General features: G+C 59.8%; 7 protein-coding genes and 3 long non-coding RNA genes across 25 annotated transcripts; 6 read left to right on the top strand and 4 right to left on the bottom strand.

The window, feature by feature from the left end:
• Nucleotides 1-27,026: 27,026 nt before the first annotated feature.
• LOC132657757 (uncharacterized) lies at nucleotides 27,027-36,419 on the top strand. The gene is made up of 2 exons (XR_009596325.1): nucleotides 27,027-31,266; nucleotides 31,561-36,419. It is a non-coding gene; the product is annotated as an uncharacterized LOC132657757 (long non-coding RNA).
• A 32,448-nt stretch (nucleotides 36,420-68,867) lies between these two features.
• On the bottom strand, nucleotides 68,868-81,376 carry LOC132657756 (uncharacterized). Its single transcript, XR_009596324.1, has 2 exons — nucleotides 81,274-81,376; nucleotides 68,868-81,015 (listed from the first exon to the last, which is right to left on the bottom strand). It is a non-coding gene; the product is annotated as an uncharacterized LOC132657756 (long non-coding RNA).
• Nucleotides 81,377-91,198: 9,822 nt separating this feature from the next.
• On the bottom strand, nucleotides 91,199-102,403 carry LOC114113949 (uncharacterized). 3 transcript variants are annotated; one of them, XR_003588741.3, is made up of 3 exons: nucleotides 95,699-102,403; nucleotides 95,027-95,198; nucleotides 91,199-92,615 (listed from the first exon to the last, which is right to left on the bottom strand). It is a non-coding gene; the product is annotated as an uncharacterized LOC114113949 (long non-coding RNA). The 3 variants fall into 3 exon arrangements; XR_009596323.1 differs by having other exon boundaries at nucleotides 91,199-95,480; XR_009596322.1 differs by having other exon boundaries at nucleotides 91,199-95,198.
• A 1,159-nt stretch (nucleotides 102,404-103,562) lies between these two features.
• On the top strand, nucleotides 103,563-131,628 carry GPC1 (glypican 1). Of its 2 annotated transcripts, none has more exons than XM_027967025.3 (9): nucleotides 103,563-103,913; nucleotides 124,539-124,697; nucleotides 126,489-126,880; nucleotides 127,439-127,604; nucleotides 128,291-128,421; nucleotides 128,503-128,622; nucleotides 128,709-128,842; nucleotides 129,175-129,350; nucleotides 129,951-131,628. In XM_027967025.3, exons 1-9 carry the CDS (start codon nucleotides 103,748-103,750, stop codon nucleotides 130,184-130,186), a joined length of 1,680 nt encoding a protein of 559 aa, XP_027822826.1. In that variant the 5' UTR covers nucleotides 103,563-103,747; the 3' UTR covers nucleotides 130,187-131,628. The 2 variants fall into 2 exon arrangements, with proteins under 2 accessions (XP_027822826.1, XP_042095623.1); XM_042239689.2 differs by having other exon boundaries at nucleotides 129,175-129,356.
• A 561-nt stretch (nucleotides 131,629-132,189) lies between these two features.
• ANKMY1 (ankyrin repeat and MYND domain containing 1) lies at nucleotides 132,190-192,620 on the bottom strand. 4 transcript variants are annotated; one of them, XM_042239676.2, is made up of 19 exons: nucleotides 192,498-192,620; nucleotides 190,011-190,156; nucleotides 184,874-185,022; nucleotides 183,489-183,675; nucleotides 180,571-180,714; nucleotides 175,950-176,422; nucleotides 174,354-174,570; nucleotides 173,908-174,072; nucleotides 172,176-172,597; nucleotides 170,227-170,398; nucleotides 169,418-169,558; nucleotides 168,115-168,255; nucleotides 166,136-166,243; nucleotides 163,753-163,884; nucleotides 161,338-161,451; nucleotides 160,837-161,002; nucleotides 154,603-154,678; nucleotides 153,698-153,858; nucleotides 132,190-132,657 (listed from the first exon to the last, which is right to left on the bottom strand). In XM_042239676.2, the coding sequence occupies exons 2-19, from the start codon at nucleotides 190,131-190,133 to the stop codon at nucleotides 132,524-132,526; spliced, it is 3,225 nt and encodes a 1,074-aa protein (XP_042095610.1). In that variant the 5' UTR covers nucleotides 190,134-190,156; nucleotides 192,498-192,620; the 3' UTR covers nucleotides 132,190-132,523. The 4 variants fall into 4 exon arrangements, with proteins under 4 accessions (XP_042095610.1, XP_042095614.1, XP_027818136.1 ...); XM_042239680.2 differs by lacking the exons at nucleotides 190,011-190,156; nucleotides 192,498-192,620 and adding an exon at nucleotides 185,366-185,606; XM_027962335.3 differs by lacking the exons at nucleotides 190,011-190,156; nucleotides 192,498-192,620 and adding an exon at nucleotides 185,510-185,606.
• On the top strand, nucleotides 192,171-195,399 carry DUSP28 (dual specificity phosphatase 28). 2 transcript variants are annotated; one of them, XR_006057834.2, is made up of 3 exons: nucleotides 192,171-192,636; nucleotides 192,786-194,237; nucleotides 194,380-195,286. XR_006057834.2 is itself a non-coding variant. In XM_027967021.3 (2 exons), exons 1-2 carry the CDS (start codon nucleotides 192,244-192,246, stop codon nucleotides 192,912-192,914), a joined length of 522 nt encoding a protein of 173 aa, XP_027822822.1. In that variant the 5' UTR covers nucleotides 192,171-192,243; the 3' UTR covers nucleotides 192,915-195,399. The 2 variants fall into 2 exon arrangements, 1 of the variants encoding a protein (XP_027822822.1); XM_027967021.3 differs by having other exon boundaries at nucleotides 192,786-195,399.
• A 2,154-nt stretch (nucleotides 195,400-197,553) lies between these two features.
• On the top strand, nucleotides 197,554-206,148 carry RNPEPL1 (arginyl aminopeptidase like 1). The gene is made up of 11 exons (XM_027967017.2): nucleotides 197,554-198,198; nucleotides 200,637-200,777; nucleotides 201,217-201,368; nucleotides 201,796-201,912; nucleotides 202,039-202,274; nucleotides 202,470-202,583; nucleotides 202,949-203,061; nucleotides 203,339-203,447; nucleotides 204,469-204,699; nucleotides 204,772-204,914; nucleotides 205,271-206,148. Exons 1-11 carry the CDS (start codon nucleotides 197,659-197,661, stop codon nucleotides 205,529-205,531), a joined length of 2,157 nt encoding a protein of 718 aa, XP_027822818.1. The 5' UTR covers nucleotides 197,554-197,658; the 3' UTR covers nucleotides 205,532-206,148.
• A 6,197-nt stretch (nucleotides 206,149-212,345) lies between these two features.
• Nucleotides 212,346-223,153, top strand: CAPN10 (calpain 10). Of its 2 annotated transcripts, none has more exons than XM_027967009.2 (12): nucleotides 212,346-212,660; nucleotides 214,777-214,908; nucleotides 216,099-216,295; nucleotides 216,958-217,175; nucleotides 218,109-218,250; nucleotides 218,612-218,778; nucleotides 219,012-219,232; nucleotides 219,731-219,933; nucleotides 220,281-220,536; nucleotides 221,879-222,078; nucleotides 222,562-222,607; nucleotides 222,851-223,153. In XM_027967009.2, exons 1-12 carry the CDS (start codon nucleotides 212,535-212,537, stop codon nucleotides 222,878-222,880), a joined length of 1,938 nt encoding a protein of 645 aa, XP_027822810.1. In that variant the 5' UTR covers nucleotides 212,346-212,534; the 3' UTR covers nucleotides 222,881-223,153. The 2 variants fall into 2 exon arrangements, with proteins under 2 accessions (XP_027822810.1, XP_042095622.1); XM_042239688.2 differs by lacking the exon at nucleotides 212,346-212,660 and adding an exon at nucleotides 213,886-214,295.
• A 1,509-nt stretch (nucleotides 223,154-224,662) lies between these two features.
• On the top strand, nucleotides 224,663-247,893 carry GPR35 (G protein-coupled receptor 35). 7 transcript variants are annotated; one of them, XM_060398571.1, is made up of 4 exons: nucleotides 240,553-240,580; nucleotides 240,782-240,886; nucleotides 241,425-241,584; nucleotides 246,561-247,893. In XM_060398571.1, exon 4 carries the CDS (start codon nucleotides 246,571-246,573, stop codon nucleotides 247,474-247,476), a length of 906 nt encoding a protein of 301 aa, XP_060254554.1. In that variant the 5' UTR covers nucleotides 240,553-240,580; nucleotides 240,782-240,886; nucleotides 241,425-241,584; nucleotides 246,561-246,570; the 3' UTR covers nucleotides 247,477-247,893. The 7 variants fall into 7 exon arrangements, with proteins under 7 accessions (XP_042095635.1, XP_042095633.1, XP_042095638.1 ...); XM_042239701.2 differs by lacking the exons at nucleotides 240,553-240,580; nucleotides 241,425-241,584 and adding an exon at nucleotides 224,663-226,587 and having other exon boundaries at nucleotides 240,818-240,886; XM_042239704.2 differs by lacking the exons at nucleotides 240,553-240,580; nucleotides 241,425-241,584 and adding an exon at nucleotides 226,450-226,587.
• Nucleotides 247,894-259,659: 11,766 nt separating this feature from the next.
• On the bottom strand, nucleotides 259,660-262,646 carry AQP12A (aquaporin 12A). 2 transcript variants are annotated; one of them, XM_042239671.1, is made up of 4 exons: nucleotides 262,524-262,646; nucleotides 262,040-262,487; nucleotides 260,993-261,109; nucleotides 259,660-259,839 (listed from the first exon to the last, which is right to left on the bottom strand). In XM_042239671.1, exons 1-4 carry the CDS (start codon nucleotides 262,644-262,646, stop codon nucleotides 259,670-259,672), a joined length of 858 nt encoding a protein of 285 aa, XP_042095605.1. In that variant the 3' UTR covers nucleotides 259,660-259,669. The 2 variants fall into 2 exon arrangements, with proteins under 2 accessions (XP_042095605.1, XP_042095599.1); XM_042239665.1 differs by having other exon boundaries at nucleotides 262,040-262,646.
• Between the last annotated feature and the right edge of the window lie 12,994 nt (nucleotides 262,647-275,640).

Below are 275,640 nucleotides of genomic sequence, written 5' to 3'. Positions count from 1 at the left end.
TCATGATGTACTCTGCATAGAAGTTAAATAAGCAGGGTGACAATATACAGTCTTGACGTACTCCTTTTCCAATTTGGAACCAGTCTGTTGTTCGATGTCCAGTTCTAACTGTTGCTTCCTGACCTGCGGTGGTCTGGTATTCCCATCTCTTTCAGAATTTCCCACAGTTTATTGTGATCCACACAGTCAAAGGCTTTGGCATAGTCAATAAAGCAGAAATAGATGTTTTTCTGGAACTCTCTCACTCTTTTGATGATCCAATGGATGTTGGCAAATTGATCTCTGGTTCCTCCGCCTTTTCTAAAACCAGCTTGAACATCAGGGAGTTCACGGTTCACATATTGCTGAGGCCTGGCTTGGAGAATTTTGAGCATTACTTTATTACTTTACTCAAATTGAAGAAAGTAGGGAAAACTGCTAGACCATTCAGGTATGACCTAAATCAAATCCCTTATGATTTTACAGTGGAAGTGAGAAATAGATTTAAGGGCCTAGATCTGATAGATAGAGTGCCTGATGAACTATGGAATGAGGTTCATGACACTGTACAGGAGACAGGGATTAAGACCATCCCCATGGAAAAGAAATGAAAAAAGCAAAATGGCTGTCTGGGGAGGCCTTACAAGTAGCTGTGAAAAGAAGAGAGGCAAAAGCAAAGGAGAAAAGGAAAGATATAGGCATCTGAATGCAGAGTTCCAGACAATAGTAAGAAGAGAGAAGAAAGCCTTCTTCAGCGATCAATGCAAAGAAATAGAGGAAAACAACAGAATGGGAAAGACTAGAGATCTCTTCAAGAAAATTAGAGATACCAAGGGAACATTTCATGCAAAGATGGGCTCAATAAAGGACAGAAATGGTAGGGAACTAACAGAAGCAGAAGATATTAAGAAGAGGTGGCAAGAATACACAGAAGAACTGTACAAAAAGATCTTCACCACCCAGATAATCATGATGATGTGATCACTAATCTAGAGCCAGACATCCTGGAATGTGAAGTCAAGTGGGCCTTAGAAAGCATCACTATGAACAAAGCTAGTGGAGGTGATGGAATTCCAGTTGAGCTATTTCAAATCCTGAGAGATGATGCTGTGAAAGTGCTGCACTCAATATGCCAGCAAATTTGGGAAACTCAGCAGTGGCCACAGGACTGGAAAAGGTCAGTTTTCATTCCAATTCCAAAGAAAGGCAACGCCAAAGAATGTTCAAACTACCGCACAATTGCACTCATCTCACATGCTAGTAAAGTCATGCTCAAAATTCTCCAAGCCAGGCTTCAGCAATACGTGAATCGTGAACTCCCTGATGTTCAAGCTGGTTTTAGAAAAGGCAGAGGAACCAGAGATCAAATTACCAACATCTGCTGGATCATGGAAAAAGCAAGAGAGTTCCAGAAAACATCTATTTCTGCTTTATTGACTATGCCAAAGCCTTTGACTGTGTGGATCACAATAAACTGTGGAAAATTCTGAAAGAGATGGGAATACCAGACCACCTGACCTGCCTCTTGAGAAACCTATATGCAGGTCAGGAAGCAACAGTTAGAACTGGACATGGAACAACAGACTGGTTCCAAATAGGAAAAGGAGTACGTCAAGGCTGTATATTGTCACCCTGCTTATTTAACTTACATGCAAAGTACATCATGAGAAACGCTGGACTGGAAGAAACACAAGCTGGAATCAAGATTGCCGGGAGAAATATCAATAACCTCAGATATGCAGATGACACCACCCTTATGGCAGAAAGTGAAGAGGAGCTAAAAAGCCTCTAGATGAAAGTGAAGGAGGAGAGTGAAAAAGTTGGCTTAAAGCTCAACATTCAGAAAACAAAGATCATGGCATCCAGTCCCATCACTTCATGGGAAATAGATGGGGAAACAGTGGAAACAGTGTCAGACTTTATTTTGGGGGGCTCCAAAATCACTGCAGATGGTGGCTGCAGCCATGAAATTAAAAGACGCTTACTCCTTGGAAGAAAAGTTATGACCAACCTAGATAGTATATTCAAAAGCAGAGACATTACTTTGCCGACTAAGGTCCGTCTAGTCAAGGCTATGGTTTTAGTCAAGGCTATGGCTATATACCCACATGTATGGGTGTGAGAGTTGGACTGTGAAGAAGGCTGAGCACCAAAGAATTGATGCTTTTGAGCTGTGGTGTTGGAGAAGACTCTTGAGAGTCCGTTGGACTGCAAGGAGATCCAACCAGTCCATTCTGAAGGAGATCAGCCCTGGGATTTCTTTGGAAGGAATGATGCTAAAGCTGAAGCTCCAGTACTTTGGCCACCTCATGCGAAGAGTTGAGTCACTGAAAAGACTCTGATGCTGGGAGGGATTGGGGGCAGGAGGAGAAGGTGATGACAGAGGATGAGATGGCTGGATGGCATCACGGGCTCAATGGACGTGAGTCTGAGTGAACTCCGGGAGATGGTGATGGACAGGGAGGCCTGGCGTGCTGCGATTCCTGGGGTCGCAAAGAGTCGGACGTGACTGAGCGACTGAACTGAACTGAGCTTATCTCCAGTAGCATATTGGGCACCTACCAACCTGGGGAGTTCCTCTTCCAGTTTCTCCTCTTTTTGCCTTTTCACACTGTTCATGGGGTTCTTAAGGGAAGAATATTGAAATGTCTGCCATCCCCTTCTCCAGGGGACCACATTCTGTCACTTGAAACATGAGGGCTATTCATATTTTTTTCTTGTCTCTAAGTGTCAAGTGGGTAAATCATGTCTTTGAAGGAATTGTTCTTATCTCTTAATTTGATGGGTAGGGAATTTGGGGTTGACGGCTTTTCATTCAATACTTCAAACATGCAGTTCCATTGTCTTCCGGCCTCCATTGTTTCTGATAAGAAGTCAGCCGTGGTTTTTACTGTTTTCTCCTGCGTGCATGAACTTAAGAGTCCCTGCTTATCATTAGCCTTCAGCAGTTTGACTGTGCTGCATTTTCTTTGCATTTATCCAGGTTAAACCTCACTGATTTTGCATCTGTACATCTGTGTTTTTTGCCAAATTTGTTGGGGGTTTTTTTTTTTTCATATATTCTGTCTATCCCATTACCTACTTTCTTTTATTTTGTAACTCCAACTACAAGTCTTTTAGACTGCTTGATGACATCCCACAGGTCTCTGAGGCACTGGTATTTTTTTTTTTCTCTGTCTATAAGTTTGGTCATTTTAAAAATTTGCCTTCAGGTTTGCCTAGTTTTCTTCTCACAGCTCCAATCTTTCGTTAAGCCTATCCAGTACTTTCCATCTTAGACGTCACATCTCAGCATCAAAGTGTCTATTTGGCTGGTTTCATAGTCTCCTTTTCCTGTTGAACTTTCTTCCACCTATTCACTCATTTTGACCAATTTTCACATAATGCCTTGAACAATAACACATTATTGACTGGGGAATTTTTGCAGAAACTAACAGCTATGGTGTTAATATAATATAATCAACAATGTGTTATTGACAATATTTTTAAGTGCTTTTCTGCTAATTTCAATATTTATTGCAAATTGGATATTCTTATATCACTTGCTTGCCTTTTGTTCATAGCTCACACTTTCTTGTTTCTTCACATGTCTAGTAGTTTTTGTTGTTTAGTGGATAATATTGACAATATGTTGTTCAGACTCTGGGATCTATTATCTTTCTCTGAAGATTATTTTAATTTTAATAAAAATCTAATTTACTAAATAGTCACCTTGAACTTGGGGAGACTTCATTTAAATTCTTAAGATAAATCTATTTTGACATTTGTTTTACAGAAAATTCTTAGTCCTGGGATATAGTCTTTGCTCCCTGGTTGTGACCTTTCTGGGATTCCAATGGAAAGTGTAATGTTTTTCCCAAGGCCCTGTAACTGGGCAGGCTTTCTGCTCTAAATTATGAGTCTTCTGGAGTGGGCAGCAGTTAAATTTTCTACTCTACTCTTCCACCTGTGACTTCCCACCAAACTCCTTCACATATTCTCCATGTGGCACCAAGGATCAAGGGAGATTTATACAAGACTTGGGGCCACCCCGTCTGTGGCTCCTATGTTCTTGGACTTCCCTCCTTAATTTCCAGCAGCTCTGGGGGCCCAACGCCACCTTCTGACTCCTCAAGCCGATCACACAGCACTTTTGCTTGAGTTGCACGTGTCCTGCGTGGTAGAGACTAGAGGGTGCCCCAGCTTGAACATCTGCAGCTTCTATCTGCTTTTAGGTTGTCCTTCAATGCCTCGAAACACATTAGTGTTCTGTGTGCTGATTTGTTCAAAGTTTATTATCACTTTCTTAAGGAAAGTGAGCCTAACACAAGCTATTTCACCATTATGAGACTTCATTACTTTTCTCAGAAGTATGTAGAATGGGATATCCTGGCTGGGTTTATGGACTCATCAGGTAAGACTCATTGTCAAAGGACCATTTGTGATTGAGGCACCTCTTCTTTAACTGCCCCTCCCCCTCTTCTGACTCTAGTACCCTGAGGTCATTTCTATGCCTGCCTGTTGGGGACAGCTTCATCAGACAGTCACAGGTTACTACACAGGGACTCCTACCACAAGCTCTAATTTATGGGGCTGGAACCACCACAAGAGTAAGGTCACTCTGTCCACAATCAGGATTCTGAGCTGCAGAGATGTTTCTAATGGCCTCGAGAGCTGTACAGGAGCCAGATCTCAGCAGTGGATAAAGGGGCACAGGACAGCCTTGTGGGGAGGGAGCTGTGGTCCTGGCCTTGGCCAGTAAACCAGAACCACCCTCACCCCAACCCCAGCCTGTGCCCACAGCCCTGAGCAGGAGGAGATGGGAAAGGACAGAGAACATGGCTCAGGAGACCCGAGTGGGTCGTCTCTCTACTGCCCGGAGACCTGGTAGGAGGAGAGAGAGGAGAGCCTCATGGGGGCAGAGAAGCTCGGCAAGGACCACAGGCTGAGGAGGGAAAGGGGGGCCAGCACCAGGCAACACACGACTTCAGCAGAGGCGGCAGATGGCCGCGGGCCCCCGACTGGCGCCGGGGCTGGTCGAGGTCCAGGGAAGGCAGCCTCAAGAAGCTCACGGTCCAGGAATTATGAAGACAGTTGGGGGAGCCCTCCGTGGCTACCCACATAGCAGGAAGAGTCCACATCTCAGCTCTCACCCAGGGCTCTAAATGCAACTAGGCTATGGACGGCAACTTGGTCTCTAGAGGAGTAACCCCGGAGTTCTGTGTTCTCTCAGGCCAGTCAGGTGACTAAGAGAGAGGTCCACAGATGCCAGGATTTGGAAAGCATCCCAGAAAATGCTGCTCAGGTGAAACGAACAAGAAATGGATGAAAATGAGGATTACAGGTAAGAGAAGATATGGTACAAAAAGCAAGACAGCAGGGCCCCAAACCCGGAAATCACACGTGAATGTCTAGATCATGAACACGCTTATGGAGCAGAATGCAAAAGTCAAAATAATTACTGCAAAGCACATAATGAATAAGATACAGTCACAAAATAAAGATCGAGAAGATCACATTATTCAGACATAATGTGAGAGTTGGAAGTAGAAGAAAATTAAGCAGGCTAGCATCTCAGTTATTGATCTAGCATTAATGCTGGCAGAGAAATAGGGCATAATATGTGCGTTAACCCTTGAGGTAGCCACTCGTAGGGAAAAAAAAGTCTCAAAATTCAAATAAAGAAAAGAGTAAGCAAGAAAAACCTGAGCAATATAACAAAAGAAATTAGTAATAATAATAACGTACTAAGTTGTTCCAAAGAGTTGTTCTGACTCTTTCCAACCCCGTGGACTGTAGCCTGCCAGGCTCTTCTTTCCATGGGATTTCCCAGGCAAGCATAAGGGAGTGGGTTGCCCTTTCCTTCTGCTGGGAATCTTCCCAACTCAGAGACTGAACCCATGTCTCCTCCGTCTCCTGCACTGGCAGGCAGGCTCTTTACTACCAGCTCCACCTGGGAAGCCCATATGCTACTAATAAAGCGTGGGGATGATAAGGAGCAGGAAGTACAGTAAGAGATGATAAAAAGGCAACACAACCTCATTATAATAAAACCCAGAGTGGGGACGAGCCATCCAATGAGCCCAAAGATACAATCCAGTACAATCCTGGTATTCAGGAATTGGAGATCAAATAAGACCAGGTTGAGCCCGCAGAGCACAGCTGAGCCAGTCCCCGTGTGGAACCATGGTACAGCTCTCCCGGCAGGCACATGAGCTCGACCCCATGGATCTCCCTACAGACACAGTGCAGCGTGGAGCTGTGAGTCAGGTAGAAGCCCAGTAGGGAAAGGACGAGTGTGCAACGAATACCAGAAGGAAAACGGTACAAGGCCACTTGGAAATGTGTGTTGCTCACTCAGTCTTGTCTGACTCTTTTGCAATCCCACAGGCCGTAGCCTGCCAGGCTCCTCTGTCCATGGGATTCTCTAGGCAAGAATACTGGAGTGGGTAGCCATTCTCTTCTCCAGGGGATCTTCCCAACCCAGGGATCAAACCCAGGTCTCCCACATCACAGGCAGATGCTTTACCCTCTGAGCCACCAGGGAAATGTGTAAGAGGACATCAAAATGTTTCTTCACGCTTAGATTGGAATTCAGCAAGTCACAGGCACTTTCCACGGGCACTGAATCTTTCTGGGCAATTTACCCTCACGGCTCTGACTTCACCTTCCTGTCTCTCCAAACCCTTCTTTCCATTTTGGGCACATGGAGGCTGAGTTTCACTGGCAACCCTCTCTTGAGAGGAGGACCACCCAGCCTGGGCAGGGGTCCGAGAGGTACTCGGAGACCTTGTACGTCAACACCTTGGCTGCTCAGGTGAGAAGGCTGAGGCCCCGGGAGGGTGATGCTTGCAAGGTCACGGGACAATCTCGGGGAGCTCAGCACTGAGATGCCTCCTCCCCTGGGTCCGGCCAGTTGATTTTCTCTCCTTGGACCTGCAGAGGCTCCCGTGGGCATGGTTTCCCCCTCCCTCCCCAGAGGGCTGGCCGAGGATGGCTCTGCACCTTCCACCTAGCACCACCTGCTCAGGCCAGGTCCGCCTTCATTCCCACCTCACCCAGGCTGGCGCCTGAACCCCGAGGGCTGGCACAGAGCCCTCACTCACTCCCTCTTGCCACCATAAATTCTCAAAAGATCCCCCATGATTCAGCTACTGAGGTTACTTTCAAATACATTTTATTCTCTGGAAAGACATCAGGAAGCCTGAAGAGCAAAGTGCAGACTCCAGGTAGACGTTGACAACACATGATGGAAGTTTTGCATCCAGGAAGTAAAAAGAGCTCAAGGTCAGAAAACAGAAAAGTGGGCTAAGGTCTTGAAAGTGTGGTTTTGAGAACCAGGGGTGTTCAAGGGGCCACGCCCATATGGAACGGCACCTGCTCTCACCCCATTGTTGCTCAGTCGCTGAGGCATATCCAGCTCTTTTCGACCCCATGGGCTGCAGCACACCAGGCTTCCCTGTCCTTTACCATCTCCCAGAGTTTGTTCAAACTCCTGTCCATTGAGTTGGTGATGCCATCCACAGGGAAGAGCAAATTCAAACCAAACAAACGTGGAACAACTAAGACAAACAAGCACAGCACAGCCCACACGGAGAAGCCGCGCGATCAGAAGACCGCGACAGTGACAGAGCCTACGGCATCTCCACTGCTGCGGAAGACAGCGTGCAAGCCTCCACGTAGCTGAGATTTGCACGTCGCATGACTCAGCAATTGCGTGGGTGTGGATATTAATATTCCCAACACGAGCGTGCATGTATATGCACTGGGGGCTTTTAACAATGAGTGAGTGACAGGAACCATAAAGCCCACCAGTGGTAGTCGCCCAGGCCCATCTGTTCATGCACTGGAATATTATGCAGCAATGCAAAACCAAAACTACAGCTTAACACAGCAAGCACAAGCCTCAGAAGCACTGCGCTGCACAGGAGAAAGCTCACAGGAAACAAGAGCACATCCCGCGTTACTCATTTATGAGAAGTTTTAAAACAGGCCACAGTCCTCTCTGGGAGTGGGGTGACTTTAGGAGGTGGAGGGAGCCTTCCAGGACACTGGGAAGGAAACAGGTCTGGAATCTGGGACTCTTTGCTCCAGTGCTAACACCTGGACACACCTCCCCTCAAGCAACAAAATACAAAGAAACTATGTAGGACTAAAAATAACTGCCTGTATCCTCAGTTAGGGAAATTCTGGACCCAAAAGATACAAACAAACCAAAAAAATCCGACCTCCTCTTTGGAGCAAAAGCAGGGTGTTGGGAGCAAAAGCAGGGTACTGTGCGTACTCCCTGCGCTCAGCACCAACTAAAGGGGGGCAAAACACCCAAGCCACCCCGCCAGCCCGACCCCAGGCCACAGAAGGAGCAAGCTCGCCCCGCTCAGGGAGCGGGCAAGCAAAGACACCTGTTACTTGTTCTCCTCCCGCTGCAGCCGGTCCCCAGTAAAGCCTTGTCTGAATTTGTTGTCTGCCCTCTGATCAATTTCTGTTGACTGGGGAGGGCGGAGAACTCTGGTCCGGAACCGAGGCTGCTGTCGGGACCTGGGTGCTATTATGCGAATGCTACGTGTGTCCAGGTGTTAGCACTGGAGCAAAGAGTCCCAGATTCCAGACCTGTGAACATCCGGTAAGTTGAAGCCTCTGCTCTGGGTGCCTCTGTGTGTGCAATCCGCTTCAGAAACTTAAAATGAAAAGCTTGCCAACAACTGGGGTGGGGGGGGAAACTGACTTATACTCACACCCGGGGAAGACTCTTGAATTCCCGTTTGAAAACATTGGCTGATCCTTTTGACTCTGAAGCAGCAGCAGCAGCAGACCCCGCTGCTCGGCTTGCAGAACACAGCATCTACCTGCAGCCTGGACCAACACCATGTGCCCAGCATTCATTCAGCCACAGGGCAGAGCCACACCGCAGACGGGGAAGGACCGAGGACCCTCAGCTCCTCGAGGCCCCAGCGGGTCCAGCCCGCATCTGGGGTGGGGCTGGGGGCTGTTCAGGGCGACGGTGCCCAGGAGAAGGGGGTGAGAAAGGAAAGAGCGACGGTGAGCCGCTGAGGGACCCGACAGGCCTGCGGAGCCGCCGCTCAGAGGCTCCAGCTTGTACGTGGGCGCGTCCCCCGGGCCCACCGGCTGCCCCTGTCTCGTGCCCGGCTCTGCGCCTGCTGGCCGCCCCCTACTCTGCAGGGCTCCTGCCGCCCGGCTCATGGGGGCGGGTTGGCAGGCTGGCAGCGCCGTTATCGAACAGCCCGGTGAGATACGAGTTGAGCTTGGCTGCCCTGCAGTGATTCAAAGTCTGACTTGACAGGCCATTTGGAAGGAATCTAACCTGAGCCAAACGACCTCAGGCTGGCACTGGCGAGTTTCATGGTTAGGTGTCCCCAGCCCACCCTGGAGGGTTCCCGTCCCTCTGCTCTGAGGCGTGCATTTGTTTGGAAAATGGTCTGCTGCTCAGGTTAACACAGGGCAGGGTGATGGCCGGATGGGAGGGACAGCAACCTCGAGCCCCCAGATCCGGGGCTGGTCCAGCGGCTGCCCCCACCGGCCTGCATTGCCTCCAAGCCCACACTGCCCAGAGCCTGACCCAGCCAGGTATTCGGGGAAGGCTCCCCTCCCAGACCAAGGCCATGGGGGCCACAAAGCAACCTGAGCCAGAGGCGACGTGCGTCCCCAGGCCCGGGTGAGTGGCAGGGAAAACTCTCAGGAGCCCCACCAGAATTAAGGAGGCCAGGCTGCAGCAGCAGCCCCCAGAAACCCTGGGGGCGGGTGCAGAAAGTGAGGCGGGCTGGAGGAGAGAAACCAAGGCGACCGGGGACCTGCGCTTGGTTCTCTGCCCTTCCTGGCGGCCGTGAGTAACGCTGCACCAAACGTGGGACGGCTGGGTGGATGAGGAAACACGGCGTGCAGCGGCAGGCTTAAAAGAGAAGGGCGTCCTGCCATCTGTGACTACATGGGCAAACCCGGAGGACACCACGGCCGGTGAAATAAACCATATGAGACCCAGAGGGGAGACAGCACGATCTCACGTATCTGGAATCTGAAACAAAACTCAGAGGAGAATGGTGGTTGCCTGGGGGAGGGAAGATGGGGGGAGGTCGGCAAAAGCGTGGAGAGTCTGCTTCATCTGTGTGTGCTTGCTCGTGTGTGTGTGCGTGTCTGTGTGTACATGTGTGTGCAAGCATGTGCATGTGGGTGCCTATGCGTGCACACACGTTTGTGTGTGTGTACACGCTGAGTCGTGTCTGACTCTTTGTGATCCCACGGACTATAGCCCACCAGGCTCCTCTGTCCATGGGATTCTCCAGGCAAAAATACTGGAGTGGGTTCCCACTTCCTCCTCCAGGGGATCTTCCCGACCCAAGGATCAAACCTGCATCTCCTGCACTGCCGGTGAATTCCTTTCCCCTGAAAGATGATGCTGTGAAAGTGCTGCACTCAATATGCCAGCAAATTTGGAAAACTCAGCAGTGGCCACAGGACTGGAAAAGGTCAGTTTTCATTCCAATCCCAAAGAAAGCCAATGCCAAAGAATGCTCCAGCTACCGCACAGTTGCACTCATCTCACACGCTAGTAAAGGAATGCTCAAAATTCTCCAAGCCAGGCTTCAGCAGTACGTGAACTGTGAACTTCCTGATGTTCAAGCTGGTTTTAGAAAAGGCAGAGGAACCAGATATCAAATTGCCAACATCTGCTGGATCATCAAAAAAGCAAAGAGAGTTCCAGAAAAACATCTACTTTTGCTTTATTGACTATGCCAAAGCCTTTGACTGTGTGGATCACAATAAACTGTGGAAAATTCTGAAAGAGATGGGAATACCAGACCACCTAACCTGCCTCTTCAGAAATCTGTATGCAGGCCAGGAAGCAACAGTTAGAACTGGACATGGAACAACAGACTGGTTCCAAATAGGAAAAGGAGTACGTCAAGGCTGTATATTGTCACCCTGCTTATTTTACTTATGTGCAGAGTACATCATGAGAAACGCTGGACTGGAAGAAACACAAGCTGGAATCAAGATTGCTGGGAGAAATATCAATAACCTCAGATATGCAGATGACACCACCCTTATGGCAGAAAGTGAAGAGGAACTAAAAGCCTCTTGATGAAAGTGAAAGTGGAGAGTGAAAAAGTTGGCTTAGAGCTCAACATTCAGAAAACGAAGATCATGGCATCTGGTCCCATCACTTCATGGGAAATAGATGGGAAACAGTGGAAACAGTGTCAGACTTTATTTTTCTGGGCTCCAGAATCACTGCAGATGGTGCCTGCAGCCATGAAATTAAAAGACGCTTACTCCTTGGAAGAAAAGTTATGACCAACCTAGATAGCATATTCAAAAGCAGAGACATTACTTTGCCGACTAAGGTCCATCTAGTCAAGGCTATGGTTTTTCCTGTGGTCATGTATGGATGTGAGAGTTGGACTGTGAAGAAAGCTGAGCGCCAAAGAATAGATGCTTTTGAACTGTGGTGTTGGAGAAGACTCTTGAGAGTCCCTTGGACTGCAAGGAGATCCAACCAGTCCATTCTGAAGGAGATCAGCCCTGGGATTTCTTTGGAAGGAATGATGCTAAAGCTGAAATTCCAGTACTTTGGCCACCTCATGGGAAGAGTTGACTCATTGGAAAAGACTCTGATGCTGGGAGGGATTGAGGGCAGGAGGAGAAGGGGACGACAGAGGATGAGATGGCTATCACGGACTTGATGGACGTGAGTCTGAGTGAACTCCGGGAGATGGTGATGGACAGGGAGGCCTGGTGTGCTGCGATTCATGAGGTTGCAAAGAGTCGGACACGACTGAGCGACTGAACTGAACTGAGCCACCAGGGAGGCCCTGAAGGGTCATAACTCCTTCCGAAGACTAGGAAAGGCGCATAACATCTCCCCTCGCTGGCTGGTTGATATTACTCACACCGACGCACAGGAAAAGTATGTGCTCTGATCACACTTGCACAATCTAGCTAACTCGTGGTCTGCCAGTGAAGAGCATTCTCCTCGTGAGATGAATCACCTTGGCTTTGGTGTTCCAGTGTTTTTATTCTTCTATAAAAGTCCTTCTGAATTCTATAAATGGTTTCGTGGCAAGTGTCCACCTCAGGGAGCCTCCCTGAGGCAGGTGGGATGAGCTGAGAGCCCCTGTCCGGTGGTTAAGGAGGAAGGAGACAGCCCGGCCCGGGTGACCATCTCCCCAGTGGTCAGGGTGCGGGGAGTCAGAGGGGCTGAGTGGAGGGCGGCGTGGAGCAGGGGCTGAGCGCAGGCCCAGGAGGGGACGTGTGCAGCCTGCGGGTTGGGCTCCCAGTCCAGTGCTCCGGGCGAGCCACAGCCCCTCCCCACTCTTCCAAGCCCTGTCCTCCCATCTGACCCTTTGCTTCCTGAAGCCATCACGCTGGGGACGGGGGGCGCTTCCCCCGGGACCCCCTCTCAGCACACAACCCCAAGGTGACCGCGCTCCATCACTGGCTCCTCCCACGTTAGACAGCAAACCCAGGGCCCTCAGCTGCTCAGAGCCTGCCCGGAGGTGGGCGCTTGGTCCTCCACACGCAGACTGTGTGCCAGGCCCAGGGCTGGGGTGGGAGACACCTGGTTTCATGGTACAAGGACCTGGAGTGAGAATAGCCCTTCGCCATGTGGTGGCTTGGAACTGCGGGGCGACCCCATGAATGAATGAGTCATGAGTCAATCAGCGAATGCCGTGGGCTGCAGGCCACCTTCCCCTGCAGAGTTGCACCTGGGGCTCCTGAGCCTGTCCAGAGGTGGGGTCAGAGTGCACAGGGAATCAGCAGAGAGGTCATAAGGGCTCACGGGCTCCCCGACCAGAAGGAGGGGGGAGGACAGGGATGCTCGGGGCCAAGCCCAGGACCTTCCACCAGGGCTCACGCTGTGGGCACAGGCAACCTCTCAGAAAATGCTTATGACCCTGGGTGCAGGTGACCCACTGCCACGTGCCCAGGGGCCCAGGGACTCTGACCAGCTTCAGCCTCTTGAATATTAACAACTTCCGGGCTGAGAAATATCCACAAGTGGCTATTTCGGGTGAAGAGGTGGGTGGCAGGGCAGGCTAGGAAGTATCTGTGAGGATTAAACAGAAGGTCAGCGTCCAGGAGACACGGACACCCTCCTGTCAGTTAGAAAAATCCTCAAAGGAACAGTGAGAAACCCGGACGCGGGGTGTTGCGGGGGGGGGGAGCTTGACGGGGAGGAAGGCCAGGGTCCAGGGGACACCGGCAAGAGGGGACTCTCCCAGGGACCCCGGACAACGTGGGCGACGCAGCGGGAGCCGCCATCCTGGCCAGCCACGGGGCTGACCGACGTGCAGACAGCCGCGGGCACAGGTGAGGGCCAGACCTCTAAGGCGATCGTTACGAGAAGACGGCCCCCACACACGCAGGTGTGTAGTGTGACCACTGACGTGAGCTGAGACCTCGCTTGTGTGCACACGTCCTTCAGCGGGCGTAGAGGCACCGGCGTAAGGAAGCCCTCGGGGAAGGACACTCCCTGCGGGGAGAGAGCGAGGCCGGGGGGCAGGGGCCATCGCGGGTTTCGTCCTTCTGTCCCCGTCCGTGTGGATCCTGTTCGCAGGGAGCAGGGTCCCTCTGCATGGGTGGCCCAGAGCCCGCCGGCCTGGCGCTGGGCGTCTTGCCAGACAGCGGGTCTCCACCTGGGCTGCAAGGTCCTTGCCACCCCACCCCCCCCCAAGGCAGACTCCAGCCCCCCTGCCTGCTGGTCACGCACCTTGAAGCCTCAGAGGTGTCCGCATTCGGCCGTTTCCCCAGGGGCCTCCCCTAGACAGGCACTGGGGGGACAACTCCAGGCCGAAGGCTCCTGCCCCAACCTGCCCTGGAGGCTTGTCACTGTTTTAGGACGTGAAACACCTTCCAGCTCAGAAGCGAGAACACCCCCTTTCACTCCCGCCGCCCCTGCACATGCGCCCTCCACCTCCCGCTGCCCTTTCCTGAGCTGTGACTTCAGCCGGTTGTCATCACGCCCATAGCAGCCCCTTGCCGGGACCCGGAACAGCGGCCACACCCCGGGGGCCCCCCGCTCACAGGGTCTCCTGACAGAAGGAGATGGCTTTGAGCTGAGGTTTTACTGTCCCTCAGAGTAAAAGCCTGCCACTGAACGTTTGCAGCAACGGCAGAATTCTCCATCAGAGTGACTGCTCATTCAGAGCCTTTTTATTTAAAGAAAGTCAAGGGAGGACTACACGGCCCCCAGGACTAGAAGTTTCCAACCCCCCGCCACCCTCTCAGTGACCGCAGGGTCAGGCCAGCTCCACCCTGCAGCCCCCGTCCCTCCCCCAGCTCTTGGTCATCATTTGTGGACTAAGAAACGGGTCTGGGCCCCAGGGGCCTTTCCTCCCAGAGGCCGCGGGCACCCAGCACCGGCCAGGCCCAGTCCTCAGTCCGAGGGCTCATACTCTCTCTCTCTCCCCCTTGTCTCATTTTCTGGGTGCCTCCAGGGGCTGACCTACTGAGGACCCCAAGATGAATGGACCCAGCCAAGCCTCAAAAAGAACCCCCAGTCCCATGCAGACAGGGGCTGCCCAGGGAGACGTAAGGCTTCACCTCAGTGTCCAGGACCAGAGGGTCCACGGGGGAACTCCGGGTGGGGTGAGTTGGGGTGGGGGTCCAGGACAGGGCGGGTCAGCACTGGGGCTGGGAGCCCGGGGCTGGAGCGGCAGCTCTGTGGCAAGTCCTCTTGCAAAACCCTTAAAAAAAAAAAAAAAATCTACCTTGGGTTGTTGTCATTTGATTAGCACACAGAAGGTAATCACTGTGGTGTGAACTGTTTCTAACTGGAGTAATCTAACTCTTACTGGAGAGTGATATTTTCTAGGGTGGTCAAAATTCAAAGCCCCTTGGACTCGTGGCCACGATTAATGGAAGAGAAAGCTCGGGGGCCCCCACAGCCTCTCGGTGGAAGGTGGGCCTCCGCCATCCTAACCAAGCACGCTCATGCTTCACTGGGTTCCCACGACCCCGAGGGCTTCCAGAAACCGCACTTCTCTCCAGCATCTTCCATCCACACAAACGCCCCTTCTTTGGGTCTGTCTGTGACTTCCCCTCTGCCTGCTCTCACGCCCGGCATCACACAGAAGGCGTCAGTGCAGTTACGGCTGACCCCTGTCTAGACCTGCAAACCTCTCACCCCGGCAGAGCAGCCACGGTCTGGGAGGGCACCTCGGCCGGCTGCCCTCAGCCTGCAGGGCTCTGGGGGGCCGGCTCTGCAGGGCTGTGGTGTGTGCCCGGGGCCCAGGCGAGGACACCCTGTCCCACAGGAGGAGCCTTGTCCCACAGCCTGCGCTCCTAGCCCTCCTGGTGGGCCATGCTGGGAACAGCTGTGGTCTCAAGGGCTACAGGGCCCAGGGCCAGCTGTGGGGGACCCCTTCCAACTGCATCTCAGCATCTAGCTGCCCAGGAGGCAGGGGCAATACCCGGGGCACAGCTCCTCCTGAATAAACTGTGTCACAGGTACTGCTGACCCGTGGGGTTGTGCCCACACAGGCCTGGTCAGCTCCACTACCCAGTGACCTGAGCTCTGGACCTGCAGCCAGGCTGTCCTGAGCAGAGCTGGTATGAGGTCCGGCGATCTATTCTGGGACCCAGGCATGGAGGCGAGTCCTGGGGAAGGAGCCGCCATGCCCTCAGGCAGGGCCCTGTGTCCGGCCGCGAGGGCCCTGGTTATGAGCGTGTTCCACACACAAGGCAGGTGTGCAGGCAGCAACTCTGGGACACGAGGCTGCTCTTGCACTCTTCCATGCGGCCACCACAGGGCCGGCTGCGGCTTCTGTCCGGGGCTCTGGTCTATGAGTCTGGGTGGCAACAAGGCCCGCTGCTAGGGAGCCTGCCCTGTCTCCGAGGCTCTGGCTGGAAACCAGAGACTGCAACAGGTGCCATGTGCCCTGGCCGGGCAGCAGCGTCTCCAAGGACCAGACCAGATCCCCAGGCTCCCAGCCTCACCCCTATTACCCCCAACGACCCTCCCCAGGGTCTTCAGGAACTTTCTGGAAAGACCAGGGAGTCACAGTGCCCGCCGGGCTTTGAGAGACTGTCCCGTCACGCATTGTCACTTTCAAAGCCTGGGGGACACCGACAGCCGTGGGCGGGTCAGGTTTCCTCCTAAGCGGAGCTCGCTGGGCCTCCGGGCCTGATAAGGAAGTGCTGCTGGGGGCTGCTGGCCCGGCCGGGTCCGGTTTCTCCCTGGAGACAGAGGCCCTTTGTCAGCCGGCTCTCCCACAGCGCTTCCCAGGGAGCAGGGGCCTCTGGGGGCCACAGCACCCCTACCCAGGTTGAGCAAGCCTCGGGGGCTTCAGAAAGATGAGCCAAGCAGGGCAGATCTGGTTTGACTGGAAGCTGAGGAGGCGGTAAAGTGACCCTTGCTGGCTTCTGGAGGCAGCGAGGAGGAGGGGCCGAGGCCAAGGGTGCCACTGGGCAGCAGCCCTGCTCCCGGCTGCCCAGGCCAGAGGTCCACGGTGAGCTCAGCCAGGAAGGCTGAGGGGTCTTCCTTTCCTCCTCCTAACCTCCCGCCTGCACAGCCAGGCACGGGCCTGGACAAGGGGAGTCTCAGCAAACACTGACTGGGGGAAGAATTTTTTTTTAATGAGTGCATTCCTAAGCGTGCAGTTCAGTGGCACCGAATACATTCACAATATTGAGCAAACACCACCTCTTGTTGTTGTTGTTGAGCCGCTAACTCGTGTCTCTTTGCAATCCCAGGGACTGCAGCACACCAGGCTTCTCGGTCCCTCACTATCTCCTGGAGTTTGCCCAAGTTCATGTCCACTGAGTCGATGATGCCATCCAACCGTCTCATCCTCTGTCGTCCCCTGCTCCTCCTGCCCCCACTCTTCCCAGCATCAGGGTCTTTTCCAGCGAGTTGGTTTTTCGCATCAGGTAGACAAAGTATTGGAGCTTCAGCATCAGTCCTTCCAAAGAATATTCAGGACTGATCTCCTTTAGGATGGACTGGTTGGATCTCCTTGCAGTCCAAGGGACTCTCAAGAGTCTTCTCCAACACCACAGTTCAAAAGCATCAGTTCTTTGGGGCTCAACCTTCTTTATGGTCCAACTCTCACGTCCATACTTGACCACTGGAAAAGTTGTAGCTTTGGCTAGGCAGACCTTTGTTGGCCAGGTGATGTCTTTGCTTTTTAATATGCTGTCTAGGTTTCTCATAGCTTTTCCTCCAAGAAGCAAGATTTTTTAATTTCATGGCTGCAGTCACCATCTGCAGTGATTCTGGAGCCCAAGAAGAGAAAATCTGTTACCGCTTCCACTGGTTCCCCATCTTCTTGCCATGATGTGTTGGGACTGGATGCCATGATCTTAGTTTTCTGAATGTTGAGTTTTAAGCCACCTTGTTCATGCTCCTCTTTCACTTTCATCAAGAGACTCTTTAGTTCCTCTTGGCTTTCTGCCATTAGAGTGATATCATCTGCATATCTGAGGTTATTTATATTTCTCCCAGCAATCTTGATTCCAGCTTGTGCTTCATCCAGCCCAGCATTTTTCACGATGTACTCTGCAGGGTGACAATATACAGCCTTGATGTATACTCCTTTCCCAATATGGAACCAGTCTGCTGTTCCATGTCCGGTTCTAACTGTTGCTTCCTGACCTGCATACAGATTTCTCAAAAGACAAGTAAGATGGTCTAGTAATTTCATCTCTTTCAGAATTTTCAACTGTTTGTTGTGTAAAGTAAAAGGCTTTAGCATAGTCAATGAAGCAGAAGTAGATGCTTTTCTGGAATTCCTTTGCTTTCTCTATGATCCGATAGATGCTGTCAATTTGATCTCTGGCTCCTCTGCCTTTTCTAAACCCAGTTTGTACACCTGGAAGTTCTTGATTCAAGTACTGGTGAAGCCCTTCTTAAAGGATTTTGAGCACTTCCTTGTTAGCATGTGGAGCGAGAGCATTGTCCAGCAGTGTGAACATCCTTTAGCATGGCCCTTCTTTTAGACTGCAGCGAAAACTGACCGTTTCCAGTGCTATAGCGAGTGCAGCTCTTTCACAGCACCATCCTCTAGGACTTGAAATAGCTCAGCTGCAAGTCTATCACCTCCACTAGCTGTGTTTGTAGTGATGCTTCCTAAGGCCCACTTGACTTCACAGTCCAGGATATCTGGCTTTGGATGAGTGACTACACCATCATCGTTATCCAAGTCATGAAGCCCTTTTTTGTGCAGTTTTTCTGTGCATTCTTGCCGCCTCTTCTTAATCTCCTCTGCTTCTGTTAGGTCGTTACCATTTCTGTCCTTTGTCATGCTCATCCTTGCATGAAATGTTCCCTTGGTATTTCCAATTTTCTTGAAGAGATCTCTAGTCTTTCCCATTCTGTTGTTTTCCTCTTTCTTTGCATCGATCGCTGAGGAAGGCTTTCTTATCTCTCCTTGCTGCTCTCTGGAACTCTGCATTCATTTGGGTGTATCTTTCCCTTTCTTCTGCGCTCTTTGCTTTTCTTCTTTTCTCATCTATTTGTAAGGCCTTCTCAGACAACCACGTTGCCTTCTTGCATTTCTTTTTCTTGGGGATGGTTTTGGTCACTGCCTCCTGAACAGTGTTATCAACCCCCGTCTGTAGCTCTTCAGGCACCCTGTCTATCAGATCTGATCCCTTGAATCTATTTGTCACCTCCACTGTATAATCATAAGGGATTTGGTTTAGGTCATCCCTGAGTGGCCTAGTGGTCATTATCTACACGCAAACTTTCTTCATCACACTCAGCAGAAGCCGTTAGACAGGACACCCCTGCTCCAGGCCCCGGTGCTGTCTAGTCTGCCTTCCGCCGCGATGAACTGGACTGTCCCGGGCCTCATGCGGATGGAATCGTATGGTGCTCGTCCTTCTGTGTGTGGCTCGTCTCGCTTAGCACAGCGTCCTCGGAGTCCCTGCTGGCTGGAGCGGGCAGCGCTTCATTGTCTGCTGTGTCTGAGCGCCGCTCCACCGCGTGGACCGACCTCTTCTCTGCTCTTCCGTCCCTCAGTGGACACCAGCCTTGCTTCCACCCGTCGGCCATGGTGAAGAAGGCTGCTCTGAACAGGGCTGTGCAGACATCTCTTCGAGATCCTGCTTCCAGTCCGCTCAGGTGTACGTGCCCACAGCGGCAGGGCTGGACCCTATGGGGATTCTATCTCTCACCTCTCAAGAAACTGCCCAACTCTTTTCAGCAGTGGCTGCACCATCTTAGCGCCCTGCTGGCCACGTGGGAGTCTGGCAGCTTCTCCTTATCTCTGCCAACACTTGTTATCACTGGGGTTTGTGATGGTAGTTGTCCTAGTGGGTATGAGGCAGCCTCTTAGCCCGCCGTGGCTTTGATTAGTTTCCCTCGTGACTGATGATGCCAAGCAAGTGTCCATCCCTGGCCATTTGTGCGCCTTCCTTGGAGAAAGGTTGATTCCAGTCCTTTGAAGTGGCAGATTTTTTTTTTTTTTGTCAAATGTTTTGACTGACCAGGAGCCAGTATGGGCATTGCCCACACCTCCGACAGTGCCCACCCCCCCAGGACCACTTTCAGGAACTTGGCTGAGGACCAGTGGGGTGAGGGAGAGGGACGGGCCCCAGGCTCCCTGGCTTCTCAGTGGCGGTGGCGGCGGCGAGAACCTTCAGGCGGCGCTTTCTCACGGTTTGGGTTACAGCCTGAGCAGCCGGCGCGCGGATTAATTGGACGGATCAGAAATCACCCTGCTCTGTTTCTGCCTTTCACCTTGCTCTCTGGCGGGCACCTACTTCAGAGCCTCGAAGGACTCCCTCCGCCCCTCCGGGGACGGCGCCTTCTCACAGCTACTGAGCACCAATTAATTTGTCTCATTTACATGAAAAAGTGCAGAAGATGTCTTTCTACATAATTAACTATATTTTGCAAGTCATTAAAATTCTGAAGCCCTGCCCACAATAGCACCCTATTCACCAGCAGCGATAAGTGCCATTTCTGGGGGGGGGGGGAGCTGGTGAGAACTGGGGGGGTCCGGCCAGACCCAGCGAGCTACCTCGCTGATGCATATTCATGAGAAGGGGCCGGGCTAGCATCCTGCAGGGATCCTGTGTTTCCCACTGTTTGAAAAGGTTTGCTCAGGGCTGTCCTGCCAGGGGGACAGGGAGGGCCTGAGTGGGCCATGCCCCCTAAGAGCTCTGGCCAGGTTCTCACTGCTGGGGCAGCTGCTCCCTCCCCAGGTCAGTGAAAAAGACACCACTTGTCTTCTAGAAGCATCCACGAGTGCCCAGTGCAGAGGATGGAGCTCAGGGCTCACAGTGAGGAGGGGGTTGGATGTGTTTCTCCCCACTCCTGTCCCAAACGCACCCCCCACCCTGAGGAGCTGCCTCTGGTGATTCCGAGGAGAGGGGCTTTGGCTCATGGGGAAAGTCCCTCTTGCTGGGACCCAGTCTGCAATGGGGCACATCCCAGCACCCCTCCCTGCCAGGCCGTGACAGAACCCTCTGTGCCAGAGCCCCATTTCGAAGCCCCATTTGCAGCCCAGAGGCCTCCTCCTGCATCTTGGCCTCCGTTTCCTCCTCCGGAGGATGAAGCTGGCATCGCCTCCTCTGCCGTCTTTCACGGAGCTCACACAGGAGGTGGACACCCTGCCCGGGGATAGGGGCACGAGAGGAGCCCGAGAGGCAGGCAGCCGCTGCCTGGCAGTAGCCGTCCAGTGACTCCAGCTCCCGTCACCACAGCACCCATCGCGGGAGGCCCAGCGCTCTGAGTTCTCCTGGGTTGTTTCTGTCCGCATGGAATAAAGCAGCTACCACGAGAGCAGGGGTCTGGCCGGCCCAGTGGCAGGCACCGGGGCAGGCCGCCTGGCACACCCCACCCGTGCCGACGGCCTCGAGGAGCTTCGAGAATTACAGAAACCTGCAGGGAGGCAGGGCCCTGGGGGCTTGAGGGCCATCTGCAGGGTGGCCTTCCACGGACCCAGGAGGGCGTCTGCCACAGGGTCAGGGCCTGTAGGCTGGCCTGTGATCCCAAGGACCTTCACTCTGCACAGCGGATCGATGGCTGAGCCTCACTCGGGAAATTTCAGGAGTACAGTGCGGCTGGGGGCAGGGGGCCTTGCATAAACACGCCCCTCAGCTCTGGATCCCAGAAAGCTATGTCTTCAGGCACTCCAATTAGCTTAATTAAATTGTCCTGCCCTGGAGGGAGGCTGTCTCCATCTAGAAAACAAAGATGGGAACTGAAATTCAGCCCAGCAGTGAACACGGAAAACCCCTCAGCTTCACCCAGAGCCACAGAGGCCCCGTCAGTGTGACGGTGGCATCGGAGCTCCGGGCAGAGCGGGCCAGTTGCTGAGCGCCCAGATGCTAAGGAGCGCCCGTGAACACAGCCTCGGGGAGGCACGTCCAACAACGCGGCCACTGCCCAGAGCCGCGGGCCTCTGCCCTTTGACCTGGAACTGCAGCTGCCGAAACCTCTTAGGAGCAGGCGGAAAGACGCAGGCCAAGGATGCCGCATTTTCTCTCATTATCTCCGTGTTTTTGTCACAAAAACTCTGTCCTGGAATTGTCCTCCAAGGGTTTCAAGCAGTCCGTGCTGCTGCGAAACCTGCCCAGAAGCAGAACAGGCACAGGGAGGCCCCGAAGATCAAAAAGCTCTGCATGTTCATACGTATCAATAGATTAACACGCGAGTGTGCTTACTGCAAACCACCTCGTGCTCCGAGGCGCTGCAGACAGGCACGGCCTCCAGGGAGGTCGCAGGTCGGAGGTTGGAGGTTGGGGCTGAGAGGGGTCCGAGCGGGTGTGCTGGCCTGCTTCCTGGTTTTGACGCCTCCCTCCCTTCTTGCTTCTTACTTTCTGCCACATCCATGTACTACCTTCCTCGGGTCAAGGAGGTGGGCGGAGTCCGCAAGGAGACAGCGCACGACTCCCAGGAGGCCCCTTCGGACGAGTTCAAGGAGCCCTGGCCCCGGCCCTGGGCAGCCTGCTCCAGCCAGCCCTCCGGCCCCCAAGCTCCTAACTTATTCAAGAGTCACTTACCTGTTTGTTCATCCCTCTTTTCGACAGACTAATGTGGACCCCAGGCGGGGCAGGAGAACAGGACCCTGGGGCTCCCCGGCTCAGGTGACCAGGACTCCAGCCGGGATGGGAGGAGGCTTGGAGGGAGGCTGCCTGCCTCTCGGGCTCCTCTCGCTCCCCCGTCCCCAGGGAGGGCTGTCCTCCTCCTCGGCACAAGCATCTGGGCACTATGCCCTCCCACCTCACCTGCCACCCCGACTGCCATCGGTCACCCTTGAGTCTCCAGAGACCACTGCTCACTGGGCGATGCTGATGGCCTGCCAGTTATCAGGGCTCTGAGGCCAGGTCAGGGGCCTTCTCTCCAAGCAAGGAGCAAGAATTTCACCTGTGACATTGTCCACTTGCAGCTGAGAGTACTCGACCCCTAGCACATTCTGCCCTTTCTTCCTAGGCTGTCCTGCTGCCTCATTAGGTAGCCACGGCAATAGCCCAGGGCTCCTGAAAATGGCCAGCTGCCCCCACTGCCCTTGCCCCATCGGAGCGCAGCATCCCACAGACCAGCTCCACTGCCCTGACGTCCCACTCTTAGAATGGGGCAGGGCTGGGGAATTCCAGAAAAACGTCTACTTCTGCTTCATTAACTACACCAAAGCCTTTGTGTGGATCACAACAAACGGTGGAAAATTCTGTAAGAGATGAGAATACCAGACCACCTGACCTGCCTTCTGAGAAAGCTGTGTGCAGGTCAGGAAGCAACAGTTAGAACCAGACATGGAACAAGTCTGGTTCAAAATTGGGAAAGGAGTATGTCAAGTCTGTATATTGTCACCCTGCTTATTTACTTTATATACAGAGTACATCATGTGAAACGCTGGGCTGGATTAAGCACAAGCTGGAATCAAGATTGCTGGGAGAAATATAAATAACCTCAGATATGCAGATGATACCAACCTAATGGCAGGAAACAAAGAAGAATTAAAGAGCTGCTTGATGAAGGTGACAGAGGAGAGTGAATAAGCTGGCTTAAAACTCAACATTCAAGAAACTAAGACCATGGCATCTGGTCCCATCCCTGTATGGCAAATGGATGGGGAAACAGTGGGAACAGTGACAGACTGTATTTTCTTGGGTTCCAAAATCACTTCAGATGGTGACTACAGCCATGAAATTAAGATGCTTGCTCCTTGGAAGAAAAGCTATGATCAACCTAGATAGCATGTTAAAAAGCAGAGACGAGACTTTGCCAAAAAAAGGTCTGTCTAGTCAAAGCTATGATTTTTCCAGTGGTCATGTATGGATGTGAGAGTTGGACCGTAAGGAAGGCTGAGCCCCAAAGAATTGATGTTTTCCAAGTATGGTGTTGGAGAAGACTAGAGTCCCTTGGACTCTGGAGACCAAACCAATCCATCCTAAAGGAAACCAACCCTGAATACTCATTGGAAGGACCAAAGCCGAAGCTGAAGCTCCAATACTCTGGCCACATGATGTGAAGAACTGACTCATTGAGAAAGACCCCAAAGCTGGGAAAGATTGAAGGCAGGAGAAGGGGACAACAGAGGATGAGGTACTTGGATGGCATCACTGATTCAATGGACATGAGTCTGAGCAAACTCTGGGAGATAGTGAAGGACAGGGAGGCCTGGTGTGCTTTAGTCTGTGGAGTAGAAAGAGCAAGGCATGACTGAGTGACTGGACAACGACAACAAGAGGCAAGACGCTCCAAGGGCCGTCAGAATCCACACCGTAATGAGTTTCAAGAAACTACTGCTCGTCGAGCCAGACTGGTATCAAAGGACAATATCTACAGTGCACGTCGCTTCAGTCGCATCCGGCTCTTTGTGACCCCGTGGACTGTAGCCCGCCGGGCTCCTCTGTCCATGGGATTCTCCAGGCAAGCATACTGGAGTGGGTGGCCATTTCCTTCTCCAGGGGATCTTCCCAGCCCAGGGATCGAACCCACATATCTTATGTCTCCACCACTGACAGCGGGTTCTTCACCACGAGCGCCACCCGAGAAGCCTGAAGGAAACTAGTAAAATGCTCCTCCCTTTTCCGATCCCACATCTGTGTGAGGGCAGCTTTTCTTCACATACTTTAACCCAGGTCGCATACAGCAAGAGGTTGAATGCAGAAGCCGAAAAGCCCAACCATCTTCTACTAAAGTCCTAGGCTAGAGAGACCTGGAAAAAAAAAAAATCTAAGCCTCTTTCTCCCTTGTTTTGTTTTGGGAAATAGCGACACCTTTTCATCAAGAATATTATTTGTGGTGACATGTAGTAGGTTTGTTCTTGTTAATTCCTAATGAATTGACAAGTAAAGATTTTAATTTTTTTCCACTCTCATTTCCAGTGGGATAAATATGGTAGATAGAGGCCAGATACGTGGGATCCATACAGTAGATAGAGCCCAATCACAAGCAGAGCATCCTGAGGTGATCTGGAGATCAGCTGAGAGCGCTTTTGAGAACTGCTGATCTAAAACCATGAATCACTGGTTTCCAAACCAGCACATAATTGCATCCTGCCCACAGGCTGCTCAGTCATGTCTGGCAACGGACAGGAAGTCATCCCCCACACGGGAAGACTGCCAGGTCATTGTCCCGTTCCTGCAATTGCGGGTACTTGAGACCTGCAAGTCAGCGTTCATTCCCATTAGCCAAGACCCTTTACAAAGAATTTTTTTTTGTTTGTTTGTTTTCAAAGAGACACGTCATCATTATAGAAAATTTAGAAAATACAGAAAAGAAATAGAGAAAGCGAGTCCTACACTCTGGAGGAGAACAGTGGTGTAGGGTAGCAGGGACAGCACTTTGTCATCTCCCCTCCGCCTCCAGTTCGGGCAGCCTTAGTCTGCTTGCTTCGGGCTGCTGCTGTTTCACAGCCCCTCGGGGAAGGCCCGGCCCCGACCCTCTCAGGAAGCCCTTGGGTTCCCAGAACCACGGGGTGCAGCCTCACATGCCCCCTTCTCTCCCTGCCTTTCAAGGCTCAAGAGTCAAAGCAACGCTCCCTTGTCTGTGGGCCCTGTGAGGGAGGCCTCACCCAGGACATCTCTGGAGCTCAGGGGCGCTCTCATCTCATCTGCGAGCTGGCCGTCCAGCGGGTGGTCAGCCCAGGCCACCCTTCAGCACACAGAGGCCGAGCATCTCCTCGGGGTTTCTGAACCTGTCCTGGCATTCTGCCCTCGCCGATCCCCGAGAAGCCCAAGTCCACGTTCCCCTTGCTGACCTCAGGAGCTCAGGTGACCTGCAAGCCATCCTAACCCTCTTCTAGGAGCAGACGGGGCAGTGAGGGTCAATGGGGGCTGTAACTGATTCCGAGAGTGGCCGTAACAAACTACCATGATCGGGGGAGCTAACAGGACCCACCCTCTCACGTTCAGAGGCCGGCAGTCTGAGATCCCGGCATCGGCAGGGTTGGCTCCTTCTGCGGCCGCCCAGGAGCATTGTTCCGGGCCTCTCTCCTGGTTCCAGCGGCCGCAGGCAGTCCGTGCGGTTCCTTGGCGGGTAGACTCCCCCGCTCCAGCTCTGCTCCATCCTCACGTGGCTTCTCCACCATGTGCGTCTGTCTCTGCTTCTCTTCTTATGAAGACACCAGGTGCTGTACTGCCTGCCCCCCAAGCCAGCCTGACCTCACCCTAACTGTGATTACCTCTGCCAAGACCCTATTTCCAAATAGACTTCCATCCTGAGGTTCTGGGTGGGTGTGAGTTAGGATGCTGCTCCACCCGTGGTGAGGAGGAGCTGTCTCTGGCCATCCCAGCCGCCTCCTTTGTGTCCAGTCGTAGGATCTACGCAGCATTAGGATGGGGCCTCTGCCCCTTGCACGCCTTCCCTGCCCCCTCCCCACCCCGCATGCCCCTTGGTCTCCCCAGGACCAGAGCAGGGCCTCCTCACCACTGCTCCCTCTCGTGCTCCAAGACTCCAGGGCCTTTGTGCGTGGGGGTGGGGGGGTGCGGGGCAGGGCGGGGGGTGTTTGGAACCCTGGCTCTGGGTTCTGGGTCAGAGAACTCTCAGCCCAGCAGGCCTGTGAAGCAAACTTAACTCTGAGCTCTCAAAGGGCAGCCATCTGCTCCTCTGACCCAGCCCAGCCCACTGTGGCCCGTGAGGGCAGGAGTGGGTTCCTGGAGGCCTGGTTCTGGCTGCAGGTTTGGGCCACGCTCTCCAGGCCAGTAGCAGGAACAAACTGGCTGTGCTGGCCACTGCCTGCCCCCCATCTGTGTGCCACCCCGTTCTCACCGTGAGCTGGGCCGGAAGCCCGTGCCGTGGGAACCCCAGCTGCACAGTTGCAGCAGCTCTCACGCAGGGGGCGGGGAGGCTGGACTGGCTGTTGGAGCTCTCGGCCTGAAAGTGGAGACAACCTGGGGCCCCCAACTGGCCTCGAGGAGCCCGCCCCCCACAGAGCTGCCGGCTTCTGACGCTGCCCCTCAGCACCGCCGTCCTCAGCCTGTCCTGGCTTCCATCTGGGACTGTGGGGCCCACCTGGTCCTTGGGAGGAGGAAGGGTGCTGGGGGGCCCCTATCCAAGCCCACAGGCCCCGTTTGAACACAGCAAGGACCCTGCTCTGGGGGACTCCCCCGGGTGCCTGGCTCAGGCCCACACCTGGCTGTCTTTCAGCCCCTGTCCCCTCCCTGGGCCTGGGGGTCGCCCCCCCACCTTGAAGCAGCTGACATGCCCCAGAGCCTGGGCTGGGTTGGAACAGACTCTGTGTTCTGAGAGCCCACCTGCTTGGTCCAGCCCCGCCTACAGCAGCCCCGTTTCGGACCAGCGCTCCTGGCACCCTGGGCTCCTCCCCGTCCCTTATCCCAGGATTTAACAAAAGCAGCCAGGGCCTGGGCCGGACACCTTCCAGCCAGACAGGTGAGTGGCAAGAATGACAAGCGCTCTATACAGTCCATCAAAAGGCCAGGAAGGAAAGACGCCTCAATCCAGGGAGGACTATAGACGTGAATTAGCATTTTTAAAACAAATGTCTAAGAAATGGCGAGGCCTCGCGACAGCCGGAGGCAGTGACACTGCTCTTGTCCTCAGTCTTCACGCTTCTGAACCCTCCCAGTTCCCGCCCAGAGCCACACTGAAGAGCAACTGTAGATAATTAAAGATAAACACAAAAGAAAAAGTTCAACGTGCTTTGGGAAGGAACATGGGAGGGCATTTTTATGGCTTGGGGGTAGCAACGGCATCCCTGGGAAAACCACAGCAACGCCGATAAAGCGCCGTCCAGAAAGGAAGCGGGGCTCACACTGGCCGCTCTCTAAAGTGAGGCTGATTCTCCACTTTCAGGTGGCTGAGCTATTTCTTAAACTAACCACTCTGCTGAAAACAGCTAGAAAATCTAGATAATAAGCAGACGACCAGTTGTCTGGAGGCACTGGGGAGACATGCCAAGTCAGCAAGGAGAAGAGATTCTAGAGAAAAGGCAAATTCAGAAACACGGCCCCAACTTCAGCACCTCTAGGCTCTGGGAACCCAGGCAGAGGTCCCAGTGCTGGGGCAGGACTGGAGAGACGGAGCCGCTCCTTGTCCCTGTGAGGAGCTTCAGGGGGCAGACCGAGGACCCTGCACAGGCTCCCTGGAGGACCGTCTAGAAGCCCCAGTGCCCAGAAGGAAGCAGACCAGGCCTCTCAAAGACAGAAGTCTCCTTCAGCCCACAGTCCACACAGCATCAGGATAACTTACCAGAAGTAAACCCAAGTACCTGCCTAAGCAGAGGTAAGTCCTGTCTGCACAAAGTTAAAACCATCCAGAACTTCAGTTAAACTCAGTAATTTAAAAAATGCAGGGCCCCTCTCACTTTCTGAGATGGCCCACACTGTCTGTGGAGTGTGTTTCTCTCTAAATAAACCCACTTCTTAAAAAAAAAAAAAGCAAGCAGTATCTGGCATCTAATCAACAATCACCAGGGATAGCAGAAGACAAGGTCGTCTGAACAGCAACCAACAGAAAAACACAAGCGTTACGAAGAGAAGCTCAGACGGCCTGGATATTATATTTGTCAGATAGGTGAAACTTTAAATAACTGATACGTTCAAGAAAATAGATGATGAGCGGCTGGAATGTATTTTAAAAGAATCAAATGGAGCTAAAATGTTTCTAGAACGGAAATGTTCAGTCACTGAAATTAAGAAATAAACAGGCGATTTAGCAGCCAATTAGATGGCCAGAGTTTACGGAGGCGTCCTCTGCCGGTTCACACAAGGACAGGACTGGCCCTGGAGTCAGCGGCCTTCCTGGACTCTGCGCGGGCCCGGCCTCTCCCGTGTCCTCCTCCCTGAGCAGATCATGAGCCCAAGAACCAGGACTGCAGGCTGGTCCTTGCCTCGTCCCCGTGCCCAGAGCACAGCCACACACAGAACAAGCATCAGACGAGTGCTTGATGAAGCAGAGAGACGGGCCTCAATACCCCAGAGCCCTGCACTCAGTGAGTGTCCCTGAAGACGCACTGAAGGAGACGAGGCTGTCGGAAACGTTCCTGAGCCTCTCGGCCTGTCCGCATCTCCTTGCGCTATTTCTGGCAGCCCAACCCAGCACTGGCCTGTGCCCTCCTGGCTGGGGGTGGGGCCCAGCTGTTAGCAATGGCCCCGGGGAGGGGCAGCCGGATGCTGTGGTCAGGCTTCAGGAATGTTCAGCTGCCTCTGCTGGGCCCAGAACACAGAGGAGCTGCTGTCTGCATGTTTTAGGCAGCTCTGGACACGTCCCCATCACACGGACCGAGCGCCCCCCTGCAGCCCTCAGAAGACCCTGAGCGGGTTCACTGTGGGCAAAGCACTGCCCGGGGAGGACTCGCTCCACCCGGGAAGACTCTGTCTTCCTGGGAGGACTCGCCATCTCTACCTGGGAGGACTCACTCTACCTGAGAGGACTCACTCTATCTGGGAGGACTCATTCTACCTGGGAGGACTCGCTCTATCTGGGAGGACTCTCTCTCCACCCAGAAGGATTCTGTCTCCTTGGGAGGACTCACTCTACCTGGGAGGACTTGCTCTACCTGGGAGGACTCTCTCTGTCTGGAAGGACTCTCTGTCTGAGATGACTCTCTCTCTACGTGAGAGGACTCACTCTATCTGGGAGGACTCACTCTACCTGGGAGGACTCTGTCTACCTGGGAGGAGTCTCTCTCTACCTGGGAGGACTCTCTCTCTATCTGGGAGGACTCACTCTACCTGGGAAGACTCCCTGTCTCTGCCGGGGAGGACTGTCTCTACTGTAGCCCTGGGTGGCATCCTCCCCCCGGCCACTCCATGCTGGGGCTGTGTCCTGGAGAGCTCATTCTCTGCCTCCTTCCAGCATCCAGGACAGGGCAGGGGCCATTGATGAAGAGAGTGCTGGGATGGGCTTGGGGCCATTCACCCACCAAGTCAAAGACTGTGGCCCGGGGGGAGCGGAGGGAAGACTCCATGGCAGGAGTCACGGGGAAGGTCTGGAGAGGGGAGACTGGAGGGGATCCGCAGGAACTGAGGCACACAAAGAATTAGAAAGGTGGCACCACGGAGCTGCCAGGTCACCTTGGGAGGTGGAAAACCCCCTTTCTTGGGCTCAAGAAAACCGTGTCAACATGCAAAGACAATTACTTCCCCACAGGAGTTTTCATTCCCTCTGGGTGTTTGGATCTTGGGAAAGTGACCATCCTCCCCTGTTCCCCAGCTGCTGTCACCCAATCCGGCCAGCCCACCACTTTGCAGACCCCACCCTGCCCCCCGCCCCCAGTCCCTGAAGCTCATCGTCCAGGTCCTCCATCATAGGTCTCCATCTAAGAAGAGTCCAGCGCCTGGGGGTGGGCTTCTGGAGGCTGGGCTGCTCCCTATTGGGAGCACTATCTCCGGGGTGTAGTCCCTTAACACAGGAGAAGACCCTACAAAGTTCCCCTCAGTGGAGCCCTTTCCATGGGACAGGCTGTCTCTGAGCCCCTGTGACCATTCTCTATCTCAGCCACTGCCCGACCCTGGGGTGCACCATCAGAGCCCCCGGTGGTGGGGGAACCCCATGCTGGCATCAGACAGGACTGTGGCCCCAGTCCCTTGCCAGCTCTTCACAACGTTGCCCTTCAGTTGGCAGATTTGGTGTTTGCAGTCAGGGCTCACGCAGGAAGTGGGGAGGGGATGAAGTCTGCGGGGGTGTCCCAGAAATCCCACAGCTAAGCATCTCTCCAGGGAGGGACTCTCCCACACGCTGAAGGCAGCACGCCCACAAATGCTGACGACAGGGTATCACTGATTGTGGAAAACGGCCGCAGCACAAATGCCCACCGGTAAGGAAGTGTGAGACGGGGAGACTCCCAGGAACAGCTGAGCGCGAGAAGCAAGCTGTGGGTGAGCGCTTAGAGGTGACTGTTCATGAGAACTAAAGCTGCGTGCATCAACACACACACACACACACACACACACACACACACGCGCGCGGGCGCCATCTGTACAGGCACAGACACCCCGCGTGGGAGCCCGCCAGGAAGGACAGCCAAGGGGTAAGGGCCCTGGGGAGGACGGCGAGGCAAGGAAGGGGTGCTCTGTTTAGACTCCCACCAGGAGGAGGTGTGTGCCTGCTTCATGGGACATGGGGTGGCGGGGAGCGCGGAGGAGGTGCTGGGCCCGGGGGAGTTCTCACCCAGCCTGAGAGAGCCAGCTGGAGGTGTGCCCCCATTCCCAACACCACGTGGAGGGGGCACGAAGACACCAGTGCTTCTTGCTTCTTTGAAATCTGCTAAACGTAGGTGTCAGGAAAGCAGCTGCGAGGAGCCTTCCCTGGCCCTGTGGAAACTCACTGCCCTGGGGCCCCGCGTCCACGTGATCCCTCACACCCAGCAGACAGCAGGCATCTGTTCCGAGGCCTGGGAGACCCAGGGCAGAGAAAAGGCCCAACACCGGCCCAGACCCCTGCCTGCAGCCAGCGAGGGTGACAAGCTGGGTGCCCCGTGCCGCCCGGGACACCACGCGCCCCCGAGGTCCTGCCGATCCAGAGGGCCTCTGCTCACAGTGCAGCAGGGCTGGGAGCGCGGGGGGTGCTCCGTTTTTAAGTCAGGCTGCCTCTGAAGACGGCACGCCCTTGATCTAGGAGAACGGCTGGCAGGGCCTCAGACCAGCGGGGCCGGATCACAGCCTCGCCCTTCCAACAGGAGACCACGAGGCCGCTGTGTGGTCACCAGGAACAGGAGTGAGCCCAGGTCCTCAGGCCTTGCTTCCGACACCAGCCGGGTGGGGAGCCTGCGTGTGGGGTGGGTTTTCCTGACTTCCCATCAGAAACGGCCCAGCGCCACTTAGCTCCTCTGGGTCCAGAGACGAGCTGAAATGATGGAGTGGATTTTTAAACCAGACGGACCTCTCCACAAAGGGAGGAGCGGAGGGACCTTCTTGGACACGAGATCTCGGCAGGTTTGTCGGTGTGAATGCTGACAGGGAGGCTGGTGGGGCCCCCACTGCCCAGAGCAGCGGGGACGAATTCTCCCCAGGCCCAGCCTCCCACTCCCGGGCCCAGGGCTGTGGGAGCCAGCAGGTGACACGATCAGACAGAGCTCAGGCCACGTGCGAGGGGTGGACCCACGAGGGGTAACCCAAACCCTGGGTGCTGGGAGCAGAGGGGCACGTGGGGCGCTGTGGGGCTCACATCCACGGGGTGTGCAGGGCCCTACACACCCCCACGGTCTTCCACACGCTTTCCACACCCAGGTTGGACCCAGAATGGTGGAGACCGGATGTGCCTGGGAAACAGGTCACCTGAGCCAGGGGGAGACAGAATCAGAAAGGTGAAAAGGATTTCTGCAAGACCAGTGTGCACCAGGGTGGCACCGTGTCTGTCTGTGCACACAAGTAGGGGTTGATCGACCTCCACAAGGCCTCCCAGGACCCCTCACCCTGTGGAGTCGGCAGTGACCGCCCCCCCCCCACCCACGATCCCCCTTCCCTATTCCAACAGCAGCAGCCGCGGCAGCCACATCAGGCCACACTCTGAACACGGCCTGTGTCCACGCCTCTGAAGTCACCTGACATCCCCGCAGAAATCTCTGCTCACTTTCAGAGCGTTTCAGTGAAAGCTGGTGTGGAAAGAAAGGCCCCGCAGGTCTGCGGTTCGGCACCATGGAGCCCCCCGCTGACTCCATGGTGGGAGCGGGGTGGGGCTGTGTACTGGGGCGGCCAGAGGGCGGGGGCCCCTCGCAGGAGAGAAGCCACATCCCGGGAGGATTCTGCAGCACTGAGGCATCTTCATTCTCTGATGTTGATCTTAAGGATATGACATTTCTGGGTCTGGTTCATGAGATGAAAGCGACAGTTTGGGTATAAATGACATACTTGCAGGTCTAGTAACGTGAATGCAGGTCGGAAAGGGGCAGGGAGGGGGCAGACACTCAGCAAAGTGAGCAGCTGGGAGTTTGGGTGAAGGGAAAGACCGCTCAGTCCCCCGTCATGGAACTGTCATCAGCCTGACAGTAAAAGCAGAGAAAACCAAGCTGGTAGGCAGTGTTAAATTTTGCTTTTTTCATTTAAAAGTAACAGGGGTTGGCTTTTTCTTTTTATTATTGTTTGAAAAGGTCTCGTGCTCTTTGTCAAAGAAAATCAAGCAACATATATCGGCCAAGAGAACAGTCTTTGTCCTCTGGCAAGCCCACCTGCCCCTGCAGCTTTTAGAGGGGCATCCCTACAGGGAGGAAGGGGCAAGGCAGGTAATAGTCACCCCCCACTGTCTGCAAAGTTCTGCAGCAGAGCTGCGTTCAAAGCAGCAATTTTAAGGAAAATGATGACTTTCCTCATTTTAACATTTTCTTCCTGTTTTTTGAACACCTTCCCTGTCTTCAGAACAGAGCTGATGCTGACTCTGGGAGTACTCATCTCCCGGGGCCGCCACAGCAAATGGCCACAAGGCGGGTGGCTGAGCACGACAGAAATGTATGCTGTTGCAGTCTAGAGCTTCCCTCCAGAGGCAGGGCCACCCCGGCTGAGGTCCCTGCAGGAGCCCCCTCGAGGCTGTTGCCTGGCGCCTTCCCAAGGCCACTCTTCACAGCCTCCTTGCATCCTGAATCCGCTCAACGGATTTCTTGGTTCCGTCCAAATTACTTGGTCCTTCCTGTCCTGGGAAGCCTCTGCTTGTGATGTCGTGGCTCTGCTAATGGGTTGTCTGGTTCTGTGGTGAGAGTAAGCAGATAGGATGAACCCCTGGCCTGTGGCTGATGGACCCAGGAGCTGGACACCCAGGCTTGGCCCAGCGCTGGTACCTGAGATGCAAGTTTTCCGGGGGTGGCCGTTTGGAGCAGTGTTGTTCCCGGGGACCTGGTCCCCCCTGGGGAGGTGGGAGGATGCAGCCAGCTAAGCCGGGCTCCCGGAAGCCCTGAAGTGGCCCTGCCAGGCGCTGGCGGGCACCGTGTCTTCTCCCTGCGCTGCTCTGGCCACCTGGCCCCCCACCTGCAGAAGAGAGATGAATGCCGAGGGAAAGCCCGCCGTCCTCCCGGCACCACAGCCTCCACCAGCTCTTCCCTCTGGGCTCAACTTGGGGGCAGTTCTGCCAGACCAGGACCAGGGGACAGCGAGGCCCACCTCAAAGGACAGTGAGGGGCCAGACGGCGTGGACAGGCAGTGCCGCAAGCATGTCACCTTGCCCGTTGTCATAGCAACCCTGGGACGTTGAGCATCACTGTCCACGGGTCCCAGAGTAACAAGCGAACATCCACAACAGCAAGGGAAGGAAACTTCTGGAAACTCTCAGAGGCAATAGGTCACGTAACAAGAACAAAGATCACCCGGCAGCAAAGAGCTCATCCACACCCTGATTTGGGAAGACTCCAGAGTAACCCCTGCCTCGGGCTGAGGAAGGTCTTTCTGAACCCACCGCAGGACAGACGTCTCACAGGCAGCATTGACAAGCGGTCCTGAGTGTCAGCTGTTTCACCTGGAAATGCCACTTGGGACACAGTTTTCCACCATTTTAAAAGAGGCAATGATATGTGTTACATATCAACCCTAAATCCCCACTCAACACTGAATTAAACACAAGAGACCCCTGTGTAGTGACAAGTTCTGTTTGTGCAGGAAATGTTAGCACCACATCCTCTGGAAAACAGCCTGACTCTGACACACAACTGCCAGGAAAACGGGGAAGCATCCACGAGGCAGCAACACCCAAGCCTTGCACCCCTTTGCTGACACTTGGCGCCCACCTGTTTGACAGTCACCTGTGTTTGACAATTACCTGCACGGAGGGTAATTCAAGGTGTAGTTTTTCTTAAAATATTGTATTGCATTTTGAGGCTACTAATGCAGATTTTTCCCTATATTATCAAACACCAACTTTGTATTGAGAGATACATACTTTCTACCAATTGTTATTAAAATCCAAGAGGCATTTACCAGGAAAACACTAACCAGGGAGTCTGGGAGGTCGCCTTCATACAGCGCAATCAGTCAATCAGTTGAGCGGTAGCCTAGTGTGGAGAATAAAGACGTGTACAGGAGTTTTCAGAGACTGTTCTCAGATCCTTTTTTAGAAGGAAATCACGCAAAGATGCGGGCTTGCTTAACTGGTATTGACATACAATTTACATTTTAGAAAATCCTGTTTCAACATGTCCTATTCAGTGGCTATTAGTACGTTCATGCAACCATGTTCATATACCGGCTGAGCCACCAGGGAGGCGCAAGGACACTGGAGCGGGCGTCCTGTCCCCTCTCCAAGGGAGCTTCCCGACCCAGGAACCAAACGGGGTCTCCTGCACTGCAGGCGGCTTCTTTACCACTAATCTAATTTCTGTTTCTAAAAGTTGTCCTATTCTGGGCATTTCCAGTAAAATGGAAATATACATACAATACGTAGCCTTTATATATATCTTTTTTTTCAGTTCGCATAGTGTTTTTAAGCTACATCTACGTTGTAGGACGGACACGGGGATAGCGGTGACTGTAACCCATGGGGACTGGAGTGAAGGCTGGCCTTGAAAGAACTGAGCGCAGCTGGGACTTCCCTGCCGGCCCAGCAGTTAGGACTCGGCGCCTTCACTGCTGGGACCCAGGGTTCCATCCCTGGTTGGGAAACTAAGATGCCCGCAAGCCTTGAAGTGCAGCCAAAGAAGAAACCTGAGCCCCCAAATTCTCCACAGGCAGCGGCATGGGAAGACAGCAGGGCCAGCAGAAATGCAGCGGCGAGCAGGCATCACACAGGGTGAGCGCCTCGTTTCCAGACGCAGCATACCAGAGTGCAGGCGTCATTGGCAGACAAGACAACAGCCAGGCATTCAGCGTGAAAGGCCGCCCTCGTGGGAGCAAGGCGCGGGCCTCGTAAGCCAGAGCCTGCTTCAAAGTGCCCGTCAACACGTCTTGACCGTGCGAACACACTGCTGTCAGAGCGAAGCGGATGCTTTTTGCAACTCTAGGACTTTAATAGAAAACACGGGCAAACAGGAGAGAACAATAAAAGAAACATTTCTGAGAGGCAGTTCTAAAATCTATATAAATTCAGTGCTAATCAATGGAATACAGACAAAAGAGCACATTTTGTCTATCAACATCGCCAAGACTTTGGGAAACGACAGTGTTGGTGAGCTTCGGGTGAGAGAGAAACTAAGATTTGCAAAGTAAACGGAGAATCAGCTCAGTATTTCTAGAAAGCTGGTTGGCAAATGTGTAGAAAGAAACTTGAGTTGTTTGCATACCTTGTCCCAGACATTCCGTTTCCAGAAATTAAGTGAACAAATAACAAGAAATTCAAGCACATGTATACAAAGATAATCTCCACCTCATTGTGTAAAACAACACAGACTCTATTGCGATCTTTGCATCCATCAACACGGCAGGTTGGATAAAACAGGACCTATCTGGGCACTCGAGTGTCCTCAGGCCGCTAAAAATGGTTCAAAAACTTGGACAACACAGGAAAGGTTCTGAAGTCACTTAACTGGAAAAAAAGCACAATTCTGAACAGCCTACAGTTTATGCTCTCAAGTACACACACACACACACACACACACACACACACACACACTTGCAGAAATATCACATAGTGTGGACTACTTACACCAGCGTTGAGAGGCTGGGTTAGATCTGGGCAGCCCCTGACACCCAGACCCCAGCGGCTTGCTCAGCCAAGAGCCCCCGTCCTTCACACCAGGGCCCACCATGGCTGGTGGAGAGGCTGGTCTGCGTCACCCTCCTTGGCAGCCGCTCAGGAAGCTGCCTCCATGGGAAACACGGCCAGTGGTCGCAGAGCAGAGGGAAGGGGTCCTGCTGGCCCTTGGACACCTCTCAGAAGTGACCACGATCCCCCTGCTCGTGCTTGTTGGCCAAAGACGGCACGCGGCAGCCTCAGAGTGGACAGCCCGGGTGCCCAGTCCTTCCACGGGAGTGTCTGTCTTGAAGACAGACGGACAGTAAGACAGTCACCTCCTCAGCCTCCACGTTGCCTCCTCTGACTGGGGAAGGGTGGCCCAAGTGTGGCTGAGACCACCGGCTGTGCCCGACACGTTCCTCTTCGCCTCACCCCAGTGAGCAGCATCCATCGCAGGCACGTGGCTGCCCAGAATAAACACTGGCTTTCCTGGCACCCCTACCACTGCTGGGGTGGGCGTGTGACTCTGTTCTGTCCCGAGGGTGTGAGTGGAAGTGCACATGGATGGTCCAGAGTGTGCCCTCTGAGAACAGGGCCCTGCCTGCCAGGGCCATCCAGCTGGAGCCAACCCAGGGTGTGCAGGGCAGGCGTGAGTGGCCTCAGACCACTCAGGCAGAGGCAGCACCCAGAACACAGGGGCAGAATGGGACCAGCTTCCCCCTGTCCCCAAGGAGCCGCAGCCTCCCATGGCTGCCCATGAGACAGGCCGGTGTGCTGTCTGAACCCCTGAGATTCTGTGACATTGTTAAGGCTGCCACGCTTAACCTGGAGCATCTTATGGGTGGTGTGTAAGAGGTGAGCGTGACTCCGGGCATCTCACCCATGGCTCAGTATGCACCGAGGACTCTGCTGACCCCATGGAGGCTTGGGGGTCACCCCGGGGAGAGCCTTTAGGGCCACCCTGGTTATTTCAGAACAAGCAGACTGACTGTGGGTGTGAGGAGGGCTGATCAAGAGGCCCTGAGGTTGGAAGAACGCCGTCCATCCATCTGCAGCCGCCCACACCTGGACCAGTGCTGAACAGAGCGGGGATCACGCCCTCGAGGGTGAGATGCCTCGTTCACCGTGTTCTGAGTCACCGAGATTACAGGGTGTAGATGGCTACACACTTTCTCCTGTTGTTTCCTTGGTCCCGAATGTGGTGCTGGTTTCCTGAGGTTTCCAGCCCTGCTCCCGCCCTCTTGGCTCCCGGTGGCTGCCTGCTCAGGCCGCCCCCACTTCCTGTGGTCTTTCCCCGTGTGGGACCCACCCAGAGGGCAGTCCCCAGGAGCTCCCCGATGCCCCGTGTCCTCCGCCCTGCCATGGACACCTGGCGCTGTCTCAAAGCTCCGGCTACATCCTCGTCTACAGGTTGGGGGTGGGAGGGGCTCACAGCAGAATGGTCAGAGGGGGTCCCCAGCCCCACCCCCACTCAGTTTACACCTGGGGATACACCGCCCGGAGGGGCAGGCAGCTCAGGCCTTGCCTTCTGCTTGCGTGGGTGGTGATTGAAGTGGGTTGAACTACGGGTCCTCGGCACTGGAAACGGGGAGTATATCCATACAGACATGGCTAACATAAGGCTCCTGAGCCAAGATCAACCAGGATTAGGTGGGACCTCAGCCCAAGCACCGAGAAGACTGGGCCCGTAAGAACTCAGGGCGCTGAAGAATTGATGCTTTCAAACTTGGTGCTGGGGAAGACTTCTGAGAGTCCCTTGGGCTGAAAGGGGATCAAACCAGTCCATCCTAAAGGAGATCAGTCCTGAAGCTACTTTGGAAGGACTGACACTGAAGCTGAAGCTCTAATACTTTGGCCACCTGATGCAAAGAACTGACTCATTTGGAAAGACCCTGACGCTGGGAAAGACTGAAGGCGGGAGAAGGGGACGGCAGAGGATGAGATGGCTGGATGGCATCACCGACTCGATGGACATGAGTTTGGGTGGACCCCGGGAGAGGGACACCTGGCATGCTGCAGTCCACAGGGCTGCAGAGAGTCAGACACGACTTGGCAACTGAACAACAGCAACAGCTCAAGCGCAGGTGTCGTCACCTGAGAAGGAAGCGGAAATTCAGGGCTCCAGTACCTGGAGGGAGGAAGCCACGTGGAGGCAGAGGCGGAGGCAGAGGCTGGAGGGACGTGACCGCAAGCCAGGGACACCTGGGGCCTCCCGGGGCCCCCAGGAGTGGAAAGGCGCCTCAGAGGGAGCTCGGGCCTGGGCCAGCCTGCCTCTTCTGGCCCCAGGGCTGCGAGAGGGCAGACTGTTAGGGAAGACCCCGCCCATGCTGCTGCGTACAGGCTGCCCAGAGCAGCCAGACACAGGGCAAGCTCAGCCTGCTCCCCAGGGCCCCGACAGGAAGCACAAAGTCAGTCGTGGGAGCCAGGACTCAGCCTGCTGAGGAGACCCGAAACCACCTGGCCTTCGTACGGGCTCGTGATGCGGTCAGCTGGTCCCCATGGGGGTCCCCATCCAGCGTAGGCTCAGGCCCCTCCCTGCAGGCAGCCTGGAGGTCCTGCAGGGGATACAGCGGTGGGTGGAGGGTGGAGGCCACAAGAGGAAGGGTGTGCAGGACCCCTCTAGCCTAACACACGCCTGTGTTGCTGGATCAGGGCCTTCTGGCCCGAGAGCTGATTCTAAAGTCAAATGAGGAGGTTCATTGGAGGCTTCAGATGATGCCTGGGAGAAGCTCAAAGGTCTTCCCATCACAGGCAAGCCCAGCTCCCGCCAGAGCCACCCAGACTGGGGGTGGGGGTGGGGGCTGCTTTCCAGACCAGGGCTCGCCTCTGCCTCATTTCTCAGGCCGTCTTGGCCCCCTTCCCTCCCTTGACATGCTGGGACCCGGGCCCACACAGCAAACACCCGCATCCATTTGAGGGAGTTAATTCTTAGGTAGGTTGATAAGGAATCCAGGGCCCTCAAGGAGGAGAAAGGGACAAACTTTTCTTTCTACCTTCTTTCATCTTAGTCACATCAGATGTTTTCTCTTTAAGCCCAGAGCTAATGATTTCACAACAAAACAACTCCTCTTGCTCAAGGGTATGTTCTTCCTTAAGCTGAAGATGGAATGACTGAATAACAACCTGTATCCTGCTCGAGGACATGTTTCTCCTTCTTAAACAGGAAGCGTCTGACTCATCCTGTTATCTTAAGATGTGTGGGTGGGTCTGCTATGACCTTCCTATTGTTGGTAACCAGCTGAGCAAGTAGTAAGGCCTTGGTAGGCGCAGGGGTCAGAAGCTTTCTCTGACCTTTTCCACTCTAATAAAACTCCTGCCCCTGGAAGCTCTGAGGGCCTGAAGCCGTGTCTCTGGTCCCAAAGCGAAATTCTCTCCTTCGGAGACCACAAAACTCACGTTGTTCACCAGAAGCTGTCACATTCAGTGGTGACAGTGGTCTCGGACACAGTCTGGCAAGGCAGTGCCTGGCCTCAACACCTCCAGCTTTTGGCCTGGGACTCCCAGTCTTGGATGGGGTGCTGTCCAGGTGCCACCTCCTTGAACCAAGTGCCAGCCCCTGCCAGGGGCCTGAGCAGGGCTCAGACACTCAGCCTTCCCAGGGGTGGTCAGTGCTGCTTCCGGGCAGGGCCGTCAGACACAGCGAGGGGCTGGGCGCAGGCCACCCCTACAAGGCTTCTTCCCTCTGGCCCACGCAGCTGCAGATTCCAGAGGCAGCGCCTCTGCGGGTGCCAGGGAGGGTCACACGCTGGTCCCCGGCAGCATCTGCCCAGCCGTGTCTGCTTAAAGGGACCTTGTGGTCGCTGGCCGCCGGGAGCGAGGCTGGTTGGTGTGGTCAGATGGCCCTCCCTGAGCGGGTGCACAGGATGAATGGGACTCTGTGTGAGCAGGGCGGGGACACCGGGCGGCCTCCTCCCAGCCCGCTTTCCACGCTCCCAGGCGAACGTGACCTTTCAGGGCTCTCTGACCCCAGGAGGAAGGAGATGTTCCCGCAGGGTGAGGCCAGCCCCAGACCCACACTGGGCCAGTGTCTGGAGCTGTCTCCACCCCAGGCCTCCCAGCGATATGCGGGTGGGGACCTGGGACCTGGGACCTGGCCTGGGAGGCCCCTGGCTGCGGGCCCTCCTTCCCACTGTGGGGTCTGGTTTGTGAGGGCGAGTGAGAAGCCCTTGGCATGCCAGCCCCAAGAGGAGGGAGCTTCCTGCCTGGCGGGACAGGTGGGGGGGTCCCCACCCCAGGTCAGCACCCAGCCCCTCTCAGGCTCTGAGCACTGGGCATTTCAGGGCAGGGCATGTCCAGACGCCCACCAAAGCAAAGGGTCTCCACTCTCCACCAGAGAGAAGGGGGCCCAGCCGGCACCAGAACAGGAGCCTGGCTGGAGAGAGGCGGGTGGGTCCAGGGAGGCCTGTCCTCTGTGCCTTGGCTTCCAACTCCCTGAAGGTCCTTCGCTCCACCCCAGGAAGGGCAGGCCCCCAGTCCTGACACTGCACCCCGCCATGGGCCATGAGCCCTGAGATCCACACTGGGCCCCTGAGCTCTCACTGCGCGTGTGACAGGGACCCAGGACAGGACAGAGTAGGAGCCCCCACCACTGGCCAGGGCCCCACCCAGCCACGCCCCCGCCACGCCCCCGCCACGCCCCAGCTATGCCACGCCACGCCCCACCCTCGCCCTGCCCCTCCAATCAGGGCTCAAATTACCAATTATTACAACGACTCTAAGCCCCAGTTTTAAACTTCGCCTCCCCAACACCCCTCCGGCACGGGCATCTCCAGGAGCCAGGCTGGTGGTGCCCCCCCTCGGGAGCCAGGTCCCTGTCCCAGTTCCTACTGAGAACTGGGAGTGAGTCCAGCCCCGAAGTCATAGGAGGTGGGAGAGGACAGTGATGGGGGCAGACACAGCCCCTCTGCCTGCCCGCGGCTCCTGCCTCGAGCCCCGCCAGGCCGCCCGCCTCCCCAGACCCTCCTTCCAGGTGCCACCAAGGGGCTGGGCGACAGGAGCCCCACGGCCCGGCTGCCCAGGCTGGAGGTGCTCTGATGCCAGGCCCCCACTGGACCCTCGCTCTGCGAACACTCGTCAAGGCCTGGTTTTGCTGCCGGGCCCCCTGGCATGTGGGGCTTGGAGACCTGGGAGCAGTGCCCGGTGCCGCAGTGGGGGTCATTCTGCTCTTGGCCCTGGGAGGGCAGGGTCCTGGGAGGCTGGGGCCTGGCCTGGGGGATGAGCGAACCGAGAGGCAAGCGAGGGGCACCCTGGGCACCCCCAGGAGGGCTCTGTGGAGCCAGAGGCGGCTGCTAGTCACCTCTGCCTGCGGGCCAGCCCCGTGGTTGTGAGGGGCACACGGAGGGTCCTCCTCTCTGGGAATACTGCCACCCCACCTGTGTCCCCATCAGCAGAGGGAGGCCAGGGAAAGAGGGCCAGCACCCCTGGGGGGTAAGCCCCTCCTCCAGCCAGGAAAGAGGCTGAAGACCCCTAGCCAGGTTAGGGTTCAGGCCAATGAGGCCCGCCCCACCAGTGAGGATGCCGGTCTGGTAGGGATGGCAGTGATGGGGGTGGCAGCAAGTCCTCTGGGCACCCCCCCCCCCGCGCCCCGCCTCAGGAGAGGGCCAGGGAGGCCGGGAGCCACTTTCTACCCAAAACCCGGGCGGCCAGAGGCTACCACAGGCCAGCTGAGCCCAAGGCAGGGCTCAGTGTCAGGGGGCCCTGAAGCGACCCTGATGTGAGAGCTGGACCATAAAGAAAGCTGAGCGCTGAAGAACTGATGCCTTTGAACTGCGGTGTTGAGAGTCCCTCGGACTGCAAGGAGATCCAACCAGTGCATCCTAAAAGAGATCAGTTCTGAATGTTCATTGGAAGGACTGATGCTGAAGCTGAAGCTCCAGTATTCTGGCCACCTGATGCAAAGAGCTGACTCATTGGAAAAGACCCTGATGCTGGGAAACATTGAAAGCGGGAGGAGACGGGGACGACAGAGGATGAGATGGCTGGATGGCATCACCGACTCAATGGACATGGATTTGAGTGGAGTCCGGGAGTTGGTGATGGACACGGAAGCCTGGCATGCTGCAGTCCATGGGGTCGCAAAGAGTCAGACACAACTGAGCGACTGAACTGAATTTTAGTGTCCAGTCCAGTGGAAGCTGGGCCTCCCATCCTGGGGTGTGGCCTCACAGTCTCCCTTCCTCCTGGACAGACTCTGTCCCCCATCCCAGCCCCCTCACATCACCCCCCCGTGTGCCCCAGTGTCATGGGTCCGGTCTGCCCCTCCCTGTCTAGACTCAATAGCTGCCCTGTGCGCTCTTGTTGGACCAAACCAGCCTGTCTCACCTCAGGAGCCCTCAGCGCGGCACTTTTAGGAAAAACACGGAGCATATTGGTCCGGACCATGGGGCCATGCACCCCAGGCCTCTGGAGCCTGACCACAAAGCCCTGGAGGCCTCCTCCCCACACCCTCCCCCTGGGGACGGCAGCATCAGCCCCGGGAATGGTTGCCTGAAGCATCTGTGCACTAGTCTACAAAGGGAGTTCAGTTCAGTTCAGTCGCTCAGTCGTGTCCGACTCTTTGCGACCCCATGAATCGCAGCATGCCAGGCCTGCCTGTCCATCACCATCTCCCGGAGTTCACTCAGACTCACGTCCATCGAGTCCGTGATGCCATCCAGCCGTCTCATCCTCGGTCGTCCTCTTCTCCTCCTGCCCCCAATCCCCCCCAGCAATCAGGGTCTTTTCCAATGAGTCAACTCTTCTCATGAGGTGGCCAAAGTACTGGAGTTTCAGCTTTAGCATCATTCCTTCCAAAGAAATCCCAGGGTTGATCTCCTTCAGAAAGGACTGGTTGGATCTCCTTGCAGTCCAAGGGACTCTCAAGAGCCTTCTCCAACACCACAGTTCAAAAGCATCAATTCTTTGGTGCTCAGCCTTCTTTACAGTCCAACTCTCACATCCATACATGACCACAGGAAAAACCATAGCCTTGACTAGAAGGACCTTAGTCGGCAAAGTAATGTCCCTGCTTTTGAATATACTATCTAGGTTGGTCATAACTTTTCTTCCAAGGAGTAAGCGTCTTTTAATTTCATGGCTGCAGTCACCATCTACAGTGATTTTGGAGCCCCCAAAAATAAAGTCTGACACTGTTTCCACTGTTTCCCCATCTATTTCCCATGAAGTGATGGGACCAGATGCCATGATCTTCGTTTTCTGAATGTTGAGCTCTAAGCCAACTTTTTCACTCTCCTCTTTCACTTTCATCAAGAGGCTCTTTAGTTCCTCTTCACTTTCTGCCATAAGGGTGGTGTCATCTGCATATCTGAGGTTATTGATATTTCTCCCGGCAATCTTGATTCCAGCTTGTGTTTCTTCCAGTCCAGTGTTTCTCATGATGTACTCTGCATATAAGTTAAATAAGCAGGGTGACAATATACAGCCTTGATGTACACCTTTTCCTATTTGAAACCAGTCTGTTCTTCCATGTCCGGTTCTAACTGTTGCTTCCTGACCTGCATACAGATTTCTCAAGAGGCAGGTTAGGTGGTCTGATATTCCCATCTCTTTCAGAATTTTCCACAGTTTATTGTGATCCACACAGTCAAAGGCTTTGGCATAGTCAATAAAGCAGAAATAGATGTTTTTCTGGAACTCTCTTGCTTTTCCATGATCCAGCAGATGTTGGCAATTTGATCTCTGGTTCCTCTGCCTTTTCTAAAACCAGCTTGAACATCAGGAAGTTCACAGTTCATGTATTGCTGAAGCCTGGCTTGGAGAATTTTGAGCATTACTTTACTAGCATATGAGATGAGTGCAATTGTGCGGTAGTTTGAGCATTCTTTGGCATTGCCTTTCTTTGGGATTGGAATGAAAACTGACCTTTTCCAGTCCTGTGGCCACTGCGGAGTTTTCCAAATTTGCTGGCATATTGAGTGCAGCACTCTCACAGCATCATCTTTCAGGATTTGAAACAGCTCAACTGGAATTCCATCACCTCCACTAGCTTTGTTTGTAGTGATGCTTTCTAAGGCCCACTTGACTTCACTTTCCAGGATGTCTGGCTCTAGATTAGTGATCACACCATCGTGATTATCTGGGTCATGAAGATCTTTTTTCTACAGTTCTTCTGTGTATTCTTGCCGCCTCTTCTTAATATCTTCTGCTTCTGTTAGGTCCAGACCATTTCTGTCCTTTATCGAGCCCATCTTTGCATGAAATGTTCCCTTGGTATCTCTAATTTTCTTGAAGAGATCTCTAGTCTTTCCCATTCTGTTCTTTTCCTCTATTTCTTTGCATTGATCGCTGAAGAAGGCTTTCTTACCTCTTCTTGCTATTTTTTGGAACTCTGCATTCAGATGCTTATATCTTTCCTTTTCTCCTTTGCTTTTCGCCTCTCTCCTTTTCACAGCTATTTGTAAGGCCTCCCCAGACAGCCATTTTGCTTTTTTGCATTTCTTTTCCATGGGGATGGTCTTGATCGCTGTCTCCTGTACAATGTCACAAACCTCATTCCATAATTCATCAGGCACTCTATCCATCAGATCTAGGCCCTTAAATCTATTTCTCAATTCCACTGTAAAATCATAAGGGATTTGATTTAGGTCATACCTGAATGGCCTAGTGGTTTTCCCTACTTTCTTAATTTAAGTCTGAAGTTGGTAATAAGGAGTTCATGATCTGAGCCACAGTCAGCTCCTGGTCTTGTTTTTGTTGACTGTATAGAGCTTCTCCATCTTTGGCTGCAGAGAATATAATCAATCTGATTTTGGTGTTGACCATCTGGTGATGTCCATGTGTAGAGTCTTCTCTTGTGTTGTTGGAAGAGGGTGTTTGCTATGACCAGTGCGTTTTCTTGGCAAAACTCTATTAGTCTTTGCCCTGCTTCATTCTGCATTCCAAGGCCAAATTTGCCTGTTACTCCAGGTGTTTCTTGACTTCCTACTTTTGCATTCCAGTCCCCTATAGTGAAAAGGACATCTTTTTTGGGTGTTAGGTCTAAAAGGTCTTGTAGGTCTTCATAAAGCCGTTCAACTTCAGCTTCTTCAGCATTACTGGTTGGATTAGTAACTTGGATAGACTTGGATTACTGTGATATTGAATGGTTTGCCTTGGAGACGAACAGAGATCATTCTGTCGTTTTTGAGATTGCCTCCAAGTACTGCATTTTGGACTCTTTTGTTGACCATGATGGCTACTCCATTTCTTCTGAGAGATTCCTGCCCACAGTAGTACATATAATGGTCATCTGAGTTAAATTCACCCATTCCAGTCCATTTTAGTTCGCTGATTCTGAGGTCAGTGGCGGCCGGGAGAAGCCACCTCTCGCCCGAGGCCAGGGGCAGTGACCCTGAGGAGCCACCCCGAGCCCAAGGCCAGGGGCAGTGACCCTGAGGAGCCACCCCGAGCCCAAGGCCAGGGTCGGCAGCTGGGAGGAGCCACCCACGCCCAAGGCCAGGGCCAGCGGCCGGAGGAGCAACCCGAGGAGCGGTGGCTGAGCAGGCACGGGAGGGCCTAGAGGAGCCATCCCACGTTGAAGGTCAGGAATAGCAGCGGTAAGGAGATACCCCTCGTCCAAGGTAAGGAGCAGCGGCTGTGCTTTGCTGGAGCAGCCGTGAAGAGATACCCCAAGCCCAAGGTAAGAGAAACCCAAGTAAGATGGTAGGTGTTGCAAGAGGGCATCAGAGGGCAGACACACTGAAACCATAGTCACAGAAAACTAGTCAATCCAATCACACTAGGACCACAGCCTTGTCTAACTCAATGAAACCAAGCCATGCCTGTGGGGCAACCCAAGACGGGAGGGTCGTGGTGGAGAGGTCTGACAGAACATGGTCCACTGGAGAAGGGAATGGCGAAGCACTTCAGTATTCTTGCCTCGAGAGCCCCATGAACAGTATGAAAAGGCAAAATGATAGGATACTGAAAGAGGAACTCCCCAGGTCATTAGGTGCCCAATATGCTACTGGAGATCAGTGGAGAAGTAACTCCAGAAAGAATGAAGGGATGGAGCCAAAGCAAAAACAATACCCAGCTGTGCATGTGACTGGTGATAGAAGCAAGATCCAATGCTGTAAAGAGCAACATTGCATAGGAACCTGGAATGTCAGGTCCACGAATCAAGGCAAATTGGAAGTGATCAAACAGGAGATGGCAAGGGTGAACGTCGACATTCCAGGAATCAGCGAACTAAAAAGGGAGAGGCACGATAAAATGAAAAACCTGGTCAGAAGGTTATAGAACGTGCTCGCCCGACGATGCCGAGCAGCCAGCCGTAGACAGCTTTCAGGGCGAGGGCGAGGGCGAGGGCAAGGGCGAGGAGGGGTCCCCGTGGAGCCGCTTGCACGTCTCCCGGGTCTGCCCGGAGGCCCGGGGCCGGAGACTAGAGCGCTGTGCGTGGGTGTCCCAGCTCCAGCCTCCGGGCCTCGCTTGCAGAGAGCCTCACAAAGCCCCTCACCTGGTCTGCACTCGCCGCCTTTCTTTTCTCTGAAAGAAGCAGGGCCCCCCAACTTAGCCTGAGGCCCCCAGAAGCCAGTGGGAGGGGGTGACCCTCTCAGCCAGCAAGCGTGGCTGATAGCCAGGCTTCTGAGTGCGGCACTGAAAGCGCAGCTCCAACGGGCTGAAGCAGCGAGGAAGTGACTGATTCGTGTTGCTGCGAAGCCCAGAGGCATCTGCCGTCCTTTCTGTTTTGCTCCTCACGTGGTAACCTTTCAGGGGGCGTGAGGTCAGCCTCAGCTTTCCCCCTTGCCCTGGGAGCTGCACCGTCCACAAGAGCAGCCACTGGCCTCATTGGTTGCTGCAATGAGGCTTGTCAATGGAACGTGAGATGTGTGAGAAATAAAGTCCACGCCTGATTTTGAAGATGTAGTAAAAAGATGTAAAGTATCTTAGTCACAATTTTCAAATTGATTGCCTTTTGAAATAATAATTTTTAGTGTTCACATCAGTCACTCAGTCATGCCTAACTCTTTGCAACCCCATAACCGCAGCACGCCAGGCCTCCCTGTCCATCACCAACTTGCGGAGTTCACTCAAACTCATGTCCTTTGAGTCAGTGATGACACCCAACCATCTCATCCTCTGTTGTCCCCTTCTCCTCCTGCCTTCAGTATTTCCCAGCATCAGGGTCTTTTCCAAGGAGTCAGTTCTTCGCAACAGGTGGCCAAAGTATTGGAGTTTCAGCTTCAGCATCAGTCCTTCCAATGAATATTCAGGACTGATTTCCTTTAGGATGGACTGGTTGGACCTCCTTGCAGTCCAAGGGACTCTCAAGAGTCTTCTCCAGCAGCACAGTTTAAATAAAACATTAGGATTCTTTTTGTCCATCCCTTTTTCCATATTTTAACGTGATGACTAGAAAACTGTCAATCACCTCTGTGGCTCTCATTCTGTTTCGTGGGCTGCGCTGGCCTGAGGCAAGAGGAAGACAGTGTTACCTGTCCGGGCATAAACACGAACAGGCCACACCCTCCACATTCTAACTTCAACCACTTATCAGGGCTGGAGGAACAGTCTGTTCCCCAGTCACCGTAGCAGGGCGAAGCCTGCGGCCAGCATACGTCCAGAGCTGGAGGTGGGACTCCACCCGACCCGTGTGAGCACTGCACGGCGGGGCGAGGGCTGGACCCTGATGTGGGCTGGGGGGCGGAGCGGATTCCAGCGAACCACTCCTTCTCTGAGGCTGTCCCGTGGAATCAGAGCTGCCCTCGTGACCTGCGTGCCTGAGAGCAGGCGCCAGGAGAGACGTCCTGGGACGTGCAGGCTTACGGCTTCCGCTGGGACTCTTGCAGTCCACCCACCCAGAAAGGTGGGGGCGCCCTGTGTGCGTGCTTCGTCAGTAGACTCCGGGGAGCCCAGCCTTCTGATCCAGACAAGGCGCCAGGCGAGCCGTTGATGATCTTGGACGTGTGGGCCCAGCTGAGCCTGCAGACACCTCCGGCTCCTGCTGCCGGGAACACGACCACAAGAGAAGCCCCTGTGCGGAGACAGAACCGCACGAACCCACAGAACCACATGCGATAATAGCCCAGGGTTGTTCCAAGCCACCAAATTTTTTTTTCTACTTTTTTTATTGTGGTAAAATACATATGACTCAATTCAGCACCTTAGTCCTTTTTAGGGCTTCCCAGGAGGCTCAGACAGTAAAGAATCTGCCTGTGATGCGAGGGGCTGGGGTTTGATCCCTGGGTCGGAGAAGGGAATAGCAACCCACTCCATTATTCTTGCCTAGAGAATTCTGTGGACAGAGGAGCCCGGTGGGTTCCATGGAGCTGCAAAGAGTCAGACACACCTGAGCGGGTAACACTTCCGCTTTTTAAGTGCACGGTTCTGTGGCTTATCGGGGCTTCCCCGGTGGCTCAGCTGGTAAAGAACCCGCCTCCAGTGTGGGAGACCCTGGTTCGATCCCTGGGTCAGGAAGATCCACTGAAGAAGACTAGGATACCCACTCCAATGTTCTTGGGCTTCCCTTCTGGCTCAGCTGGTAAAGAACCCACCTGCAGTGCGGGAGACCTGGCTTCGATCCCTGGGTTGGGAAGACCTCCTGGAGAAGGGAACGGCTCCAGTATTCCTACCTGGAGAATCCCATGGACCATACAGTCCATGGGTCGCAAAGAGTCGGACACGACTGAGCGGCTTTCACTTTCTGTAGCATTAACTGCAGTCACACTGTCGTACAGCCGTCACCACCATCATCTCCAGAGCTCTTTCCATCTTGTAAAACTGAAACTCCCTGCCCAGCAGCCCCCGGCAGCCACCCTCCCACCTCCCTTTATGGTTTGGTCTCAGGGCCTCGTGTATGGGATCAGCCCGCACTGGTCTCCGGGGTGGCTGATTTCACTCGGGTCCCCCATGCGGAAGCCTGTGTCACGGTCTCCTTACTCCGAAGGCTGAATAAGGCTCATTGTGTTTGGACCACGTTTTGCTTCTCCATCCACTTGTCAGTGGACACTTGGGTGGCTTCCATGTTTTAGCTATTGTGAATGATGCTGTTATGACCGTGGGTGTACAAATATCTCTTTGAGTCCCTGCTTTCAATTCTTTTGGCCCCTTCCCAGAAGCAGAGTGGCTGCATCATATGCTAATTCTATGTTTAATGTTTTGAGGACCACCGTGCCATTTTCTATACCAGCTGCACCATGTCACGTCCCCACCAACAGCTCCACTTCCTCCCTGCCCTGTCTCAGTGGCAGAGGCCATCTGATGGGCATGAGGTGGTGTCTAACTGCGGTTTTGACTTAAACCCCCGGTGGTCAGTGAGGCTGCGCGTCTCCTCATGCGCTTATTGGCCACTGGCGTATCTTCTTTGGAGGAAGGCCTGTTCAGTTCCTGGGTCCACTCTTTAGACTGGGCTCTTTGTTTTGTTGCTGTTGTTGAGTTTTAGGGGTTCTACATACTAACCCTTTATTACATATAGGATTTGCAAATGTTTTCTCCCGTTCCGTGGGTTACCTTTTTGCTCTGTTGATACTATATTTTGCTGCGCACTTTTTTAAACTTTCATGAAATCCAATTTGTCTTTAATATTTTTGGTTTTTTGCCGTGCTCTTCCTGTCATGTCTCACCACCACATCCCGTGTTATCAAGCTTCTGCACTACGATTTCTTCAGAGGGTTTTATAGCTTTAGGTCTTACGTTTAGGTCTCTGATCCATTTTGAGTTGATTTTTGTGCACAGTGTTAGGTAAGAGCCCACTGTCAGTCTTCTGTGAATATTCAGTATTCCTCACGTCGTTTGTTGAACAGATCATCTAGGCCCCCTTAAACAGCCTTGACATTCTTACCAAAACGTATTTGACCATGTATACGGATGTGAGAGTTGGACCATAAAGATGACTGAGGGCCAAAGAATTGATGCCTTTGAACTGTGGTGCTGGAGAAGACTCTTGAGAGTCCCTTGGACTGCAAGGAGATCCAACCAGTCCATCCTAAAGGAAATCAGCCCTGAATATTCACTGGAAGGACTGATGCTGAAGCTGAAGCTCCAATACTTTGGCCACCTGATGTGAACAGCCAACTCATTGGAAAAGACCCTGATGCTGGGAAAGATTGAAGGCAGGAGGAGAAGGGGACAGAGGATGAGATGGTTGGATGGCATCACCGACTCAATGGACATGAGTCTGAACAAACTCTGGGAGATAGGGAAGGACAGGGAAGCCTGGCGTGCTGCAGTCCACGGGGTCGCAGAGAGCTGGACATGACCTAGTGACTGAATGGGGCTTCCCTGCTGGCTCAGATGCTAAAGAATGCGCACAATGCAGGAGACCCGGGTTTGATCCCTGGGTCGGGAAGATGCCCTGGAGAAAGGGCTGGCAACCCTCTCCAGTATTCTTGCCTGGGGAATCCCATGGATAGAGGACCCTGACAGGCTGCAGCTCATGGGGTTGCAAGGAGTCTGCCAAGACTGAACCAGTAACACTTTCACTGTCAGTGACTGGACAACGTCCAGTGATGGTTTGTTTCTGGGCTCTCTGTCCTGCTGCACTGGTCTGTAAGTTGTCTCTGTGCTAACACTGCGCTATTCTGATCACTGTAGCTTTATAGTAAGTTTTGAAAACAGGAATCGTTTAAGTCCCTTCAGTTCAGTTCAGTTGTTCAGTCACGTCCGACTCTTTGCGACCTCATGGACTGCAGCACGCCAGGCCTCCCTGTCCATCACCAACTCCTGGAGTTAACTCAGGTCTGTTCAGATTCTCTATTTCTTTGTGATTTAGGCTCACTAGGTTTTGAGTTTCTAGGAATCATGGCATTTCATCCAGGTTTTCCAGTTTGTTACTGTTCATTTGTTCATAGCATGCTCCTATAATCCCTTTTATTCCTACAGAATCAGTAGGAATGTCTCCATTTTCATTTTTTATTTTTGTAATTTGAGTCCTCTCTCTTTTTCAATTCATCCAGCTAGCTAAAAATTGCCTATTTTTTAAGCTCCGAAAGGAACCAACCTTTAATTTTCTTAATTTCCTCTATATTTTTCTATTCGTGATTTCATTGATCTCTGCTGTAACCTTTATTATCATCTTACTGCTATTAGCTTTGGTTTGGTTTATTTTTCTCTTAGTTCCTCCATTGTAAAGTTAGATTTTTGATTTGAGGTCTTTCTTGTTTTTTCCCAATTGAATTGGGATGTTACTGGCATAAACACTGTGTTAGTTTAAGGTGTACAACTGGACAGGGAACAACAGACTGGTTCCAAATAGGAAAAGGAGTACATCAAGGCTGTGTATTGTCACCCTGCTTATTTAACTTCTATGCAGAGTACATCATGAGAAATGCTGGGCTAGAAGAAGCACAAGCTGGAATCAAGATTGCCGGGAGAAATATCAATAACCTCAGATATGCAGATGACACCACCCTTATGGCAGAAACCGAAGAACTAAAGAGCCTCTTGATGAAAGTGAAAGAGGAGAGTGAAAAAGTTGGCTTAAAGCTCACAATTCAGAAAACCAAGATCATGGCATCTGGTCCCATCACTTCATAGGAAATAGATGCAGAAACAGTGGAAACAGTGTCAGACTTTATTTTTCTGGGCTCCAAAATCACTGCAGATGGTGACTGCAGCCATGAAATTAAAAGATGCTTGCTCCTTGGAAGTAAAGCTATGACCAACCTAGACAGCATATTAAAAAGCAGAGACGTTACTTTGCCAGCAAAGGTCCATCTAGTCAAGGCTATAGTTTCTCCAGTAGTCATGTATGGATGTGAGAGTTGGACTATACAGAAAGCTGAGTGCTGAAGAATTGATGCTTTTGAACTGTGGTGTTGGAGAAGACTCTTGAGAGTCCCTTGGACTACAAGGAGATCCAACCAGTCCATCCTAAAGGAAATCAGTCCTGAATATTCATTGAAAGGACTGATGTTGAAGTTGAATACGTTGGCCACCTGATGCGAAGAGCTGACTCATTTGAAAAGACCCTGATGTTGGGAAAGATTGAGGGCAGGAAGAGAAGGCGACAACAGAAGATGAGATGGTTGGATGGCACCACCGACACAATGGACATGGGTTTGGGTGGACTCCGGGAGTTGGTGATGGACAGGGAGGCCTGGCGTTCTGCAGTTCATGGGGTCGCAAAGAGTCGGACACGACTGAGCGACTGAACTGAACTGAACTGAAGATGTGCGACATAAAGATTTGACGCATGGCGTAATGAGAAATGACCGTCACACATTTAGTTAACCTCCTTCTCCTCACAGAGTTAGTTTTTTTTCTTGTGATGAGAACTTTTTCACATCTACTGTCTTGTGTCCTCGATTGCTTCCATCGTGTCCGACTCTTGGTGGACTGTAGCCCACCAGGCCCCTCTGTCCATGGGATTCTCCTGGCAAGAATACTGGAGTGGGTTGCCATTTCCTTCTCCAGGGGATGTTCCCAACCCAGGTCTCCCACGCTGCAGGTGGATTCTTGACCACTGAGCCCCAGGGAAGCCCTTCTGCAGTCTTGGCGACTTTCAAGCATACACTGTGGAAGTGTTAAGTACAGTCACTCCCCGTGCAGCGCCCGACACGTCCAGAGCTTGTTTATCTTGTAACTGGAGGTCTGTGCTCTGTGACCACTCTCATCACGTTCTCCAGCTCCCACCTCACACCCTTATGCTCCTTGCGTCTAGGAGTTCAGATTTGTTTAGGTTCCACATATAAAGGAGATCATGCAGTCTTCGTCTCTCTCTGCCTGGTGTATTTCAGGCAGCATAGCTCCCTCTAAGTCCATCCATATCATTGCACATGACGGTGTCCCCTTCTTCTGTGGCTATATACTATTCGCTAAGTACACACTTTCGTCCAGTCGTCACTGGACGGCCCTGGGGTTGCTTCCCCGTCTTGGCTATTGTACCTAATGCTGCAATGAACAGGGGGGTGCAGATAGCCTCAGTGTGGCAGCTTTGTCTCCTCTGGATATACAGCAGAAGTGGAACTGCTGGGTCATACGGTAGCCCCACGTTTAATTCGGGGGAAACCTCCACAGTGTTTTCCATAGTGGCTACACCAGTTCGTGTTCCCACCAACAATGTGTAAGGATTCCCTTTTCTCTACGTCCTGGCCAGCGCTTACCTCCTCTCTTGCTCCTGATAACCTTTCTAAGGTGATGGCTCATTGTATTTGCTTTGCATTTGTCCGATGATTGTGACGCTGGGGTCTGTCTTTTAACGCAAGCATGTATGGCTATAAATTTCCCCGTTAGCACTGCTTTTGCTGCATCCTGTAAGCTTTTGCATGCCAGGCTTTCATTTTCTTCCATCTTTGAGTATTTTCTCGTTTCACTTGGCGATTTCCTTTTTTTGGATCTACCGGGTGTTGAAGTCTGGGTTGTTTAATTCCCACAATTTGTGGATGTTCCAGTGAACCTTCTGTTACTGATTTTAACTTCATCCCATTGTGGTCAGAGACGATGGTTTGTATAATGTCTATCTTTTAAAACCTATTGATTCTTAATTTGTGGCCTGACAGATGGTTTACCCTGGAAAACGTCCCATGAGCCCTTGAGAAGACTGCCTACGCTGCTGTTGCTGGGTGGACTGTTCTGCGTACGCTGTCTGCTGGAGCTGCTTAGGCTATTGTTAAGTCCTCTATTTCCTTATGAATCTTCCGTCCAGCTGTTCTGCCCGTTATTGAGAGTGAGACGGTGAAGTCTGCAGCTACTATTGTGTAACTGTCTATTTCTTCCTTCGGTGCTGATAGGTTTTGCATCTGACGTTTTATGGTCCGTCGGGAGCATAAGTGTTGATGAGTGTTGAATCTTCCTTCCTTACGGAACTTTTGCTAACGCATAATGTCCTTCTTCGTCTCTTGCAGTGTTTGTGGTTCAGGGTTTAGTGACTGGCACTGGCGCAGCCACCCCTGCCCTCTGTCGGCTGCTCTTGCACAGAATACCTTTCTCCATCCTTTTCCATTCTATTAGTGTTTGTGTCATTAGACCTCAAGTGAGTCTCGTGTAGACAGCATATAGTCAATCATGACTTTTTATTCATTCCGCCAGTCTCTGTGTTTTGATTGGAGAGTTTAACCCATTTACATGTAAAGCAATTACATGTAAAGAGGGACTTACTTTTGGAATTTTGCTATTTGCTTTCTACCTGACTTGGTGCTTTTTTCCCACCCATTTCCTGCGTCCCTGTGTGTGGTTGTGTTTTGTGCTGAGACATTTCCGTGGCTCCCTCACTTCTGAATGTTGCATTCTCAGCTCTGGTTTTGGCAGAACGTCCTCCTTGAAGGGATCTCAGTGGGCAGGCACATGCAGGTCACAGGGAGCGGACTGTGTGCTCTCTGAGTAACACCCAGCGTCTAGGACACTCCACTAAGGGCTCTGCATCAGTGGTGGCTTAATAGCCGAATGGACGCATTGTGTGATCAGGGAGTCTCACAGCACCAAAGTGCACACACCAGCCCCAAAGCTGCAAAGAGTCCAGTGAGCACACTACCCCTTCCTACCACAACTGGCAGAATAATGCCTCCCACCAAGGTATGCACGCCCCAGTCCCCAGAACCCATGACTGTGTGACCGTCTCCATCAAAAGACATGGCAGATGTGATCTAAGGGAAGGATCAGGAGACCTGGATTTTGAGGGTGGGCCCAGTGTCATCTGCAGGATCTTTCCAAGGGAAAGTGGGAAGTGGGGGTCGGAGTCAGAAACGGAAGCCGGGGTGAGAAGGGGGGATGACGAAGCCCTGCCAGGGGCTTTGAAGACGACGGACGCGGCCACAAGCCAAGGAACACAGGCGCCTCCAGAGGCCGGAAAAGGCAAAGGAGTGGCTTCTCCCTCGGCGCCTGCAGGAGGAAGGCAGCGCTGAAGACACCTTGCTTTGAGGACTACTGACTTCAGAACTGTAAGGAGATACACTTGTGCTGTTTCAGGTCACTGCGCTTGTGCCCACCTGTTACAGTAGCCACGGGAAACCTCTGCGTGAGGAGCGTCCTGCAGGCCACCTGACAGTGATGGTGACAGTGCTGAAGGAAAACCGGAGCCCTGAGGGCCTCGAAAACTCTGCCGGCGGTGGAACCGCAGTGTCTCTTGGCTGCATCTCACGTGAGCACACGGTAACAAGAACTAGCTGGCACTGGGAGCTTCCGCATCTGCTGAGCCTCCGAGTGTGCAAGCTTCCTGCCCCTGGTACGGCCACATCTGTGCTGAATTACTTTCGTGAAAGAAAAAAAAAAAAGGCATGTGGGGACTGTGGCATGTTAATAGTAGCTCACAGTTGAGATCGTCCCAGTCCATGCACCACGCTGGAAAAGATGAGTTCCAGCAGCACAGAGCCGGCTCCGGGGGGTCGGCCGTGCAGGCAGGCTCCCCCAGCCGTCCGCAGGCGGGCTCCCCCGAGCCGGCCTCCCCCGAGCAGGCCTCACGAGCCGCCGTTGTCCTGTCAAGCGCCTCCCACCGATGGTCCTGTGCAAACTGTTTGCATCTTGTTAGAATCCGATCCGGCTTGGGTTTCTTTCTGCAAAGCTCTTGATGAAGACAAGCCGCGTCTGCTTCGTGTCAGCTGCTGTCTGCTGAAGTCTGTGCCTCCGGCTGTGTGTCTCTCCCCCCGACATAGCTGCTCCTTTGTGGCTGAGCACACGTGGATGGCTGCGCCCCGGACTGGGAGGCCAGAGACAGGTGGGGGCCATCCCCAGTGGGCATGCGGGGCTTAAGTGCTGAGCAGGAGCTCTGGGGGCACCAGGATGAACAGAGCAAAGAGGATTCACACTGAAATGAGACTCAAGAAGTGTTGCTTCCCTGCCTGCGGTCAAGACATGATTTCCAAGAGCCAAATTCTAAATACCCTACCACCAGTAAAAGACCTGCTTTGGGGATTAGTAATCAGGAGCTCCTGGCTCTTTAGAATAGGCTTTTTTCATTTCCCAAGGCTTCCCCCTTCCCCCACCCCACTGGTATGTCCTTAAGAACAGCATGTGAAGCCTGCTGGCACCTGGCGTCCAGATGACTCTTCTGGACTCGCCAGTAGCCCTGAGGAGTGACTATGGGAGGCTCCTACACAAGCGCATTCTTTGTGAAGCAGTGAGCCTACAGTCAAGGGAGGCATGCAAACAAAGGAGGGACACCCGCACAGAACTGGCGGAGGCAGCGCAGGGCTGGTGGGCTGCAGACTCTGGCCACGTTCGGGTGACGTGCATGGCCCCGTCCTGGCCTCTTGCCGGCAGGCAGCCTTCTCCACCTGAGCGCCATCCTCCAGCTTCATGTTGCAAGTGACTGGTGCAAGCGTGTAACCAGGTCGCCGCGAGCTCAGCATCTTAATTCAGGATGACTTGAAGCCACACTCCCCTTCCTGACAAGACTCAGAAATCACCCGGAGAACGGTTAACGTTTGTCTTCTCAGCGAAATTCATGCTGTTGCTTTACGACGGCTTGGCAAATTTGTGACTGCTCCTTTCTGCTCTCAAGACAGGAAGGTTTGTGTTCTTCGCATTGATCACAGGACCCGCACCGGGGTCTGTAAGCATCGCCTCTGAAACCACGTGGTTCTCCACGTGAGTCAGGGGCCCTAGTTACAAGTTCCAGCTAACTTGATAGCAGATCCCAGAGCAGGGCCACCAGGGTCCTGAGCCCCAGGCTCACACACACGTACAGGAGCCTCCCAGAGTCCAGAAGAGAGAGAAGAGACCGAGGGTCAGAGAGGCCCCGGGGTTTGCTGTGCCCCATGTTAGGCTGTATGTGGATGGTCTCCGGCTCTCGGTCCGGGTGCACTGGCCTCCTGGGGGGCGTCCCAGAGGCCTCAACACAGACGGCGGTGCTGCAGGGACCAGCCACAGACGGGACAGGGTCCAGGTGCCCTGGCAGAGCATCCCTGGGACGGACGGGCCTGCCAGCTTCCCCTGCGGGCAGTGCCTGCTCTCTGCATCCGCCGACCTGGTGAGCACGGGATAACCAAGCGCACTCTGAGAGGGGGTGGGAGGCGCAGAGCCCCGCCTCTGACCTCGAGCACCCCACTTGGTGGGTTACTAGCTGGAAGACTTTGGGGAGTCCCTGGTGGTCCCCAACCTCAGTTTCCCCAGGTGTCGCCCACTCTCCAAGGATGCAAAGCTCCCTGGTGGCTGTGAGCTGTCAGCAGTGAAGCCAGCACGTCCCTGCCTTATGCCCGGCAAATATAACCACAAGCCAGGGGCCGGGGTCGGGGGGTGGCAGTGGGCTAGGCCTTCAGTGGCCAGCCTCAGCCAGCACGGGCATAAGGTTGCCCAGGTTAGAGCCGCCTGGGTGGACTCTCTGAATGAAGCAGGGGGACCTCAGGCGATGGGAAGGAGGCTCCCCCTCCCCCACCCCTCCCCATCCTCCCCTGGCCTCCCAGCCTGAGCTCTGGCGGCTTTGCTGGAGCCTTAGGCACAAACCCTGAATTTCTCAAGCCCAGATCAACAGCACAGCCCTCTGCCTAAGCCCAGACCCCCGCCACGTGTGGAGCCATGATGCTGCTGCCCCCAGTCCAGGTCAGCACTGCCCCAGAGGCCCAGCCCTCCCAGGACACCTCCTCCTCCACTGGGGTCCTCATGCACAGCCCCGGGCCGCAGTCAGCCTCCGCTGTGGCCTGCCTGGTGCTGTGAGCAGTCAGCCTCCGCTGTGGCCTGCTTGGTGCTGTGAGCAATCCCTTGTTCTAGGAAAACTGGGGTCCCCCGAGGGCAAGTCCAGAGAACCCCCACCTTCCTTCCTCTCAGGGGTCCCGCAAAGCCTCGGCACAGGTCAGAGGCCACTGGGATCCCCGCATGGTCCTGGGGGAAGATTCCCATCCCTGGGCTGTAGCTGGTCAGAGCTTCTCTCCCGAGACATTTGGGAAATGGGGTTGGGGGGCGGCAGGAGGCATGGTGTGAATCCCCCAGGACCGCTGGAGTCCTGATCTGAGGCCGACCTGTGACTCGGCACCCCACCCCATGACCTAGGCCTCACTTGGGGGGACCTTGGGTTAGATCCAAACAGGGAACTTTCCAGGCTGACTCAGGGGTCAAAGGGGAGAGGCTCTGCAAGGCCTGAAGAGAGGCCAGGATGTGAGGCAGCCGAGGCCGAGGAGGTAGAGGTGCCCCCGGAGTGAGGCTGCAGGTGCATCCCCGGGGAGAAGGGAGGCTGAGCTGCAGCCTGAGAAGTGGGGCGAGGCCGCAGGCTCAGGCCCCTGCCCCGGGCAGCAGCCCCTGGCCAGATGAAATCTCACCGGGCCAGAACCAGCAGAACACCATGCACCCGGGGACTCTGACCAGCCTGGGCCGATCTCCACGCTCCTGAGACGGGAGACCAGGTCCAGCCTCTCAGAGACAGGCGGCAGGACGCACGTCTAGTCTCTGAGCCTCTGCTGGATGATCCAAGCACCCTGCGAACCCAGAGATCTGAAGGAAGGTCAGCACCAGCACCCTGAGGTGGAGAGTGTGAGAAACAGTGTCCCAGAAACACAGGGGGCTGGACTGCAGGCAGCACGGGCCCTGAAGCCAGAGGCCCAGAGAGACAGGCACAGCCCCTGGGAGAGCCAGACTGAGGCCTGCTGAAGTCAGCAGAAGCCGCAGAGGCACAGGGATGGGGACCCAGGCCTGAGGGAGGGAGCAGGGGCCCAGCCTTCATTTCTTGTAAGCAAACCACCCGAGAATTGGGCAGAGATGGTGTTTAAGAGTGTCCTCCATCTCCAGCGCCTGGTGGGCAGCTATCAGAAATGGAGAGACGGTGTTTAAGAGTGTCCTCCATCTCCAGCGCCTGGTGGGCAGCTACCAGAAACGGGCGCAGCCGTGGGTGGCCGCCTGCAGATGCTGCTCGGCCACCAACAGGGCAGTGCTGTGGGCACAGTGGCACGGAAGAAGGAATTCATAGGGCCTGGACTCCATCCTAGGCCTGTTCATGCTGATCATGCTCGGCCACCTCTCCAACGGACTCTGGACTCTGTTAGTGACTTTGGAAATATCAACAGAAGGATAAGACCCCCTCCAGACAGGGGAGCCTTGAAGAGCGTATCTAGGTTCCTCATCGCCTAAGAGAAAACATACACTATCCCCCTTCCTCCAGACAGGCCATAAAATCTTCTGTATCGGAGTGTAACCTCGGGCTTATTGATTATTGGCTGTTGTTTGACTGTTTGAGCACATGAGCACACAGCTCGTGAATGATGGGGTTACTGGGATTGTATTTTCCTTGGTTTATGTAAGTCTCAAGGAATTTGGGGAGGTGGGTTCAGACACGTACACATGGGGTATAACAGATTTTCACAAATGCTGGTCGGGGTCCTTGGCTAAGAGGAGACTCTGCCTTGGGCCCGCCGGTGTAATAACCTGCACTCCGCTAGCTGCACTGTCCTTCTGAGTGAGCTTGTCTCCCGGAACGCGTGGCTGCAACATGGAAGGGCCCCTGGCACCACGCTGGTGAAACGCTAGGCCCAGAAACAGCGCGCGCAGCCTGATCCCGCTCTCACATGTGTTTATCTGGATGCAGGGAGCAGGGAAAGGCCAGGAGGGCAATGTGCCAGGAGCCGCAGCAACAGGGCTGGGAAGTGCCAGGTCAAGGCGGCATCAGCTCGCGTGTCTCTGTGTCCTCTGCCTTGTTTAAAACAAGCAAACGTTGCTTTTGTAAAATGGAAAGAAGTTCTTCCTATTAAAAACTTTTTTAGCGGCCTGGAGGGCATCCTTGGCAATTTTGGAGGAGGCCTTGGCCAGATCATACTCCAAATCACTCAAGTCTGGACTCCTGGCCAGAAATTAACCCCCACATGGATCCAGAAGGGACCCTGAGCCGTTATCACCATCGCCCAAGAGCGGGAAAGTAGAGTCAGGAGAATGAGACCCTCCCAACAGCCACGTAAACTCAAAGACAAAGCTAAGTGTCAGCGTCCTCACTCCCAGGGAGACAAAGCCGTATTATTAGGAGAAGGAGTTTGGGGGCAACCCACTAGCTCTCCGCAGTCATGTCCAACTCTTTGTGACCCCATGGACCGCAGCATGCCAGGCCTCCCTGTCCATCACCAACTCCCGGAGTTTACTCAAACTCATGTCCATAGAGTCAGTGATGCCATCCAACCATCTCATCCTCTGTCTTCAATCCATCCTGCCTTCAGTTTTTCCCAGCATCAGGATCTTTTCCAGTGAGTCAGCTCTTCACATTAGATGGCCAAAGTATTGGAGCTTCAGCTTCAGCATCAGTCCTTCCAATCAATATTCAGGACTGATTTCCTTTAGGATTGACTGGTTTAATCTCCTTGCAGTCCAAGGGACTCTCAAAAGCATCAATTATTAGGCTGTCAGCTTTCTTTCTAGTCCCAACTCTCACATCCATACATGACTACTGGAAAAACAATAGCTTTGACTCTACGAACCTTTGTCAGTAAAGTGAAGTTTCTGTGTGAATTCAAAGACTTGCATCCAAAAAATCAACCCCGAATATCTGTTGAGCCTCCGGGCCCTGTGCAGGGAAGTCGGCTGGAGGGAGGACAGAGATAGGAGAGCATCTTTGGGTCCTGTCCCTCCCTCAGAAGCCAGGCCACACACAGAGGCTGGACCAGTCAGGTGGCTCCATGGAAGTCAGGCTCCTCTCACTGGACCATCTTCAAAGAATCAGCTCTTCTATGCAGCAGTGGGGCCTTCAGAGACTGCTCACCCCACACCCCCTTTTCTGGTGGGGGAGATGAGGACTGACTGTACACCTGCTTTCCCAGCCCATGGGGCCCTTCTGCACCACCAGCAAGAGCTGAGACGCTGCCCCGGGGGACCAGGAACTAAGTCTCTTCAGCCACCCAGCAGTGGGGCCTCGCTGGAGGACATCCAGGGCCCCCATGAATAAGGAGAAGTCAGGAGTCAGGCGGGTCTGGAGAGCATCTCCCCAGGATCTGACGGGGTGAGGTTGGGGCCCCATCTGTCCAACTTCCTGCATGGGCTAGGGCTCTGGCTAAGGCCTGTGGCTCTGGGTTAGATGCCTAAGCGAGCAATGCCACCCTGCCTGGCCCCCCAAAGGGTCAGAGAGGCCTGGGCAGTCATGGGGACGAAAGCCCGCCTGCCCAGCTCCCCCAGCATGTTTGCCTGTCCCAGCCGCGGTGGGGCCACAGCCCAGCTACCCTGGCACTGTCCTCAAGGGCTGTGCTCTCCCCTCGGGGAAGGACCCTCAGCCAGGCTCCCACCCGACAGCCAAGGACATGAGCCCGAGGGGTACGTGGGTCCTGGGTGGCACAGGGCCAGCTGGGGGTTCTCAGGGTGAAGCCCTGCCAGGACTGTGCAGCCCCATTCCCTCAGGCTGTCCCCACAGCTGGGGGCGCCCTGGGGACCCCGACACCTCAGGGTCCCCAAGGAGAGCCCGGGAGCTGCCACTGGATGTACCCCTCCAGGGGCAGCCCGGAAGATGGTCCTGGCATCCGTCCCGGGGAGGAGGCTGTTTGCAGGGGCTTCCAACCACACTCAAGGAATCGCAGGTGAAATAACTCATGATCTTTAGATGCCAGCTAGCAAGTGCATGAAGACCCCCTGGAGGAGCTGCTATGAAGTGTGCGGGGGGGCAGGCTGTGACCTTCCAGGCCCCTCCCACTGTCCCGGGGGCACCCTGCTCCAGTTGTGCATGTGGGAGGGTGGGCTTTGTCATCGAAAGGCTGCCTGAGCCCCAGACACTTGTGTGTCTCATGGACGCTTCTGGAAAATGAGCATTAAGCTGCCCCCTCTTCAGGGGCAGCTTGGGGGGCCCCTTCGAGGCCCCTGTCTCGTGCCCATTCACCCAAGGTCCTGCCTGATACTCCAGGCCTCCCAGCTATGGCGGTGGGATCACCTAGGTCTGCAGAGCGGCCACTTCGGGAAACAGGCTGGTTCCCCACAAGAGTGTGTGTGGGGCGGGGGCCCGGGGGTCTGCCCTGGGCTCCCCCACCCCTCCACTCATTTATTCACTCATTCACTCCCTCGCGCTTCCCAAGGCCCGGGGCCGAACGCGCTTCTGCAGAACGCAGCAGGCAGCAGGTGCCCCAGCAGCGCCCAGAGACGGCAGACTGAGCGCAGGGCTCCATTAAACAACACGGGCGCGGTGGCTGCATGAGAAGCAGGTGGTGCCGGGCCGGACAGGGAGACGTGACCGAGGGGCCTGCACCTGCCTGGGAATCCGGGCGCAACTCAGCCCCCAGGAAGGGGGCTCCTAGGAGGAAAGAGAAACAGCGAGGCTCTCGGCCCCCATGGGAGGCTGGCCTGGCAGAGAGGACTTGAAGGGCCTCAAGCATCTGGCGGCCCAACAAATGTGGCTGATTTCCGAGGCCAACAAAACGGTGTTTTCCCCAAAGCCAAGCCCGTTTGGAGCTCAGATGTGTCCGGAAATCACGCTACTGTCCCTGCCAGTAGCCAGGCCCTGCTGAGCCTGACTGCCCACCACTGGGGGCTGGGTTTGAGGGCAGCAGAGGCCACGAGCCACTCCATGGGACTCCCCCCACCAAGGCTGGGCGTCCATCACACGCCAAATGAAGCGTCAGAGAACGGGACTGCGGCGACCAGCTGTCGTCCCGCCCAAACGTCTGGTGGACAGGAGGGGAGGGCCCCGACCACGGTGCCCGGGGTGGGAAGCGGGGATGAGCCCGGGAGAAGCTGCCTCCGTCTCCCCAGTGAGGCCGCTCCCCGAGCTGGTCTGTCTGTGTAAGCTTGGGGCTTCAGTGTAACTGGAAATTGATTTTCTTTTACTCTGTGGCCCTTAGATTTCAAAAGGTCTCTTTTCAGAGGCTGGCTGGAGCACCCCACATGCTGCCAGCCCCTACGCCCGGCTGGCGCACAGGGTGTCCTTGCCAGCACCGAGCTAATTGGGTTCCTGGACCCCGAGTCCACCGTGAACCCTCATCATGGAAGATCTCCCCGCCTGGCCCCACTGCTTTCCAAAGAGAGACGGTGCCTCCGGTCCAGCAGGGGCAGCCTGGACTGGGGGAGTCTGGGGGAGAACAGATGCATGTCCACGTGTGGCTGAACCTCTCTGCGGTGCCTCTGCCACGACGTTGGTGGTCGGCTGTACTCTAATACAAAATAAAAAGATGGTTTTTACAAAAAAGAGAAGAGATGGTGATCACTCGGCAGGAATCTGCAGGGCAGCCCCCCACCCCCAGGTCCGCACCTGCATGTCCAGCTTAAGAGGTCTAGCCGGCCCGTGAGTGGCTCTCGGTCCACCCTCCCTCCCTGCACCCCAGCCACATGCTCGATGCTCCCTGGACGCCCGCACACCTGCCACCTGCCGCCTCCACCAGACCCAACTCTGAGTCCTCTCCTCCTGCCTGATGACGTCCCTCTGTCCTCCCGGCCCGACTGAGACCAGCTGCAGGGGGGCAGATCACAGAGACGCTGCCCCGTCCCCGGAGGCAGGGACGCCCCCGTTTTCAAGGGGGAAGTGGGCTCAGAGAGGCTGAGTGACTCTGGCAGGTTTGCCCAGCTGGTGGGCAAGGGCAGCTTCCAGCACGCCGTTCCCAGGGGCTTTGCTGATCACTTCAATGGGACGCGCGTGTCCAGCTACAGCCATTCTCGGCCACGCCAGCCCAGCTCTGAACCCCCAAACCACCCAGCACCCCGAGAGCACGTGCGCCTCCTCCACGCTCTGGGCTAACTGGGGCCAGGCTGCAGGGGCGTGCCTCTGGGGACACGGGTGACAGGGTTGACCTCCCCTCCCGAGCTGCTCTGCGCCAGCCCTACCGCCCCGCGGCCCCCTCCCGCCAGCTCACAGCAAAGCCAGGCTCCCCGGGCGAGCCAGCCTGTGGTCGGAACAGGACGGCTGGAGCCGCTCCCAAGGCTCGTCAGGCGGTAACCAGAGGGGCCGCGGCTCGCCCGCGGGGCTGAGCGCAAGTCCCAGGCCGGGGAGCCAGAGACGAGGGCAGCCGTGCTGCCGGGGGCCGTGGTGGGCTGTGCTGCGGGCTCTGCCACCCCTCTGTCAGAACCAGCAGGAACGCCAGGCCCTCTTTGCACCCCTGCCCCCTAAAGCCCCCAGGGCCACCAGCTTGGGCCTCCCGCCTCCCAGGAAGCAGGGAGAGAGGGGCCCAGCCCTCCTGCTGGTGGCCTCTGTCGAGCAGGGACGGGGCAGAGGGGCGGCAGTTGGGGTCCCCCGGGTTCTGCCTGTGTGCCTGGTCGGGGGTCCCAGCCTCAAGGGAACCTCAGTGCCCTGCCATATCCCCCCTCTACCCCGTGCCTCCACACAGCTGTCAGAACACGCTGGGGTGGGCGGGCAGCCCCCCCCCCGACCTTCCTGACCTCACAGGGATGTCTGGGGGGCTGGGGGCTTTAGGGGAGCTGGGTAGGCGGCCCCCTGAGCCGCAGCGTCTGGGCTGCGCCTGCAGGACCTGGGTGCAGCCCACAGCCTGGCTTTGCTCTTCGCGTCTGCGGGCTCGGCTTGGCCGGAGCACAGAGGAGGCTTTCTCGCTGCGCCCTGGCTCCTGCTCTGTTCTCCCCTCCACCCTGCGGCTTGGACGGCCTGAGACGCGCATGGCTCCAGGGCGGCCATCACCCGGCCCCCTTGCCCAGCAGAGCCGTGGAGGGCGTGGGCACCGGGGTGGCTCGGGCTCCCCCAGGGTTTGGAGAAAAGGCCCTGCCAGCAGCTCCTTGCACCCCAGCCCCTGCCCTCCTGCCCTGAGCGCTGAATGCTGCTGGAAACTGGCTCCATCTGAGGCTCCTGAGGGCTTATTCCCCAACCAGGACCCCCGCAGGCATTGGGACCCTCTCCTCCAAGACACACCACCCTCTGCAAGAGCCAGCAGCACTGACCCCAGGCCCGTGGACATGCCCACGGGCGCTGACCACTGCTGGCAGCCCAGCCCTCGGACCAGCCGGCCCCCCTCTGAGCTCCTGCGGCCCCTCTCGCAGCCGCCCGAACCCAGAACCCTCCCCACCCCAAGCTGGCCACACTCTGGACCCTGCACCCCAGCCCCACAGGGAGGTCAGCCGCTGCCAGGGGAGCCAGGCTCCCCCCACCCCCACCTCCGGCACGTCCCACTGGGCAGACACAGCCCTCCCGGCTCCCTTGGAGGATCTCCAGGCCCTTCTGCCCGAACTTGGGCCTCTCGTAGCTGAAAACAAGTGGCTCCAGAAACTGCGCCCACGTGGCTGACAGCCCCCTCTGCCCTCCCTTGGGCCTGCAGAGAAGAGCAAACCCAGACACCGCCCCCAGCCCGGTTCTTGGCGGGGAGGGTCCGGGGGAGACCTCGGCCTGAGGGGACGTGGGTCTGCATGAAAGATGCTCCTCCTGTCTGGGGGGTGAAGCTGCTTCCTCCCTGGGCTTCCCCGAGGCCACTGGGTGCCGGGGCCCCTAGGCGTCTCTCATGGACGCTGGAGCTCCTGCCGGTAGCCTCTGCCTGCCAGACCGGCCAGGAGTACAGGGCAGTGCCCTGGGGGTCAGCAGTCCCTTCCCTGGGTGGCCCACAGAGCCCCCAGGGGCAGCAGGAGGCAGACAGGGTGGGCTGAACTCCCAGGGCAGAGGGCAGGCCTGGGAAGGAAGGAAAGGGAGGTGATTCTGCTCCTACCAAGGCGTCCTCATTGGCAGGGGGTCTGGGGAGAACAAGAAGCCACAGCTGCCCGCTTGCGCAGCACGGCCCGACCCCAGGGGGCCTGAGAAGGGGAGGAGGAGAGGCATCACAGGTCCAGAAACTCTCCCCAAGTCCCACACACATTCGCACGCATGCACACCCAGGCGTGCACACGCACACACACACACACACGACACACAGCGTGTGCCAAGCCGCAGGGACCTGGCTCAGAAGAGGCCGGAGGACAGGAAGCCATAGAAACTGGAGAGCTGATAATAAAGCGTTAAAGTCACCTGGAGGCTGAGTCACCAGCAAGACCCCAGAGCTCTGGCCCCTGCCCACGCCATCGAGCAGGCAGGACAGGGGCTCCAAAGGCATGGGGTCGGGGGTGGAGGGGGCCCCCTGGCCACCAGCCCCGATTCTGGCCCCTGGAGGCCAACAGCGGACCCTGCGGACCCCACACGACACGACAGGCCCTGAGACCATGGGCTGTCGCCGGGCTCCCCCCACCAGCTCCTCTCTGCTCTCAGCTGTGCCCCCAGGCTCCAGGGCCCCCTCCTGCGGGTGCTGGGTGCTCATCCGGCAGAAGACCCCCAGAGGACCCCCACTGCTTCCTCGAGGACCCCTCCATCAACTCCCAGAGCCCTCCCCCAGCTGGGCCTGGGAATGGCTTCCTCAGCAGGAACCCAGGGCAGCCAGCTATGCCCAGGACACCTGTGGGCATGGGGCAGGGGGCGGAGGGCAGCTCGTCCCCAGTGTCCTGGGCTCCTCTCCAGGGCCCCACCCCCAGGGCTCGGGCCTGCCGGCTCCCCCCTGGCCCTGGACCGGAGCCCAGCCACCGTGTAGGCCGGGCCGCCCAGCTTTGGGCACTGTCTCTGGCTGCAAGGCCAGGGCAGCGAGCCAAGGCTCCTCACGGCTATGCTGGTGAGGGCCTGGACACAGGGCTAGAGAGGACACAGCTGCTCTCAGCAGAGTGAAGGGGACACGGCTGCCTTTTCTGAGCCGCGGGTCTTGCTGACCCTGGCCGCTCCCCTCGGGACAGACCGAGGCCTCTGCAGAAGCCCCCGGGGTCGTCTCTACCAGGGAGGACAGGCTCCAGAGGCCCTGAACCGCAGCTGGCCAGGGACTTGGCTCGTGGCAGCCCCACCCCCACCGGGGGCCCAGCACGGCCCACCCTGACCCCGGCCGGACCAGCTGTGTCCCGCAGGGGCTCTGGGGACGTGACAGAGGAGGGAGCATCCCCTCCCTCGACCAGACTCTCTGGAGTTCAGGGGGCGGGAGCAGCGAGGCCAGGGTCTGAGCTCGAGCTCCCAGAATAGCCGGGGCGCGGCCGCCAGCGGAGACCAGGCAGCTGACTTCACGCCACAGGCATCCCGGGAAGGGCCAGCTGTCTGCGGCCGCACCTGCGGGGCTGGAGCCGGAACACGGCCCTCAGCCTCGGCCCTCACAGCAGGGGCAGCGGCCACGCAGAGACCAGCCCTGTTCCAGGTCCCAGGAAGGGCCTCTGGTGCCCCGGGGGCTGACTCAGACCAGGGAGGGCCTGGTGGAGGTGCTGCTCCGGCAGAAAGCAGGCGGCGACAGGGTGAACACGTGCCGGGGACGGCGCCCCGACAGCAGGGTGGTGGTGCAAAGGCCCTGCAGCCACCTCCTGCTGGACAGCAGACGGGTCTGCACGGACAGGGCTGAGGAGCGGGCGAGGCAGGGCGCAGAGCACGTGGGGGATTATTTGCACCATTTTTTAAATGGTAAACCTTCTGGGGCAGTTGCTGAGGGTCTGACATGGCCAGGACATGCCTCTAAGACAAACCAGGTAGGCGTGCTGAGGGCCTGGCCTGGGTAGAGCAGGAGGGCTGGGCCCAGACACAGACACAGAGCTTCCTGAGACGGAGCAGGTGACGTGAGCCTGGAGTCCTGTCTGACCAGGGAGCTGGCCCCGGGGTCCCCCGAGGCTGCCAAGGGCCCCACTGGCCTGGACCTCGCTGGTTTCCTACGGAGGCTGTCCATACTTCTCTGTGCTTTCACCGAGTGCTGGCCACAGAAGCTTCTGGAACGTGGTACAGCAGACCCCACTGCAGGAATAAAAGGGTCTTCTCTGCTTCTTGCCACCATGGACACTGGCCTAGAGGCAGCCCCAGGGTCCTGGGCAGGCCAGGCTCCCAGGACCGGGTGAGGCTGGGGACTGGTACTGAGGGGTCCCCTGGCTGGTGACACCAAGGATTTCCTACAGACTGCTGTGTGCAGAGGGGCGGGGAGGGCCTGGGGCAGGGAGACAGGGGGCTCTGTGCTCCACACCCAGGCATTGGGTGGGCCCTCTTCAGGCCTTTGAAGTCCTGGGCTCACCCGCCCTGAGGCCTGAGGTGGCACAGGTCCCAAGCAGAACTCCTGCCCCTGGGGAGGGCAGCGGGGGCAGGAGATGAGAGAATCAGGAAGAGGGGGGTTCAGGTGGTGGAGCTGGGGGAAGAGGGGAGGGCTGTAGAGTCCCCAGAGCTGCCCCCGGCTCGCAAACCCCAGGGCACCAGACTCCGGGGGTTCCTTGTGCAAGGACCCCTGCTCTCCTGACCCGGGTCCTCTAGGCCAGGTGGGCCCCCTGACCCTCAGTTCCCAGGCACTGGGCCCAGGGTTCTGGGAACTAGAATTGAACGGGCCATAACCTGGCCTGGGAAGCCTGCTCCAGGAAGCCTCTAGGGCTGGCTCCAGGCCAGAGTCACCCACCGCGACCCTGCTCCCACGCCGGCTCCGATCAGACCGAGGCCAGGCCTCTGGCTGCAGACACTGCGGCCCCCGGTGCGGGCTTGGGACCGCCACTCGCAGGCCCCGCCGCACCCCTGGACACTGGGGGCCCGCTGGCCCAGCCTGCCCTGCCCTACCCTGTCCTCCTCCTGGTCAGGACCCCCTCTGGGCCTGAGGCTCCTGGCCAACTGCGAAGCTTCTGCAAGGCCACGGCCCTGCACCGTCCAGCCAGAGTCCAGAGGTGAGCAGGCCCCTGAAACAAGACGTGGGAGATGCACGCACAGCCCAGTGAGCCCGGGCTTGGCCATCCGTGCGGAGCAGCCGTGTGCCCGCCACGACCAGGCCCGGAGGAGGAGGGGGAGATGAGGCCCAGCCCCAGGTCTCCTGACGCCCGCTGGGCAGTGGGTCTGGACACCGAGGCCCGGCCGCGTTCCTAAGGGATGACGCAGCCGCCTGGTTATCACAGGCGGGCCCTGGGGAAGCCCACCTTTGGGTTCCCAGCCATGATACGGGCATTCACGCGACACACCTGCCCTCGGACACTCACAGGCCCTGCACGGGCCCCAGCAGGCCTGGAACGGGAAGTCGGGGCCCCAAGGAAGGAGGCCCTGGGCTCCTAAACGGTGGGCAGTGAGGAGGGTCTGGTGGTGGCCGTCAGGGTCAGGAGCATCCAGCCCCAGGCCTGGCTCAGGGGCCTCAGGCTATGACTGTGTCTCCCAACAGGGACCCTGAGACCACCGAGAGCCCCAGCTCTCTAGGCGCACCCTTGTCGATCTTCAGCCCTGCCCCCGAGAGGAAGCCTCTGTCACTTTGAAGGGAGATGCAACTCCTACTGCTTCCAAGGCTGACTTAAATCAGATTTATTGTATTAGTCAAACACATTTGAATGTAAAATGGTGTTTGCAAGCTAAATGTGAATAACCGCAGGGTGTGATGGTGTTGGGCTGAGCTCACTTTCCTGGACCTTTGGAATCCTGCGCTCTCGCTGCCTTGGAAGGAAGACTCGGTTTCCCCGCTCTTCGTGAGCCCGGAGAAGCCGCAGAGCACCCTCCAGCCCAGGACAGGGCTCCGAGGGCGGACGGAGGGGCCCGCGCCCGCCGCGTGGGCGCCTGGGGCTGCAGCTGTGGACACAGCCCCTCTCCTCCATGCGGCGATGCCTGGGCCCCGCGTTTCTGACCCCACCCTAACGGCCATCTGGTCCTCCCCAGTCCCCGGCACTCGGGAACAAGGCCAGCACGACCACTAATGCCACGTGTCCTGGTACCACTACCTACGCCTCGACGGCTTGGGGGTGCACGGGGGTGGGGGTGGACTCCACGTTGCTAGAACGCCTCCCAGAGCAGCCCTCCCAGTTTGCACTCAGTGTCTGCAGGCTCCCCTCCTCCCACTGCTGGCCTTGTCTGCGGGGCTTCTTTGCCCACCCAGCCGCTGCGTCTGGATTCACACGGCTCACGCACGCCTCCCTGTTTGCTACGAGACCAGGCACGTTTCTGTGAGGCTCACGGCCGTTTGGCGTCCCCTCTGTGAACTGCCGGCCGGGGCTCTGCCTGCTTTTCTGGCCTTTTGCCAGCTGTTTTGTGATTGCTTGGCGAGCACTCTTTACATATTCTGGACCCAAAGCCTCCTCTGTTCTATATGCTACAAACACCTTCTTCCATCCTGTGCCTTGTCTTCTTCAGGATATGGGGATGCTTCCTTCCCTTTTCATTCAGTCAGTGCTGCCCAGACGTTTGGGGTCTGGTGCCAAGTGGGAGGGCGCGGTGCTGCCCTCCAGGACACTGCCAAGCGGAGGTGATGCCAGACAGAGCTGAGCCTGGTGCAGCGGGGAGGGGTCACCTGCAGGGGCGGGCCTTGAGGAGGGAGAGCATCACACAGACAAAGGGGTAGATTTTCACCCGCGAGCACCTGGCAAGCGGTGTGCCCCAGAAGGGCCTTGGAGCTGCAGCTCCCACCTGGCCTGGCTTCTGCACAGGAGCGAGAAGCCGTGGCTGTCTCTCTGTGTGACTTGTCCACAGGATGCAGCCCGGGCTCAGAAGCGCACATCCTTTTGGGAAGCACCCTCTGGATGCCAGGTCCTCGGCTGCCCCCCGCCCCACCTCCAGGAAGCTGAGCCAGCTTGCAGCCAACCCGGGGGTGACAGCGAAGCCAGGAAGGGTAGGAGACAGCTTCAGGCGCAGAGGGTGACGCTGGGCACCCGAGAGCTCGACCAGCCGCCCACACAGGAGGTGAAGGGAGTCCTCTCTGCAGCCGGGGCAGGGGTCCTGGACACACACGGTCCAGACCACTCTGCTCACAGGAGTGCAGACAGCCTCATGCCTCACAATTGCAGTGTCTCAACTACCACGCCAGGCACCAGAGCTGCAGGGCACGAGGCCACCTCCTGGCCGCCTCTCCCGGGGTCCTCAGCCCTCCTCAAAGGCCAGAGCACAGGCTGTCCACCATGACAGCCTCAAACCACGTCCACTCACCCCAAAATCCCGAGCGCCACCCAGTCCCGCCTCCCCGCCACCAGCCCCTGACAACCACGGCTCTTCCTACTGTCTCCACAGTTGCGTCTTTCCAGAATGTCATCGAGATGGAAAAAGCCCACAGGGAGCCTTTCCAAACTGGCTTCTCCTCTCGCTCAGGCACATGCATCCAGGCCGCCTCCGTGTCTTTTCACAGCTTGAAGGCTCGTTTCTTTTTAGTGCTGAGTAATATTCCACTGTCTGGATGCGTCACGGTTCATTTACCCAGCACTGAAGGACATGTTGGTTGCTTCCAGTCTTGGCAATTATGAATAAAGCTGCTATAAACATCTCTGTGCAGGGACAGCTCATTTTTTAAACGGGCAAAAGACTCGAAAAGGCACTCAGAGAACAGCAAATAAACACGTGGAGAAAAGTGCTCCATATCCTTAGTCATCATGGAAATGCAAATTTAAACCGCGATGATCGCCAGAATGGCTCAGACTAAACGGTTCTCATGAATGCTGAGCAAGGGGAGTGCTCATGTGCTTTGCCTGGAGTGTGAATTGGTGCTGCAGTTTAGAAAACCGTTAGATGGTATTTTCCAAAGTTGGAAACGCTGCGTCCCGGTGATTCTTTTCCCAGAAATGCTTGCATATGTTCACAAAAGGACACTGGCACAGAGGCACGGCAAGAGCATTCACTGTGGCCCTAAGCTCTCAACATCATCGTCCACTGACAATACTGCAGAGAAATACTTTCAAACAATCATGTAGTCATCCAGCGGGACAGCAGTGAAGAAGGGACAGACTCCTGCCTGTCGTAACCTGGAGGGACTTCACAAATAGAGTTGGAGCAAAAGAGTCACACACAAAAGGGCTGCCACCGTATGAACTCATTTACGTAAAATACAAACCCAGACAAAACCCACTGATGGTGACGGAAGTCAGAGAGTGGCAGCCTTCGGCGGGGGGGTCAGGGTAAGGGAGGGGCACCGAGGGCTGGTGGGAGTCTGTTCGGTGCCTTCATCGGGGGTTGTTCCGTGGGTGTGCTCGCTTCTCAAATGGATCTGGCTGCAGGTTGATAATCTGTGACCTTGTCTGCATACATGTTAATCTTCAGGGAAAAGCTTACTAAAAACCCTGCCCATGAAAATGTATGTGCAGCCTTTGAAGTTCAGGGATAATCTGCTCACCGCAGACGCCGCTGCAGTCCACAGCAAAGACGGCAACTGCTGAGCCCACAAACGCCAAGCAGCCAGCAGAGACGCTGCGCCAGGCCCGCCGGAGCCGCCCGTCTGCCCAGGAGCTGCGGGCCTGCACCTGCGCTTACCGGCGTGTCTTCACCAGTTCCTCAGAGACAAGGGGGAGGGAGGCTTGGGAGACTTCTCACACGCCGTTCTTGCTCCACCACTCAGTCCCTTCCCGCCAGGAGGTCAGCCCTGCAACGCAGCCCTTGCCATCCAAGGGTGAAGCTGTCTTTCGGCTCCACGCTCTGATGAACCTGAGGGGGGATCACTGCTCAAGATCTGAGCGTCCTCCATGCGGCCCGCAGCCGATTCTAGGAGACGCAGTGATGGACGGGCCCAGGGGCCAGCCCCAAGTTGGGTGAGCGGAGGCCCAAGGGCACCTGAGCCGAAGGAGAGCGGCCGGCCGAGGGGGTGGAGGTGCGGGTTGGGGGCGTAGATGGGCACAGCATGGCCAGGCTGCCCTGGGGGCCACGTCCTTCACAGCCTCTCACCCCCGCCACTGACCAGGCACCCGGGACGCCACCGCCAGCCTGCCAGTCACTGCGCAGCCCTCCTCACAGCCAGCCCCTGCCTGCATCAGGAAAGGGAGGCCCCCTGGCCACGCCTGGCTTCCTCCCTGTCTCTCAGCTCAGACTCAAGCCCCCGGTGCTGCCCAGCCCCGCCTCCAGAAAGCACGAGCTCACTGCTGGGCCCGGGACGTGGGGCTGCTGGGTCAGTGGCAGGACGCCAGGAACAGGACTCCTCAGAGCGAGTCATCAAGCAGCACTGAAGGCTGCCAGGAGCGCCCACCGCCCCGGGAAGAGCCTCTGCATCCTGGCTGGGACACTCGGCCCAGGCAGGCCGCCCTGGACGCGCTGTCTTACCGTCGCTTCCCTTCTCTCTCCTGTCCGGGCCTCTCGGCTGGCGGTGGGTCCCTGAGGGTGGAGCCCGTCGGCACCCTGGGCCTGCTGTCAGAGCACAGCACTCACCCGGGTCTCCAGGGGAGTGAGCGAGGAGCTGAAGTGTGGGCCCAGCTCCGGCGTCAGGCCGGCCAGCCATGGGGTCCTTGCAGGCCGCCCCTGTGAGGAGCAGCGTGCAGAGCCCCGCTGAATACAGCCAGCACCTGCATCTGGCGGCCTCCCCCCACCCCTGCCGTGCCCCCGCAGGCTGCCTGCCGGGTGGTCCCGGGCGGGCCTTGAGGTCTCCTGGGCCTGGGAGGCCACCGCTCCCTGTGCTCCGGCCCCAGCATGGGGCCCGGCTCTCGACAGGTGCGGGAGCAGGTCTGGCGGGGACGCCCTGTCCTCACGGCTCAGGACCCAGCTGGCAGCAGGCCCAGGGTCAGGCCCACCCGGGGGTGCTCCCAGGCCCCACAGGGGAGGGAGCCGGGTGAGGACTGGGGCGGGCATCGTTCTGGGGGGACAGCGAGTGCACCCTGACCCTCACTACGTCAGTTGCCAACACGCCCGTCACAGCCGGGCCTGAGGTAGGAGGAGACGCTGGGTGCTCACTCGAGCACAGGAGACGGGGGCTCCCACAGGACCCCACAGCCTGCCTCACACCCACCTCCAGCCTCAGCCCCGCCCCTGGGCCCCTCCACACCGGTCCTGGGCCCCCTCGGGGGCAGGCCCTCGGCTGCACAGCCCGGCCCGGCCCCACGTGGGCTCTGCGACGGCCCGGCTCCGACCCCCACAGTGTGTCCTGCTGTAGGAGAGCAGGGCTGGGCCAGCCTGTGAACACTGCCCGGCTGGGAAGGCTCATGGGGACAGGCCGGCCCAGAGGAAATCTGTCAGCCCTCCCCCAGCCCTCGGGCCGCAGCAGGCCTGGAGAAGCAGGTGGCAACAGGGGTGAAGAAGACTGGGGTTGGGGGCCCTCGGGGAGCCCGCGGGGGTCACCCACCAGCAGGGCGCCGCCACAGGGGTCTGTGGCCCTCCCAGGGGGAGGCACAGGAGCGCGATGACCCCAGGCGGGCCCCCAAGGGCTGCGGGGAACCACTCCAGCCTGGGGACAAGTGGGCAGGAGGGAGACCCCAGTCCTGAAGGGACGGGCAACAAAGGAGCTCTTGGAAGATCTTTGGAAACTCAGGGGACGCGGGCAGCCCCGAAGGCCAGGTCAACACAAAACGTCCAGGACAGCACGTATGCAGAGACGGACAGCGGAGGGGTGGTGGACGGGCAGGGAGGCGTGGCAGGGAGGGGCCGCCCCAGCCGCGGGGGCCCCTTCCGGGGGCGGTGGAGGTGCTCCGGAGCTGGATGGTGGCGAACGTCGCACCGCTGGCTGCACACACGTAAAAGCCACTGAGCTGCACGCTGGTGGGGGTGAGTTATGTGGCGTGTGAATCATTCCTCAAGGAAGCTGCTGTCCAAACAACAGGGCAAACGCTTTCCCTGCTCCAGACCTGGGCACGCCGCTTCACCAAAAATCCCTGGGGGTTCCCGTCCGCGGGGTGCTATCCAGGCCCAGGCGTGGGCGCGTGTGCTCAGGCGTCAGCTGTCTCAGATTCCTGCCTTTTCTGGGCAGTGAGCTGGGAAACACATGTTTTTTGAGAAGAAAAAAGGATGACTTCGTCCTGACACAACTCAAGGCTGACAGTCAGGATTTTAACAAACTTCTCTCCTGTGTCTCTCGTCTTTTTCACTAAAAACCTTGGCTCCTAGTCACTGAACTACTCTTCCTTTTCACTCTTCTACAACAGATATAAACCCTGGAGGAGGAGACGGCAACCCATCCCGGTGTTCTTGCCTGCAGAATCCCACAGACAGAGGAGCTGGGCGGGGCTGCAGTCCGTGGGGTCGCAAGATTCGGACACGACTGAAGTGAGTGGACACACACACACACCAGATATAAGCACATGCACACAGGCGGCCAGCATTCCCATAGGACTTCTAACAAGGAAACCAAGATTTCTTCGCAGCTCTGTTATGCTAGAACAGTCAAATAACTTGAAATCACAGATAAACGTAATCTTGGCATTTCAACCAGAACATTCATGTTTCAATCGTATCTGAACACTGTGAATAAAAAAGGCTTAATATCTACCAACGCATCTCAAGACTGATGAATCACTGAGCTTTAAAACAGTCGAGTCATGCAATCAGACGGCTGGATTATAAACCTGACGGCTCCTGAGTCATCTCAACTTCCGAGTCACCACACCCCCACCCGCAGACCGTCAGGGTTGGAAGGGGCCCCAGAAGTCGTGCCCACTGGAGAAAGCCTGTCCGGAGGCCTCTGGCCGAGGCAGCCCCCAAGTTCCCACTGGCCATGGCCCCGCCAGGGGGAGACAGCAGGAGAGGGCGGGAGGGGGCGGCCCAGAGCAGGAGCCCTGAGAAGCAGCTCCTGACACGCCACCACCGGGACCTTCTGCGGCCGCCGGGGGCCTGGGCACTGTGCCCACTCTGCACACAAGAGGAGGCTTGCTCAGGCTCGGAGAGAGGGGGCGTGCACAGGCCCTGCCAGGCTAGGAGCACCTGTTCCTCCCACGGAAGGTGGGCCCCACCCAGCAAGGCCTGCAGGCCCACCTCCCCTTCACAGCTTCTCACCCAGCCCACAGGAGGGTCCTCTTGGATGGAAGACACGCCCAAAGGTGGCCAGAGCTGCAGGGCTTCCACAGGCCAAACCCGGCACAGCCAGCGCCGTCCACCCCGGATAGCGCCTCGCAAAACAGGACTCCGTCCTGCTGGATGCACACACAGGGAAATGAGGAGGGCAGAGGGGCCAGCGCCCGCAGCTGTCCCGCACGGATGTCAGAGCCGTGATTGCAGCTCAGCCCCGGGCAAGGCGTCCAGAGGACGGCCCCGCCGCCAGGCCCCAACAAGGACCATGGGGGCTCACCAGGCCCGGGCAGCAGGAAGGCAGGACCCTCGGGATGGGGCAGGGGATGGCCAGGAGATCAGGCGGCCCTGGCCTGGAATACGAAAGGTCAACGCTGGGCTCCATCCTGAGGGTGACCCAGGCCCCGCCAATCCTGGGGAGGATCCGTCAGGCTGCAGCGTGCAGAGGGCCTGTGGCAGGGCCATCCGGGGGCTGAGCAGGGAGCAGAGATGACCAGGCCTACAGAAGGCAGGAGCTGAGACTGGACACGATGGGCGGGGGCGGGAGGGGCTCCTCTGGAGTCCCAGGGAGCCTGGCTCCCCTGAGGGCGTCTGGGGAGAAAACCCGGCAGCCACCATGGAGAGGCATTGACGGCCAGGGTTCCCCAGCATCAGGCTGTCCTAGAGGCAGTGGAGAAAGGGTGGGCCCGGGAGCTGTGGTCGTTCAGTCGCTCAGTCGTGTCTGACTCTGCGACCCCGTGGACTGCAGCACGCCAGGCCTCCCTGTCCTTCACAACGTCCCAGAGCTCGCTCAAACTCATGTCCACTGAGTCGGTGATGCCATCCAGCCATCTCACCCTCTGTTGTCCCCTTCTCCTCCTGCCCTCAATCTTTCCCAGCACCAGGGTCTTTTCTAATCAGGGTCACCCAGTAGAGGGTCCCCAAGTGTGTCCCAGAGGTCAGGCCTGGCCACCTGCTGGCTGCAGACAGCAGAGCTACCGCCTCTGTGTGGCCAAGCAGAAGGCTTAGGAACAAGCATCCCACACTTCAGGGACACAGAGCCCCCTGCTTCCTTGGGGGTGCCCATCGGAGCCCCCCCCCCCCAGTCCCCCAGTGGCATTCATGCAAAGGCATGATCGTGGAGAGCAGTCTCATCTTAAGATCAAGGCCCAAAGAGCTGGGTGAGGGAGACCCTCCCGGAGCCGCCCAACTCCATCGGGGTCTGGGAGACCTCCCTCACACTCCGAACTTGGTCTGAAGTCAGCTGCGTGAAGGCTTTGGGTGGGGGCCTGGGGCAGGGCTGTGCCGGCTTGTCTCTGGGGAATGACCTCAGCTGCAGGCGTGCTGGGTGGGGTGAACCAGCCCCCCACCATCCTACCCCACCAGCCCGCCAGGGCTCGGGACACAGGAGGTAGCAGCCACCCCACGGGAACAGAGCCAGCAGCGAGACCCGCCTCTTCAGTGTCCAGGACAAACCTGGGTGCCCGGGGGCTTCCCGAAGCTTCTGTCTGACTGCGGTCACCCCAAGGAGGGCCGCGGGGTGTCCAGGTCCTTGGCGTGGTCCTCCCCTGATCAGAGGCCTAGTCATCACAAATACCCCCTTGGCAGGGTCGCCACAGTGAGAAATCACCACATAAAAAGTCCAAGATGTAGAGCATTTGGTCCCAAATCTATGAAGCTACCGTCCAGTAGGTGGAATGTATTTTATCCAGACGTTTAGTCTCGAGCAGCTTAGCGGGTTGGATGTCAGAACCCGAGATGCCAACCGAGAAAGCACCATCTCCCCTCCAGTTTAGAGAACAAACCAAGCTCACAGGAGACCCAGGCCAGCGGTGTCATAGGAAGAGGGCTCCCCGGGGCGAGGCGAGTCCTTCGAGGGAAGAGGCCCCCGACACCCTCCCGCACCTCATCCAAGGGCCAGTGGGGTCCGTGCTGGACGTGGGATGAGCACTGGGACTGCGGACTTTCCGGTTCATTTTAGAATCCGTGCTGAGCAAGCACAGATCCGCTGAGGCCTGGGGTCTCGTGTCTCCCCACCACCACTGCCTTCTGCAGCTTCGGTGACCGGGGGTGACATGCTAGGGGCCCCAACGCGGGTCCTGGGTCTCCTGACCTTCAGCACTACCTTGGAGACACGCAGAGTGACCTGGGCAGTTCACTGATGGAATCACGTCCCCCACCCACTAAGGTGACACAGGGTGTGTGCACAGAGCCCAGGGAACCCAGCAGCCAGCTGTGTCCCCGAGATGGTGACCCTGCAGCGGGCCAGTGAGGCCTCTGTAGTGGACGCTGCGTGCGCTGCCCAGACACCCCTGCAGGACCAGGGGTGCGCAAGAGGGAAAGGAAGCACCCTGCACCTCAACCAGGCCCGGGGCTCCACCTGAGGCCACGGGGGGCTCAGCGGGCAGCCATTCCCAGCGGGTGGTCTCCTTGGAGGAGGCTCCGCCCCGGCCCGGGCCCCGAGCCACCCGCTGTCCACCTCCACCCGACAGGCTTGGCCGCCGAGGCCGGGGCGGGAGGACGCTGGAGAAGGGTCGCATCTCACCCGAGGGTGTGAGGCGCGGGTGCTGAGCTGTGTCCGTGGAAAGGACACCAAAGCTCCCGGCCACCTCCAGACCTCAGCCGCATCGCCCCCGCCCCAGGGGCGGACCTCTGACCCTGGTCACACAACAGGGCCTTGGAGGGGAATCCTCGACTCAGGTGTCCAGGGGAGGCGAGGTCTGGCTTCCCTCTGACCCCGGTGAGTTAAGGCTCTCCCGGATGCCTTGGTCCCACCCCAAACCGCCCTGTGGCCACACGCCCTCCAGGGCTGAGTGCGGGCTCACGGCTCACCGGCAGGCCACGGGCTCACAGTCGGCTCTCCATCCCTGAGCTGCTCTGAGACCTCGTCTTCCAGCAAGATCGCTGGTCCGGCCAATGTCGGGACCAGACCCGCACATACAGGGGCTCAGACACAGGATGTCAGGACAGGGGCCCAACCAGGCCGGCCCCGCGGGCAAGCGGGGCTCCGTGGAACCAGCTCCCGGACAGGTAAGGCTGGGGTTGTTGCTGTTACCCTGCAGAGGGGGCTTGCTTGCAAAGGTGAGGTGGGGACAGCCTGAAGCAACACAGGGCGTGCAGGGCTCCCAAACGGGGTCCAACCACCACGTGCGGGGCAGAAACATGATCAGAAACTCCACACTGCCCCCACCCATGGACATCAGCTCTGAACAGGCCAGCCAGGGTCTGGGGTCGTCAGACCTGCCCCCTTAGTCCTGGGGATCGAGGGCGCTCACACTTGAGCACATCCTGGGGAGCCAGTGAGGCACCCTTCTGCCTGAGAGCAAGGCTCACAGCCCTCAGGGGAGAGGGGAGTGGTTCCCAGCACCCCAGGACACACAGCCCGGCCCCGGCGGGCAGCACCACTCTGCAGCTCTGTCCTCGCTCCTTCTGGAAGCAGGGCTGGTGGGGGCTCAGGGCCTGGCCCCAGGAGGCGGTGCTGAGGTCTAGGCCCACCGCCCCTGCCCCGGGCCACCCCACTTCCAGAACCAGCCCAGCCCTTGGCAGTCCGTCCACAGGTGCCCCCGCACCAGCCAGCGGTCCCCCCGACTTCCTGCAGGCAGGCGGGGGCTGGGACACCGGCCAGACGTCGTTAGGAGATCGACTTTTCCTCTTCTCTCTGCTCCCAGTTCAACTTCTGCCCCTGCCCCCGCCCCAGCCAGAGACCAAGGGGAGAGGCCGCACCGGCCTGAGGACCTCACCCTCCGGAGGAGCTGCGATGTGGCTGTCCCCACCTTCACGGGGAGAGGCATGTAGAGAAAGAGTGAGGGCGGGAGGGGCCAGGGCCATCCCCACCCACCACCCCACCACCCCAGATAGTGAGGACATGCCCACCCCCGTGGGGCTCCGTGCCCACCCCCCAGGGCTGTCCCTGCCCCCCGCCTGCCCCCAACCCCCTGTAGTGAGACCACGCCTCCCCTGTGGGCTTCGGTGCCCACCCCCAGGGCTGTCCTCCACCCACCTGGCCATAGCACTGTCTCTTTCAGTGGCACCTTCCTGCCGAGTGAGCTCACAGGCCAGGGTCCCACGGGGAGGGACCCCACCTGAGTGACCGCAACAGCTCAGAGAAGACGGGGCCACACGTGCGATGCTAAGAGCGCCCGGCACGAGGCGGGTCTGGGGAACTGGGCAGCACGAGGGCGGCGGCAGAAAGGACTTCCGAGGGCCCCTCTCCTGGCAGCCCCGCCCCGCCCCGCCCCAGGCAGCTGGGAAAGTGGCCCATCAGGCGCCCCTGGAGGATTCAGCATGTGACCTGGGGTCAGCGCCCTCCCTGGGGGAGGGGGCCGGGGGGAGGGGACCCGCAGTAACTGACAGGCTCCAGGGGAGACCTGCGCACTGTTGGAAGGTCTGGAAAGCCAACCTCCACCCCCACAGCCCCAGGAGGGCGCCCCGAGGGTGGTCATTACTGCCGCAGGGCCCCAGCCTGCCGGGAGGGAGCGGGTCCTGTTTGGGCCCACAGGCCCCGCAGGCCGGCGTTCCCCCCTGCAGGCCCCCAGCACCCTCCCCAACCTTGCCCACCCAGGCTCAGTGGCCAGACAGGCCTGGGCCCCTCCACCCACGCCCACGGTCCCATCTTTGTTCCCACATCTTCAAAGCAAGCACAGGAAATGCCGCCCGCGTCCCTCCCTAAGCCTCCTGACATCTTGAACCACTTGGTGGATTCCAGCCCCGCTGTCTACATTCACTGCCTGAAGCCCCAGCTCCCTGGGAGCGGCTAAAACAGGCTGTGACCAGCCGGCCCCTCGTGGGTCCTGGGCCCTGTCCACCGAGGCTGAGGGAGGAAGCTGCGCTGAAAGGACGCCGGGTGGGGCGGAGGAGCGGCAGTGAGCACCCCGAACGGCAGGCCTGCCCCCACCGAGCTGCTGGCTTTCCTCTCTGCCTTCTGTCTGGAGCCGCGTCTCGGTCTCTTTCACGAGAGGCAGAAGCACAGAAACTCGCGCAGAGCCGCCGCCTTGAAGGGGCACCGCGGGTGGAGGGCTGGCATCGCCTGGGGCCCAGGGGAGGCAGACTGGGGAGGCTCAGGGCACAGGCCCAGCGCTCTCTGGGGCAAGACAATGGTTCCCCGAGGGCCCGGCCAGGCCAGCCCTGTCACGGAGCCCCCAGCGGCTGCTCCACGGGCCCCGTGAGGCCTCAGGCAGGAGGGCCAGGCAGGCAGCCCCTCCACTTGCATCTGGAGGATCTCCTGCCAGGCCCTCTAGCTCAGGCCACTCAGTTCAGTTCAGTCCAGTTGCGTCAACTCTTTGCGACCCCATGGACTGCAGCACGCCAGGCCTCCCTGTCCATCACCAACTCCCGCAATCAACCCAAACCCACGTCCACTGAGTCAGTGATGCCATCCAACCATCTCATCCTCTGTCGTCCCCTTCTCTTCCTGCCCTCAATCTTTCCCAGCATCAGGGTCTTTTCAAATGAGTCAGCTCTTCACATCAGGTGGCCAAACTACTGGAGTTTCAGCTTCAGCATCAGTCCTTCCAATGAACACTCAGGACTGATCTCCTTTAGGATGGACTAGTTGGATCTCCTTGCAGTCCAAGGGACACTCAAGAGTCTTCTCCAACACCACAGTTCAACAGATCGCTTCTTCAGCGCTCAGCCTTCTTTATAGTCCAACTCTCACATCCGCTCAGGCCACTCAGGCCTCCACAGACCCCAGGGAGACCCAGGCGCTGCTCTGCGCCCACCTGCACTCAGCCCCCGGGAGCCTGGAGCTCCGGTACGGTCCTGCTTCCATGGAGGGTCATCCCCCGACCTAGGAGAGGGCACAACAGTGAGTGGGATCCCGAGTGCACCCTCCCCTGACGCCCACCCCCAAGGGCAGGGCAGGGCATGGTCCAGTGCCCCAGCCCTGCTTGGAGCCCAGCCAGGGCCAGCCCTCCCAGGGTCCCCTCCAAGCCCACAGAGGGCGGGCACAGCCAAGCGGGGAGGCAGCGGGCATGGTCCCCTGGGGGCAGGGTGAGACCCAGAAGCGATGTCAGGCCCACTGGGGTGACACCAGCCCATCACTTACCGAGCGGGTCACTCACGCCGGCAGCTGGACCTCTGAGTCTGGTCTGCGGGGTGATGCCCGCTGGCCTGCAGGATCCGGGCAGGACTAAAGGAGCCGCTGTGAGAAAGCTCCGCTTCCCCAGCCCCCACCACCGTGCCCACTGGCCCCACAGACCAGGCATCCGGTCCCCCAGATCAAGCCAGGAGCCGGAGGAGGTCCCTGCCCAGGCAGTCTGCCCCCCACAACCCCCTCCCAACCCCACAAGAGGCTCGCCTTCTCTGAGGACGGAGGGCGGTGGGCGGAGGGACCTGAGATCCCAGGAGAGCAGGGTCTGAACTGGGAGGGGGAGGCCCAGCCTGGTCTCTGCGCTGCTGCACCCGCAGCCCGAAGGCGGGCCAGCATGCCTGCCCAGACAGGGCCCGGCCGGGCGGGACCTGGGACGCAGACATCAAAGGCGCCAGGCTGCGCCTCGCACAGCAAGGCAGGCTGGAGCACGGAGGGCCTTGACGAGCTGGTCCCCAAGAGCCAGGGCGCCCAGCCCCCCAGCCCCACCCCGGGTCAAGGCCACCTGCCAGTGGGGCCTGCCCAGAGACCCTCTCCGTGGGAGGTGCCACCTCGGGGTGCTGAGCTGCCAAGGGGGGTGCCAAACGGCCTCTCCAAGGAGCACACGCGGGTCCTCAAGCGGATGTTTCAGAGCGCAGCTGGGGACCCGCTGCCTGCCCCAGAGGTGCCCCGTGTGCCTGGACGTGGGCACCCCCAGCCCTGACCCCCGACACACACACAGGCACCCACGGGGACAGGCGGCGCGTCAGATCGCAGCACCTGAGGGTCTGGGGCCCCTGCCCGCCGCCCCTCACCTACGGACAGGACGTGAGGGTGCCGGGGCCCTGGCCGGGCGAGTTGCCTATCTGACCACCCAGAGCAGGACTGTCACTTGCGATCCAGACACCCTGCCTCGTGCCCAGCGGGCAGGCCAGAGGCTCCCCCCGGGGGAATGGGCGCCTGGGAGGGAGGGGCCACCAGGAGGGGCAGCAGGAGGTCTGGGTGCCACCTTCCCAGCCACCCAGTCCCCCATGGGCCAGGGCAGGAAGCTGATCCAGCCCTCCTACCCGCCGGGCGACCCCGGCAGACAGCTGCCCACGGGCTCCACACCGGGGCAAGAACGCACTGGGGGCAGCCCCCAGGGATGGCAGAACCCGGCCGGCAAGACAACCCCATCCTGAGACGCAGAAACCACGACCGTGTCCCCCCCGGAGAGAGGACACTGCGGGTGGGACTACGTGGAGGCCCCCGAGGCCCACTGTCCCCACGGGGGGCCTTGTGCGAGGGAACCCAGAAGGCCAGAGAAGGAATCAGGCTCGGGGTGAGGGGGCCTCGGGGCACAGGCGCCTCCAGGAGCTGGAGGAGGCCAGGAAGGGACCCCATGGCCCCCCAGGGGCCCAGAGGACCCTGTCCTGCAGACCCTGAGGTTGTGGACTCTGAACTCTGACCTGGGGAGAACACCGTGGTGCCTCAGCCACTGATCTGGGGGATCGGCCCACAGGGGAGGCGGGGGAGGAGCTGGGGGCTGCGCTCTTTGCTCCGCCTCCGCCCCCGCCCCGAGGTAAGTGGGGGCAGGTGCAGGAGCGCCCACCCCCGGGGGCCAGGGCATGTCATCCGGGGACACGGCAGGTCTGGAAGGGCTCAGCTATGTGGTCTGGGTGTGTCCCGATTGTGAAAACTCAGCCACTGGACACAGCGATTTCACACTTCAGGAAAATCAGGGGTGAGATGAAGGCCAGAGATGGCTGGCGGGGTGGGAGTGGAGTGGACGGGTGGGACGAGGCGGGGGGCTGGCCACGCACCTGGAGTCCCGCACACCTCCGCTCCGCGGGGGCACCCGCCATGGACAGGCCCTGGCTCCCACCCTGCGCCCACCGCCAGCCCCCCACGGCCCCTGGACAGTGAGCGCCTCCCCCCCACCCCCCGCCCGCGGTCAGCGCCCCTGAGGCTCCCAGCACAGCCGTGGCAGGGAGCCGCTCTGACCCCAGAGGCCGCCCCGGGCCAGGCGCTCAGTCAGAGCCTGGGGTGGGGGACAAGCCCTCGGACCAGCGCCGGGGGCTCCGCAGAGGCTAGACACTGGCCCCTACACCCCAGGGACCTTCCGTGGACAGGGCGACGCTTCTCTTATCCCCAAAGATAAGGCCCCACCGCGGCCCCACACACCCGCGTCTCCTCTCCCGGAACCCCTCACCCAAGGCCTCGGTTTCCAGCCCGGCACCCCCGGAGCCCAGCTTCACCCCCGCTCTCCTCCTCCTCCTCGCTGCCTCCCCGCGGGGCTCTCCCCACGCCTCCACCTCCCCCAGCCCCCGACCCGGGTCCTCATGCATCCCCCCCGGAGGGCATGCCCGGCCCTGGGATGGTGGGGCAGCCCAGCCTCCGCCAGCCCTCTCGCCCCAGCTCCCAGGCAACCGGGCAATGCGAGCGCTGACCGCTCACTCCGCTCGGCATGTGCAGCCCTGGAGAGCCGGCAGCGTGGATGGAGCACCAGGAGCGTGAGCGCGCAAGGCCAGGGCCAGGACGCACACGTATCAGATCCCGCCGAGGAGCTGTCTCCAAAACACCGAGTCAAAGTAGCCCTGAATGATTAAAGCGTCTGAGACATGGGAAATAATTCCACGTATCAAAGACTGAAAAAACCGAGGAGCAAGATTTACAAAAGTTTAACCCCCAGTGTGATCCTTTGCTATGAAACTGTTCTTTTATATCAGACACCGGTGCTTTACTTCCTAAATACATTAATCAAAATTCAGACTGGCTACCTACAGCTAACCAACTCATTGGAAAAGACCCTGATGCTGGGAGAGCTTGAAGGCGGGAGGAGAAGGGGACGACAGAGGATGAGACGGTTGGATGGCATCACTGACTCAATGGACATGAGCTTGTGTAAGCTCTGGGAGATGGTGAAGGACAGGGAGGCCTGGTGTGCTGCAGTCCACGGGATCACAGAGTCGGACGACTGAAAAGCAGCCCACAGTCAGCATTTGCCCAGAGTGCCCAGCTGTCCTGCATGCCTCCGTGTGCTGGGAACCGCGACCAGCTCTTCCTCGAGGACTCCTGGAAACACGTCCAAGGTTAAAACGTGCGGACCTTTGACCCTGTCTTTCTGAGAATTGTTTGTAAGAAAATAATTGTGCAAAGATGTGTACGGCAGGAGCCTTTGCTATAATGGTGAAAAAACTGGCAAGGCCCCCGGAACCCGGCTAGTGGAGGGGATAAACGGTCTCCCACAGGACGGGGTGGGCTCACTGTGTGCGTGTGCTGGGAAAGCTGCCCCTGGGTTCCAGAAGGTACAGCAAGATCTCAGCTGTGTTTGGACGGAGCGGCAGTTCTCAGCCAGGGCTGGGCTCCCACACCACCCTCACCCACCGGGGACACAGCCACATCTGGAGCTGCTGTGGGTGTCCTGACTCCTGCATCTGGTGGGTGGACAGCACCCTTCCACGAAGCACGTCCCCCTCAGACTCAAGGTTGAAATACCCCAGACCACAGCCTTCAGGAGTCTGAACGTCTGCCGGCCGCACCATTAGCAAGGCCGGAATCCGAGATGCAGGGATGAGAGTGGAGGGCTCTGATGAGACTGACTCTCTACATGTTGTTTGAATTTTCAATAAATTACCGTTTTACGTGAGAGGAGATTTGTCTCCAAAACGCTGCTGTGTGTTCATTTCCCTCCAGGCTCCTACTCGGGCACGACGCACTGCTTCACGTGACCCCCGAGCCCTCCTTCCAAGGCTCGTCTCTGCCTGTTCAGATGAGAAGGCGTGTGCTGAGGCTGTTTGCTTTCCCCCATTCCACTGGCTTCGCTGGGCTATAATTCACATAACCGTGGAGTCCACTCAACCTAAAGCACACAGTTTGATGGTTTTAACACCTTCACAGAGTCATGAAGACATCTCCACCATCTCACTTTAGAACATCTTCATCATCCCCAAAAGAAGCTTCGTTCCACACTGTCCCCAGCCCTGGGCAACCACACACCTGCTTTGTCTCTTTAGATTCGTCTCCTCTAGATATTTCGTAAACAGAATCATACAACCTGTGGCCTCGTGGGACTGGCTTCTTTCACTTAGCATAATGCGTCACGTTATAACTCGGATCAGAACTCCAGTCCTTTTTGTGGCTGAATAATATTCCACTGTATGGACAGACGACATGTTGCTTATGCATTCACCCGCTGTCAGGCATCCGCTGCTGGGCTGTCTTCTCCTTTCGGCTACGGTGGATGACGCTGCTGTAATCGGCCACGTACAAGTCTCCGCAGGAGCGTGTGTTTTCATTTCTCTTGAGCACACACTCCGGTGGCGTGGTGCTGCCGGGTCACGAGGTAACACTGTGTTTAACCTTCCAGTGAACCGTGGGCCTGTTTTCCACAGCAGCTGCGCCTGCAATGCACGACACCCTCATTTCTCCGCCTCAGACGCATCCTTCTGCCCTTAAACAGGAACGTTCCAGGAGCGCAGGCACTTCACAGCAGCCGCCCCACAGATGCTGCAAGGAGAAAGTGCTGGCTACCTTGACAAATCTGTGCACATAAATGTGGAAAGACTGGGTAAAATGGGCACTCTCCTAGGAAACATAATTTACCAAACTAACAAGAGTCGGGGGAGAGATCTAAATAGAATAATTGCCGGAAGAAAGAGAAATTCATTAAGCAGCAATGTTCCAAAAAGTACGAGACCCAGGAAGTCTGCCCAACAGCCGCCCCCCTAGAAAAGGATCGTTCCAGCATCATTCAGAGTCTTAGAGCGCACAGAAAAGCTCCGATCTCGCCCAAAGCAAGCACGATACCAATGTCAAAATCCAACCTCTGTTGTGCATAAAGGTGGCTCTCTTCTATGAAGATCCACGCAAAAGTCCCAAATGAGACGCAAGCGAGCGGGTTCTAACCTGTCTGCATACTTGAAACGCCACACTCCGTAAGAAGCAGGGCTTACTTCAGGGGCAGTTACTGGCATAGCTCATGGATTTGATGAAGACATTTGATGAAATGTAACATCCATTCTCACTTAAAGTTTAAAAACGAAATAGAAAAAAGTTTTAATGAAGTTTTAATGAAACAACTCGGTAGAAACCCCTGTCACATGGTAGAGACACCTATCTCAGCCCCACACCAGCATCATGCTTGATGGGGAAACACGTACCTTTGTCCCCAAGACCTAAGCAAGACAAAGCCCCCATCACCCTATGTTTGGTGAGAGAAGCATGCATGAAGCACGCATGTTGCCGTGTCCCACTCCTTGCGACCCCATGGACTGTAGCCCACCAAGCTCCTCTGTCCATGGGATTCTCCCGGCAAGAGTACTGGAGTGCATCCAGGCCCCCACATTCATCCCGGGGGGTGCATCCAGGGCCTGGGGAGGAGGGATGGCGGTGGTGGCCCCGGGGCTTAGGGGCTGCTGCCCCGGGAGGCAGAGCCGGGCCCTCCACAGCCTGCCCTAGGGACAGGCCAACCCCTGTGCAGTCCGGGGCCCACGGGGCTTCAAAGCCTCATCCAGGGAACCCCTGGGAGGGCGGCCCCAGAGAAGGGGTGACCATGGGGAGACACACGAGAGGCAGAGACGCCTCAGAGGAAAGAATGCTGGTCCCGACAGGGGTCCCCAGACACCCCCAGGGCCAGCCCGCAGAGCAGAGGCTGCGCGCGCACGCTCGGATGCTCAGTCGTGTCCGACTCTGTGACCCCGTGGACTGTAGCCCGCCAGGCTCCTCTGTCCATGGGATTCTCCAGACAAGAGCACTGGAGGGGGTTGCCATTTCCTCCTCCAGGGGGTCTTCCCTACCCAGGGACCCAACCCACATCTCCTGCAGTGAAGGGGCATTCTTTCTCATGGGGCCACCAGGGAAGCCCAGCAGAGAACCTGGCCTCCCCGAAAACAACCCGGCCACTGCCCCCAGCTTCCAAGAGGTGACCTCTGAGCCCTGTAAGTTTCCACCTGGTGGGTGCCTTTGCTCACCTGGAGACCTTGGGCCATGCCAAATAGTGCCAAAGGGGTTTGGGGTACTGCCTTGGGCTCATGTGGTATCAGTTGACTTCACAAGGGCCTGGACCCTGAGGTCAGCCACTTGGACAGTCAATGAATGCTCACATAAGGGCCCAGGAAAACCTCTGGACTCAGGCTGGGTTGACAATCCTCCCCCACCATGTCCAGGACCCCCGGGACGGTAGGACAAGTCTTCCCCAGCAGCTCTGGGGGGTGGAGTCCAGGGTTTTACCTGGAACAGGTTGGCAGGACCATCCCTGCCAGACTGCTTCTGACATGAGTGGCAAGTTTGTTTTGGGAGCTGGGGGCAGTGGCTCAGTTGTTCTGGGCGAAGTCGGAGTCTCCGCTGGGCTTCCCAGGTGAGTCAGTGGTAAGGAATCCACCCGAAATACAGGCTCAATGCCTGGGTGGGTAAGATCCTCTGGAGGAAGAAATGGCAACCCACTCTTCTTGGCTGGGGAATCCCAGGGACAGAGGGGCGTGGGTGCCGAGAGGCACGCCATCCCAACTCCAGGAGAGGACCGTGGAGGCTTCCTGTCCGGCGTTCTCCTGGGCTCTGCCCCCAGCGTCTGCCCAGGCTGCCTTTAATCTCTGTCCTTTCCTGGGAGAAGCCATAACCCTGAATGTAACGGCTTTGCTGAGTTCTGAGTCTATTTGGTGAATCACAGGACTCCAGGAGGTCCCGGGGACTCGCACTTGCCACTGACGTCGGAAGCAGCACCACGAGGACGGTTCCCTTCGACTTGTGCCAGGTAAACCCAGGATCCCCCGGCCTCCCGGGTGGCTCCGTGGGTAAAGAACCCCGCCTGCAGTGCAGGAGTCCATCTGCAACGCAGGAGACTCAGGTTCGATCCCTGGGTCGGGAGGATCCCCCAGAGGAGGGAATGGCAGCCCAGCCCAGGATTCTTGCCTGCAGAATCCCACGGACAGAGGAGCCTGGTGGGCTGCGGTCCATGGGGCCTCAAGAGTCGGACACGACCGGGCAGCGGAGCACCACCGCCTCCCAGAGCTGCTGCCCTGGGGGTCTCGAACGTGGCGGGGGAGGCACTGGAGACAGTCCACGTGCTCCCCCAAACACAGGCGCCTGCATGGCGGGGGGGTGAGGTGGAGAGGGGTCTGTAAACGCCTGAACGAGCGCTGGCACTACCCCTCTGGGACTCAGGGTGCTGAGCTGTAGGATGGCACAGGATGGGGGGGGGGGTCCACCCACCTAGGCCACCCCCAGGACACTGCGGTCACACTGGGGGGCCCGGCCCCAGGCTCCACCTCCACCCGGTGGGCCCATCTCCACAGACCTCAAATTTCAAACAGAATCAAAGTCTTCTTAGAGTTTGGGCAAAAATCTTGCGATTTTTTTTTTTTTTTTCAAATAGTTTGGGCTTGGCAAGTCTTGAACTAGACTCTGCCAAGTGCTCCTTCCTCCTGTAATTTAAAGAAGAAAAAATAAGAAGCAAAACCACTGTGCATTTCAAGGGAAACGTGGTCTGCGGGCCGGTTCTGCCACGTCATCAAAATCACGGTTTGGAGAATCCGCATCGGGTCCAACGGTGTCTCAGAGCCCTTCCCCAACTTTGTTCGTTTTCTATTTTATAGTTTTAATCCACGAGTGAGGCGCTGTCTCTGCAGGGCATTAGGAGCTGGCCAGGCCGCAGGGAGCCAAGACCCCCTCCCCGGGGCGGCCAGGTATGAGGACTGGTCCTCGGGAGCCAGCGGGCCAGACTCCAACCCTGGGCGGGGTGGGGACAGCCGGTGAGGGGGTCCTGGGTCGTGAGTGCCGCCCTCAGTCGGCCTGTCCACTTCAGAGGTCAGGGGCCCAACACACGCTTTGCAGAGCCCCTCCACGTACCGGGTCAGACACAGGCTGGCTGCCACCATCCACGGCGCCTGGAGGGTCCCCAGGAACTCTGCTCAGTGCTCCTGGGGGCAGCAGGGAGGGGCTGGGGAAGGATGGATGAAGGCTGTGGGGTCACGGCTGTGCTTGACCTGCATCTTGTCCTCTGAGGCAAACAAAGGCTAGAACGACGGCCTCCTGGGCAAGCAGGCACTGGGCAGAGAGACCCAGGGGGCTGGGACCCGGGGGGCTGGGACCCCTGGAGAGCTGGGACCCTGGGGGCTGGGACCCCTGGAGAGCTGGGACCCTGGGGGCTGGGACCCCTGGAGAGCTGGGACCCTGGGGGCTGGGACCCCTGGAGAGCTGGGACCCCTGGAGGGCTGGGACCCCTGGAGAGCTGGGACCCGGGGGGCTGGAACCCTGGAGAGCTGGGACCCGGGGGGCTGGGACCCCTGGAGAGCTGGGACCCTGGGGGCTGGGACCCTGGAGAGCTGGGACCCGGGGAGCTGGGACCCCTGGCTGAACTTTCTTTCAGGATGGGCGGGCAGGGTCCCGAAGACGCCTCCACTGTCTGGGTTGCCCACCCGCGCTGCGTGTTCGTCACTGGCAGGCTTTCTGTGGCCTCAGGGGAGGTGGGATCCTGCAGGCCCCCCGACAGCTGCCGAGCGGCAGGTGCCAGGCCCCAGGGAGCCGCCGAGCTACACGCCCACGGGTAATGACGGCACCAGCCCGCTCACGGGTCCGGGAGCCGAGGGTCCCCGTCTCCAAGCTGCGGTCTCCAACCGGGTAAGGGCTGCAAGGTCTCATTTCCGCCGTGTGGCCCCTTCTGTGGATCTTCCCAGGGCACCAGCCTGCCGGGCACAGCAGGCCCACAAAACCAGGCGCAGGCTGGCACCCAGACCTCGTGAGGGGCGGCCTCCGCCCTCCAGCCCTTGGGCGGCCCTCAGCCGCGCACCCCAGCTTCAGCATTCCAGAGGGCCAACTAGGAAGACATGCGGGGAGACGCCGCAGGCCCCTGGGTCTCAGAGGCTGGGCTTGGGAAGGTCGGGGGGACTCCGCCCGCCTGGGGTGCACAAGGCCCTGGACCTGTAGGCCCTCTGCCAGGCCTCTGCTCAGAGACTCGCTTGGTTAGGAGCCCCCCTGTCGAGCAGGCGCGGGACACAGAGTCCCTCCTGCAGGCCCGCACCCGTTTCCGGGCAGTCCCTAGGAAGGCCACGCCAGGCTTCCCGAGGCAGGACGGCCCACCGTGAGCACAGACGGTGCTGACTAGGAACAGAGTGGGCCACGGGAGCCCAGGGCAGGACAGGGGGTCCAGGGATCCACACAGGGCACTTTCCAGACTGGGGGACAGTCAGGGCAGGAAGCTGGCTGAGCAAGCCAGGCCCAACAGACAGCATCCCTCACACCTTGACCAAACAGCAGCCAGAGGGACATGGGGGACAGAGCCACAGGTGCCCACCAGCCCCTCCCACCCCCTAGTCCCGGCAGAGTGGCCGCCTGCCCTCAGCCCAGGGAGGAGCGAGAATTCACCCAGACCAGCAGAACGAGGAGCTTCGGGGCACAGCCAGGATGGGGTTGGAAATGCCTGCATTCACATAGGTTTCAGTCCTGGGGTGGAAGGATGCTCAGTACCAGTAAATCTATAAATATAACCCACGGGGCTCAGTGAGGAGAAAAAAAAAAGGTGTTGAAAACATTCCAGATCCTTTCCTACCAAAAACTCTGAAAAGAGCTCTCTTAGCAAAAAAAGAACGCAGCAAACTTGCCCGCCTTGATAAAGATTTCTTCTAGAAACCCTCAGCCAAAGTTTTAATTAAAGAAAAACTTTAAAAGTACCCCCTTACAGTCGGGGGAGGGGCCGGCTTCCCTGGGGGCTCAGATGGTAAAGGGTCTGCCTGCAGTGGAGGAGACCTGGGTTCAATCCCTGGGTCGGGAAGATCCCTGGAGAAGGGAACAGCAACCCACTCCAGGATTCTTGTCCGGAGAATCCCACAGACAGAGGAGCCTGGCGGGCTACAGTCCATGGGGACACAAAGAGTCGGACACTACTCCCAGTAACATTTACAGTCAGGAGAACAGAGGAGGACCTTCACCATTTACAGTAGTTTTGATAACATTTATCTTTTACCAGTATTATACTAGATATCATAGTCAAGGCATTAATAAATGTACTTTTCTAAAAGAAGTGAAAAGCTAAAACGTTTGAAAATAAAAAGCTCAAGCCATGACTGAGAAATCAGAAGTAGACCAACTGAGACGCTGTTAGAACTAATTACATAATGTATTCAAGTTGTGAGGTCAAAAAGCAACATTCAATAGTCATTAACTTTCTTGTACAAGTAATGACCAATGAAAATACATCTTCAATACTCGGCTTACCAGAGTCCCCAAAAATCTAAAAATAAATTTTTAAAAATGTTAAAGGCTTCAGTTCAGTTCAGTCGCTCAGTCGTGTCCGACTCAGCGACCCAAAGAATCGCAGCACATCAGGCCTCCCTGTCCATCACCAACTCCCGGAGTTTATCCAAACTCATGTCCATCGAGTCAGTGATGCCATCCAGCCATCTCATCCTCTGTCGTCCCCTTCTCCTCCTGCACCCAATCCTTCCCAGCATCAGGGTCTTTTCCAATGAGTCAGCTCTTCGAATGAGGTGGCCAAAGTACTGGAGTTTCAGCTTAAGCATCCATCCTTCCAATGAACACCCAGGACTGATCTCCTTTAGAATGGACTGGTTGGATCTCCTTGCAGTCCAAGGGACTCTCAAGAGTCTTCTCCAACACCACAGTTCAAAAGCATCAATTCTTCCGTGCTCAGCTTGAAAAGCTTAGATAGTATAAATTATAAAACTTCACTGAAAAGCAATTTTGAAAAAACTGAATAAAGCGAGAAATTTGCAATACATAGGATTCTCAATTTTGATTAAAAAAAAAAAGTCAGTTCTCCCAAAACTAACCTACAAATTCAGGGCAATTGATGAGACTTAACAGGTTGAGGCTTAAGTTCTTACAGAGGACAACATCTGAAAGAAGAGCCAAGAAATTTTGAATTTTAAGAAATGTGTGTACAGGATTCCCGCAGTGGTCCAGTGAATAAGACCCCATGCTCCCGAGGCAGGGGGCCCAGATTCAGACCCTGACTGGGGGACTAAGATCTCACAGGTCACAGTGGAGTCTGCATGCCACAACAAACACCCAGCACAGCCAAAATAAATGCTAAAATACAAAAAACTAAGCTAAAGAAAAGAAAGTGTGTCCCAGAAACTGTGAGGAGGTCTTGGTCCAGATGGAAATCTGCAGAGATGGGAGGAGGGGCATCTGGGAACTCACTCATGTGGGTCAGAAATCGTCCAGACTAATTCACGGCGGGGAGGGGTGGTAACTGCCTCCGGGACTCCAAGTGAGAGGCTGCATTTTGATCCATGGAGAGCTCCTCAAATATCAACACAGGAAAACAGTCTGGCACCTTCTTAAACACATATACTTACAGCTCAGATTCTACTTCTAGGTGTTCACTAAGGACAAGCAAAAAACATGATCACCAAAAGACTCTCGCGTGTTTATGGCAGCTTAATGGGCAAATAATGTAAATGGCGTCAGTAGATGGATGGATAAACTGTGGTGTGTCCACAGTGGAATACTACTCATCAATAAAAACGAAATACTTGCCAGTACACGTAATTTATTGGCAGACACGGTCGAGGGAGAGAAGCCAGACACAAAAGGATACCCAGTAGGAGATTTCACTTAACATATGCAGAAGCAAAACTAACCTATGGTATCAGAAATTAGATCAGTGCTTTCCTGGGTCAAGTAAGGTTCGGGGAGGAGACCCACTACAAAGAGAGAAGTTTCTGGCATGATGGGAGTTTTCTGTATCACGACCTGGGTGATATTTACATGAGTATATACACTCGTCAAACCTCAACCAGCTGTAAGCTTAAAATGTATAGCAATGATACCTTAATAAATTTGACTACCAAGAAAAAAAATATCAACACAGACCAACAACGAAGGTGGGAAATGGCAAAGGGCTCAGATATCGGACCCTGGGAAACTCTCAGGGTGTCAGATGAGAGCATCTAACCTCCAGGTCCGTGGGGAACACAGACAGAATCACTTGGGAGGTTCACCTGTCGTCCAGGTTGGCACAGGACAAGGGGCTTCACCTGGCCCAGCTTTCTGGGGGGACAATTTGGCCATGTTCATTTAAAATATTAAAAAACACACACCATGTAACTCAGCAGATGTTTTTCTGATCATTTGTTCTATAGAAGAATTCCCATGCTCACACAGAGTGCCTGGCGGGTTTTTAATGTTGCTTTGTTTGAAATAACAAAACTCTGGGGCTTAAAATAGAAGGAAAATGCGGCCCTTTTTCGGAATCAGGCAACAAATAGAAAGGAACGGGGGATCACCAGGACGTGAAAGTGTGAGTGTGAGTCACTCCGTCGTGTCTGAGTCTCTGCGACCCCGTGGACTGCATCCCACCCGGCTCCTCTGTCCATGGGATTCTCCAGGCAAGAGTCCTGGAGTGGGTCACCAGGCCCTCCTCCAGGGGATCTTCCTGACCCAGGGATGGAATGCAGGTCTCCTGCATTACAGGCAGGTTCTTTCCTGCCTGAGCCACCAGGGAAGGACATAGGGCTGAGCTTAAAATGCACCACGACGATGTGCCTAGTAGAGCTGAACTACTAGGGTCTCTTGGCTGCCGAGAGACGACTCACAGAAAGTTCTAGAAGGGTACGCCTGCAGCGTTAACCTCAATACTCTGGGTGGAGAGTGTGATTTGAGGTGTGAACAGGGACTATTTTTTTCCACACTTCTGAATTTGGAGTTGCAGCAATCACACATACATTACTACTGCTGCTGCTGCTGCTGAGTCGCTTCAGTCGTGTCCGACTCTGTGTGACCCCATAGATGGCAGCCCACCAGGCTCCGCCGCCCCTGGGATTCTCCAGGCATGAACACTGGAGTGGGTTGCCATTTCCTTCTCCAGTGCATGAAAGTGAAAAGGGAAAGTGAAGTAGCTCAGTCGTATCCGACTCTTCGCGAACCCATGGACGGCAGCCCACCAGGCTCCTCTGTCCATGGGATTTTCCAGGCAAGAGTATTGGAGTGGGGTGCCATTGCCTTCTAGAGACCTTTTTCTTTTTTAAGTTTTTAGGAAGTTTTAAATTCTGGCTGTTGGTCATGAAACTGGGTCCTGTCTGAGAGCAGCGGGCCTCAGCCTACTGGGGCCTCCGCCCACTCAGGCAGGGGCTGCAGCAAACAGTCCCCCTGCCCGAGACACTCCTGAGGGTGGCGGACCCTCCTGAGGGGGCAGGCCTGTCGCCTGTCCAAACCAGGTGCGCCACCTGGAAGCCCCAGGGTCCCAGCCCACCGGCCTCCCTGCCCATGCCAGCACTCTGCATGTTGACCGGACCCGACCCAGGCGGGGGCACCCTGGCTACGGCTGCAGGGCTGGGGGCCAGGGCAGCGGTCGAGGGCTCTGTTTTGAATTGCAATTTAGTCAAAATACCCCACCTGGGCACTTTGAAGGTGCAGACGTAGAAATGGCCTTTTAGCGAGACTAGCTCCTTCTGGGAAAATCTGCAGGCAGGGTGGGAAGGAACCTGAGGCTAGCGGTCTCTCTGAGGCAACAAGAGGGTCGGCACGCCTGCAGGCTGAGGCTCTGAGCCCCGTTCTGAACGGCTCTGAGCAGCGTGTCCCCTCCCCACAGGAGAGGCCCCTGCGGGTGCAGAAGCAGGATGTGTGGGGGCCTGCGTGGTCTGGACCAGAGCACAGGGCCCTCGTGCAGGGCGAACGCTCGGGAGAGGGCCAGCCTGTGGGCTCAGGGCGGAGGTGGCTGCCCCCCAGGAGCTGCCGAGCTGGGGAGCCAGAGCTGGGGTCAGAGGAGGAGAGCAGGGGCTGCAGCCTCGCTCACCTGCGGCTGGAGGAACAGCGGACGCGTCAGCTCCCCCGCGCGCTCCACGCCCCCCGTGGCCTGCGGCCTGACAGGGATGGGCCAGCGGCACCCGGGGCGGCCTCTGTGGCAACTGGACATCACAAGGATGTGGCTCTAGACTGTTCCGAAAGAGTCGCTCCATCCCCAGGCGCTGGGAGAGTAAACAGAGTTTGAGAAGCTCTCCTCTTGGAGGGCGCTGTTCCTGCCTACCCCAACCCTCTCTCCATCCAGGGAACCTGCCTTCAGGGGCCGGGGGAGCTTCGAGGCGACAAACGCAGGTCCCCGTCAGGGCTGGAGGCACGGAGGACACACTCCTGGAGCGCTGTCCCCATCCTGGAAGGCACTCGTCGCAGGGACACCCCGGGGGACCGCTCACACCAGGCACACCCTCAGGCTTCACACAAGTTAGCCAGACGTACAGAGGATGGCAACCCTGGTTTGGGGAGGGAGGGGTGGGTTAAGAAAGTTCACACAATACAAGTGAACCGATTTAAAGACCCAGCGGCATCTGAGGCATTTGCAACGTGGTGCAACCGCCACCTCTACCTGGTTCTAGAACTCTCTCATCACCCCAACAACAGGGTCCCCCCAGCTGGCCTCACGAGCAGTCAGCCCACGTCTCCCCGCCCCCAGCCCCTGGCTCCCACCAACCTGTTGGCTGTCACCAGGGATTTCTCTCCCCCAGGCGTTTCACGTAGGAGGGGGTTCCTGTGACCTGCTTCTTTCGTGGAGCCTCACGATCTTGAGGTTCAACCAGGTTGTCGGCTGAGTCAGCACTTCCTTTTTATGGCCGAATACAACTTGCCGGGCCGCCAGGGCACACCTGTTTATGCTGGTGTTAGTGGGGAGACATCGGGGTTGCTCCCACTTTTATCTCCTGGGAATGACGCTGCTGTAAACGGTCGTGCGCACGTTTTTGCTTAATCACTGTCCTCATTCCTTTGGGGTACATGTGCTTAGCAGTGCTCGAGCTAGGCCAAGCGGTGTTTCTGTTCTTCATTTTAAGGACCCGCCAAACTGCTTTCCCAGTGGCTGCACCATTACACACGCCCATCAGCAACGCATGGCCTTTCCAACTCTCCGCATCCTGGACAACGTGGGTTACCTTCCATCTCTTTTATTATAGCCACCCTGGTGGGTATGAAAAGGTGCCTTACTGTGGTTTCGATTTGCATTTCCCTAATGGCCCAATGACGCCGAGCCTCTTTTTATGCACTTTTTGGCTATCTACACACATACATGTCTGTCAAGCCTATCTATGTGTTAATTTGTTCGTGTTATATACACACTAGATCTTTATCAGTGGAGAAGGCGATGGCACCCCACTCCAGTGCTCTCGCCTGGAGAATCCCAGGGACGGGGGAGCCTGGTGGGCTGCAGTCCATGGGGTCTCAAAGAGTCGGACACAACTGAGCGACTTCGCTTTCATGCATTGGAGAAGGAAATGGCAACCCACTCCAGGGTTCTTGCCTGGAGAATCCCAGGGATGGGGGAGCCTGGTGGGCTGCCATCCATGGGGTCACACAGAGTCGGACACGACTGAAGCGACTCAGCAGCAGCAGCAGCAGCAGATCTTTATCAAGAGAGTGAGCTGCAAACATTCTCTTCCACCCTAGGGGCAGTCCTTTTGCTTGCCGCATAGCAGTTTCTAGTTCTGATGAAGTCCAGCGTATCCATTTTCTTTCCCATCGCCTGTGCTTTTGGCGTCCTGTCTAAGAAGCTATGGCCAAATCCAAGGGCATTAAGATTGACCCGTTCTCTTCGGAGCTGTGTGGCTTTAGCCCTTCATTTGGACCTCTGGCCCACGCAGGGCTGGCTTTTGCGTGTGGCGTGGGGCAGGGGCCTCCCTTCATCTGCCTAGCACCACGCGCTGAAGGCACGGGTCTTGCTCTCAGTGAACGGTCTCAGCGCCCGTGGGGAAGCCGCCTGGCCACAGACCCCCGCAGGCTTCCCCAGCTCAGCGGCCTGTGTTTATGCTAAAGTCAGGCTGTTTCATCCCTAGCTTTGCAGCACGTTTTGAAGTTGAGAACTGTAACCCCCAACACGTACTCTGTTGCTCTTTTCTAGGTTACTTGGCTACTCGGGGAACAACCCTGTATTGTGCCCGTTTTTCCTATGAGAAAGTGGAGAAAGCGAGAGACACATTGCCCCCTGGGGCGGCTCAGCTGGTCACGGCTGGTGTTGGGACCAGCAAGGCTGCAGGGGACGAAGGAGAAGGCCCGGGGGCCAGGCCAGGGTCTGTGGGGCCGGGGGCTCCTTTGGGGACTGCCTCACCCCAGCTCTGGGCTCCCAGGGCTGAGGCCAAGGGCACAGCAGGCAGGCATCCCTCTCTGCCCTCCCCGGCTCCAGCCCTGGCCTCAGGCCTGGGGAGCACTTGGATCAGGGCCCCTCGGGAAGGGCCAGACTCTCACTGAAGGGCTGGTGTCAGGAGCCACGCACACTGGTTTAAGCGACCACCCACCTCTGGGGAGGGGACACTCGACCTCCAGTGCCCCTCCTCTCAGCAAGGGTGGACCACGCCCCTGTCCCGCTCACCCAGAACTGACTGGGGCTGGGCACTTGGACTGAGCTCGGCCGTAGGGCTGACCCCACGGCCACTCATGGCACAGGCTGTGACCCCAGGCCTCCCCTTCAAGTCCAGCAGGCACCCCTTACACATGGGGATGGCCCTGCTGTGCCGGGGGGACAGAGGGGCTGCGGCCTCCCACGAGCAGTGCTGGGGCCGGGGACCCCCAACCCTGGGCTGCACCCACAACAGCCCCCTCCCCTAAGACCTGCAGCATAACCCCATCTCTGGAAGCGCCCCCCGCCATCCACGGGCTTCAGGGCCTCTGCGTCTCGCCAGCAGCCCGTTCTCCTGAGCCGGGGGTCCCGGGCTCAGCATCAGATGTCCCCCCCACCCTGGAGGGCTTTCCTCTTGCACAGTCAGGCCTCAGCAGTCTCAGCGGCAGACCGCGTGGGGCTGGAACCTTCTTGCAGCCTCGCTTGCCAATGCCTCCCCTCAAGGTCCAGAAGAGCCCTCAGTTTGCACCCAGGTCTCAGCTCTCCTGCCAAGGTTGCAAGACCCTGCTCCTGGGACCCTGCAGAGCAACACCCAACTCCACCCCGGAGAAGGTCCTGCACTGCCCCCCAGCATCACACTTAGCAGGCAGCTCTGGGCCCTGGCACCACACAGGTGGGGTCCTTCTCAGCCTGGTGTGCAGCCCCCAGCCAGCGGGCTGCTCGCCAAGGCTGCTCAGGAGGCCACAGTCACCTCCCACTCGCCAGTCCATGGCGCCTGGCTCCCAAAAGGGGGATGGCTCCCCCCAGGCCAGCTGACCAGGGCCCCACCCTGGCCCCTTCCCTCACCCTCCCCAGAGAAGACCCTCGGAAACACGGCCCTGCCCCCACAGCCCCTTCGTCAGGAGCAGCAAAGGTGGGGCCAGCCAGGGTCGGTTCCTGGGCACCTTCCCGTAGCCGCGCGGCCCAGCAGAGTCCCTGCGTTCCAGGCACATTGGCATCTCGCCTGCAAGAGCCCAGGGCACACCTGGGTGAGCGGGCAAGGTCCCCTCCGGGGGTCAAGGGGATGGCCTGTTTCAGACGCGGGTCTGTGTCTTCCTAAAAGTGATGGCTGGGATCCCGGGTCTCATCCGGCCACATGATGGGCCTTCTGGGCCCGCTCCGCCCCAGGGTGAGTCCTCCACTGGCTTCTCAGAGGGCGCCTTGAACTTGGCCAGGCCCTGGAAACTGCTCTTTGTTCGGGGGATCCAGAGGGCTGTGGAGCCCTTTGGGCAATAGTGATGGAGAGACGCCGGGAGACCTCACATTTAGGAGACCACCTTCACCAAGACCCTCAGGTGCCGCCCCTGCCTGGACACACACGCCCTGGGCCCCAAGCCTCTGGAGCTGGAAGCAACCTCAGACCTGCCTGAGACTAGTGGAAGATTCCAGGACACGCCACAGATGTCTGGGGAGGAGAGGGTGGCTTGGTTTGGTTCAATGGGCTGGCTGGCCGTGAGGTGAGGAGCGGCTGGGAGCTCTCTGGCATCACTAGGCGTGAAGGACTGGAGATGGTGCAGGACAGACAGAAGCCAGACAGGCAGGGAGGCCTGGCGGGGACCCCGGAAAGCAGCAGTTCCCATGCCGGGCACACCAAGAGGGTTTTGCCCCAACACGTCAGACGGTGCCTGGGTGTCCTGGGTCCCAGCTCAGCCCTTCCTCCGGGGCCAGGCCAGGAACCAGGTGGGGAAGGAGGCTCAGGGGAGGCTGTGCCAGGTGGGCCCAGACCTGAGCACACAGCCACCTCCTCCTGGGGGTGCGTGGACCCTACACTCGGGCACCCGCCCACAGCTCCTGCCCAGCCCCGCCCGCGTGCCCGAGCCTCAGGAGCCTGGGAGGCCTGCCCAGGCTTCTGGCTGATCAAAGGGCCCCGCGGAGCTGAGCGGGCTGCCTAGGTGTCCGCCTTGAGCTCCGAGCCCTTGCAGGAGCTGGAGCAAGGGACGGGGGACGGGCAGGACGGCCCTTGGGGACGACACCCCCATTTCGTCTGACCTGCAAACCCCGTGCTCAGCGTGGGCCTTCTCCACCCTCCCTGCTTCAGAGGGGCGTCCCCCACCCCGATTTAGGGGAGTAGTTCAGACTCAGAGCCGAGTCGGCCTTCTGGGGGTTGAGGACGAGACCCTCGCCTGCGGGGCCTCCAGGACGCTGCTGGGCAGAGCCCAGGCCAGTGCCACACCTTGGGGATTCTGCCCTAACATCCTGGGGCGAGATCTTTTATAAGGACAAGAGACGCGTTCCCAAAGGGATGCGTGAGCGACGAGAAGCGTTCGGGAGCAGACCAGCAGCAGCCACGAGGCCCAGGAGGGCGCCCCCTCACCCCCCAGGCTCGGGGAGCCACCAGGGACCCTGAGGACTCCTGCCCACAGAAGTCTCTGCTCCACCAGAGTCCCATTCATCTCCTCCAGCCATGCCCGAGGTGCCCACTCCCTCTCTCAGCCTGCTGCCCAGCAGCCCCCAGCTCCCTACAGAGGTGGGGGGACCCTGTGCCCTCCGCCCACCCCCAGGGCATCACAGCAGCTCTGGGGCCCCAGCAGGTCAGCGGCAGCCCAGCTGTCCTGGGCCCAGCGCCCCCTGACCCCGCCCTGTCCTGCCAGCGGGAGAGGGTCTCGCTGGGGGCACGGCGGGCAGAGACAGTCCTGTGGATGGAGGTGAACTTAACTGCTCAGTCCACCTGGGCACTTGCCTTGGGGGTCCCAAAAGATGCCCACCAGACACAAATCCCGTTACCCCCCAGCAGCTGCAGGGGGAGCCCCAGCCTGCGGGGTCCGGGGTGGAGCCCGCCAGGCCCGCAGCCCTAACAGCTGGCTCCCGTGGCTTCTGAGCAACCCTGGCCGCCAGCCCCTCACCGGCCAGAAACAGGAAGTGGGGGGCAGGGCGCTGCCCCTCCGGGTCACTCCTCAAGGAGACGGAAACGTGGGAGAGCACACGCCCCCTTCTGAGACGACTCTAAATGGTCCTTTTCTTCTCAGCCCGCACTTGGTGTCAGCAGAGGGCAAATCCAGCCTGTCACACACCCACTCGACAGGGATGATGCTGTTTCTCTTTATGAGCAAACCACTCACGCCTTCCTCCCTTCGCACATCTGTGCCCACATGTCTGGCAGACCGGGACCCCAGAGCAGAGGATGGTGGTCTTGGCCAGAGCCACAGCAGCCACCTGTGGGCTCATGAGGCCCTCCCCAGTGCAACCTTGCCCTAGATCCCGGAGACCCAGGCTGTGCGTTCTCCCAGGGGGGCGCTCAGTCTGCACGGCAGGCCCAGGGCCATGAGTGGGGGCTGGGCACAGGCAGCTGTGTCTCGGGAGCAGTGGACTCCCAGCAGCTGGCACTGGGGTGTTATGACCCTGAACCGGGCCCCTTCCCTCGGAAGAGAGGAAGGAACATGGGGGTGCAGGCGGCACCTCCTCTCCAGGCCCCAAGGCCTGTGACCTGCGCCTTCAGCAGAGCCACCCGGAGCCACGGCCACCTAGCAGTCAGCTGCCCCTGCGCCTGGCCTCCAGCTCCTGGTCACAAGGCTCCTGGCAGGTGCTGGACCCATCCGGAGCCAGGCGGACAGTCCCCTGCCTCCCTGTGGACACGAGCCGACACCAGGCCCTCCACAGCGTCCCCTGGCCCCAAGGACAGGCCCTGCACTGGGTCTCCACAGCAGCTCCCAGCCTGCATGGGCATGGCCAGGCCCCGCCCTCAGTCCCTACGAGGAGACATGAAACCCGGGAGAGTGAGGCATCTGCAACCACACGGCCGACGAGGCCGACGAGCATGGGGCCGGGCCTTGAACACACGGCCGACGAGTGTGGGGCCGGGCCTTGAACTCCGGTCCGCCGCTCTCACGCCGGGGCGGAACCAGGGAGGCCACTGGCGGTGGTGATGAGACAAAGCATGGGCTTTCCCTCCCACTGCTTTCTGTCACCTTCAATCAATGACCTGGTGATGGAGAGCCAGAAAGACAGTACCCGTGGGGTGGGGGGGGAGGCGGGGTGTGCCCCGGGGGACCCTGGTCCTCAGCCCACACCGCACCCTGGCCGCCCCACCACCTCCCCAGGCAGCCTCCCAGCGTGGGGAGGAGCAACAGGGGCATAGGCAGAGCCCCGCACTCCCGGGAGGGGGGCCCAGCGCCCACACCCAGCTGCCCTCGCAGCTATCCTCCAGCGGGGCCGAGGCCCTCGCTTGCCCGGCTCGCCTCCACGTCTTGGCAATGAGACGTTAGAACTGCCTGGGAACAGTTCTTCACTAGTGGAAGGACCCTGGCTCTGAAGGGGAAAGAACAGAGGACCTTAGGGGCGATGGAGCCAGGACACACCTGGGAGGGGCCGGGCAGGGGCTGTGCCCACCACCAGCACCTCGATGCCGGCCACGTGAGAGCGGCCCCCCAGGCTCTGGTGCACTGATCCTGCCCTGAGGAATCGCACGGTCTGGCCGACTTTACAGGTGACAGACCCCAGTAACTACAGCCAGGTTGGGTGACCCCACCAAACCTCAGATCAGGTTTAGCCCCCCCCCCCCCCCCCGCCTGATCCGGAAGCAAAGATGGAGGGGGGTCCTGGAGTGGCCGCCGGAGGGCTGCACCCGAGTCACCCGCTGGACACAGCAGGTGCACGCGGAGGGCTGGAGGCCCGGAGGCCCGCACACGGCGGGGCCTCACCCCCGTCTCACAATGGCGAGGGGCTAGGAGACGCTCTAGGGCTGCGGCGCCCACCACTCTGGGAGCCCCAAGGGAGGGATGCGGCCCTCCTTCCTCCAACAGTGGGCGGGCTTGCTCCTGTGAGGTGAACAGGGCCCCAGGTCCAAGGCCCAGGCGTCTCCCCGGCTCCCGGCGGCGGTCTCGGGGTCCTCCCAAGGGTGCTGCTTCGTGAGCTCGCACTCCATTTCTGCCCATCAGGCGTCTGGGCTCGGGGACTGGTGGCCTCTGGGCTCTATGCTCACAGAGCAGGGGGGCACGAGCGCGAAGCGGGGGAGGGCAGCCCCTGGGAAGAAACGAAGCAGCCCTCCCGGAGCCAGCGCCCAGCTTCTGACCTCCCTTCCCGCGGCCCCCGTCCCCTCTCCCTGCGGCCGACAGCACTGCGAAACCCCCGCGCGGTCCCGGCCACCCCTCGGTCTGCGAGCGCTCTCCGCCCCCCTCCCCCATACACCTGACCTGCTCCTGGCCCGACCCCACCCCTTCTCCAAGAGGTCACCTGCCACCACCCGGCGGCCCCAGCCCTCGGACAAGCCTCTGCCCCGCTCTCGCTTCTCAAGCATCCAGAGCATCACGTGGAGGGCACAAAAGCCGGCCGACGATCTCCGGCAACTAAGCAGCGGGTTGCCTCTGAGCGTGAAGGCGAGCGGTTGCGGGCTGCTCTCTTGGCTCGTTTCCCGCGTACAGCCCCCAACCCTCCTCCACAAAAAAATCAAGACGGAGCTGGAGCCGCGGGCGAGGAGGTTGAAACGGGCGCGAGGGTGAGGGGCCGGTGAAGGGGTGAGGGCCAGGTGCGGGCGGCGGACACAGGGGGCCGAGCAGGCTGCGGGACCCTGCGCGCGAGGCACGCGGCCAGCAGGGCGCAGGCCGGCAGGGCCGGCGCGGAGTCGCGGGAAGCTGGGCGGGCGGCCGGCGGGGGGCGGGGAGGCCCCTGATAGGCGCGCGGGAGGCGTGACGTCACGTCCGGCGGGGGAAGCCCTGCCTCAGCGCCCCCGCCGCCGCCCCCGCAGGTGGTGTCGCCGCCCCGGGCGCTGGGGGTGGGGGGCCCGCCCTGGGGACCCCGGACGCGGCCCCGCGCTCTGCGCCACCCCGCTCTCCTCCAGCTGTCGGCAGACCCGCGCGAGCCGGGCAGCTCCCCGCCCCAGGCCCGGGAGCCGGAGGGGCGCCCCGCGCGCCTGGGATCGCGCCCCCGCGCCGCGCCCCGCCCCGCGCGCCCCGCGCGCCCCGCCCCGCGCGCCCCGCCCCGCCCCGCGCCCCGCCGCCCAGGGGCCGGGCCCGGACTGCGCGCTCGCCTGCCGCGCTCTGGGGCCGCCCGAGCCAGCGGCCGGACCTCGCGCCCCGCGCGCCCCGCGCCCCGCCGGCTTTTGTTGTCTCCGCCTCCCAGGCCGCCGGCGCCTCCGGACCGCCAGCCGAGTGCGCGGGGACCTTGGCTCTGCCCTTCGCGGGCGGGGGCTGCGCGGGCCCGGCCGGGGGCGCCGCCGGCACCGCCATGGAGCTCCGGGCCCGAGGCTGGTGGCTGCTGTACGCGGCCGCCGTGCTGGTCGCCTGCGCCCGCGGGGACCCTGCCAGCAAGAGTCGGAGCTGCGGGGAAGTGCGCCAGATCTACGGGGCCAAGGGCTTCAGCCTGAGCGATGTGCCCCAGGCGGAGATCTCGGGTGAGTGACCCGCGCGCCCGGAGCGCCGCTGCGCCCCCTCCTCTCTCCCGCCCTGCGCCCCCGCGCCCCGCGCCGCCCGCCCTCCGCCCGGGTCTCCTCCACTCCGCCCGGCCTTCCCCGGCCGCCGACGCGCACACACTGGCCCCTTCCCCGCGGAGCTGTCCTCGCCGCGCAGCCAACGGGGCGCTCTCCGACCCGGCGAGTCCTCCAGGGCAGCTTGGGCTGAGCCGCTGAGTCGGCTGTGGGGGCGCAGAAGACCGCGGCCGTGGGCTCCGGACTCCCCCGGGGCCGTGCGGTCCTTCCCCGGAGGCTCCTGGGGTCGGCCCGCGGATTCCCGGGGGTCCCCAGCAGAGACATCCTCGGGGCCCCGGCGAGGCAGGGAGCGAGCTGTGCGCTTGGGGAGGGGCGAGGGCCGGGGCGGACGGGCGCGACCTCGGCCAGCGGGAGCGGAACGCCGCCTCGCAGGGACTCCTGCCTGGGGAGCTTGTGCTCGCCTGGCGCTCCGGGCCGCCTCCGGCGGGGAGTCCAGCTGCAGGTGGTCGGCGCCTTGGATCCCGCCCAGGGGCCGTGCCGTTTCTTTGTAAGAGCAGCGCCGTCGCAGGCGGCCTGGGCCGTGCAGCTGCCCGCAGTCCTGCACACCCTCCTGCGGGCCTCGGAGGAGCTGTACGGACCGGAGCGGGGGTGAGGGGGAGCGCGGAGTCTGCGGAGCTCGCAGACACTCCCCCCACCCCCAAGCTCCTTCCTCAAGCTGCAAACGTGTCCAGAGCTGCACCGGGCGTGCACGGCGGTGCAGGGTTCCCGGGACCGGGGTGGAGGGGGGCGGCCGGGAGCAGAGTTCCAGGCTCCTGCCCTGGGGACGCCTCCCAAGCCAGGGCGGGGGGTGGCGGGGTGGGGAGCGGGGAGAGACCACACTAAAGTTGTCACACGGGGGACAGGGAAGGACCGCAGCCACAGGAATTCTGAATGAGAGGGGAGAGTGAGGACTGCGTCCATGGCCGGGCCTGGCTGGGGAACGGGAGGTGGGGGGCAGCCAGGCCCTTGACCCCTGCCCCCAGGAGGGCAGAACCCACAGAACACTGCCTGGGCTCCTTGACAGCCCCCTGCCCGGGGCTCTGGAGATTCCCCCCTCTCAAGTCCCCCAGGCAGGCCTTCCCGTGCTTCTGCTGACAGAGACCTGCCATTGATCGTCAGAGCTGCCTCCTCCCTTGGAGGGGCAATTTTCGTGGGTGCGTCTGGGCACTCGGGACCAGCACAAGACCCCCTGCACAGTCGGTTCAGGCTCTCCCCTGACCCTGCCCCATGCTAGGGCCGGAGGCCTGGAAATGCTTGACCTTTTGGGTGAATCCCCGAGCCCCAGGGTCTCCCAGCCCCAGCCTCGGCTGGCACCCCCCAAGACCCCTGGACTCCACAGCCCCCCCTCAGAAGCCCACTCCCACGCGGCCTTTATGTCCTTGGGGGCTGTCCTACTCTCGATCGCACCCACAGGCCTCTGTCCCAGTTAGGCCGAGACACAGGGTGGCAGGGTTTGGGCAGCCGCCAAGGGCTGGGAGCGTGGTGGGCAGGCTAGGGAAGGCAAGGCGGGTTGGCGGCCAGGCCTCCTTGGACTGCAGGGTGCAGGCGCTTCAGGGCCCGGGACCGGCAAAGAGCGCTGCTGTGCGTGTGATGGGGGACTTTGCAACTGGGGAGCGTGGTGCCAGCCGCAGCTCCGGGTGCCGCCCTCACGGGGCCTCTCTGCCTGGACTCCCTGTGACTCCTCCGCCCCAGCTCCCGGGGGTCCTGTGGCTGCACCCCGCCCCCCTGAGTGCCCCGCAGGGCCCAGGCACCGAGAGGAGTGCCAGCGCCACGTGGGGTGAAGGAAGCAGGGTGACCTCCCAAGGCAGCGGCCAGCCCTGTACACTCCTCCTGCTCGGCAGCTTGGTGCGGCTCCGCGGGCCGGGCGCCCCCTGGTGGCCGCTTGGTGGCACGACGGTCTCCTGGAGCCGGGCCTTCCGTGTTGAGTCTTGGGGGCCGGTGGGTGCCTGGGGATCCTGCGGGGGTGGGCGCCTGAGTTGGCTGGTGGGGTGGAGGCTCCGTGTTTCCCAGGACTGGAGGGGAGGGAGGACGGCCCTGGGCCTGTGGGCGACCTTTCCAGCCTCCACCTCCCCAGGGGGTAGAAACTCCGTGGGCTCAGGAAAGAGGGGCCGTCAGAGCACGAGGGGCTTCTGTTTGTGATGTGTGTAGTTTTTTGGATGGACAGCCAGGCTCAGCCAGGGTGAGGAGGGCAGCCATCCCATTTTACAGGGGGGCCTCCCCCCAGCCAGAGCCCTGCGTAGAAAGTGAGAGGGAGCCGCCCCTCAGCCTCAGTCCGCCTGCAACGGCTGGGAAAAGCCCAGCCCCAGGCTGCATCTGTCACAGGACATGCACACACCCATACATGCATGCACACACACACGCGCGCGCGTGTATACATGTGATGCACACGTGCACACCTGCACACCCGTGCACACCCGTGCAAACACGCACACATGTGCTCACACACGCACACACATGCACACATACGGGTGTACAGGTGCCTGTGGTCTCTCGGCCTTCACCTAGGGGCTTGCTCCCGGGGCACCTGCTGGCTCTCCTGACCCTTTGATGCCACAGTTCATCATGGCCTCTCTGACCCTTCACTAGGGTCCTGGGGGCAGAGGCGCATCTGTCTGTTCTGTTCTCTGCGGCAGCCGCAGAACCTCGCCCAGTTCCTGGCACGGAGTCGGTTCTCAGTCCACACCCACACACGTCCCACTTTATGCCCGGCCACGGTGGGGGCCGTGGGAGGCGGAGGGCCGGGCCGAGGAGGAAGGACCTGGCTGTCCGGCTTTGGGGTTGGAGGTTGGAGGGGAGCCCGGCGCTGTCAGCGGCTCCTCGGCTCTGGGACCCCAGCTGGCCAGGGGCCCCCAGCAGGGGCCACCGCTCAGGCCTCCCAGCAGAAACCATTGCTTCACCGTGCCACCTGCCCAAGGCTGTCGCTCGGCCACAGTCAGCGGGCCTCGCACAGACCGCCTGGTGCCCAGCCCAGCCGCAGACCAGACAGTGCTCATCCCGCCCTGTTGAGAGGGCAGAGACCCAGGGGCCTGCCCTGGGTCCCCAGGTGGTCTCCAGCCTCCTCTGAGCCGCTGCTCTGGCTCCTCACCCCTGGAGCCGCTGCGGTTTCATCATCCCCAGCCTGAGGACAAGGCTGGAGGGCGGGGGAAGAAGGGTGGGGACCCAGGGGAGCCAGGAGCCGACAGGCCACTGCGTGATGCAACGGCCTGGGCCCCCGCTGGAGCCCCGGCACGCCGCCGCGCTTCCCGGAGGGGCAGGGCGTCCTCCCTGGGCCTGGGCGCAAAGGCCAGCCCTGTTGCGGCGCCCGCCCACCGCCACCTGGGCTCTCCCGGCCCCCGTTTCTCCACATGTGACAACGGACACAGTCAGGACCCCCCTGAAGGCCGCGGAGGGAAAGCGCGCTGGCCCTGTGCGCTCTGGGGGCTGCTCCCAGCCCTGGAGCCCACTCGGGCCCTTCCAGCAGTGCTGTCTAGCAGGTGGAAGCGCCGTCCTGCCCCGGACTCAGGGGTCACTCCCCAGGACCATCTGCCGGGTGCAGGGGATAGGGGGTCTGGACCTGACTCGGGGGTCACTCCCCAGGACTGTCTGGCGGGTGCAGGGTGTGGGGGGGTCTGGACCTGACTCTGGGGTCACTCCCCAGGACTGTCTGGAGGGTGCAGGGGGTTGGGGGCTCTGGACCTGACTCGGGGGTCACTCCCCAGGACTGTCTGGCGGGTGCAGGGTGTGGGGGGGTCTGGACCTGACTCTGGGGTCACTCCCCAGGACTGTCTGGAGGGTGCAGGGGGTTGGGGGCTCTGGACCTGACTCTGGGGTCACTCCCCAGGACTGTCTGGAGGGTGCAGGGGGTTGGGGGCTCTGGACCTGACTCGGGGGTCACTCCCCAGGACCGTCTGGCGGGTGCAGGGTGTGGGGGGTCTGGACTTGACTTGGGAGTCACTCCCTGGCACTGTCCAGTGGGTGGGGGTTCTGGACCTGACTCAGGGGTCACTCCCCAGGACTGTCTGGCGGGTGCAGGGGGTGTGGGGGTCTGGACTTGATTCAAGGGTCACTCCCCAGGACTGTCCAGTGCGGGGGGTGCCTGGACCTGACTCGGGGGTCACTCCCCAGGACTGTCTGGCGGGTGCAGGGGATGGGGTGCCTGGACCTGACTCGGGGGTCACTCCCCGGGACCGTCCGGCGAGTGCAGTGGTGGGGGCCTGGACCTGACTCAGGGGTGAGTACCTGAGGCCAAGAAGCCCCGCCGCTTCTCCAGCTCCACACTCACCCACTGGGCGCTCAGGTCCAGAGCCCAGTGTGCTGACCCCCGGGCCCGTGGCACTAATGGCTGAGCAGTGCTGGGCTCTGGGCTTCTGGACGCCTCACGTCACCCCAGCCTGGAGGGCTGCCAGCTGCCCTCTCCGCAGCTCCCCTGGTCCCAGCCCCCCTCTCAGACCAGAAGCCTCTGCACTGACCCCTCCCGGGGGCCTCCGTGCCCCTCCCTCACTGGGCTGACGGCGGCCCGGCCTTGCCCACAGGTGCACCCCTGGCCAGTCCTGGCACCTGTCCAGGGAAGGCCCACCGCCCGTGCCCTGCTCAGGAGAGCTCCTCCAGGGGCGTGACCCTTGGTGTGCCCCACGGGCAGCACGGCTATGACCCTCGGGGCAGGCCTGGAGTGTCCCCAGCACCATAGCAAGCCAGGTTCCCCGGCAGTCACGGGGATGTCCTGTCCAGGGTGGGTGACTCCGGAGGGCTGGCCAGAGGTCTCAGTAAACTGGCCCCGTGCTGGCCCTAGTTAGGAACAGCGTGAGCCTGAGGTGGACAGGCCTCCTGGCAGAGGGGCTGGGGCACGCTGGCCCGGCGGCAGGCGGACCCCGGAGCTGGGGAGGGAGCACAGAATGGGTGTGGGCGCACTGGGCCTCTGCTCGGCCCCCTAGAGGCACGGGCATGGGTGTCCGCCCGGCCCGGCCAGGCCAGGGGGACAGGCCTCGCCAGGTCAGGTCGGGTCCCGGCCAGGACTCGCCCCCTGGAGAGAGGCCGGCCGGCTCTCCCCGAGGCCTCAGCTTATTTCTGAAACATTTCAGACCAGGGCTCAGGACCAGGCCCGTGCCTGTTGCCTGCCCTGACCACGTCCAGCCACCAGGCTAGTCCTGTGGGGCCAGGCCCCTGCCCACGTTCGGGTGGAGCTCCAATGCAGGGCCACCCACCCTGTGCCGGCTGGCGGCCTTCTCATCGCGTGCGTCTAGGAACAGGCCTGGGCAGGAGCCCCGAGCTGCCTGCAGCCTCTGGGCAGGGCTGATTCGGGCGGGGTGGGGGCCGCGGCTGTCCGCTGTCTCCCCCTGTGGGGTGGGGGGTGCTGGCCTGTCCTCCCTGCCGTGGCCTCTGCCCTGGGGGTGCAGCCGGACCTCCCACTCTCCTGACTTCCTGCTCCAGCCTCGGGTGCGGGGGCACCCTGGGTGTGAGGGGTGTGGACCTGCTCCGCTGGCAGGAAGCGTGAGAGCCTGGGCAGGTCGGGGAGCCCCTGCGGGGCCAGGCCAGCCCCAGCCCCGCCCGCGTCTGCCTGTGGCCTCGGCGTCGGTTCCCACTGTCCTGGCACACACACGTCCTCCCGCAGGCTGGACCCCGGCCCACCCGAACCAGCGTCCCTCGGGGGCGTGGTTCCCGGCGTCCCGAGGGCCCCCACCCCGCTCTGGGGGCTCTCTGCCCCCCAGGGTGCTCCCCAGACCGGACAGCCTCAGCAGTGAGGTCTCTGGGCACTGGCTGCATGGTGCTGGGCTGGGCTGGGCACTGGGACCCAGGCACGAAGCCGCTTCCCCGGGGCTACCCATGGAGATGCCCCAGGCTAGGCGGCTCCATGGCAGGGGCTGTGGTCTTGCAGTGCGGGAGCTGGCAGTCCGAGATCTCCGTGGTTCCTCCCAAGACCACACAGGAAGGCTTGCTCCGGTCTCCTCTGCTTTGGGAGGTGGTGGGTGACCCTTGGTCTAGGGGGTCTCTGCTTCGTCTTTACAAGGCCTGTGCCAGCCTGTGTCTGGATTCCACCTTATGGAAATAAGGACACCAGTCCTATCAAGTTAGGAGGAGAGCAGTTACATCTGCTGGAGAAGGCAGTGGCACCCCACTCCAGTGGGCTGCAGTCCATAGGGTCGTGAAGAGTCAGACACGACTGAGCAACTTCACTTTCACTTTTCACTTTAATGCATTGGAGAAGGAAATGGCAACCCACTCCAGTGTTCTTGCCTGGAGAATCCCAGGGACGGGGGAGCCTGGTGGGCTGCCGTCTATGGCGTCGCACAGAGTCGGACACAGCTGAAGTGACTGAGCAGCAGCAGCAGCAGCAGTTACGTCTGCAAAGACCCCACACTCAAACAAGGCCCCATCCTCAGGTCCAAGGGTTTGATGTGTGGACTAGGGACAAGGTTCAGTCAAGGTCAGGGGCGCTTCCCATCCAGTGAGCAGGGCTCCTGGGCTCTGGGTGTTCCCTGGGAGGTGGGGGACTCCCTGGGCCAGGGCCTCAGTGCAGCTGTGGGGCCTCAGTGCAGCCCTGAACATCTCCATCGGAATCGGGTAGGGGGGAGGGAGCAGGGTTCTCTGCCTCTGACCTTCCCGACCTGCTGAGGCGTCTCCCTGGTGGCAGGGACCACCGAGAACTTAGTGGTCAGTGAGGGCCCGTCATGAGGACCTCCACAGTAGGCAGGGCCACCAGGCTGGGACCATCGTGACTCAGTGGCGCTGGTTTGCGTGGACAGGCTTGGTTTCCCCGCCGATGCGTGGGAGGCCCTGGGAGGGGATACAGCGTGCGGGGCTGGAGTGAGTGTGTAGGGGGCGGGGCGGGAGTGAGTGGGGGGTGGGGGGCGGGAGTGAGTCGGGCGGGGCGGGAGTGTGTGGGGGGCGGGGGCTGGCTCCTGGCTCCGGAGGACCCAGGCTGCTCCTTTGTGCTGAAAGATCCCGGGTTCTGGAGGCTTGGCCGGGTGACAGGACAGCCCCGGGGGCTCCCCCACGCGCTGTCCCCCCACCCCGCCCCGTCTCAGCCTCACAGAGGCCCAGAGCCCCGCCCACCGCCCCCGCCACGGCTGGAAGGAGGGGCCCTGGGCGGCTAGCAGGGACGGCCAGAGCCCTAGGAGGCTGTGCTGTGCCAGGCCCCCGGCCCCACAGGTGGACGGGGTGAGCACGGCCAGGCCTGGGCCGAGGGGTGGACAGGGCCGGAGCTGGCCACACAGGAGGCCCTGCGGAAGCACCAGCTCCAGGCCCTGCCTTCTGCAGCCCGTCTACCCACCGGGTGCCCACGGGCCAGGCCAGGCCCGGGTTCGTGGCCCTGCCTCCTTCCTCCACTCCCTGGCCTCTGCCCGGCCCTTGCCCGGCAGCCAGTCCTGCCCAGCCTTCCAGAGCTGGCAGGTTAGGGGGCTTGCAGGGCAGGCCGAGTGCCACCTGGTCGAACCACTTAGTGGGTCGGGGGGGAAACTGGGTCCCAGCGAGAGGTCCCCACTGCTCAGGGCCCTGTCCCTGGAGTGGCTGCTCCCCTGTGGCCTCCCTGCCCTGGCCTCGCTGTGCCCCCGGTGCGTGGTGTGGGCACCGACGGGGTGCCCAAGAAGGGAGCAGGTCAGGGGTGGGTCCATCACGGGGCGCTGGGGGGTGTCTGTGTGGCTCTGTCCATGGGCGCTGGGCACGTGTTCCAGGTTGCAGGGCGTGGTCAGTCAGAGGATGGAGCTGGGGGTGAGGTCACAGAGCCCCTCGCACCCACCCTGGCAGACTCCAAGGACCGACTTCTCCAAGGCTGGGGGGCAGGTGGCCAGTCCCAGGTGGGGCCGGGGCCAGCAGAGGAGCGGGGCCCATGAGACCCCCAAGTGGACCCGGGCCACAGGACAGCCTCCTGAAGTCAGAGCTGGTCCTGCTGACGGCGCCTGAGGTTTGAGCCCCACCCACCAGGAAGTTCTGGCAAGAGGCGAGGACCCTCACCCTCCCACCCATCCATCCTTCACCGCTCTGCACACACCCGTAAGCCACGGACCCCCTCCACGGGGTCAGGGTCTAGTGAGCTGGGGTTGCGAGGCCCCCCAACCCCCACAGTCCAGGGCCCAGCCATCAGCGGCTGTACCCTGCACCTGTGTGCCCAGCTATTGGCCTGGGGCGCGTGTGACCACAGTCACACCCTCAGTTAGCCCAGCGGCCTGAGGGGTAGGTCAGCACGTCTCCCTCCCACGTGGGCAGCCAGCCCTGGACAAGTGCCCTTGCACCTCCCCAGGGGCGACATTCCTTGGGCTCACTGTCAGCCCAGGAGCCTGTGGCAGCCCACGCACACCTTGGGGCGCCTTCCCCAGCACCGAGGACACTGTCTGACCCTGGCAGTGGCCGGCCAGGCTCATCCCTGTGTCTAAGCACACCCTAGGCACCCAGGGCCGCCTGCAGCGCTCCGGGCCCCTGTGCTGAGCCACGTGCTGCATCTGTGTGGCCTGGAGTGATGGGGCTCCAGGTGCCCATCCAGGCTCTGGGCCGCGGGGAGTGCCTCCCGCCACCTGTGACCGCCCACAGACCCCCCGGGACACGGTTACGCCCCCTGCCATAGGGCTGGCTCAGGCGTTCACGCCCGCCTCCCGTTGGCTGCAGAGTTTGGGACGCACTGGACCCACAGTCGTATTTTAGAGGCTCTTACGATGTTTAGCCCCACCATCCCCAACCCCCTCCCTTGGCCTGGCAGTGGCTGTCCCCAGGGCACTCAGGCGCCATGGCAACCTCTCTTCAAGTGACCTAACACCCAGGTGACCTCCCTGTCACTGTGTATTTGGTGGCTGGGGGGACACTGGGGCAGCTGCAGGTCAGACGCACAGCTGACCGCCCTCCCCCAGGGTAAAGCGGTGTCCCCAGCCAGGAGCAGTTCCCTCGGGCCATGTGTGGTCATCACAGTGTGCAGGGCGGGGGACAGGGAGACCAGGGGCCCCGTGGAGTGCAGGTCATTCCTGAACAGGTCAAGGGGTGGCTTCCAGAAACACTGGTCGCACCTCACGGGAAGCACTTGAACCACAGCTCTAGACAGGATGCAGTCAGCGGCCAGGGGAGCCGAGCGGAGGGGGCAGCCCACTGCCTGGGGCCAGGACAGGCTTCCAGGCTGGGGTGGGTTCAGCTCTAGAAAGACCGGCGACTGCGGTGGACAGACTCAGGTATGATGGCAGGTCATTTGAGGCTGGGGTCCTTAACCAGGGTGCCCGGGGGAAGCCCAGGCTTAGGAATCCAGGAGTTCACGGACTCGACTGAGAAAGACAGTACAGTCTCTTTTTCTTGCCTGGAGAATCCCATGGACAGAGACAGTCCTTCTTTGCTCACCTTTAGCCAGAATTTAGCGCTTCTTGTCATTATGAACAAGGTGGCGATGGCATTCTGGAGTCCGGGGCTCGCTCACCGTGGACTGCTGGGTCCCCTGCCCCTTTGCATCTGGAGTCTGGGGCTCGCTCACCGTGGACTGCTGGGCCCCCTGCCCCTTTGCATCTGGAGTCTGGGGCTCGCTCACCGTGGACTGCTGGGTCCCCTGCCCCTTTGCATCTGGAGTCTGGGGCTCGCTCACCGCGGACTGCTGGGTCCCCCTGCCCCTTTACTTCTCGAGCAGATGTCTCCAGGTGCCACTTCCACTCATGCAGCTTCGAATTCCTGGTGGGTGTCAGCCAGCTCGCAGGCACCACCTTGCTTGCCCGTTTATCACATTTCAACAAGTCACGTCACCACACCTGCGGCTTTCTTCACTACCCCCTGCATAGTCTTTTCTTTCCTAAGTGTTATTCTGAGAAAGGGTCTGCGGGCTTCAGTGGACAGTCAAGGGCACAAAGGAAGGAGGCCTCTGCGTGGTGGGCTGGACCCTCAGGTGGGTCCTGGCGGGGCCCTGTCTGTTACAGGACAGCCTGTGGGCCAGGGTTGGGGGTGTGGGGCACACAGATCAGTCCAGTCCTTTGGAGAGTCCTTGAGCTCCTACTGCGTGCCCGGCACTGTCCTTGGTGCTGAAACGCAGCCACAGTGCTCTCTCTGCAGTCAGTGGGCGGCTGTCAGAGGTCTCACGTGAGCTGCAGCTCTGCCGGCCGTGGCGAGCACGTGTTACTTTTGTAAGTTACAAGTAGAGAGAACCTGTGCAGGGTTAGATGGATACATGTGGTGCACAAGCCTCACAGCTGGCAAAGAGCCCGCGTGCCAGTGCAGGAGACATGAGGCCCAGGCGCGATCCCCGGGGGGGAAGCTCCCCTGGAGGAGGGCACGGCAACCCACTCCAGTGTTCTTGCCTGGAGAAGCCCATGGACAGAGGAGCCTGGCAGGCTGTGGTCCATGGGGTCGCACAGAGTCGGACATGACTGAGCGACTTAGCATGCACGTGTGGGGTACCATCATATACGCCCCCCCACCGTAACTGTAAGCAAAGACCCGCGCTGCACGACCACTCTCGCTGAGAGCCTGGTCTTCCTGCCCTGCCCTCCCTGGGGACCTGAGATGCTCGTGCGGCCACAGCTCCCCTCCCAGCCCGAGGGCCCTGCGCTGTCCGTGCAGGACTCTTGCCCTGGGTGGGCCGCCCACCCCCAGCTGTTCCTGGTTCACGGAGCCCAGCCCCCAGCCCCTCTGCTATCTGGAGTTTCCAGCTGGAGGCCAGGGGTCGTGGGTGCACTTGGCGTGCAGGGTCAGAGACGGAGGAGGAAGATCCTGAGGCTGGGCACCCAGAGGGGAACACAGAGGACCGCTCTGAGGAGGGTGGGTGCTGCCCACAGGGCTCCGAAGGAGGCAGCCTGCCGGGCTAGTGGGCAAGCCCCTCTCCTGGCCCAGTGGCCATTCCCAGTGGCCGATGTCTTAGGAAAGACGTGGGGCCGTAGCAGAGGCTAAAACCTGGCTGCCCGGACCCAGCCATCCTGCCAGGGTTCAAGCCCAGCTCCACGCTCAAATGCTGTGTGACCTTGAGCCATTACTGAACCTTTCTGAGCCTCAGAATGCCTCTCTGTATAACGGGGATGGTAGCAGCGCCTGCCACGTGGAGTGGCTGTGAGACTGGGTTCAGCCAGGGTGCACATGTGTCTTGGGGGCGTCACGTCAGGGTGCACCTGTTGGAGAGGCAGGCCCAGCCTGTGTCCAGAGGCAGGGAGACTGACTCCTGGGGGTGAGGCAGGTCGGCCTACCCCGGCCAGGCCCCGGGGCCCTGCTGGGAGTCAACGGGGCGTGGACTGGAGGCGGGGGACTGCCTGCTGGGGGTGAGGCAGGTCGGCCTACCCCGGCCGGCCTCGGGGCCCTGCTGGGGGTCAGCAGGGCGTGGGCTGGAGGCCGGAGACTACCTGCCGGGGGTCAGTGGGGTGCGGGCGGGAGGCGGGTCTCCCCGTCGCCGCCACCACATCCTGGGCGGCGCCATCTCTCGGTGTCTCTGCTCCCACTTGGCTGGTCCAGAGAAGCTGGGAATTTCAAGAAGCATCAGCTCTGGGACCCCCAGGAGGAGCAGCCCACGTTGTAGAGGATCCCTCCCGCCCCACCGCTCTCCCGCCAAGCCCAGGGCCAGCCAGGAGGGCTCCTGGTGCAACCTTGAGGGCGGCAGCTGGCTTTCAGAAAGGGGTCCAGCAGAGTCTCAGAGGGCGCTGCAGAGAGACGGGAGGCGGTGGGGAGAGGTGCCCACATGGACCTTGCTCATGGTCAGCCCGCGGCCAGCCTCAGGCCCTGGTGGCCCACGTCAGAGGAGGCCTGTCCTTGCCCAGCTCACTGGAGCCGACCCCTCACAGTCCCTTTGGCCCTTTTGGGGGATGGGGTTGTCTGCCCCAGGAATCCGGGCTGCCCCGGGCGGGGCCATCCTACCTCTGCCTGGTGGACGTGGCTGGACAGAGTGGGGACCGAGACACCGGGTGCCTGGGGGTCCAGATTCCCTGCCGACCTGGAGACCGTCTCTGACAGATGATTCAGCTTGACCGTCCCTGAGGAGCTGAGCTGGAGAAGTCAGGAAGCAGGCGGGTCCCACCTTCCCACCTGCCCCCAGGACCCAGAGGAGGCCAGGGTCCCACCTCTGGGGAGCCGGGCAAGCAGCAAGTGCTGAGCTCAGTTGGCTGCCCAGGGCTGGGAGCCCTGTGCATGTCAGCTTGTGGGGGCCCTTTCCAGTGGCTGTCCTGGCTTCAGTCCCTCCTGGGTGTGGGTGGGGTGGCTGCTGGCCCTGCACGCTCCTGCCGGTGTCCTGGGTTACTGAAGGAATGGTGCAGCCAGCGGGGTGGCCAGGCCTGTGTCTGGTGAGGCCCACTCTGCCCTCATCTTCCAGGAGGCTGGTGGGCCCCTGGGTGCCCGGGACATTCATCTCCTCCCCTTCAGTGAAGACAGGGAGGCCTGCGGGCCGGTAGAAGGAGGCAGCGTTAGGCAGCAGGTCTGAGCCATCGATCGAGTCTCAGACCCCTCCGGCCTCAGTCTTCTCATCTGTAAGACGGGGATAATTGTATCTTCCTGTTGACAGAGACGGTGAGGCCCATCATTCTCCAAGGAGTTTGGGGGCTGTGGGAGGGTAGGCCCCCTCTGACGCCCACCTCCCTGCTTCTGCTGCTCGGCTGGGCGGGGTCTGGGGGCCCCAGAAACGAGTACGCACGTGTGCACACCCACAGGTGTTGGGAAGCAGGGGTGACGCAGTCAGGCTTCTCCCCACACCCCGCAGAGGACTGCCAGGTTTAGCAGATAAAACTACTGGAGGCCTGTTTAATAAATTGGTATTTTCAGGTAGTTAATCATTTGAGGGTATGTATTTTGAATATTTAAATTTCAAATAAATAACAGATGTGTTCTTAGGATAAATATCTCCAGATATGTAGTACAGGTATGTCCCAGATATCGGGGAGGGGGCTTTGCGTGCATTTTTGTGGTGAAATATACATAATAAAGTTTCCCACCGTGACGATTTTAAGTGTACGTCCGGTGGCACTGTGGGCACCGACGCTTGTGCAGCTGACCCCACCACCCATTTGCAGAGCTGCCATCTTCCCCCTGCTCTGTACCCACTGAACACCCACCCCCTCAGTCCCTGCTCATCCCCATGCCGCTTCTGTCTCTAGGGGCCATCACTGAAGCGGCGTCCTAAGTGTTTGTCGTTTTGAGCCTGGGTTTCAGGCTCCCCATCTTGTCTTTGGGGTTGATCCACACTGAGGTGTGCCGGCGCTTGGTGACTCCCTAAGGCTGCGTAGTGTCTGCCCCCTCGTCTGGCTGGGCCCCCATTTGGCCTTCCGCCTAAAGCTGCTCTGCACGGGGGTGGACAAAATTGCATTCAGGTCCTTGCTGGCAGTGCTTTGGGGCCAGATACTTTCGTTCCGGAAAATAATGCACCGTTGATCTGAAATGCACATGTAGCTGTGTCCTGACCATATCTGTGCCCCACCCCAATTGTGCCTTCAGGGCTGGGCTCGGAAGCGCCCATGCGCGGCAGGGAGGTGGGCAGTGCTGTGCCTGGAGGTGCTGCCTGGGTGGCGATGCTGAATCTGCACCGGGGAGGGGAGGCACCCCACCTGCTCCTGCCCGGGGCCCTCCAGGTGGGCGGGCCACGGGTGACCGGCTCGGTGGCAGAGCGTGTCGGCTCCTGCCTCGGTCTCCGCCCTCCTACTCAGGAATTCCCCTGGGACTGGAATTAAGGGCGGCCTTGCGCTGGGAGAGGGGGGGAGGCCTGGGTCCTTCCGGGTCCTGTGCAGCAGTCCGGGCTGAGTGCCCTGGGCCCGTGGCTCGAGCTCCCTGAGTGGCTCTGACAGGAAAAACCGGAGGGGACAGTCATGAGCGTGAAAGGACCCTCGGACCATGCAGGCCCCCAGTGCGCGCTGCACCTCGTCGAGGGGTGGCAGGGCCCCTGGAGGAATGAGGGGGTCCTCGTGGGTGGTGGAAGCGCCCCGCCACGCCCCTCGCATCAGCAGGGAGCACCTGCTCTGGGGAGGGGTCAGGTCAGGGCGGGTGCTGGCTTTCCAGCGGAGGTGGAGGCCCGAGGCTGCAGGTTTGCGGCTGCGCTGGTGCCCAGCCCCATCTCCCGGAATGCTGGCATGGCCCAGAGAGTCTCTCGTTGGACACAGGTACCTGAGCACCAGGTCCACCTTGGGCATGGGCAGAGCGGCCCCTACCGGCAGGCCCAGCAGCTCTCCGGCTGCCAGGCAGGGTGGCCAGACAGGAAGCCCCCACCGAGACCACTCACGCTCCGAGAGGTCAGAGGCTGGGCAGGCGCTTTGGCCCAGAGGAACCTGGAAGGCTTCCTGGATGAAGGGCTAGACGAATGGGTCTTGAAAGAAAAAGTAGGGCAAAGGGGAGGGTATGTGCGACCTGGGGGCTGGGGGAAGCAGCAGGTCAGACGGGGCGGGGGCGCCAGCAGGGGCGCTGTGACCTTGGGCTTGGCTGCCAGGTTTCCTAGGGAGCGGCTGGGTTGAGGGGGTTGGTGAGCAGCTGAACCCATTTGTCCGCTCCGTCTTCATCACTGGGCGTGGCCGGGGACAACTCCTGTCCCCGAAGGCCCTGCAGTGGCACCGGGGTCTGCTGTGTTCTGGCCAAGCCAGGGGGCTGTGTCCACCACCTTCCCGGGGTCGACAGGCCAGCGTGGGGCCTTTGTGAGGAACCTGCTGAGAGGGCCCTGGGACTGCAGCCCCCGCTTCTGCTATTCTAGAATATCCTGGGCAGACGCAGCAGAGGGGGCGGCACCGGTCCATCTCCTGGGCTGCTCCCAGCCCAGAGGTTGGGTGGTCAGGCAAGGGAGATGGGAGAGCCATACGGAGCTCGTGTTCCCGGGGCCTCCTGTCAGGGACGGGTCTGCAGCGTCTCGAGTGAGCGCCCTCCGCAGCCTGGCCTGGGCCGAAGATGAGTGAGCTGCACGGAGCTTGCCCTGGTGGGCGAGGCTTCCGAGGGACACCTCACTCCCAGGCCCCGAAAGGACCCCCGCCCCCCGCCCTACAGCAGGGCCTGGGCTCACGGGCAGAGCAGACACCCCTTAATCCTCAGTTTATTCTGAGGCCTCAGTGTGAGCTGTGGACCCTGAAGCACTGTGGGAAGGCCAGTGGGAAGGGGGCCTGGCCCCTCAGCCAGAGCTGGGTCCAGGCCCACATCCAGGGGGGCCCACTGCCTCACCAGGGCAGCCTCCAAGGCCAGTGCCCACTGGCAGGGTGGCCTGCTCAGGGGTCTCCGAGCAGAAAGCAGGCCGCAGGGAGCAGCCTTGTGAGCTGCCTGGGGGAGCACCCTTGCTCCGGACCTTGGGTGCTGTGGGCTGCCTTCGAGAGGCTACTCTGCTGAGAGCTGCCTGTCCAGCAGGTCTCTGTGCAGGCCAGCCCAGGGGCGTCCCGGGCGTGCGGCGCTGCAGGGAACGGGGCCTTGGTGGGCAGGCCCTGCAGTGGGTCTGGCTTGTGCTGTGGCAGCGGGGACCAGGGCTGGGGCTGCAGGGAGTGGCGGGGACGGGGGAGAGCCAGCCACAGTAACCGCCTAGGCGTGTGGGAGGGGGACCCAGGAGGAGGTGGGGACTGGGCCGGAGCAGGGGGTGGCCAGGCGGGGGGCCTTATATTTCGCAGGGGAAGCAGACAGGACGCTAGGATGCAGACCAGAATCGCCGACTCAAGACTAGGGGCGGGTAGAGTGCGAGTGGCTGATGGTGGCCTTTGAGCGCCCAGCGTAGGGCTCTAGTCGTTGTCATGGGGAGAGGGGGCTTGCTGGCGGGGGGCTGCCATGCTCCTTGGGGAGCGAGCTGGCGCCCCCCCCCCCTCCACCTCGCATCCCCATGCCTGGAGGAGCCCCGTGGGGCAAGAGCCAGGCGGAGGCCCGGGCCGCGGGAAGCTCTGGGGCTGAGTGAGGCCGCTGCGGCTTCCGGGGGAAGGGGGCGGTGCGGCGCGCGGCGGGGCGGGGGCTGCGGGAGGAGGCGGCGCCGAGCGGGGAGCCGCGGTCCCGGACCGTGCGCGCCCGTGCTGCGCGGGGCTGCGCGGGGCGGCGGCCGCCAGTGCGTCTCACTCTGCCGCGCTTCCGCTCGGCCGCCTCTCCCGGGTGGACCCCAGACCTCCACGCACCAGCGCCCGGAGTCGCACGCCGCCTGCCGGGACCGCCGCCGCCGAAAAGGGGGTTCGGGCTAAGCCCGGGGGCTGGCATCCAAGCGCGGGGACCCGCCGGCGCCCTGCACCGTCTCCGTCTCCGTCGCCCGCCTCCCTCCGGACTTCCATCCCCGGGCGCGTCACCCCCACCCTTCCTACTGGTCCTCCTCGCCGCTCACTCCGCTGCCTCCATCACCGTCGCCCAGACCCCACCTTCAGTCCGGCCTACCCCACCTTCGCCCCCAGCGCAAGCCCCTCGCCGTCTCCGTGTGCGCCCCATCGGGCCCCGTCCTCACCGCGCCCATCCGTCCCCCAACTTCGCCCCGTTCCCACGGCCCTCCCCGCTGCCTCCTCGCCACCCCTCCCGGCTCCTGCCGCAGCCCCCTCCTGCAGCAAGCCCCCCTTCCTCCTCCATCAGGCCCGTTTCCCTCGCCTTCGCTCTCCGTAGCCCCCGTGCGCGCCCCGCCTGCCGCCCCCAGCCAGGCCCGCCTCGCCCACTGCGGCAAGCCCCTTCCCCGCCAATCGCAGCGCCCCCGGCCCCCCTCCTGCAGCGCGGCCCCCCTCCCCTCGGCGCTGCCGCGCCCACTGCGCCAGCGCCCGCTCCTCGCTGCGCCAGGAGCGCGGCCGCCTCTCCAGACCGCGCCGGCTGCGGCTCCGCGCGTGCGGCCCTCTGTCCCTGGCCGGCGGCCGCTGAAGCCCTGGCGCTCGGCCTTTGTCCCGCCGCCCGCGCTACCGCCCCACCGCCCCGCGGCAGCGGGGTCCCGGACGGGCCGGAGGCACGGACCCCTCCCGCCCGGCGCCGGGGTGTCGCACACCCCTGGGTTTCAGGTTCCCGCCGGTGACGGAGGCGCGGCGGCGGCGGGTGCGGGCCGGCTCGGTGATGCTGGCAGGTGGCCGGAATGGTGGAGGGGCTTGGGGCCGGCGGTGAGGTGCTCCGAGGGGGATAGGGGAGCGGGGCGGGGGCGGTTGCGGGGTCTGTTGCCGCGTTAGGAACCGGGGAGGGTGGCGGTTGAAAAGCCCTGTCCGCGGTGGGTCTGTGGCTGGCCCCCGGGTGGACCCCAGCCCTCAGGGCTGACCCTGCCGCAGGCGGAAGCCAGGGACAGACGCCTCTCCAGTGGGAGGTGGGGCGGGGTGAGGAGATGCAAAAAGGCGGCCTGGGGCTACCATGGTGGGCAGTGCCCAGGGGACCCGGGGTGGCTTGTCCGGTGTTTCCCCACCACGTCCAGGCTGGTGGACGTGCCCCGGGGGGTCCTGCAGCCCATCGGAGCAGGAGTGGGCACGGACAGTCGTCCAGAGAAGGGTCTGCAGCTCCGGGAAAGGCTCTGCCCACCCCGCCCCTCTGCAGGAGGCCCGCGGGGTCCAGGGCAGAGTGGAAGGGCGGGGTGGCCAGGGCCCCTCCCTGCTCTTCAGCCCCAGCCTCCCCTCTGGTGTTTGGGGGCCCCAGTGCCCGGAGCTGCCCGCATAACTGTGTTCCGAGGGGTCTGGGGAGGCTGGCTGTCCCACTGAATCAGCCAGCACATCCTGGAGGTGGCTGGGGGAGCTGGTGCCTAGCACCCGATCGTGCCTTCAGACGCTGGTGCTGCAGGCGGTCTGCGTGCTCCCGTGTGAGGCGCAGAAGCTTCTGGAAAGACGGGCTTGGCCTGGCGCCATCTTCCCGCTGCAGTCTCCTTGGGAGGGCTCCCAGGCACCAGTCAGGACTGCTGGGCTGGGCTGGCACAGATACACGCTCTGTCCAGCCTAGGAGGTGAGGACCACTGCTGGCATGGGGTCTTGGGCTCCAGTGCTGGGGTCACAGAGCTGGTGGGGGTGAGGAGGGCTGTGGGCGTGTGCACAGGTGGCAGGAGGCGTGAGCCTCAAAGACGTCTGAGCCGTAGTGATGGGACCTAGCACCAAGGAGTCTGGGGGCACTCTGGGAGGTCAGAATATGGGGGGGCGGCTACGTAGTCTGCTTGCTGTCAGCAAGGGGAGGACCTGCTGTGGGGTCAGGAAGCGAGTGTGGGTGTTTCAACCTGGGGAGGGCAGCGGGGGCACTCGGAAACGTGGGGGTGGGGCACAGAGGTGAGGGAGAAAACCCAGCATGAAACGGTCCTCCCCTCTCACACCCCCCAAAAACCTGGATCGTGAAAGGAGGTGTCACAAAGAGGAAAGGGAGAATTCTAGAAGGATCTAGGTGGCTGTCGAAGGAGCAGCAGCTGCTGAGAAAAACAGGAGGGGCCGTTGTGGATTAGCCTGGAGTGTGGGGTCAGTGCAGGTGGGAGGGGTCAGCGGGCAGAGGGGGCAAGCTGATGCCTTCCACTGGGGATGGGAGGGGGTCGGAAGGGGGAAAGCGGTGATGAGAGGGGTGGACTGGGCAGCTCTAAGGTGGACGGGAAGCCAGCCGCGCCCCCACCTGGCCCAAGGACCCCTCCCCACCCTCCAGCCATTTAGCCGAGGTGGGGTTTGGGGATGGAGATTTGAAATGATGGGAAGAGAATTGCATCTGTCTGCCTTGCACACCTCCAGGGACCCGGAGCTCATGCCCTCCTCACACCGGCAGACCCCCCCGGCCCCCCCCCCATTTGGCCAAGATGGGGGAGCAGGCCTGCTGTGCAGGAAGGCGCCCTGCAGAGTCTGCCCTCTGCCCGGCAGGTGTCCCGACCCACAGGTGACGCCGGGGCACGGGCCCTGACCACCGGCCACCACGTCCGCCCCGCAGCGGCTCAGGGCGCCTCGGCCCAGCCCGCCCGGGGCCCCAGGCCGGCGCCCAGGCTCTGGCTCCGTGTCTTCACTCCCGTGTGTGTCCACCGAGGGAGGGAGGGACGGGGGCTGTGCTGGGGCGGCCGGGAGAGCGCAGGCGCCCGGGCGGCTGGACGAGGTGGCAGGGCAGAGGCCAGGGCCGGCAGCTCCCTCCCAGCTGTGGGCGGTGCCCAGGAGCCCCTCCAAGCCCACCCAGAGGGGGCTTCCTGTGTGTCCTGGATCAGGGGTCGGGGGAGGGGTCGGGTTCACCAGGGGATTAGGAAGGTTGGGGAGGGAGACAGCCTTGCCAGCCTGGGACACCGCCCCCAAAACCCACCCCATGGCGCAAGTGCTTAGGTGCTGGCAGCTTGCAGCCCCCTGCCCACCCACCACTGCCTGGCCCCTGCCGCCCGCCCCCAGCTCACCCCCCACGGGGCTGGTGGTCACAGGCAGCAGGGGAGGCGTGCTCCTGGCTCGTCGTTGGCAGGGAGGCTCAGGCCCGTCTGACTGGGTGCACAGCCTCCGGCACCCGGGAGACGGCCAGTCTCTGCCAGCTGGCCTCAAGGAGACCCCAGGCTCGCTGTCCTGCACCCTCCCCACCCCACCCCCGCTGTGAAGGGCCAGGCCAAGGTCACAGTCAGCAACAGCCAAGAGGAGGAGGAATCCGAGGAATCGGGCGCCTCCTCTGGTTCCAGCCCCCCTGCCGGGTGGTGCCTGCTCACCCCCACCCCACTCCTGCCCCAGAAGCTCTGCTGGTCAGACCAGGTGCCCAGGCCCCCGACCCCAGCCCCACATGGCCTCCATCCAGGCCGGACTCCTGAGACCACTCCACTCTGCCCACCCCAGGCCGGCACAGGAGGGATTCTCCTCTTGCACTGCTCAGACAGGAACTGTGGCCTGTGCGGGGTGGACCATGGCAGGCTGGGAGCCGGGGGAGGGCTGAGGCAGCTCAGTGGGTGTGGGGCCTGAAATCGGGCAGCCTGAGCCACTTGGCCCTTCACTGTGTAACTTTGGACACGAAACCTAACCTCAGCCAGCCTGTTTCCTGGTCTGCAAAGTGGGTTCACAGCACGCACTCAAAACCCAGACCCCGGCACATTTTGAAAGGTGTGCCCTGCACCACAGGGGCCACCGGGCCAGCCTCAGTGCTGCCCTGGCACTGCCGCGAGCTGGGCCACCGGGAGCCAGGGCGTGGGCAGCAGCAGGGGGCGGTGGGGGCCCCGAGGGGCCTCGGTGTGTCCTGCTGAGCGGGGCGGGGCTCACAGCAGGGCCCCATTGCACGTGCTTGTGCTTCCCGCTTGTCCTGACGAGAGGCCCCTGCCGCTGGCCAGCCCAGAGCTGTGGGTGGGCAGCCCCCCAGCCTGCAGGGCTGCCCGCCCTCGGTGGGCCGGCGCCCCGAGGTGCTGTGGCGGAGGCTGGGGCTGTCCTGCCCCTCAGGGGTCCTCTCGTCCCCCTGCCCTCAGCCTGGACACAGGGGAGGGCTGCCAGCAGTCCTGGACGCCCCTCGCCCTCCTCCATGAACCTGGATTCTGGCGGGGCCCCCCGCACCCACAGGCCCTGCGGCCTCTGTGCTGAGTTCAGGAGTTGAGCTGAGCTGCTCCGGGCGCCTGGGACACCTCTTCACGTGGATGGGGGCAGGGAGGGGGGCTGGGAGCGGCACCCCACACCCCTGCCCTGGCTCTCAGCCTCCCCACCCCCAGGGGCCTGGGGGATGAATTCTGCTGAGGGCAGCGCAGCCCCTGTGGGGCCCAGGCCCTTCCTGGGCCTGCCTCCCCCAGGCGGGCCCCCACCCCCACTGTGCCCCCTCCCGGGGCCAGCCCCCCCACCCCCTGCTCTCCCTCACGCCAGCCCCTCCCCACAGGCGAGCATCTGCGAATCTGCCCCCAGGGCTACACCTGCTGCACGAGCGAGATGGAGGGGAACCTGGCCAACCGCAGCCGTGCTGAGCTGGAGACAGCGCTCCTGGAGGGCAGCCGGGCGCTGCAAGCCACGCTGGCCGCCCAGCAGCGGGGCTTTGACGGTGAGCAGGCTCGGGGGCCGCAGACACTCTTGGCAGGGGTGGGCCAGAGCAGGGCGTTAGCAGATAGCCTGCAGGCCTCTTCATCTGCTCAAGGAGCCAGCATGTCTGTCCCGTCAGCCCTCCAGAGGGGATCCTCCGCCTTCAGGTGGCTCCCCGGCACCCAGAGCTCTCCCAGCGTCTGCCAGGGACTGGCCTGAGGCGGGCCACCAGGCTCTGGAGCCGGGAGCTCTGCGTGAGGACCACAGGGCGCGGCGAGCGGGGGGCCCATGGCGTGGTCCCGGTGTCTCCGGGGCAGCCGTGTGTGGGTCAGCGGTTCCCTCCAGGCTTGGCCGTCATGTCTGGGCCCAGAGCGAGGAGTGGTGGGACCACTTGGTGACATTACAGTGGGCCCCTCGGAGGGGGCGGCGGCAGGGGCCCCCGGAAGCGACTGAGCTGCTGTCAGAGCCTGCACGTCACCCACTCAGGACACTCATCTGAGTTAAAAGCGGTTCTTCACCCGCTTCCAGTCCCACCTGGGCCCCCCACCCCTCTGCGTGCCACCTCCCACCCCAGCCCCACCTGCACCTGGTCCGGCCACCCTAGGTCTCCCCAGCAGCCCTCCCCAGGCTGCCTGGTGCAGGGGGCCCTGGTCTGAAGCACTCCAGGCCCTGAGCCCAGCGGGCCCACGCTGGCTGTGTTCCAGGACACAGCTCTCAGGCCGCAGCCACCAGGGCCGTGATCTCCTGAGGATGGGGGGCGGGGCAGGGGGCCAGGCGTGGGCATGGTGGCCCCACGACCACCCTGTGTGCTGCTGGGCTGGTCGTGAGCTGCAGACAGCCTGTCTGGAGGCCGGGCTAGGGTGGGGACCAGGCCCCGAAGGGTACAGGAATATGGACCGGCTGCTTCCTCCCACAGCCCCCACCCAGCCAGGGCTGCGCCAGGGTCTCCTGCCCAAGGCCCTGGGTGGGGCGGGTGTGGGCACTGGTCTGGGGGCCACAAGCCTGACATCTCCACAGCCTCAGAGCAGAGCTGAGCTGGCATGGACACCCGAGGGTGGGCCTGGGTGGGGAGAGGTGCCCACAGCTTGTGAGGATGCATCTGCGTGGGTGGGCGGTGTGCCCTGTCCCCTGCAGTCTCCCTGCTGAGAGGAGGATGATGTGGGGGCCCCGGTTCTCAGCACATAGGACAGAAGCATTTTCCCCAAACCCCCGACACTCACCCCGCACCTCCATGGCCCTGTCTGGACTCTGGACATGTCCTGAGGGCTGCAGGGGGCCCTCTCCAGACCACCTGGCAGGTCAGCTTCCAGAACCAGACGGAGCACCGCGCAGAGAGGCGGGAGGGCAGGAAGCCCAGGAGAGCCCCAGAGACCGCGGGGTGGAGAATGGACAGAGACACACAGTGGGGGACTCAAGACTCCCCAGGATGGGGGGCTGGCTGGGTGACAGTGGAGGGAGGAAGGAGAGCTGCTGGGAAGGAGAGCAGGTGAGGGGCGCCCAGGGCCCTCCCCCTGTAGGTCCCACCCCAACTCTGCACCTTCCTGCCCTCGGAAGCAGTCCCTTGTAGGTGCTCGCGTGGGGCTCAGGTCAGAAATAGACGCTGGACACTGCAGTCCCCAGGCCAGGAGGGCGAGTGCTCAGGACGCCATGGGGGCCGGCATCCAGGGCCCCCACAGGTTCTGATGGCTCAGAGCACCGGGGGTGGGGGGGGGTCACCGGCGGAGCCCGCAGGAGTGCTGGTCAGGGCTGCCGCAGCACGTGGGGTGGGCAGGGGGCCCCGGAAGGCCTCACGCCCACCTCCCCCCGCGCCCAGATCACTTCCAGCGCCTGTTGAACGACTCAGAGCGCGCGCTGCAGGAGGCCTTCCCGGGCGCCTTCGGAGAGCTGTACACGCAGAATGCCAAGGCCTTCCGCGACCTGTACGCCGAGCTGCGCCTCTACTACGGCGGCGCCAACCTGCACCTCCAGGAGACGCTGGCCGAGTTCTGGGCGCGCCTGCTCGAGCGCCTCTTCCGGCAGCTGCACCCGCAGCTGCTGCTGCCTGACGACTACCTGGACTGCCTGGGCAAGCAGGCCGAGCCGCTGCGGCCCTTCGGCGAGGCCCCCCGCGAGCTGCGCCTGCGCGCCACCCGCGCCTTCGTGGCGGCGCGCGCCTTCGTGCAGGGCCTGGGCGTGGCCGGCGACGTGGTGCGCAAGGTGGCCAAGGTGCGCGCCGCGGCCCCGCCCCTGCCCGAGGGAGCGTTGTGGGACCCGGGTGGTCGGAGCGGGAAGGGGAGGGGCCTGGGACTGGACGCCCCGGGGGCTCCAGGGGTCGGGTGGACCGGACGTGAGAGGGCTGCTCGCTCCTAGGCGGAGCGGCAGAGTGAGGTGGCGACGGGGGAGGGCATAAGCGTCAGGCCCCTACGGGGCTGGGCAGGACCCACCTCTCCACCCCCACCTCCCCAGCGAGGGCCCTCGGTAAGTCGCCCCGGCCTCGGTGCCCTCGTCTGACGGCGGGCAGTGTTCCCGCTTCCCTGGGGAGGTGTCGTGACCGCAGTGTTCCCGGCGGAGTCCCAGCAAGGCGACCGGCCTGGTTGGACTGAGCGCGCCCCGCCCCCGCCCCTGCCAGGCCGCAGGCCTGCTTGGCCGTCTGGGAGGACGCAGGGCCCCAGAAAAGGCCCCGCCACGGTGGGGCAGGCCTGGGCACCCTGGCTCCCGCCCGGGGCTCCCGCCGGGGGTGATCGCGTGCTGCGGCTCCGGGGTGAGACTGCCTTGGCCCTGCAGGTGCCCCTGAGCCCCGAGTGCTCGCGGGCCGTCATGAAGCTGGTGTACTGCGCCCACTGCCTGGGGGTGCCCGGCGCCCGGCCCTGCCCCGACTACTGCCGCAACGTGCTCAAGGGCTGCCTAGCCAACCAGGCCGACCTGGACGCCGAGTGGAGGAACCTTCTGGGTGAGCCCCCACTGCCGCGACTGCCCTCAGGGGCCTGGCCCCCAGAGCGGGTGGTCCCCGAGGCTGGGGGGCAGGGTTCCCTCTGAGTCTCCCAAAGGAAGGTGCCATGGCCAGCTGCCCGGAGGGCGCCCTGGGGGCCAGGTTCCTGTCCTTGCCCACTGAGCGAGCATGCCGAGGTGTACACGTGAGACGCACGCAGGGCGACCCACGCCTGAATTACCGTGGGCGTTGCTGCCAGGGGGTGAGCCGGCTGGCATGTGCAGACTTGAGGTGGGTCTCCAGACACACGCGCCAACATGCCTGCAATTGCGTGTGCATCTGCTCGTGTGAGGTGAGCCAGCACGCATCCGTATCGACCCCCGTGGTGACACAGGCCAGCACACATACACACCGAAACACACACTAACGTGGACGTGTGATGGCGTGAGGCAAACGTCGTGAGACTGAGGCGACGTGTGCACACAGTGGGCCAGGTGTGTGTGTATGTGCCGACGGGTGTAAGCTTAGACACACGTGCTCAGCCTGTACACACATGCCAGCACACACCGGAGCTCACGTGTAGGTGGGTTGGCCTGCAGTGAGCAGACACACAGAAATACTGCGGGCTGACATGCCTGTGCGTAGCACAGCCATGGGCCAGCGTTCGGCCATGCAAAGTACCCCGTGTTTCTGTTCACGCTGGCCAGACTCCATGGTGCTCATCACGGACAAGTTCTGGGGCCCGTCGGGTGCGGAGAGTGTCATCGGCGGCGTGCACTACTGGCTGGCAGAGGCCGTCAACGCCCTCCAGGACAACAGTGACACACTCACGGCCAAGGTGCGGCGGGGGGGGGAGCAGGGGGCAGGGGGGGCCCGGATGCGGCCTCGCGCCCGTCAGGACCCCTGCGTGCTCCCCTAGGTCATCCAGGGCTGCGGGAACCCCAAGGTGAACCCCCAGGGCCCTGGCCCCAAGGAGAAGTGGCCCCGGGGCAAGCTGGCGCTGCAGGAGAGGCCGCCCGCCGGCACGCTGCAGAAGCTGGTGAGTGGCCTCTGCTGGGCGGGCCCAGGGTGGAGAGGGCAGGGCAGGCTGGGGGGTGCGTCTGGTGGCCTGACCACTGCCCGCAGGTCTCCGAAGCCAAGGCACAGCTCCGAGACGCTCAAGACTTCTGGATCAGCCTCCCGGGGACGCTGTGCAGCGAGAAGCTGGCCATGAGCTCAGCCAGTGACGAGCGCTGCTGGAATGGGATGGCCAAGGGCCGGTGAGTGTCCCGCCGTTCTGGCCCCTCAGCTTGTCCGTGGCCCCGGGTGTGTCTTGCCCTGCACCAAGTCTGATGTGGGACACCCCGCGGGACCCAGAGCCGGGACGAGGGCCAGGTCCCCACCGCGCACACACGCTCAGTGCTTCCACGCTCTGCTGCAGGGGCCTGTGTGGGCTCCTGGCAGCCCTTGAAGGCCTCGGGAGATGGGGAGGGGGGTCTCGGACTTGCCACTACCCTGACTGGAGGAGCGAGGGCTGGATGGGTGTTGCTGGGGCCAGGCCCCTTTGTGGGGAGCAGGACAGTGACCCAGGGCTTGTCTTTCTGGTCTCCAGGTACCTCCCCGAGGTGATGGGTGATGGCCTGGCCAATCAGATCAACAACCCCGAGGTGGAGGTGGACATCACCAAGCCGGACATGACCATCCGCCAGCAGATCATGCAGCTGAAGATCATGACCAACCGCCTGCGCGGCGCCTACAGCGGCAACGACCTGGACTTCCAGGACGCCAGTGAGGGCGGGCAGGGGGTCGGCAACGATCTGGGCCTCCAGGACGCCAGTGAGGGCGGGCGGGGGGTGGGCAATGACCTGGGCCTCCAGGACGCCAGTGAGGGCAGGCAGGGGGTCGGCAACAACCTGGGCCTCCAGGACGCCAGTGAGGGCGGGCGGGGGGTGGGCAACGACCTGGGCCTCCAGGACGCCAGTGAGGGTGGGCAGGGGGGTGGGCAACGACCTGGGCTTCCAGGATGCCAGTGAGGGCGGGCGGGGGAGTGGACAACGACCTGGGCCTCCAGGACGCCAGTGAGGGCACCCGGGGTGGGGGTACCAGGGAGCCCCAGCTGGGAAAGGGTGCAGGGTCGGGGGAGGCCCTAGATAGGGAAAGGTGGGCGGGGGGGGGGCCCCACCCCGGGGCCCAGGTGGCTCTGAAGGCCCGGCTGCTGCCCAACTGTGGTCCCGATCCCCCACCCTGTTTCCAGGACGGCTGTGAGCCAGCCAGCACGTCCGCCCAGCCTCGGCAGGCTCCAGGAACTGCCGTCCCCAGCGCGGGAGGCCCAGGCAGAGGGTCGCGGCCCTCAGGGTCCCCTAGAACCTCCTCCCCTCTCCTCCCCAGGCGACGATGGCAGCGGCTCAGGCAGCGGCGAGGGCTGCCCGGACGAAGTGTGCGGCCGGAAGGTCGGCAGGAAGAGCGCCAGCTCGCGGACGCCGCTGACGCATGCCCTCCCGGGGCTGTCGGAGCGAGAAGGCCAGCAGACCTCGGCCGCGGCCCGCCCCCTGCCCCACACCAGCCCCTTGCTGCTCCTGGGGCTCGCCCTGGCCCTTCCGGCAGCCGCTCCCCGGGGGCGGTAACTGTCTCAGCACCCGGGACCGTGGCCAAGGACTGACTTTGCCAAAACCCGCAGCAGACGATATTTAACTCCCTGGGCCGGGAGGCCCCGAAGCAGGACAGGAGGGGTCGCTGAGGGACCCGGCTTGTGACTGTGCTGGGGGCAGGGTGGGGGGCTTCGCCCAGCCCCCCGAGCTTTTACTTTTGTACGGGGCCCTCAGGTCAGCCGGGGACGGTGTGCCCCAAAAGCCATGCGTTTCAGAGACCTCGAGGTGCCGCTGGCCGTCTCTCCCCCAAACCCCTGCGGCACCGGGGCGAGTGAGGAGGCCGCCTGACCGGTGTCCGGCTAAGTGCGGGCTATGCCCTCCTCCCCCGCCACCGAACACCTGGGGCTCAGGTGTCTGAAAGCCACGCCCAGTCCTCAGGCCCAAGAACCCCCCAGAGGGTGTCAGGGTTCCCACCAGCGGGCGAGCGGGGCCTTTGGGATTATGCATGAGCCCTGACCCCACCCCCAGGACCCCGTGGGGGCCCCCTCTCAGCAAGAGCACTGGGCTGCCCTCCTGGCTGCCCGCACGGGGACCTCCAGAGACGCCGCCTGCCCCCCCCCTTCCCCACCCCCACCCAGACCAGGGCCACGTCCCAGCTCAGGACGACGCGGACCAGGGCCACAGCCGACCCCTGGCCACGGGGATGCTGGGTGGCTGGGGAAATCTGAGCTCAGGGCCAGTGAGACCCGGCGCCCACACCAAGGGCCTTCCCTTCCCTGACCTTGCCGGCCGCAGGCCAGGGCGCTCGACAGTTAAGGGCTTTCCTAGCCGCACCTCCTCAACAGGCCCCTCCCGCCCTTCTCACCCAGAGCTGCCTTCTCGGCCCCTCCCCGGAAGCTTCTGAGGGTCCCAGGTGACCTTCCGCGGCCCGGGGTCTCTGCAGGCTCCTCCGCGAGCCGAGGCCCGCCCTCCGAAGCCCCGTCCACTGCAGGGTCTGGGGAGGGGCCGCTCCCTGCCAGAGAGGGCTCGGGCAGGGCAGGGTGGTCTTAAGGGTCGGGGATGCTGAGCCACGTAGCCACGCCAACCTCCTGACCAGCCCCTGGGCCCGGAGAAGGCTGCTTCCTGCCGCTTTGCTTTTTCTCACCGGGTGGAGGGCTTCCGGGCTCTGGGACACACGGGGTCCGGGGCTGCTCACACAAACACGCCAACCCTATCAGAACCTTGTGCCAGGGCGGGGTCAGGCCAGGGCCTCCCTGCCTGCAGGTGTGGGCCAGCTGGACTCTCGGCCCGGGGCAGCATCGCCGTGTGCCCAGACGGCCACCCCGGCCCGCCCTCGGCCCGCCCTCCCTCCGTCTCTGGACGGGGCGGCCCTGTGTGGTCAGCGGCCGGGCCGGCCGTGTCTTGGGCCGCACGGCGCCCGCAGGCGACCTGTGTGCTTCGAGCCCTCGTGTGAATAAAAGGCTGGAGGCCGCGCGTCACTGCAGTGATCTTGCTGTGCCCCGCCTGGCAGCAGGTGTGTGCTTGGGCGTGCCTGGCACGCTGGGACCGTTGGGGAGGTGAGGGTGGGCTTGCACACGGGTCCCACCTGGTGGGGTGGCCCACGGCTGGAGAGTGCCCATCCTGCCCCCGGCCCAGGTCCTCCTGCCATCCACCCTCCCTCTCCCCGCTCTGGACGCACACATCTGGGCACATCCAGGAAACTTCCCACTACCAGTTCCTGCCAAGCAGCCTCAGAGATACTCTGGAGGCCGCAGCGTGGGGGGACTAGCATCATCCCGTAGCTGGGCCTGGCCTGACATCTTGATGGTTTCATCAGCCCCCAGCGCCACAGAGAGAGCTCTGCCTAGCTGGCATCTCACCAGAGCAGGGACCCCTGCCCAGCTGCCCTGCCTGCCCAAGCAGAGTCCTGCACAACCCGAGTGATGCCACCAGCCCCGCCCTTGCGCCCCCACGTGCCCTGCAGCCCCAGTAGGGCAGCCTCTCCAGCGTCAGCGCCTGCGGGCCCCAGACCCCAGCCGGAGGCAGCAGCAGAGGCGCCATCCACTGACGGTCACTTTATTCAGGGGTCGCCGCCCACTGGCTTGCTGTGCAAGCATTCAACAAAGCTTGGTTGTCAGGGCCCTGTAGCGCCGAGGGCCCCCAGCCTGGGAAGGGGCCGGGCAGCAGACTGGGAGGAGGCTTCCGTGGACCCCGCCGGGCAGCATGGGGTGCTCACCTGCCCGCCCCTGCTCGAGTCCTGACAGGCCCCCGAGCCCACTGGCCCAGCTCCCCCTGGAGGCCGAGGTTGCTGTGAAGGCCTTCTTTCCTCGGCGGGCCAGGACGAAGCCTCGGGGTGCTCTGGGAGCCCCGTGTGTCAGCGGGGCGCCCAGACGCTCACTCGTGACCGTAGGTGGAGTATGACACGTGGCACCTGGCCTTGCGTGGCGGCTTCTGGGCCTCAGGCCCCTGGGGCTCGTTGCCAAGTTGCTTCAGGGGTTTCTTTATGAATGTCATTGGGTACATTTCTCCTGTCAGGGAAAGGAGGACACAGGTAAGGCAGCATCCGGCCCAGGACAGCCCCCAGGTCAGGAGGAGAGGGGGCTGTCCTTGTCCCCGGAGGTCTCTCTGCCTTGTCCCTGAGCACTGGGCCCTCCCTGCTCTGGGTCAGGCCCGGGGCCACCCTTGAGCTCCCAAGCCCTGCCCACTCCAGGCCAGGTGCCGGTCAGTGAGCGGCTCCCTCCTTGCCTCCTGTCCCTGTTCATTTCTCGTGGGGATCCGGAAGTCACAGACATCCTAAGCCACACTGATGGGCACAGAGCAGCCAGCGCCTCGGAGCCACCTGTGCGTGGCCTGGGCATGGGTACACACTCAAGCACGCGGGTGTACACACGAGTGTGCACACGCAGGAATGCATTCTCCACTCCCCTCCAGGTGACACGCGGCATCCCTTTACCTGGAGACAACCCCTCTGTCTAGAAGTGATGGTCATCATCACAGTGCGGCTACTCAAATTCTGAATGGAGAACCGACTCTCCAACCCTAAGTCCCTAGTGAACAGTGGAAGGCTTAGAACCAGGGTGTCTGTCCCTACAAGAAAGTGAAGACAGGGCAAGTCACGTGTCAGAGCCATCAAAGATGGGGCATGTGGGTGGGATCCCAGGGGACCCCCAGCGGACGCCCCCTGCACCGCAGGGACACCTTCCAGAGAGGACCCAGCCCCCTAAAGTGAAACCTGTGTGTGCCCGCTTAGTCGCTCAGTCGTGTCTGACTGACCCCATGTGCTGCAGCCCGCCAGGCGCCCCTCTCCATGGGGACCCTCCAGGCAAGAATACTGGAGTGGGTTGCCATTTCCTTCTCCAGGGGATCCTCCAACCCAGGGATCGAACCCAGGCCTCCCGTATCGCAGACGGATTCTTTACCATCTGAGCCACCAGGGAGGCCAAAGTGAAACCTCCGTGACCCTATTTCCCTCCTTCCTCTTCGTGGCGTAAAAAATAACAAGAACCTCCCCAGTTTCTATTATACTACAAACCTATTTCTATACACAAACTGGGAAAACGAGAAAAACACCGGCAAGAAGCTTACCAAATTCTCAAAATATGCACCAGCACCTACCTGGGGAATCAGACCAACTGGGCTAAGATGAGAGTGTCAAGGAAGAGGGGTAAGTATTCAGAAACGTCTATTTTGAAGAAGTCATAGCAGGATGCTAACTGTTGAAATGACCGCCTTCCTGGCAGATACATCAAAATGTTGGGCAAAATCAGTATTTATTAATATAAAGTCAATAGCCACCTGAGGTCACAGGGGACCTAAGTCCCACACACTTAAAAACACCTGTGTGGCCATAGTGAGTGTGTGTGTGGATATCAGATGCAGCAATATCTCCTGCAGGGCATCACAGGTGTGGAGCTGGCAGCCCTGTGCGGCCTGGACTGGGGAAGGGACGAAAAGTTCTCCCTGTGGGCAGAGGGGCCAGGAAAGCTTTGCTGCCAGGGCTCTGAGCAGAAGCGTCTCCCAGCAGCGTGGGCATCCCACAGATCCTCAGCTGACAGTGGAGAGGAGCAGACATGAAAGAACCCATAGGATTCTCCCAGTGTCAGGCAGAATGTGATTCCCCTGGGTGGGGGGAGGGAATAGAAAATCCCCAGTGATAGGAGCTCAGGTTTTAAAATTCCAACATGCCGAAACATCCCAGCCGAGAGAGCGCCCCAAGGACATTAGGTATGATGCAAACCGCTGCAGTGGATAAAGTGTGTACAGCAGCCACCGGCTCAGCCCAGAGGACGCGGCCAGGCTCAGTTCAGACCTAGCTCTGCCGCCTAAGCCGCTGGCACACAGGTCACAAGCCCCCACATGAGGACATGCCTTCAAAGCCAGCACAAATTTGCATAACTTCGTAGAGACAGACAGAGAAAGCCAAACAACTGAGGAGACAGAGGACCATGTTCCAAATAAGAGAACAAGACGAAACCCCAGGGGGGAGAAAGGCCCCGAAGAAACACGAGGAGGAATTCACCAGGTAAGAAGTTCAAAGCGACAATCCAGAGAAATACTGACCAAGCTTGGGGAGAGAATTTAGGGACACAGACCTTCAACAGAGAGTTAGAAAATACAAAGAAAACCAACCAGAGCAAAAGAAGCCACGGAAATGAAGACCACGCTGCAGGGAGCCAACTGCAGACAAGCTGACACAGAAGGACACACAGGTGGCCTGGAAGGCAGTCACGGGGGCCACCCAATCGGAACAGCGGGGAGAAAGCATCTCTCAAACGAGGACAGTTTAAAGAGCCTCCGAGACAACAGCATGCATACTCACACTCACACTGTAGGGGCCCCAGGAGGAGAGGAGAGAGAAAAGGGGCAGAGAACGTATTTGATAAAATGATGGCTGAAAACATCCCTTTCCTGAAGAAGGAAGCCGATATCCAGGTAAAGGCCACGAAGGGTCCCAAACAAGACGAACAAGAGGGACACGCACCAAGACGTGTCGTAAGGAAGACGGCGAAGGGTAAAGGCGAAGAGAGGACTTTAAAGGCAGCAAGAGAAAGAGAGTCACAAGCAAGGGAGCCCCCACAAGGCTATCAGCTGATGTTTCTTTGCAGGCTGGAAGGGGGCGGCATGATGTAGTTAAAGTATTGACAGGGAAAACCTACAACCAGATACTCCACCTAACAAGATCATCATTCAGAACTGAAGAAGAGTTCCTCAGACAAGCGAAAACTAAGAGTCTGTCACCACTGAACTAGCCTTACAAGAAATGCTCAGGGGCCCTTTTTTAATCAATAAAAGAAAAGGCCATACAAAGAAATAAGAAAATCTAGGAAGGAAAAATATTTCACGGGAAAGGCAAATATATAGCAAAGGCAGTGGAGCAGCCACTTAAAATTTAAGCTAGTACGAAGGTTAAAAGACAAAAAGCATAAAATTAACTACATATAACTACAATGAGGACTTAAGAGATACGCATAAAGATGTAAACTATGACATCAGAACATAAAATTGTGGAGTAGAGGAGTGAAAAGATGCAGTTTTCAAAATGTGTTTGAATTAAAATATGGTCATCAGGGTAAAACAAATTAGAGATATAGATAGATACAGACACAGTTACACAGAGACATATATATGAACCTCCCAGTAACAGCAAAGCAAAACCCTACAACGGATACACACACAAAAAGAGAAAGGAACGCAAACATAACATTAAAGAAAGCTATCGAACCACAAGGGGAGAGAAAGACTGAAAAAAGGAGAGATCAGAGAAGAACCACAAGACAACTAGAGAGTAAGTACCGGAGTGGCGGTGAGTGCACACCCGTCGCTCATCACCTCCGTTAAAGAGACACGCCGCAGCTGAACGCACTTGCCTCGTTTGCTTTAAACTATCCATATGCTGCCCATAGGAGAGTCATCTCGGAACTAAAGACACAGAGCCTGAAAATGGAAGAACGGAAACAGGTGTTCCTTGAAGACAGATACAGAAAGAGAGGTGGGGCAGTAATACACATATGAGACAAAACAGAACTTAAAGTCTACAACAAAAGACAAAGGAGGGCATCGTATGATGATACAGTAACTATTCCAAGAACAGGATATGATGTTCCTAAACACATTGTATATGCTCCTGACATACGAGCACCTCAAACATACAAAGCAAATGTTAAGACGGAGAAAACCATACAGTGATACCTGCCATACATTAAGGGACTGTTCAGCCAGACGGAAAATCAACAAGGAAGCGAGGGCCTTAAGCGACACACTCGGCCAAACAGGCTTGATGGGTGTCTATTGAACTTTCCATCCCCGAAACAGCAGAATACACATTCTCTTCAAGTGCATGGGGAGCGTTCTCCAGGATAGATGGCACGCTAGGCCACAAAACAAGTCTCAACGGATTTATGAAGACTGAAATGGTGTCAAGCATCTTTTCTGAACCCAGCGGCATGAAATTAGTACTCTACCACAGGAAGAAAGTGGGTGAAAAACATGGAGACTGACCAGCATGCTACTGAAAAAGAAACAGAGTCCGTGAAGAAATCAAAGACAAAAAGCACCTCGAAATGAATGAAAGTAGAAACCTAACTTTCCAAAATCTGTGGAGTGAAGCAAAGCAGCTCTAAGAGGGGAATTTATAGCAGCACAGGCCTTTGCTGTTGCCCAGGCATTAAGTCCTATCCAAATCTGCAACCCCATGGGCTGCCGCACCCGAGGCTTCCTGTCCATCGCGGTCTCCCGGAGCTTGCCCAGACTCTTGTTCATTGAGCTGGTGATGCTGTCCACTTCATCCTCTGTCTCATCCCCTTCCCCTCCTGCCCTCAGTCTTTCCCAGCATCCGAGTCTTTTCCAATGAGTCGGCTCTTCACATCATCCATGTACTGGAGCTTCAGCATCAGTCCTTCCAACAAATATTCCGGGTTAATTTCCTTTAGGACTGACTGGTTGGATCTCCGTGCTGCCCAAGGGACTCTCAGGAGTCCTTCAGCACCACAATTCAAAAGCATCAAATCTTCGGGGATCAGCCCTCTTTATGGTCCAACTCTCACATCTGTACATGACTAGTGGAAAACCCATAGTTTTGACTAGAAGGACCTTTGTTGGCAAGGTGATATCTCTGCTTTTTAACATGCTGTCTAGGTTTATCATAGCTTTCCTTCCTAGGAGCACCCTTTAATTTCATGGCTGCAGTCACTGTCCACAGTGATTTTGGAGCCAAAGAAAATAAAATCACTGTTTCCACTTCTTCCCCTTCTATTTGCCATGACTGGATGCCTTGATCTTAAATTTTATAATGTTGCATTTTAAGCCAGCTTTTTCACTCTCCTCTTTCACCACCATCAAGAGGCTCTTAAGTTCTTCATTTTCTGCCATTAGAGTGACACCATCTGCATATCTGAGGTTGCTGATATTTCTCCTGGCAATCTTGATTCCAGCTTGTGATTCATCCTGGCAGGTATTCTGCATGCTATAATCTGTGTATAAGTTAAATAAGCAGGGTGACAACATACAGCCTTGACATACTCCTTTCCCAATTTTGACCAGTCCATTGCTACATGTCGGGTTCTAACTGCTGCTGCTTACCCTGCAAAGAGGCTTCTCATGAGACAGGTAAAGTGGTCTGGTATTCCCCTCTCTTTAAGAATCTTCCACAGTTTGGTGTGATCCACACAGTCAAATGGAGCAGATGTAGACGTTTTTCTGGAATTCTTTGCTTTCTCTCTGATCCAAGGAATGTTGGCAATTTGATCTCTAGTTCCTCTGCCTTTTCTATATCCAGCTTGTACATCTGGAATTCTCAGTTCACATACTGTTGAAGCCTAACTTGAAGGATTTTGAGCATGACCTTGCTAGCATGTGAAATGAGTGCAAGTGTGTGGTAGTTTGGACATTATTTGGGATTGGAATGAAAACTGACCTTGTCCAGTCCTGTGGCCACTGCTGAGTTTTCCAAATTTGCTGCCATATTGAGTGCGGCACTTTCACAGCATCATCTTTTTGGATTTTAAGTAGCTCAGCTGGAATTCCATCACCTCCACGAGCTTTGTTTACAGTAATGCTTCCTAAGGCCCACTTGACTTGACACTCCAGGACGTCTGGCTCTAGGTGAGTGGTTATCTAGGTCATTAAGACCTTTCTTACAGTTCTGTGTATTGTTGCCACCTCTTCTTAACCTCTTCTGCTTCTGTTAGGTCCTGACCTTTCTGTCCTTTATTGTGCCCATCTTTGCATGCAATGTTCCCTTGATATCTATCTCCAGTTTTCTTAGCGAGATCTCTTTCTCATTCGACTGTTTTCTTCTATTTCTTTGCACTGTTCACTTACAGCTTTCTTATCTCTCCTTGCTATTCTCTGGAACTCGGCATTCAGTTAGGTACATCTTTCCCTCTCTCCCTAGGCTTTCACGTCTCTTCTTTTCTCAGCTATCTGTAAAGCCTCCTCAGACAAACACGTTTTGGTTTTGGTCACTGCCTCCTACATAACGTTGTGAACCTCTGTCCATAGTCCTTCAGGCACTCTGTCTACCACATCTAATCTCTTGAATCTATTTGTCACCTCCAGTGTATAATCATAAGAGATTTGATTTAGGTCATATCTGAATGGCATAGCAGTGTTCCCTACTTTATTCAACCTAAGCCTGAATTCTGCAATAGTTCAGTTCAGTTGCTCAGTCATCTCTGATTCTTTGCGACCCCATGGACTGTAGCACGCCAGGCCTCCCTGTCCATCACCAACTCCCAGAGTCTACCCAAACTCATTTCCATTGAGCTGGTGATGCCATCCAGCCATCTCATCCTCTGTCGTCCCCTTCTCCTCCTGCCTTCAATCTTTCCCAGCATCAGGGTCTTTTCCAATGAGTCAGCTCTTCACATCAGGTGGCCAAAGTACTGGAGTTTCAGCTTCAGCATCATTCCCTCCAGTGAATACCCAGGATTGATCTCCTTTAGGATGGACTGGTTGGATCTCCTTGCAGTCCAAGGAACTCTCAAGAGTCTTCTCCAACACCACAGTTCAAAAGCATCAATTCTTCGGTCCTCAGCTTTCTTCACAATCCAACTCTCACATCCATACACGACCACAGGAAAAACCATAGCCTTAACGAGACAGACCTGTGTTGACAAAGTAATGTCTCTGCTTTTGAATATGCTATCTAGGTTGGTCATAACTTTCCTTCCAAGGAGTAAGCGTCTTTTAATTTCATGGCTGCAATCACCATCTACAGTGATTTTGGAGCCCAGAAAAATAAAGTCAGCCACTGTTTCTACTGTTTCCCCATCTATTTGCCATGAAGGGATGGGACCAGATGCCATGATCTCCATTTTCTGAATGTTGAGCTTTAAGCCAACTTTTTCACTCTCCTCTTTCACTTTCATCAAGAGGCTTTTTAGTTCCTCTTCACTTTCTGCCATAAGGGTGGTGTCATCTGCATATCTGAGGTTATTGATATTTCTCCCAGCAATCTTGATTCCAGCTTGTGCTTCTTCCAGCCCAGCATTTCTCATGATGTACTCTGCAATAAGGAGTTCATAATCTGAGCCAGAGTCAGCTCCAGTCGGCTCTACGCAAAGAAACAAACAAACAAAATAAACTCTCAAATAAGCTACCTAACTTCCCACTTAAAAGATTAGAAAAAGAAGACCAAAGTCCAAACTTAACAGAAGGAAGGAAATAAAGATGAGAGTGGAAATAAATAGAATAGAGACCAAAAAGTGTTAGGGAAGATCAATAAAAATAATAGCTGGTTTTTTGAAAAGATAAAATTGATAAACCTGTAGCCAGAATTATCAAGGGAAAAAAGGGTGGCCCAAATTTTAAAACTTATAAATGAAAGAGAAGTTATAACCAATATCTGAAAAATACACACCATCATATGGAAATACTATGAACAGTTCTATACCAACAAATTGCACAACTCAGAAGAAATGGATACGTTCCTTGAAACACAATCTTCCAAGACTGAATCAGGAAGAAACAGAAAATCTGACCAGACTGGCTACTAGCAATGAAATTGAATCAGCAATTTAAAAACTCCCAATAAAAAAAAAAAAAAAAAAACCTCCCAATAAATAAAATTCCAGGGCTAAATGACTTCACAGTTGAATTCTATCAAACATTTTTAAAAGTGGTAACACCTGTCCTCCTCAAACTATTCCAAAAAACTGAAGTGAAGGGAACACTTCCAAACTCATTCTATGAGGCCAGCCTCACTCTGATATCAAAACCAGACAAACTCACTATAAAAAAATTACCAACTAATATCCCTGATGAACAAAGATGCAAATAGTCTCAACAAAATATTATCAAATTGAATTCAACAATAAATAAATATGATCATACATCATTATCAAGCAGGATTTATTCCAGGGATGCAAAAATGGTTCAGTATATGCAAATCAATCAGCATGAAACACCACATTAGCAAAACAAAGGATAAAAATCACGTGATCATCTCAGTAAATAACTAACCAAAAAAGCACCTGACAAAAGTCAATGCCCATTTGTGACTAAAAGAGAGAAACAAACTCTCCGCAAAATTGCTATAGAGGGAATGTACCTCAACATAATAAAGACCATTTGAGACAAACTCACAGCTAACATCATAGTCAATGGTGAAAATCCGAAAGCTTTTCTTTTCACCATTTCTATTTACCACACTATCGGAAGACACAGCACTCAGACAACAAAAGGCATCCAAACTGGAGGAAAGAAGGAAAACTGTCACCGTTTACAGATGACCTGATGCTATACAGAGAAAACCCTAAAGACTCCACCAACAAACCATTAGAAATGTTTTAATAAATACAGTAAATTTGCAGCATACAAAATTAATATTCAGAGTTCTGTTGCTTTTCTATACACTGATAATGAATTATCAGAAAGAGGAAATAAAACAGTCTCATTTACAATCACGTCAGATAAAATAAAGCTCCTAGGAATAAATGTAACCAAGAAAGGAAAATACCTGCACTGTGGAAACGATGAGACACTGAAGAAGGAAGCTGAAGACCAGGCGTATAAACGGAACGCTATCACTCGCACATGGATTAGTGGAGTTAATATGTTAAAATGGCCAGACAACCCAAAGCAGTCTACAAAGTCAATGCAATCTCTGTCAAATACCAATGACATTTTTTCTCATTGGAATAGAGAAAATGATTCCTGCACGTGTATGGAATCATAAAAGACTTCAAATAGCCAAAGCAATCTTGAGAAAGAAGAAAGAAGGCATCACATGTCTTGACTTCAAACTATATTACAAAGCTATAATAACGGGGGAAAGACGGACTCTTCAAAAAGTGGTGTTGGGAAAACTGGGCAGCTACAGGTAAATTCATCAAGCTGGACCACTATGTCACACCGCACACAAAAAGGAATCAAAACAGACTCGAAAGTTAAGACCTGAAACCACACAACTCCAAGAAGAAAACACAGGCAGTGTTGTCTCTGATATCATCATCCTTAACAATATTTTTACGGATCCAAATCTTCAGGCAAAGGCTTTTAAAAAAGCAAAACTAATCAAATGGGACTACATCAAGCTAAAAGGATTTTGCACAGTGAAAGAAACCATCACCAAGATGAAAAGGCCACCTACTGAACAGGAGAAGATATTTGTAAATGATATGTCTGATAAGGCATTACTACCCGAAACATATAGACAACTCATACAAGTCAATATGTTTTTAAAAGCCCAATCTGATTTTAAAATGGGCAGAGGACTGGAATAAGCCTGTTTCCAAAGCAGACAGACAAATGGCCAACATACACACGAAAAGATGCTCAACATCACTAACCAGCAGGGAAATTCAAATCAAAAACTCCGTGAGACACTGCTTCACACCTGTCAAAATGGCCATCATCAAAAAGACAATAAATACGTGTTGGCGGGGATGTGGAGAAAACGCAGCCCTCAGGCACTGTTGGTGGGCATGGAAATTGGTGCGGCCGCTATGGAAAATGGATTAAAAATTAAAAACAGAACTATGATACAACCTATCAATCCCACTTAGGTATTTATAATCCAAAGAAAAGGAAAACACTAATTTGAAAAGACATATGCACCCCAAAGATGCTGGGAAAGATGGAAGGCAAAAGGAGAAGAGGGTGGCAGAGGATGAGTTGGTGAGATGGCATCACCAACTTGATGGACATGAGTTTGAGCAAGCTCCAGGAGTTGGTGATGGACAGGGAAGCCTGGCGTGCTGCAGTCCACAGGGTTGCAAAGAGTTGGACACAGCTTAGCAACTCAACAATGACAAAACACCCCAATATTCACAGAAGCAATATTTATAACAGCCAAGATATGGAACGTAAAGAAAGTGTGGCCTGTTTATACAATGGAATACTGTTGTGGCTGTTCAGCTGCCAAGCGGTGTCCAGCTCTTTGCGACTCCATGGACTGCAGCATGCGGCACTTACAGCTGGGGGGCTCTGCAGCCTGGAAGGACACCTGAAGCTCCAGGACACACAAACCTGCCTTCTGCATCCTTCCTGAGACTCACCCTGCCACTCCCCACCTCTGCAGAACACAGAATGCTGGGTTCTGGGCAGAATCCCGACACCTATAAATTCCAGGCCCTTTATGTCAACCAGCAACATTCCAGGCCCAGTGCCACTGCCCTTGCCCATCCCAAGCTGCCCCCCAGGCTGCGCCCGTTTTGGGTTCCCTGACTGCCCCAGCTCCAGCTCCCCGGCCACCTCCTCCCGAGGTTCCCCTGACCTTATCTGGCCCAGGCCCCAGCCTCCATCCCCAGCACCGCCCCTCCCCTCATGCTGAGGACATGGGCTCCCCGTGTATCGTCCCCATGGCCCACCCCCCAGCCCCTGACTCTCCTGCTCGAAGAGGGGCCCATCAACCGCTCTCCCCACCCTCCTCGCTCCACCTCCTGGAGCTCGCCTGCTCTGGGGCATGCCCACCTCAGGCACCGCCAGCCTGCTCACTGTCCCCTCCACCGGCACCCCAGTCTGTCCCCCGTCCTCCCCCACCGTCCTCATGACCGAGTCTGGACTCTGAAGGCCACCACGGCCCCGCACTCTGCAGTCGCCCACTATCACCCTGGGACACCGGTGCCCTCTGCGGTCCTGCCTTCCACCTGCCCCACCTCAGCTGCCCTCGGGGTGGGTCTGGGGCAGGGGCCAGGACTTCTTTTCCCAGCCTGAAGGAGGGCTGGAGTCCAGGTGGGTGGACGAGAGAAGCCTGGAAGGCAGGGAAGTGAGAGTGAGGGTCCTGGAGGGCAGGGTGAGGGGGCATCGGGCACACACTCGAGCTGGAGTGTTGGGGGTACCGGGTTGGGGAGGGGAGGGCGAAGCGGAGGGGGCCTCGGACCACTCACTGCCCGTGGACTGACTCCTCAGCAGCTGTCTGGAAAGGCAGCTCCAGGGAACCCGGCCCTCCAGCCACGTGGCGTGACCCTCTACACACTCACAGGGGCACATGGACGCACACACTCACACAGGCATCCGCCCCAGTTGGACAGGGCAGGAGAAACCCCAACCCGCCACACCTCGTCTCCCCTTCCTGCGTCTGTGGGCGGCCCCCTCTCCTGTCCCTCCCTCCCCTCCCCCTCTCCTGTCCCTCCCTCCCCTCCCCTTCTCCTGTCCCTCCCTCCCCTCCCCCTCCCCTGCCCCTCCTCCTCCCCACTTTTCTCTGCAGCCCCGCCTCCCAGATGCTCCCACATACTGACTATTTCTGCACTGAACTCTGACCCCTGCAACCCCCCTGGCCAAACCTTGACCCCCATCAGTCACTTTGACCCCTGCTTATCACTGCCATGTGGTCCCCACTGCCTCTTGGTGGGCTGGCTCTCCCCTCTCCCTGACGCTCAGCCAAGCACCCACGGGATGAGACAAGGCCGGTGCTCGGCCCAGCCCCCGGCAGGCAGCCTGAGCAGGGCAGCACCGCTCCCCAGGGACCCGGCATGTCCCCCACCCAGCCCCTCTCCAGCAGGTGACAGACCATCCCCCATGACGATGACGGCCCGGGGCCACAAGGGAAGGCCTGCAGGCTCCCCCTGGGGCCCAGGCTGTGGGGACAGGCGGGGCCGCCCTGGCCTGCCGTGAGTCCTACCTCTTGCAGCCTGAGTGACTGTAGCTCCAAGTTCTCAGAGAGCTAAGGGGCTGCGTGGCCTGCCCAGCAACCAGAGAAGGGAGGCAGGATATGGGCGCCTCCTCTCACTCAGAGGGCAGAAGCCAGAGGAGGGCCTCGGTAACAGCACAGAACTTTCTGGAAAGGAAGCTTGGCTTTGCAGCAGCCCCAGGGATGTGTGACATCCACTTGGCTCCACGCACACTGGCAGCGCCAGGTCCCTACATGGTCTGAGTCTGTCCATGGGAGAGAGGAGCCCAGCCCGAACCGTCCCCGCATCCGAAATGCCAACCAGCTGCCCGAGGCACTCGGGATCTGAGGGGGTGGCCATCCGCTTGGGTGCAACCCCGCTCCAGCCGGAGTCTCTGCAGACGGCAACGAGGGAGGGGAGCGTCCGGCAGGGAGGACCCTCAGGCTGGAGCTGGGCACGGACGAGGGCTGACAGAGCACGCGCTCCCATCACCATGGTGACCCCCAGGGGCGAGGCAGGAGGCGCTGAGTTTCCGGGAGAGAGAGGGAAGTGAGCGCAGCCCTGGCCTGTGGCCTGAGGGTGGCGGGGCTGGGGAGACGCGCCCCGCCCAAGTTAAAACACACAGGGGCACAGCACCTGCTTGGGAGCAAGATAACGGAGCAGGGTGCAGCCCACGGGGAGGGGAGACGTGAGCCGGCACGACTGACTTCAGCGCGGCAACCACAGGAAGGCAGGCCGTGAGCCCTGCTGTTAAACCAGAAGCCAAGAGCACTCCCAGGAAGTCACAAAGGGCGCAGCGTCCACCGCGGCCTCGACCAGTGAGCCCGGGAAGGGACAGACCAGGTGTCACGGGCCGCAGGGCCCACGGCCGACCGCCCAGAGAGCCAGGGACGAGCAGCGGCCACGGCGGCCTGCGCGCCTGCACGCTGGGGACCTGCAGCCGGGCCCCCGGGGACGGCACTGGGGCTCGCCGCGGCAGCTGCGGGTCAGCCGCAGACACCACTCCTGCCCTGGCCCAGCCGGCAGCTGTGGCCTTCTCCACACCAGGGCTCTGCCTCCTGGAACGTGGGCCCCGCGGGGCAGGGACCGGCGTCCTTGGCCTCTGCAGAGTCCTGGGAGCCCGGTGCACACTGCGAGGCATAGAGGCACTCGGGGCACAGGTTCACCGCAGGGGAGTGGGCGTCGCCTCGGGGGCGGCAGGGGGCGCGAGGGGACGCACGGCCGAGGCAGCGTCGGGGTGCCTACGATGAAGGCGGAGCTGAGCAGCTGAAGGCTAGGTGCGAGGTGTGAAAGCGGAGGACGGTGATTCCCAAGATGGAAAGGATCAAACGACGGCAACACACGGTGGACTGGAAAACAACACATGAAAGGTGGCAACTGCCTCCAAAACTGAACACCGAAAATAATTACAGCCCAACAAGATACTCTCGGACCTGGCACGCAATCGACTGAGTGAGCACCGACAGCAAACAGTGCGTCTGAGAGCAGGAGCTCCGGTGCGGCCGTCCCGGGCGGTGCGGCCAGCACCCAGGACGGGCAGCAGACGGAAGGGGACACTCAGTTGCCACTAACCCCAGGAAGTGGGCTCCAGCCAGGCGGCGCTCATGCCCTGCACCAGTCACTAGGCTGACTATACAGTTACAGGTTCAATTCAGTTCAGTCGCTCAGTCATGTCCAACTCTTTGCGACCCCATGAACCGCAGCACGCCAGGCCTCCCTGTCCATCACCAACTCCCGGAGCTTACTCAAACTCACGTCCATCGAGTCGGTGATACCATCCAACCATCTCATCCTCTGTCGTCCCCTTCTCTTCCCACCTTCAATCCTTCCCAGCATCAGGGTCTTTTCCAGTGAGTCAGTTCTTCACATCAGGTGGCCAAAGTATTGGAGTTTCAGCTTCAACATCAGCCCTTCCAATGAATATTCAGGACTGATTTCCTTTAGGATGGACTGGTTTGATCTCCTTGCTGTCCAAGGGACTCTCAAGTCTTCTCCAGCACCACAGTGCAAAAGCATCAATTCTTTGGCACTCAGCTTTATTTATGGTCCAACACTCACATGCATATGTGACTACTGGAAAAACCATAGCTTTGACTAAATAGACCTCTGTCAGCAAAGTGATCTCTCTGCTTTTGAATATGCTGTCTAGGTTGGTCATAACTTTTCTTCCAAGGAGCAAGTGTCTTTTAATTCCATGCCTGCAATCACCATCTGCAGTGATTCTGGAGCCCAAAAAAAGTCTCTCACCGTTTCCACTGTTTCCCCATCTATTCCCCATGAAGTGATGGGACCAGATGCCATGATCTTAGTTTTCTGAATGTTGAAATTTAAGCCAACTTTTTCACTCTCCTCTTTCACTTTCATCAAGAGGCTTTTTAGTTCTTTTCCACTTTCTGCCATAAGGGTGGTGTCATCTGCATATCTGAGGTTATTGATATTTCTCCCAGCAATCTTGATTCCAGCTTGTGTTTCTTCCAGCCCAGCGTTTCTCATGATGTACTCTGCATGGAAGTTAAATAAGCAGGGTGACAATATACAACCTTGACGTACTCCTTTTCCTATTTGGAACCAGTCTGTTGTTCCACGTCCAGTTCTCACTGTTGCTTCCTGACCTGCATACAGGTTTCTCAAGAGGCAGGTCAGGTGGTCTGGTATTCCCATCTCTTTCAGAATTTTCCACAGTTTATTGTGATCCACACAGTCAAAGGCTTTGGCATAGTCAATAAAACAGAAATAGATGTTTTTCTGGAATGCTCTTGCTTTTTCCATGATCCAGCGGATGTTGGCAATTTGATCTCTGGTTCCTCTGCCTTTTCTAAAACCAGCTTGAACATCTGGAAGTTCATGGTTCACATACTGCTGAAGCCTGGCTTGGAGAATTTTGAGCATTACTTTACTAGCATGTGAGATGAGTGCAATTGTGCGGTAGTTTGAGCATTCTTTGGCATTGCCTTTCTTTGGGATTGGAATGAAAACTGATCTGTGGCCACTGCTGAGTTTTCCAAATTTGCTGGCGTATTGAGTGCAGCACTTTCACAGCATCCTCTTTCAGGATTTGAAATAACTCAACTGGAATTCCATCACCTCCACTAGCTTTGTTCCTAATGATGCTTCCTAAGGCCCACTTGACTTCACATTCCAAGATGTCTGGCTCTAGGTAAGTGATCACAGCGTTATGATTATCTGGGTCATGAAGATCTTTTTTGTATAGTTCCTCTGTGTATTCTTGCCACCTCTTCTTAATATCTTCTGCTTCTGTTAGGTCCAGACCATTTCTGTCCTTTCTTGTGCCCATTTTGCATGAAAATTTCCCTTGTTATCTCTAATTTTCTTGAAGAGATTTCTAGTCTTTCCCATTCTATTGTTTTTCTCTATTTCTTTGTATTGATCACTGAGGAAGGCTTTCTTATCTCTCCTTGCTATTCTTTGGAACTCTGAATTCAAATGGGTATACCTTTCCTTTTCTCCTTTGCCTTTCACTTCTTTTCATAGCTGTTTGTAAGGCCTCCACAGACAATCATTTTGCCTGTTTGCATTTCTTTTTCTTGGGGATAGCCTTTATCCCTGTCTCCTGTACAATGTCACGAACCTCTGTCCATAGTTCATCAGGCACTCTGTCTATCAGATTTAGTCCCTTAAATCTATTTCTCACTTCCACTGTATAATCGTAAGGGATTTAAGTCATACCTGAATGCTCTAGTGGTTTTCCCACTTTCTTCAATTTAAGTCTGAGTTTGGCAATAAGGAGTTCATGATCTGAGCCACAATCAGCTCCCAGTCTTGTTTTTGCTGACTGTATAGAGCTTCTCCATCTTTGGCTGCAAAGAATATAATCAAGCTGATTTGGGTGTTGACCATCTGCTGATGTCCATGTGTAGAGTCTTCTCTTGTGTTGTTGGAAGAGGGTGTTTCCTATGACCAGTGCGTTCTATTGGCAAAACTCTTAACCTTTGCCCTGCTTCATTCCGCGTTCCAAGGCCAGACTCGCCTGTTACTCCAGGCATCTCTTGACTTCTACTTTGCATTCCATTACCCTATAATAAAAATCTTTTGGGGGCTGTTAGTTCTAAAAGGTCTTGTAGGTCTTCACAGAACCATTCAACTCCAGCTTCTTCAGCATTACTGGTTGGGGCATAGACTTGGATAACTGTGATATTGAATGGTTTGCCTTGGAGACGAACAGAGATCATTCTGTCATTTTGAGATTGCATCCAAGTACTGCATTTCAGAGTCTTTTGTTGACCATGATGGCTACTCCATTTCTTCTGAGGGATTCCTGCCCGCAGTAGTCGATATAATGGTCATTTGAGTTAAATTCACCCATTCCAGTCCATTTTAGTTTGCTGATTCCTAGAATGTCGATGTTCACTCTTGCCATCTCCTGTTTGACCACTTCCAATTTTCCTTGATTCATGGACCTGACATTCCAGGTTCCTATGCAATATTGCTCTTTACAGCATCAGACCTTGCTTCTATCACCAGTCACATCCACAACTGGGTATTGTTTTTGCTTTGGCTCCATCTCTTCATTCTTTCTGGAGTTATTTCCCCACTGATCTCACAGGCATTGGAGGGACTGTGAGGAGATACCCCATGTCCAAGGGCAAAGGAGAAGCCATAGAGATGGTGGGAGGGGCAAAACCGTGTTTGGAATCATCCCCACACCTGGGAGTCATCCCCACACCTGGGAGTCATCCCCACACCTTGGAGTCGTCCCCACACCTGGGAATCGTCCTGGGAATCATCCCCACACCTGCCAGAGACACTTGGGGGCTCAAACATACCATGTGCCCACCAGGACCCAGAGACCCCACAGAGACTGAGCCAGAACTGTCTTTGAGTGTCTCCTGCGGAGGTGCGGGTCAGCACGGCCTGCTGCAGGGGCAGGGGCTCTGGGTGCAGCAGACTGGGTATGACATAAGCCCTCTTGGAGGAGGTTGCCATTAACCGCACCGTAGAGCTGCCAGAACTTAGTCAGGACTGAGGAAACAGACTCTTAGAGGGCACACACAGAACCTTGTGTGCACCAGGACCCAGGAGGAAGGGCAGTGACCCCACAGGGGGCCGACTTGCTGTGAGTGTCCAGGAGTCTCCGGCAGAGGCGTGGGCTGGCGGTGGCCTGCTGCAGGGTCAGGGGCACTGAGCGCAGCAGTGCATCATGGGACCCTTGGAGGAGGTCACCATTATCCTCATCACCTCCACCATAGTTTGGCCTCAGGTCAAACAGTGAGGGAACACAGCCCGGCCCAGCAACAGGAAATTGGATTAAAGATTCACTGAGCATGGCCCTGCCCATCAGAACAAGACCCAGGCTCCCCCTCAGTCAGTCTCTCCCATCAGGAAGCTTCCATAAGCCTCTTATCCTTCTCCGTCAGAGGGCAGACAGAGTGGAAACCACATCACAGGAAACTAGCCGAACTGATGGCATGGACCACAGCCGTGACGAACTCAGCGAAGCTGTGAGCCATGCTGTGTTGGCCACCCGAGACAGACGGGCCACGGTGGAGAGTTCTGTCAAAACGTGGTCCCCTGGAGAAGGGAACGGCAAGCCACTTCAGTGTTCTTGCCTTGAGCACCCCATGAACAGTATGAAAAGGCAAAAAGTGGGACCCTGAACGATGAACTCCCCAGGTCAGTAGGTGCCTAATATGCTACTGGAGAAGAGTGGAGAATAGCTCCAGAAAGAATGAAGAGCTACAGGTAAGCAGGTGAAACCACAGTGTAAGAAAATCGTTTGTAGAATCTGAGCGCAGCCTCGTACAGTCTCATCCAGGGTTGCTTCCTAAGCTCACTAGCAAACTGGGCCCTCAAGGACAGGACGGATGGAGTGGACCACAGAGCAGACATTTCCACGTGGCCAAGTTCAACCGAGAGAAGGCCTTTCCCATGGGAGCCGGAGACGGGGTGGGGTGTGCTTTAGGGGGTCCTCACAAGTCAGGGAGAGCAGACCTCCCCAGGAGAAGCAGGCAAGGGGGAAAACAAATGCAGAATCGGCGTGTGGAAGTGAGCTGTGAGCTGACGGGTGCGGCACCCTGGGGACTGGACGGGCCGACACCACCAGAGCCCGGGGCTGGCGGGGCGGGGGAGGGACACGACCAATGACCTCTAGAGGGCGAGCCATGGACACAGAACCAAGGTGTGAAGAGCTAATCCCCGGGAATTAGACAAAGTGGAAAACGGGCCAACAGCGTGTGTGCAGCGGCCTTGCACATGTGGACGGTGAACCTACATTCCCATCAAAGGGGCATCAGGCAGACACGCTGGGGTTCCTGCGTGGAAGTGACAGGACCCCACAGGGCGCTAGGAAGGCAGGTTAAGGTCCAAAGTGCACCTTTCTGTTCTGATGATGGATGGATGGAGTGCATGGAAGAGCACACACCTGTGCACGGGGTGCTGGAGGACACATGCGCGTGCCCGTGTGCACAGGTTAGAATCGAGACACGTTAAGGCGTTATCCTTGAGTAGACTGGGATGCTTTCTGCTGACTTCATCTTGCACAACCAGAATAAAGACTGTCTTCATTTGGGGAAAATGATGTTGCAGATAAATAGCACAGATGTTCACAGCCGAGGTTACAGCGTGACCACGCTCCCACTGCAGGTGTGCATGTGTGTGTGGTGTGCACACACGTTACATATGATGCCTTCTGTTGTTCAGGCGCTCAGTCATGTCCGACTCTTTGCAATCCCATGGACTGCAGCACGCCAGGCCTCCCTGTCCATCACCAACTCCCGGAGCTTGCTCAAACTCATGTCCATTGAGTCAGTGATGCCATCCAACAATCTCATCCTCTGTCGTCCCCTTCTCCTCCTGCCCTCAATCCCTCCCAGCATCAGGACCTTTTCCAATGAGTCAGCTCTTCGCATCAGGTGGCCAAAGTGTTGGAGTTTCAGCTCCAGCATCAGTCCTTCCAATGAACACCCAGGACTGATCTCCTTTAGGATGGGCTGGTTTGGGGACTCTCAAGAGTCCTTTCCAACACCACAGCTCGAAAGCATCAATTCCTCAGCACTCAGCCTTCTTCACAGTCCAACTCTTACATCCATACGTGACTAATGGGAAAACCATAGCTTTGACTTAAAGACCTTTGTCATCAAAGTGATGTGTCTGCTTTTTAATATGTTGTCTAGATTTGTGAGAGCTTTTCTTCCAAGCATCTTTTAACTTCATGGCTGCAGTCACCATCTACTGTGACTTTGGAGCCCAAGACAATAACGTCTGTCACTGTTCCCACCGGCGTCTGTATAGACTCTCGGCTGAAACTGGAAGCACGCACCACAGTGCCAGCCGCGTGATTCCCAGGTGCTGGGATAACTGTCATTGCCCATTTCTTACTTTTGTGTATACGTGTTCTACAACTCATAAGACATCATCGTTAGGAAAGTTTTCCTTCTGGCAGATGTAGTGAGAGGCACCCAGGTCCCCCTCCTCCAGGAAGACACTCCACAGCCACGTCACGTGTCCCAGGGTGGCTTGCAGCCAGAACTGGCTGAGGCAGGTGCGAGGCCCACCCCCAGCCTCCACGGGGAGCCCCTCGGCACAGCTAGCCCAGCTCCAGGGTGACGGCCAGGCCCTCTCCTCTGCCCAGCTGCCTTCCTCAGCCCTGCCGGGAGCAGCAGGCGGGACGGCCCCAGCGAACGTCCCTCGGGGAAGGAGGGAGCCTCATGAGGGAGCCCGCTCCTCGACAAGACACTCCGGAAATCAGGCCAAACCAGCATGGCTGCAGACACCACGCTAACCAGCGAAAAGCCTGCTGGGTTGGGGTCCTCCCTGGCTGGGCTCCAACCACCCCGCCTCCTCTGCCACCTGCCCACCCCGCCACCATTCTGTTCTCAGCAGCACCTTCCACCTTCCTGCTGGAAGATGGAGTCCCCTGCCCTCACGCCTCACCACCCCTCCTCCCGCCCCTCCATGGGGGCAGACGCGCCACCTGGGGACCCTCCTTCCTGGCTCACGGTCACCCTCTAGTTTCCCCTCCATCAGTTGGGGGTGATTCCCACATCTACCAGCCCCCCCTAGAACAGCCCTGGCAAAGCAGACATTTAGTAAATGCGCACGGAAGAAACGGATGCCCTGGCCACCAGTGGACAGCCTGGAGCCGTGGGCAGGAACAGGAGGTGCCGCCCCACCCCCTGTGAGCCGTGATGAGCCCAGACACCCCCACCTCCTGGCGGCACCTTCAGAGCACGCTCCAGTCTTGACGCGCACCCACCGCCCTGCTCTCCCGACAGACAGCCGAGGCCAGGGGGCCAGCGAGACCACTGGCCAGACGCAGAGCCCCTGGCCTGGGTAGGGGTGCGTGCGCACGTGCTGACGATTTAGTCGGGGCCAAGTCCTTGGGACCCCATGGACTGATGCCCACCAAGCTCCTCTGTCCATGGGGTTCTCCAGGCAAGAACACTGGAGTGGGTTGCCATGCCCGCCCCCAGGGGATCTTCCGCACCCAGGGATCGAACCTGGGTCTCTTATGTGTCCTGCACTGGCAGGCGGGTTCTTTTACCACCAGCGCCACCTGGGAAGCCGGGTCAGGGTGGAGAGGGTTAAAACCCCTCCAGGGGGGCCGCTTTATTTCAGGGTCAGCGAGCAGACCCCCACCTTAGAGTCCTCAGGGCCAGCAGCCCAGAGGCGGCTCCACGGGCGGGTGCCAGCAGGGGGGCCGGCGGCCCAGCCCTCCTGGCCACGGAGCCCAGCGCCACTTCTTCACTGAGGTCCATCCACCCTCCAGGACTCCTCCTCCTGCTGCTCCCCTGGACAAGAAACTGGCAGGGAGCAGGGGGCCTGGGGGTGAGGGGCTGGGCCGTCCCCGAGGGGCCCACGTGCCCACGCAGGCCAGTGGCTGCTGCTGGAAGCGCCGCCCAGAGCAGCCTCTGCTCTCGGCTCCCCCACGTCCCACCGCAGCAGGGGCACCCGGAGCCCAGGGCCCGACTTAGGGTGAGCGCTGCACAGGCGCGCTCTGCTCAAAGCTCACGCGCGTGCAGGATACACGGCGAGAACCAGCTATCAGGGCAACTGCTCCTCAGAGATGACCCAGGCCTCTGTCCTGCAGCCCCTGAGGTGAGGGTACTGTGGCCAGATCCAGGGTGCCCCCCACAACAGTCTGTTACTAAAAGACCCATTTCACAGAGTGGGAAATGGAGGTGATGCTGTGGATCAGAGCTCCAGGGGCACGGGCCCAAGGGCAGGGGTCCGTCCAGCCTCTCCGCTGGAGCCGAGGACAGAGTCTAAGAAAGAGAAGGACACCCCTGCCCCCCCCAACCCCAACAGGGCCCAAGCCGCCTGGCCACGTCCCAGGGCACAGGTCTGCACACCACCCTGCCCAACAGCAGCCTCGCCAGAGCAGCAGGGCCAGGGAGAGTCACCGCCCTCAGCCCCCGCCTCTCCTCCCTGCGTGCCTCCCTGTCCCCACACAGGCCCCCTCCCCGGGAATCGCACGAAGCGGCTGGAACTGGGGAGATTCGGGGCATGACCGGGGCCCCTCTCCCGGCCCCACAGCAGCCCAGCCCGCCCCTGGCCTCACCAATGGCTACGAGGGCGCTGCAGTCCTTCTTGTGGAAGTCGGACCAGGCCTTGGTCTTGCAGTACTTGCTGCAGGCCAGGATCCCATAGCAGCGGGTGCAGGGTGCCAGGCGCACCCCGACGGAGCGGCCGCACTGGTAGCAGAACTTGAAGAAGGGAATCCTGCAAGGGGGCGGGCGGGCAGGGGCGCCTGGCACATGTGCCTGAGGCCCTGGGCGCCGGGACCCGCCACGTCCTGCGCTCAGAGCGGACAGCTCACGAGTCCTGGTCTGTGTCCAGCCTGGCGCTACCCAGAACAGGAAACAAGCCCCCACCCTGTGCTGGCCAACACCCCCCGGGCAGGAAATGACAGCCCCTATGCAGGGACCCCCCATCATCACCATGGTGAGGGGTGCAGGAGTCTGCAGTGTCTGGTTCTGGGCGGATCTGCTTCGGGGCCGGGGGACAGTGAGCTGGGTGCATGCCCTTCCCCCTCCCGCCTGCCCACCCCCGCCCTGCCCACCAGGGTGTCCTGGGCAGAAACTGTCTGGGATGCCCGTGGGGATAACACAGCACTGGGCATGCAGGGCTGCCCGTAACTGCAGGGACGGGGCAGAGCTGGGGCCCAAGGGGGCCAGCAGTGGAGGGGCGAGGAGGGCCTCGGCCTGACGGGGGTGGGGGGAATCTCCGAGCAGCAGAGCTGGGCTCACCCCCACTTAGCCACCCCCCCCTCCCCGGGGGCCATGGAACCCACCCAGAGCCACCCAGGCCAGTCCACAAGTGAGCCTGCAACCCCCCGTGCCCCCATCCTGGCTTGAGCCACGGCCCGCAGCAGAGCTGGGCCTCTCGGGAACAACGCTGCCCCAGGCAGGGAGGTTGCAGCAGGCTCAGCAGCACCACTCAGCAGGGCACCACCCAGCCACTTACTGCTCCTGCTCCGGCAAGTCCTGGCCCTTGGGCATGCCACCCCTCCGCTTCAGCCGGAGGCAGGGGGCCAGCTCCGCTGCACCGAGAGAGACCTGCATTAGCCTCCACGGCCCCCGGTCACACGTGATGCCCACCTGTGGAGGCCTCCACCACCCGGTAAGCCCCCTCCCCGGCCCTGCGAGGCCGGCAGGGCGGGCAGCACCGCCCTTGAGCGGCCCCCAGCAGGTCCGAGGGCACAGAGCGGGCTGTGAGCCCCTGCTCCTGCACCCATGCCCCGAGCTCCGCAAGCCTCCTGGCCGTCGGCCCCAGCTCCGGGTTCCTGACTCCGCTTTTAACGGCCACAGGGCAGCAACAGCTCCCCTCTGGCCTTGGCCAGCTCATGCGCCCCTCTGGTCTGGAGACCCTTGGCTCTGCTCTCTGGCCACTGGCGGCAGGATGCCCAGAGGGCTGGGGGACAGGAGAGCAGCGAGCCCCCCACAGTAATCACCTGGTGCTCATCCACACCCCTCTGCTTTCTTATGCTTAGACAATGCGCCAGTCCTCTCAAGGAAGGCCACCCACCCTCCACTCCCCTGGCACCCCTTAACATGCAGGAACCCCACAAAGAAACACCCGTTGGCCAGGACAGTAGAGAATGTGGGAGACCCCCCTCCCCGCTCTTCATGCCCCCCAGCCCCCAGGACCACTCCCCACGCTGTTGAGGGGTCCAAGCAGTTCTGTGAGTAACAGAGCGGGCAGGGCCACAGCGCCCTCCCGAGCCACCGGGCAGAGCGAGGCTTCCGGGGGAGCTGGCCGTAACGCAAGAGGCGACTCTAACTCTCCTTCCCGAATTAGATCCCTTTCCTTCATTTTTCTTGTCTAATTGCATAGTTTACAACTCTAGCACAATCTTACACAGAAGTGGGGAGAGAAGACGTTTCTGTCTTCTTCCTGACCTTGGGGGCACTGACTTGATGTCGGCTGGGGGGGTTTCTCACAGGCGCCCTCCATCAGGTTAAAGAAATGCCCTTCTGCTCTGTGTTGCGTGTTTCATGATGAAAGGATGTTGGATTTTCTGCATCAGTTTTTTTTTTTTTACATCAATTGAATTTTCTCTTCCATTTTAATAGTGTAGTATATTACATTGACAATTATGTTGTTGTTAAACCATCCTTGCATTTCTGGAGTGGATCCCACTCAGTCATGGTAGACAGCTCTTTGGCACGATGCTGAGTTTGGCTCGCTACTGTATGTATATTTTTGGCCACACTACGCAGCACGTGGGATCCTGGTTGCCCAGCCAGGGATGGGACTCATGCCCCTGCACGGTAAGCGCAGAGACTGTCAGGGAAGTCCCAGTTCATTCGTATTTTGTTGTAGGTTTTTGCATTTATATTCATAAAGGATATTGGTCTTTAGTTTGCTTATAATGCTATTGTCTGGCTTTGGAATCAGTAACGAGGCTTCATAAAATAAGTTAGGAAATGTTCCTTTCTCTTTCATTTTTGAAAGAATTAGAAAAGGATTTGTGCTAATTCCATGTTAAATGTTCGGTACAGTTCACCAATGGAGCCATCCGTACCTGGGTTTTCCTTTGCTTGGAGGTTTTTTGTTACTTACTCAATCTTTTTAATTGTTATGAATCTGGGCAGATTTTTTATTCCCTCTTCAGTCAGTTGTGGTAGATGCCATGATTTCAGCAACTTGCCCACTTCATCTTGCTGCTCCAGCTCGTCGTCATAAAGTTGTTCATAATATTCTCTCATAATTCTTTTCGCTCCTAGATGTTTGGTAGTAATGCCTACTCTTTCCATTCTGATTTCAGTAATTTGAGTCTGCATTTTTTTCCTGGTAAATCTAGCCAAATGTGTCAGTTTTCCTGATTTTCTCAATGAACCATTTCCAAGGTTTACTGATTTTCTCTATTATTTTTCTATCCTGTCTTTCACTAATATTCTCTCTAAAAGACACACATACATTTCTCTAGCTGGCCAACTAGCTTACTTTAGGTGTAGCGAGCTCTTCTTCGCCAGTGTCTTAAGGAACAAGGCTAGGGTATTGACTGAGGTTGTCTTTCTTTTCAGCCTGGGCATCCACAGCTACACATTTCCCTGTGATCGCTGCTTTGTTGCCCTCCGTGAGTTTTGGTATGCTGTCTTCTTCCACATTCAGATCAAAGTACTTTCTAATTGCTTTTTTTATTTCTTCTTTGACCCCTGGTTATTTAGAAGCGTATTGTTTTATGTGATATCTCCAAATGTCTTCCTGTCATATTCATTTCTAATTCCATTCCGCTGTGGCCAGAGTACCTCATCTGCATTCTTTCTATGCCTATAAATGTATTAGGAGCTTTGTTGTGGGGAGGGGTTTCTGATGACCGAGCGCATGGTCTGCCCTGGACAACGTCCCGCGTGCACTTGAGGAGAGTATGCATCAGCTGTCTGGTGGGCACAGTGCTCCGTAAATGCACGAGGTCTCTGGTCTAGCATGTGCGTGTTCAGCCGCTCGGCTGTGCCCGACTCTTTGTGGCCCTGTGGACTGTAGCTTGCCAGGACTCCCTGTCCTCTGGTCTAACAGTATTGCTCGATCTTCTTTTCTCTATAATTCTGAGCCTAGATTTTCTACAAATTATTGAACATTGGGAATTGACATCTCCAACTATTTTATTATTGAATTATTTATTTTGCATTTCACGTGTGTCTTTTCTGCTTTGGTTATTTGGGTGTCTGCTGTTAGGTGCATATAGGTTTATAATTACTTTATCTCCCTGATTGATTGACTCCTTCATCTTTGAAAAATGTCCCTCTTTATCGTCAGTAATATTTTTGCTTTAAAGTCCATTTTTAGGTAATATGGGTATAGCTATTCCAGCTTTCTTGCGCTTGTTATTTTCACGAGGCAAGATTCTTTTATCATTTTACTTCCAATCTATTTGTATCACTGAGTCGAAAATATGCCTCCTGTGGGAAGCATGTAAATGGATCTTTCTTATTCTTAGTCAATCTACTGGTTTCTGCCTCTTGACTGTATTATTTAGCCCACTCAGACTTAATGTCGTTACTGACACAGCTGGGCTTGCCTTTGCGGTTTCACATCTTGTTTTCTATGTGTCTCGTATTTTCGTCCTTGTACTCCGCCTTTATTTACTTTTTTGCATTAAGTGGATACTTTTAAATGTAACGTTTAATTTCTTCAATTATTTCAAACTATACTTTTGTTATTTCCTTGAAAGTGAAAGTGAAAGTCACTCAGTCACGTCTGACTCCTTGCGACTCCATGGACCATACAGTCCATGGAATTCTCCAGGCCAGAATACTGGAGTGGGCAGCCATTCCCTTCTCAAGGGGATCTTCCCAACCCAGGGATCAAACCCAGGTCTCCTGCATTGCAGGTGGATGGTTTCGCAGCCGAGCCACCAGGATTACAATAAATAAAATCCATATATATATATGCTTATAGTAATTTTTTTATAAAATGCTTATATAGAAATCATGCGAATTTCTTTTTAAATCTGTTAAGAAAACATGCATTTATTTTTTATTTTTACAATTGGCTTTGCCAGTGCTCTTTATTCACATGGATGACTTGATTTCCATCCGGAGTCACGTGGTTTAGAACTTCCTGTAAAGCAGGGCGACGAGGGACAAGTCCTCAAGGGTGCTGTCTTCGGGAATGCCTTTCTGTCGCCTCCATCCGGCTTTGCTGGACCTAGCATTCTCGGCTGAAGCTTCCCGCCTTGAGCGCTTGACTGCGCCATGCCACTGCCTCCTGGCATCCGTGGCTTCTGAGGAGGGGCCAGCTGCTGGCTTCCCCGGGGCCCCGTGTGGTGAGTCGCTCGGCTCTCAGTGTTCTAACTGTCGCGTGCCTGTTTGTGGGTGTCTGCGTGTATCCTGCTGGGAGTCCACTAAGCGCTCTGGATGCATAGGCTGGCGATTCTCAGCAGACTCTGGGTGTGTTCGTCATGGTGCCTTCCGCGGCACTTCCTGCTCGCCTCTCTCCGCCGCGCCCACGCGGATGTGCCCAGCGGTGCCCACTTCTCACTGGGGGCCTGTTCATTTCCCATCATCACTGCTCCCCTCAGGGGCTGACTCGTCATCTGTGCGTTGGGTGGTGTGTAGGTGAGAGGGTAGGGGAGGCTCGTGTTTGAGTCAGGGCCGGGGAGGGGCGTTATGGACACACCTGTATCCTTCCAAGATTAATTTGCTGAAAGCCTAACCCCAGTGCCACGGGACTTGGATGGGGGCTTTGGGGTGATGGGGGCAGAGCCCTCTGGTGGAATTAGTACCCTGTAAAAATAGGAAGTGCACGCTCTCCCTCCCATGTGAGAACAGGACAGGCAGACGGTGTCGAGGAGCCAGGAAGCGGCCCTCCTCAGAACTGGCCGCACCGGCTCCTGGCCCCTGGAGCTCCGTCTCCAGCCTCCTGAACTGAGCAAACCCCTGCTTGTTGGCCAAGCATCTCCCGCCCTGCTGAACTCAGGCCACAGTACCTTTACAGCCCCTGACCCGACGGGACAGCGAGGTCGTGTGTGGGCACGCAGCTGTGAGGGGTTGGCGGCCACAAGCTGGTGTGAGGGTGAATGGACGTGCGTGGCTGTGGGTGGGCTGGTGAGCGTGGGGGGGGTGGGTTATGATGGATGGTGGGTGTGTATGTGTGACAGTGTGCAAGGAGGTTCTGTGGGGAAGGATGGGATGAGTGTGCATGTGGGGAATAATGGTGTGGGTGCTTGGGGGGGGCGGTGAGGAGGTTGGTCCCTGGGGGCTTGTGTGGGGGCTGGGCTGGGGTAGCGGGTGTGTGAGGACAGGAGTGTGAGGGGTGGTGGAGGTGAGCAGTTGGCAGGGATGTGTATGAGCGGGTGGTGGGCATCTGGTTAGCAACTATTTGTGGGCTGGGGAACAGGGGTCTTATTTTGCGTGTGCAGGAAGTTTGGATATTGGGGTGTGTGTGTGCGACAGAGGTGGGTGATTATCTGAGGGTGCGCTGGTTTGTGGAGGGGTTTGGCAGGTTTGTGTTAGTGTGTGAGTGTGTGTGCAGCAGGGAGGAGCGCTGTGTATGGAAGGTGGGCATCTCGGGGCTGCAGGGTGCAGTCAGGCGGTGTGTGGAAAGGTGGGTGGGTGTGGGCTTGGGGGTTGTGTGTGTATGTACGTGTGTGGATGGGGGCCTGGCAGGTGGGGGAGGTGGAGAGGCTGGTCCATGTGTGTGTGAGCACACGGGTGGGTGGTGGGCAGGGCGGGGGTGCTGCTGGGGGGCTTAGGGTGCGGGGTACATGTAAGGAAGTTCGGCAGGGCGGAGGGGCATCGGGGTCCCCCCTCCCAGCTGCTCTCTGAGCGCCCCCGGCACCACCTCTGTCTCCCCATCACCCGCTGTGCAGGTTTTGGGCAGCAGACAGGAGCAGAGGTGTGGCTGAGGAGAGGCCACCGGTCCCCAGCCCCCTACGCAGGCAGCCATGCCTCAGGCTCGCCGCACGCCCTGCCCCACCCCATCTCCTGGAAGGCACAGCCCTTCCCCTGGGCCCGTGGGCTTCCCGGGGAGTCCACTCTCTTTCACCAGCTGAGCCAGGAGACAAGCTCCCTGTCTGTGCACCATGGGGTTATGGATCCTTCGCCCATGCCCGAGGACCCGCCCGGCTCTCACCCAAGACCGCAGCTCAGGCTGGCTCTGCCATGGGGCTAGACCACGCAGGGCCCTTAGGAGAGGGTGACCCAGGGCTTCACCCCCAGACCAGGCTGTCTACCGGCTCCACCCCCACGGCGCAGCTCACCAAGCAGACCGCAGGGCACGGTCCCTCGCCCCCACCCCCGGTGCCGGCACGTCGCCCCTCCTCAGGTGTCGTGTCCCCCACCGTGGCAGCAGGGGAGGCAGGGGGTGGGGCCGGCTGGGACACTGGGCAAAGGTGATGCTCCCAGACCTGTGATGGACCTCCCAATTTCTCTTCCCAGGCTCTCCTCCCCAGCCCAAGAAGCCCCTTCTCAATTCCCCTTGCAGACATCCTTGGCAGAACATCTGAGGGCCAGGTGGACACTGGCCCAGCAGGCGTGTCCTCTCCTGGCCCACCCCACACAGCCTCCTGGAGCCAGACCTTCGGGGGATGCAGCCCCTAGCACAAGGCCCCCATGCTCTTCCACGATGCATAAAGCCTGTCACACACACTCAGGCCACGGGGGCCTCCGGGTCAGCTCTGAGCTGCCTGAGGAGCCCGCGGCGGCTGCCCAGCACACCCACGTGACCAGCCTGCCCGAGCACCACCACACCTACCTCTCTTGCTTAGATGCAGCACCTTCAGGTCCCACTGGGACTCCTTGGCAAAGACAGCCTGGCGCAGCTGGAGGCCCATGTATTCCAGGAGCTTCTTCCGGGCCAGAAATGTCTCCCGCTCTGCAGGCATCAGCATGTGGAAGGGGCAGTGGGCTATCTTCCGGTCCTGCAACCCAGCGCCAGTCACCACCTCTGAGCACGGGGCACCTGGCCCCCAGTGCCCCAGGGGGAGCAGGTCCAGCAGCCCTGGCCCAGGCCCAACACTGTTTGGGATACACTGTGGTCGTGACGATGATTGTGAGGACAGACCAGGATAACGCTCAGAGAGCTGGCACAGAGGCAGCTATGCTGGCAGCACATGCTTGGGGGGGCCTGGATTTTCCCTTCTAGGAAGCCGGGGGAGGACTTTGGTCAGAGGCATGAGGGACATTTGGCCCGCCTTACCCAAGAGTTGCTAAAAGCCCCAGTCCACCCCCACCACCACTGAGAGACTCAACCCACCTGGAAGAATCTGAAATACCCATAGTCGACCGCTGTGCCCACAGCCGTTTTGTCCCCCTGTGAAAGTGTCACAGGGTTCAGGATGTCAGCCCCATAATTAATGAGCCGGTCAATCTGTGGAGAACAGAGCCCACGTCATAGCCTCGCATTTGCCCCAGCCACCAGGGGGTCCTCACCCCCAGCAGGAGAGCAGGGCCGGGCTCCTGCCCCCTGCACGACCCAGCTGGGCCAGACTCCCAGGTGTGCGGAGTGCCAGCAAGACAAGACAGACGGACGAGACACCAGAGTGGTGTATCCTCAGAGCAGCCCTCAGAGCAAGGCCGAGTCTGAGGGCTGGCCGGCTCCTCGGGCGGCCCTCCCTGACCCAAGCGCGCCCCCAGGGCACCCTGCTGAGGTCTGGCCCCGCTCCACTAGCTGCAGGTGGCGGGAGGGCAAACCCCAAGCGGTCTGTTAGAGACAACGGCCGGGTGCACGGGCAGTGGGGGCAGATCATGGACAACAAGATACAGAAAGGCCAGAAGCCCAGCTGCCACTCCTGAAGGCCAGGAAGCAGAAGCAGGGCCCGCGCACTCATCCTGTGCTTAGCACCACCGAAGGGCGGGCAGACCGCCTGAGCCTCCAGACTGACCCCGGACACAGCCTCCATGCACCCCACACAGGAACAAGCGCGCCCCGCCTGGGGAATGAGCAAGGGAACCTGTGACTTGTTCTCAAGGCCTGTGGGCTAAAGAGGCCAAAAGCCCTAGTCTGTACATGTTCACCATCCATCCAACCACCCAGGGCACTCAGTAAGACCACGGGCGCTGTGTGCCTGGCTGCAGAAACCAGCTACATGTGTGTGAGTGTGTGTGCTTGCACACGTATTCAGAGGCGTGTGGATGTGTGTGCGTGCGTGTGTGTGGCTGCAGAGAGCAGCTGTGTGAGTGTGCGGGGGCTTGCGCACGTGTGCACCAGTGTGTGGCCATGTGTGTGCGTGCGTGTGTGTGGCTGCAGAGAGCAGCTGTGTGAGTGTGCGGGGGCTTGCGCACGTGTGCACCAGTGTGTGGCCATGTGTGTGCGTGCGTGTGTGTGGCTGCAGAGAGCAGCTGTGTGAGTGTGCGGGGGCTTGCGCACGTGTGCACCAGTGTGTGGCCATGTGTGTGCGTGCGTGTGTGTGGCTGCAGAGAGCAGCTGTGTGAGTGTGCGGGGGCTTGCGCACGTGTGCACCAGTGTGTGGCCATGTGTGTGCGTGCGTGTGTGTGGCTGCAGAGAGCAGCTGTGTGAGTGTGCGGGGGCTTGCGCACGTGTGCACAGGCATGTGATGTGTCTGTACATGCACATGTGTGTGCATCTGGGCCCTGGCACACCCAGAGGCGAGGTCCTCCACTTCTGACGCAGCACCAGCTGCACTCATAGCAAACAGCATCCGTCAGAGGCGCCCACCCAGACCACGACAAGGAAGCATGCTGTGCTGCACAGAGGTTCTTTGGTTTCACAGTCTCATCGAGAAATGCTGACAGAACCACAAACCACAAGGCTCAAAGTGACAGGCAAGAACCCAGCTGTCATCTACAGGAGCTCAGAAGCCACATTTGCTGAGCAGGGGTCAGCAGGGCCGCTATTTGGGGAGACACAAGGCGGCCTCAGTGACTCACCAGCCTCTCATCACTCAACCTTCCTTCCTCACAAACAAAAACCCTGGGTTCTGGGGGCGCTGCCAGTGAAGCTTTGCTTCCAGCAGAGAAAGCACCCCTACCCAGGACACAGCTCCCCCATCCCCCACCCAGGGGACAGCTCCCCATCCCCCACTCAGGACACAGCTCCCCCATCCCCCCCAGGACACAGCTCCCCCATCCCCCACAGGACACAGCTCCCCATCCCCCACTCAGGACACAGCTCCCCCATCTCCCCCAGGACACAGCTCCCCTATCCCCCATCCCCCAACCCAGGACACAGCTCCCCCATCCCCCACCCAGGGGACAGCTCCCCATCCCCCACTCAGGACACAGCACCCCATCCCCCACTCAGGACACAGCACCCCATCCCCCCACTCAGGGCACAGCTCCCCATCCCCCCACTCCCCCCATACAGCTTCTGGATCCCTGCTCATCCGTTTCTGTCACTGAAAACTCTAGAGTCCTGCAGCCAGACCAAAGCCAAGCCCAGTGCCTCTCAAGACAAACTAGGGACTCTTGTCCGGCCTTTTGAGTGGGTTTGCCACTAACATATTTTAGGTCTATAAACTATAAAAGGCAAGAATTGTTTGTACTTTCTCAAGTGTTTGGAACATCGAGTCTTGAACACAGAGCAACAGCCCATGAAGTGCCGCGAAGCGCCTTGCCACAGGCAGGGCCAGAGGGTCCAGCGCAGACCCCAGCCCCCAGGGCCGCCCCGTCTACCCTCCCGCCCCAGGGCCACCCCCCACCCCCGGCTCACCAGGGCCAGCCTGCTCTCCAGGCTCCTCTGGCTCTCATAGATGATGTCACAGGCCACACACAGGGCGCTGCCCAAGCCTTTGGTCAGTAGCATGTTGGGGTCAGCTCCGCAGGACAGCAGCTCCTTCACAATCTGGACACAGACAGCCCTGTCAGCACCCGCCACGCCCGCTCCCAACAAGTGAAGGAAGCGCCCGGAGTGGGGCCACATGGGGCGGCTTCCCTGCTTCTCACCCCAAGGGGCCCGGCTCAGATGGCGAGGCTGGGGCGGGCACATGGCGGCTCCCTAGCCAGGACTCCCACTCCCCAGGGCAGCCCAGGTCCAGCGCTTCCTCAGAACAACATCCAGTTGCTCAGAAGTGGTCCCGGCGCCTCTCTGCTTTCCACCCGGGGACGCAGCCGGATCCTGCCGGGCCTCTCACCCCACAGGGTCAGGCGCACGTCCTGCTGGTCCATGTCCCTGGGACCGGCCTGCTTCTACCCGGGGTAGCTGGTCACCGTGATCACCTGAGCACGTGCAGAGGACGGGGCTCCCTTGCTCCCTGCTGCGTCCCCAGTCACTAGCCCAGGGGCCACTGGGGAGCCTGGAGTCAGAGCAGCTGCTCCAGACACTGAGACGCCGAGACACCGAGACACCGAGCTTGGCCCTCCGGGAGCTTCTGCACCTGGGGTGAGGCTCTCCTCCAGGTTGCCCGCCCCCCACTCCAGGGCTGGTCATAAAGCAGGTGCCCGCGTGACCCACTGAGCGAATGACTCGGAGCACGAGGCAAGGCAGGAGGCGGAGGGGCCAGGCAGAAGGCACGTGGGAGCCCCAGCCCCTCACCAACAATGGCTGCCTCAGGCCTCCCCGACATGCCATTTCACCAGAGAGGCCCTCCCGCCACCCAGCTGACGGAGTCCCCGTCATTCTCCTCCCCTCACCCATCATCACTTTCCTCATAAACTTACTGCCTGACAGTCACACACCAGACTGTGGCCCATCTGCCCCAACTAGAATGTAGGATCCTTGACACTTCTGTTTTATTCAGCACCTAATGCCTGGAATGGTGCCTGCCTGGTACATAGACTGCTGTGCAGACAGTACCACCCTAATGGCAGAAAGCAAAGAGGGACTAAAGAGCCTCTTGATGAGGGTGAAAGAGGAGAGTGGAAAAGCTGGCTTAAAACCCCACATTCAAAAAATGAAGATCATGGCATTTGGTCCCATCACTTTGTGGCAAATAGATGGGGGGGGGTGGAAATGGAAACAGTGGCAGATTTTGTTTTCTTGGGTTCCAAAATCTCTGTGGATGGTGACTGCAGCCATGAAATTAAAAGACACTTGCTCCTGGGAAGAAAAGCTATGACAAACCTATACTGTGTATTAAAAAGCAGAGACATGACTTTGCCAACAAAGGTCCATACAAAGTAACGGTTTTCCTAGTAATAGTCACCTACGGATGTGAGAGTTGAACTATAAAGAAAATTGAGCACCGAAGAATTGATGCTTTTGAACTGTGGTGTTGGAGAAGACTCTTGAGAGTCCCTTGGACTGCAAGGAGATCCAACCAGTCCATCCTAAAGGAGATCAGTCCTGGGTGTTCATTGGAAGGACTGATGCTGAAGCTGAAACTCCAGTACTTTGGCCACCTAATGCAAAGCGCTGACTCATTTGAAAAGACCCTGATGCTGGGAAAGACTGAGGGAAGGAGGAGAAGGGGACGACAGGGGATGAGATGGTTGAAGGGCATTAGCGAGTCAATGGACATGAGTCTGAGTGAGCTTTGCAAGTCGGTGATGGACAGGGAGGCCTGGCGTGCTGCAGTCCATGGGGTCCCAGAGTCGGACACGACTGAGCAACTGAACAACAAGACAGAAGGAGGGATGGATGATGAAGACTGGAGGGTTGAGGGTGGGTGGGCAGGTGGACGTGCAGGTGGACAAAGGCATGGAAGGAAGGAAAAGTGCAGGACTGGGAGGATGGATGGATGGATGACTGGGAGGATGGATGGATGGATGACTGGGAGGATGGATGGATGGATGACTGGGAGGATGGATGAGTGGGTGAGTGGACGACTGGGTGACTAGTCAGAGGGGTGGGTGGGGGGTGGGTGGAAGAACAAACATGGTCCTTGGCAGCGGGGAAGGTGGGAACCACCCAGGGTGCCCTCCCGGAGCTCTGAGGCTGAGTCAGCACCTCCCGGGTGAGTCCTTACCCTCATGCTCACTTACTCCCTCCACCCTTCTCTCCGAGGGGCACTCCATCCTCGCAGGAAGGGACCCTCTGGCCATCACACCATGCTGTCCCTGGGGCACCTCAAGGACAGCACATCCCAGAGCCTGCGTTGGAGTGGCGGCACAAGACAGACACGTGCAGGTACACCAGTGGGGTAGGACTTGCTCACCAGGTCGTTGCCACTGGCGATGGACAGGGAGAGCGGGGAGTGGCCGCTCCACAGCAAGTTGGGGTTGGCTCTGTGGGCCAGCAGGAGCCGGACGACATCCCTGGAGCACTGGGCGGAAGTGGTGGGAGGACGGCGGGTTACAGGGGCGCCTCCCCTCCAGGGGAATCTCACATGGTGTGCCGTCAGCCCAGCCACTGACTGCTCCTCCCTTGCACTAGGGCCCTGCCTGGCACACACAAGTGCCCTGAATGCTGGGTAGTGAACGGCGTTGGTGGATCCGCAAGCTGAGAAGAGGCTTTCCAAACGTTGATCATTTCAGATGGAAAACAGGGATGTTGGTGATGAGGAAGTTGATTGGAAGAAAGGAGAGTCAGGGCCGCTCGACTGCAGCTGTTGCAGACCCTAACAGAGCTGTTGCCGCTGTATCGAGACTACTGCAGCTGGGCCAGGCACAGGGCAGGCAGGGCAGAGGATGAGCCCTGCACCAGGACACACCAGGTGTGAGGAACACAGGGGCACTTTCAGCCCTTCACCCCCAAGGAAGCTATCGGCTTCCCCCTCCTCCTCTCTGGGATGTGCCCGTGGGAGTTGACCCAGACTCTCCTCGCCACGGAGCGCTCTGCTGAACCCCTGCTGCTCTGCAGAGAGGCAGACCCCAGGGACCAGCTGGGCCACCCTGCAGGACCACCCTCTTCTCCAGCCTAACTGGCCAGGCCAAGGGGAGCCCACAGAAGTGTGCCGAGGGGTTCCTGGGAAGCTTCCCCTCTTCTCACTCTCCCTGCTGGAATGCAGGCGTGATGGCTGGATGGCTGGATGGCTGCAGCCCTCACGTCTTAGCACTAGACTTTACACTGGTGATCTGTCCTTGATCTGATGAAGATGTGGCCTATGGTGTCTCCTGACTTTGTTTCCTCTTAGCTTTTCCAAATCCAAAATCAGTACAAAGGACAAAGGCGTGTGAGCTAGAAACAGCTGTGTGCTCCAAGCCCAGGCCTCCAATTTACTGACCAGGGGCCTTGGGCAGCCTGCCTTCCTGGAACCTTGCTGTCCCCAGCCTCAGCCTGGGCTCGCCGCCCCTCTCTGGGGGGGCACAGTGACACAGCCCGAGGATGCATTGGTGAGATAGGGATGTTCCGGAGCAGGTGGTCCCTTGCCAGCATTGTGCGGGCGCCCACCCCCATGCAGGCCCTCACAGCCCCCATTGGGGTGGCACGTGAGATCCCCACCCTGGGCGGTGACAAAGACCTGCTGCAGGCCCGTGACGCTGCTGCTGTCTCGTTGTACAGGCAGGTAAACGGAGGTTCCGAGCATCGTGCACTCAGGGGCTCTCTGGCCCGGCTCCCCAGCTCCCCTGAGGCCCCTCACACCCTCCTCCAAAGGGTTCCTGCACCTGCCGCGTGCAAGCTGATCCCCAAAGTGGACAGGAGGTAGTGGCGCCAGATGGGGTCACCGTCCGGGGGCCGATGGGCTGGCAGCACAGACGTGTGTGACCGCCGCCTGCAGTACGACAGTGACTTCACGAGGCGACCCAGGCCCCCACCCCCAGGTACACAGGCCTGCGTGTGGTCACGTGTCCCCAACACGTGCTCTGAAATAACGTGTCCGTTAGCACGAGTCCCACAGCGCTTCCCATCCTATCTCAGCGCGTGTGTCCCGGCTCCCTGCCGACCTGACCTGGCCCCCGAGCCCAGGGCCCACTCAGGCAGCACGGCCTGTGGCTGGGGGACCCTGGTCTGGACCACGGCAGCCACAGGCAGACACGCCCGGCTCTGCTCGCGTGGCCACGGGGAGGCCTGGTCCAGCCCACAAGGGCGGAGGGCTCACCGCCCCACACGTGCACGTGTGCACACACGCACACGGACACACACACCGACCTGCAAGCTCACACACACGCCCGCACATAGGCACACGCACACTCACGGACGTGCGCTCACGGGGACGCTTCAAGGCGCCCGCGCACACCCGGAAGGCCGCCTCACCCTGTAGCTGTCCTCCCGCTCACAGGCCACGTGCAGGGCCGTCCTGCCCCCCTCGTCAGGGACTGATGTGCGCTTGCTGTAGTAGGTCCTGGGCGGGCCCGCTTCGTTGTTGAGCTTCAGGCTGGAAGGCAGCAGGTCCAGCTGTGGGCAGACAGAGGAGTTGAAGGTGGCCCCCCAGCCCGTCCCCCCAGAGTGCAGAGACCCACCATGTGCTGCCCGGGCCCTGTGCCCCCTGCAGGCAGCAGCTCACACCCAGAGCTCCCCCAGGGCTGCGCCGCCTCCCCAGCCCACAGGCCTGCAGCGGTGCCCTGTGAGCCACCCTGACTCCTCGAACCCACCCTCCCCTCCCGGCCCCACGCCCTCGGGCGCTGGGGGCTGAATGAGGCTCGAGTGGATGCGAGGATGAGATGGCAGAGCGGCTATGCTCCAGGGGCTCAGCCTGGAGGAGGAAGGCTGGGAGGGCTGCATGGAGGGGGCCTCGGCATGACCTTGCTGAGGCGGGGAGGTTGCTGCATGTGCCAGGACGCAAGCTCTGCCTCACCAGCCCTGCACCCCAGAACCCGTACCCAGCGGCTCCAAGCCCCACCGCTGGCCCCTAGGCCCTTCTGCAGCGTCACCCCCCGACCCGGAAGCCTGCCCTGTCCCCTGAGGGTCCATTCGCCTCCCCGTCACCTGTTGGAGCAGGTTGGCAGAGGGCACCGGGCCCTGAGCCCTGGTCTGGGGACACGAGGCTTCCTGAGGTTGGGGCGGACCCGGAGGTTGCCCGAGGAGGCCCACAGCCCGACTCCCCCAGGCACATCAGGAACTCAAAGCCCGCAGGGTTCAGGGCTGGCCTTCTCAGATGGCGGCAGCTGAGAGGTGGCCCAGGGGTCGGAGGGGCGGCTAGGAGGAGGCGGGGCGGGAGAACCCGGCCAGGGAGCGCAGCCCCTCTGCCTGGAGATGCAGAGGGGTACCCCCGAGTGGAGTGAGACAGAGCTTCCTACAGAATGCCCTCCCGGGGGCCCAGCTACCCCGGTGAGGACCCCTGGGCTTTGTGAGCTGCCTGAAGCAGGTTCTCACTCACGTTCATCAAGTGTGCATGCCTCTCCCACACTACAGGCCTGTGTGCGGAGTGTTCACACTCGGTGCCCAAGCCACAATGCCTCCCTCTGCCCCAGACAGGCCCCGGCTCGCACAGACGACCGTGGGTGTGTCCAGGCACATGCCGTCCGGATCCAGGCCGGCCTGCGGCTCACAGAGCGTCGGGCACCCCCCTTAGGGACCTCTGCAGAGGGACCCCACCCTCCACGGGGCGGACGCCCACCTTGCCCTGTTTGTACACGTCGTCCTGGTCGGCTGCCCTGGCATCCACATCGGTGATGGCGTGGAGCAGCAGCTCTGTTATCTTGACGCCCTCCTCCCCAGGGAGGGCGGCTGCGATGTGGAGAGGGGTCAGGGCCCCCAGCTGCAGAGGAAATACAGGCGGGTGAGGGTGCAGCCCCAGCTCCCCGAGGAGCGACAGCCATCAGCCCAAGGGTGGGGTTCTGTGTGAACAAGGCCCGTGGGGCCCCCAACCAGAGCGAGAGCGTGGCCGCCTGCCCCCCGCCTGCCTCAGGTCCCCAAGGCACCATGTTCCCGTCATCCTGGGACATTCAGGACAAGAGGCCCGCCCACAGGGGACCACAAACACACGGCCCAGCCCCACCCGTCTGCTCTGATTCATGACGCTTTCGTCCGCCAGCGTGACAGGCAGGAACACAGGCCCTAGTGGCCCAGCGTCCTATTAGACCGACTGTCCCCGCCCTCCTCCAGGAGGTTTCAAAGATGGAGTCCCATCGGTGAACCCAGAGTTCCTGTGAAATCCTCCTGGGTCTGACACCTGAAATCCCACTTCCCTGCACCCCTGCACTTACACCCAAGAAAAAAGAGGAAATAAGCGACCCGGCTCAGGGGCCCGGAAGGTGAACAAGCAGCCAGAGCGAGACTGGGAGCCTTTTCAAAAGTCAACACCTCTGAATAGGAGAGGCCTAACTGGCTGACAAGCGACACAGCCAGGCAGGAAGCGCAGACGCTACTGGTGACCCTCAGGGTCGGCCGCAGCCCCCGCCCCCCCGGCCCGCGCCGCCGGCCCACCTCCGGCGCAAACTGGATGTCCGTCCTGGCCCGGTTCTCCAGCAGCAGCCTCACCCCGTCCACGTCCCCAGCCTTGACGGCGAAGAAGAGGGCCTGCATGGGCGTGCGGCACAGGCTGGGGTCGGCGCCTCGCTGCAGCAGGAGGGTGATGGTCGCCCACCTGCGCCTGTGTCTGGAAGAAGCAGGGAGACCGTCACAGGCTGGCGGAGGGGCACGCATGGCCCGCAGCCCGGACATGCCCCGGGCCGGAAGGAGCCCCGCCGCGGGCGCTGGCGAGGCCTGACGCGGAGCACGCCGTCCCCGGGGTCCGGCCTCACCAAGACTTCAGCCCTTCTCTGCTCCAGGGCAGCCCACCCCGAGTGGGCCGGCCTGGCCGAGCTCAGGTCCAGCTGCGGCCCTGCCCGACTTCAGCCCCGGTCCTCACTCAGCCTCTCTGAGGTCACCTGTGATACGGGGTGGGGGTGGGGGCCAGTCTTCCTCCTGGGGCTGCCGTGAGGAGATGATGTACATTGCCTGGCACCCAAAGGGTCCAAGCTTGCACACACACAGCAGACGTGCACTTACATACGTAAATGCACACACCTACACACACAGATACAACGCAGCATGAAAAAGCCCACGGGCGGAGGAGCCTGCTGGGCTGCAGTCCATGGGGCCGCTAAGAGTCGGACTCAACTGAGCGGCTGCACTGCCATGCACTGGAGAAGGAAACGGCAACCCGCTCCAGTGTTCTTGCCTGGAGAGTCCCAGGGACGGGGGCCTGGTCGCACATGACTGAAGCGATCGGCAGCACCAGCAGCAGCAGCGCACACATGCAGAGCACACCGCATGTACACACAGACAGCACACACACACACGCACAACACGGCACGCACATGCAACCACACGTGTGACACAGTGCACACACACAGCTGCAACACACACGCACACTGGCACACACATCTCTCACAAGCAGCACACAGCCTCTGTGCAGACACGTGAGGGCTGCGCCTGCAGGGACTGGGCAGGTGGGGGCGGCAGGGAGAAGGTCCGGGTGGAGAGCGGGGTGGGTGGAGAGGCCCATCGCGGGCAGGTGGGGGCCCGCCCTTCCCGCTGACCGCCGGCAGAGCAGAGGGAGAGGAGGCTGGGTCAGTGAAGGGCGGCAGCGCTCAGACGACTGGCCCTCCGACCCCTCCGCACTTGTACAGTCCTTCCAGGCCCCAGAGGGCTTCGTTTACCTGGGTTCTAGCCATCCCTGTCTGCTGTCTTACAAATTAAGACTGAGAAATGTGTTCAAATATTTAGTAATACATTCAAAAAGTAACACTGCTGCTGCTGCTAAGTCACTTCAGTCGTGTCCGACTCTGTGCGACCCCATAGATGGCAGCCCACCGGGCTCCCCCGTCCCTGGGATTCTCCAGGCAAGAACACTGGAGTGGGGTGCCATTTCCTTCTCCAATGCATGAAAGTGAAAAGTGAAAGTGAAGTCGCGCAGTCGTATCTGACTCTTAGCGACCCCATGGACTGCAGCCTACTAGGCTCCTCTGTCCATAGGATTTTCCAGGCAAGAGTACTGGACTGGGGTGCCATTGCCTTCTCACTAACCATTGCATATTCACAGAGATAACCAGTTTTTATGAAAAACTTGGCCACCTCAGAGCCCTCACCACGAGGGGCCGCTGGCCCTGAAGACATTCTGTGTGTTCAGGACTTGGTGGAAAGGCAGCCCTGCTTCAGTGAGAGGCTCCCCGGGCGTGGTGCGTGCGCGCATCCACGGGGAGTGGCCGTGTGCGGGCGGGTGTGCACGAGAGCACGCGTGTGTCCCTGGGTGACTGAGCGCCCGCCTGTGCGTCTCCGGTGGGAGGGCAGAGAGGCCAGCGGCTGGGAGCCGCCCTCGGTGTGCAGAACCACCCTCCCGCAGGAGCGAGGCTCGCGGCTCCCCCTGAGGCGCCCCTGGGCCCTCCACCTACTGGGCCATGCCCAGCGCCATCCTCCTCATGACGCCCCGGTCAGCGGGTGCGGAGCCCGGGGTCTGCAGCAGGCTGTGCCCCCGCGCGCCGCACTCCAGCAGCTCCTGCGGCAGGTCGATGTGGAAATGGCGCACGGCCCGGCTGGACTCGAAGTCCGAGTCGTGGCTGCAGGCCGAGCTCTGGCCAGGAGTCCCCGACGCCGTGCCCTGAGAGCGCCCCGAGTCGCTGGCGCTGCTCCTCCCAGACGCGGAGCCCCGCTCCCGAGCCCCGCAGCGGCTCTCCTCGATGTTCGGCCGGGTGGAGGGCTGCTTCCACTCCGGGCCACCCGGGGACGGGACCGGCTCCTCCAGAACCACTGGCTCGGCGGGCGATTCCTGAATCGACAAGGAATGCTGGGTCGTGGTGACGGGCTTCGAAGCTTCCTTTGGAAAGGACCAAGGAAACGTCCTTAGGACAAAGCGGAGAGTGCTGACCCAGCAAGCCGCCTCCGTCTGCAGGGCCGGCCCGCGGCCCCCGGCACCTGGACCTGCCGCGCTAAGCAGGCCCCCGCGCGGGGATGGGGCTGGCGCCACGCAGGCTCCAGGCACAGACCCCCGCATCGTAGGCGAGGCAACTGGAAAATCAATGCCAAATGTCTCCCCACGGGCCGCTATACTGACTACACACCAGAGCGGGGAATTCTGGATACACGGGTTAACAAATGACAGTATTACAATGAATTCCACCTGTCCTGCCTTTTCCTGACGTGAGCCCTGGAAACGTCCGAACCCAGCGGGTGGCGGCGTCACGCTCTGCCCTCCACCTGCCGTCACAGCCTCTGTTCTCAGCAGTGGCCCAGGGACAGGAGGCAGCAGCGCCAGAAATGCAGGTTCTCAGGTCCCACCGCGGACCACCCCCAGGCGGAAAGGCTGGTGCCGGGCCCAGCCCTCTGTGACTAACTGCTTCTGTGAGGGCCCGGCAGTTCCACCCTGAGTACCCGCCCAGAACCACCGGAGCAGGCATCCTGCAAGGCTTAGGGGCGTCCAGCAGTGCCAGTCACCAGAGGCCACGGCGGGCCCTGTGCGGGGTCCACGGCGGCCTCTGTCCTGAGGCCCCAGCGGCTGTGCATGGCCTCCTAAAGGACATGGCCTCCTAAAGGACATGTCCTCTGTGTCGCAGCAACAAGCTCAGAGCACCCAGTGACCAGGACGATTTCCTCCCATTTGCTGCCTGCCCACCTTAGTGCCGATTCGTCCCGTTTGACCCTGGTCTGCACAAGAAGGCTGGGGAGCTGGGGGACAGGAGCAGGGAAATGGTGGACTGGGGGACAGGTAGACAGGTGAGGGACGAGTGGACCAGCAGACAGTTGGACGAGGGAAAGTTGGATGGGTGAATGGGGGAGGGGGGCTAAGGAGGGGGAGGGGTGGATGGCAGGGGATAGGGAGGGGGACGGGTGGATGAGTCTGGGGTGCTGGGGGACAGGTGGTGGGGGTGAGGGGGAGGGGAATGGAAGGTAGGGGATAGGGGAGCAGGGACCACTAGATGGGGAGTAGGGGGCTGAGGACAGGGGGTGGGGGGCCTGAGGATGGGGGGTTGGATGGAGGTGGGGGAATGACAACACAGAGATGGCAGGGGATGGGGGAGGGGGACAGCTGTGTGCATGGACAGCTGGACAGGAGACTGGTACCCAGGGATAGGGGTGGGCTGGGCTGGTGCAGACCCTGAGCCAGGGCGCAGAGCCCCCCGGGCTGACCTGGGGCTCGGGCACCGTCCTCTCGGCGATGTTGGGCTTGAAGGACGTGGTCGGGTAGTGGAGGAGGAAGCACATGCTCAGCGGGGTGAGGCCCTCATCCGTGCACTTGTTCACGTCGGCCCCATTGTCCAGCAGGAGGTTGACGATGTCAATGTGACCGTGAACCTGCAGGGAGGGGGCCAGCCTGGCGAGGACAGCGGGCGCTCTCAGCAGAGGCCAGGACCCCAGCGAGGCCCCATGCCCCAGCCAGCTCAGAGGTGGCCCCCTGCTTGCAGCTGAGCCATGCCCAGGCGCCCGCCCCCCTCCCCATCCGACCCTGCACGCCCATCCCACAGGCGGGCTTCACAGGGGGAAGGGGGAGGGCAGTCTGAGCCTACGAGGGGCTGTCGCCCAGGGCCCTCCAGGTGTGCGGTCCTGTGCATGACCCTGTGGGGTGGGGTGCTCACAGCAGCGGCAGCGAGCACCGTGTAGCCCTTGGCATCAGCCACATCGGGGCTGGCGAGGTTGTCCCTCAGGATCCCGTAAATCCAGTCATAATTCCCTTCCTGGGCCTTCAGGATCATCTCCTTGGAGAGCCGCTCCTTGGGCCCACGGCGCGCAAAGCCACTCCGTCGCCCCTCCAGGATGGCATCCATGTTCCAGCTGCTGTAAGCCCTCTTGTTCCTGGCAGTCAGGGAGCCTCGGTGGGGGGAGCCCGACTCTGGACGCCAAGCCCTGCCACCAAAGGGACCCTCCCTCCCGTCCACACTTCCTCTTTCATGCCTCTGCCCCAGACCCCGCCTTCCCCCCAATCACAGTCTGCTCCTAGGGCACCCTAAGCCCTAGGCCTGCACAGCTGGCCGGCCGCTGGGGGACATGCTACCCACAGATGAAGATGCTATGGCTAAGTAAGCATCTTTCCTCAGCAGGAAGAGCTGTATCATTTTAAAAATAAAAAAAAAAAATTTATAGGCTCAGCTGATCTTCGCATGATGGATAGATGGATGGGTGATAGATGGGTGGATGGATAGGTGAAAGGAGGGGTGAATAGATGGGTGGATGGATAGATAGGTGGATAGATGGATAAGTAGGTGGATGGATGGACGAATAGATGGATGGATAAGTGGATGGATGGGTGGATGGATGGATGGATAGGTGGGTGGATATGATCAGTGGGTGGATGGATGGGTGAATGGATATAAGTGGGTGGATGGATGGATGGATGGGTGGATGGATGGATAGATGGATGGATATGATAAGTGGGTAGATGGATGGATGGGTGGATGGATATAAGTGGGTGGATGGATGGGTGGATGGATGGGTGGGTGGATGGATGGGTGGGTGGATATGATAAGTGGATGGATGGATGGGTGGATGAATAGGTGGATGGATGGGTGGATGGATGGGTGGGTGGATGGATGGGTGGATGGATGTAAGTGGGTGGATGGGTGGGTGAATGGATATGATAAGTGGGTGGATGGATGGGTGGATGGATGGGTGGGTGGATGGGTGGGTGGATGGATGGGTGGGTGGATATGATAAGTGGATGGATGGGTGGATGATGCACGCATAAGTAGCACCTGTGTTCACAAAACATGCATTCCAAAATAGTTAACAGATATTTGAGGACAAAGTGTAGGAAAGGGGTAAAAATATTCTTCTTCAAAACTTTAACTTAAAAAATAAGTCTTCCTCAAGTGGCTGCTGACTTCCCCAGGGCTGCCGGGGCAGGCAGCGGTGATCTTTGGAGACCAGTAGAGCGCTCCATCTTTCCCCTACCACCTGTGGAGAAACCAGAGGCCGAGCCAGCCGCCCAGCCTCCTCCTGCCCGGCTCTCCCCCAGCCCTCAGCACTTGGGCAGAGTGTTCCAGCTCCAGGCACAAGCTCCCCCGCCCTTCATCACTGGGCTGCATTGGTTAGTCAAACAAGACAAGCCTGACAGCCAGCCAGGACAGCTGAGTTGCGGGGCTGGCTGCCAGAGGCCTTCAGGACCCCTGCGCCTGAGTGTGCCCCCATCAGAGGACAAGAGCCCTGGGCTGAGGAGAGAGGACAGGCCGGGTTACCTGAACTTGTAAGCCTGCTTCTGGATTCTGACCATCAAAGGGGTCTCGTTTCTGATAAACCAGGGCTCTCCATCATCAATGAACGGAGGGATGTCGTTCGGAAAGATGCGGGCGTCCAGGTCTTTGCGGAAGGAGGAGGTCATGGGCAGGTGGCTGTTGTCGGTCGAGTAGATACAGATTTCCGGAGGCAGAGTGAGGTCGTCATTCAGGAGAAACCGCTTGTAGCTGTAGAAGAACGGGTCCTGCCCCTCCTCCAGGCCCCAGTCCATCTTCTCCTCGTCCGCGAGGGTGACTGTGGAGGGCGTGTGGGTCAGGTAGCCCGAGAACTCGGGGTAGCTGTGGATGGAGAGGCTGTTGGGGATCTCCACGCACAGCTTGAGGAGGTGGTCGCGGAACCACAGCCCCACGTCCTGGCTGCCGTCCCGGTAGGTCTCAACGCCTGGCCCGAATCGCTCGTCTGCCTTGTACAGCCCCTGCGGGACGGCACAACGGGGCAGAGCAGGCGGCTGGGCGGGGCCTGCGCTCTGCAGCCAGTGTCTTAGAGGAAGAAAGCATCATGCTAAGAAACATGTTCATTCAATCGACAGTTTGCTGAGGCTTTGGACGCTCCAGGCCCAAAGCATGGGCGTCGGGACAGACACGTCGTGGGCAGGGGGGCTGCGGGCTCAGGGGCCTTTTGCGGGGAAGCCAGGGATGCTGCGTGCAGACTCATTGCAGGGTGCCCGTGGCTCCTCTAATATGGTGAGCCTGGCCCAGGCAGCCACCAGGCTGGGGAGGAGCACGCGGGCAGAGGTGCCGGGCGCCGAGTCAGACACCCCAGCAGGCGTGAGCCAAGGAGGAGCAGTCAGCCTAGCCTGCCTTGAGCCCAGCAGAGCGCAGCCAGCGCCGGGCAGCTCTGACGCTCCTGCTGGCATTGGTGCCTGGTGGTGGGTGTGAGGAGCAGGGAGAGCCAGGAGGGTCTCAGTGAGACACCAAGAGGCAGTGCCTCCCTCAGCAAGGGACCTGGGACAAAGGTTCTGGCCGGGGACCACGGAGACCCAGCTACGCGGGGAGGACGGGCTGCATCTTCCCTGAGACAGTGTCAAGGGATGATGACTGGAGGTCGCTGGGTGGGCAGAGGAACCGCCCAGCAAAAGCACAGAGGCCTGAAACCCTGCGGGCACATGCGTCAGTCCCTGGAGCTGTGCCCCCCGCCCCCTCGTCTGCGAGCCCAACAGCAGCTCCACTCTTGGGAGCGCCCCATTGTCCAACGTGCCCATGGATCACCTCTGGCTGCAAGCCTGGGGGTGGGCACCGTGGACGGAAGGCCCTGCCCACAAGAAGCTGGCAGGCCAGCCCAGACGGCAGCAGACGAAATGAGGGAGGGAAGTGTGTGAGGACCACTGCACAGGCTTGGGCTGCGGCCACGGGGGTTTCCAGGAGAAGCTGTGGATGGGCCAGTGATGGGGGAGAAACGCCATCAGACTCTGAAAGTGGCGGGGTGGTAGCACAGCTCCCCCAGGAGCTGTGAGCCTGGAAGAAAGACTTGGGCAGGGAGGCAGGCATCCGGTCAGAAAAGCAGCTGCCCCAGGAGTCCGCTTCTAGGAATCTGTCCCAGGAAGTAATCCCAGCTCATCAAAGCTGTGATATGTTCACAGCCTTATGCGAACAGGAGACGACGATCCCGGAACCTTGATGGTTCAGTAAAGGGGGGCTGTCCAGAGGCACTGGCCTTGAAAATTCTCTTCTTAATATGCGTTCACTTTTTGACCAAACAATCCCGCTTCCAGGAATGCATCCCAAAGGTTGTGGGTGAAAACATGGGCTCCTCAGTGAGGAGGGCTGCCTGGAGATGCAGGCCTTTTGCAGCTGCCGGGAAGGGGAGGGCTCTGGGACCAGGTGTAACTGCAGGTGGAGGGCAGGGAGGACAGGGTGCCCTCGGGGGGGAATGCATGTGCCTGTCGCCCGTCATTTGTAAATGCAGAGAGAGAACTACAAGATGATCCCCAAGGACCAGGGAGGCTCGAGAAGGAAGAGAAGGGCCTCCTGTGGGGGGGACCATGTTTGATGGATTTGACTTGGGAAAAGCATCAGATTTTTGCATAATCACAAAATGAAATCAAAACAAGACTTTCAAAATAGAATGCCCAAAATAACAAAAGCGAAATAAAGCAAGTGGCTGCAGCTCTGTACCTACATGGCGCAGGGAGTAGGGGAGGGGGTGCAGCGACCATACGGAGAGGAATCATTTCACGTGACTGGACCCAGCCTCGCCGGAGGGGCCACCCCGGGGACAGAAGGACAGCAAAGGAACCTGAGGCGGTTTTTAATCATCAGAGTGGCGTTGATGAGGCTCTGCCTTTCTCTGAAACTCTTATACACATGTTCAGAGATAAAGCAAGTAGGAAACGTTGCTAGAAACCAAGATTGTTGAGATGAAGAGATAGGCAAACAGCACCACAGCTGTCGAGTGCAAAGCCCGCACCCCTGCAGCTAGAGATGCTAGTATGAACCGATTACATATTTTCTCACTTAAAAAAATGTACTTTCAGGGACTTCCCTGGTGGTCGTGGTTAAGACGCTGTCTTCCAATGCAGGGGGTTCAGGTTCAGGCCCTGGTTGGGGACCTAAGACCCCAGATGCCAAAAAGGTAAAAAAAAAAAAAAAAAAAGTGTGCTTTCAAACAAAGAAGGAAGCCGGGACGTGGGTAGAGACAGCAATCTAGTGGTTGCCAGTGGGGAGAGGGATGGGAAGGGGGAGAGGGGGAGGGCACCACCAAGGGTTACCGTGGGGTTATACGGAATCATGAGGCCACAAGTGTGAGACGGTGGGAGGAAGCTGTAAAGAGCCCTGCTAAAGCACTGCGGTGCTGGAGAAGACGCCGAAGAGCCCCCAGGACTGCACGGAGGTCAGACCAGTCAGTCCCACAGGAAATCCACCCCGAGTGCTGATTGGAAGGACTGATGCTGAAGCTGAAGCTCCAATACTTTGGCCACCTGATGTGAAGAGTCAACTCATTGGGAAAGCCCCTGATGCTGGGAAAGACTGAAGGCAGGCAAAGAAGGGGGCGACAGGAAACGAGATGGTTGGCGGCATCAGCAAGTCAGTGTGCATGAGTTTGAGCAAATTCCAGGAGATGGTGCAGGACAGGGGAGCCTGCTGTGCTGGAGCCCATCGGGTCGTAAAGAGCTGGACACAACCTAGCAACTGAACAACAGTGGGATTTTTAAAATCGTGAAAAATGTCATATAAATAATCCGAGAAAAAAAAAGTTTTGAAAGGTGTTTTCAAGATATTCTATTGAAAAGACCTAGAAATAAAAACCAACCAGTGCAGTAGTGATGAGCAGCCGGAGTGGTTTCTAAATACCGTATCCCACTAAAGCAGCCAGGCTCCACCCAGGGCAGGGCAGGAAGCGTCTGGGTGAGGCTGGAGATCCTCGCAGAGCGGCAAGCAAGACCATGTGAAGCTCTGAAGGGCGGAGCCAGGCTGCTGGCACCCGTGCCCACCTGTCAGTCCTGACATCACGTAACGAAAGAACCAGGCAGCTGCCTCCAGATGTGACTTCTGACAGAGGCAAAGGCTGGGTGGGAAGGAAGTGAGTCTTTCCACAGATGGCCTTGGAGCACCCAGATGTCCCCGCGTGGCCGAGGAGGGGGCCTTACTTCCCGGGACACACCAACATTAACGCAAACACAGACGGGCACGTAACAAGCAAAGCCATAAACAGAAGAAAACGCAGACGATGATCTCACGACCTGGCAAAATTATAGGCAAAAATGGAACAGCCGGGCACTGGGGCAAGAGGAGACCTGCTCCAGAGGGACCGTGTGCGTGTTCTGGGGCCGACGGGACGATTGTGACCCTTGACCGTGATTGTCATCACACAGCACCGTGCTTGTCAAAACCTTCAGAAGTGAAAGCCACTCAGTCGTGTCCGACTCTTTGCAACCCCAGGGACTATACAGTCCGTGGAATTCTCCAGCCAGAACACTGGAATGGGCAGTCTTCCCCTTCTCCAGGGGATCTCCCCAACCCAGGGATCGAACCCAGGTCTGCCACATTGCAGGTGGATTCTTTACCAGCTGAGCCACCAGGGAAGCCCGAGAATACTGGAGTGGGTAGCCTATCCCTTCTCCAGCGGATCTTCCCGACCCAGAGATCAAACCAGGGTCTCCTGAATTGCAAGCGGATTCTTTACCAACTGAGCTATAAGGGAAGCCCCCAAACTTTCAGCACCACTTGCTAAAGGGGGCGAGTGTTACTGTAATGAGTAAAGCGGGGGTGGGGGAGGAATCTGTATTTGGAAAGGCAGGAATGTTCTCCCAGAAAAAGGGAACTTCCAGAACAGCATGTATGCAAGGAGCCAGCCTGCGTGTAGAAAGGTGAGTGTTTTCACTGAGCTTACTGCCTCATCTACAGGACACACAGCAGCCTGCTGGCGACCCCGGGCCCGGCCGGGGAGCAGGACAGTGACCAGCTCACATGTCCTCACTGTGCGTTCATCTTCTTTTCAGGCGCCTTGTGACTGGCACTATCACAATCGCTTAGACCAAGAAAGCCACTTCTCGTCAGGCACACCAGGACCCAGGAGCGCCTGCAGCGCTGGCCGGCAGCCTGGACGCCCAGGCCGTCCCCTCACCTGGAAGAGCCTCTCCTTCAGGTACATGGTGCCGTAGCCCTCCCGGGCGCTGAGGTAAAACATGCCCGTGAAGCTGGAGCCGTCCGGCCACATGTAGGTGCCCAGGCCGTGCCGGTGGTCCCGGTAGAACTGCCCGTGGTAAGACTGTGAACAGACAGTAGGGGGACCGGTCTGAGGAGCCGCCCCTTACCACCCCAGAACCTTCCAGAACGCCCTCCCAGCTGAGCCTCTGGGCCTGGGCCACTTGGAGTGGGACTATGGAGCTGCCCTGGGCGCACGAGGGGCGGGCACCCACCTCACACAGAGCAGGCGCCAGGCACACTGGCCCGCCGATGGCCATGCCACGCCCGTCTTGGCTCGGGTGGGGAGGCCGCAGGTGTCTGCACTGCCTGGGCTGGGGCATGGCCTGTCTCCACGCGTAAGCCCTGGCCCCGGCTCTGCCTGCAGCCCCCCGGCTGGCCCAGAGAGTGGGGGCCGCCAGCCCGGGGATCACCACCCTGGCCCTGACTTAAGACCCCTGGCTTCTGAGGCCACGCACATGGGCTGCTCTGTGCTCTGGTCCCGAGCCCCAGAGGAGTCTGATGGAGGTGCCCCAGGAGGGAGAAAGGACACAATGTCCATCCCAAGCCCTTCTCAGTCTCCAGGCCTGACTCTTCTGCTTCCAGCCAGAAGCAGGCGGGCCGGGCCCTCATGTGGCTGGCGGCCGTGCTCACAGACCCCTGCCCACCACCCCCCACCAGCAGGCGGGCAACAGCTGCCTGCCCAGTGCCCCATTGTCCTCTGGCAACGGGCAGGTGGTACCCTGGCCCCAGCCTCCTCGGCACGATTGGCCAAGCAGAGGGCTCCCACCTCCAGCCCAGCCCTGACTTGCATTTGGACACAGGACCCATCCCTGAGTCACACCAGTGTCCACGGGGCCTCTTCTCTCTTGCAGGAGGCTAGGACCCCAACACCATCCCCCTCTGCCGGATGGCAGAAGGTCAACCTTGGCCGCCCCCAGTGACCTGATGGAGTCATGGGAACCCCTGGATCCAGCCAAGCCTGGGGCCCCGGGAGCCGGTGACAGGCTTTCCAGTCATTTCACTCCTAGAGAATGGCTGGGGCAGGGACATGGAGAGCAGAGAGACGCCAGGCAGGAGATGGCCCATCATCTGCCCACATTCATTTCATTGGGATCAGCTGGGTGGCGTACAGTGTTTACCCAGCTGAAAGAAGTCCTGAGTTGCAGAGCATCTGTGTAGAACTCTAGGGAGAATCTAACCCCTGCTCTTCGGTTCGCCCATAGAAGACGGGGTTTTTGTCCACCCAGGAGGATCTTCCCGATCCGTGCTCCACACAGACCAGGAGCCTCATCTGACCAGCCCGATGGATGCGCTGGGGCCCCGCTCTTCAAAGACGCTGCCCTCCACCCCCGCGCCCTCTCGCCTTCCCGCGCCCTCTGGTTCCCGAGCCGCTATGGCGGCACGAGCGTCTGGTCTGCTCGGAGGACCCAGAGGTCCCCCCAGGCAGTACTGAAGCGGATGCTCAGCCCACCACCGTCTCCCTGCGTGGGGACGACTGGGGCTGCAGGGCCGGTCAGCGGGCCCCCACCCCCCACAACCAGGAGCTCAGGGTGTCTGACCGCTGGACCCGTGCTGGGGCAAAGAAGGAGGACTAAAGAAGCAGATGCTGAACAAAATCAGTGCTGCGTCATCGACGGCAAGGAGCCTCGCGTGCTTGGCTGAAGCTCAGGTCCCTCCCGGCCTCTGCCCCTGCTCTGGGGGTGCAGTCCAGGTGGGACTGGGCTGGGAGCCCCGAAGCTCCGCCTGCGCCTGCAGCTGCTCCTGCCGCCTCGCGCTGCCCCCACCACTACCCAGGCTCCAGCCCAAGACCCCTGAGCGTCTCCTCCCCTCTCCTCCCTGAGCCGGGAAAACCAAGTGCAGCTCAGGGACGGGGAGAGGTACCCAGCCTGGGGCACCAAAACCAAGCAAACGGGGCCCCTCGCAGCCCCTGGGAGGTTGCGCCGCCCAGTGCCCGTCTCCCAGCAGGGCTTCGGTGACAGGGGTCCTGCCCTCTGGGTCCCCAGGGCTCCCCCACATGCCTTTATAACCCCCCAAATGCAGCCCTGCATTGCCTCCGGACGGTTTTTATGACTTGCGAGCAAACACCAGGGCAAGCAGCGCGGACCCCGCCAGCACTGCAGGTGCGGAGGGCGGGGAGGGGCCCGCAAGCCGTGGGGAGCCTTGAGAACCCAGCTGCCCGCCGGGGGAGGCGCAGTAAGCCCGCAAGGCAAGCACACCCCCAGCTTCGCCTCACACGCGGCTGCTTCTCCCCCCAGGGACACCAGGTGGCGCCAACAGCCCCTGCCACGGGCCCTCAACGTCCCCACAGCCCCAGACTCCGCCCACCGCGGGCGCACGGAAGCGCGCGTTCACTGCGTCTTTAAGAAGATCCATTTCTTCTGGGGGAGGCGCAGTAAGCCCGCAGGGCACGCACACCCCAGCTCAGCCTCACACACAGCCGCTTCTCCCCGCAGGGACACTAGGTGGCGCCAAGAGCCCCTGCCACGGGCCCCTCAGCGTCCCCGCAGCCCCAGACTCCGCCCACCGCGGGTGCACAGAAGCGCGCGATCACCGTGTCTTTAAGAAGATCCATTTCTTCTGCTCGAGCTTAAATACAAGGCAGTGTCACCAGTGCAAATATACAACTCACTGCAGCAGTTGACAATTATAAAGAAAAAATTTGCCTAGAATAAGAATTTATCTTCTTAAGTCACAGTTTCCCGAGCTGCAGCCTGGGGACACCAGGTGAACCTCGGACGTGATCTCAGGAGTCTCTCTGGGTGCTGCTCACACAGGGACGTTTGTCTAGCCTCCTTCTGGATCCACAAGCTCACAGCACACGCCTCTCGAGAGAGGCCGGCCGGGGCTGGCCGTTACCTCGCCCGTGGGCCAGGAGAACTCTCCGTATCCCAGCTTCATGTCCAGCCCGAACTCCCCTTGGTAGACGCAGCCGTCCTGCCACTCCTGCGTGCCCCGGACCAGCTGGATGTAAGCCCCCTTCAGGTCCTGCTCCCTGAGCGGGCCCTCGGCCTCCTCTTCCTCCTCTGGGGCCTCCGGGAGGAGCCTAGGGAAAGGAAGGGGGCGGGGAGGGGAGCCCGTTACCGACCGAAGGTCTTCAGGGCCACCAAGTCCCGAGAACCGCACACTATCGTGCTTCAACCGACAACCCCCAAAGCCAGCCAGGCGGCTGTCCCTGCTCTCCAGGGAGGGGAACGGAGGCACCGGAGGCACGGAGAGTGCTCAGGGTCACGCAGGAAGCGGGAAGGACAATAAGTGTGCAGCTGTCTGACAAGGCTGAGGGCTGCTGTGCCCTCTGCCGCCCCCGGCAGCCCCACTGCCTGCAATCTGATGGCTGCCCCACTCCAGCTGTGTGCGGGGAGGGGGGCTCCTCTGGGGGCCTCTCTACTTGGCTTGATATTCCATCTGGACGAGGACAGCGAGCTTCAGGCCTCAGAGGATGGAAGAGTAGCTTGAGAAACAGCAAGCCGACCAGCAAGATGGACAGACAGACGGGGAGGACGCTGGCAGGGGTGGGCCCACAGCAAGGGGCAGAGCCTGCCAGAGCAGGTTGCTTGCTTGTTGCTCTTACTGTCTCAAGCGCACATCCTGACTTAAAGCTGCCCGTGCCTAGCCTATCACACACACACACCCCTGTCTCCCAACTCTAAAGGGCTCTCTGGGGTGCTGCAGCAGGGTGTCTCAGGGCTGGCTGGGTGGGGTACACACACACGGGAGCCCTCAGGCTCTGAGCCCCTCCACCAGCTGGCCCTCAGATGCCAGCCGTGAGCCACAGACACTGTAACAAAGCACCTGCCCGACGGTGAAGGGCTGCAGCTGCTGTGAGCATGAAGGAGAGAGACCTTCATGCAACAAGGATAAAGTCTGGGGGCTCGAAACTGGTTTGTTTTCCTTTTTCTTACCTGTAGCTGTGGGCTGAATTGTGTTCCTTCACATGCACCCCACACCCCAAATTCATATGTCAGAGTTCTAACTCCCAGGGCCTGGCTGTGTGACTGTGTTTGGAGTCAGAAGCTTCACAGACGCTGTCTCCAAATAATTTATGTAAATAATCTAGTTAGACGTCATGAGAATGGGCTCTAGCCCAGTGTCACTGAGGTCCTTATATCAATAAAAGGGGAAGTCTGGACGCAGGGAAATGCACGGAGAGAAGATGAAGTGAAGACTCAGAGAAAGGACAGCCGTCTACAAGCCAAGGAGAGGGGCCAGCCCGATTTCACACCCTCTCGGGAGGGCTCCCACACCTTTTGGCGCCGAGCACGGAGCTCTCCAGGGTCCCGGCGGCCGCAGGCACGCTGCCGCGCTCCTCCACTTGGTTTTCGGAATTCCCAACCTTTGGGGCCTCGTCATGTGGGACCAAGGGATAACGATATTCCATGTCTCTCCTCTGAACCTGGAAGCAAAGTCGGGGAGCCACATTCTCCCTCGGAGTTCCTGGCGGGCGCCCGGACCGCCGACAGCACCGCGCGCCTCAGAGAAACAGGGACCCCTCCTAAAACGGCGGACGCCCGGATCCTGTTGGAACGCGCCCCCACACAGGGAAACCCCCTCCAACGCCTGAGGGTGTCCCTGAAACCAAGGAAGACAGCCTGGGCCACCCTCCCGCGACCTTAAATTAGGGCCACATTTGGGGCCGCAGACAGCGGGCCCCTCCTCCCCCCGAGGGCCTCGGGAGACGGGGCGGTGAGGATGCGGTCCCCACGTAAGCCTGCACATAAAAACAGCCTCTCACGCACGTCGGGCCCCAAACCTCCTCTCCGCCGCTCCCAGGGAGAACGGCGGGCCGGGCCCAGGGGGCGTGGGGCCCACGCGCTAACTCCCCACCGCAGCCTCCGCGGAGCTCGGGGATGCTCCCGCTTATCCCCCTAATAGGGCCGCACCAAAGCTCAGAGAGCTCTCACCGACCGCACAGGGTCCGCGCAGGGCTGTGGCCAAAGCAGCGCTGCCGCGCCGGCCAGCCTGCACTCTGCACCGCTCAGGGTGCAGAAGAGTCAGGTTTCCCTGGAGATCGGGCCACCGCCCACGTGCCCGGGTTCCGCCAATCCCCGCGCCCGGACACGCCCCGCCCTTCCAGGACCACACCCCCAAGCGTCCGCGCCGGGAAGGGCTCCCTTCTGTGACCTCACAGAGACCCCCGCCCCGGCCGCCCGCTCCCGCTCCCCGCCGAGACCCTCACCCCCGGCTTGCTGAGCCCAGGCCGGCCGTCTCCACTGGGACACCCATCTCGAAGTGAAGCGGAGCACGGTGGGTCGGCCTCTGGGTCAAGCCTCCCTGACTCCAGAGGCTCTGTTGGTGTTTATGGAAGGCGCCGAGCTCACAGCCTGGTTGGGGGACAAGATCGGGGGCAGCCAGGGTCACGGGGGCGCCTTTACGGGGAGAGGATGCCTAGGTATGGTTTCGGGGGATGAGTAGGAGCTCTCAGAACAGAAGCGAGCACATTTCAGGGAACTGGACTAGCAGCACCCGGGAACAGCGCGAGGGCTTTCCGCGGCTTCTTGGAGAGAGGGGTCTCTAGAGGTGCAGACCTCCCCTTCTTAGAACAGCGGGAACGGATGACAACAACTGATGCCCTTTCCGCCCCCGCGAGCTGCAGTGGCCCGAACGTGGCTTTACCCGGACGCTAGGGTTCCGGGGGCGCTCCCCCAACCCTGCAATGTCTCCCAATTCATCTCTTCTACCCCTGGCCCCTTAGCACCACCTCGGCTCCTAGAGCCCTTCTCTACCCCTTAATCCTTTCCCTCACGTTCCCTCTTTGCCCTGCTCCAGCTGTCGCTTGTGAAGCTGAGCAAAGACAAATGGAGCCACCTTTAAAATTTGTTTCTGAAAAGAGAAGAGTCACCTAAAACTTCCTGTTAAAGCATACCACCTGTTGTGGGTTGAGCAATGGCCCCCCCACCCCGCCCCCCAAATGATAAACTGAAGTCCTAACCCCTGAGAATGAACCTTATTTGGAAATAAGGTCTTTACAGATGTAACTGAGTGAAGACCAAGCAACTGGTGTCCTTACAAGGACAGATTTGCAGACAAAAGAAAGATAGATACATTTCTGTTGCTTGAAGCCTACTGGTTGACGGTGATACTCTGTTACGTTCAGCTCAGTTCAGTTCAGGTGCTCAGTCCTGTCCCACTCTTTGCGACCCCATGGACTGCAGCACCGGGTCTGCAGCACGCCAGCCTTCCCTGTCCTTCACCAACTCCTGGAGCCTGCTCAAACTCATGTCCATCGAGTTGGTGATGCCATGCAACCATCTCATCCTCTGTTGTCCCCTTCTCCTCCTGTCTTCAATCTTTCCCAGCATCAGGGTCTTTTCCAAGGAGTCAGTTCTTTGCATCAGGTGGCCAAAGTATTGGAGTTTCAGCTTCATCATCAGTCCTTCCAATGAATATTCAGGACTGATTTCCTTTAGGATGGATTTGTTTGGTCTTCTTGCAGTCCAAGGGACTCTCAAGAGTCTTCTCCAACAACACAGCTTAAACGCATCAGTTCTTTGTTACACTGACTCTAGGAAACTCACATACTGTGCTGTACTCTGTTGGTTCCGACTCTTTGCAACCCCACAATCTGTAGTCTGCCAGGCTCCCTGTCCATGGGATTGCCCCAGCAAGAATACTGGAGAGGGTTGCTATTTCCTTCTCCAGGGCATCTTCCCTGCTCAGGGATGGAACCAGCATCTCCTGCGCCTCCTGCATTGCAGGCAGATTCTTCACCACTAAGCCACTGGGGAAGCCCCAGGCAACTCACAGGAAAGGCTCTATGAGCAGCAGCTGACAGTGTTTTAGCAAACCTTACAATTTCAAAAGACTGACAAAGCAATCCTAAAGTGTGGCCACAAAAGAAAAGGTGTTCTGGAAGCTTCTGTAAACTGGAAAAAACACACTATAAAATGCTGAAATGTTACTTCTGTTCATTAGAATATATGTACTGGTATTTTTAAAAAACAAAGATTAAAAAGCCTTATTTCCATAAATTGATACAAATCCTACAATGATGCTAAAGAGTTTATCCAAAAAGAAAATTTTCATAGGAACAATATGTTAATATTCATTGACAATATTCAAGAATAATTGTTTTAAAAGTTTTTGGTGAATTGGTAAACTCGATAAAAATTCAGCAAACTGACCTTTAGGACGGCTGCTTTTCAGCATGTTAGTTGCTCATGTTACTAGTCATAGTGTTTGCAAAGCTGAAAATGCTGGCTGAACCTATCATAGTTATGAAATTTAGTGAAGTATGACTGATGACATGTGGATGGGGAAGCAGAGTGGTATTTCTATTAAAATTCAGGTGAAGGCTTTGAAAAGTCAACAAAAGTCACTTTAAAAAACTGCTATCAAATTAGATGCATGAGACTACTGTAAAGGATTTATGGGGAAAAAAGTCTTTTAAAAAATTCCAAAAGGATTCTTTCAGCAGATGGTTTCTCAAGTGCTTTTAAGCTCACAGGAAAAAAGGAAGGGAAACTGGAAGGCGCAGCCCGGGCCGGAGTGCACTACAAGCAAAGCCTCTGCTGACCCCCAGGGGAAAGCTCTCAACGACCTTTTATATTGACCAAATCATGGTTAGATTTTTATCTTGTATCAGAACCACTGGAGCACATGGCAACCCGTAGCTTCCTGAGTCTCACTCCTGGAGCTTCCGTTTCAGCAGGTCCGGACCAGACAAACCCTGAGAATGTGCATTCCTACCATGTTCCTAGATGCTGCTGAAATGTGGACCGCACTTTGAGAACCACTGGGCCAAGGCCTTGTGTGCAGCTGGTTTCGACTGAAAAAAATGCCCAGCCTGAGAATCTTGTTAAGTTTTCAGTTCAGTTCAGTCGCTCAGTCATGTCCGATTCTTTGCAATCACATGGACTGCAGCACGCCAGGCCTCCCTGTCCATCACCAATTCCCAGAGCTTGCTCAAACTCATGGCCATTGAGTTGGTGATGCCATCCAACCATCTCATCCTCTGTCGCCTCCTTCTCTTCCTGCCTTCAATCTTTCCCAGCATCAGGGTCTTTTCCAATGAGTCAGTCTTTTGCATGAGGGGGTCAAAGTACTGGAGTTTCAGCTTCAGCATCAGTTAAGTTTTACTGGGGGGCAAAATAAGGATGATACCCTGGGGGACAGCACCTCAGACGGCCCTGAGAAACTGCTCTGGAGAGGCACGGGGGGAACGTCAGTACAGAGGTGATTTTGGTGAAGATGGAGTACCTCCAATCCAGCACAAATTTTTTGCAGGTTACTGCTGGTGACAAGGAGCAGACATCACCATGAAGGATTCGAGTGCCTTTTTAGACATGAGAAGATACAAGAATTGGGCTCATAAAATTTCTTCTCCGAAAAACATAACTGTCAGAAGAACTCTTCTGCCAATTTTCCTCAGAGCACAGAGCACCTCCATTCCTGAGCTCCACCCTGAGCTCCTTTCGGGAGATGTTGCAGGCCAGCAGCTGCAGCGGCTCATCATTTAACCCTTGTAGAGGTGGATGGCAAGGGCCAATTTGTAGGTGACAGGGGAACAGAGAGAAAGGAGATAGACGGACAGAGCAGGAACGGCCTTGAATGCCAGGTTAAAGACAGAAGCATCAGGACATTTCAAACAGGAGAGCAGTGCAATCAAAACGAATGCTCTAAATGAGAGGTTTCCTGACTTTTTGCCTGGGGCCCACTGCAACTCCCCATTCCGTAGCACGACTCCGAAAATCACGAGGGGAAGCTCACTGTGCTGTGCGCACGCACCCCAACACTTTCATGTAGTCTGTTCCTGTCTAAACCACTTTACTAAAAAATAAAATACGGCTATGACCTAAAATACTAGTATCAGTTCAGTTCAGTCGCTCAATCGTGTCCGACTCTTTGCGACCCCATGAACCGCAGCACACCAGGCCTCCCTGTCCATCACCAACTCCCGGAGTTTACTCAAACTCATGTCCATTGAGTCGGTGATGCCATCCAACCATCTCATCCTCTGTCGTCCCCTTCTCCTCCTGCCCTCAATCTTTCCCAGCATCAGGGTCTTTTCTAATGAGTTGGCTCTTTCCATCAGGTGGCCAAAGTACTGGAGCTTCAGCTTCAGCATCAGTCTTTCCAGTGAATACTCAGGACTGATCTCCTTTACAACCCACTAATGGATCCTGCCGACCTGCTGAGTCAGGACCAACATTCAGAAACTCAGTGCTTTAAAAAGTGTATTCTGGCTACAGTGAGAAAGGATAGAAGGCTCCCTGCAGAAGGATGATGCCAAGTCCAGAAGAGAGTGTCCTGTAAACAAACATAGCAATCAAGGGAGAGAATGGACTTGAGACAGTCAGCATGAATTGTTACCCACTAACTAACTCAAGGTGGTGAAAGGAGTGTGAGGTTATTAGTTAAAAGGCCTTGGAACAGAAAACTCACCTCAGACATCCAACAATAAAGGATGGCTGGCTGGCTCAGGAAACCAGAGACCAGAAGCTGGAGGCTCTTCGGGTTTGGTTTGCTTCGGTGCCCAAGTGTCATTGAGGACGGTTTCTCCCACATGGTTTCATCCAAGGCTGGCTTCCCTTTGTGGTAATAAGGAGAGGACAGGTTTCTAAGCCCCTCTCACATCTTTGGTTCATAAAAGAAAGTGAAAGTGAAGTCGCTCAGTCGTGTCCGACTCTTTGTGACCCCATGGATGGTAGCCTACTGGGCTCCTCCATCCATGGGATTTTCAAGGTGAGAGTACTAGAGTGGGTTGCCATTTCCTTCTCCAAGGGATCTTCCCAACCCAGGGATCGAACCTGAGTCTCCCGGTTGTAGGCGGACACTTTTACCATCTGAGCCACCAGGGAGGTCCTCTTTGATTCATATGACAGCCCAAACCCCCATCCTAAAGCAATCATGGGGATAGACGTCACTGACCAGAGTGTCATCAGAAGCCTGACTCTGGAGCTGGGGGATCGGTACTCCCACCTAGTTGGATGGCTCCTGTGAACTCTGGGGAAATGGGAAATGAGAATCCCATCCAGGAAAAGTCAGAATCCCTCCTTAGGGCACAGCAAAGGACATGGATGCTAGGAGTAGGTGATGTCTGTACCTACAGCCAGTGAAGACCTGGTTACAGACCAACATTTCAATCTTCAGCTCAAGGGAGAGCCCCAGGCAACAAAAAATATCTGACAGTCACCAAGCTTGGTAGCTTTGGCTGGAATGGAGAGAATGGAGGTCACCCAGAAAGACTGCAGAGGTTCATTTTATGAGTAGTGTGTGTGCATGTGTGTGTGTGGCGGGGGTGCGGGGGCTAGGGATGTACCAGAGTAGTGGTCTCCCACCTTTTCGGCACTGGGGACCAGTTTCATGGTAGACAAGTTTTCCATGGGCTGGGGTCCGGGGGTGTTTTGGGATGATTCAAGCACATTACATTTCTTGTGTGCTTTATTTCTAACCTAATGCTGCCACTGATCTGACAGGAGGTCCTGGCCATGGACCAGAGGTTGGGGATCCCTACACTGGAGAAAAATTTCGGGTCCAACAGATCGAAAATCAGAAATGTTTCAGTATTAGAACAGAATCAAAACACCAGTAACTAGACGCATACACAACTGCAAGACAGTTAATTTTCAGTGAAACCAGCCCCTGAAAGGCAATGGGCATCAGAGAAATCTGTTGAAGAGGTCTTCAGTGGCAACTGTGTAATTCTTTAAAGCTACCGTAATAACCCCCCAAATAAGAAAAACCACAGGAACACTGGTCTATGAAAAATGGAAATGCTAAGGGTAAGTAGCTTTATTTTACATGACCATGTTTTACAATAAAATTACATGCAGAAATTTCACAGGACCATTTATTAGGAAGCAGAGAACACAAAGGAATAAACATAAAGCTGTACTAAGGGGAAGGACTGATGCTGAAGCTCAGACTCCAATACTTTGGCCACCTGATGCGAGGAACTGACTCGTCCGAAAAGACCCTGATGATGAAGCCAGGAAAAGGGGACGAGGATGGAGAGAAGGCACGAGAAGAAGAGGATGACGTGGTTGGATGGTATCACCGACTCGATGGACATGAGTTTGTTAGGCTCCCGGAGTTGGTGATGGACAGGAAGGCCTGGCGTGCTGCAGTCCATGGGGTCGCAAAGACTGAGCGACTGAACTGAAGGGGCATCTCACCTGGCAAATGCGCTTTTAAGTAATGACTGCTCAGTGCCCAGATCAGACTCTGCGACAGGGCCCCTGGCTCAGCGCGTCAGCCACAGCCTGAGAAGCCGGCCGCCCCCTGCCCGGCCCAGCTGGAACCCTCAGGGTTCGCCAGGACCGCTAGGGGGAGCCTCTCAGACCTCGCGCCTCTTAACCGGGTCTGGCCTCCTGCACAGGTGAGGGCCCATTCAACCCAGGAACCTGAACCCGCCCACATTTCTACGGCCAATCAGACTCTCCCGATGACCACGCTAACGGCCGCACCCCCACCGTCAGCCAATCAGAGGAGGCCTCGCCCGCTCAGACCTGGCCAATGAGGCGGCGGCCAGGGCCCTGTGGGCGTGGCCGCTCCCGCACACCCGCCCCGGGGGCCTACCCCGGGAGGGGGAGGGGCGGCCTGAGGGAGCCGGGGGCGTCGGCCGCACCCGACGGCCCAAAGAAAGACACCCGGGCCGGGCGCCCGGGAGCCGGCCATGGACCCGCAACAGGCCGGACGGCGCGCGGACGCCGCGGCGCCCCCGCCGCCTTTCGTGCGCGTCGCCCCCTCGCTCTTCCTCGGGAGCGCGCGCGCCGCGGCCGCGCCGGAGCCGCTGGCGCGCGCGGGCGTCACCCTGTGCGTCAACGTCTCGCGCCAGCAGCCCGGCCCGGGCGCGCCCGGCCTTGCCGAGCTGCGCGTGCCCGTGTTCGACGACCCGGCGGAGGACCTGCTGGCGCACCTGGAACCCACCTGCGCGGCCATGGAGGCCGCGGTGCGCGCCGGCGGCGCCTGCCTCGTCTACTGCAAGAACGGCCGCAGCCGCTCGGCCGCCGTTTGCACCGCCTACCTGATGCGTCACCGCGGCCTCAGCCTGGAGCGGGCCTTCCGGGTAGGACGGGACTTCCGGCGGGGAGGGGCGGGAGCTTCCGGGAGCGGCGGGCTCCGCCGCCTGGGGAGAGACTTCCGGGCGGGGCGGGGCGTCTGTGGACCTCGGCGGGAGCGCTGCACCGGGGTCTACCCGCAACCTCTTCTTCGCAGACAGTGAAGAGCGCCCGCCCAGTGGCCGAGCCCAACCCGGGCTTCTGGTCCCAGCTCCAGAAGTACGAGGAGGCCCTGCAGTCGCGGTCCCTCCTGCCCAAGGAGCCCTCGGGCCCGAGTGAGCCCTAAGCGGTCAGCCCTGGAGGACGACCAGCCAGCCCCAAAGCAGGACGCTGGGGGGTCTCCTGCATCCTCGGGGTGGGAAGGCGTAGTTCATGCACTGACGGGAGGCTGGGTCATCCGCTCCTGCCTCACGTCCCACGGAGTTTTCATTTTCTGCAGCTTCCCAAAGCCCTCTGTCCCCGCTTGATGGTAGTGTAGGGGTGTGTCCGCAGAGAACTGGGGAACCGCCCCTCCCCTGCTTCTCAGGTTTACTAGACAGGGCTTAATCAGGAACAGCAAAACCACTCGAGAAAACTTAGCCAGAAAAACATTTACTACAGAGAGGTGGAGGGCGGGGAGCCAAGGTCAGGAGATGGGGAAACCACAGGAGTCACGAGGACCTGCCACCTTGACCCTGCCTTCCTTCCACATTCGGGACTGCCACCAGCTCAGGCCTCGGTGGCTTTCCGAAACAGACTCGTAGCTGCTGTGACACACGGGTGCGGGTTCGAGGCTCTGTAACAGACCACTCAGCTTGGGCTCCCCTGGGGCTCTCAGTGCCCACACCCACTTCCTACCTTACTGACCTCCCAGTTTCAGCCAAGGTCAGGCCCAGACCACACTAACCACCCATGTGTCTGAGCGCTTTGATTACTCTGATTCAGAGGTACCTCACCTGGGCATCCTACAGCCTGAAGACTATACTAGAAAATTAATCACCCTCAACACTCCTTAAATAAGATAAAGAGGAGAGAGTAAAGGAAAAAATGGATAATACATGAATTACAGATAGTGTAGTCCCTGGTTAACACATACAAGTGTACACGTAACAAAATAATGGATAGAACACCGCATTGGTGTTTGTCATTTCCCTTGACCCTCAGCCAGTGCCTCAGGCCCTGGTCCTCCTAGTGGGGTGTGTGGAGCCTTCATCCTGAAGGCCGAGCGTCCTGCCCGCACTGCTGAGCCCTCTGTGATCTCCTGCACAACCTGGGGGTCCTGAGCGGCATGAGCACAGTACCCCGAGTCCCGGCACAGCGAAGCCCTGCCGCCCCTTCAGAGTCAGGGTCAGGGAGTTTCCGTGAGGTCTGGTAGTTAGGATTTGGTGTTTTCACTGCTGAGGCCTGGGGTCAGTCCCTGGTCAGGGAACTAGGATCCTACGAGCTGCACAGCACGCCCCCCCCCCCCCCCGCCAAAAAAAAGTGTCAGTCACCAAGCAGAGCAACTCTGATTTGTGCCTTGAGGACTCTCAACTGGCTAAGTAGGGTCTCAGCGTCCTGTCCCAGGTGTGTCCCAGATGGAAGCATCCCACCTGCAGATGAAGACCTCTGACCAAGCAGAGCCCAAAGGGTAAAGCTGGGGAGCCTGCACTCCATGAGCGAGGCCCTGGGGTGGTTGTGAAGGGGGCCCCATCCTCCCCAGCCTTCCTGCTCCTGCTCCTGGTTTGCCAGCACGATGGCCCCTGGCTCAGAGCACACCCCACCCCCTGCAGGTCTGCACCCAGCCCTGCGCAGCACCGCGCATCAGCAGCGCCCACCTCCAAGAGCCACAGCCCTGGTCATAACCCGACCTCTACCACCTTTATGGAGGGCTCGCCAGCTGCCGCCTACTCCCGACAGGCCCCTCACAGCTCATGTTGCTTTCCATCTACCTGTGAACAGCTCCTGCTGTTACCTCCACATTGCGGGTGAGGCCGCAGTGACTGTATCTGTGACCTCAGGCATACTGAGTGGTTTGCCCAGCAGGGAGGTCAGGAGCCAGGACCTGAGCCCAGATCTTTTCCGTGTGCTTGTGGTGCCCTTGCTGGCATGCCCCCTCACCTGCTGGCGTGGCCCGGGTGACACAGGCACATGGATGTCAGAGCCCGGGCCAGGTCTTGGTCCCCTAGCTCCATTCGGAGAACCGGCCAAGTCTGCCTGCCGCCAGAGGCCCAGGGGCAGCACAGCCCCCACCTGAGCCCCCGGGCCTCCTGGAGGTCCTCCCATGCCGGGTCCGCCCGCTAGCAGACGAGGCCAGGGGCCGGCTCCCCTCCCAGGGTCTGCACACAGCCAGTCTGTGCCCACCAGGAGAAGGCTGGGTGCAGGCGCACCCGCCCACCAAGCCAGTCAGGGCTGGACCATCCGAAGGCTGGTGTGCGGGGATTCCCTGGTTGCCCAGTGGTTAAGACTCCACCTTGCAATGCAAGGGACACTGGTCCAGGAAGATCCCACATCCCACGGGGCCACAAAGCCCTGCGCCAGGGAACTGTGGAGGCCTGCGCTTTACAGCCTCTTCTCCACAAGAGAAGCCACCACAGGGAGCAGCCCGCACACCGAAAGGAAGAGTAGCCCGCGCCAGCATGAGTTTACAGCAACAAAGGCCCACCAGTCAAAAAATAAAATAATTTAAAAAAATAAAAAGCTGGTGCATGAAAATTCCTTTGGGAGAAACCCCAGCCTCTGGCAGTCCCAACTTCCAGCTCCTCTCCCCCAGGTGGACTGGGGGAGGAGCGTACTTTGCAGCCACCCTGGACCTCTGTCAGCAAAGCAGCACCCCCGACCCCTGACACTGAAGGCACCGTCCTCCGCAGGACAGGGACGAGGTGGAGAGTGGAAACGACCGCTGTGCCCTCCACAGTGCACAGATCCCTCGGTGAACTGCCTCTAGTGCTGCAAGACACATCTGCTTGCTCCTGCAGACGGACTTGTGTTGGTTCCTTGTAAAAATGTGGGGTGGAAGGCACGGCCCTGGGAGGAGTGCTGACGGCTCCCCCGGACCTGCACGCCTGCACCTACCCACCCGTCCTGTGTGCAGGCCAAGCCACTGGGAGGTGCCCAGGGCCCTCCGGGAGAGAAGGGATGAGACTTAACCCCTGCTCCCCAAGTCCAGGGCACCAGGAGGGTAAGAAGCCCCCTGAGGTTAACTTAGCCTGTGCTAGGGGCTGGCAGACCTGCCTGCAGGTGCTTAGGGCAGGCCGGTGTGGGTGCCCACACGCAGTCCCTGATGGTCTTCCAGCCCCAGCCCCCCTGGCCAGGAGAGGGGAAAGGATGGCTCCAAAAGGCTGGTCACGCTGGGAGTGCCATCTGAAACTCTGCCCTCGGCCTCTGGGCAGGCGCTGGGCCCCTGAAGGCAGTGAGGACTGATCAGACCCAGTTCTTCCCCATCTTGAGTCTCGGCTGCAGGGCTGAACCCCTTCCTTTTAAGTGGCTGGTGAGTTTGTGTCCCCGAGGCTAAAATGACACACAGGGCAAGTTGAAGAGATGCCTCAGTGTGGGTGCTGACTCCATGAACATGGGTTCTCAGCTCGGCAGTCCCACCCTGCCTGCCCCCCAGCCCCCTGGGGGGCAGGCAGGATCACACGAATGACAGGTGAAGATACTGAGTCCAGAAGGATTAAACACCCCTCAGGGATGCCATCGAGGGCGAGTGCAGCACGAGGCAGGCCCCAGCTGTGCCGCACAGGCACGGAGCAGGGAGCGAAGTGGGTGGGGCTCCAGGCCCAAACGGCCTGGCTCCCTGAGGACCTGAACTCTCCCATGATGACAGATCGCCTTGGCGGCCCCTCTGGTTTGTGGCTTTGAGACCCACCCATGCAGGTCTCTGGGCATACTCGCTGGTCTCCAGCCACCCACCTTGGGCCCAAGTCTATGGGCAGGCCTGGGCGAGAGTGGAATGACAGGCTGGCCAGGTCTCGTGACTGCCCAGCTCTCACCTCCTCAACAGTCATCCTCCAGGGCCCAGACAGCCCTGAAGGGAGCAGAGCTCAGCAGGACTTTCTGTGGTGATGAAACACCTGCTCTGTCCAGTACGGCGCTACTGGCCTATGGTGCACGCTTGCTCAGTCATGTCTGACTCTGCAACCCCACAGACTGTAGTCCGCCTGGCTCCTCCATCCATAGGATTCTCCAGGACTAGATTGTCATTTCATTCTTCCAGGGATCTTTCCAACCCAGGGATCAAACCTGCATCTCCTATATTGGGGGGCAGATTCTTTACCACTGAGCCACCAAGGAAGCCCCACCTTCCTGACAGACCGCCCAAACACACATGGAGACCCTGAAATAGGGCTAGTGCAACTGAGGACCTGAACTTCTAATTCTATTTAATTTCAATCTAAGAAGCCTCACACATCTAAGGGTACAGTCTCAAGGTTCCAGAGCCACCAGCATGCCCCACATGGCACATAACACAGACCACTAGTCTCACAGGAGAGCAGGCCAGGGTGATGGGAATCATTGCATTTTTCTCCAGGCCTGAGGCTCTGGAACGGACGAGTAACACTTCCCTAACACAGGTGTCCCAGCAGTGGGTGACCGAGGAACCTCCAGCGCGCCCGGGTCCCCGCGCCTTCCCCTTCCTCCAGCCCAGTGCCTGGGCCACCGGCACGCAGCGGCTGCTCCGGCCCGTGCATCGCACCTGGTTCACGGTCGCAGCCCAGCGCACAGCGGCCCCGGGCCCACGCACAGCGCCCGGGCTCACGGCCCCCAGCCGCGCTTTCAGCCCCTCGGCTCCTCGGTCTCCCCACTCCCTGAGCCGCGGGCGCCCCGGCCCCCCGCGCACCGCGCGCCCGGCCCCGCGTCCCCCGCGGCCCGGTCTCCCCGCGCACAGCGCCCCCGGCGGCGGCGGCCGAGCGGAGCCGGAGCGGGGCGGCGCACGGCGCGGGGCCGGGCCGGGCGGCTCCCGGCGCGACTTCCTGTTGTGCCCGCGCCCCGCCGCCCGGCGCCCGGCGCCCCTCGCCCGCTCCCGCGGCCCGGGCGGCCGCCGCCCATGGATTTCACCTAGCGCGGCGGCCATGGCGGCGCAGTGCTGCTGCCGCAAGGCACCCGGCGCCGAGGCCGCGCCCGCCCGCCCGCCGCCCGAGCCGCCGCCCGCCCTGGACGTGGCCTCGGCCTCCAGCGCGCAGCTCTTCCGCCTCCGCCACCTGCAGCTGGGCCTGGAGCTGCGGCCCGAGGCGCGCGAGCTGGCCGGCTGCCTGGTGCTCGAGCTGTGCGCGCGGCGGCCCGCGCCCCGCGCGCTCGTGCTCGACGCGCACCCGGCCCTGCGCCTGCACTCGGCCGCCTTCCGCCGCGCCCCCGCCGCCGCCGCCGCCGCTGCCGCCGAGCCGCCCTGCGCCTTCGCCTTCGCCGCCCCCGGGCCGGGACCCGCACCGCCGCCGCCGCTGCCCGCCTTCTGCGAGGCGCCCGGCGCGGAGCCCGCCTGCTGCCCGCTGGCCTTCAGGGTGGACCCGTTCACCGACTATGGCTCCTCGCTCACCGTCACGCTGCCCCCTGAGCTGCAGGAGCACCAGCCCTTCCAGGTCATCCTGCGCTACACCTCGACCGACGCCCCCGCCGTGAGTCCTGCTTCCGGGCGGCCTCTCTCCGTGCTGCCGGGCTGGGGGGCGTTCTTGGGGGCCCTGCGCCCGCGACACCTGCAGAGGGGGCCCAGCCCGGCTCTCCGCGAGCCGGCCCCGGAGTCCTGTCCAGGCGCCGGCGGGGCTTCCCAGCTGGTGCCAGGGGAGCCCTTAGGAGCCCTGGACCGAGTGAGCCCCCGGGTTCTGGTCCCGGGGAGGGGCCTGTGTGCCACCAGGGAAGCCTCTCCCTTCAGCTGTGCAGGGCCGGGTCCCTGCCTGGAGACAGGGGCAGCTTCTGTTGAGCACATGCCGAGCCACACATCTGCCCGAGCCTGACACTGCGACCATGGGCCTCCGTGTGACCCGGGCTTCGGAGGACTGTTCCCTGGGGGTGGCAAGAGGGACAGACTTGCTGGAGTGGGAGACCGAGGGGCCTGGATCGGCTCTAATGCTTCAGGGCGCAGGGGACTGGTGGGGGTGCTCCCGCAGGTTGGCCCCGTGTCCTCAGCGCAGACACGCACAGGCTCTGCGGGGCTTTGGACATGGAGCGCCCGCCGCCCAGGGGCTCAACAGGAAGGCTGGGCAGCCCAGACAGCACCCTTCCACCGCAGGGCCACTTTCAGGATGGAGCATGGGGGTTCCTGGGTCCCTGTATGGGCCACACGTTTGTGACAGTAACCCCTCAACACACAACATTCAAGTAGCTCTGGGAGGCCCCAGGAGGCTCCATCCGTCACTGCTGCGGCATGTGAATAGACAGGGTGGCGGAAAGGCGTCAGGCCAGAAGCCATCAAGGAGAAATCCGGATGAGCCTAGGCCAGACACACACCTGGGAGTCCTGCACGACTCCCAGGAGCCCCCAGCTGCCACCTCACCTCTGAGCTTCTGCAGATGTGCCCGCCTGGCCCCTGCCCTGCCCGCCTGGCCCCTGCCCTGCCCGCCAGGCCCCTGCTGTCTGCCCGCCTGGCCCCTGCCCTGCCCGCCTGGCCCCTGCTGTCTGCCCGCCTGGCCCCTGTCCTGCCCGCCTGGCCCCTGTCCTGCCCACCAGCCCCCTGCCCTGCCCATCTGGCCCCTGCCCTGCCCACCAGGCCCCTGTCCTGCCCACCAGCCCCCTGCCCTGCCCATCTGGCCCCTGCTGCCTGCCCACCAGGCCCCTGTCCTGCCCACCAGGCCCCTGCTGTCTGCCCGCCTGGCCTTTGTCCTGCCCACCAGCCCCCTGTCCTGCCCACCAGGCCCCTGCTGTCTGCCTGGCCCCTGCTGTCTGCCTGCCTGGCCTTTGTCCTGCCCACCAGCCCCCTGCCCTGCCCATCTGGCCCTTGCTTCCTGCCAGGGGCCTTCTGGGGCTCTGACAGCTGGCGGGCATGGCTCCCACCACAGCCGTGAAAACAGAGGCTATGGTTCTCCCTGACCTTGGAGCCCATGTGTCTGATCCACCTAAGACCAGCAGAGTGGTTGGAGAGTGGTGGGACCAGGGCCCACAGCCGGCTACCCTGCTGGCCTGACCCTGTCCCCAGCAGCCTGATCGCGAGGGCCTGTCCCCAGCATGATCTGGGGACGACTTATCCCAGGACCTGGGGGTGTGGGGGGGGGGGCGGGGTGTGAAATGCAGGTTCCTAAGTCCTAGCTCTCTGTGGTCAGACCCAGGAGTTTGCATTTTTGAAGTCTCCCCAGACAGGCCTTCCGAACATCTGGGGCAGCCCTAGGGGTCAGCAGAAAAGGAAGATACTGCTGCAGGCTCTTCTTGGGCAGAGAACAGAGACATAGAAGCCAAAAAGAAGTTTTATGGAAGTTCATGAAGGCTGACAGTGGCCTGGCTGGTCTGCAGGAACTGTCTAGGCAGCCCTGCAGGCCTGGACATCCGCTAGGATCTGGGGACCCAGGGGTGGGGTCTCAGCACATATAGCCTCCAGCGGCAGTCCTAGGTCTGGGGTCCCCCACCCCTGGGGTCTCGTCACGGACAGCCCCCAGCGATGGTCCTGGGTCTGGGGTCCCAAGTGGCAAGCAGCTGTGGCTGCCGTCCTCGGGCCTGTCACTTGCAAGGGCCTGGGGCCCCTCCATCACGGCCCTGGGGGGACCTGTGTGCACTTGGTCACTGAAGACCCGTCCAGTTGGCCTCAGTGACCACATTGTCCCAGCAGAGGGGATATGGGGGAGATTTGGGACCCCACCAAGTGGCTGCAGTTGGGTTGGGGAGGCCCCCGGCCTCCAGCCGCCCTTCCTGAAGACATCAGGATGCGTGGTGTTAAGAAGGGGAGTGCTGAGCTGGCCTGGGCAGGCTGGGGGCAGTGGTAGGCCGGAGTACCTGAGGGACGGCTCCCTGGCGGGGTGGGGCCGTCGGCCTGTGGCCCTGGTCTCCAGGAGGGCTCGGCCCGCTGTGCCGGGGTGGGGGTGGGGGGCGCCCCGGCTGGAGCCGACCCCTTACCCACCACCCACTGCAGATCTGGTGGCTGGACCCAGAGCTGACGTACGGCAGCGCCAAGCCCTTCGTGTTCACCCAGGGCCACTCCGTCTGCAACCGCTCCTTCTTTCCGTGCTTTGACACGCCCGCGGTCAAGTGCACCTACTCGGCTGTGGTCAAGGTCAGCGCCCAGCAGCACGCCCTGCCCCCAGCTGCCACCCAGACGGCCATCCGAGAAGGCGCACACCCTGCCCACGTCGGGGTCCTAGGCCTGGCCTGAGCCCCGGGACGCCGGCGCAGGGATGGGGCAGGCAGAACGGCCGGGTCCCAGGGCTTCTGGCAGCCCCCCAGCCCCACCTCCACTCCCGACTGGGACGAGAGGTGTGCGGGCCAGGAGCTGGGGGGCTCCCGGAACAGCGTGGGGGGGTCCCTGACAGGGACGGGAAGATCCCTAGCAGTGTGGCTGCCTGACCCAGCTTGCTGGGCTTTCTCACAGGGACACGAGTCTTGCCCACCGGGCTGTGGGGTCCCCACCGGGGACACGGGGTTGTCCTGACGGGGGCGTGGGGCTCCCCATGGGAGACACACTGTCCTGATGGGCGGGGCCTCCTGGGACGCAGGCCCCGTCGGGGGTGCAGGTCCTGATGAGCGCCACACAGAGCACCTACGTGGAGGAGGAGGGCGTCTACCGCTTCCACATGGAGCACCCCGTGCCTGCCTACCTCGTGGCCCTCGTGGCCGGGGACCTCCAGCCCGCAGACATCGGGCCCAGGTAGGCCCACCTCTTGCTTGCTGCCCGGGGTCCAGGCTCAGGCGATGCTGCCGGGGCCCGGCGTGCGGCCTGCCTGCATGGCTGCCCTGTGTGGCCCCGCGCGGTGGGGCCAGCCCTGCCCCTGCCTAACTGTCACTGCCCAGGGGCCATCCTCCCCCGGCTGCTTGCACCCCGGCGCCCTGTGCCGGTCCTTCTGGACAGGGCCTCTGCAGACACACCCGCTGCACTCCCAGACGGCGCGTGGATGGGCCCGCCCGCGGAACGTAGGGCCCGCGGTGCAAAGGGCCCGTGGAGTGAAGGGCAGGCAGGGTGGGCGGCTGGCCGGCCTGCGCTGGGCAATGCCCAGAACCGGAGGGAAGGCCTGGGGGCAGGCAGGGGGCGTGGGCTGGGGCTGGGCTGGCCCCGCCCACCGTCTCCCCCATGACAGGAGCCGCGTGTGGGCTGAGCCGTGTCTCCTGCCCACGGCCACCAGCAAGCTGTCGGGCGCTGTGGAGCAGTGGCTGAGCGCGGCCGAGCGGCTCTACGGGCCCTACCTGTGGGGCAGGTATGTCTGCGAGCCTGGCCGGCCGTGAAAGGGGCCAGTGGGCATGTGCACGCCCGCCCCCCCCAGCCCGCCAAGAAGCGGCAGGAGGCAAGGCTCACCCGCGGCCCCCACCCCCGGCCCCCGCAGGTATGACATCGTCTTCCTGCCCCCGTCCTTCCCCATCGTGGCCATGGAGAACCCCTGCCTCACCTTCATCATCTCCTCCATCCTGGAGAGCGACGAGTTCCTCGTCATCGACGTCATCCACGAGGTGGCCCACAGCTGGTTTGGGAACGCCGTCACCAACGCCACATGGGAGGAGATGTGGCTGAGCGAGGGCCTGGCCACCTACGCCCAGCGGCGCATCACCACCGAGACTCACGGTGCGCCGCGCTTGGCGGGACACGTGGTACCCCCGTGGCAGCAAGGGCCGGTGGGGGCGGGCACCGTGTACAGGGCTGGTCCCAGGCTGCGGTCCCCGCTCTGTGTGTGTGTGTGTGTGTGTTTCCCCGGGGGTAGCTCGGTGGGGCCCAGGGCAGGGAGCAGCCAGGGCAGCGGCCTCTCTCCCACCTGTCCAGGTGCGGCCTTCACCTGTCTGGAGACAGCCTTCCGCCTGGACGCCCTGCACAGGCAGATGAAGCTTCTCGGAGAAGACAGCCCGGTCAGCAAGCTGCAGGTCAAGCTGGAGCCAGGTACCTGCTGCTGCCTAGCCCTGCACTCGTCACCTGCAGAGGTCAGGCCCCCCGCCCAGCCCAGTCGGGGTCTTCGTCCCCACGAGGCTTCTCTGCAGAGGCCGGGCCAGGGGGGCTTCCCTCCACGGCCTGTGCCACCTCTCACGGGCGCTGAGCACCCGTCTCCCCAATGTGTGGACCTGAAGTCTCCACCGAGGGCCCCCCAGCAGGGCAGGACCCCCCCGCACACACTCTTGGGGTGTCTGGATGTGAGCAGCGGGGCCCTCGGTGCCCCCTGCCGTGCAGAGCCCCACCGCCATCCCGCCCCCAGCCCCGGGGCCCTGGGCGGCTCAGGGTGCCTCCCAGAGCCACGGTTTCCCTCGCAGGTGTGAACCCCAGCCACCTGATGAACCTGTTCACCTACGAGAAGGGCTACTGCTTCGTGTACTACCTGTCCCAGCTCTGTGGGGACCCCCAGCGCTTTGACGACTTCCTCCGAGTGAGCAGCGCGCTCCTGGGGGTCGGGGTGGGGGTGGAGCGGTGGGGCCCATGAGCGGGGCTCTCACCAGGCTCCTGGCTCTCCCACCTCCCAGCCTCGGCTGCCTGGCAGGTCCCTGCAGCAGCCGTGGGTGCCCCTGTGCCCACCCTGGCCCTGCCTACCCCTGCTCAGACCCCTGGGTGCCAGGCCCTTTCTCGCGGTGTGTGCCCGGCCCCGGGGGGTAGGGGGACAGTGCCGCACCCAGCCCCCGGGCCTGCTGAGTCCGCGCCGCCCACAGGCCTACGTGGAGAAGTACAAATTCACCAGCGTGGTGGCCCAGGACCTGCTGGACTCCTTCCTGACCTTCTTTCCAGAGCTGAAGGAGCAGAGCGTGGACTGCCGGGCAGGTGAGGCCCCCCCCACCGGCCATGCGTCCACACGGGCCCACCCTCGGCCTGTTGGGTGCGGGGGTGTAACGGGGCCTGGGGGCTCTGTCTGGCTGGCAGCCACCGTCACTCGTTGGTGTGGAACTCGGGCTGGACCACGTGGAAGGAAGAGAGAGGAGAGTGCGATTCCCAGCCCGGAGGGGCCCCGGGGGCTCCCTGGAGGAGGTGGCAATTAGGCTAGGTGGTTCAGTGGGTAAAGACCGCCTGCAACGTGGAAGACACAGGAGACTCTGGGTCGAGAGGGTCCCCTGGAGGAGGGCCCTGCACCCCACTCCAGTGTTCTTGCCTGGAGAATTCCATGGACAGAGGAGCCTGGCGGGCTACAGTCCATGGGAGCGATTGAGCACCCCATACATGCAGAGCTGAGTAGGCAGTTCCAGAAAGAGCCTTGGAAACTGTGCAGCGGGCCTGGGGCAGGATCCAGGAGCAGAGGGCAGTTTGCCTCAGAGCAGGCTGAAGGCAGCCAGCTTGTTCGCGAGGGTGCCCCTGGGCCAAGGGCTTAGGCCAAAGCAGAGAAGGGTCTGCTGTCTCAAGGCGGGGTCAGCGTTTGTGGCAGCGCAGTGCACTGTGGGCCGGGGACCCTGTGTTGGGGAAGGTTTGGGAAGTGCCCTAAGGGTCTGGGGGGCAGGGATGGCACGACTTGCCCCCACAGATGCCCAGGCTCCAGGGCTCCAAAGCAGGAACAGCCTTCTCCCAGGGCGGGGCTCCCACCCCACGCCTCCCGCGGTGCACGCGCAGCGTCTCCTGTTTCTGCCCAGGAGGCGCGGGCAGATAGGGGGTCCCTGGCCACTGGCTCCAGCACGCTGTGCCCCCTTCCCGGAAGCCACCGCGGCCTGCAGGGTCTGCAGCCGGCTCCCGCCTCCCCAGGCCACCCCCACCCTTGGGGCTCCTAGACCCTGGCAAGGTCTCCAGGCACACCCTCGGGGTCTGCAGTCTCCTGGGGAGGCCTGCTCGGGAACCCAGGAGGGCGTCTGTCCTGCAGGGCTGGAGTTCGAGCGCTGGCTGAATGCCACGGGCCCCCCGCTGGCCGAGCCGGACCTGTCTCAGGGATCCAGCCTGACGCGGCCCGTGGAAGCCCTCTTCCAGCTGTGGACCGCCGAGCCCCTGGACCAGGCGGCCGCCTCCGCCAGCGCCATCGACATTTCCAAGTGGAGGACCTTCCAGACGGCGCTCTTCCTGGACCGGCTGCTGGATGGGTCCCCACTGCCCCAGGGTGAGTCCCGCAGCCGCCGGGGTGGGAGGAGGCGGGGTGGTCGCCGGTCCTGACCTGCCGTGGCCCCGACAGAGGTGGTGATGAGCCTGTCCAAGTGTTACTCGTCCCTGCTGGACTCCATGAACGCCGAGATCCGCATCCGCTGGCTGCAGATCGTGGTCCGCAACGACTACTACCCCGACCTCCACAGGGTCCGGCGCTTCCTGGAGAGCCAGGTGCGGCCACACGAGCCTGCCTTCACCCCCACCCGGCCACTCAGGCTGGCGACCCCTGCCCTCCGCTGACCCGGCCACTCAGGCTGGGTGGCCCAGAGGATGGGGTGGGGCCCAGACCCCAGCAGACCTCAGGGAGGCTGTGCCCAAGGCCAGTGGTCAAGCCGGGGGTAGAGTCCTGGGGTCTTGCCGCAGGGCGTGCACACCGGGGCCGTCTGAGCTCCTTAAGGCCTGAGGGTCACTGGACCCCCAGGCCTGCGCCCTAGCAGGGCCCCTGCAGCCCAAGCCCCCTGGGGGCGGAGGGGAGGGCGCGGGGGCGGGGGAGGGGAGGGCGCCCCATGACTCGCGGCTGCCCGCAGATGTCGCGCATGTACACCATCCCGCTGTACGAGGACCTGTGCACCGGCGCCCTCAAGTCGTTTGCTCTGGAGGTCTTCTACCAGACGCAGGGCCGGCTGCACCCCAACCTGCGGCGGACCATCCAGCAGATCCTGTCACAGGGCCTGGGCCCCGGCGCAGAGCCAGGCGGGCCCGCGGCGGACTCGGAGCCGGGCCTGCTGCTCGGGGACGAGGCCCCGGGCAGCGCCATCTCTCTCAGGGACGTCAACGTGTCTGCCTAGCGCTCGCCTCCCAGACACCACGATTGTGCCTTCGGGGCCCAGGCCTGGCTGGAGGGGCTCTGCCGGGGCCCCTCCAGGGCCGACCGAGGCCTGTGGACCTGCCCCCCCACACCCCAAGCGCTCTTGCACTGCGGGCCCTCCTGTCTCAACACTGACTGCCAGGCACTGCCCTGGGTCGACGGCAACCGCCACACTGTGCCTTCTGTCTGCCAGGAGGGCCTGGGCTGCCACGCCCACCCCGCACGCCTGCCTCCATGGAGCCCTGGACCCCCACCCCCCGCCCCCAGGCCGGCAGCCTCCCTCAGTCCCTGCCCGAGGGACGAGGACGCAGACATGCCCACGCCCTCCCCGTGGGGGACGGGGCGCCGCAGAGACGGTGGATGTCCCTGGGGAGGGGGGCCCCGGAAAGCCTTAGCTCCTCAGGGAACTCAGGGCCCCAGGCCCCGGGGCCAGTGCAGCAATAACGCGCAGGAAGGCGGGCGGCACTGGTGCTCTTTCTAGGCCCACCCTGCTGGAAGAGGCCCGGGGAGCCCCGGGGTTCGAGCTGGGCCCCCGGGGGGGACCTCCGCTCGGGGTCACCATGATTGTCCCATTAAACCTCCACTCTGCAGACTGCCTCCCGGCCTGTCCGTCCTGGCTCTTGTCCTGCACAGCTGCCCAGCAGCCGTGGCGTGGGGTCTGGAGCTGGTCACAGCCCTGTCCTCTGACCCAGGCTTCCAGCCAGAGGTGGGGGCTCTCGCCTGCATCCGGCCCCTCCTGACTGTTCTGCTCTGCACCAGGAGGCCCCATATCCTGCCCTGCGGCCCCCTGGGGTCCGAGCACCAGCCGCCGGCTGCCCCCGACCTCCTCAGCCCCTCTGCCGCCCCCAGGACCCCCTGTCGGCATCCCCGCTGTGGGCCCTCCTCCCAAACGGGAGTAAAAGGAGAGGCGAGTGGCGGGCCTGAGTGTGGCCTGGGAGGACGGGGCGGAGGGGCCGTGGCCCTCGCTGGCCCAGGGGCGGCCCCAGAGCATGGCCAAGCCGTGGGTGCCGGGAGCAGTGCCCCACGGTGACCAGGGCAGCGTCCGGGCCCCTCCCCCCGGCCGCCCACGGGCTGGGCTCCTGGGGCAGTGCCTCTGCTGTGGGTCCAGTCAGCGCTGCAGGGTCTCCCCGAGGATCACACACGCGGACCCCAGAGTGACCTGTCAGCTGGCCCACTGGTGGGACCCGGTCACAGAGCCCCCCGTTCCCAAGGGGCCGAGGTGCTGGAGGACGGGGTGGTGGGCCAGCCGCCAGGTTGCGAGTGCCCCAGTGACTGTCCTCCCCGCAACGCCCCCCACCCCCGGGAGCTGACCTGACCCCACCCAGGCGTGGCCCTAGCTCTCCTGTCCTGGGGCTGTCCTGGCACCGCGGCCGGGCGTGGCTCCTCCGAGCCCAGACACTTGGAGTGGGAGGGCCAGTCCCCGGCTGTGGTGAGCGGGAAGCCCTGTGGGGAGAAGCGGGGGCCCGGGAGCTCCGCCTACAGCGGCGTTGGAGCCTGTGGGCCTGGGCCCCCAAGTCCTGGGCTCTCCGCAGCCCTCGGCTGTGCCCTGGGAAGGGCCCACCCTCCCGTCTTCTGGCCAAGCCCTCCGTGGGGCTGACGTGCTTCCTTAGCCTCCTCCCTGCCACGGCTGTTCTCGGGTCTCCAGTCACACTCTGCAGCCCTAGGCTGTTGGTTTCTTCGGCAGTTCAGCCCTCAAAAGCACTGTGGTCCCCCGAGGTCCCGATCCCAGCTCAGCAGGCAGGGGCCACGTTTTGCCCCCCAGGGCCCCACCTGATGATGGGAGGCTCAGGGGCAAGCCCACGGCCTCCCTGGGGTGACCCCAACACCTCGGCAGCATCCTCGCCACAGTCCATCCTGGCTCTGACCTCCTCTCTGGGCCATTCCTGCCTTTCTCTTTTCCTTTTCCTCCCAGCTTTGCAAACCCAGGGATGTTTTTCTCAGCCCATCTTTTTCCACGTGGTATCTTGCCAAACACAGCCTGTGACCGACGCGTGCTGCCAAGGTTTCCCAACCCCTTGCACCGGACCTGCAAGTTATTTTGGACGTCATTTGCCCCATGAGTCATCACGGTTGAGTCTTACCAGATGTTTTGCGGCTGCATACCATGGCCTCCAGTGGTGGGTTCCCGCCAGCGCCCCCCCACCCCACCACAGGCCTGTGTCCTGTGTCCTGACAGAGCCACTCGTCTCTTCCGGGGCTGATGGCTGAGCCTCGGCAAGTGAAAACACTTAAAACACCAGCGTTTTAAACAGCGAAGGTTTATTTCTCACTTGTGGCACGTGTCCAGGCCGGGTCGGGGGGGAGGGCTTCCCATCACTGGTTCCTCAGGGCCCCCGGCTGATGGACAGTAGCATCTCGGCAGAGATAAGGGAGTGTGGGGGGGCCCAGGCCTGCAATCGGACATACTGGGGCCATGTGCCACGTCTGCCCACAGCATTCACACTGGCCCACACGGCCACTCCCACCAGGCGCGTGGAGGTGGGGGGTTTCCACCAGCAGCAGTAATGACCGCCATAGGGGCTGGGGGCACGGTGCTGGGAGACAGAATTCTGGGGGCAGAGAAGGGAGCAGTCAGGCGGGAGAGTGGAGCCAGGGGGGTGGCCATGAGCACCGGACCTGCTGGGGTCAGGAAAGTGGGACGGTGTGTGGAGAGCCCACGCGGCCTGGAGCCTGGGTCCAGGGACCGCGTCCGCCGCAGGCCTTGTCCTGGGGGTGCACCCTTGCCCTGGGAGGCCTTCTCTCCCCTCCCCCATCTCACTGGCCAGTCCCCTCAGGCCAGGTGCCTTGAGTGGAATGTCAGATGTAAAAGACAAGGCCCACCCAATCGGGCACCCGCCCAGGAGCATATAAGCCACGTGCAGCAGGGCCAACACTCACCAAACTGATCCCCAAGGAAACCGGGCTAACAGCAAGCAGAGGAGGACTTTACAAGCGTAGGGCTGACATCTCAGCCACGCGCATGGAGGTGGGGGCGTTGAGAGAAACCAGGAACAGGCACTTGTGAAATGACCAGGACTTGGGCCAAAGAACCTCTCAAAGATCTGGAAGGGTTTAAAGGGACAATTCTTAAAAAACGAAAACTAGGAAGAATGGTCACGAAGAAGAGGGGTCACAGACTGGAACAGCAGACAAAGAGCACTCTTAGCATCAGCAAACGACCCACGATGGGACAGTGCGCAGGGAAAGAAGTGGGACTCGCCCCAGACCTGGGGTCATGACCTGCCCCTACAGAGACGCTCAAACTGATGGAGGCATCCCCGTCCTCCACGCATCGGGAGGCCACCCTCCCTTCCTCAGCCGTTGCCCCCCAGCCGCCCACCAGCTCTCCATGGCCAGACCAGGCCACCTGGAGCCACCTTACCCGGGCGCACCCTCCCTAACCCACCTGGTGGGCGTATTCCCTGACACAGGCTGTCATTTCACCAAGGGCAATCAGGTGCCAGCTGTTAAGGTTTCTTTTTTCCCCACTTTCTAAATAATCCCTGACCAGACCCTGGAAGGATGAAGGCCAAGGCAGGGCAATTGCGGGGCATGGGCAGTGTGCTGAGAGGACAGCCGCCCACCGGCCAGGCCTGGATAAACCTCCCTTGTTCAAAAACGCATGAGCAAGCGGCGAGGCACAGACTCCACGACCTGAAGTGAATGTGACGGCTCGCCCACACTGCAGAAAACATCCCACTTGGAAAAACGGTCGTCCCGGGGGACGGAAGTCAACAGAAGAAATTATCTGTATTGTGTTAGTAATAAAATATAAGGACACATTACCATTGCGGAGCAACAGGCGGAAATTCCAGTAAGAACATCTATTATTTGTAACAAGGTTAAAAAACCCCAAGGTTGATCTAAAACACCGCCCTGCAAGCATCCATTCCTCTCGTGAGCAGAGTGACCTGGGCCTGCCTGGCCTCAGAACGCTGGCTCTGTCCGTCTATAGCTGTGGGGTCCTGGGCTGCCGCCTCTTCCCATTTTAAGTCCAGGTTCCTCGTCGTAAGACGGGACAGTGACACCTACCGCTGAGGTGCGTGAGGACCGCACAGACTCCGTGTCTCGTCGCTGTGAAACGAGCCTGGCCCTCGTGCTCTCGGGGCGGACCCTCCTCACTTCCGTGAACTGACGGGGCCACGGGGCTCACACGGGTGCCTTTGTTCTGGCCGTCCTGGGACCGCTGCTCAGCTGGACCCTCCAGACGGGCAGGGGAGAGACCCGAGCTTCCAGAACCCCCCCCCCCCCCGCCAGCTACCACCACCCGACAGGGGAGCAGTCCACGTCGCCGGTGCTCACGGCTGCTCCCCACAGCCTAGGGCCATGACCCCCGCCAACCGGCCCCAGGGTGGTTTCTCACAAGCCTCAGCCCAGCCCGGGCCCTCGCACCACGGGGTTTGTAGTTGCAGACAGGGGCCTGGAGCACAGCCTGGAAAGCCACCCAGTGGGGCACAGCCTCCGGTGATCCTGCTTAGGTGGCTCCTGGCCCTGCTGCAGCAGACGTGGTGGAGGCTGGTCCCGTGGGCCCAGGCCTTGCTCAGGTGGGGGACCTCTCACCTGTCCCGTCTCCTCAGAAGGAGAGTCCCAGATGGAAGGCCCTGCCCAGAGGGACAGCCGCCCCACCGCCCACAGGCCCAGGACACGGGCAGATTCCCTGGCTGCCTCTGGTGGGGCACGTGCCTGACAGTGCCCTGCAACTCAGATGCACCAGCGACAGAGAGCACGTTGAACTGCCCGCCTCGAGGTGTTTTTCCCACTGTTGTTCTGCTGCGAGTCCAGCAAGGCTTCCTCACCTGAGGGGCCCAAGGTCAGTTCTTTCAGCTCCACGGGGCCTCCCGCTATCTCATTTGTGCCCGTCAAACACTGGGATAACATGGAGCTGGTGTTCCCATCTCATTGAGGACTGACGTCAGACTAAGTAACTGCCCATCTCAGGGCCTGGAGACTGGGGTTAACTGGTCATATCCCCAGTCCAGGCTGCTTCCAACTCCTTCTACCCACCAGCCAGAGGCTCTACTCTGCACAAGGCAGGGGTGCAGGGGTGGGCCCAGGAAGGAGAGGAGAGTACTGCTAATTGGCCAGTTGGCCATCTTCACACCCAGGGGGTGGGGAATGGGACCCTGAAGGGCTCACGGGTAAGTGTGGCCCAGGAGGAGCTGTGCCAGGCAGGCCGACAGGAGAGCTAGCTGCCTTCAGCCATCTCAGTGCTGGTCACAAACTCGTCCCTACGGTTGTGGGCTGCTCCCTGCCCCAAACCAACTGTCTCCTGCTGCTTCTCTGGGCATAAGCCCAGCCCTGGACACCGATGTGCCCACAGGAAGCTGCCTGCTCTCCAGAGCTTGCAAGCCAGGGTTAAGAGGCCCAGCAGAGGCCCCCACTGGGAGTCCAGTTCTTGGGCTGGTCCCAGCTCATCTGCTAACCACCCTTGTGTTGCCTGGAGCAGACCAGTTGCGCAACACCCCAGGGTAGCCAAATCTGTCCCCTAATCCTTTAGGACACCCACATGAGGCAGCTCCTAGGCTATTCCTGACTCCCTCCAGCTACGGTGCAGCATCCAGCCTGCCATAAAACATCTCCTGTTAAGAGTCAGTGCTTCAGGGTAAACTGTCATGAAGTAAGCTTTGCAGGGGGTAGATGTCAGATGATGCTGTGGTTCCAGAACCTCAGAAGAGATGAGGACCCTAGGCCCCCAAACCAAGGGGCTGGGGCCTGGTGGGTTCGAGGTAGCCCAGGTCACATCACCACTAGCAGCTGCTCCTCATTCAGGCCCCATGGGGGCCTCAGAGGGAGGAGCCGCAGCTGTCACAGCCTCACACTGGAGGCTCTGGAGCAAGGTCGGCGCGCGTTCTTGGATCAGGCTCAGTGTCTCATCAGCGGGAGGACCTGTGGGGATCTGATCTGACCACCCTGCGTATGCGGGGGCTGAGCAAAGACGGCCTGAGGACGCGAAATCTGAGCTTCAGGTGGTAGCAGAGAGCTGTCCGAGGATTGGGTCCTCCCCACCTGCCCCCGCGCGGCCCTCTGTGAAGGGTCCAGCCTCAGCGAAGCAGGCCTGGAGAGGCAGCCGGAGAACAAGCGCCAGGGTGGCTGCCTGCCCTCCTTCCCGAGGAAGGGCAGTTTCCTCGAGCAGATCCTGAAGTCGGCGTCCTCACCAACCCGCAGCGCTGAGCGGCCATGAGCTGCAACCGCAAGCCCAGCGGGTCCCTGTCCAGCCCTCCAGGACCACCTAGATGGCCGGCCGTCTGGGAACCAGCACTGCGCTCCAGCCTGCCGACTCACAGTCCAGGGTGTCTAACCGCAGCCGGCCTCTCAGGCCTGGGACGGCAGTCCCGGGGCTGCCACACTTCCCCGGACCCCAGCACACAGCCGCAGCGGCAGCGGACACCGGACGGCCTACAGCCGGCCTTCCCGAAGGCGTCCAATTGGCTCCCAGACACCCCAGCGGCGGGGCCCGGAGAAGTGCATTGTGGGAGGCAGCGCGGCATGCTGGGACCTGTAGTCCGAGGCTCGACGTCGTCCGAGGCGGCCTCGCCGGTCCCTTCAGCCTCAGGAGGCTGTCCCCACGCCCCGGCCGAACCACACAGGTTCGAGGAGACGCCGGCGCCGGACTCCCAGGCGTGAGTCTCGGCTGAGACACCTCCAAGCGGCCCCCGGCCCCCAACCCTGGAAGGAGAGCCACAACTGACACGGCCGCGCGGCTCGGAGACGCGACTTCCGGCGCCCGGAGGAGGGGCCATCCTGCCACGTGACCAGGAGCGCCGCGCCTGGTTGGTTGCTGGGACGACGGTTACCGGGGCGACGGGGCGGGGGGCACCCGGGCCGGGGGGTGCTGTGGGTGCAGCGGGGCTGGGGGGCCAGGGGGCCGAGCCGGGCCGGGCGAGGGGGCGCGGGCAAGTGGGACCGCGCGCGGCCGGTTCGCCCTTCCCTCCGGGGCCGCGCGCCCGCTCGGCTGCGTTCGGCACCGGGTCACGGGCTGCAGATGGGCGCCCGGGGTGCCCGAGATGCGGGCGCCGGCCAAGGAGCTCTTCCGCGACGCCGCCTTCCCGGCCTCGGACTCCTCGCTCTTCTCCAGCTTCTCCACGCCGCTGGCCCAGTTCCGGGAGGAGATCACCTGGAGGCGGCCCCAGGTGGGGCGGGGGGAGCGGGGCGGGGGGAGCGGGGCGGGGGGGCGCGCGGGGCTCTCGGGGGTCTGGCGCCGCGTTTCCAGGCCCGCTTCCCGCTGTCCTCAGGAGAGGGCTCCGCAGCCCACCCCTCAGCCAGCTCCGAGTGTGCTGGACCGAGCTCACAGCACCCCACTGAGAGCGCTCCCTTCTGCAGGGGATTCACGGCCCCGCGAGCTGGGCGCTTCGGCACACGGCAAACTCAGCCCCACTTGGGTCTCCTGTGAAGGGCTTCTAGTCTGTAGGGCTCTTCTGACCACAAGCGGCCTTGTTCTGTTTCTCCTGCTCCTCTGGAAGGGCCAGACTGAGCCTGCAGAGCCACTGCCGTTTTGTTCTGCACGCTCGTGTGGTGAACCTCATGCCCTTTCAGGTGTAAACATCTCCAGGTGGCAATTTAGAGGCATGCTCCGGCCCAGTGTGCTATGCTGATAGCTTTAGAAACGGAGTATCCCCTGGATAAGGCTGTCCGCAGAGCAACCTTGTGGAGACCTCGGCATGCACCCGCCCTGGAAGAGAGACAGAACTGGCTTTCCTTGGACAGCACCGAGGGCCTATTTGCCATGGAGGTGCCAAGGGGCCACAAGCCTGATCAGCAGGGCCAGTGGACTCTAGGTGCAGTGGGAGACCGTTAGGGTGTTTTTAGCAGAGGAGTGATTGGGTTGGGTTTATGTTTTAAGAAGCTCCCTCTTCGGCCGGGTGTGCGGAGGGCAAGAGTGCAGGTGGCCGTTGCAGTGGTCCTGCAGAAAGAGGCAGGGGCTCAGACCAGCACGGCAGCCTCAGGCTGGGGCTCTGGTGTGGGCGGGTTTAAGGGAGATGTCCAAGCCAGGAGTCAGGTCTCTGTGACCAACTGGAAGTAGAGAGTGAGGATGAAGGGGGGATCAAGAACTTTTAGATTTCTAGCTTGAGCACCTGGGGGGTGGGGGTCCTGGCTGATACACTGCAGAAACAGGAGGTGGGCTGGAAGTGTAGGCTTGGGTTTTGCTCTCACAGGTTCAGTCGGAGCTGACGGTAGGCAAGTGGGTGTGACAGCCAGGGGCTCAGGGGAGCGGGGTGAGACGATGCTCCTGGGGACAGGGGCGGAACAGGTGGCTTACTGTCTGGAGTCTGGGAGGGCATCTCAGAGAAAGTAGGGGCAGAGAAGAAGAGACAGCTTGGAATCAAGCCTTAAGGAACTGCAGGTGCCTTGACAAGCAGACTTGAGAAGCAGCAGGCAGTGAGGGGAGAGGACAGGCAGAGCACAGTGGAGTCGTGGATTCCGGGAGGGGGGCTGTTGGGCATGGGGGAGCTGCAGTTCTGATGCCACTGTGTCAGGAAAGAGGAGCACAGAGGATGCCCGTGGGAGGTGACGACTCGGAGGTGATACTGATGCAGAGTGGTTTTGGGGCTGTGGGCCTGTTCGGAAGCAAGGGTGTTGTAAGAAACGGGAGGGAGGGAGGAAGTGGGGGAAGCAGCTCTCGGAGGAGATGGCAGCAGTGCCCAGGGACAGTGTGTCAGAGGCGGCGGGCCTCCTCTCCCAGGCCTGCGCTGGTGGGGTCCCGCCTGCAGGGCTGGGGGAGGCCAGGGGCGTGTATGGACTCAGACACTGAGAGCAGCAGGGGTCAGGTCAGGGGGCTTCTGGTGGGGCCCTGGGCACGGCCGCCGCTCAGAGGGGCCTGGGTGTTGTGAGGAGAGCAGGAGGAAGGTCAACTCGTCTGGGGTGTGGAGAGCTGAGCCTTGTAGAGAAGCAGTACGGAAGACCCCCTTGAGACCTGCCTTTGTGAATTTAAAGGGAAACCGTTTTCTAGACCAACATTTCACTGTTGCGCAAAGAGGGTGGTGGGATTTGTCCAGAGTTGGGGGGTGTGCCAATCAAGGAAGGTGGGCGGAGACAGGGAGCCCAGAATCCAAGCTGGACAGGCTGATGTGCAGCCTGGAGGGGCTGACGGGTACTGGCTGCAAGAGGCCAGCCATTCCCCGTGCGCTCGTAGGCAGCGTGGACGACCAGAAGAGCTCCTCCCTGGCCCTGTCACACGGGGCCTCTGCTCTTGGTTTCCCGGCCAGCCCCCGAGCACGATGTCACTCTGGACGATTTTCTTTATTTCAGGAAATCTGCGCCACGCCCCGGCTGTTTGCAGGTAGCCCGCAGGAAGGGCAGGTGAAGCAAGGGCTGCTGGGGGACTGTTGGTTCCTGTGTGCCTGCGCCGCCCTGCAGAAGAGCCGCCACCTCCTGGACCAGGTGTCTGCCTGCCGCCCGCGGCCTCCTCTCCTCCTCTCTCTTCCTGTCTGACCGCGTAGGAAGGAAGCAGGGTGGGGAGGGGGCTCCGCCAGCAGGCCCAGCGGCCCCCTCCCCTGCAGGGGCTGGCAGGGCGCTTTCTGCTGCCCCTGCTCCCCTATCTCCCAGGCCCTGGGCCAGCCACTTGTGCGTGACACGCGCACACACACACGTGCACATGCGTGCTTTAATCTGGCGGCACTGGGCTTCAGCTGCAGCATGTAGGATGTAGCTCCTTGACCGGGGATTAAACCCAAGCCCCTCGAGTTGGGAGCACGAAGGTTTAGCCCCCGACCACCAGGGAAGTCCCAGGCAGGCATTTGGAAGAAAAAGACAAACGTAGGAGAGGGACAGTTGAGGGACCCTGTGCTCATTTGGAGTAGGTTTCCTGGCTAGTTGGGGTGGTTGTTCTCTTTTCTTATAGATTTTGAATATCAATTGGCAAAAGGTGGTTAGAACTGTCTCAGATGTAGGTGGACCCCATAGGAATAGGAGGCTACTCAGACTCCTTCCCCAGGAGCGCTCGCGGCCTGCCTGAGTGTGGCCAGTGAAAGCAGCAGTGTTGACCCCTTTCCCAGCGGCCCCCATGTCCCCGGTGCCGGGCCAAGCCCACCACAGTTGCCAGCTTTCATTCTCACAGGCCTTGCTGGCCTGGACCCCCTCTTACAAACGAGGCGCTGAAACCATGGTCACGTCCCAGCTGACAAGGGCAGAGCCGGGATGCAATGGGGCTGTCTGGGTGCAGACCCCCTCCTGTCTCAGCCCTGGGCCAGAGTCGCAGCCCCAGCCGTGAGCACGGGCCGGGCACTGGTGGCACTGAGTGCCCAGGCTCCAGCCGGGGTAGCTGCCACCTCCTCCATGCAGGCCTCTGAAGTCACGCTTGCCGTGGACTCAGGGCCGGTGCTACCGGGGGACACAAGCTCATGATGGCTGGCTAGAGCTTTGGGAGGCACTGGTCGCTCACAGCGGCCCTGGCATCTTTCACTGGAAGGTCTGTGACCTTCTGTCCCCCAAGTGGTGTTCACACGAGCCGGACAGTGAGGCGCATGCCGAGGGGGGACAGCGTCTGGAGCGGTCACGCTCTGGCCAGGGCCGGGACGCACTGCCTGGGCCTTCTCTCACCGTCTCCTTTTGCCTCCCCCCACGCGCGCTAGGTCTTCCCTCCAGGACAGCCGAGCTGGCTCGACCAGACGTACCGGGGCTCCTTCACCTGTCGAGTCTGGCAGTTTGGACGCTGGGTGGAGGTGACCGTGGATGACCGTCTGCCTTGTCTTGCAGGGAGACTCTGCTTCTCCCGGTGCCAGAGAGAGGACGTGTTCTGGCTCCCCTTGCTGGAGAAGGTCTATGCCAAGTACGCCAGCCGGCGTGGATGGGCCGGTCGGGCAAGCGGGTGGGGGTCCCGGACCGCAGCGCCCTTGTGGGCTCTGAGGGCCTCCAGGGTGGGCTGGCCCGTCCAGAGACCACAGCTCTGAGGCTTGGCCCATGGGCTGCTATACCCTTGCCCTGCCCTCATGTCACAGTCAGGCACGGGAGCATCGCCTCTAGAGAGAGGGTGTATGTTGTCCTCTCTTTCCTCAAACCCAAGCGAGACAAGTTTCTCTGTCCAACTGGTTCTCTGGGGACGGGCAGGTCGCTGGGAAGGAGTAAGGCGTCCGAGGCGTCAGGCTTGTCTGAGGTGGTCCTGAGACCATGGATGCCCTCTCTGGTGGTCGTGCTGAAGGAGGCTGGGTCGGGAGGTGGGCCTTTGTGGCAGGAGTGAGCCCCTCCGTCAGCCTCCCGTCGGGCCCAGGGCCTTGATCACGAGAGGCGGAGGGGTGGGTGCCCACGGCCACTGTGCCCACTCTGCTGGTGCCTGCGTGGGCATTGTGCCCTGGAGGCGAGCTTGTGCCTGGACGTGGTGGGGACAGGGCGGGGTGGAAAGAGAGGTGATCCAGGTGGGTCAGAGGCAGGCCAGGGGGGCAGGAGGCCTGGGGGCCCAGTGCCGGGCCTCACGCCACCTGGCTGTCTCCCCAGGGTCCACGGCTCCTATGAACAGCTGTGGGCGGGGCAGGTGGCAGACGCCCTGGTGGACCTCACTGGTGGCCTGGCCGAAAGGTGGAACCTGAAGGACGTGGCTGGATCCAGTGGCCAGCAGGACAGGCCCCGCGGCACGGAACGCAGGACTTGCCGGCAGCTGCTCAGCTTGAAGGACCGCTGTCTGCTGAGCTGCTCGGTGCTCGGCCCCAGGACAGGTAGGGTGGAGCGGGTGGCGGCCTTGTGGGCCTGCTCACCTGAGCCCTTGCTGGCTCTGCCGGAGCTTGGAACTCGGGTCCTGTTGGGACTGGGTCGAGAGAGGACTTCTGTCCTCAGAGCTGGGGTCCCAGGTGTGCCCTTCCCTCCTGACCAGCCTTCTCCGGAGGGCAGTGTCCTGCCTTCCCTTGACCGGCACTGGCCTCCAGGGCGAGAGGGCGTCTGCACTGGGGTCCCAGGCACGCAGAGTGGTGGCACCATCTCTGGCACAGCTGGTGACCGGGCAAAACCAGCGCTCAGGTTTCCATGTTAGTGATACATGTGCTCACGAAGCAAGTCTGTTGAAAGAAAAAGTCACCCAAGCTTGACCACCCCGACTTGGTGCCCTTTCTCAGCTGTTTTCTTCGTGAGACGCTCGTGTCCTGTGTTACGTATCACTCCGTGCGCCGTGTGGACTTTGTCAGGATTCTGCTTAACCCCTGTATCTGCCGTATTTTTCTGAATCCGTCCCTTAGTGCCCGATAGTTACGGTCTTTCCAGTCTCACGCTGTTAGAGATGACATTGCAGTGAGCATCTTTGTGCACAATTGCTTTCATATTTAAGATTATTTTTGTAATGGACTTTTGTCCAAAGTGTCATCTGGGCGAGGACCAAGGCCCAGAGAAGGCAATGGTTAGCAGGACTGGTGGCAGCTGAGCCCAAATCCGAGGCCAGGCGCTCCCAGTGGCCCCACGCTGGATCAGGTCACACCCCAGCTGACTTGCGCGCCGTGGTCAGGATACAGTCACGCCCCAGCTGACTTGCGCGCCGTGGTCAGGATACAGTCACGCCCCAGCTGGCTTGCCCGCCGTGGTCAGGATACAGCGCCCGTGCAGTGCAGCTGGGTGGGCTGTGTGTCCGCTCAGTGTGGACTTTGCGGCTGTTCCTCCCCCAGGGACCCGGGAGCTGGGCGAGTTTCATGCTTTCATCGTGTCGGATCTGCACGAGCTCCAGGATCTGGCTGGCCGGAGTGTCCTGCTGCTGCGCATTCAGAACCCCTGGGGCCGGCGGTGCTGGCAGGGGCCCTGGAGGGAGGGGTGAGTGCAAGCGGGCGCTCTGGGCCTCCCTCTGCCCGCGGTGGGCCGTGGGGTGGGGCGGGGCCACCGTGGCCCAGAGCCGTCTCGATGGTGCATGCCCAGTGCCCGCGGCTTGGACCAGGGTCAGGACAGTGCCTGCTTGGCCTCCAGCAAGGCCCCTTGGCACCTGCTTGTGGGCCGCCTGCTCTGTGCAGGGCCCCGGACGGCCTTGGGAGGCTGGCTTCCTGCTGGACCCCGGGACCCCAGCGACGCTGAGGGGCGGGGCCTGTCCTGAGGGCACCCACGGACGGAGGATGGCTCCTGGGCTGCAGGTGGGTGCTTGCTCCCGGGCTTCCACTCCGCTGAAGGGGGTTCCTTGCAGCGGCGAAGGGTGGAGCCGGGTGGAGCCGGCGGCCCAGGCCGAGCTGCTGTCACAGCTGCAGGACGGGGAGTTCTGGGTGGAGGAGGACGAGTTTCTGCGGGAGTTTGACGAAGTCACCATCGGCTTCCCCAGCACGGAGGCTGGCCACCTGCAGAGCCTGCACTCAGGTGAGGGAGGCCCAGGCAGACCGCCCGCCCTCTGAAGGGGGGCGGGCCCCCCTACTCCACTCTTGCCCCCCGGCTTCTCTCGAGGGCGGAGCAATCGCCCCATCCCCGCTGCCCCGGAGGGGACAGGTGACCGGGTGGGAGGTCCTCATGGTGCAGGGGTCCTGACGTCAAGGTGGGGCTGGGGGCGTGAGGGGGACCCCGTCCCCATGTCTGAGCAGTGTATTCCCGCCCAGGAAAGGTGCTGTGCCACACCCAGGAGTTGCCCGGGGCCTGGGTCAAGGGCCAGTCTGCAGGAGGCTGCCGGAACAACAGCGGCTTCCCCAGCAACCCCAAGTTCTGGCTGCGGGTCTGCGAGCCCAGCGAGGTGTACCTGGGTGTCCTGCAGAGGCCCCGGGTGCGCACAGCTGGCCGCCCGGGCAGAGACTACCAGGCCGTGGGCCTGCACCTCTGGAAGGTAGCCCCACCTGGCACCCTGCCCCGTGGGACGTGGAGGCCTGAGCCCCCGGAGCCCCCGAAGTCCCCTTTCCACCCCCACCCCGTCAGATCTGAGTCCACAGGATGCGCCTCCCTCCCCAGGCCTGGCTGTGTCTTCTGGCCAAAGGCAAACAGCAGGGAAGCAGCCTGGCTGGGGGGCCCCTCCTGTGAGCAGAGCTGCTGGGAGGGCTCCAGGGGCGGTGCCGGCCAGCGCCCGGCTCTGCTGCTGCCCACGTGCCCCTGGGAGCTCCTGTCCGCTCCCTGAGCCCCCTCCCTCCAATGCGGATGGGAGGTCCCGGTTCGTGGGTCACCGCGTTGCTGGCAAGCCTGGCAGGCCCAGGTGGCGTCAGCCACGGGTCTTTACCGGCACGTGTGTCTCACGTGGGACGCAGCTACAGGTTCTCAGGGAGGGACCCAAAGGCCTGGGTACTCCCGGGGGGCCTCCGGCTCTGACGGGCGCCCCGGGGCCTTCCTGCAGGTGGAGAAGCGGCGGGTCAACCTGCCCAGGGCCCTGTCGGCGCCCCCCGTGGCGGGCACCGCGTGCCATGCCTACGACCGCGAGGTGCACCTGCACTGTGAGCTCGGCCCGGGCTTCTACCTGGCCGTGCCCAGCACCTTCCTGAAGGACGCGCCAGGGCGGTTCCTGCTCCGCGTCTTCTCCACCGGGAGAGTCGCCCTCAGGTGAGGGGCGGGCGGGGGGGCGGGGCGCGGCGGGCAGGGGGGCGGGGCGGGGCGCGGCGGGCAGGGGGGCGGGGCGGGGCGCGGCGGGCGGGGGGCGGGGCGCGGCGGGCGGGGGGGCGGGGCGCGGCGGGCGGGGGGGCGGGGCGCGGCGGGCGGGGGGCGGGGCGCGGCGGGCGGGGGGCGGGGCGCGGCGGGCGGGGGGGCGGGGCGCGGCGGGCGGGGGGGCGGGGCGCGGCGGGCAGGGGGGCGGGGCGCGGCGGGCAGGGGGGCGGGGCGCGGCGGGCAGGGGGGCGGGGCAGTCCCTTGCTGGCGCCGTGCTCACCAGCCCCTCTTGCTCGTCCCCGCAGCGCCGTCCAGCCGGCCGCCCCAAGCCCCGGCCGCCGGGAGGCGCCGCCGGCGGGCGAGTGGGAGACTGTGCGGCTGCGGGGCTCCTGGAGAGCCGGCCAGACCGCGGGGGGCAGCCGCAACTTCGCCTCCTACGCCAGCAACCCCCGCTTCCCGCTGTCAGTGCCGGCGGGCGCGGGCCCGCGCTGCGTGCGCATCTCCCTGCGCCAGCACTGCGGCGACCACCAGTGCCTCCCCATCGGCTTCCACGTCTTCCAGGCAGGTGGCGGGCGCGGGGCCGGGGGCGCGGGGGCACCGGCAGCCAGGCAGGCTTGTCCACACCTGGGCTCAGAGCAGCTGGACGGTGGGTCCTGTGTGCGGCGTGAAAGGGGGTTCTGTTGTGTCCGACTCTGCGACCTGGATTCTCATGGTCAGAATACTGGAGAGGGTAGCCTTTCCCTTCTCCAGGGGGTGTTTCCAACCCTGGGTCGAACCCAGGTTTCCTGCATTGCAGGCGGATTCTTTACCAGCTGAGCCACCAGGGAAGCCCCCCTGAGTCCTGAGCTGCCCCCAGAACTGTGCCTGCAGTCAGGAGCCCCCACAGGGTGCGCTGGGCACAGGGTTGAGCGGGAGCCTCCCGAAGGCCACATGAGTCCCTGGCCCCCACCCACCTAGTGCCTGGACCAGCGGGGGCCTCGGCTTGTGGGGACAAGCTGGGAGGGAGGGGCGGCCCACACCGCCCCAGACAGGACAGATGGATGCTGTACCTGCCCGTGAGCGCTTCTGGGTCAGAAAGGAAGCGTAGAGCGCGGCCCCGAGGCGCTCAGAGCCCAGGAGCTCAAGGCGGGCCGAGTCCCCAGCAGGAGAGGAGGGAGGCTCTCGGGAGAGAGTGCCATTTCCCCAGCCCCGCGTGGCCGGGAGCCGGGGCCCCACAGAGGGCAGACTGGCCCTGGGTCCTGGGGCCACCCAGGGTCGGGTGGCAGGCGGCTGCGAGATGGCCCGGGAGTCACAGCACCACCCAGAGTGCCTTCCCGGCCTCAGTCTGCCCTGAAATACAGGCAGGACGTCCTTTGCAGACCTGCAGTTGGAGTATTAGGGGGGAGGTGAAGTGCCAGAGGTCACAAACTCCCCACCCCTTCTGGGGGCCCCGCTTGAGGATGGGGCTGGGCAGGGGCTGGTGCCCCGAGGAGGATGTGGGCAGAAGGTGGCCCAGAGCCGTGCTGTCATGGGGCCTTGGGGGCGGCTCTCCTCAAGAAGCTCCTGTGCTCTTGGGCTCCCGACAGCTGTGGGCACCACACTGGCCGTGCTCCACCCAGGCCACCAGGGGCTTCAAGAGAAGGGCCACGGCACGGACAGTGAGATGCCCGCCTGGGGTAGCCAGCACGGCAGCGCTTCTTCAGGTCACTGGGCACGGGGCCACGTGGGCAGTGGGGCCCAGTGAGCAGCCTGGCGTGTGACAAGGGCCAGGCCGACTGCCGGCTGTCCTCAGCCAGGGCGGCCCTGCTGGGAAGGAAGCCGGGTCAAGGCTACAGGAAGGGGACAGGCCTTTGCGGTTCTGGCGGCCGCAGCCAGTCCGGTCACCCACAAGCGGGCCTGCTGTCTGAGCCCTGGCCTCCCCCAGGTTCCAGCAGACGGCGGGGGCCAGGACGCATCCTCCCTGCTGCTGCAGGAGCCTCTGCTGAGCTGCGTGCCGCACTGCTACGCCCAGGAGGTGAGCCGGCTCTGCCACCTGCCCGCCGGCGCCTATCGCATCGTGCCCTCCACCTACCTGCCAGACACAGAGGGCGCCTTTACGGTGACCGTGGAGACCAGAATCGACAGGTGGGCGCCTGTGCACGCGGCTGTGTGTGGGTGTGGGGCATGTCCCCAGCACCTCCACCCCTGGTTCTTTCCCAGCGACCCGCACACCCCGACTCGCACCTGTCCTGCAGAGCACGAGGCCTGTGGGAGGAGAGCTGATGGGCCTGGAGCTCACTGCCCCCACCCCACGCCCCCAAAGTGCGGGGAGGCCTGGGGTGAGGGGCCTGGAGCTCACTGTCCCTACCCCACGCCCCTGGCATGCGGGGAGGCCCCCAGGGTGCGGGAAGGCCTGGGGTGAGGGGCCTGGAGCTCACTGCCCCCCACCCCATGCCCCCAAAGTGCGGGGAGGCCTGGGGTGAGGGGCCTGGAGCTCACTGCCCCCCACGCCCCACACCCCCAGGGTGCGGGGAGGCCTGGGGTGAGGGGCCTGGAGCTCACTGCCCCCCACCCCACACCCCCAGGGTGCGGGGAGGCCCAGGGTAACAGTGCTATCCTCTCCTGCAGGCGCTCCATTCACAGCCAGGAGATGCTGGGGCAGCCCCTCCGGGAGGTGCGTGTTGGGTGCAGAGGGGAGGGCTCTCCCAGTGCCCTGGGGTCTTAGCTGCCTCCCAGACCCTCCCAGCAGCCACCCCACAGGCTAGGCTGGGCCCTCGGACAGAAGGGGCTCTCGTCCCCCCCGGGAGCCCCAGGCAGCGATTCTCGGGGTGGTGGCAGCCCCGCAGTAGGTGAGGAGGCTGGTCGTCTCCCGCCAGCCGGGGCAGCGCCTCCCAGCCCTCGCGCCCTCCATCCGCAGGCCTCCTTCATGGCGGTGATGAAAGCCTGAGCGGCTGATCCTGTGTGCGGGCTCTGGTGACCCACGGCGGCCGGCCTGCGCGTGTCCCAGGAGCAGTAGCCCTGCGGTCTAGCAGGAGCCGCGGGAAGAGCCCAGGCGGGCACCAGGGACCTGGTGGCTGAGCCCCCCGGAATTCTCCACGTGGTCTCTCCACTGCCCGGGAAACAGCCATACAGCGGACGGAGCGCGTCGGGACACACCTTGTTTGAACTATTTGTTAGAAACGTTTTTAGGATCCAGTTTATAAATAAACACGAGCACCGAGCAGTGTCCAGCGGGTTCAGGTGGCCGGCAGGAGCAGGCGGGGGCTCACACCAGCCACTGATACTCGGGGGGTGATGCGGAGCCGGGCAGGGCTGCTGAGGGGAGGAGGTAGTGGGTGGTGAGAAGGTGGGCGCAGGGCAGGTCTTGGGCGGGAGCTGGAGGGTTTCCATCCACACAGGTCCCCCCCGCCGACCGTGTCCAGTCTCCTGTCTCCCGGCCAGTGGCGCTCAGGGGTGGACGCTGCCCAGTGCCCAGTGGCCGTGTCGGAGCTGCAGGCTGCAGCCCTCTGCTCGTGACTCGGCGGGGGTGTCCCTGCAGGCCTCAACCCCGGGCCCCCAAACCCCTAACCCCTTTGGAGTGGGGGCCCTGACCTTGGCCTGGCATGTCTCCTGTCCCCACGCGTCCCCCGACTCCGCACCGCGTTGTCACCGTGGTCGGGGTGCCTGCCCTGTTGGGCTCCTTGTCCCGAGTTACAACGTCATTTCCTGGGAGGGGCTGCAGGGCCTCTGGTCCTGGCGGGAGGTCTTCCCACCCGTTCCTGACTTGCACCCTCGAGGCCGCACCACTAGCCTGCGGCTCCCTGGGAGCAGGCTGCATGCTCTGGAAACCCCGATTCTGAGTCAGGGGGAGATAGGGTGGGACCACTGCCCCTGAGGGGACCATCCCGCAGCTTCAGCGCCTCGAGGGGGTCCCCGTCCCCACCCTCCCCAAGGTGCGGTCTGTGATTTGTCGTCTGGGGGGCGGGGCAGAGGCGTCAGTCTCACCCTTGGCCTTCCTGCCTGCCCTCCAACCTCAGAGACGGAGCTGGATGTCTGCACGAGGCCATCCCAGTTTCACGCTTGGAGACCAGGAAGTGACCCCACCGCACACCGTGAGCAGTCTTGGCAGGGGTCCATGGTCAGCGGCTCGCTGTGTCCCGCTGCAGCTCGGGGGCAGTGTCAGCTGCAGGCCTGAGTGCCTGCGGCCTGGCCATCCCCACCCCTCCCTGAGCACAGCCACAGAGCGAGGGTCTGCGGGCCTGGTGGTGGCAGCAGGTGGGGAGTCTGTCGTGCACACTCATTGGGGGGGGCAGCCTTCCTCTGGGGCCCGACCCCCTCTGCAAGTCAGCAGGCCCTGGCCTGCTCCCGCCCTGCTCTGGGGCTGCTCCCCTCGAGGCCAGCGGCGGCCTCACCCCTGGCCCCAGCCTCCTGGCCCATCCCCTGCAGCTGCTCCTGTTCCTGCATCTCAAACCCACTGTCCCCCAGCCCCTCCCCGATCCACCCGGTCAAACGGCGCCAGGACAGGACGAGACCCCCCCATGCCAGGACCACCACCTCCCTGCCCCCAGGGCCAGTGGGTGACCCAGCTCCAGACCACACGGTATCACCTCTTCTCAGACCACAGAGGCTGACGCTGAGACAAGTTTGGGGTGCAGGATGTTTACAAGGGAAGATCTGACGTGTACACCCGGGGGCCCAGGTGGGGCTGAAACGCAGGTCTCCCGGGCACGTGTTAACCTCAGGCATCCTCAGAAGAAGGAGCAGAGCTTCATGTGAGCACACAGAAGTGGCCGCCTGCAAGCCAGGATGGGGCCTTCGCCGGGAGCCAGACTGGCCTGGGCCTCGACCACGGACGTCCAGCTCCCAGAGTTGGAGACGTCAGCGTCTGTGGTTAAGCCCCAGGCCTGCGGGGTTTTCTCTTGGTCCGGCATCGGCTGAGAGCTTCCCTGGGGCGCAACTTCTCTCTAAGCCTCCACAGGGTGTGCTGTTTACAGCTGCCGCAGCCTCAAAGAAGAACTCGTCCTGAGTCAGCGGGGGAGAGGCCCAGGGGGTGGGGGGCAGGGAACCTCTCCAGACCCGCGGGTTCCCCCAGCCTCAGAGGCCGCTGCGGTCGGCCAGCTCACCCCTGCCCGACGGCCCCGCCCGGATGACCAGCGTCACTGCGAGCCAGCCCCTGCTGCACGCTGCTCCCTCGGGCCAGCCCCGGCTGCCTGTCTCCCCCCCCCCCCCGGCCGTCGGGGGCCTCTGGGGGCGCCCTGGAGCCAGCCACCGCGTCTCAGCTCTGTCATTTAAGAGACTTAGCAGCAGTCCCTTCCCCACTTGGTCCTGGGAGGCTGGTGACTTCAGTGAGAACAGAGAGCTGGGGCTTCAGGCAGGGGCCCTGCGGATCAGCCCGCTTCCAAAAAGCCTGAAAAGGAAGATGCTGCCCACCGCCCATCACCATCAGCCCTTCACCCCCAGGCAAGGCGCCAGAACCCCAGAAGGAGGGTGGAACGCTGCCAACTTTTTTCCAGGAGCTGGCAGGGTGGCCCATGGTTGCCCTTAGTTCCACTCGGGCCGTCCGGGTCCCACGGCAGGGTCGGGTCAAGGGCAGGACCACAGCCACCGCAGATGGAAAGGCAGCCAGTGCCTGGGGCAGCTGGTACCAGCCTTGTGCCCTGAGCCAGAGGAAGCAGTGTCTGGGCATGGAGAGGCAGGGAGACGTCGGGGGCAGTCTCCGTGCCCCTCACACCAGGCCCCCTCCCGCCGTCAGCCCCTGGGCCTGCCCCAGCTGTTGTGCCATCCCTTCTCAAGAGGCACCGGCCCGCTGAGCTGAGGGGCCTTTCCCCAGGCCAGCCTCCGTGCCGGGCAGGCCGGTTCCAGTCGGGGCAGCCACCTCCTAGCCGAGCCGCCAGAGAGCAGTTCATGTTCTCTGGGCTCCAGGGTCCTTGCTGAAAGTGTGGGCAGGCTCTGGCCCGTCCCGTGTCCAGACTCTTCCCCTTTGCTTTGCCCTGGAGTCCTTGGTCTGGATGTGTCTGCTGGGGTAGCTCCAGGCCTGCTGACGAGGGACAGGGACCTGCTGCCCGAGGTCCTCACCGTCTGAACCCATCCCCTCCTGCCCAGCTGGAGGTCCTGATGCATTAGCATTCTCAGGCCCGTCTAACGTCACATCTGATTCCCGCCCCCAGGCCCAGCGCAGAGTTCCCGGGCAGAACGGGGCTGCAGAAGGCAGGACCCCAGGCTCTGGGAGGGCCTGGGCCCCGGGCAGGCCCACTGCTGCCCCCGCCCTCCACCACACTGACTGACAGAGAGCCAGGCCCCGCTCTGGGCTCCACGGGAGCCGCGCCCAGCTGAGGGCACTGCACGGAGCCCAGGGCTGTGGCCAGGGCTGGGGCCCACCTGGGGTGCCCGTTCTGTGGGCATGCAGGTGGGTGAAGACCGCCTCCCTCCTGGGCACGTCTCCTGGCTGACCCAGGTGGGTGGGTCTAGGCACCTCCTTTCCCGGCTTTCCCAGCAGACTTTGCCCCGAATGCCTGCCTGAGTTTCCTTGTGGTCTTCACTTCCTGCTCCGGACTCAGTGGGCAGCACCTCCTCCGTGGGAGCCGAGTCGGCCTGTCTCGACCCTGGACCTCCTCTCTCCCCGCCCTCCCTTCCTCCCCAGGCGAGGTCAGCCTTGGGGGAGGCAGAGCTCCTAGGGTGAGTATCAAGACCCTAGCTCCCCGAAAGCAGGTGTCGGGGCAGGACGTCCTGGGCAGGAGGCAAGACGGGGCCAGCCAGGCCAGGGCTGAGGCTCTCAGACGCTCCAGGCCCTTTTTCCTGTCTGTCTGTCTCTCTCTCTCTCTCCATTCACAAGCATGCCCTGCTCAGTGCCCCATGTCTGCCTCATCTGGTTCTACTGAATTTCTTTTTCTTCCCTAATATTCAACAGATTCATCCTAGCTTTTACTGCCTTTTGAAATGAAGGGAGAAGTCACTTTGTTCCCGAGGATCCTCTGGGCTTTTATGACCCCAACACTCGGCCTTGGACATGGTTGCTCCATCAGACGCAGTCTTTTCTAGCTTTGAGGACAAGGTTTGTAGGCAGGCAGGGCCCGCCAGTTCGCGGAGTGCTCAGCTCTGCAGCCCCGGGTCCTATCCCTCCCCTCCCAGGGCCCTCTCCTCACAGGGGAGCCAGAGGCGGCCGTGGGTTCTGGCCGCAGCCCGGGGCGGGTCTGGTCTGTGCAGTGACCTTCAGGCCGTTCCCCTGATTCGCAGCAGGTGCAGGCTGCTGGGCCTGGACAGCGCGGCCCTGAGAATCGCGTGGGAGCCGGCATGGTCGGGGTCCCTCAGACACTGGCTGTGGAGGTTTGCTCAGGAGCACGCCTGTGCACAATGTCCCAACTCCCCCATCCCCTGTACAAAGGGAGGCCAGGGCCCAGCCTCAGGTGCCTGGGACTCCTGGTCCTTCACAAGCCACCCAGGAGGTGAGGCTGCTCGCGAGGCTCCAGCACTGGGTTGGGCAGACCCCTGAGGGTCCCCTGCAGGGTCCGGAGCCTGGGCAGGAGTGACGCTGGGGCACTGACGCATGGCATGTGTATGTCCTGTGGGCTCAGCCCTCAGCCCTAGCCCCGTGGAGGGGACCCGCTGGCATCAGCACAGCTCTGTCCACCACCTTGCTTCCCTGACCCGTTCATTCTGAAGCCGCTCTGTGAGCTCGTGAGGATGAGACCTTGGGCAGGTCCAGGCAGGCAGGACGGTGTGCGCAAGGTCACCAGAGGCCTGGCAGTGAGGTGACAGATGACAGGGGTCTCGCAAGGTCACCAGAAAGGCTTGACAGTGATCTAACAGATGACACAGGGTCTGCACACAGGTCACCCAGAGAGGCCTGGCGGCGGGGTGACAGACGACGCGGGGGTGGGGGGTGGGATGGCGGCGGGGCGGGGGTGGTCTTCGACTTGCCTGGGGTAGCCAGCTGCAGGGCAGGGCTGGGAGGCACCCTCAGTGCCTGGAGCTCTCCATGCCTGCGGGGAGTGGCCTGGGGCGCATGGAGAGAAGGGTGGAGGTGAGGCCTCAGGCTGAGGGAGGAGCTTGCTCTCCAGTTTTGAGCAGGGCCAGGTGTGTGCCTGTTTGACAGGCACAGGTGTTTGTCTGGTTGAAGCCTCAGGAAGGACTGGAGGGAGGGCCTGGCCAGAAGGCTGCTACATTCTTCCAAGGGAGACAGCAGGGCATCCTGCTGGCAGCCGGCGAGGGGTGAGGGTCGAGGGAGCGGGCTGAGCTGCGGTTCCTCGGAAGCAAAGCTCACACCACGACACTTGCTCAATCAGTCTGGCTGTGCAGACGGCCACAGGGAGCGCGGGCCCCTCCACCCAGGAGCACGGTGCGGCTCTTCGTTTCTCAGATCTTTATTTCTCTCAAAAATGGTTTGTGGTTTTGAGCATGCTGGTTTCCATTCCTACTTTACTGGCAGTTTCTATCATAAATGAGTGTGGAGTTTTGTAGAATGATTTTTTTCCTTCTATTGAGAGGATTATAATGGCACCCCACTCCAGTACTCCTGCCTGGAAAACCTCATGGACGGAGGAGCCTGGTAGGCTGCAGTCCGTGGGGTCGTTAAGAGTCGGATAGGACTGAGCATCTGCACTTTCACTTTTCACTTTCATGCACTGGAGAAGGAACCCACTCCAGTGTTCTTGCCTGAGGAATCCCAGGGACGGGCGAGCCTGGTGGGCTGCCGTCTATGGGGTCGCACAGAGTCGGACACAACTGAAGCGGCTCAGCAGAGGCAGCAGCAGAGAGGATTATACGCTCTCTTTTGTTTCATTAGAGTAGTGAATCACACAGATTGACAGTCTCATGTCAGAATACGCTCTGTAGTCCTGGGATGCTCGTTCCCCGTGGATTGCTTGCTCTCTGCACGGGAGGCTTCGGTCGGCTAATTCTTCTGTTTCGGCCATGCTGGTCCTCGGTTGCAGTGCTCAGGCTTCCCCAGTCGTGATTCCTGGGCTTAGTTGCCCCAAAGCACTTGGGCTCTACCTCGCCAGCCAGGCCCTGAGCCGAGTCCGCTGCACTGAAAGCTGAGTTCTTAGCCTGGGCCACCAGGGAGCCCCCGCTGGCATCTTACCCAGGATCTCTGTGTCTGCGCTCAGGCGCGATGTTGATCTATAGTTTCCTTGTAATAGAATCTTTGTCTGATTTTTTAAAAAAAATGTTTATCTGTGTATTCAGCGGCACTGGGCCTTAGTGGCGGCACATGGGCTTTTTAGTTGTGGCATGTGGGCCTGAGCTCCCTGACCAGGAGTCAAGCCCGAGTCCCCTGGGCTGGACAGAGTCCAAACCGCTGGGCCACCGAGCAAGCCCCAGGCTTTGTCTGCTTTTCAGCTCATTTCAGTTCAGTTCAGTCGCTCAGTCATGTCTGACTCTCTGCGACCCCATGAATCGCAGCATGCCAGGCCTCCCTGTCCATCACCATCTCCTGGAGTTCACTCAGACTCACGTCCATCGAGTCCGTGATGCCATCCAGCCATCCCATCCTCTGTCGTCCCCTTTTCCTCCTGCCCCCAATCCCTCCCAGCATCAGAGTCTTTTCCAATGGGTCAACTCTTCGCATGAGGTGGCCAAAGTACTGGAGCTTCAGCTTTAGCATCATTCCTTCCAGAGAAATCCCAGGGCTGATCTCCTTTAGGATGGACTGGTTAGATCTCCTTGCAGTCCAAGGGACTCTCAAGAGTCTTCTCCAACACCACAGTTTAAAAGCATCAATTCTTCTGCACTCAGCTTTCTTTATAGTTAAGCTCTCACATCCGCACATGACCACAGGAAAAACCATAGCCTTGACTAGACAGACCTTTGTTGACAGAGTAACGTCTCTGCTTTGTAACATGCTGTCTAGGTTGGTCATAACTTTCCTTCCAAGGAGGAAGCGTCTTAGCTTAGTGTTTTGTTGCTTATTTCTCATTTAGCTGTGTTGCACTTGAAAACCATATTATATATGATTTCAATCCTCTTAGCTGTACTGAGACTTGCTTTATGACCCAGCATATGGCCTCTTTTGAAGGCCATGTATGAGTATACAGTTCTATGGACATTGTGTGGGCAAGTTGATTCACACTGTTCAAATCTATCATAGTCTTAATAATTTTTTCTTAGTTACTGAGAAAGGAGTGTTGGAATAGCTTACTATAATTGTGGATTTTTCTATTTATTCTTCTGAGTTGATCCTTTTATAATTATGAAGCTTCACCTTTTATCTCCAGTAAGATTCCCTGTATTGAAATCTACTTAGAGATCAATATCGGAGAAGGGAATGGAAACTCATTTCCAGTATTCTTGCCTGGAGAATTCTATGGACAGAGGAGCCTGGCAGGCTACAGTCCATGGGTTGCAAAGAGGTGGACATAACTGAGTGACTGACAGACACAGATATCAATATACCCAACACAGCTTTCTTACGGTTAGTGACAGTGATGCGACCCCAGGGACTGTACACTGCACGGAATTCTCCAGGCCAGAATCCTGGAGTGGGTAGCCTTTCCCTTCTCCAGAGGATCTTCCCAACCCAGGGACTGAGCCCAGGTCTGCCACACTGCCAGGATTCTTCACCAGCTGAGCCACAAGGGAAGCCCTTATGATTCTTACGATCAGGTTTTATTTTCTATCTTCCACTCGTTTACTTCGTCATCACTTTTTACTTTTAATCTGTTTGTAAAGTGTGTGTCATTTACAGTGTATCTTCGCCTCTTGCTTTTTAAATCCAATTCGATAATCTTTGTCTTTTAATTGAAGTTTTAGACCAGTTATATTGAATGTAATTGTTGACATGGTTGGGTTAAATCTACCATCTTGCTGTTTTCTGTTTATCTCATCTATTCTTTGCTCCTTTTCCTCTCACTATTGGATTAACTGGCATACATTGTTTCATGTTCCATTTATCTCCTCTGTTATTTTATTCATTATACTTCTTTGTTTTATCTTTTCAGCGGTTGCTATTGGGCTTTCAATATGCATATCTAACCTATGGATGACTGATTGGATGTAAGAGAGAGGGGAAACTTGTGCGCTAAATTGACACTCGAATATCTGGCCTTGGCAACAAGGGGAACCATCCTCTGAACTAGGGAGCCCTGAAGGGAGACTGCGGTGCGGGGAGTGACAGAGGGGCTTGACGATGTGGTCAGTTTTGGTTCATTTTCTGAGGTAGGGAAATTTGAAGGAAGATTACAGAGTTGGGGGGTGATGAAGGGGCTTGACGATGTGGTCAGTTTTGGTCAAGTTGCACTTAAATTGCTTGTTATGTATCCAAAAGAAGGTGCCTGGTGGGCAGTCCATGTGTAGTCCAGAGGTCTGAGCTGGAGCTGGTGGCAGGGTCGTGGGCATGGGGTGATTCTTGAATCAATAGGACTGGGTGAATCTGTTACGAAGAGTGTGTGATCAGGTGAGAAAAGGCCCCAGTGAAACTCAGCCCAAGACCCAAGGACCAAGCCCCAGGGAACCAAGTTAGGACCCACATGGAGAACAACAGGGGTGTGAGAGGAAAGGCCAGAGACGAAGAGCAGAACAAGGCGCATGTGCCGTCGCAGAGCCGAAGGGGAAGCGGCCTAGCAAGCGCCCCCAGGTGCCACCTCCAGATGGTCCTGAGTCTGGGCGGCGTGCAGGGGGCCTCGGGGTCATCTGAGGACCTCCTCCTACTGTGCACGAGTACCTCGTGTGCGTTTGGATCTGGTCCACGTTGCATTAAAGCACTTTTAAAATAAGGAACTAGGGATGGTTCCCCTCTGCCAAGTGCTGCTGGGAGGTGGAATAAGGTGGTGTATTGGGGGTTTGCGGGAGTCTGAGGCGTGGCAGCCAGAGGCCCTCAGGGAGGATGTTTCTGGGCACTGACCGGGGAGGGTCCCCTGGTCCCAGGGGTCCCACACGGTGGTGGAGGCGGAGGGACTGGGGAAACAGACTCTGCGCGTGTGGATGTCTTTCTGGAGAACTTGGGCCTGGCGGGCTTGAGGCACCATATACCCTCTAGCTGGGCCCTGCAGACAGCTGTGCCCTGGGGAGGGTGGGCAGGCAGTGAGCAGGCCCAGGCCAGTCCTCTCCAGAGGGTGAAGTATGGGGGTGCATTGCAGGACCAGGGAGGACGAGGGGCCTGTGCTCTTGTTCCTGCAGGGCTTCCCTGGGGACCGGTCCCCCAAGTCCTCTCCCTCCTGCTTGAGCAGCTGCTCAGGCAGCCAGCGGCCCCTGGGGGAACAGATTCCCCGGTCCCCACCCTGTCCTGGACGCTAATCTGAGCAGCACCCAACCCACAGGCTTTCCGCAGCCCTGCAACCTGACAATCTGCCTGGTTGCTGACTTCCTAGAAGTGCAGCGCCACCACACCGACCTCGAGCAGGAGGCCAGCTGCTCGGCTCAGGGCCTGCCAGAGGGGGCTCAGCAGACGGGGGAGGGGAGCACACAGGGCGCCTGTGGTGAGGGGCCCAGGACAGGCAGGTGGGGGAGGTGGGCGCGTGAGGGCGAGCCGGTGCAGGCATCGGGCCCATGAGTGGCCCCGAACTGCCGTATGCGTGCGTGCGTGCGTGCGTGCGTGCGTGCGTGCGTGCGTGCGTGCGTGCGTGTATACCTATGTGTGCATGCATGTATGTGTGCCTGTGATTGTGCCTCTGCGTGTGGCGTGTGTACATGTATGTGTGTCCCTGTGTGTGTGCATACACGCACACACACACGTAGACAGGTCGTGGGGGCTGTACTGCACCAGCCACATCCGAAAGCCAGCCAAGTGCAGCTCTGCCATCTGCCCTGCCCCCGCCCCCCTGCTCAGGCAGCCCATCCACTCTCTGTTCGGCAGGAGTCCTCTCTCAGGCACAGGTTGGCCCGGGGTTGCCCTGTGCCATCGGCCCCTCAAGCCTCTGACACTCAGGGATTTCTCGTCTTTTCAGTCCCGCTGAGAGAACCCTGTCTCCTACACCACTTTGGAGTCAAAAGTCCCAAATGTACTTTCCGCACTGTCTGTGGATTTTTAGTGGGGTGCTGGCCATCTTTTTAAAAACTTTTTATTTTGGAAAATCTCCAATAGACATAATTTTCATAATAGAGGCTATGATGAGCTCCAAGTGCCCTCCACCCCCAACTTCAACAGTGACCAAATGACTCACACAGTTTTATCTGCCCTCGCTCCACCAACGAAGGCGAAGGCAAAGTCGCTCAGTCGTGTCCGACTCTTTGCGACCCCGTGGACTATGGCCCACCAGGCTCCTCTGTCCATGGGATTCTCCAGGCAAGAATACTGGAGTGGGTTGCCATTTCCTTCTCCAGGGGATCTTCCTGACCCAGGGATCGACCCCAGGAGGTTTTAAAAGAAGCAGACATTATATTGGGTCATCTACCAAAACTTCAGCCTAAAGGAAAGATAAGGGCTTTAAAGCACACTGCAAGGTCATTGCCACCCCGAACCGGGCGAGCAGCCAGCGCTCACTCTCCCCACTGTTGCGTGTACCTTTAGAACTGTTTGTCTGCATGCGCTGGGGTCTGAGGGTTTTGGCCGCAGGCCCGAATCCCGTGTGTGACGGCGAGGCCTCGCCCACCGGCTTCTCAGAGAGTGCAATCAGCCCTGCCCAGTGGGGCCGCACTTTTCGTGCCCCTGCCTTCCCAGCCCGGGCATCGCCATCGAGGCCTCCTTGGGGGGACCGGGTTGAGGTGCTTCCGCCCCGACTCGACTTCCTGTCTCAGCCTGTCCCCTCAGTCCCCCGCACTGCAGGGCCACACCTGGGGGGCTCCTCAGTAGAGGAGATCCCCCCGTGTTGTCTGACCCGCCCGCGGTCCCACTGGGCAGAGTGGAGCTCCGAGAAGCCCTGCCCTCCCTCCCGGCTCATGTCGCGCCCTCGCACTGAGTGGGTAAGCTGCATTGTGAACAAGGCGCTCCGCTCGGCATCCTGACTGCCTGGCCACCAGCAGTTCGGCAGGCCCAGAGTCCACGTCCCCTCCTGACGGGCGCACCGCCAAGCGTGCCTCATCTCTTCACCTCCCTTTTTTTAAACAAATAGAAGTGTAGTTTGGGCTTCCCTCATGTCTTAGACGGTTAAGAATCCGCCTCAATGCAGGACACCCAGGTTTGGTCTCTGGGTCAGGAAGAGCCCCTGGAGGAGGGCATGGGTACCCACTCCAGTATTCTTGCCTGGAGAATCCTACGGACAGAGGAGCCTGGTGAGCAACAGTCCATGAGGTCGTGAAGGGTTCACACACGACCGAGAGACTAACATTTTCACTTCTTTTTTCTCACACTTGGTTACAATGTGTGTTAATTTCTGCTGCACAGAAAGTGATGCAGTCAGTCGTACGTGTACACATATGCACACGTGTTGTTCGGTCACTAAGTCATGGCCTACTCTTTGCAACCCCTGGACCGCAGCGTGCCAGGCTTCCCTGTCCATCACCAGCTCCCAGAGTTTCAAACTCATGTCCATTGAGTGGGTGATGTCATCCGACCGTCTTGCCCTCTGTTGTCCCCTCTCCTCCTGCCCTCAGTCATTCCCAGTATGCGTGTGTGCACATATATATGTCTATATACAGACTTTGGCATAGTCTTTCCATTATGGCTTATCACAGAATACCAAAAGTAGTTCCCTGTTCCACAGGAAGACCCCAGACTCCCAGCCCGCCCTCCCCCAGCTCCCTCCACCTCCCCTCTCCACACTTTTCAGGGCTTGGCCATGTAGAGTGGCCCCCAGCCCCTGGCTCACCGTGGGCACCCCTGGGGTGCCACCAGCTGTGTTCTGTGCCCGCTGCAGCTCCTGTCACTGGTGACCAACTCCAGAGCTTAGATCAGGTTCAGGTGTGATTTTGGGGGTTTGGCGGGACCACTTCATGAAGCAACTTTCTTTTTCTAAGTATAGCTGAAAATTCATGAGTGTGAACACTGTGCTCCAACCTGCTGAACATTGCTCTCCCTGTGGGTGTTAGACAGTCCTGCCTCTGATCACTAGGAGTGAGCTTGCTGTGGCTCTCGAGTCCCTTTGGTGTTGGCGACCATCTTGATCTGCTTTGCTCTCTGGTATGAAAAGCCATTCTGGGTGCATCTCAAATGTTCCCCAACCCAGACCTAAAAGCATCTACTTCTCTCTGCAGGCCTCCTTCCTCTTCATGAGAAATGCTAGCCAGAGACCACAATCTGGCTGTTAGGCAAGTTGGTTTCTAAGCCTTATCAGCAGTCAGAACAAATACGCTTCATCTCTAAGATAAGACCCAGCACGAGTACAAACTGATGCCCTCCTCGCAGACTCGGGTCCGCTGGCCTCCTTTCTTTTCTGAGTAGGTTTCTGTTTCCTTGTTTGTTTTCCCCTGTCCTGGGTCCTCATGGCTGTGCAGGCTTTTCTCTAGCTGTGGCGAGCGGTCTACTCTCCAGGATGGAGCGAGGGCTCCTTGGTGCGAGGGTTCATTCCTGCAAAGCACGGGCCCTCCAGGATGGAGCGAGGGCTCCTTGGTGCGAGCGTTCATTCCTGCTGAGCACAGGCTCTGGGCCGCACGGGCTGCAGGAGCTGTGGCTCCGGCTCCAGAGATCAGCTCGATGGCCGCAGCACACAGGCTCGGTTGTTCCGAGCACCTGGGATCCTCCCACACCAGGGATTGAACCCGCGTCTCCTGCACCGCCAGGCAGACTGTCTACCACTGGGCCACCAAGGGAAGCCCCAGGCCTGCTTCGTTTTTACTAAGTTTTATTGCTGGTACACGGTTATGCTACAGCAGAAGTCTCAACAATGCCCGACACAATTATTCACTTGCTTTATCCCATAGCACAACAGTCTCAAAATAAAGACCTCACGCTACTGTCAACAACAAGGTTACTGAAAATAATTGAAGATGCACTTTTACAAAAATCATTCAGTCACACAGACGTACAGGCGAGACAGTGTTTTTAAAATGTTTGGAAGGTGATCCGCACAGTGGAGCGTTTTGGCCATGCTCTTGGTCGTCGGGCTGTGAGGATGCACAATCGAAATGCTGGATTTTAAAATCGCTTGGAAGAATTTGGTAGGGTTATGCTACCAACTGATCTTGCAAATTAATTGTCTTCACCTTGCTTTCAAGTTCAAGAATCCCTTTTAAAATATAATGTAATTTAATTTAGTAATTGCATAAATATTTACCTGGTTCCAAAGCCAAATCTACAAATGAAAGTATATTCTCCGAAGTCCAGTTTCGATCCCTCTCTCCCTCCACCTCTCTTCTCCCTAGTCCCTATAGGTAGCAATTTAATTTTAAACAAATGTTATGGCTTATTCTTCCATTTGTAAAAAATATAGCGTTCTGCTCCTACATAAATACATGAGCATCAACACCTTTGTTTTCAGTTAACTGTATATCCTGGAGATGACCATACACTCGTGTATGGTCAAAGACATTTCTCTTCACTTTTTGCAACTGCCCAGTTCTGCATGGCGGGGAAGGGACAGACTCCATGCCACCCGGGCCCGTGGACAGCTATCTGAGTGGGGTCCAGGCTGTTGCTGCCCCGCAGCCCCACAGATCAGCCTCTCCCGCACCTTCTCCCTAAGTCCGCCGTCCATCTGTGGAGGAGATTCCCAGAGGTGGGGTTACAAGGTCAAAGGGCCCAGCTGGATGCTGCCCGGTGCCCCTCCAAGGGGTTAGAAGTCAGAGGAGAGTGTCCAAGGGTGTCCTCCCCCCACGGATGGTTGTCAGACTTGGCTCTGGCCCACCTGACGGAAGACAGGGCTGCGGTGCCCTGTACGCTGGGGGCCCTCTTTCGAGCCATTTCCGTCTCCTTCTCTGTGAACCTTCCAGCCGTCACATTACCGGTCGGCATCTTGCCCACCCTCCGGAGGGCCTCCTGCCTCAGCGTCGCTGGGGTGCTGATCAAGTTGGGCTCCCCCTAGACAGACTGGCTCGTACCAGCCTGAGCTGAAGGCCGCCTGCCCTTGGGGTCGGGGGCGGAAGACCCCCTCATGGAGAGACAGAGCCCCAGGGTGCTCTGAACCTGGGTTCTGACTTCAAGGCGAAGATGACGTGCATGAGGCACACGTCTGCTCTCTGCCCACCAGACTCCCCAGCCTGAGGTTGCCACCAGGGAACAGCGCCTGGGAGCTGCTGTCGGGCTGCAGGGGCCCCTGCAGGGAGTGGGTGCCTGGAGAGAAAGAGGGGCAGAGAGTGTGGGCAGGAGCTGCCTGGATGGGGTGGGCCCAGATGGCCATCTCTGCTGGGAAGGGAGGCCTGAGACCAGGCAGGCGCTGATGGCCAGAGGCCTCAGGGAGGCGGTGTCCCCAGGAGGAGGGCTGGTGTGGGGCAGTGGTCCTTCCAGGCAGACAATCCCCAGGCAGAGAAAGGGGAAGGAGGCCCTGGGGGAGGCAGGAACCTGTGCCAGCTGTACCAGCTCCTCACCGCTGTGGGGGGCGGGGGGTGGGTCCCAGGGTTCAGAGCAGGAGGCAGAGCGGGCAGCCTGGCAGCCACCCTGGAGGAGGCCCCATGAGCCGCCAGGCACCCCTGCCCTCAGCCCAGCCAGCCCAGGGAGGCGGAATGGTGCTCACGCGTCCCCATCCTGGGCTCTGCCTGCCCGTGGCATCTGAGGTGGGGCTGCAGGAGGGGAGCTGCCCCCGGCCCTGGTCCCTGAGTAATGCTACTGTTGGCTGGATGGGGTGTCAGGACCAGGCGCTGGGAAGCCCAAGGCCCCGCTGCCCGGCCGGTGGGTCCGATTCTGTGGGCCAGAACGACAGGTCCACCCCTCAGGCCCAACTACTCCCCAAGGGGACCCAGAGGTGACCCTGGGGGCAGCCAGGCCAGGCTGGCAGAACCCCACAACACCTCAGGGGTCCCTCACAACCCCTCAGGGGCCCCAGCTATGCAGTTTCTCTCCCTGGGGCAAGTCCCCCAGCTGGGAAAGGACTGGCCATGCCTGGCTGGGCCTCTGTCGGGCACCCTGGGGTCCCAGGGCGAAGGGCTGTGGAAGGGGCTGCGGAGGGCAGTAGGGCTGAGGGGGTCTGTCTGAGAGCACAAGGGGCTTGGGGGGCCACAGGGAAGTGTATGGTGAGAGCTCAGGGGCACCGTGAGGGCTGGACAGCAGAGCTGCCCACCCTGGGTGCCGGAGTGGGAGTATGCGCCCTGGACATGTGCCCTTTGGCCACCAGGCCCCTGGCCTGAGTAGTAGTCACAGACGGAGCGGCAGTCCAGAGCCTGGAGGGCGTCTGGTGCGCTGGTCATCTGACCAGAGGACCACGGGCTCCGCTGCCCGGGTGAGCCGGCTTCTTTCTGGAAACAGAGCGGTCATCCCTGGGCCCCTCAGCACCCATCCCTCGTGGGCTCACCGGCAGGAGGGCCCAGGGGGCAGTGCAAGCCAGAGGCCACAGGTGGGCAGGCAGCGTGGCCTTCTCGAGCCCGACTGCGCCCCTGGGTCTGGCTGTGTCCCCCAGACTCCACCCCTGGAGCGAGAGAAGGAGCCTGTGGGGACAGCAGGGGGCCTGTCCCCCACCCTGGGCACAGCCAAGCCCTGCTCTCCGGCCACCAGCCCGCTCCCTGCTCAGCCACAGGTGCTGAGCGACGGACACCGGGGCGCGGGCAGGTGAGCAGCCAGGGCTCGGGCCACAGAGCGCTTCCTGGAACAGCAGAGGCAGCGCTGCAGGGGCTGCAGGGTTCCTGGGAGGCCCCCGGAGCCGGCGTGGGGGTCCCTGCCCGAGCCGGTGGGGGCAGGGCGGGAGGCGGGGTCCCTGGCGCCCTGCGCTTCTCACCGAGGAGGCGGGTGGCAGAGCGGCTGGGGCTGTGTGCGCGTCCCCTGCCCTCCACCCCCACGGGTCCGGTCGGGGCCTTGGCTCTCCCTGCCCCTCAGCCACTTCCGCGGCAGGACCCTGTCTGATAGACAGGTGGTCAGTGCCTGATGAGTCACAGGTCACATCCGAGGGCCTGCGGAGGCGGCAGGGTGAGCCTCGCACAGGATGAGTCTCGAGTGGAGGGCGTCTCACGCCAAAGAGCTGCGCCCAGGCAGCCACGCCCCGGGGCTGAGGGGCCAGTTCACCGCCCACCCGCTGCAGACCTTCCCCGCTGCACATCACTTCTCCATTTTTATAAACTTGTTTTGTGGAAAATTCAACTGTACGTCGAAATAGGGGGTCTCCTACAGAGACTTCCAGTGTGCCTGCCCCACGAGGACCGAGGCCGCCTGGCCTTACGGCAAAGCCCCGTCCCGTGTCACCTCAGCCGGTGACTCAGGAGTGAGCGGCCAGCAGGCAGGACCAGCCAAGGCGTGGTGACGAGCCCGAGGACAGGAGCTGGCCCCCGGCCCTGCCCACACGGGCCAGTCCACGCCGTCCACGCCGGCCCTAGGCGGCTCTCGACAGTCCAGGCCTGCGCGGTCCCTCGGGGGGCTGGGGGCAGAGCTCGGCTCCTCCAACTGCCCCTTCATGAGGGACCGGCCTGCAGGAAGGTGGAGGGTGCGAGTCCAGGAAGAAACAGCCAATGGGGGGCCCAGACCCCCAGAGAGAGGCGCCTGGAGGTGCAGCGGTCGCCGTGGGGGACCAGGGAGGAGGGGCGAGCGGGCAGCCTGGCCAGGAAGGGTGCAGTGCCCCTGCTCTCCTGCCTTCCCCAGGCCCTGAGGCCAGTCTGGCGGCTCAGGTGACACCTGAGCCCAGGGCCTCTGGGCAGCGTTGGGCGAGGGAGGAACAGCCAGTCAGTTGAACAGCGCCTGCGGTCTTCAGGTCTGGGGTGGAGTTCAAGGCTGTTTCCTCAAGATGGGGCCTCATTTTCCTGTGAGGTGGGGTGAGGATGGTCCCAGGGGTGAGCCTGGGGTGAGGATGGTCCCCAGGAGTGAGCGGTGAGCCTGGGGTGAGGATGGTCCCCAGGGGTGAGGGGTGAGCCCAGGGTGAGGATGGTCCCAGGGGTGAGCCTGGGGTGGGGTGAGGGTGGTCCCGGGGTGAGGGGTGAGCCCGGGGTGGGGTGAGGATGGTCTCAGGGGTGAGGGGTGAGCCTGGGGTGAGGATGGTCCCCAGGGGTGAGGGGTGAGTCGGGGTGAGGATGATCCCCAGGGGTGAGGGGTGAGCCCCAGGGGTGAGGGGTGAGCCTGGGGTGAGGATGGTCCCAGGCGTGAGGGGTGAGCCCGCGGTGGGGTGAGGATGGTCCCCAGGGGTGAGGGGTGAGCCCCAGGGGTGAGGGGTGAGCCTGGGTTGGGGTGAGGATGGTCCCCAGGGGTGAGGGGTGAGTCGGGGTGAGGGGAGGGCCCGGGTTCGGGGGAGTTTGAGGCTGGTGGTGGGAGGAGCTGTAGGCCCACCGCTCTCCTCCCCCTCCCCCCGCAGTGTCCCCTTCCCTGGCAGCTTCCACGGGTGTCCCCCCTTCCTCCTGCACCCCGCCGCGTGGTGTCCCGTAGTCACCCCTGCCTTGCCCACTACAGTGGCAGCGTGCAAATAACAGGCCCCAGGCCGGCATGGGGCCAGACCAGTGGTGGGAGCGGGGGGTTGTTTCCCAGCCGAGTTTTGAGAAGAGGGGAACAGAAAGTGCTGGCAGCGACAGGAGGCTGAGCCTAAGGCCCAGAGGCCCGCCCCCGGGGTGCCCTCGGCCCCCTCCCCGAGGTGCCTGGGGCAGGGCTGGCGCTGGGCGAGGCAAGTGAGGTGCTGCCCCCACCCCCTCATCTAAGGGCCCGCGGTCAGCAATCAGGGTAAACTGTCCTCCCGAGCAATACACCGGAGACAAGGCAAGGTCCAGGAAGATGGAAGCAGCAGTTAGACCACGGCGGCTGGTAGGACCAGCGCTCCTTTGCCTCAGGCTGAGGTGGGCGGTGAGGGAGCCCCTGCGCCCGCAGCAGCGGCCACGTCTTCCCACGGACAGCGCTGCTCCCCCCACCCCCACCCCGCGCCCAGCTGCGCCCAGATTGTGAAAGCGAGGCCGGCCCGCCCCGCCTCTAGCCTCCCCTTCCAGCGCCGGCCCTTCCATCTTGCAGGAAGCCCCTCCCCACTCCGCTCCGCCCACCTCCCAGGTCCGGCTTCAGGGCTGCCTCCTTCTGGAAGCCTCCCGGTCCTGACCTGCCCTCCGTGAACCCCACGAGGTGAGTGCAGGCTCCCCTGTGCCGGGTGCGTCCCCCTGGGCCATCTCCCCAACGACCTGCCAGCCGTGCCCACGAGTGAGGCGCCCACGGCTAGGGTGGGCATGGAAGGGGGCAGACCAGTGTAGAGCCAGGCCAGAGTGGGCACAGAGTCACGGAGCCCTGGGGAGGACCGCTGGGGGGTCAAGGCCCTCGGCCAGTGGCCACACTGAGCGGCTCGTGACATCCCACCTGCATGTCCTCAGGGTCCTTTGCCCTCGTTCTGGGCCGGTCCTGAGTCCCCCACTCCTGGCTCCCGATGGCGGGGACATCACTCCCACCCCAGGTGATGACGCCGGGGATGGGGGTGGTGGAGGACAGGGGGTCCCGGAGGCAGCGGGGTTCCCAGGGGCAAGGGTAGGGATGGGGATGGGGGCCCTGGGCACACCCAGCAGCCTCCTAGGGAGCGACTCCGCCTTCTGGGCACTTCCCTAGAAGAGGTTCATCTGGACAGGGCAGGGATGCCAACATCCAATCTCAGGAGTGTTTCCCCCCGCTGCAGCGTTGCCAGTGGTCTTTTCTCTCAAACTCCAACTATTCTGAGGGGTGAAGGGCCAGGACCCCGGAGCAGGAGGAGCCCCCTGCCTTCAGTCCCACATTTGGAAACCTGACCCCCCAACAGGCTGCCACGCGGACTCTCGGGCAGGTGTGAAGCAGGAGAGGTGGGTGCTGGGGCCAGGGGCGCTGAGCAGTGAGGGTGGGGGGGCCTCGGAGACGGAGCCTTGTCTGAGCCTGAGCTTGGAGCAGTAGCGGGGCTGCGGGCCCTGCCCGCCCTGCTCTGCGGAGGGCGCCTTAGGGCTCTGAGCCCGCCCGGCAGCGGGGATGGGTCTGGTCTGGACTCTGAAGCCGGCCTGGTGGGGCCAACCCTCTTGGACCCCCGGGAACCCAATGGACCTGGAGGAAAGGACCCAGCCCTGCCCTCCCTCCGGTGGGGGGATGGTGAGTCGGCTGCAGGGCCAGTAGAGGGAAGGGCTGTGGGGTGGGGAGGCGGGGGGGCTGCACCCCACTCCAGGCCGCGGCCACTCATGTTTACATGCGCCTGCTTTGGGCCAAGACTCTGCTTGTCGCCGGGTGCTGGCCACCCGGTTGATTCTCCCATTGGGCTCTGCTGACCCGTGAATGGGACTTGTGAGGCCCTGCTCTCTGCAGGAGCAGGAGGGGTCCCGGCCACAGGCCGGGACAAGGACACGGGGAAAATTCAGGAGGTCTGTGGCTGAACGCCAGGTTGCAGAGGGGCGCAGAGGGCTGCAGAGGCTGGGAGCTGGTGGGGAGGGGATGGTCGGAGAGGAGGGACGGCAGGGGAGGGGCCGACAGTGGGACCCTCCAGCCTGGTCTGCAGGGTGAGCCCAGTCCCCTCCTCAGGGCAGGGTCCCTGGTTCCCGAGTCAGGAGGCCAGCCAGTCCCCTTCGTGGAGTCCCAGGTTCTGCCTGTGGAAACGGGCAGGGTGGGGTCGAACTCGCCCCAGCCCCTCACAGGCCATGCAGGGAGAAGTGCTGAGGTCAGGGGCAGACAGCCCAAGCCGAGGGGACAGGGTGCTGCCCTCGGGTGTTGGGGGAGGGCAGAGTGGTCCCTGTGAGCAGGGTCTGGGGCCCTGAGCGCAGAGGGGAGGGAACAGGAGAGAACATTCTAGAAGGGGAGGGGGTGGTCTGCAAGGCCGGCTTCCGAGGAGGGGCGGTGAGGAGGCTAGCTGGTGGAGGGGCGCGGGGGTTGGAGCAGAGCGGCAGGAAACCCACCCGGAGTGGGCTGTGCTGCGCTGCCCTGCGTGCGGAGGTGCAGGGCCTTCCTGCCAGGACGCGGGGGCAGGGCGGGCACTGACCGCAGACACGGGGTCCCCGCCTGGGAGGTGACGGGGAAGGTGTCTCTGCACCACGGGAGGTCGCGACCTCCGGCCCCGCTGTCTCCAGGAAGACCATTGCTTCTCTGGGCGTCAACAGAGGCGGCCGCTGGCACCCCACTTCCTCTCCCAGGAATCCGCCAGGCAGCCCCGGTCTGGGCCAGCAAGGGCCGTGGGGAGCCCCGCACACTGCCTGCCGGCGTTAAGGAGGGGTGCGATCGGGACAGCGCGGGGGCCCGGCCCCCCCGGCCCTGCTTCCCTTCCAGCCCCTCACAGGACCTGTCAAGGCGTCAGCAGCTCAGGGGGGAACCAGTGAGTCCGGCCAGTGCCCGCGGGGGCCGGGGGTCTTAGAGGGTGAGGCCCGTGACGGGGTCTCAGAGGTTTGAGGGTGAGGGGGTCTCAGGAGTGAGCGTGAGGGGGTCTCAGGAGTGAGGGTGAGGGGGTCTCAGAAGGGGTCTCAGGGGTGAGGGCTGTGACGGGGTCTCAGAGGTTTGAGGGTGAGGGGGTCTCAGAGGGTGAGGGGGTCTCAGAGGGTGAGAGTGATGGGGTCTCAGGAGTGAGAGTGAGGGGGTCTCAGGGGTGAGGCCCGTGACGGGGTCTCAGAGGTTTGAGGGTGACTGGATCTCAGAGGGTGAGGGGGTCTCAGGAGTGAAGGTGAGGGGGTCTCAGAGGGTGAGAGTGACGGGGTCTCAGGGGTGAGGGTGGGGGGGTCTCAGAGGGGGAGGGCTGTGATGGGGTCTCAGAGGGGGAGGGCTGTGATGGGGTCTCAGAGGGGGAGGGCTGTGATGGGGTCTCCGAGGGGTAAGGGGAGGGGGGTCTCAGCAGGTGAAGGCTGTGCCGGGGTTCTGAACCTCGGCAGGTAACCCGTAGGAGGAGCCCTGTGGGGGCTGACGGTCTGGCACCGGGACGTCACTCATGGGCAGCAATGCAGAGGGTCTCAGGGTGACTCCTGGGGCCTGGTCCCCCCTTACTCGAGTCTCTGAAGTCTCTCGTGGGCTTAGACCAGTGTCTGAAGCTAGAAGGGAAGATCTGAGGGGGCCCCTAGCACAGCGAACGCGGCTTTGTGAAACTCGTCCCGGGTCCTGGGCTATTTCTAAGTTGGGGTCCCAGCTCCAGAGGTCTCTACGGCGCCTGGACAACGGGGGTCAGCACTCCACTCTCTGCCCCAGATCCCACTTAGGGCCACAAAGGCACCTCAGCGCCGCAGCGAAGGTGGCCCCCACCCCGCTGGGGGAGCGGACTGACCCGCCACCGCTGTGGGAGCAGGAAGCGAAGCCTCTGGGCTGCTGCCCCCCTCCCAGGGCCGCCTCCCCCAGCAGGAAGTGGCGCTGCCCCCACAGCTGAGTGCTCCGAGCCCCGGCCACCCCCCAGCCCTGCCCTGGGGCCCCGCACCCTCGCCTGGGGTAGGCAGGACCTGAGTGGGTTGCCGTGGCTTCTGAGGACCCGATGCTGTTTGAGCTGGACCTTGGGACTTGACCCCTCAAACCTTCTCCACCCGAAGGGAGAGGCCCCATGAGCAGGGGCCTCGCGTGCACCCTGATAATCTTGCGGAGTTGATGTCTTTCTGCCTGACGGTTAGCAGTCATTATAGAGGGGGACATGTAAAGATGGCAGCTAGAGCTTTTAACTTGCTCTCTCCAAACGTTGGACTTCCCTGGTGGCTCAGACGGTAAAACATCTGTCTACAGTGAGAGACCTGGGTTTGATCCCTGGGTTGGGAAGGTTCCCTGGAAAGAAGTGGCAACCTGCTCCAGTACTCTTGCCTTGAAAATCCCATGGACGGAGGAGCCTGGTGCAGGCTACTGTCCACAGGGTCGCAAAGAGTCGGGCACGACTGAGCGACTTCACTTTCACTTTCACTTTCTCCAAACACTGGGCCACACGAGGCTGGACTGAAAGTTAACACGCCTGCAAGTGTGGAGCAGGACACAGCCCCGAGACAGCCGTCGGGTGCAGGGCATCCCGTGAAGGGCAGGCCTGCCTCCCCCTGCTGTCCCAGGCAGCGCCCGGGTGACCGTCCGCTGCTGCAGGCCTCGCTGCCCAGAGGAGCCAGGGGCAGGTGGGAAGACGGCCTGGAGGCGCACGTGTGGCAGGATCACCCGGTGCTCCCAGCAGGCTCGGGGGCTCTGGGCTGGGGGCAGGCAGGCAGGCAGGGAGGACCCTCAGCAGCTGCCCCATTGGGTTCTGGAGTCTGGGGAGCCTGCCTGTGTGGGCCTGGGGCCAGAGAACCAGGAGTGATCAAGCGGAATCCTTCAAACACGAGGAGAGAGGCTTCGCACACAGTGGAAGCGTTCGTGAAACTTGAATTGCTGGCAAATGGGCACTTAAAATTCAGAAGGGATTCACCGGGATAATTGGGTGGAATATTTCCGCTCCCACTCGCTGCAGTCTGGGCGCCAGCTCCCCTAATGGACTGTGGCCTGGACGCTCCCAGGGGGCTGTGTCTCAGGAAATGAGCGCCCCGCTGCCACCCCTGGCACCCATGAGCCTGATACCCCGCCTCTGGATGTTTCTTCCCTTCCTGTGTGTGAGTGGGGGCAGGGGAGCAGACTCCCCCCTCCAATGGACTGAACCCCCTTCTCGAACTCGCCTAAAGGTCAGGGAGCCCCCAGGGGCCTGGGGCTCATGGAGGGAGGAAGGCCTCTCCCCCCACCCCTCCAGGTCCTTCTAGCCAGAGGAACCAAGGTGGGGGGTAAGAGGGGGTCTGGAGGGTGCCTGCCACTCACACAGGCATGCTCCATGGGCCCACACGTCTGACACCCACGCCTCTGGGTGCCGCCCAGCTCAGGGTGCCACACCAGGAACGTCAGACCGCTGACCAAGTCCATCCCCAGCCTGGTGAGCTGGTCCTGGCAGTCCTGGGCTGTCATGGAGCGTGTGCAGGGGAGTGAGAGGCGTGGAGGGCGAGGCCGTGTAGGAGCTTCTGACGATGATCGGGTGGAGGTCACCCAGCAACACCCCAAGGCCGCCAGAACCACAGGGCGGCCCTGACCACGGGGAACTCAAGGGGACTCCTGAACCAGATGGGGCATCAGGCCTGTCTAGGTGGGCTGAGGGCAGCTGGGGAGGCTCTCGGAGGGGAGGAGGGAGGGAGGCTGGGAACCAGAGCACCCAACCACCGTCCCCTCAGCAAGAGGACACAGCACAGGAGGGAGAGAGGGGCTGGACTTCTCTGGAGGGCCGAGCTGTGCCCCTGCTGCCCTGGACCTCAGTAGCCAGGAAGGGCCCAGTTGGGAGACGCCCACCCTGCTGAGGTGCAGGAGTGCATCAGACGCGGGTGCCTCCTGCAGCCAGGTTTGCGGAGGACATGGTGGGGCAGTGAGCCACCCTGGGGCCCCACGGGCCGCTCAGTCTACCCGCTTTTGGACTCCAGTCCCTGTCTTGCAGTCGCCTCTGAGCCTCCCTGCTGAGCATGGCACTGGGCTGGGGCGAGGCTGGTCACCCCTGGGTCCCTGTTCTGAGAGCAGGTGGAGTGGGGTCCCTGGGGTCTGATAGCAGGTGGAGCCAGCCTGGCTGGGGCTGGGGGTGGACCGTGCACTCCCGCTGTCCTTTCTGCCCAGCAGCCAGCAGGTCCCTGCAGAGGCAGGCTCAGGCACGGGGACCTAGGTCCAGCCCCGGGCTGGCTCCCCGAGCCATCTCAGGCCCACAGGCCTCTGAAGGCCTTGGTTTCCCACAGGTGGCCTGGAGGGTGCCTCGGGGCTTCCTGGGGTGTCCTTGGGCAGGTGAACGTGGGGTTCTTGAGGTGGGGGTGGCCAGGCTCCCCCCGCTGGCCTGCCCACCTCACACCCTGCTCCCCCTCTGCAGCCCCGGGATCATGAACAGCAGCAACTGCAGCTCCTGGGAGCCCCTAGTGGTCAAGGGAGTCTTGCTCACCTACCTGGGCGGGCTCCTGGTGCTCGGCCTGGTGCTCAACGGGCTGGCGCTCTGGGTGCTGTGCTGGCGCCTGCCGCGGTGGACGGAGACCCGCATCTACATGGCCAACCTGGCCGTGGCCGACCTCTGCCTGCTCTGCGCCCTGCCCTTCTTCCTGCACTTCGGGGAGACCTCCGAGGACACGCTGCTCTGCCAGCTCTCCCAGGCCGTGTACCTGCTCAACAGGTACATGAGCATCAGCCTGATCATGGCCATCGCCGTGGACCGCTACATGGCCGTGCGGCACCCCCTGCGCACCCGCAGGCTCCGCTCCCCCGGCCGGGCCGCGGCCGTGTGCGCCGCGCTCTGGGCCGTGGTCCTCGGCTCCCTGGTGCTCCGCTGGTTCCTGGATGTGCAGGACGGTGGCTTCTGCTTCGCCGTCCGCTCGGGGCGGAACACCTCCACCGGGGTCTTCTCACTGCTGGGCTTCTACCTGCCGCTGGCCGTGCTGGTGTTCTGCTCTCTGCAGGTGGTGACCGCCCTGACCCAGAGGCCCAAGGCCAACCCGGGCCAGGTGGAAGCCACACGGAAAGCGTCTCGCATGGTGCTGGCGAACCTGGCCGTCTTCGTGGTCTGCTTCCTGCCCTTCCACGTGGTGCTGACCGTGCGTGTGGCCCTGGGCCTGCAGACCTGTGCCCTTAAGACGGCCATCCAGATCACCAGCAGACTCTCAGACGCCAACTGCTGCCTGGACGCCATCTGCTACTACTTCATGGCCAAGGAGTTCAAGGAGGCGTCTGTGTCAACCATGTCCCTCAGAGCCGAGGCCCACAAGAGCAAGGACAGTCTGACTGTGACCTTGACCTAGGAGATGAGCCATGGGCTCCCCTGCAGGGGGACCAGTGACCAGAGACCAGCCCCACAGTCTGCCCTGAACTCGCTGTGGGCCGTGGGCTGTGGACACTCAGGAGGCTCAACTCAGCAGGACAACCTGGGCATGGAGCCTGGGGAGGCACCGCCCCCACCCCCAGGGCAGAAGAGGGGCAGGATGAGGACAGGAGGACTGGGGCCTGAGCGGGGCCAAGCCCAGGGACCCTGCTGCGTCCAGAGCCGCCTGGCACACCTGGGGCCCTGGGAGGGGGGTGTCTGCCAGGTGCCTGAGGCTCTGATGGCCAGCCTTCTGCTACTGCCCCACAGGGCTCAGAATAAAGCTCTCCCCTGGGGCTCTGTGCCACCCACGGCCGCGTAGTGGGAGGTGGAGCGCCAGGGGCGTCTTCCAGGTGGCTTTCTAGGGCTTTCCACTTGGGGGCTCTCCACGGGCCCTGCCAGCTGCTTCCCACCCTGGCCCACTCCCCATTATCTGGGGGGCTGCCGCCAGGGAGGGCTGGTCCTCCGCTGCCTTGTCGGTCCCAGGCCTGGCCCAGGCCTGAGTGTGACCAGCTGGTCCTGAGCTCCAAGTCCAGGTGTAGGGAGAGGTGGGGGGACTGTTAACCTCTGTGTCAGCACGTGACACGGGTGTCTACAAGGGCCAGAAGTGGAGAAGTCCCAGGAGCCACCTAGGCCCTCAGCCTGGGTGCCAAGAGCTGCTGTCGGCAGAGACAGTCTCTGGGACAGAGAAAAAGTGAGAGATGGGAGAGAAGGAGAGACAGATGGGGAGGAAGCAAGAGAGTGGGGGCGGGAGATGGGGGTGGGAGAGTGGGGGCGGGGGGGTGGAGAGGGGTGGAGAGCGGGGGCGGGAGACGGGGATGGGTAGTGTGGAGGAAAGAGCAGAGACAGTGGCGGGACGGGGCGCGAGTGAGGAAGATGGTCAGCAGAGCGAGACAGAAGGAGCCTCCAGGGCACAAGCAGAGAGCACGAGGGCAGAGCCGGGAGGAGGGGCAGAGAGACAGACAGACGACGGTTCAGCCTGCTCTGCCCCAGGCCCAGGTCCCTCCTGCTCTCCGCCACCCGGGAACCCCAAAGGCCAGCCTGGGACCCCGTCTGGCCCCTCAGAGGGTCCCCGAGAGTGGGTGGAGGTCAGGGGTTCTCAAGGAAGGACCAGGACCAGCTCTTCCGGCCAGAGGAGTTTGGGGCCTCACACCCAGGCCCACAGGAGGAGGGGCCTTCCAGGAGTCATGTGGTCTGGGGCAGACCGGGTAATAGGGTGGAGGGGTGGGCCGGCAAAGGTCCTGAGCTGATCTGATGAAGCCTTGGGTGGAGAGGCTCAGAAAAGCCAACCTGCCTGGTGGGGTGCCACTGCTCCGGGGCTGGGGGCCCTCATCCCACGGGGCAGGGGAGGTGACAGGTCTACAGTCTGGAGGGGCCCTTGACAGAACCCCTGAGGTGAGAAGAAGGAGGCACCCTGACCCAAGTTGTGTGGGAGCCCAAGGCTGGCACCTGAAATTGGGGAGAGGAAGAGGAAGATGGAGGTGGGGGAGGGGGAGAGAAAGATGGAGGTGGGGGAGGGGAGGAGGGGGGAGGGGAGAGGAAGATGGAGGTGGGGGAGGGGAGAGGAAGATGGAGGTGGGGGAGGGGAGAGGAAGAGGGAGGTGGGGGAGGAGAAGATGGGAGAAGGGGAGAGGATGATGGGGGAGGGGGAGAGGAAGATGGAGGTGGGGGAGGGGAGAGGAAGATGGAGGGGGAGGGGAGAGGAAGATGGAGGTGGGGGGAGGGGAGAGGATGATGGGAGAGGGGGAGAAAGGGGGAGGGGGAGGGGAGAGGAAGATGGGAGGGAGGGGAGAGGACTGCGCAGCCTCCCCCTGTGGGCCAGGTGGAGTCCGCCCAGCAGGGTACCCTGGCCCTGAGCCCGCTGAGGCTTCCACATCGCTGCACCCCGTCCGAGGCTGCCGACCTCGGTGCCTGTGGCTGCCGTCTGGGGAACGACCGCAGTGGCCACAGCGAGGGCAGCGATGTCCTGCTGCAGGTGGTGACCACTGTCTCCGTCTGCCCCCCTGCGGCTCTGGGTCTGCCGTGACTGGCATAGGTGGACAGAAGCCTGCATCCTGTGGTCAACCAGGCGGCGGCCACTGCCCACTGCTGCTGAGCCGGCCGTATCCTGCCTGAGAGGTGAGGCAGTCTGGCCGGGAGGGCCCCTGGCAAGGAGTCCTGCAGACCGTCCACTAGGCCAACACCTGCAGGAGCAGGCGCGTCGTCAGCAGGGCCTGAGAGGAAGCTCCGGGACCCTGCCACACCCAGACCTCCGTGGGTCTCAGGACGTGTCCACTCCACTGCGGCCAAAGGGCCTGGCGGGGCATCGAGTGGCTGGATCAGCACCAACACAAACCCGCACTGTGAAGTCCAGGCAGGAGACCACCCTGGGGGCTCGTGCTGGGTCAGGGCAGCAGGGTGGCTGCTCCTGACAGCCTCAGGCGACCAGGCCCCACCTCAGCCTCCCAGGACACACAGGGAGATTTGTTTGGGCAGAATGAGGGCAGACAGGCCTCAGGCAGGGCAGAGCCTCAGGCCAAACCCACCTTCCTGCCGGGCCACCAGCCCTGACCTGTGACACAGTGCGGCAGGGCTCTGGACCCGCACAGCGGTCAGCGCGGCTGGTGGGAACCCCCCCCCACCCCCCACTGGCAGGGTCCTGCTCCGGTGGATCCAGGGTAATTTGAAAGGGAGACAGAGTAGGCGAGGAAAAGCTTATTTAATTAGAAATATAAAGAGAGATTAGGAAGAAATAGTGTAGTAGGAAAATTTAGTGGAGAAAAGAGGCTGAGTAACTTGGTTTACGTGGAAAACCAATAAAGTTCCAAGACAAGGAGCTTGCACCATCTACGTTAGGACACCGGCGTCCTCTTGAATAGCGGGGGGTGCCCCACCTTGGGCTCCCTGTCACGTGGATCTTAAAAGCCGGGGCAAGTAAGTAGACATGACGAGCCTCCACGCCCCAGATGGGAATTCAGCCAGAAAATAGAGTAAGAAAAGAAGACACGGGGGGAAACCAGTCTTTCCAGTGACTGGTCCCTCCTCTGTTGTCCGGAAAGGCCTTATATACTCTTGATTTTACATAGAGATCAATGGATAATACAAAATTACGCAGCGTCAGCCGCCCTGACTCTTATCGAGACCAGGCTTTCTCTCTGCATACCTAGTTGTATACATAAGTCTGATTTACATCATCTTCTGGCCAGAAGGCCAATTAACATTTTACAGCCCTTTTCTGATAAGGGTTTGTTCAACCAGAAGACTTATTTGTGTTGTTCTTCCCAAAGTCTGGTGCCACTCTCAGAGAGCACTAAATAAAGTTACATTCTTGCACAGCAAGGACAACAGTTTATAACAAGTAAAAGGAGTACAGTGATTTATAACAAAGAGAAAAGTAATTAACTCAAAAGTCTAGTGTTGCTAACATCAAAACTACTATATTCCTTTTTCTATATCCCAATTACATTGACTAATATCCTTCAGGTGCCTAAAAGATAAAGAATATGGAGGGCTGGCGGCAAACATTAACTCAACAAACTCTTCACCAAACTAATTCTTAACTCTAAAAGGCTCTATATCTTTTAGCTGTTTTAAGCTTCGTGCCTCTCACGGTTGGGGGCTGTAAACAAATTGTAAATTTGTAAAGTCGGGCAGACTGGTCAGATAAGTTAGAAAGCCATCAAAGGGGCTTAAGCCAAGACATTCTTTTTACATGCAGGGGACTGTTAACTGGAGCCCTAAGTTAATTCCTTTTAGAGGCAGAAGAGTGGAAAGCACAGTACAATAAGGCAGGCAGACTGTGGTTTTGAGGGGTGGATGTTCAGGAAAACCTAGGGGGAACCCCTGAAGCCTGACTCACCTTGCCCATCAGGCCTCTCTGCATGATCTTGTCATGGGTGGGGTCTCCCGTGCTGGCTCCCGGCATCCCTCTGCCCGTGCAGGCGCCCCACCCACGGCCTGGTCCTAAGGTCTTCTCCTGCCAGGAGGCACAGGCCTACCCATTCCCCCACCACTAGCACCAGGCACGCTGTTCTGGGGCCAGGCACAGGGGTGCTTCAGATGGCCCACTAGAGAAGCCGTTTATGTGGCCAAGGCTGCTGGCGGCATCAGGGCCCTTGACCACCACTCCGGTGCCAGGGAGATCAAGCGCAGCCGTCTGTCTGTGGCTCAAGCACAGAGCTTCTCCACAGGCCAAGAGCACGGCCACAGCCCCTGCCCCCATTTCCTCTTGGGGCTCTCTGATGGCCAGAGCAGCAGCTGGCCGGCAGAAGGAGGTGGGGCCCTGGCCCTCCATGCCCCCAAACCTGGAGACTGCAGAGTACAATGTCTGTCCCACCGGGTTCAATCCTGACCACCGGTTCCTCGGGGCTCCTGAAGGGGGGCCCTGCCTTGGAAGACAACCTTGAGCTGCAAGTGAGCTGGGAGGGCCAGATCCTCTGCCTCCCCGTCCCAGCGCACTCCGTGTGCAGTGAAAAGCATCCTGACACAGCCGGTCCAGCCACACTCCCCAGCTGGTGCTGCCCTCTGCCCTCAGCCACGGAGGCCCAGCTCTGCCTCCAGGAAGACGTGTGCTGCTGGCCGTGGGCACCTCCCCTCACAGAGGCCCAGGGACAGGCGAGGCCCGGGGTTCAGACTGGTGGCACACTCACTGGAGGAGGGTGGACTCATTGGCCTGCTGTGTGCGTCCTCATCCCTGCCTCAGAGGCCCCCAGAGTCACCGTTCAGGGCTGATCCCCTTGGGGAATCAGGTGCCAGGGACCAGGCCCTCCCACCAGGTCCAGAGACCCCTGGAGGCAACGCTGGGGCTCAGCAGGCAGTGGGGGGCCGGGTGTCAGACCACAGAGTGGGGAGGGCTGCTAGAGCTCTTGACCCGCTCCGAGGCTGCGTCCTGAGGGTGCACCCAAGCCCATGATTTATCAGTATGCTCAGATAAAACCTGCCGTGTGCCTGGCACTGGACTCTGAAATGTGCACCCAGAACCTCATGGGGCTGCACTCTGGGGTCCTCCATGGAGGAATGGAGAGGAGAGAGGCTGGGAAGTGGGCCAGATAAGATGGTGGGGCTGAGAAGGGGCTGCTCTGAAGGTGGGGAAGGGTGTGCCTCAGAGGAGCAGGAGGCGCCCTGCACGTGGGCCCTGCCATGTGCTGCCGGCTGGACGCTGGGTGAGGGTCAGGACAGGGAGCCGCCCTGGGGGGCTCCAAGGGGGACATGACCAAGGCCAGGGTGGCACGGGGGACGTCGGGACAGCAGTGGCAGGTGTAGGCCAGGACGCGGACTCCGAACGTGATGAGGGGGTGACGCCGGGACTCCAAGGGACACTCTAGGGGGGCGTGGCTAAGGAGGAAGCAAGAGGGCCTCCAACAGAGAGGGTGCCCAGGTTCCAGTGTGGAGGGGTGTGAGGGCCAGAAGGAAGCAGGGAGAGCCGGCAGCAAGGAGGCGGATGTAGCTGTGACCCTGTAACCAGGAGGGTGCTCTCTGGAGAACAGGGGGCGGACTGCCCGAGCGGTCACGCTGTGTCCTGTCTCAAGGACACCCCCGACCACGGCCCCACCTCACACACTGCGCCTCGCACACTGTGGCGGGAGCCGGAGTCACTGTGCTCGGCGCTGCTCAGCTTGCTGGGCCCGGCCCGGTGTCCAGCATGTGGCAGGGACAGGCTACACAGGCCAGCCCTAGAGGGTGGGCGAGGTCAGAGCCTCAGCGCGGAGGCGCAAGGCCAGGCGGCGGGAGCCGCCCACTTCGCCCCGCCTCTGCTCTCTAGGCCCCGCCCTTCTGACCAGGCCCCGCCCTTCTGACCAGGCCCCGCCCATGAACAGGCCCTGCCCCTTAGGCTGCACCAAGGAATAGACCCCGCCCCTTATGCCCCGCCCCAGAACTTCTTTCCCGGGAGGTTCTCACTCGGTGGGGCTGGGGTTGACTGGTCCCACCCTCCCCTCCCCAAAGACATTCAGGCTCCAGAAAAAGGGGGCGGCCCCGCACTGGCGAGGAGGGGGCAGAGGCCTGGGCTTTGCCTCCCAGCACACCTGCCTCTCATCGCAGCGTGTCCAGCTGTGATTGAAGTTCCAGTTAATTTGCCGAGGGAATGTGAATTCTCACTGTGACCCAGACCACAGGGTGAAAGTAGCCTGCTCGGCAGAGACCCAGCCAGGGCCCGCGGGCAGCTCAGGTCGGGGGGTCGTCCCACCTGCCCGGGGCCTGGGTGCAGGACTGCCCCTGTCTGGGAGGGGGAATGTTAGAACACCACTGCGGGGTGGCTTCCAAACAGCAGGTCCCAAGGCTGGAAGTGGACCTCCGGGCACCCGCCTGGTCCAGGTGCCAGCACGGCCGCTTCGTGGTTCACAGACCATTGTCTGCTGCTGGGTCCTCCCTGGTGGAAGGGATGCAGGAGACCCCTGGCTTCTCTTTCCCAAGGGTGCCGATCCCATTCCGGAGGGCTCCACCCTCGTGACCTCATCACCTCCTGAGACCATCACATCCAGCCGGGCCGGGTTAGGCTTCCGACTTTGGAAGTTTGGACATAGACGCCGTGAGCACAGCAAGGGAGCTGACTGAGGCCATCGCCCAGCGTGTACCCAGGACCTAGTCAGCATCGCCGGTGCTGGCGTCCGTGAGGGGCTGCTAAGCATCCGCGTGAGGACGGCTCTGATAGTGAGCTGCCCCTCCCTGCCTTCTCCAGAGACGTGCCCCTCGAGAGAACCAAACCTGAGACCTGGGCGCCTGCCCTCCCAGGAGCGGGAGTGCCTGTCTGCCCTCTCCTCTCCCACCGCCTCTGACTGTCGCCCCTCAGCGGCCCTGTCCCCTCCCTGCCGTGGCCTCTGGACCCCTCCCTGCTGTGACCCAGTGTGCCAGGGCCTGCAGGCGCCGACCTCTCTGAACAATCGCCCACTGTCCCGTAGTCCAGAGAGTGGTCCTGTGTTCCGGCTGCCCAAGTGCGGATTCAGGTGGCTTCCTCCCGGGCCGCAGAGTTCCGCCTGTATCCTGGGATCCTCGGGTCCAGGGTGACCCCTGACACTGGGTAGAGGTGAGCCCCAGGCTCATTCGAGTATTGAACCCGTACCCTCGGAGTCTGGCCTTATTTCCCAGCCAGATCCCCACCCCTGCAGACTACAGGGGCCCAGAGGCTGGGGAGCTGCCCCATCCCTGGCAGGGCCTGAGCCGTATCCCCACCTTTGGGGGATGGCTGAAACTCCTGAGAGTGACTCCCTGGCTGGGAATGATGGGGGTCAGGGTGGCCTTCCTCAGGCACTCCTTTTCAGACATGAAATTCCGAGGACCGGCCCCCCACCCCCAACTGCTGCCTGAGCAGAGGATAGGGAAGGGCCTGTCATGCCTGTACTCTTCCCCTGAACGACTCAGCAGCGGCTTTCAGCGCTCCTCCTATCTCGTTCCCTGGACTTGCTGCACGGCCCTGTGGGTCCAGACACTGCTGGCCTTGGTCCCTCTATTTGTGACCTAATATCACTGCCAGTGGGTTTCCCAGGCGGCACTAGTGGCAAAGAACGTCTCTGCCAATACTGGCGAACCTCTCCAGCACCACGGTCCAAAAGCATCAATTCTTCGGCACTCAGCCTTCTTTATGGTCCAACTCTCACATCCGTATGTGACTACTCAAAAAACCACAGCTTTGACTAGACGAACCTTTGTTGGCAAAGTGATGTCTCTACTTCATAATACACTGTCTAGGTTTGCAAAAGATTTTCTTCCAAGGAACAAGCGTCTTTTAATTTCATGGCTGCAGTCACCATCTGCAGTGATTTTGGAGCCCAGGAAATTTTGGAGCTGTTTCCACTGTTTCCCCATCTATTTGCCATGAAGTGATGCCATGATCTTAATTTTCTGAATGTTGAATTTTAAGCCAGCTTTTTCATTCTCCTCTTTCGTTACCCTAAGAATTATAATTCTATCAGGTCTGCATTTGAGATGTCGTTTGATCTCTTAAACGATAGCAATAAAACCGAAAGAGAAAAACACCAAAATGATTTTAGAAGACAGAATCCTTGCTGTGGGTCTGCATTATTTTATTACCCTTGTTTGCAACAAGATACTGTAATTACTCTTCCCACAAATGGAATAATATTGAAGCACTTACCTCCCAAGAGAAACTCAAAACTCTTAGTGGAGAAAAGCATGTGTCTTGGCCCTGAATCTTCAGAAGCCTGGGGTGGGGGTGTCACCTCAGAGATGAGCCGCTTCCAGGGCTCCTTGACTGGAAGCCCTGTGCCCTGCAGTCCCAACAGCTGTGGGTGACACCCAACAGAAGTGAGCATTAGACTAGAGGGGACAGGAAGGCAAGAGCTGATGAGGCTGGGGTGAAAGTTTGGATGAAAATTGTCAAGTTTGAACACGGGCAGTGTTTGCACCTGCTGTAGCTGAAAGTATTCTGGGAAGACATTCTGTGTGTGACTGGGGCATGTCCCCTACCTAATCCTGTACAACAGGAGGCCTGAAAACCCACCCTTTGGCCGCCGTTGATGGAACATTCCAAATGGGGGTCGGTCAGGTGGTCCAGCCCCCAGACGTTATTAATATGAAGGCGTATAGGATGGGATCTCCAGGTTCACTATGTCCCGTTAGAGGCTGGAGCGTAGGAAGGATAAAGTGAATTATAAAGTGATAGGAACCACCTTGTGTGGAGCCCAGGAGGAACCTTAGGGCGGGAGTCAGTGAGCGTCCCCCAGCAGTCACCACTGGGGTGCTGGACCAGAGCATTTCCCATGGAGATGGCTGGCCCACTAGCCAGCATCAGGTGTGATAGAGACCCCTCCCTGACCCAGGGACACAGAGTAATTACGGAACATCCCATGTGATGCCACAGACCTGCCAGTGGGGAAGTCAGTGACCGGAAGAGTTCCTGAATGAGATGGGAATTTTATTTACCTATTAATACAGGTGCGTTCTCCCAGGGATGTCCATGAACAGGACAGGTGTGTGCTCCCAGGGAACGTCCATGAACAGGGAGCCTTGTCCCCCCTGCAGTGGCCTTTGGACCCCCTGAGGAGCTGCCAGACACCACCGCCATGTGAGCAGTGCCCACGAGCAGCTCTCAGACCACAGGGCCTGCTGGGTTTCCGTCAGTCGAGGGGAATGGACAGCATCCTCTTGCATGGTCCCCGTCTGGTCAAAGAAGGGAAAGCAAATCGGCTCACGGCCGGTACACGCTGTCACCTCTATGTTGGGTTTTACTGACTCGTGTGTGGTGGCCAGCAGCCTGGTCATACAGTCATGCAGACGGGCACCAGGAAACTGGTGTTAGGGCCCACGCAGATCGCTATGGAGATTCAAGAGCTGTGTTAAGCTAGGACATTCCAGCACCCATCAGAAGTGCCCCTTCCAGGATCAGAGGTAACTGGAATCAGCAAATGGCTATCCTGGAGCTCTTGCCTAAGGTGGCCCCCCGGGCTCTCAGCATGAGTGGGCATGCGGGCTCTGCAGCCACGCAGAGATAGGCTGATTCCAGACACGGCCTCCTGCACCTGGACAGCTGGGGGCAGCTCCCCAGGGGAGGACCCCACAAGGCTGACAAGTCAGACTGATGCCCCGTAGCCCCATAGAGTACAAATGGGTCCTGCCAGGAGCGGACGCCGACTCTGGCCTTGGCGTTGTGGGTCCGGTGGGAGATGCAAGCACTCGGCTATACACATACACACACCTGCTCCTTCTCAGCCTCTTCTCAGAAAGCGGAGTAGAGCTCCCTGTGCGCTGCGGGAGGTCCTGGCCGTTGTCTCTTTCATGTACAGCAGTGTGAGTACATTCATCCCAAACCCCGACCTTTCGCCTACGGTGACCTGATGCTTGTTTTCTGTGAGGAGTTTGCTGCTAATGCTGCCCAGCCAGTCCCAGTCTTGGCCATTGAGGAACCTTGTTGTCTGGGTCGCATCTTTCTGACACACTCCTGCCAGTGTGGGTGTGTTTTGGGGGAGGGCAGGGAGGCAGATGCTCCAGGCTCACCCTGAGCCTCTCCAGCCCCAGGTCCAGAAGCAGCCGTTTCTCCTAGCAGTGCCGGAGGAGCCAGCTCTGGGGGCTGCAGTGCTGCTGGGGTGGGGCTGCTCCGGGGTCCTCTCTGCAGACACAGACTTCTCTCCAGAGGACCCCTCCACCGTGGCAGCCAGGACGGGTGGGGGTGGGCCGGGGCGAGGGAGAGGGCAGCGGTCCAGAGATGAGAGCCCCTTCTGGAGCCGGCCTGGATGCGGGGCTGTGGCATCTGCAGCCCAGGAAGCCACAGGTGGAACCAGGGAGGCCCCGCCCACCAGAGCCGTCCAAGAGCCCCTCCCAGCACCAGCCTGGTTACTCCCTGCCTTCAGAATGGACCGCTCAGACCAGCACAGGGGGCGGGAGAGAAAGGGGTGCAGAGACGGTCCCAGGGCCGCCCCTGGGGCCTCAGTGGAGGGTGGCCCCTCTCACCTGCAGCCAGGTGATGGGCAGACTCTTCACCATCTGAGCCCCAGGGAAGCCCTTCCACAGCTCAGCGCCGTGCAGCAGCCGAGGCCAGCTGTGTGCCCAGGCTGGCTTTGTGGGGCTTATGGACACACTCTTAGAACCTGCTTGCGTGTAGGGGACTTACTGTATTTCACTCACAAGAGATTTTGATTGATTGTCCAATTTTTCTGTCTCCCTTTTCTGCAAATTTATTAATTAGCTAATTAAAGTGTATACATTTGGCAACTTCATCTTCCATTAATCAAGCTGAAAGCAGTATCAGTCACTCTGGACAAATATAGGATTGCAATCATTTCTGACGATGTTCAACTTCGAGAAGGACCTTTCTGCTGATGGACCCATTGCTGGGACTGTTCAGAGTGTGAATCAAGAAGCTGGCTCCCGGTTCGCACGCCATTTCAAGTAGCTCTCTGTGCACTCTTGTCACTGTGTCTTCAATTTTACTGAAAAGTTAATTTTAAGTTGCCGTCCATGTAGTAACTGCTTCGTCAAAGCCTCTTTTCTGTGTAATTTCCTTAAATTTAATTTTTGTTCCCAAGCCTGTGGGTTGTGCTTTGCTATGTTGACATATTTCAGAACAGGGACTCCAAGCTCCTGGAATAATTCTAACGACCCGCTGCTATCGTGTATTGCAGCGCCCACGTTGGCGCTTTTCCTGAACTAACTCACTGAACAGCTCACAGCCGGAGTGCCCGGGGTCCCTGTCCTGGAAGCCTTCGTGCAGGGGCTGTGGGGCCTTTCTGTGGGGAGAGCTGAGTGGCTGCCCCCCACCGGTCCTGGTGCTGCCAGTGAGGACCCCTCTCTCTGCCCAGGGTGACGGCCTCTCACCCCTGTGGCTGCTGCAGTGACCGTCCTCCCAGTGCTGACCCCCTGGGGACAGGGCTGCAGGAACCCCCAGCTGAGGGGCTGTGTTCTCTGTGGGTGGGAGATTCCAGGTGAGCTCCAGTCTTTGGGGAGAAAATGGCTGGGGGCTCCTCCGAGCCTGGGGGAGCCCGGGGTCTGCAGTGACGGCCCTGCCGTGCGTGCCTGGCCACGAGGGCCTTCAGGGCGGCAGCGTGCAGGGGGATGGTGGGGCTGGGTGTCCTGTGGCCCTGCAGCTGTGGGCTCCAGCCACCGCCCTGGCCGTCCCCAGCAGGCCTCGGCGCAGGAGCCGCTGGGCCGCGTCCAGGCTGGCCAGTCGCCAGCACTGGGACAGCCCACCCGTGGTCTCCTCAAGGCCGCTGTGCTCACCCTGGACCGTGGCCTCTCCTCCTCGGTCTTACCTTTGATTTTGGTTGGGAAAGACCGAAGGCGGGAGGAGAAGGGGACGACATGGGGAGAGACGGTTCGACAGCATCACCGACTCAATGGACGTCCACTCAATGAGCTTGAGTGGACTGTGGGAGCTGGTGATGGACAGGGAGGCCTGGCATGCTGCAGTCCATGGGGTCAAGAGAGTCGGATGCGACTGAGCAACTGAACAACTGTAGAGAAGAGGCCCCAGAGACCCCCTGCCTCCCCCTGCCTCCCCCTGCCTGCCCTTCACCAGCCTGCCAGGCCCAGGGACACGGCAGGCCTTATGGACAGTTTATTGACATGCGGTTTCTGGGGAGAAGGGGCTGGAGGTCTGCCCCCTGCTCTCAGCTCAGGGAACCCCCGGGTCCGGCCATGGTCGGGCCCTAGCTCCCTGCTCACGGGGTCGGAGCCAGCGTGGCTGGAACTCAGTGGCTGCCCCCCAACTACGGGGGCCCCCGTCCTCTGCTCCCCTCTTTAGGCGTCTGGCTGCCTCCAGGCCCCGGGACAGGCCTCCCTCTGGGGACCCGGTACTTGCTCTTCTGACTGTAGAGCAGGTTCCTCTGGAAAAGGCGAGGGAGGCGGCCGTGATACAGCAGGACGGCCAGGAGCATGCCTGCGGGAGAGCGAGGGTCACACGGAGGCCGGGGGCTCCCCAGGCCCGAGACCGCCGGACGCCACACCCCACACCCTCTGCGGACAGGGGCCTGCAGACGGGGCCAGGTCTCGCCCTGGCCCGGCTCCTGCCAGCGTCCGCTCCCATGGGGGCCGACCCCCCGGAGGTCAGTGGGGACCGGGAGCCGTGCGCACTTGCAGGCCGTGCTCTGGGCCCCGTGTTCCGGGCACAAGCGCCCCTTCCTCCAGGGGCCATCTCCTGATGCTGGCGGGTCGTCCTCGGGGTGGTGAGCGTGGAGGTGGGGCCGAGGGGGCCGGGGATCAGGGGTGGGGCCTGGCCGAACCCTCACCCCCAGGTTTTGCCCAGAGCTTCTGGAGTGGAGGACCCTGGACCCCCACCTGGCTGCCTCTCGTCCCCCGCGGGCGGGAGGCCCCCTTGCCTGAACCAACCCGGCGCATGCACACGGGTCCTGGCCCCCCGCCTCCGCCCCTTGCGGCTCCCAAGGGGGCCCTGCGGGCTCCAGTGCCGCCATGGAGGCTTGGGGGTCAAAGGCTGGAGCAGTGTCCCCCGGATCCAGGTCATTCCCTGACCTCGCAGCAGGGCTTCACCTTCGGCAGGTGTGAGCAGTTACATCGAGACAAGGTGTCCCTGGAGCAGAATGGAGCCCAACCCCGTGAGACTGCTGTCCTTCTCGGGGGACACGTGGCAGACAGGGAGGATGGGCTGGGATGGGACCGATGTGCCCGCAGGCCCCCGATGCCTGGCGGGGCGGGGAGGAGGCCGCGGTCCCAGAAAGGCCCCGAGCCCGGCTTCCCGCGCCCACCTGGGGACAGGTGAGTGGCCTGCTGCCCCAGCCTTCGCTTCGCTGTGGTTCCCGGGCCGGCGGCCGAGAGCTCCGAAGGACAGCCCCAACCCGTCCAGCCGGTGCCCCCGTGGGTTGGGGCCAAAACACTCTATTCCAAATCCCCGCGTCTCCAGCTTCCCTGAGAGGACTCCCCCCCGCGCCCCCCCGCCCCGGGTACCCTGGGGAAGGCCCCGGGAGCAGCCCCTGCCTCGACCCCGGCCAGCAAGCTGGACGCCCTGTGGGCCACCCCTGTTCCAGAGGACAGCCCGGGCTGGCCTGCCCCCGCCCCCAGGACCCCCAGCCCCTCACCTGTCACGGGGCCCAGCCAGTACACCTGGATGTACTCCAGCAAGCTGTGCCCCGAGCAGCGGAAGGTGACCGAGGCAGCCAGTGTGGGGTTCAGGAAGGCGGACGTCAGGGGCCCGGCTGCGGAGCAGTGCAGACGTCAGTCCTGGCCCGCCTGCGCCACCTCCCCACTGGACCCGCCCCCCCACCTGGGGGGCCTGGCTCCACCCCCTGTGCCAACTGGGACACGGGGAGGCGGCCGCCCAGCCCAGGCCAGAGGTTAGGGGTCAGGCAGCAGCCAGACAGGAGTGTCTCCCGACCTCTCACCCCTGCGTGGACTTGACTCCCCAGCCTTTCTCTGCACACCCTACGCCCGCGGGAGGGCATCTTAGAGAGAGACCCAGAGAGGTAGGGAGACACAGGAGAGACAGGGACAGCAAGGAGGAGAGGGACTTGGCCGAACAAAGAAACAGCAGCAGAGAGGGGCGCGGGGCCAGCGGGGGCGGGGGGGCCAGGGAGGCTTCCACAGGGGCTCAGGGACCCACAAGAGCTTGGTCAGGAGGCTTGGCCTGGGCGGGGGGGCAGAGGAGGAGGGGGAGGAGGGAGGGAGGAGGGGCGAGGGGAGGAGGGGCGAGGGGAGAAGGAGGGGGGAGGAGGAGAGGGGAGGCTGGGGGGCTGCCTCGCAGTGACAGGTGGGCCCAGCAGGCAGCGGGCAGGGGCTGAGGAGGAAACAGCAGCCCCAGGCCCCCAGGAGGGGTGACGGAGGACGCAGGGGCTTCCAGACCAGAGCCTGGGCCCTGAGGAAGCAGCAGCCTCCCTCCCACCCGCCGTCCGCCTCCGGTGTCCCCCTCCCAGGATGGACAGGAGCAGCTCGGGGTGTGGACAGACCCAGCCGGGAAGGACTGCCCCACCGGGTCGGGTCCCTGCCCAGCGCGTTGAGTCCCGCCTGGCTGGCCACCACCCCCAGCAGGTGCCCGGGCAGCGGCCACCCCAGGCCTGGTGGCCCCGTGCTGGCCTGCAGCCCCTCTCCTGGGCGGCCACGCAGCCCCGGGGACAGGCGGCTGGTCTCACCTGTGCCGGCCGCGGCGGTGAGCAGCAGGGCCACGGCCGGCGCCCTGTGGACGGCGCGGCTGCCCTGGAGGCGGAGGAGCGCCAGGTGCAGCAGGAAGGCGCAGGAGCCCTCGAGCAGGGCGCCGTGGGGCGCGGCCGTGCGCAGCGCCGAGCTGCAGTGCGGGTCCATGAGGCTCTGCAGCACGTGCAGGTCGCTGAGCCCCCAGGCCCAGTAGAGCCGCGTCAGGGCGCCGGCTGCCTGCACGCCCAGCGCCTGCGCCACCAGCTCCAGCAGCGTGCTGGGCAGAGAGGCCTCAGCCAGGAGGAACCGCTGCAGGGACACCGTGGGGTTGGCCGAGGCCCCGTCCAGGGTGGCCCCGTGCACCAGGAGGAGCAGGAAGACCAAGGTCAGCAGGAGGTCGGGGCCGAAGCCCAGCGCCCAGGGTCCGAGCTCCACCAGCATCCGCATCTCCAGGCAGCAGGCCCCTAGCTGGGCCGTGCCCGCCGCCTCCCGGGCAAAGTGGGCGTAGGTGCCCCCGGGGAGCAGGGCCTTGGCTGCCCTCCTGACCGCCTGGCAGAGGGCAAAGGTGGCGAGGAAGAAGCAGAGGGACACGTTCAGACCAGCCATCGGCCTGGAGGCTCCGGGAGGGCGGGCCGGCAGGGCCTGAGCTGACGTGTCCGGCGGGGAGGAGGCCGTGGGAGCCTCACACCTGCGCCCCCCGCAGCGCCTCTCCGGCCCGCCCCTCAGTCGAGCGTCCTCCGGGGACACCCGGCCCCCCTCAGCCACTCCGGGTGCCGCTCCCCAAAGCCGCCATGTCTTCGTGACTCAGCCAGGGCCCCTGGCTCCACCGGGCAGCTCCTGGAGGGCTCCTGTGCTGGTGTCCACCTGGGGGAGGGTTCCCAGGCACCAGCTCCCTCGGGAGGGCGGCACTGTGCTGGGTCAGGGGCCCCACACAGGGAGCAGGGGCCGCCCTGGCAGGGCTGCACGGGGCACCTTGGAAGCTGAGCCTGCAGAGACGGACCCACCTCACCTCACACAGTAAGTCCCCTACACGCGAACAGGTTCCATTCCGGGAGCACATCTGTACGTCCACACAATGGCTACGTAGTTTTGTAACTGTGATAGGCTTATCACACTCTTTACACGAACACACAGTCTATCTATATACACACTAGACAGTCCAGGGGATTCTCAGCCAGGACACTGGAGTGGATTGCCCTTCCCTTCTCCAGGGGATCTTCCCAGCCCAGGGGTGGAATGCAGGTCTCCGCATTGCGGGCAGATTCTTTACCAGCTGAGCTACCAGGGAAGCCCTTTATAATACTCTTTACACAGATAATACATAGAAAACAAACAAAAACATGTTCAGCCTCACAGTACACACAGTGCCTTGAAAAGTGCAGTCGTACGCACCAACAGCCGGCCCACAGGAGCGGGCCCACAGGAGCGGGCACACAGGAGCGGGCCCACAGGAGCGGGCACACAGGAGCCGGCACACAGGAGCGGGCACACAGGAGCCGGCCCACAGGAGCGGGCACACAGGAGCCGGCCCACAGGAGCGGGCACACAGGAGCGGGCACACAGGAGCCGGCCCACAGGAGCGGGCACACAGGAGCGGGCACACAGGAGCGGGCACACAGGAGCCGGCCCACAGGAGCGGGCACACAGGAGCGGGCACACAGGAGCCGGCCCACAGGAGCGGGCACACAGGAGCGGGCACACAGGAGCGGGCACACAGGAGCCGGCCCACAGGAGCGGGCACACAGGAGCCGGCCCACAGGAGCGGGCACACAGGAGCCGGCCCACAGGAGCGGGCACACAGGAGCGGGCACACAGGAGCCGGCCCACAGGAGCGGGCACACAGGAGCCGGCCCACAGGAGCGGGCACACAGGAGCCGGCCCACAGGAGCGGGCACACAGGAGCGGGCACACAGGAGCGGGCACACAGGAGCCGGCCCACAGGAGCGGGCACACAGGAGCGGGCCCACAGGAGCGGGCACACAGGAGCCGGCCCACAGGAGCGGGCACACAGGAGCCGGCCCACAGGAGCGGGCCCACAGGAGCGGGCACACAGGAGCGGGCACACAGGAGCCGGCCCACAGGAGCGGGCACACAGGAGCGGGCACACAGGAGCGGGCACACAGGAGCGGGCCCACAGGAGCGGGCACACAGGAGCCGGCCCACAGGAGCGGGCACACAGGAGCGGGCACACAGGAGCGGGCACACAGGAGCCGGCCCACAGGAGCGGGCACACAGGAGCCGGCCCACAGGAGCGGGCACACAGGAGCCGGCCCACAGGAGCCGGCACACAGGAGCGGGCACAGAGTGAACAGCAAGAAGCGTTACTGATTGGAGGGGGGCGGGGGGCGGGGGGGGGGCGGGGGGGACGGTGGAGCTGAAGGGTCATCAGCAACAGGAGACCAAGGGTGAGCTGCCGCTTGGCTCACGCCTGAGGCTGACGGGATGGACCTCCGCGCCTCTGGAAGATCGAAGCTTGAAGGTTCCTGAGAAGGGGGCTTACCACCATGGACCTTCTGCCTGGAGTGTGGGCACGTGACCTGAGTTTCTAGGGAAGAGAGAAGTTCGAAGTGAGTTTGTCTTGAGCAAAATGTCCGCTTGGGGGCTTCGGCGGCTTCCGGAAGGCCCCGGCACATGGTGAACTTGGAGGAGAGGGTCTGATCCAGGCAAGTGGGGTCCCCTGTGAACCCCTCTCCACACCCCACTCGAGTCCAGGTGAGCGCCTGGCCTGAGGATGTCGCTGGGCCCTGCCCCCCGGTTCGGAGGGACTGGAAGCCCAGCGCTCTGCCCGTGACTCTGCTGGACGCCGGCCGGGCTGCAAGGACAGATGGCCCAGGTTGTGGTCATGGTCGCTCCGCCGTGACCTCAGGACCTGTAGGAGCAGGGCCCCTGCGTGTGTCAGGCCACTGCAGGCCCGGCGGCCACTGTAGGCCGAGAGGACAGGCTGAGAGAGGCTCAGAGGATGTGGAGGGGAGGCCTGAGCCAGGCAGGGGGCCCTGGGGGTGCGCAGTGCCCTCGCCTACAGGCCTGAGCTGGAGCAGAGAGCAGGAGCCGGCTGTGGAGGAGGCTCCCAGGGGAGGGGGTCTAAGCCAGAGGCCTGGGGAGCTGCTGCTGAAGGTCAAAGTCAAGGTCTGCAGGACAAAACCACACCCCAAAGGGGCCAAGGAGCGGGTGCAGGGCGGCAGAGGGGTCACTGGGCAGGGGCCCCCGGGGAGACAGGCAGCTGGCTCCAGCGTGCCCCTGCAGAGGGTCACTGGGAAGGGGCCCCTGCGGAGACAGGCAGCTGGCCCCAGCGTGCCCCTGCAGAGGGGGAGGGGGCCCTGAGCACAGGAGCCAGGGTCTCTGCAGGCAGAGGCCTCACGGCCAGCCACTGCTGCCGGGGAAGGGGTCCAGGTGATGCCCTCTTAAGCCCGCCTGGAGGCCCCCGGCCCTGCTCCCCTGCTGCTCTGTCCCTCACATCCCCGCCAGCCCCTCCCTCCTTCCCAGGGGCTCGGCTCCAAAGATGGAAGTGAAAGTCACTCAGTCGAGTCTGACTCTGTGTGACCCCGTGGACTATCCAGTCCATGGAACTCTCCAGGCAGGAACACTGGAGTGGGCAGCCTTTCCCTTCTCCAGGGGATCTCCTGAACCCAGGTCTCCCGCGTTGCGGGTGGAGTCTTTACCAGCTGAGCTACCAGGATGAAAGAACTGCCCTCCAAATCAGGGTGAGTTTCCTCCCGAGGAGCTCGGCCGCGCGCGGAGCTGCAGGGTGCTGCGCGGGAGGCTGAGGGCTGGGCCTGGCCTTTCACTGCTGGCCGCGCCCACGCGAACCTGCCTCCTGCAGCAGTGCTGGTTTCCACACCCGACGCCCTGCTCCCGATGGCGCCCCAGCTGGGGACGCGTCTCCCCGAGCAGGTCACTGCACTTCTAATGTGGGGGGTGGGCTCGAGACCAGCTGAGGCTTCCGTTCTGCCCCCACAAGCACTCCTGCTACGCAGAGGGGCCCTGCCATCTGACGCTCCCATCCCCCCCCCCTCACAGGTCCATCTGATGTCTTTCCCCACCAGGCTCTCGTCCCCCCACAGCCCAGGCCTGGGCAGGGGAAGCAGGGGGCAGAGACCTGCAGCTTAGGGACAGAAACTGACTGTTTCAGCTTTCCTGGCAGACGACCTTGGGTTCAGAACTCTCCTGGAAGTGGGAAGGTGTCTGGTGCCCACGTCTCCCCACCCCCACACCCCGGGAGAGGAGTGGGGCTAACCCAGCAGGAAAGTCCTCAGGGCCCTGACCTCATCCAGGAGGCGGACACGCCCCCAGACTCCAGCCTGCCGGTGGGGTGTCTGTCTTTCCCTTCTGGCAGGCCCCCACCCTCTCCAAGGAGCAGGGAGCCTTTTGGACGCCGTCGCGACCTGGTGCACTGAAGCCCCTGATAAAAGAAACGCTCATGGACTGAGGCGCTGGGAAGTCATTCTGGCTTTTATCCGAGGTAACTTGTCTTAAAACGGATGTTTACTGGAATGCAGTTGCTTCGCGATGCTAATCTCCACTGTGCAGCGCTGTGAACCAGCTATACACACGCACAGCTCCCCCAGTCAACTTGAACTTGACGCCAGCTGGAACAGCCTGTTTGTGGCCCAGCAAAGACACGTTGTGCACCTGCTTCAATCATTAAAGGGAAGGGCGCACCGACCAGAAGGGAAGAACGTCCGGGGCCTCCCTGGCGGCTCAGTGGTAAAGAACTCACCTGCCCGTACCGGAGACGCGGGTTTGATTCCTGTGTCCTGGAGATCCCACGTGCCTCGGAGCAACTGAGGCGGTGCTGCGTGACTGCTGAGCCTGCGCTCTCAGCCCCGCAGCCTCGGCTGCTGAAGCCGACGTGCTCTAGAGCCCGTGGTCCACGGCAAGAGAAGACACCACACTGGGAAGCCCGAACACGGCAGCTAGCCTGGGCTGGAACGAACACTCAGCACAACCGAAAATAAATGACTAAATAAAAACAGAGGGTGGGGTGGTGGGATGGCATCACCAACTCGATGGGCATGAGTTTGAGCAAGCTCCAGGAATTGGTGATGGACAGGGAGGCCTGGCGTGCTGCAGTCCTTGAGTTTGCAAAGAGACACAACTGAGAACTGAAAACAAAGAATGTCCAAATTAAAAAGAAAGGTCAAATGCTTCCCTTCCTGGCCCTTCTTTAACAATAAGACTCCCTCCCAGGTGCCGAGGACAGGCTGACTTGCTGTGGAGTACGCGCTGGTCTGTTTTTTGAAAACTTGAAGGGATACAGGGCTTCCCAGGAGGCACTAGCAGTAAAGAACCCTCCTGCCGACGCAGGAGAAGCAAGAGGTGAGAGCTCGATCCCCGGGTCGGGAAGGTCCCCTGGAGGAGGGCACGGCAGCCCGCTGCAGTATCCTTGCCGGGAGAATGCCGGGGACAGGGGAGCCGGGTGGGTCTGAAGGGCTGCATCCCTGGCTTGTTGGATGGTCTCTGTCCCGACGGGTTATAGAATTGCTCTGGAGCACTCCCTCCGAGTGGTCTGGGAAGCTCTCTCCTGGACGATCGTCTTCAGTTTGGGTTCCGTAAAGCTCTCTTCTCTTCCTGTTATAGATTATCAATGGTCTTCGTAGACCCCGCGTTTCCCTCAGGCTCACACAGAGCGTGAGTGCCTGCGGGGACCTCCCGTCCACCTCGGAGCCCTGGGCCTCCGCCTTACCCGTTGGCCACCCGTGGCTCCCCCATGGGGCCTGGTCTCCAGGCGGCCAAGGTCCACCCAGGTCAGAACACAGAGCGCATGAGCGCCAGAAATCCTGCCTGGAGTTGGATGGTAATCCACACTGAGTCATCAGCCTGAACTGGCTGTATTTCTAGATACTTCACATTTTTAGATAAAACGTAAATGGTGTGCAGCACACCTATCTCCAGAGTGAACTCTCACCCGTGAGATGCACAGACGCAGGCCACCCACGCCTTTACCCCGGCGGGAGCAGAGTGCGCTCTCAGAAAGCCCCGTCCCTTCCAGTGGACCCCGCCCCTAATCGGAGGCATCCGGCTTCCTGCTTTGGGTCATCGGAGGCTTGGGGACCGTCCCATGTAGCCCAAGTCCTGCGTCTGCCCTGTGTCTCCACGTGCGGCTGGCAGGGAGGTGGGCTGCTTTTGTTTCCAGTGTCAGAGTTTTGAGCCTACTTAATTCTGAATGGGATTCCATTTCATGGCTGAACCACGATTTGTTAATCCATCTTTCTGATAGTGAACAAACATTTAGGTTTTCTTCCATTTTCCCCTACAATACAAATAAAGCTGCTCTCAGTAAGTTCATATAAGTCCTTATAGACAAATGCTTTTGGTTTTGGGTTGGGGGGGGGTGGTAAGTAGCTAGAGAATCTTTCTAAACCACAGGGCAGGACAGTACTTGATTCTGTGAAGTTCTCTTGCTACTTCCCACAAGGTGGTTGTAGCATTCACACTCCCAGGAGCATTCTAATGGCAGAAAGTGAAGAATTTAAGAGCCTCTTGATGAGGGTGAAAGAAGAGAGTGAAAAAGCTGGCTTAAAGCTCATCATTCAAAAAGCTAAGATCATGGCATCCAGTCCCATCACTTCATGGCAAGTAGATGGAGAAAAGGTGGAAACAGTGGCAGATTTTTTTTAGGCTCCAAAATCACTGTGGACAGTGACTGCAGCCACGAAATTAAAAGACGCTTGCTCCTTGGAAGGAAAGCTATGACAAAACTAGACAGCATATTAGAAAGCAGAGACATCACTTTGCCTACAAAGGTCCATACAGTCAAAGCTGTGGTTTTTCCAGTGGTCATGTATGGATGTGAGAGTCGGAGCATCAAGAAGGCTGAGCGCTGAAGAACTGATGCTTTTGAACTGTGGTGTTGGAGAAGACTCTTGAGAGTCCCTTGGACTGCAAGGAGATCCAACCGGTCCATCCTAAAGGAGATCAGTCCTGGGTGTTCACTGGAGGGAATGATGGTGAAGCTGAAACTCCAATACTTTGGCCACCTGATGCGAAGAGCTGACTCACTGGGAAATACCCTGATGCTGTGAGGGATTGGGGGCAGGAAGAGAAGGGGACGACAGAGGACGAGATGGCTGGATGGCATCACCGAATCAATGGACATGGGTTTGGGTGGACTCCAGGAGGTGGTGATGGACAGGGAGGCCTGGCGTGCCACAGTCCATGGGGTCAGACACGACTGAGTGACTCAGCAGCAACAGTAGGAGCAAGATGGGAGACGCCTGGTGTCCACACACGCGATGCCTGAAGATCCCCGCAGTCTCTCCCCCTGGTGTCGCTCTCTCTGGGGCGGGAAGCTGCATTCCCCTGATGACAGCTGATATGAGCACATTGTCAGGAGCCTACTTACTGGTCATTCAAATGCTTTTTGTTTTTTGCTGAGTTGTGTATCTTTTTCATTATTGAGTTATAATAATTCTTCCCATGTTCTGAAGACAAGTCCTTTGTCCTATCATTGTTTTCCAAGTATTTCCTCCCAGGTCCTGTTATGCTGTGCTTAGCTGGTCAGTTGTGTCCGACTCTCTGCGACCCCACGGACTGTATCCCACCAGGCTCCTCTGTCCATGGAATTCTCCAGGCAGGAACACTGGAGTGGGTTGCTATGCCCTTCTCCAGGAGACCTTCCTGACCCAGGGATCGAACCTGGAACTCCTGCATTGCAGGACGATTCTGGCTCAGATGGTAGAGTCTGCCCCAGTGCAGGAGACCCAGGTTCGATCCCTGGGTTGGGAAGATCTCCTGGAGAAGAGAACGGCTACTCGCTCCAGTGTTCTTGCCTAGAGAAGCCCATGGACAGAGGAGCCTGGTGAGACCCAGTCTGCGGGGTCACAAAGTGCCAGGGTCCAGCCCTGGTGGATCCAGGGAATTCGAAGGGTGGACAGAGTCGGCAAGGAGATATTTATTTAATTAGAAATATAAGATTAGATTAGGAAAGAATAGTGTAGTAGGAAAATTAGTGGAGAAAAGAGGCTGAATAACTTGGTTTACGTGGAGAACTAATAAAACCTCGAGACAAGAGGTTTGCACCGTCTATGTTAGGCCACTGGCACCCGTTTGAATAGTGGAGGGTGCCCCGCCTTGGGCTCCCTTTCGCGTGGGTCTTAGAAGCCAGGGCAAGTAAGTAGACGTGGCAAGCCTCCGTGCCCCAGATGGGAATTCAGCCAGAAATTAAGGAAGACACGGGGAGACCAAGCTGCTTTGGTGAGCGAGGCCCCAATAACTTTATTTTTTTTAAAGGACTTTTACACCTTTTTCACAAATGATGTTGTGTATATCTTCTGGCCTTGGAGGCCTGTGAAACATTTCAAGACCCTCTTTTGATAAAGGCTGCTCAACCAGAAAACGTATTTTCCCTTGAAGTGTTTTTTTCTTTATATTTCTAATCTATGTCAGCCTCAGAAAGTATCAAACAAAGTTACATTTTCACGAAGCAAAGGTGCAGTAAGTTACAACAAAGAAAGAACCAATTAGCTCAAAAGTCTGATGTGGTCAGTTTCAAGGCTACACTTGTTTTTTCTTACATTCTAACTATGTTAACAAATGTGCTCCCAGGTGCACAGTGGGTAAGAGATACCGGAACTTAGCAACAAGCATTGGCCCTATAATGAAATCCTACACCAGCGCTACTCTAATAACTTTTAACTCTTTGAAAGGCTCTCTGTTTTAGGCTTCCCGTGCCTCTCACAGCTGGGGGGCTGTAAGCAATCACATACGTAGTTGTAAAAGTCCGGGTAAGGCAAGCTGGAGAGCCGTCAGAGGGGTTTGAGCTGAAACGCTCCTTTCAAATGCAGAAGACTGAAGCCCTAAGTCAACTTTTCCAGAGAGTGTCAGAAGAGTGGAAAAGCACATTACAGTAAAATCAGGCCAACCTTGGTGTTTGGGGGTGAATGTTCAGGAAAACTCAGGGGACCCCTGAATCCAGATCACGCCTTTGCGTTTTGTCGGGCTTCCTTCCTCATGACCTTTGCCGTGGGTGGGATTCCTCACGCTGGCTCCCGGCAACAAAGAGCTGGACATAACTGAGTGGCTAACACTTCCTTTCTTCACCATCTGAGCCACCCGGGAAGCCCAGGTCCTAGTCATTTCTTAGCACTGATAAGTACTTGTAGAAGTTTTAGTTTTGTGCTTTGAGTTTAGGTCCAAGATCCACTTTGACTTAGCGTCTGAATGTTTGTGAGAAGTGTAAGATCTGTGACCAGATTCTTTAAAATGCTTTTTGCTCGTGGGCGTCCCTTTGCCCCAGCCCCGTTTGCTGAGAGGATTGTCCTGTTGCCCTGAACAGCCCATGTTCCTTTGTCAAAATCAGCTGACTCTGTGTGTGTCCATTTCTGGGCTCTCCTGTACCCTTACTGCCTGTCTGCTCCTTCACCAGCATCACACGACCTTGATTTTTTAAGCATTTGTTTTTATCTATTTAATTGTGGCAAGCGGGATCCTCGATCTTAGTTGTAGCATGCAAACTCTTAGCTGTGGCATGTGGGATCTCGTTCCCCAACCACGGATAGAGCCTGGGACCCCAACACTGGGAGGGTGTCTTGGCTGCCGGACCACCAGGAAAGTCCCCATCTGGCTGGCGCCCCAGCAGCGTGACTGGGGAGGCTGAGTCTGTGTGCGCCCTAAGTTGCTCCAGAGGTGTCCAGCTCCTTGCAAACCTAGGGACTGTAGCCTGCCAGGCTCTTCTGTCCACGGGAGGCAAGTATACTACGGTGGGTTGCCATGCCCTCCTCCAGGGGAGATTCCCAACCCTGGGACTGAACCTGGACCTCCTGCACTGGCAGGCAGGCTCTTCACTGCTGGCTCCACCGGGGAAGCCCTCCTGAGTCTATAGGGCCAACCAGCAAAGCTCGTGTCTTCTCAGCAGCAAGTCTCGCGGTCAGTGAACACAGAATGTCTATTTACTTACACCACTGATTCATCAGAATTTTGTTGTTTTCTACATCAGATACTGAGCATATTTTAATTTTCACCTATCTTTTTTTTTTAAACCTTCTCTCCTTTTTTTTTTTTTTTTTTGGCAGCACTATAAATGGTGATTTTAAAATTTCAAATTCCAGCTCTTTGTTGCTGGTACACAGGCAGGCCATCGACCTTTAATTTTGATTCTATATTGCCCCCCTTGGGGCGTCAATGAGGAGTTGCTTTAAACATCTGGTGTCTATTTCTCGAAGGCGCACTCCGTCACTTCTCTGGGGTGGATGCCCAGCAGCAGGACTGGTGAGGCATATGAAAGTGTACACTTAACTTTCTAGGAAAGCCCCAAGCCCTTGTCCGGAGTGACTGAAGCTTTTGTAGTCTCACAAACAGTGAAGCATTCAGCTGCCGCTTCTCACCAACACGCGACGTTCTCAGGTTTTGTAGCTTGTTTTTGAATTCAGCTCTTTAGTATATGAGTAGTGGCAGTGTCTAGCATTTTTAAGTTGGGTGGTTGTTTTTTTTTTTCCTATCAGAGACTTTGGAGGATTCTCAGTGTATTCTGGAGACAAGTCTTGGGCCAGAGGTATGATTTGTGAATATCTTCTCTGCATCTGCAGCTTGTCTTTTCATTTTCCTTCACAGAGCAAAAGCTTCTTCACCGTCATAAAGTTCAACCTTGCATTTCTTTCCTCGCGAATAGAGCTTTTGGTGTCATGTCCAACAACACCATGCCTAGCTTTGTATCCTGAAGGTTTCCTTATGATATTATTTTCTTCTGGAAATTTTATAGATTTAGAGTTTACGTAAAATTTTGAGTTACTTTTTGTATAAGGTGTTAAGTTTATATTCATTTTAAAAGACGCATCGGAGTCCATCTGTTCCAACATTATTTGTTGAAAGTCTATCCTTTCTCCATTGATTGCTTTAGCATCTTGTAAACAGCGTCAGCTGGTTACATTTGTGTGTGTGTGTGTGTGTGTGCGTGTGTGTGCGTGTGTCCACTTCTGGGTTCTCGCATGTGCTGCACTGATCTGTGCGTCTGTTTCTTCACCGATACCACACTGTCCTGGAATCTAGGAAAATGGCACAACTGGCGTTTTGCGGGTCAGGAATAGAGATGCAGACGCAGAGAACAGATGTGCGGCCACGGGGCGGGCGGGAAGCGGAGTGTGCGACGAGCCGAGCGATCAGGACTGACGCACACACACCACCGGCGTAAAACAGACGGCCAGCGGGGGCTGCGGCGTAGCCTGGGGAGCTCAGCTCGGTGCTCAGCAATGCCCGCAGAAGGGTGGCATGGTGGGCGTGGGCAGGGGGGAGGTCCGACAGGGAGGGGCATGTGTGCGTGCGGCTGGCTCAGTCTGCTGTTTAGCAGAGACACAGCATCGTAAAGCAGCCAAACTCCGATTTAAAAAAACACCACGCTGTCCTAATCCCTGTGGTTTCGTAGGTCAAAATGGATACTGTGACTTTTCTAACTTTATTTTTCTGGGCCAAATCTCAGCCATTCTAGCGCCTTTACTTTCATGTAACTTTTAGAATCAGGTGTTTGATATCTACAGGAATTTTGATTGAGACCATGTTGAACTTAAAGTCAATTTGGCGAGAGATGGCATCCTAATAAATATTGAACCTTCTAATTATGAACGTAACTCTCCACTTCACTTAGGTCTCTGTCTCACCGGTGTTTTATTATAGTCTTGGCATTTTGCCTTTGCATGCGTTTTGCTAGATTTATGCGTATGTAGTTCACATTTTTGCTGCTGCTGTAAATGCATGCTTAGTTGCTCCGCTGTGTCTGACTGTGCAACCCCATGGACTGTAGCCCGCCAGGCTCCCCTGTCCATGGGATTCTCCAGGTAAGAACACGGGGGAGGGCAGCCGTTTCCTTCTTCAGCAGGTCTTCCCAACCCAGGACTCTGCACTGCAGGTGGGTTCCCTACCATCTGAGCCACTAGGGAAGCCGCCAGCACAAACAGTACAATGTTTTAAATTCAAAGTTTCAACAGTTTATTGCTAGTGTATAAAAATAAAATTTGTGTTTTTAATTCTGTAGCTTGTAATAACACATAATGGAAAAGAATCCGAAAAAGAATATACATATACGTGTGTATTTATATAGATACATGCATATATAACCGAGTTACACTGGTGCACACCTGAAACAGTGAGGAAAAGAAAGTGAAGTCGCTCGGTCGTGTCCGACTCCTTCCGACCCCATGGAAACCAGGCTCCTCCGCCCTGGGATTTTCCAGGCAAGAGTACTGGAGTGGGTTGCCATTTCCTTCTCCAGGGAACTGCCCGACCCAGGGATCGAACCCAGGTCTCCCACACTGTAGACAGACGCTTTCCGTCTGAGCCACCAGGGAAGTCGAGACATAGTAACTGTACTTTAATAAAACATAAATAAAACGAGCGTTTGTGTATCAGCGTTGCATTCTGCAGCCTCGGTCAACTCGTGCATTAATTACAGCAGGTCTTCGGTGCCCTCCTTCAGAACTTTCTGCCTGCCGGGCCACTCTTCTGTCCTGATCTGTGCGCCCTTTCTCTCCTCGTTTTGCCTTACTGCCCCGGTTAGGAGCTCCGTTCCCTTGTTGACTCGGGGTGATGAGAGAGGGCATCCCTGTCTTGTGCCCAGTCTTAAGCTTCAAGTCTTCGCTTCTTGCTGTTGAGTATGATGCTAGCTCGGGCTTCCCAGGGGGCACCAGCGGTGAAAATCCCGCTCTCCAGTGCGGGAGACAAAGGAAGCCTGGGTGCGATCCCCGGGTCAGGAAGACACCCCGGGGGAGGGCCCAGCACCCCACTCGAGTGTTCTTGCCTGGAGAATCCCACGGACAGTGGAGCCTGGCAGGCGGCAGTCCATGGGGCCACAGAGAGTCGGACACACCTGGCGTGACAGAGCACACACACGGGGTCAGCTACACACTTAGTGTGGACACGCTTTCCCACGTTAAGGAAGTTATCTTCTATTTCAAGTTTTGATGAGCAATGAATACTGCATTTTCATCAAATGCTTTTTCTGCGTCTATAGAGATGATAATGTGATTTCTCCTTTGCTGGCTTAATATAGGGAGAAGGCAATGGCACCCCACTCCAGTACTCTTGCCTGGAAAATCCCATGGATGGGGGAGCCTGGTAGGCTGCAGTCCATGGGGTCATGAAGAGTCGGACACAACTGAGCGACTTCCCTTTCACTTTTCACTTTCATGCATTGGAGAAGGAAATGGCACCCCACTCCAGTGTTCTTGCCTGGACAATCCCAGGGACAGGGGAGCCTGGTGGGCTGCCGTCTATGGGGTCGCACAGAGTCGGACATGACTGAAGCGACTTGGCAGCAGCAGCAGCTTAATATAGCAAATTAGAATGATTAGCTCTTGAACTGAGCTTGCATTCCCAGGATAAACCCAACTAGGTCATGGGGTCCTAGCCTTTCTATGTACCCCACATTCAATTTGGTAAAATGCAGTGTGCGTTGTGTGCTACGTCGCTTCGGTTGTGTCTGACTCTCTGTGACCCCATGGGCTGTAGCCCGCCGGGCTCCTCTGTCCATGGGATTCTCCGAGCAAGAATACTCGAGTGAGTTGCCATGCCCTCGGTGAAATGTTACTGAAGGTATTTGTTTCTGTGTTGAGGAAGGACGTTGGTCTGCGGTTTCACAGAACGTCTTCGTCCAGTTTTAGTGCGTAACACTGAC

The sequence above is a fragment of the Ovis aries genome, chromosome 1 (genome assembly GCF_016772045.2).
Source record: "Ovis aries strain OAR_USU_Benz2616 breed Rambouillet chromosome 1, ARS-UI_Ramb_v3.0, whole genome shotgun sequence".
Classification (NCBI taxonomy): domain Eukaryota; kingdom Metazoa; phylum Chordata; class Mammalia; order Artiodactyla; family Bovidae; genus Ovis; species Ovis aries.
Note: the sequence above shows the minus strand (reverse complement) of the source record. Positions and strands in the feature narration are given on the sequence as shown.

Bases quoted from the DNA above. Each gene is read 5' to 3' on its own strand.
- GPC1 (XM_042239689.2), top strand. From the start codon at position 103,748: ATGGAGCTCCGGGCCCGAGGCTGGTGGCTGCTGTACGCGGCCGCCGTG. The intron at 103,914-124,538 runs GTGAGTGACCCG...CCCTCCCCACAG, and splicing joins GCCCCAGGCGGAGATCTCGG to GCGAGCATCTGCGAATCTGC. The intron at 128,843-129,174 runs GTGAGTGTCCCG...TCTGGTCTCCAG, and splicing joins AATGGGATGGCCAAGGGCCG to GTACCTCCCCGAGGTGATGG.
- ANKMY1 (XM_042239676.2), bottom strand. From the start codon at position 190,133: ATGTGGGAGAAACCGTCCTCAATGACACTTGGGCACCGAAGCAAACCA. The intron at 180,715-183,488 runs GTAACGGCCAGC...GTCTGTTCACAG, and splicing joins TCTCCTGGCCCACGGGCGAG to TCTTACCACGGGCAGTTCTA. The intron at 163,885-166,135 runs GTGAGCAAGTCC...GTCTGTGTCCAG, and splicing joins TCGCCAGTGGCAACGACCTG to ATTGTGAAGGAGCTGCTGTC.
- DUSP28 (XM_027967021.3), top strand. From the start codon at position 192,244: ATGGACCCGCAACAGGCCGGACGGCGCGCGGACGCCGCGGCGCCCCCG. The intron at 192,637-192,785 runs GTAGGACGGGAC...TCTTCTTCGCAG, and splicing joins GCCTGGAGCGGGCCTTCCGG to ACAGTGAAGAGCGCCCGCCC.
- RNPEPL1 (XM_027967017.2), top strand. From the start codon at position 197,659: ATGGCGGCGCAGTGCTGCTGCCGCAAGGCACCCGGCGCCGAGGCCGCG. The intron at 202,275-202,469 runs GTGCGCCGCGCT...CCACCTGTCCAG, and splicing joins CATCACCACCGAGACTCACG to GTGCGGCCTTCACCTGTCTG. The intron at 203,448-204,468 runs GTGAGGCCCCCC...TCTGTCCTGCAG, and splicing joins GAGCGTGGACTGCCGGGCAG to GGCTGGAGTTCGAGCGCTGG.
- CAPN10 (XM_042239688.2), top strand. From the start codon at position 213,990: ATGCCACTGTGTCAGGAAAGAGGAGCACAGAGGATGCCCGTGGGAGGT. The intron at 218,251-218,611 runs GTGAGTGCAAGC...GGTTCCTTGCAG, and splicing joins CAGGGGCCCTGGAGGGAGGG to CGGCGAAGGGTGGAGCCGGG. The intron at 220,537-221,878 runs GCAGGTGGCGGG...GGCCTCCCCCAG, and splicing joins TCGGCTTCCACGTCTTCCAG to GTTCCAGCAGACGGCGGGGG.
- GPR35 (XM_042239699.2), top strand. From the start codon at position 246,571: ATGAACAGCAGCAACTGCAGCTCCTGGGAGCCCCTAGTGGTCAAGGGA.
- AQP12A (XM_042239665.1), bottom strand. From the start codon at position 262,646: ATGGCTGGTCTGAACGTGTCCCTCTGCTTCTTCCTCGCCACCTTTGCC. The intron at 261,110-262,039 runs GTGAGACCAGCC...ACTGCTCCGCAG, and splicing joins CACCGCCGCGGCCGGCACAG to CCGGGCCCCTGACGTCCGCC. The intron at 259,840-260,992 runs GTGAGGGGCTGG...GCTCTCCCGCAG, and splicing joins CTGGCTGGGCCCCGTGACAG to GCATGCTCCTGGCCGTCCTG.